Source organism: Lissotriton vulgaris, chromosome 1_1 (assembly GCF_964263255.1).
Source record: "Lissotriton vulgaris chromosome 1_1, aLisVul1.2, whole genome shotgun sequence".
Lineage (NCBI taxonomy): Eukaryota > Metazoa > Chordata > Amphibia > Caudata > Salamandridae > Lissotriton > Lissotriton vulgaris.
This window is the reverse complement of record NC_141685.1, coordinates 1,356,377,733-1,356,666,090: the sequence shown is the minus strand read 5'-3', so window position 1 is coordinate 1,356,666,090 and position 288,358 is coordinate 1,356,377,733. Positions and strand designations below refer to the sequence as shown.

General features: G+C 47.4%; 1 protein-coding gene and 1 long non-coding RNA gene across 2 annotated transcripts; both read right to left on the bottom strand.

Annotated features, from left to right (window-relative positions):
• Positions 1-51,180: 51,180 nt before the first annotated feature.
• Positions 51,181-51,591, bottom strand: LOC147749162 (ciliary microtubule inner protein 1-like). The gene has a single exon (XM_086929531.1). It carries the CDS (start codon positions 51,589-51,591, stop codon positions 51,181-51,183), a length of 411 nt encoding a protein of 136 aa, XP_086785657.1.
• Positions 51,592-92,371: 40,780 nt separating this feature from the next.
• LOC147749161 (uncharacterized) lies at positions 92,372-238,524 on the bottom strand. The gene is made up of 4 exons (XR_015299741.1): positions 238,429-238,524; positions 156,109-156,197; positions 127,598-127,659; positions 92,372-93,638 (listed from the first exon to the last, which is right to left on the bottom strand). It is a non-coding gene; the product is annotated as an uncharacterized LOC147749161 (long non-coding RNA).
• Between the last annotated feature and the right edge of the window lie 49,834 nt (positions 238,525-288,358).

Sequence of the window (288,358 nt, the reverse complement as noted above, 5' to 3'; positions counted from 1 at the left end):
GGGAGCCAAAGCACCTCGAATAGACAGCCGCAAAAGTCTTACCCCAGGTCTCACAGTCAACAAGTTCAGGGGCCAAATCTTTCGGCAAACTAAGCGTAAGAATCCGGTGTTTTTCACCTGGAGTTGTATTAGGAAACACCGCCTCCAGCTGGTCAAATTTCTCGGCAAGCCAGAAAGGAAAATCATCCTTATCCAGGGGCTTCTTGCCCATAACGGAATTCACCATGACAGGACTGATTTTCAAACCAGCCTGCCCTGCCGGAAGGGCTGCGCCTCTAGGGGCTGCCCCATGAACATTACGACTTGTGTAATGCACAAGGGCTCTAATCACGGCAATGGCGACTACATGAAGCCGCCTAAGATCACCTAAGTTACAAGTGGCGTGATTAGGGTGAGGAGTAAATCCAGCCAAAGCGGGCCAATTTGTGACCGGAATGGACAAAGGACCTAATCTCGGAGCGGTTAAAGAGTGGGGTAGGGCGCCACCAAACCAAACTCCATGCTGCCAAACATCAATAGGTACTTCCTGTGCTCTGTACGGAGCATATTCAGCAGGTACAGGTGACGCAGTGTACGAGTGGAACACACCAGAATTTGCGTCCACTGCCGGAAATGTCACCCACGAATAAAACAGTTCGTACGGGTAAGCATGTTCCGCACTCACCACCAGAACCACAGCCAAGCCTTCCAAAGGTACATCATAAGTCCGCAAATGATCACACACCACAATGCGACTATGCAGCGGGATGTCCACAGCTTGTGCCATGACTGCACAGGAACGTGAAAAAACAAAGATTACTTTGTAGCACAACTGGGTAGTAATTCAAGGAAACCGTTTTAGATAGATTCAAGCTTGAAAAGACCTATTTCAAAAATAGGTAGGTTTTTCCGACACCACCGTTTTCCGGAAACGGGAATGAAGGGGTTAAGGTTTGAATGATATACTACTCGAGTGTCATGATATAAGGCCAACAACGTATGGGCGCCATGTAGCAGGGTTTCCGTTCTCCCACAGAACTGTGCACAGAGATCTAGAACCTCTGTGAATTAGGGTGACCCAAAACCCACCTTAGTATCCAAAATCCCCTTACCGAACTAGCTACAGTGTCTCATTGGTCATAACAAACTCCCAATGACTTAGACAAACCAGAACATGAACTTGGGTTACCTCAGGTATCGTGGAACACATGAACACTCTATTGCTCTATAATCATTTCAAACCAGAACGGGGAGTAAAAGAAGACAATGCAAGTTTGAAATATTTATTTTTCAATGCAAGGTTCTTAAACGCAGTATCTTATATAATACCAGAATACATATTATAAAAATCAGAGTTATCAGCATAGTCACTAATCCATAGTAAGCGAACGGTGATAGCATATTATAATGCAAAAATCAATAGAAATCTGTATCACCTATATTTCGCGCACCCTATTTAGCATACTATATTATATCTAAGAAGGTCTCATTTGGGTTTTAGCAGGGCGGGCCCATACCTCTAAATGTCAGTAGAAGAAGATCACATCATCAGCTACCAGCTCTCTGCATGCGAAGCACCATCAAGTGTGTTTTTGCATTCTCAGTAACTCTATCTTAAACCCGCTTAGAGCCCAATGTTGGCAGCAACTTTATTTGTGTTATGTCTAATGTGGTGCGAGGATCAGGCCTCCCAGCAACCTTGTGTTAGGTTATTCTTAGAGGGTTCAGCTCTCAGTGTGCAGACAGTGTACCAAGTGTACCAAGCACAACTGATATCAGAGCAATAACATATTATTCTCAAATAAATCACATCTTTCGTCTACGTTGAAAGCTACAATAACAATTATGTGTCGTGTGCAAACTGAAGCCGAAGGAAAATATGTCGTTTAAACATTTAATAAACTCATGCTAACTTAACACAGTATATAGAAAAAGCAGTAACTATATGACATCACGGATACTGGTAAATCGTCCCAGCGGCTTGATCGGGAGAACAGCCGCGGCCCGGCGTGGTCACGTTTTTGTTGCCGGCGCGCGCGCATGCAGCAGCTGGATGCTGGTGCTACGCAGCCAGGGAAAAAAGACTAGGTTGGTGGCAAGCCAAGAAAATTACCCCTCTGACTGCTGTTGGGGTAATAAATACAGCAATTATCAGGATTTAATGGGCCTGTCAGGTTTCGGGCCCGGTGCACGGCACCTGCAGCACCAATGGTAGCTACCCCCTGCCATATGTCATGCCCAGTTCCTATGTTCTATGCCTGCAGCACCCACTGTATATTTATTTGGAACTTAATTGTGTTCTGTTGAACTAAACCTAGATCCATAGATTTGTATGGACATTTCTCAAAAGTTTTTTAAGGTCTTTTTAGCATAGCGTGCAAAAATGTGCATATTCTGAGATCACCAACAGTGCGTTGGGTTTGTGTACCCATAACTACATTTCAGATCTAGTTTGCTCATAAGGGTGTTTGCCAACCTCTACTGGGTTCCCTACTTCTCCCTGTTGGAGTGGTGTGTTCACAATCCTGATGGCTGCTGGCATAGACAAGTATTCGCAAAGCCAATAGGATTAGTTTTTTGCCATTTTTCCAATGCTAAACAGCATTGACAATGGGAAGAATGCAAACAGTGGCAAAGCCAATAAGTCTGACCTTAGTAAGCCATAATGTTTTATGTTAAATTATTTTTGTAAGGCGCACAGCTGCCCAAAAAGGGTTTCCCAGCGCCCGCCTGAAGAGTGGAAAGAAAGTACTGGTGTTATTGGTTAAACAGCCATGTCTTTAAATCTTTGCGAAAGTTTGCGAAGCTTATTTCATGCCGAAGGGATGTATAACGTTACAACGCATACTTTTACAACGCCTACCTTTACAACACATTTTTTACACCGCAACATCCATTACAACGCATACCATTACAACGCATGCCATTACAATGAATTCTTTGAAACTTCTTTTACAACGCATTCCACTACAACCTATACTACATTTACAACGCATACCATTACAACGCATAACATTACATTGCATGTAAGGTAAGTATTGGATAGTGTAGGGGTAAAAATTACTATTCTAACTCCAGGGGGTGCAACAGTAGGGTAAGTGTTGGCTAGTGTAGGGGTTAAAATTACTATTCTAACTCCAGGGGGTGCAACAGTAGGGTAAGTGTTGGATAGTGTAGGGGTAAAAATTACTATTCTAACTCCAGGGGGTGCAACAGTAGGGTAAGTGTTGGATAGTGTACTATCTGTTGTAATGCTATGCGTTGTAATGGTATGCGTTGTAATGACTGCGTTGTAATGGCATGCGTTGTAGTGGTGTGCGTTGTAGTGTCATGCGTTGTAATGGTTGCGTTGTAAATGAATGCGTTGTAATGGATGTTGCGTTGTAAAAGTGTTGTTGTAATGGTAGTGCGTTGTAAAAGTTGCATTGTAAAGGTTGTTTCCCATGCCGAAGGGATGCAGGAAGAGTATTCCACAGAATAGGGCCGAGAAAGGCAAAGGAGCGGCCTCCCATCCGTGAAAGTCATACCCTGGGTACCAGAAATTTTCCCTGGGTAGTGGAACGCAGTAGTCGTGAAGGTTGGTAATGCTGGGCTAAGGCTTGCAGATATTGGGGAGCAGTGCCGGACTTGATCTTAAATAGAAAGCTCAAGGCTTTGAACTTAACGCGGCTTTCCACTTTCAACCAGTGAAGGTCGCGTAGATATGGCTTTGGGAATTCGGCATAGTAGTCTAGCCGCAGTGTTCTGCACCACCTGCAGCTTCCACAGTATATCTTTGTTGACCCCCTAGATAGAGGATGTTACCGTAGTCTATTCTTGAGGTCACAAGCGCTTAGACCACCGTTCTTTGGGTGGAGCAGGGAAGCATCCAGACAATTTGTTTTAGCCATTTTAATACAGTAAAGCAGGTAGCCACCACCTTTACTATTTGCTGCCTCATAGACAGCTGACCATAAATAATGAAGCCCAAATTACGGACCTGTTGGGTAGGCTGGGGTGGGGTTCCCATTTCGGTAGGCCAATGCTGGGGACCCCATAGATCTTTTTTTTGTACCCCAAAATGAGGACCTCGATCTTGTTGCCATTAAGTTTAAGCATGTTAGTTTGCATCCATGCTGCAATTTTTCTTAGGTAGTCCTGAAGAGCTGATGGACCAGACACCTTCTAGTGGAAATCGAGAAGATAATCTGGGTGTCATCTGTGTATGAGAATAGGGACAGCCCGGCCTCCTCTGCAATGGTAGCCAACGGTTTGACATAGATATTGAAGAGCTGTGGACTAAGAATAGAGCCCTGAGGGACCCCATAATTGGGAAGGTGAAGTTTGGAGGTGGCAACAGAGGAAACATTTTGAAATGTGTGATTGGTAAGAAAAGATGTCAACCAGTCCAGACCTGAGCCAGAAAGGCTGAGGGATTGAAGGGTTTTTATTAACACGGTGTGAGACACCGTGTCAAAAGCAGCGCTCAAGTCGTGTAGTATGAGGACTGCTGTATCCCCCATATCCAAGTGATGTCTCAGCATTTCCATAACACCCAGTAGGGTTGTCTCTGTTGAGAAACCGTCTCTAAATCCGGACTGGGAGCTATATAAAAATGTGGAAGATTCCACAAACTGTGTGAGTTGAGAATTTATATGTTTTCAGACATTTTGGAATATATCGGAAGTAGGGAGATAGGCTTAAGGTTGGAAGGTTGGGCAGGATCAGCATTAACCTTCTTCAGGACTGGAAGGATCATAACGTGTTTCCATCAGGTGAAACAATTGCTTCCTGTATAGAGGCATTAACAAGGTCCATAATTAATTTGAGGGAATATGTGTCAAGTTGTTGCAACACTGTGGAAGATAGAAGGTCCCGAGGTGAACCTGATTTGATTCTACCTAGGATTTTCTTGAATTAATTAATATCTAGTAGTGACCAGGATTGCAGTTTGTTAGTGGGTTCTACCTTATCAGTAGATTCAAGACTGGAATTTTGCTGCATATGCATGGCTGTCAGAGAGCTTCTGAGCATGGAATGGATATGCTGTACTTTGTTCACAAAGAAATTGACATGATCGTCGCACTGTGATCCAACTTAGGCGGGGGCGTGGGTTGAGTGTCTGAGCCAGATAGTTTTTTAACCATTGAGAACAACATACAGTTCTGTGGGGGGGCGTGGCTTGGAAGCCGATGTGATCGGCAGTAGGAGCACCGAGCTCCGCTAAGGGAACCCCGTAATATCCTGATTAAACGATCCCTTGACCCCCCTAGCAACAGCCGAGGGTCGGATGGTGAAGGGGTGTTGCACCGGGGCACTTTTGCTCCAAAAACGGCGAGTTATGGGACTCTGATAGCGGATTTCAGGGCTGCGACGGCTGCTAGCAGTGCCCTCAAGGTGGCGGCGCTGCCCTGACGAGAGGCTCCCGAGCTGTGCCGCTGGTGCTGCGGGCCGCGGCCTCGAGCTCCGGAGCAGTGCAGGGTGAATCTGGGCTTGGAGCGGCACTGTTTTCTGTCCTGCGGGGTGAGGCTGCGACAGCGGAGAGCAACCCGCATCGACCGGCGCTCCGGGGCTGAGTGGCGCGGTGGGGACGACGGGACAGCTGTTGGTACCCGGGAGGTGTTTGGAGGCCCTGCACTGGTGAGTGGGGAGTGGTGGGAGCTGGAACTGCAGGCCGCGGAGGCGGACGTGTGATCCTGGGGACGCCTCTGCCTACGAACCAGGGCACGGGTGGAGGTCGCTGACCTGGGACCTGTACCGGCGCCTGGAAAGAGAAGGACGTGGCCGCGACTCGTGGGGCCTTGCCCGGTTATTCCTTGGAGTGGCCCCTGGAGGTGCTGTGCTGCATGGAGGGGCCTGAGGTGGCGGCGGAGAGAGATCTGCTTCCTGAGCAGGACTGAGCGCTAAACCAGGGAGACTTTCAGAGCCTTGAGTGATTCTGAAGGGCAGAGAACGCAACTGGGTGCTAGAGAGGCAATAACAGACGGGACCATTGGGACTGGGGCTGGTACCACCACAACATCAGGGGGTACACGGAGAGCCAAGTACCTGTGCATTTATAACCGGCAGGGAGAGACGTGGTACCTATGGCCCAGTGCACACTGGATTGAGCAGTGCTACTGAACTCGCCCTGCTCTGGCCCACCCTAACAGTGCAGTTGTCCGGTGGAACTATCTAGAGACAATGATATGGATGGCGCCGATGGCTGAGGCTAGCTCCAACTGGCAGGCCAATATTTAGAGACACTTTGCTGGTGTTTATCCCCTGCAGCTGACTACTAGGTAACAGGTGATCTGGCACTGCAGGCCCCCTCGGGCACGAGCTGGCAAACTTTAATATGGGCAAGCCGAGAGGGAGAAAGGAGGAGGCGGACCAACTCTCAGATACTGAGTCCCCATCTCAAGCTGAGCAAGATACACGGGAACCTTCTCAGGACTCTGGTCTACAGCAACAACTTGATAGGATACTGACAGCCATCGCAGACTCTCGCGCTGCCCTGCAACAGAACATAGTGCAGGTAGCGACGGGTCTTGGCCTCCTGCGGGCGGACCAGTGGGACCACTCAAAGTTGGCGGACAGGGTAAAGCATGTGGAAGGGGTGGTCCAGGAGGTGGCGCCTGCACAGACTATGCTGGCTGCGAGAGTGACGAGTGCCCTGGACCGAATTGCGGCTCTGGAGAAGCGTGCAGAGGACGCTGAAGGTAGAAGCCGACGGAACAACATCCGCGTAGTGGGTCTGCCTGAAAAAGCAGAGGGACCGGACATAGTGCGCTACTTGGAGGACTTGGCTAAAACGGTGGTGGCTCCTGAAGGTTTGTCTACCTTCTACACCCTGGAACGAAGCGCACCAAGTCCCAGCGAAACCTCCGCAGCAGGGACGCCCCCCCCGACCGGTGGTGGCGCGTCTATTGCATTTCAGGGATAGAGACTTGCTGCTCCAGAATGCCCGTACTGATGGCCCATTCCACGTGGGAAATAGTAAGGTCACCCTGCTCCCAGATTATACCTTCGAGACTCAACGGCGCCGCACGTCCTACCAATCAGTCAAAAAGGAACTACGAGCGGAAGGGCCACTACTCCCTATTATTCCCTGCCAAACTGCGCATAATTCTGGATGGGAAAACTTGCTTCTATGAAACGCCGGAGGATGCACGGACAAGGCTGGAATCTTATAGAGCTGGTAAAGATGGACTGGGACAGGGGTCCCGAGAACTTGCTGTAAACCCTCAGCTCCGCAAATCACAACGGTTAAGACACCGACGGCGGGGATTGAAGAAACCATCAACCTCACAGACAGAGTTGGAACGCAGAGGAGCGCTGGATGCGGTATCTGCGAATTCTGGTGAACTGTCTGTGATCTCGCCGATACACTCAGAGCCGGAGAAGGACAAGGAACATTCGGAAGCTGACTCCTCTGGTTCGGATAGCGCGCACCTACCTCTTGTCACACCGAGAACGGCGGATGGTCTGCTGGATGAGTAGAATCTATATTATGTGAAAAGATGTGTCTGTTGGGATTGGGGATGGAAATGGAGACATTACTACTGACTTAATAGGGCCTGGCTCTCCAAGGGCACACTTGAATGATGGCTGAGTGCTAAAGGGACATGGAATTACATATGAGGGGAACTGGGAATGATATGCTCCTGTGGGGTTTCTGAGGCAGTAAATAGGTGCTGTTTTGATTGATTGTCGTTTACTTACTAGGCTCTATCCAGCCCCCACCGGATGGCTCCCAGTTAGTACGCCTTAACACTTTGTGGGGCGATTGTTGGCTTAGTTTGGATGGGATTCACTATGTTAGTGCCTGTTCTAGGGAGGGAGGGTAACGTTGAGGATGGGATGGGATTGCTGGGGGGGAAAAGGGATGCCTTGACTAGGGGATGGCACTCACCGGCGTGTCTAGAGAGGAACATTGAACTCCTGTGTTGGTTGCAATTGTACGATGGGTCCATTACCTGATGTAAAGTGTATGACTTGGAATGTGCGGGGAATACATTCTATGCAGCGCAGATATAAAATTCATTCATATTTAGTACGCAGGGGCGTGCAGATATTGTTTCTGCAGGAGACACATATGATTAAGGCGGAGGGGCTAGCACTGAAGCGGAGATGGCGGGGGCAGCTCTATTATACCACTTATTCGGCTTTCGCGAGAGGAGTGTTGATTTGGGTTAGAGCTGGGGTTCCCTTCCAGATGACTGACCAACTGATAGACCCTGAGGGCCTCTATATAGCTGTTAGGGGACGCCTATATGGGCGGGATGTAACCCTCTGTAGTATTTACGCCCCTAATGTGGAACAAGCTACTTTCTTTGCACACTTATCCGACACCGTAGCAGTTTACTTCACGAACCCGGTACTATTAGGAGGAGACTTCAACTCCATTGCAGATGTAACCATGGATAGATCCCACCCTCCGTTATCTACCGCCCCAATTCATAAACTGTCAAAGATTAGAACCCAATGGCAAGAGAGCTTGGGATTTATAGATGTCTGGCGGGCGCAACACCCCGATGAACGAGATTACTCTTACTTCTCAGCTCTGCATGATTTACATGTGCGGCTCGATGCGGTTTTGTGTAGCACTGGCCTGGCCACTATGGTAGCTGGTAGTGAATATCTATCGCGCACCATCTCGTACCATAACCCACTGCTGGTGAGTCTCTGCTGGGCCCTGGAGCGCCCAACTGTCCTGTCCTGGAGACTGCGTCCTGAGTTGCTGGAGGACCAGGTCTTGCGCGCTGAGTTGGAAATGGGGATAGGGTAGTATTTTAGTGAGAATGAAGGCACGGCTACGACGACCGCCTTGGAATGGGACACCTTTAAAGTGGTGGTCCATGGGTTTTGCATAACTAAACAGGTGGGAGTGCGCAAATTACTCTTGCAAGAAATAGATGCTGCAGAGAAGAACCTTTATGAGGCTGAGCGGGCCCACTCCACTAACTCTGAGGCGTGGGAAATGCTCCTGGAATTGAAAGAGGCTGTGGTGGTGGTTGTGGAACGCTTGAGGTGCTTTGACCACAGGGCCTATTTGGCCCGTGCACAAGCTGAGAGGGATTAAGTGGGGAATTTACTGGCATGGTTGGCCAACCCCCTACCTAAGTGCGCTCCTATTTTAGCGCTGACCTCCTCATCGGGGCGCCTAGAATACACCCCCCGCTTCAGATAAATATCTGATTTTGTAACTATTACGCTGCTTTATATGACAGCCACTTACAGGCCGGAGAAGCAGATATGCAAGCGTTCATGGAGGATTTGGAGCTGCCTACTATGGTGGAGTGGTGTGGCTCACTGGTTAGAGGCGGCAGACCTGGAAGCAGAGAATGGCCCGGGACCAGGGTTCAATTCCCGACGCGGCAGGGTCATGGACCAGGGTCAGCGGACTCGATATTTCTCGCCTCGGTGCCTACTCTAACCAGGGATCACACTCGGCAACTCTGGGCATTAGCTTGCCTCATCTCTACAACGGCCCCCACATTCGCCGGGGATGCATGGTTTCACCTTGGAGATACCCAGTAGGGACCATCTCACAGGGATAGCCAGGACGGGTTCCCCAGCGGTCTACAGCGCCACAACGCCTCAGGGCAGCAGTGCGCTTTACAAGACACATACATACATACATACATACATACATACTATAGATGCGGAGCAGGCAGACTCCCTCGGTCAAGATATCACGCTTGCTGAAATTCGTTGCGCTATCAAACAAATGGCACGCAACAAAACTCCAGGAATTGATGGACTACCCATTGAGTTCTACTCGGCTTGTGTTGATATCCTGGCTCCTATGCTGCTATCGGTTTTTGAGGAAGCCCAATGGCTGGGGGTACTGCCGTCCTCGACCAGGGAAGCCATCATCATTCCCCTACTTAAACCGTGGAAAGCCCCTACGGACCCATCTGCGTATCGGCCACTATCTATGCTCACCACTGACTATAAAATTCTGAGTCGTATTCTGGCTACTCGGCTCCTCCCCAACATATTGCGACTGGCACATCCCAACCAGGCTGGCTTCATTCCTACTCGCAACACCGCCGGTAATATACGCAGGCTGATACGCTTAATGGGTGGGGACTACGGCGGGGACTGTAGGGCGATGGTCCTCTCAGTAGACATTGCAAAAGCATTTGATAGCTTGGAGTGGCCTTACTTGTTTTTTGTTATGAGAGCCTTTGGACTTGGAGAGGGATATGTTCGCTGGACTGAAATATTGTATTCCTCGGCGAGCGCTAGGGTGAGGGTGGGTACGGTAGTCTCCTCCTCATACCCGGTGGGACGTGGCACCCGGCAGGGGTGCCCGCTTTCCCCATTGTTATTCGCACTTGCCTTAGAACCACTGGCAATACGCGCCAGGCTGGGAAGAGCGTTTCAGGGCCTGCAGCTCTGCGGCCAAAAGCATTTTATTTCATTATATGCAGATTACCTCTTGCTGTTTTTGGAGAATGCCAGAGAGGCATTAGAGGGAGCGCGTGCTCTCCTTCGCCGATTTGGGGACGTCTCTGGTTTGGGAGTCAACTGGGCAAAGACTTGCATCTTCCCAATGGTCCGAACATGCGATCCGCCTGTACCTATGCATGGTATTGCGTGGGAGCCCAGTTGCCTCCCTTACTTAGGGACGCATATTTATCACGCCCAGGACGACTTGCCTGAGGGTAATATCGGCAGGGCAATGAGAGGACTTCAGGGTAGCATGTTGTTTTGGGGAACATTGCCATAGTCGGTGGCGGGCCGGGTGGCTCTGTTGAAAATGGTGGCCCTTCCCCGGCTACTTTATTTTTTCTGAACATTGCCAATACTGATACCTGTAGCACTTTTTAGGCGGCTTTTTTCAATGGTGAGCAGCTTTGTCTGGGGGAAGGGGAGACGTCGGGTGGCACTGGACACACTAATGCGCCCAAGAGCTAAGGAGGGACTTGCTGTCCCAGATTTTGAGTTATATTACCTGGCTGCACAATTCCAGGGCCTTACCCAGGCGGTGGCGCAGGAATTCAGGGGGCCAGAGCGTGATTTCGAGCCGGATGTGCCGCGACATGTGCTGTCCTTTGTGATTTTACAACAAAGGCTGCATGCGGACTCCCTATCCATCGAAGAGAGCACTCTGCTGCATTGCTGGAAACGTTACCACAACAGGGTCAAGATGCAGCGACCCTATGCCCCAGAGATACCAATGAGCATGTGTACAGCCCTTCCGCATGGTGGAGATTGGTCGGCCCTTGCGGAATGGGAGACCTTAGGATTGCAAGTGGTGGGAGACTTGTATGGAGATGGTGTCTTATTGCCCTATAGTGCGATCCAAGAGAGCTTTGGGCTCCCGCGAGGACACTACTTACTGCATACAGCTCTGGTTGCTGCCATCCAAAAATACTGGGGCACGGGCCTATTGGAGCCACCGGTGAGTGCAGCATGCCAGTACGTAGTGAAGGTGGTAGGCACTTATAAGGCTGTCACCTGCTTATATAGACGGATGCTCGGGAAGGGGATGTCACCACTGCAGAGGCTGCGAACCCAATAGGAGGCGGATATAGAGAAAGAAATACCTGACTCGGCCTGGTCACAAATAATTAGAAGGGCGTGGAGGAGCACTAAAAATGCCAGATTCCAATTGATCCATTTTTTCATACTGCACAGGACATATCTTACGCCGGCAAAGATCAACCAATATTTTCATGTCGACACAGCACAATGCCCCAGCTGTAAGTTGCAAAACGCGGACTTGTTACATATGCTATGGGACTGTCCACAACTGGGTACATACTGGGATGATATCATTACCTTACTTTGTAGTATAACAGAGCGACAGATTAGTTCAGACAAGGGAACCTGCTTACTACACTGGTTTCCACATACCAGTAGGACTAAATTGACGAGTAAGTTCCTAGATTTGGGTTTAGTGCTTGCCAAAAGGGAAATTACGTCTCGCTGGAAAGCAGTAGAGGGGCCCAGCTTTCCCAGATGGAAGGCTGCGCTACTCACGTGGGCGGGGAGTGAGAGCATGGTTCGCCTACAGCAGGCTCAAAGGTCCCATGATGACAAGGCATTAGAAGCAGCACGAGCATGGGAGGCCCTGGTTGTAGAGCTGAGGGCCACAGATATGGATTCCGCCTCGGAATCGAGTGCCCTTACCGGGGATGGGGACTCGTAAAGGGACTGGCCCAAGCGGAAAATGGGAAAGCATATGTGAACTTTTATTTTTCCTTTCCTTTTTTTTTTTGTTCTTCCCCTTCCTGCAATAGTCATAATATTTAACATTGCTATATATAAGGTATTATGCCTAGATTCCAACTATATAATTTGCCATTTTGTTGAACTTTGTTATTATAATTGACACGCCGGTGAGAGGGTGGGGGGCGGGAAGGTTGAGGGAGGGTAGCATAAGTAGACCTGTTAAATAAGGCCTTGCAACATATGTAGACAGTTGTGCATGGCTAGCCTGGTATTAATATGGAACAATTCGCTGATTACCAGGTTATTGACACCATGGTTTATCTATCTAGTATTCTGCTCTGAATGTAGCACTACATAACACACGGTTCTCCAAGTGCCTTAGAAAATTATGCTTATTGTAGATATGATTGGTCATTATGTATGTTGTTTGTATTTGGAAAACAATAAACAGAGGTTTTTTTAAAAAAACATACAGTTCTGTGCATTGGAAATGGTGAATGCAATATAACTCGTGCGAGCGGATTTGCAAAGGGCTTGATATTCTTTTAAGGCCTTTTTGTATTTTAGTTTGGAATCAGTTGTGTAGTTTCTCCTCCAATGCCTTTCTAAGGTTTTGCATTTGCTTTTTCCTATTTTTAGTTGCTCCGTAAACCAACAGGCAGTGGAACTCTGATTGTATGTCTTTTTGATTGAAACATGAAGGCAGCTGTCTATTGCTTTAAGAATCTAGTTATGGATTATGTCTGAGGAAGAAGTAGAGACATGAGGAATATAGGGGGTATTATCGGAGAGGAGCGTATTGAAGATTTCATATCCAATTTGCTCCAATTCCTAGACTCCTGATGTGCGCCAGAGGTAGCTGTGGTCAGATAGGCTGGGACTGTGCAGTAAAATTTAACTGCATAATGATCTGATCAGCATAAAGGAAGAGTTGGTAGCCATTGGATATCAAACAAGTTGGAAAATATAGAGTCAAGTAGATGGCCTGCCATATGAGTAGGACCCGTATTACAAAGCAGCAAATTCATTGCTGCAAGGTCAGAAATCAATGTGCTGCTGGCGGAGCATGTAGGGTTATCCAAGTGAATCTTAAGATCTCAGAGGATAGTAACATTTGCCGCTTTAAGAAGATGAGGGGAGATTAACTCTGGAAATAAGGCGGCCCAGGGGGCGGCATACCAGGGAGTCGGTAGACAAGAATACCAGATAAGGTAAAGTGAGGGGTCATCACAAGTTTAAAAAGACCTGCCTCTCGCGGGTGGCAAATCACTGTTTTTCACTGCACCGTCGGAAGTGCAAGACTGGTTGTGCAGAGATTCGCTGAGGGCTCAGAAGCCGAGCAGAGACGGGTGGTTGGAGAGACACGCAGGTAGCCTCGCCTATATCCACGGCGGGGGGTTCGGAGGCGGACGCCCGGAGCCAGCGTTCCTGGAGGTCGTAGTCGATCAGCCCTAAATTGGGGACCCTCCGGGACAAGGAGGGCGACTGATGGTGGCAAGACTGTGTGAAAGACCCTGAAGACCCATAATGTATGAAATTGTGAATTTTAGTCTGAGGGCCTCTACCCATGGGGTTTGGCGACTCTTACTTGGGGGCTGCTGCAATGACTGGCGGGACACTGCACATGACTGACACTGAACACGGCTCACCTCTGTAAAAGGGTATACTTGAGTGAATAATTGTGTTGCATGGGGGTGAACGCGGTTGGCGGCTGGAGCTGGGGCCAGTGCACACTACCCCTACAGGAGTTTTTTCTTTTCGGGAGGGAGAGGTTTCCTCACTCCCGGGTTGGGACTGGGCGAAAGGCGCTCTGCTAATTGGGGATGTGGGTAGTTTGGAACCTACGGAGCAGGGAAGCAGGGAGGGTGGGGAGGGGGGGAAGTTAACCTGTTGTGGAGTTTGGGGGGAGGATGGGGGGTGGTTGGGAGTGGCATGTGTTGTTGGGAATGGTCACTACAGATTGATGCAAATAGTAGGGTGCATTGTACCAGGAGCTTCAGGGCAGTTATTGCAGTTAAGAGAGCGTACTACTATGAGGTGGGATAAAAGCCTCAGAATTCTTAGTTGGAACATCAACGGGCTAGGGGATAAGCTCAAAAGAACCATAGTGTTACAATTTATTAAAAGGCATTTGCCGGACGTGGTGCTTCTGCATGAGACCCACCTACTGGGTAACATGTGCCATGCACTTAACAGGTGGGGGTATTCCCTGGAGATCCATGCTGGCTTTACTTCTGGGTCCCGCGGGGTGGGCATCCTGATACGTCACAGCTTTCCTCTAGTCATAGACCACACAGATTCGGACCCTCTTGGTCGATATGCTGCTGTCTCGGGCAGGTGGGAAGGCCGCAGAATCAACTTAGTCACTAGCTACATTCCGCCTGGGCTTCAAACTCAATCATACCAAGACCGGGGCAAAGATGCTCCTTTCCCTTCCGGAGGGACAGCTCCTGGTGGGGGGGAGATTTTAATGCCGTGGTCTCAGGACACCTCGACAGGCACCCACCAAGAGACACAACAACGGGCCATAAGTAGTTGGCAGACTTCATCGAGACATTTGGCCTCACTGATCTATGGCGTCTCCGACACCCAACAGACAACCAATACACCTTCTTTTCCGGCCCTCACCGCTCTTTCTCGCGCATCGATTACATATTAGCGCCTCTACAGCAGGACACCACCGTGCAGGAAGCCACACACCTAGCTAGGGGCATTTCGGACCACTCCCCGCTGCTGGTACATCTCACAATCGGAGACAGGCGGGAAGGAAGTGTAGCACTGATTAATGTCTGGTATCTCCGCAGTGAAGACACAAGGAAAAAACTGACACTGGCAATTGACCAGTACTTTGAAAACAATGATGGTACGGTGGACTCCTCGGTGGTGCTGTGGGAGGCTTTCAAAACAGTGCTTAGGGGGGAGGCCCTCTCAGCAATTGCGGGCTGTCGCAAGGAGCGGGAGGCTCAAATGGTCCCAATGGAGGGAGATCTCAGGGAATTGGAAGCAGCGGCACATATTGACGCTGATCTGGAGAAAACCCACCGGATGCTACTTAAAGGGGCAGAATACAAGGCATTGGCCACAGATGCCGCAAAATGCACAATTAGAGATGGTGAGGGCAGAATATACGATCAAGAAGATCATAGCGTGCCTTGACAAAAAACAACGCTTACAGAAAGTTGTGGCGGAGCTTAGGACTGAGTCAGGGGCGGTTGTCACAGAACCTCATGAGATTGTCAGGGAGTTTGCACGGCACTATCAGAAGGTCTACAGTAGTGGGTCTGACCGGCCCGAGGAGGACTCTGTGGACTTATTGACGGACATCCGTCTGCCTGCCCTCTCCGAGGAAGACAGGGAGGCCATGGAGGCGCCGCTCAGAGCCGAAGAGCTGGGCCGAGCTATCAGGGATCTCTGTTCGGGAAAATCCCTAGGACCCAACGGACTAGCTATTGAGCTCTATGGGCTGAAACCTGATGGCCTCAGCCCATATCTGAAGCGGATGTTCGAAGAAAGCAGGGAGAGGGGTGCGCTGCCGCGAGACCAGCGAATTGCCACCATTGTGGGCATTCCCAAGGACGGAAAACCAAGAGACTCTTGTGCATCTTACAGGCCTATATCCTTGCTAAACGCGAAGCCCAAGATCCTAGCCAACATTTTGGCCAATAGGCTCAAGCCAGTCCTGCTGACGCTGGTCCACCCGGACCAGTCAGGCTTTATGCCCCATCACAATACGGCACTTAATCTCCGCCGTCTTTACGGAGTGCTGGGGCGATGTCACACCATCCAGGAAGATGCTATAGTAGTATCACTTGATGCCGCTATGGCATTTGATACGCTAGAATGGCCCTATATGATGGCGGTCATCCAGAAGTTGGGCTTCGGCCCCGAATTCATTGGGTGGGTACGTCTCCTTTATTCTGAGCCCTTGGCCCAAGTAACGGTCAACAACAAAATCTCCGAGGTATTTGCTCTAGAGAGAGGGACACGACAGGGGTGTCCCCTCTCACCTTTGCTTTTTGCCCTGTCACTGGAACCACTCGTCGCCTGGATCAGACAGGACCTTTCCCTAAAGGGGATCCCTGGACTTATGGCTGGGAGGACAGGATATCGTTCTATGCGGACGACATCCTTCTCTATCTCACGAGACCCCGTAAGTCCCTAATGGTGGCTATGGACATCTTCACCAGCTTCGGAAAGAACTCGGGGTATAGCATTAATTGGGGCAAATCCATACTGTATGTCCTTCACTGAGACCCCCCGGCTATCCCCTGGAATTGCCCGATTAAAGTGGCCACAGAAGGGTTCAAATACCTGGGGATCTTTATCTCCAGAGAAAAAGCCATTCAATACGAGAGGAATCTCCTGCCGCCATTGCAGCAATTCAAAAGGGATTCTGAGTCTTGGCAGAAGCTCCTGCTGTCCCTATTAGGAAGGGTGTCACTCTTCAAAATGATGGCGTTACCAAGATTCCTATACGCCCTGCAAAATTACCCGGACCTGGTTCCACAGTCCTACTTCGTGACTATCGAAACCACGCTGAGAGAGCTATTGTGGTCTGGAACACCCCGTATTTCACTTCAGAAACTTACATTGGGATGGTTTGACGGAGATATAGCACTCCCTGACATTTGGAAGTACTACTGGGCCGCGCATCTCGTGGCCATCAACCAGGTCACCTATTGCAATGGCACCGATCCAGGGTATGGAATGGACCGGTAGCTCCATCCGGGCGGGAATTTTGAGGCGGCGCTATACTCTAAACCGGGAAGGTACCCGCTTACCGGACCCACCAAGTACTCAGTACAGATATGGCACATTGCGCAGCGTTAATTGGGATGGGCCGGCCCTTTAACTATGGCTACCCCGCTGTGGGCCTCAGAAAGGCCGGGCACCTTGAGCCGTACCAAAGGGTTCCGAAACTGGGACTTAATAGGGATCTCCCACATAAAAGACTTATGGGGCCCGGGAGGGGTGGTGTCCTTTCCCTCGCTCCAACACACGTATGAGCTCGCCCACACAGAATACTTCCGATACCTACAGGTCCGACACTCCCTTCAATCCAACATCCCCCCGGGGACCTTGCCCCCAGACTCCTCACCCCTAGAGGACAGACTATTGGACGGCCACCTTCCCGAATATGCTATTTCACTCACATATAAAAAAATAATTAATAACTCCCCGGACTTACTGCAAAACCTTAAAAGGAAGTAGGAGGCAGACGGCTTAGAAATAGACGAGGAGGAGTGGAGGAGTGCGCTGGCGTCCCCTAAGGAAGTAACCATATTGGCTAGATTTCGGCTAATTCAGCTTAAAATCCTCCATCAGATTTACATTTCAGGGACTAGATTGCAATTGATGGGCCGTAGCAAGGATGTGGAGAGGTAGGGACATTCTTCCACATACTATGGGAGTGCCCAGTGCTCCAGATCTATTGGCAACAGGTACATAGATGCATGAAAGAGATGTGGGAGGTAGTGCTTCGAGTGGAGGCGAAGAGATGTCTACTGAACATTTGGGAGTCCACAGACCTGTCATCCTGTGGGTGTACCTGGGCTGCGCTAGGGTTCGTAATAGCAAAGAGGAACATTGCTAGGCTGTGGGGGGCAGTGGGGCCCCCAAAACTAGACTCATGGAAAACAGACATGGACTGGTGCATGCTCCAGGAGAAGACAGTGTACATAGCCAGGGGGTGCCCCAGTAATTGGGTTGAGATATGGTCGAATTGTAAGGAGTACAGGGGTCACATATGCGAACCCCCCCAGATTACCCCGGTTGACGAATCACTTGCATTGTTGAATGTTTAGTGCTGAACTGCAATGAGTAATTTTTAAATGTATATGGATTGTATGCTTTGACTTGCCTAAGGTGCAACTGCAAAATATGGTATTGCCAGAATGTGACGACCACCACTGTTTGCTGAAACGTTATTAAAAAGTAAAAAAAAAAAAAAAAGACCTGCCTCGCATCCCTTGAAAGGGAGTACTTCTAATTTACATGAATACGATTTTTAAAAAATGATGGCAATACCACCCCCTATCTTGAGTTCTCTATCTATCCTAACTATAGCATAGTTAGGAGGTAAAGCAGAGTCCACGTACAGGCCCGAACTCGTTTGCAGCCATGTTTCAGTTAGAAAGATAGCATCAGGCTGTTCACTACTTAATAGGTCGACTATGTCTAATTTATGTTTGGGGAGGGAACGACAATTAATATTCCAGAAGGTAAAAGCTGTGCTAGAGGATTTGCAATGCTGGGAGGGGTTGTTGTTCAGCTGGAGAGAAATGTTCACATTAAGTGAGCTATTCATCCCTCTTGGAGGTGATTTGTCAAATTGAAAGCTGCGGCAAGGGCATTTAGTAGTCTCACCCAGTGGATCAAGACACTCTCACTCAGACTGGGGCAAACTGCGATAGTTCAGCAGCTGTGTGGGGGTATATCTCATTGGGAAAAGGTGTTTTAATGATTTTTGGCTAGGGGTATGACCCCTGGTCCCGTCGGGCCAGGGACCAGCGCAGATGGGCTTGCCTTTGGCACACCTTGGGCGTGCTGCCTGCACGCGTCTGCTGTGAGCCCACTGCGCATTCTACAAGGCATCTGGTTTTATCACGGGAGGTAGAGGCCGCGAGAACGCTGACCTACTCGCGACCAGAAGTAGTCTAAATCCCTCCAAAACAATCAGGATAGACCCGCGGTCGACCGAGGACTGGCAAGTTATGAGATAAGTGCAGCTAAAATTAGTTTTAAAGCAATTCAGCAAATCGGCGAGCACAAAGAATAAAATGTCAAGTCAGGCAAGTTTTATCGCATAAGTAGTCTTGCAAAAACTGACCAAATTCATGCTGTCAGGAGCAGCGAGTGTTTTAGTCTCCTCGGTCGCGTCCGCGAATTTATTATGTGTAATAAATGTGTAAAAGTAAAAAAGAGTAAAGGCAAGCATGGTTGTGCATGTTTAAAGTTATGTGGTGCACGGTAAACAACCGTTACAACGCAACTATTACAACGAACTACTTTTACAATGCAACTACTACAACGCAGGATCCATTACAACGAATGCCTTTACAACGCATGACATTACATCGCAGATGCTATTACAACGCATGCCATTACAACGTAAGTATAGGTAAGTATATTATTTTTTAAACATTTATTTAATTTTTATTTTTTTTAAAAATTAATTTAATAAATATTAAAAATAGATTAAATAAAATAATTTAAGTAATTATAAAAAGTATGAGTATAGGAGTATATGTCTTGGGGTACTGAGGTATATGTTTTGGGGTGTTTGGGTATTTTAAGGATTCAGATATAGTTTTGGGTTATGGGGTATAGGGGTATTTTTAGGGTTCAGGGCTAGGTTTGGGTTATGGGGTACAGGGGTATTTTTAGGGTTCAGGGCTAGGTTTTGGTTATGGGGTACAGGGGTATTTTTAGGGTTCAGGGCTAGGTTTGGGTTTTGGGGTACAGGGGTATTTTTAGGGTTCAGGGCTAGGTTTGGGTTATGGGGTACAGGGGGATTTTTAGGGTTCAGGGCTAGGTTTGGGTTATGGGGTACAGGGGTATTTTTAGGGTTCAGGGCTAGGTTTGGGTTATGGGGTACAGGGGTATTTTTAGGGTTCAGGGCTAGGTTTGGGTTGTTGGGTACAGGGGTATTTTTAGGGTTCAGGGCTAGGTTTGGGTTATGGGTTACAGGGGTATTTTTTGCGTTCAGGGCTAGGTTCGGGTTATGGGGTACAGGGGTATTTTTAGGGTTCAGGGCTAGGTTTGGGTTTTAGGGTACATGGGTATTTTTAGGGTTCAGGGCTAGGTTTGGGTTTTGGGGTACAGGGGTATTTTTAGGGTTCAGGGCTAGGTTTGGGTTATGGGGTACAGGGGTATTTTTAGGGTTCAGGGCTAGGTTTGGGTTATGGGGTACAGGGGTATTTTTAGGGTTCAGGGCTAGGTTTGGGTTATGGGGTACAGGGGTATTTTTAGGGTTCAGGGCTAGGTTTGGGTTATGGGTTACAGGGGTATTTTTAGGGTTTAGGGCTAGGTTTGGGTTATGGGGTACAGGGGTATTTTTAGGGTTCAGGGCTAGGTTCGGGTTATGGGGTACAGGGGTATTTTTAGGGTTCAGGGCTAGGTTTGGGTTGTGGGGTACAGGGGTATTTTTAGGATTCAGGGCTAGGTTTGGGTTATGGGGTACAGGGGTATCTTTAGGGTTCAGGGTTAGGTTTGGGTTTTGGGGTACAGGGGTATTTTTAGGGTTCAGGGCTAGGTTTGGGTTATGGGGTACAGGGGTATTTTAAGGGTTCAGTTTAAATAAAATACTTTAATTAAATTAAATAAATTTATTTTATTAATTTTAATATTTATTAAAAAAAGTATATGTATATATATATATAATTTTAAAATTACAATGACATTAATAAAAAATGTATTTAATAAATAAAATGAATTAAATATTTATTAATTACATTAAAAAAAATATATATACTTACCTATACTTACGTTGTAATGGCATGCGTTGTAATAGTATCTGCGATGTAATGTCATGCGTTGTAAAGGCATTCGTTGTAAAGGATCCTGCGTTGTAAAAATTGCATTGTAATGGTATGCGTTGTTAAAGTATGCGTTGTAACGTCATACATCCGTGGTGCACAGTTTAAAAATCACTAATATTTAGGCTGCAAGTATTACTCCCTGTTAACAAGATAAAGGCTGAATGCACCTAATGTGGGGTTACAGAGGTATGCTTGAAAGTAGGTTGAGGCCTAAATCCAAAGCCTGTTACAAAAATATATATGGGAAAGGCCAAAGCTTCTGTTCATTATAGATTACACCCCTGTGGATATTTGGACATGTGCCCATATTAAATAGTCGTAATGCAGTGCTATAGACAAAATATGTTTATAAAGTGTGAATGTTTATTTCCAGAACTTCGCTGAACATTTTAAAGCACTGAAGATTGTTAAATAATGTTGAATGTAGAGGTGTCCCACTTAGAGGGGGTTTATCTCTCCCTGGTGTTGTAAACATGGCTCTATGGTTTTATGCCACTGTGTCCATCTCAGGAACTTGTGCAGTTTATCTTACTAAACAACAGAAAGTAGTCCATCGGACCTGGAAGAAAGTGTCTTTACAGTGGGAAATGGATACCTGTCAACTTCTTGATGTAAAATTGCTGGTCATTTGAAGTATTTAAATGAATAATCCCATTAGGGTGAAACGAAAATTGTTCACAACAGTAGTGTGTGGAATTACTCAAAGGCCCCAAACCCAATAGGACGGTGTCACAATAATTGTATGATGTCATCAGTAATGACATCAATGATGTCATTTGAGATGTCATCAGTGATTCATCAATAATGTCATTTAACATGTCATAAGTAATGTAATATGTGAGATGATAAGCAGTTGTCAAGAATGTTACCCAAGTCTTACACAGGAGCAGAATGAAGATTGTTCTCAATGCCCCTCCACAAACCCCTCCGTGTCCCTGATAAACAGGACAACTGGAGTGCTCCAAGGGGGAAAAGGGGATGGGGATTGAGAAGAGACTGCCCAATCTTCTTTGGTTTCTTCCTTTCAGGAATCACAGCTATCTTCTAGCATGAAAACCCTTTCAGCCTTTCACTTTTTCTTTGTTATGCAAGTCTAGGAATAACTGCAAAAAAACATAAATACATAGCATACATTACTCTGCTTAGTTAATATCAATACTTGCATATGTCTGTATGTGCACCTTAAACTACATACCCAAATAGTTTTAGGATTTTGCCTCTCTTCGATGTTGTATTGCAAGTAATTATGTAGCATAGTACTTTCTTTTCCTTCAGGTTTTTTAAAGGAAATGATTAATTGAAGAATTCACATTAAGACTCTATGAGGAATTTCCAAGGTAAGTTTAGTTTGTTTTTTGTTTAGTTTTCGCTCTTGGTTTGTGGATGCGATAATAACTGAACAAAGAGACCCAGGGATTAGGCCATACCTTGACCCATAACAATAAAGGAGCAAGGTTTAGAGAGTCCATCAAATACAGAAGGCCACGTTCTTCATGGCATAATATGTTTACTGTACCCTGGGAAGCCTGCAATAATCTACTCAAAAAGTAGCTTTCAACTTTTTGTAAAAGCTCTACATATATATGTCCTTATAGGCCGGGACCATATGATCCTGCTGTAACACATTCTTTTTTTAAAAGATAAATTATATCTTTAACAGGGTTTTCGCCTAATTTCTGTGTGAATCTAAAAATTGCTTCAATGTTACTTTAAAAATAATTTTCCCTAAAAGTTAAACGATATTTCCAAGCCAAGGAAAAGCTCAACAACCTTCCTAAATAATTTTAAAAAATTACTTTCTCCACTACTGCACTCCCCATCAAATGAGTTTTGATTTTTGAATTGTGTGGCCACACGTCATAACAAGGATTTACTATAGTTAATTTTAAGATCTATTGTAGACATATAGCTTAAAAACATACAATAATATTTGCAGACTGTTTGCTGTGCATGTAATTATTTTTGCAATTTGTATATATAGTGGAATTGCAATTTGGTGCCACCCCGCCAATATTGTGGATGTTTTCCATAGTTTGACCATAGTTTGACCAAATGTTTAGCAATACCGTTTATATATAGCAGAAATAGGAAGGGAACAAGAATGCATCCATGCCTAACTCCTCGCGTAGAATTTATCAGAGGAGTCAGTTCGCCCTGGGATCCATAGCACACTCTCACAGTCAAGTCCTGATGTAAAAACCTAAGTAACACTAGGAGATCTGTTTCCACTCCCATCTCCTCCATCAAGATCCAAAGTTTTACATGATTTACTAGATCGAAAGCAGTAGATACGTCGCGATAGTATTTTTTTACCCATTGCCCATTTTTCCAGGCGCTCTATTAGGACTCTACCACGAATCTTCATGCTTGAGTCAATTAGGGAGGTGGGTCTGTAACATGTTGGTGAAGTCCTGTCTCCTTTTTCATAAATTGGTACAATGATGGCCGATTACCATGATTCAGTGATATAACCCCTAGCAACATTACTGAAAAGATTAGTTAAAAGTGGGGTCCACATTTCTGTATTTGATTTAAAAACATCTGCTAAGGCGCCATCCAGACCTGAGGCTTTCCCCGGTGTGCATTTTTTGATTGCTACCTCCACTTCCTTAACACCAACATTTAAATAAACAGGCTACATGTCAGATCTATGCTGTACTATATCAGTGTTTAAGGAGACAATAGCCTAGGAAATATCATCTGGTATGAAAATAGCTGAAACATGTGCCTGCATTTTCAAATTGTCGGTCTAGCACAGCAAGAGGATCAATGCAAAGTCTCTTTCTCTGCCTCTAATTGCTGCTTGACCACACAGTTAGCTGAAGTCCTAGAAATCGATTCACAGTTTGTTGCACCTTTATTTACAGAGTTCAAAAAGACTTCCTTAGCCCTCTTTCTTCTCCTACAGAAAAGTCCCTACATGTATTCTCCTTCCACCCGGGCCTAGGCTATCTTCTTTTAAGCAGCTTTATTTACAGTTCACAGTTTAATCAAAAGTCTCTTATAAGCTCAGAACCTATTTAAGCAATAACACACTATAGAATCTTGTGACAAACAGCTATAATCCCCTGTGCTTGTGACAGATATCCAAAGTGTGGAAAGGACAAATCTTGCAAAACTGAATTGCGTACCCTGCTCAATATCGGAGGTCTCTTCACAGTCAATGTCAACACCTCTTCTATTTCCAAACCAGGGACTATTAGCACAGTATCAATTTTCAGTTCTGGGAATCTGCTGACCACTCATGAAGACCTCAGTCTTCCGGCCCGCACTGCGCCTGGTATCTGTGACCAAGTAAGTTCAGTCTTGGGCAGCGTATCTCTGACAAGGGTCTCTTGCTCTTCTTTACCTCCTCGGGCTCTCTGGTGCTTGTTCTGCAGCACTCAGCTCTGATTCAGACATTTCAGACACAGGGGCAAGATCTCTTTCAGACACCAATCTCAAGTTCAGCCTTCTCTGTCTCACAGGCCATAATTCACTTGCAACCTCTGCTCTTCTTCTTTGCACCCGATCACTTGGCGCACCAGTTTCCTCAGCTGAGTCTGATCCTGTACCACTGACAATGTTACAGTCTCCCTCAGAGTCAATACCTGGGCCTTGTGTAGCATGACCCCCCCCCCTCAGCTTGCTCTGGTGGGCAACCAACTTTGTCAGCAACCCTCACAGCTTGGCTCGTCCTCTCCTGTGGCCTTGCAACCACAGCTGGATTTACTGGGAGAGGAGCTGTCTCTTCCGAGTGTCCTGAAACTCTGCAGGTATGGGAGGCGTGCATCCAGTTCAGCAAACCTCCACATTTCACAGCCGTATTTGTCACCAGAATCACTTGTTATGGAGCTCTCCACCGAGCATGAAGGCAACTCTTCCTCACGTGCTACCGAACTAGCACCCAATCACCTGGGCACAAGTCGTGCCATAGGTCCTTCGAGGTTAGGGCAGTTGCAGCTTCAACCTGGTGAGACACAGAACGGACCACATCAGCCAGTACTCTGTAATAATCATGGATCAAATCATCTGTGATGTTTATCAAGGCTGTAGACGGCACTGCAGGCAAACACATCACCCTCCCCATCAAGATCTCGTGAGGCAAGAGACCTGTTCTCCTATCAGGGATACTATGAATACTCATCAACGAAAGGGGCAATGATTCAGGCCATTTCAGGGATGTGGATGAGCACACTTTCGCATTCGCATCTTGAGAGTTCCATTGATCTGCTCCACGATGCCAGATGCCTCGGGCCTGTAGCTTCAATGCAATCCCTGATCCACTTATAAAGCAGCACAAAGTAACTTCATAATCTCGCGATGGAAATGCGTTCCTCTGTCTGACTCCAAAGAGGTTGGTAAACCGAACTGAGGTATAAGCTCCCGAAGCAAAACCTTTGCTACTGTGATACTATCACACCTTCCTGTCTGGTAAACTTCCACCCACCGTGAGAAAACACACACCAAAACCAGAATGGTTTTGGTGCACCTGGGCATCTCGATAAAATCAAGCTGGATCTTATTGAAGGGTCCCCCAGATGTTCCAATGTGACCCAGTACAACCACAGTTTTCTGTCCAGCATTCCTTTATTGACACGTAACACATCTATGACACACTGCTTCAGCAAACGCACGAAACCGTGGATTAAACCACGTCTGTCTAAACACTTGCACCATGGCATCCTTCCAATGTGTACTGCTCCATGAATATGCCTTGCCATAGGACTCAGTAAATCACCTAGTAACACTGCTCGACCATCAGCCAAAACCCAAATACCATCATCTCTCTTGTCACACCTTGCTTTAATTCAACCAGCTTGTTCCTGACCTGACACTTCTCCCTGTAGACTCTTGATTTCATCTTAAGTGTCCGCCATGGCTAACATCATGCTGAGTTTGGTTCTTTCTGGCCTCTCCCCAGTGTACTCTCCTGTGAAAATCATCCTTGTTCAGCCCAGAAACACGCAACCTCATCAGCGTATCTGTTGCAGAGTCACAAAGTCATTTCCCCTCCAGTGAGCTCCACACTTTACCACAGCTGTTTCCCTTTGGCGGTGCAAGGCTTCTAACAGTTGTCTCACGTACTACCCATTTCTAATGGGAGATCCTGATGACATTAGAAACCCCCTATGTGACCAAAGCTGTCAGAGGTCATGAACCACACCAAACCCATATTGACTAGCGGTGTAGATGGTGACTCGGATTTGATCAACAACCAAGCAGGCACTTGCCAATGCAATGATTTCAGCCACTTGTGCGGAATATATTCCTTATAAACAAGCAGCTTCCGCAATTCCAGAAATGGTGCATACAGCCAATGCTGCTATCAGGTGACCTGCATTGTCCCTTAAACATTAACCATCTACGAAGAAAATGTCCTCGGACTCAGGTAGAGGTTCATCAACATTGTCAGGTCTTGGTTTGGTGCAAAGTTCAGTCACATCAAGAAAGTCATGGTCCTTACAATCTTCGCCATCAACATTTGGAAGAGGCATCAAAGTAGCAGGATTCAGTACAGAACATCTTTTCAGAGACACATTCTGTAAAGCAAGTATGATTTGCTCGTAGGGTGTGAGTCTGTTATTTGGGAGGTGCTGTGTTTTGGTTCTCATCATCAGGAGCTCAACTGAGTGTGGAACATGAACAGAAAGAAGATGACCCATCACAATACTTTCACACCTTTCAATGCTGACACCTGTTGCCGCGACTGACTTGAGACATTCGGGCAACGCATAAGCTACCAGATCTAAGTAGGCAACTGGTCTAAAGACACCTCCATGAGTCTGTGTGAGTACTGATAGTGCACAATACTCACACTCACAGCAAAATAGTGAGAAGGATTTGTTGTAATCAGGCATTCCTAGATCCGGAGCGCGACATAGGTTTTTTCTCAGATCCAAGAAGGCAACCAAACAGTTGTTATCCCATGGTACCAGATCACTCACATCCTTATGTGTCAACCTCTGTAGAGGTTTCTCCTTCAGCGGAAAGTTGGGAATCCACTGCCTGACTACCTTTTATGTGGCAGGCACAGTCATGTCCATGATCGCCTCAATGCGGTCTGGTGACACCTTCCTCTTGCCTTTCTCAATGCGATGACTCAAATACTGAACCTCAATCAAACAATACTGTAGCTTGTTCGGGGACACCATGGGGTCGATTCCGATTCGTGAAAAAACGCTCCGAATAGCTGTTCGGAGCGTTTTTTCCTGTACGAATCGTACCATGAAACGTCCCCCGTAAGTACGACTAAGTACGATTCGTACCAGGAGCTGGACTCCGTACGAATCGTACAGAGACCGTACAAATCAAATCCCCATACGAATCTCCCTCGGAACCCGCTGTACGCGAAATCTGTACGGTGCGCGGCTGCTTTTTATGACCCGGCAAGTACGATTTGTGTCGGGTATGCACCGTACGACCCCTTTTCTACGGGAGCTGAAAACAGCCATAAAAGCAGAGTTTGCCCCGAGACAGGTACGGAACGGCCCCCCAGGGTACGTGGCGTACAACCCATGATCGCAGGGGTACGGTGCGTACCCCTGTACCCCTGCGATCACGGGGTGTAAGCACCGTACCACGCGATCTTGGGGTGTACGCACCATACCCCATGTTCGCTGGGTGTATGGTGCATACACCCTGCGATTGCGGGGTATGGTGCGTACACCCCAAGATCGCAGGGGTACGCACCATACCCCTGCTATCATGGGGTGTACGCACCGTACGGTGTGTAAGTGATTGTGTGCTTTTCCGTACAAATCGCTCTTACCTGACGTGGACTGTACGAATCGCGTCCTCATACCCCGGTCCGGATCGTACTCATCGGGTCGTATGGCATGTGTACTAGTCCTACGGTTCACTGTTTCAGCCTTGCAATACGTACGGATCGCGACGATTCGGACAGATTGACGGAATACGGATCGTACTACGCGACTCGGACGGACGGGTAGGAATCGTACGGCGATGGCTCCGGATGAAAATTGTACAGACATTTTTTTCCAGTATCGGAATCGGCCCCTATGTGTCCATTCTCCGCCAGGTGGTTTAACAAGGCAACAGTATCGATCCTGCAAGTATCTTCTGTTTCTGATGCAATAAAGAGGTAATCAATGTACTGCACCAGGACTGCATTCTGTGGCAGTACCAAACTCTGAAGATTCTTTTTCAAAATCTGATTGAAAATTGATGGACTCTCTGTATACATTTGTGGGATACAACACAGCGCTAACACACGTTTTTCCAGCCAGAAGCGAATGAAAATTGGCTTTCCTTGTGTAAGGGTATCGAAAAGAAGGCCTGACACAAATCAATAACTGTGAGCCGTTCAGCTTCATACGGTATTTGGAATAGAATCACTGATGGATTCAGCACCACGGGACAGCACGGAACTACAATTGTGTTGACCTTTCGCAGGTCCTGCACGATTCTAAACTTCCCATTCAGTTTCTGTAGTCCCATTATAGGGGAATTGCATGGGCTCCCCATTATCTCTTTCAAGATTCCCTGTTCGATCATGTATTCAATTACAGGCTTGATTCCTGCCATCGTTTCTAACATCAGGTTGTACTGAGGTGTTCTTGGGAACTCAGCGTTTGGTTTGATCAGAATCTTAACTGGCTCAACCCCTTCGATCAACCCTATCTCTTCTCCCGTAAAATCCCACACATCCAAAGAGTTTTAGGGCCATATGTAGGTGGGCCAATACCTCTCGGTATGGGTGAAATTCGTTAAATTTCACCATTACCGACCGGTATTTAGGCATTTGAGATGTAGGAAGTATTCGGTATTAAGGAATCGGTAAATACCGATTCCTTAATACCGATTCCTTATGGCCTTGCATTTAAGGAATCGGTAATACCGATTCCTTAAATGCAATGTAGGTAGCACTTAAAACAGTGCACCTCAGCCTTACGGAATCGCTATTTACCACCAACTCCTAGTTGGTGGTAAATAGCGATTTCCTTACAAAGAGCACTTTTTTTGCTTTTTGAAGTATGCCATGTGGCACACATCCATGACCTTAGGGCATGTATGTGCGCCATATGTGCACACATGCACATTTCAGGGGTGCCAGAGGGTGTCCTTTGGACACCCTGGCACCCTTGAAATACCTCCCACGATTACCGAATCGGTAATACAGATTCGGTAATACCGAATTTCTTCGCATTCATTCCTATGGGCCTCCAAGCTCATAGGAATTAATGGGTAGGTGATTCCTTATTACCGAATCAGTATTACCGAATCGGTAATGAGGAATATTAATGATTCTGTATTTTTTATCGAATTATTCCCTACATATGAAATACCGATTCCTAAATACCGAATCCGTAAAATTCGGTATTTAGTAATCAGTATTTCCAAGTTACCTACATAGGTGCACAGTCAAAATATCGATTCCTAATTATCGACTTACATTAATATCGAGTTTAAAATATCGAAGGTGAAGAATATCGAGGTCAAGAATATCGTTGGACAGAATATCGATCCTAAGGTAAGTAATATTGATTTTTTTTTATATCGATGTAAGTAATATCGAAGTTAGTAATATCGATATCAATTATATCGATGTTACTAATTTCCATGCTTCTAATATCGATATTTGTTTGTTATGTATTTTATTATGTATTTTATATGTATGTGTTATATGTTTGTTTTTTAAGTATTTTATTTGTTTTAAATTATTTATGTACTATTTTTTGTATATTAAAAATGTTATTTTTAATGTAATTTTATGTTTTAGTACTGGAGCGGGTTGTGGGTTTATATGGGAATAGGGTGGGAAGTAAGTTAATTATAGTAAATTAATTATTAATTTTTAGTAATTGTAATTTAATTGTAATTAATTTTTGCGTTTAATTTCTGTAGTGGGTTGTCGTTTATAGGGGAATTGGGTGGGAAGTAATGTAATTATAATTAAGTAATTATTTATTTTTTATTGGTATTGATAATTTTTTATTTCTAATTAATTATTAATTGGTAAATAATAATTTGAATTGCTAATTAATTTTTTAATTGGTAATTAAGGTTTGTAATTGGTAATTACATTTTGTAATTGGCAATTAATTTTTTTAATTGGTAATGAAGGTTTTTAATTGGAAATTACATTTTTTATTTGGCAAATATTTTTTAATTGGTAATTAAGGTTTTTAATTGGAAATTCCATTTTTTAATTAGCAATTAATTTTTTTAATAGGTAATTAATTTTTTACAATTGGTAATTGATATTTTCAATTGTTAATTACTTTTTATTAATTGGAAATGTATTTTATTAATTGGTAATTAATTTTTCATAAAACATGTTTTGCATTTAAAATAGATTTATTGTTTACCGTTTTTTAATTGTTAATCAATTTTTAATTATCAATGTTTTTTGTTTTGAAAAATATTTTAGTGTTCAATACTTATTATTTGGTAATTTATATTTATTAATTCATATTTATTGGTATTTATTGTTAATTTAGTGTTAATTAATTATTCAATTTTAAATATGTTTTTAGTAATTATTAATCGGTATTTGCAAATGATGTAGAGTTATTTAAAAATTACATTTTTAAATATTTTATTTACAACAATTATTTATAAGTATGTTATATTTAACTTCTACGCTATCCAATGCTTTCCCTACTGTTGCACTCTCTGGAGTGGGAATAGTCATTTTTACCCCTACGCTATCCAACGCTTTCCCTACTGTTGCACTCTCTGGAGTGGGAATAGTAAATTTTACCCCTATTCTATCCAACGCTTTCCCTACTGTTGCACTCTCTGGAGTGGGAATAGTAATTTTTACCCCTACGCTCTCCAACGCTTTCCCTACTGTTGCACTCTCTGGAGTTGGAATAGTAATTTTTCCCCCTACGCTATCCAACGCATTCCCTACTGTTGCACTCTCTGGAGTAGGAATAGTAATTTTTACCCCTACGCTATCCAATGTTTTCCCTACTGTTGCACTCTCTGGAGTGGGAATAGTAATTTTTACCCCTACGCTATCCAACGCTTTCCCTACTGTTGCACTCTCTGGAGTTGGAATAGTAAATTTTACCTCTACGCTATCCAACGCTTTCCCTACTGTTGCACTCTCTGGAGTGGGAATAGTAATTTTTACCCCTACGCTATTCAACACTTTCTCTACTGTTGCACTCTCTGGAGTTGGAATAGTAATTTTTACCCCTACGCTATCCAATGCTTTCCCTACTGTTGCACTCTCTGGAGTTGGAATAGTAATTTTTACCCCTACGCTATCCAATGTTTTCCCTACTGTTGCACTCTCTGGAGTTGGAATAGTAATTTTTACCCCTACGCTATCCAACGCTTTCCCTACTGTTGCACTTTTTGGAGTTGGAACAGTAATTTTCACCCCTACGCTATCCAATGTTTTCCCTACTGTTGCACTCTCTAGAGTTGGAATAGTAATTTTTACCTCTACGCTATACAACGGCTTCTCTACTGTTGAACTCTCTGGAGTGGGAATGGTAATTTTAAGTTCTATGCTATCCAACATTTTATTACTGTATTTTTTTTACTTATGGATTTTGAATAGTATTTTTATTTATTTATTTATTTAATTTTTTTGTATACAATTAGATAATGTAGTATGTAATTAATTTAAAAAATATTAAGGTATATTTAATTTTTTTAATTTATTAAACGTAATTCTTTACTTTTTATTTATGTTTTTGTTTTATGTTTGTAAATGTATTTGTAATTTATAATATTTTTTATTAATTTATAAATTATTAAATTAATTATCACAACTTATTAAGTATGTATATAATATATATTTTATGTATATGTTTAATTAGTGTATTATTATTATATATGTGTTATTTATTAATTTAAACATTATTATTTTTAATTATGTTTATTTTATTTATTAGTGTTATTTACTTTATTTAACATTTATATTTTTACAGAAAAAAACCCGATATTTTTAACATCGATATTTTTAACATCTATATTTTTTTTCGCTATTTTTGTACTTACCATGTTGTAGATAGGATGTCGATATTCTTGCCTTCGATATTTCTGCATCGATATACCTGTAGGTAGATATTTTGTAGGTCGATATTTTGACAGTGATTCACCCACATATTGCCCTTAGTCTCTTACATCAAGTTGTTGTTCAACTGTCAATACGGTATACATCTCTTGACAAAAGTTCTGGTTTGCCAGTTTGAACGCAAGATCATCATCATTGGTCTGCAACTCCACTCCTTTGGGCGTGCAATAGATGATACAATTCAACTTACACAAAAGATCACAACCCAACATGCAGACTGGACTTGAATCGCACACCACAAATTAGTGTCATAATGGAAGTTTCCTATTCTCACAGGTATCTCATCGGTTAACTGGTTTGTCATTCTCTTATTAGCAACTTCTACAACTTGCATCATTCCCCACAACGGGTATGTTTGGGGCTACTGCAGATCTCACAGTAGAATGGGTAGCACCAGTATCAATCAAAAAGGTGATGGGATGACCGTCAATGTCTACATCCATGTATGGTCCTCTTTGGTCTACCTCCAAGACTGCTCCAAGGGTACAGTCTTCCTCCCCCCTCAGGCACCGCCATTGCAACGGGCCTGAGTCGAAGTCATTAAAAGACTTGATAAATGGCATCTGTTGGTACATCCGATTTCCGGGATTCTCGGAGGTTGGGGAACCTGCACTTGTGTTCTCAAACCCCCTCCATGTACAGATCTGGGTCTATTTGTTGTACTCACAACCTCGGGTGTCTGCACTATTTCCTCGACTTGAACCTGATTAGCAGGGTTTCATCGACACTCGCGCTTCCAGTGCCTGATCTTGTGACAAAAGTGATATGCAGTAGTTTTCATCAATCCCTGTCTTATGATCTGTGGGCTTCCCTCTTCCCTGGTCCGCATTATTCGCTGCACTATGGGTCCCTCCATGATTGCTTCCCTACCTTCATCCTAATGTTCCCCCACTCAGCTGTGCTTTGTCCACACTGTCTGTGTTCCTCATTTGGAATAGCATCAGCTTATCCTTGAGCTTTCTATGCTTTGTCACTGCAGGATCTGGCATTTTGCAGAATATTGTCCACAGACTTATTCTGCCAGCAAATCAAATGCTGTTGAATCATACAGCTAATCACTGGTCTTAACCCTAGGACACATTTGGAAACCAACTGCCCCATGTCCTTAGAATCTAGAGTATCCAATCCACTATACTGCTTGAAGGCTTGCAAGAGCCTTTATATTAAGCATGAACTTTCTCTTCGGGTTCTTGGTTGGTTCTGTCTAATTTGACCCAATCAATATCTTGTGAAATCTTGGACTGTAACCATGTGACTACTTGTTCGTATTTTTTCATAACCAGAAGTGAAGGACCATGCGTTATGGGGTCTCGCTCAGACTCTGAAGCTGGCCATTCAACAGCATTTTACAAGCAGACCACAAATCACTTGGTACTATAAGGTCAAACAAGGTATTCAAATCAACCCACAATACTTTTGAAATCTTGACAAATCAATCGACCTGCTTGTACCACTCAACAGGTTTTTCCCTCAGCAGAGGAAAATCATTTGTAAATGCTGCCAAATCCCCCCTGCTCCAAGGTACATGTGCATACCCTCCACTCGGTACCTCTCGCAACAGATAAGCCTCTACTCCTGCTGTTCCTCCTCCAGGGGGTGGCGAATCTCCTATGCCCTTATTGACACTCTTTTTCTTTGACCACCTCTCCTCCTATTTGTCAAGCATGCTCCATGCGCGTATTCCTACAATCTATTCTCGAATATGTGGTCATTGTAATTTAGCCTATGACATCCCTGTAACATTTTCGTTTTAGATAACTCCACCTCATATCTCTGTGCTAACTCTGTCAGTTTCTCATGTGCTTTCCTTGCCTTACCGGTCACATCCTTTGCTACAAACAACAGCTCATCTTGTTCATAAAGCTCCATCCTTTCCAGGGGTAAGCTACCACTTACTATCTCATCTGTTTCTGCTTTTAGCCTTACTACATCCAACACCTTGGCCCTTATAGCAGCTATAATCGTCCCCTGACTTGATGCACTACACAACTCTCCACTGTTGCTGCTCTGATTTCCCTGGGGACTCCCTTCAGCTGAATCCCGTGGGTCATCCTTACTCCCAGAAGCTATAATTCCTCCTGCAGTCCTCCCTATGGGCCCGCGAACCAGGACTTCCCACATCCTCAAGTCAGAACGTGAGTGTACAAACGACACTGATGTTACCACTCTATGTTCAATGGGTCCTCTAGAAGAGTCTGCAGTGGCTGGCAACGAAGTACTAGCCTCCTCAGGTCTCAAGAAGAGACCACTTTTGCTCATCGTAGCGTTTCTTCCAGAACGAAGGCCTTCTCCCCCTACTGACTGTATTTGACTACTGTTTTCTACCTGACTCGGATCGTACACTGACACAATGGGACCAATGGTAACTGACACCGTAAGGGATTCCGGTAACCGTGTAGCAGCTTTTGCTCCCTGTATAGCAGCGTTAACTCCAGTCGTTTCTGCACTCCTCGATAGTTGTATCCCCCTTCCTTCCTCACCTGTTGAAATCTTTCCCACTACCCTTGCACTAGGATTCGCCTGTGGCTCTCCCATTTCCCCCATCAGCGCTCGACTTCTTTCTTCTGAGCTTAGATTATATGGAGGCGGACGCTCTGCCAACAACCTGTTGTAACAAGCTGTCATCGGTGTCACTATCGTCCTCTTCCTTCTTTTTTGAGCATCTCCTACCTTCACTAACACTAATCTCTCTCCCTCAATGGTGTCTACCCTCCACATCATCAACTATGCGTCCCAACGCGCATCTTAATATGCCTTCATTGCCTGTTTCATCCTTCCCTGACTTCGCTCCCTCTTCTTTGCCTGTGCTACTCTCTTCCATGCATCTAATGCCTCAAACTGTGTTGGTCTAGGTGGAGGTCGTAATGAGGTCATCACTGCCCTTAACTGATACAGCATGTCTAATCTAAATGAACCATAATGAGGAAAAGCCAAATCTCCCTTTTTTCTGTAATCTTACACCAATTTTGAAGCCAAACTATGGTATGTAGTCCTACATTCATGGCCATATAGTGTGCTGGTGTGTACTCCAGTGGTGCTTCCTCACCCACTCGAGTTACTACTTCCCTATCTCCCCTACAAAGGTCTTTTAACACCCTAGAGCAGTGGTTCCCAAACTTTTTTAACCCATGGCTCCCTTGACCTAATTTGCAGTTGGCCGTGGCTCCCCACCATTTTTTTACCGGTGGGTGGGTGGGAAAAGAAAGAAAGAAAATGGGGCTTTGCTTGTTACAAACGAAGCGTGTGTGTTTATTCATGCATGAGTGTGCGTGTGATCATGTTTGTTTTTATAGCGCACTATTACTCTGGTGTTCTGGCGCTCTGCAATTCTGACATCGCTGCACAGGGGGCATAAAGTCTAAAAGTCAAAAGCACTTGGCAAGGGCTACGTCTGTGAAAACACAAACCATTGTACCTGCATTAAGCAGGTGGCATTTGTAACTCCCCTGTACTTTGCATATCTTGCGCCGGATAAGCTGCAATACGTTAATCCTGCATTCAGGCACTAGTAGGGCCTCAAAAAGATGCATAATATACACACGGCCAGACGCTATCTTTCCCACATCGTGCGCCGGCAACTGGCTCCTGATAACAGTGCACCAGGGCACCGCGGCGCACAGTTTGGGAACAACTGCCTTAGAGGGTTAGTGAAGTATATTGAGGAGTAGAGTAGCATGAGGCAAAAGAAAGGGGAGTGGGGAGAGCAGTATGAGGGAAAAGGAAGAAAGCGTCGAGGAGATTGGCCTGCTTTTCAAGGAAGGAAAGTGTGGAGAGCAATATGAGGCATGAGGAAGGATAGAGGAGTAGAAGAATAGTAGGAGGGATATGAAAGGAGTGTTAGAAGTGTTGATTTTTTGTAATGGTATTTGTGCTGGTAGGTGGTTTTGTTGGTGGTAGTGGTGGGTTTGATGCTTATACAGTTGGTGGTGTTTGTGTGTTGGTGCTGTAGGTGTTTTGTTAGATGATTGTTGGTGTTTGACATTGGTTGTAGTGCAAAAGGAGTTGTTAGCAGTATAGTGTAGTTAAATATAGTAAATGTTTTTGTTCGATCTGTTAATGTTACATGTTAGTGCATATTAACAAATCGTAATACAATTTTGTTTTGAAAGTTCACGTTTATTAAGTATACATGTGATACAGCGAGTGCTGGAACCTGCCTTAAACCCGCACATCTGGCCCGTGATCCAGGGGTATTTCCTCTTTAGTGGGTCTCTACGTGCTGGGCACTTCGTAGAGGTCTGTAGAATTTCCGACCCTCGGTCGTGGGGTATTAAGATTGCAAGAGCAGTGGCTGCCTTTTCATGAGGTTTGGGGGGGGGGTAGCTATGACAGGATTAATCACCCTAAACTGCAGTTGTCAATCGTGCAGCAGGTGAAGTGGCACAGAAGTGAAAAAGTCGAGACAGCAAGAGAGAAGGAGTGTTAGTGGGTGGATGGAGAGACTGAGTCGACGGGTGGATTCATGGATCTTTTGGAAGGGGGTGGTAGGTGGACGGTTATGTCGGTGACTGGGTGGCTTGGCAGATGTCTGTGGGACCACCATGACATGAATCGTACGGATAATAATGAGGCACAGACAGAAGGGGGGGGTGCTCATGAGAGGGTAGCAATGGAGAGGCGATGTGATGGAAAGTGGGCCACTGCATACATGCCAACATTTCAGAAGAGCAAAGTGGGAGATTTCATTAAAAAATCGGGAGAGTGGGGCCTTGAATCGGGTTACTGACATGTATGGGCTTTGGAAGTGTGCTGCTGCAGGATCGAACATTGGAAACGTAAATGCATGTTTTTTTTCTTACCTTTTAGAAGCATGGAGCGCAATGGCAGGCAGAGAGGGTGATGCAAGGGTTGTGCACTGGCCTTGCAGGTTGCTGGCATTGCATACACCCCCCCCCTCCCCGTGTGGCAGCCCGGGTTGAAACAACTTCCCAGGCACACACACAGTTGCTCCCCCCCCCAGTACTTCACAGATCTTTAAAAGACAATTCCTTTGTTAACACCCCTTCTAGAGCCCCTGCACGTTACACAATAAATACCAAGCCCTGTCAGCTGAAACTAATCGGGGTTTTGCTTGCAGGAGTCTGGAAGCGGGAGACTATCCTTGAAAATCAGTAGTCTCCCGCCTGAATCGGGAGGGTTGGCATGTCTGCCACTGGGCAAACCGAGAAGGAAGAGATATGTTTAACATGCACCAGGGGCTTTCTCTACCAATATGTGCGGATAACTCACTTCTGACCCCCACACTAATCAACGCCACCTTAAAAGCGGCGCAAAGCCTCCTGCACGAGGCGCCCGTGCTGCTGTCTCATCGGAGGGCTCCGAGATGTAAAGAGCTGGCTAATGTCCCGGAACTGCTGCCTGTCCCACGAGCACAGTGATGGTGTGACCCCCGGAGTCTAGGCGCTGACCGATTCTCACACCTGCAGTGATGGGTGAACGCCCGAGTCAAAGTGCTTAATTAGGGGCAGGGCAGCCTATTCATCGCGGAGGCAGGGGGGCGAAGGAAAGTGACACATGCTTAGTGCGACTTTCACACTTCCTTTCCCATATCGTGCGCGGCGCCCCTGGCTCCTGATAACGGCACACCAGGGCGCCGCGGCGCACAGTTTGGGAACCACGGCCCTAGAGCATCGCATGATTGAATCAAATCCCTTTACCAGCAAGATGTTTTTGTTTCCACTTCCTGATGACAATCCACAAATCCCAGCGCAGCTTTACACCAACTGACCTATCGCAGTGCTGCACACTCCAACGTCATTTCTTCTTCCTCACACATCGGTTCACCCTCCTTCACAATCTCTTCTTTACACATGCACACACTTCACTCATAGAATCTAGAAACTGTCTCTCCACCAAACAACAGGACAGTTACATGTCAGACTGTCTATCCACGAAACGGCCGGACAGTCTTGAGTAACTGCCTGCCTCACCTCTAGTAACTGCCTGTCCACCAACGACCGGACAGCTACATATCAGACCGTCTGCCCATGAACGACCAGACAGTCATATAAATAAACAGATAGGATCCAATCTCTCAATCACTTACTGTTGAACTTAGCCCTTTTTCCAGGGTATTCCCTGAACTTTTTGCCTTCCTCCAAGCCTTTTTTCTGACATGGTGTTGGTGGTTCTAGGACTCTGGCCCCTTAGCACTGCTGTCCAGTGTAAAGTGCGTGTGCTCTCTGTGGTAAACATGGTAAGATTGGTCTACACCTGTTTGGCATATTTAATTTACCTGTCAGTCCCTTGTAAAGTGGTATCTCAGATACCCAGGGCCAGTAAATTAAATGCTGCTGGTGGGCTTGCTTCTCTGATTTCGCCACCCACCAAAGTCGCCTTTCAAACCTTTCTCAGGCCTCTGCCATTGCAGGGTCTGTGTGTGCAGTGTTATTGCTGCTGTGACGTGGCACCTAAAGTGTGTGCCATGTCTGTGAACCCCCTTTTACTGCATGTCAGTCACCCCTAAGGTAGGCCCAAGCTAGCCCTATGGGCAGGGTGCATTGTAGGTAAAAGGTAAGACATGTACCTTAAGTGCGTGACATGTCCTGGTAGATACACACAGCCATTTTGGTTTCTCACTGCTGTGAGGCTGCCCTCTCATAGGGATGCATTGGGGATTCCCTGATAAGTGTTTCAGTGGTAATTCCTGATTTGAGAGGAGCAGCGTGGTAAAGTTTAGCATGCCTGCATTCTGAATCTAAAGATGCATCTTTTAGTGAAGGTGATTTTTACATTCTGTGTTTGAAAATACCACTTTTAGAAAGTAGGTATTTTCTTGCTAAGTCATCCCATGTGCCTCTGCTGGAATGTGGATTGCCTGTCTGGGTTTTGGATGACAGAAGACTGGGGAGCAGGAGTGGCCCTAGATAGTCTAGGTGGGTCAGGAAAGGGCTGAATAGGCCGGGGCTACAATTGGGAAAGGGGGAAGAGATGGCCTTTGACCCTAAAAAGGCCTGACCTGCCTCTGACCATGCCGTCTCCACCTCCTGCCAGGAAGTCACACCAGAGAAGGCAGAACTGGTTCTGGCTGGGCACAGACACTCTCTGCCGAGGAGATCAAAGGATTGGGAGTATAAGTACTGGGGCTGTGACCCCAAATAAGGTGCTTCCTTGTGACTTGCGGTTGCTGGGCCCCAGTACGAACCGCCACAAGCGACTGTCTCCCTGCTGGAGGGCCCTGTGAACTGGCCTGCCTGGGCCCAGACTTTCCCCTGGACTTTTGGAATTCAAGCGCCTTGTGAGCGCCGTACCGTTCGTCGTGGTTGCCCCTGTCTGCAGGAGTGCCCGGCATGTTGCACTGCTAAGGGAACCCCGGTGTGGGGATTACTCCATGCTTGGAAGAGGAGGGGAGCCCACCCCACATCTGCTGGAAAAGCGGTAGCCTACCCTGCTGGTTTATGTTCCAGTTAGCATTTGTGTCCTTGAAGACCAGGAGCCCACCCCGCTGTTGTGTGCCCCTCTGAGCCAGAGCCCACCCCGCATTGGTGTTTTCTTAATAGCGGGAGCCCACCCCGCACGCTGCGAAGGAGAGGAGAAGCCACCGCTCCGTGCGCGATCCGGAAGCCAGGAGGCTGTGCCCAGTTGGGAGCGTGGCCAGCCGGAAGGAAGGAAGACACCAGCAGCCTGGCCAGAGGTGCTGGGAGGAAGGCGGAGCCCGGCGTGTGCCAGACGCATCGTTAGAAGACAGGCAGAAGCCTGCTCCGCACTGGCGAGCAGCTAAGAAGTGCCCCGGTGAGTGAGGGGCGTACAACACATGTACCGAGAGGTGGGTCCCAGGAGGCCGGTGAAGTGAGGGGAAGCCCAGAGTGCCCAAGCCGAGAGATGCTACTGCTGAGCCTGAAGGCCAGATGGGAGCCTACCCCGCGCTGGTGAATTCCTGGGGAAACCGGAGATTTTGCTCCAGTTCCCGCGCTGCACGGAAAGCGGTGTGGCTGCCAGAGTGGATCGGAGGAGTCTGCAGAGCCCCGGTGAATGGGGGCAGGACAGGGGCCTGGTTGGTGCAGAGTGAAGCGCACCTTGAGGCGCCCAGTGACCGGAGCTCCCTGAGCCACTATTAGTGCCTGTGCTGGTTTCTTTTGGGGGCAGTTTCGGTTCCCTAGATCCCGGAGTGGGACCGGAGAGCCATGGTGGTGTCAGGTCTACTTTCTAAAGCTGCACTGCAGATGCGCTGGCAGCTGCACTGCAGATGCGCTGGCAGCTGCACCGATGGGACATTTTCGACCCAGGAGCCCCAGAGGGGGGCTCCAGAGGCACGGGTAGTGCCAGTGATCATTTGGCCTGCAACGTGGGGCAAATTGTTTTCAAGGTACCAGTGGGGGCTCGGGAGGCACGGCAGTGCTAAGGCGGTTCTACAGCAGTACCGCAAAAGCGCAGGCAGCTGCAACATTGGGGCATTTTGTTGGCTTGATGAGAAAGGGGTAAGACGCACACCACGCCCGCAGCGCATTGCGCACAGTGGTTTGCTGCATTGGCAGCCAAGGGGCCGGTAGAAGGCCCCAGTTATGCCCTGACATTTGGGACAGAAGGCATTTAAACCAGAGTGAAAGGTCAGTTGGCCTGGGGGATCATTTTGGTGACAAGGGTGGGGTGCAAGGCTCTACAAGGATTGCATTATGGGTTCATGCCTATTCTGATTGTTGCTAAATGTGATTTATGCTCCATGGCTATTGCATAATGTGTTTATGCTTGTGATGCCTATGGCATAATGTGTTTATGCTTGTGATGCCTATGGCATAATGTGTTTATGCCTCCAGAGATTATATAGTGTGTTTATGCTGATGATGGTTATGCATAATGTGTCTTATGCCTAATGTGATGCAGACATAATGTGTTTATGTTGCAGGTGTGGATGCTAAGTACAGTATGGTACCAGTAGTTACTGGTTGTGTTTTACAATTGCTACTAATGCTTTCTAAAGGTTCTAACAGTGGCCCGATTGGCCCTGTCATGTGTATATAATCCCCTGTGAATATTGCTTAGTTCCAGTTGGCACAGTGTATGTGTGTGTTTATGATTCTAATGTGTTTTGGATACTACAAAGGCTATTGTATATAACCTTGTGTGGATTATCTTTTGTAGTGTGCCTAGTGTGTTGCGCAAATGTTTTACACATTGCCTCTGGGATAAGCCTGACTGCTCGTGCCAAGCAACCATGGGGGTGAGCAGGGGGTTATCTTCAGCGTGTAACTCCCTTGCCCTGACTAGAGTGGTGGTTTCTGCCTGGCTTAGGTGCATGCCCTAGCCAACCAGAAATTCAATTTCTAACACTTACACACAGTAACCTACGAACTGCGTTGGCCACTCGAATCACTGTGGTCCGCCCTTCTGCCCTAGCTTCCCACACGATTCCAGCAGGCTCACTCACACATGTTCTCTATCTCCAAGCGGGTCGTCGATAGCACTTTACGACTCCCACAATCACTGGTCAGACAATTACATCACTCGGTGTCTTCTACACCTGATATCTATCCCAGGATCCTAGGCTACTCGTCGAGCCCAACATCAAAACCATAAAATCGTATCACAAGGTCCGTGCGTGTTCGGCCCGAAACCACGATCACTCAACTCTCATCCCAACTCAGCAAGACATCACACAATAAAATCAACACCACAATCTTAACACACACATATCCCTATTCATATTCACTCCACTGTGAACCACTGTTTTCGCCACAACTTCACTTTCCGCCAGTTTCCGCCAACGTCCGTTGTCCTCCGTTCTCAATCCTCTGAGCTTTCATCCTCTTGGTTCTTAGGGGTTCTATGACTAACTTTTCCTAACTTCTAAATTCTCACCTCACTGCAGAGGCAATCGTACTTCTGCTACCAACTGATAAGGCTGGGTTTCACACTACCAATTTACTCCGGGACCCTCGGCGGATGGAACTTTGTTGCCTGCTGAGAAGTGTAGAGGGGAGAAACAACTCATTTATACAATCTAGTCAACTTTTAGATAGAAACATGACTCTGAAGAACCACTGATTACAAAGTTCAAATTAGTGGGTTTATTACAAAGCCAAAAACAACTGGACACACAAACACCTCAGGACGAGGTTGTAGAAGCACAAAGGAACTAATACAAATCCGAACCTACGAGCAAGATTAAATCTTTGAGGCAGGAAAAGAATGACAATTTCCAGAACCAGAACGCAGGCAATGATTGCCCCTACATCAAGTTCCGTCTTCATCTGTGGTTGATAAGAGAAAAGCATTAGTCTACCCCTACACTACCACTGTTGTGACATCTCTACCTAGCATTTCCCAGGCAAGATCAGGAAAAGGTGACTTCCTAAGAAACACACTCACGCTGTATGGGTCAAGTATCCAAAGCCACGGAGCTCGCTCTAAGATGCTCCTTCCCTCTTCATCGATCTCCTCACCTATTCTCCTGACTCAAGCCTCGGGGCACTGTCCCCAATTCAAAATACAATAACACAGAACACGCCCACTGTTTCATCAGGATCACCTCACCCTCCTGGACACGTCTCATAGGTGATTTTCTGTTGAGTCTCAGTACTCCCAGCTCCTTGCTCTGTGATCTTGATTCCCAGGCCTCCTCCAGTGTGAGAGAACACTGTCTCCCAATTATCAGCATTCTTTGCATAAAAGTATCCTCTCCTCCCCGGGCCTACCTCCTAAAACAAACAAAGACGACTTTCTGCACCTGCAACAAAAACGTGAGAAAGAACAAATCCAGCATGCACATGAATTTAAATCTACCCCTTCTGCTGGAGCCATCAGGGAAATTACATTTCAGGCCTAAAGAAATCAGCTAACATAAGAATAAGACAAGCAGGGCCTACGAATTGCACATGAGCAAACATTTATATATGCATTTCCAAACTATCGCATTACAGGAGCCCATTAATACAAAATCGTTATGGGCAACCTATAATATTCTACGCATTAAATCTCAATTAGCCACATCATGTGCAACTTCAACGTGGTGCACATTTTCAATCTATGCATTATGTTATACATGAGCAACTTCGTTAATTGTTTGCAACAAAGCTAAAGGTTAATTATTCAAAACAGAACTGCCATGTTTAATTCTTTACATTGCACGTAATAATAATATTCACATTGTTATGACCAAATACATTTTTCTAGCCAAATGTTAATACGACAAGGAATAAATGTAGGTGCCGACTACATATGATTATAATGAACCCTTACAAATGTAAAGAGCACCATTGCGCTTCATCAGTCCCCCCCTCCATCAGGAGTAAAGGACATGAAGTCACGGAGAGTAGAGTAACGTAGAGCAGAGCATTGTTCCATAGAGTGGAGTGTTGTAGAATGCAATGGAGTAGAGTGTTGTAAAGTGGAGTAGAGTGGCGTGAGCAGCCAAGAATGGAGTAGTGACATAGAGTGGAGTAAATTGGCATGGAGTAGTGTGTCCTGGAATGGTATAGAGTGGAGTAGCATAGAGTGACGTTGGATGGAGTGGAGTAGAGTGTCGTGACCTGGAATGGGGTAGGGGCATAGGGCCAGATGTAGGTCGGTCGGTAACGGCAGAAAATCGGTATTTTCGGCCGTTACCGATCGGTAAATAGGTGATAGGTATGTAGGGGGCATTATTTTACTGAATCAGTAAAATTACCGAATCGGTAATTTTACCAATTCGGTAAAATAAAAAATTGGTAAATTTACCGAATGTGAGCCACCCAGATGTAGGTGGGACTCTTCAGAGTCCCAGAGGCCTTACCGAATCGTTATTTTACCATCAAATCCAATTTGATGGTAAAATACCGATTCCGGTGTGCATGCACATGTGTGCATGCACACCTATGCCATGTGACAGACAGACCTGCCCTTAGGGCATATATGCCTGCCACATGGCACCCAAGCCTGTTTTGGGGGTGCCAGAGGGTGTCAAAGTGACACCCCCTGCACCCTTGTGAAAATCGGTATTTACCGATTCGGTAAATACCGAATCGGTAATGCCCATTCATTCCTATGTTCTTCAAAGCCCATAGGAATGAATGGGCATTACCGATTTGGTATTTACCGAATCGGTAAATACCGAAATCATCCGATTCGGTATTCCAGCACATCTGGAATACCTACATGTCCACCCCATAGATTTACCGATTTTTAATTACCGAATCGGTAAAATTTGGTAATTAAAAATCGGTAAATCTATTTCACCTACATCTGGCCCATAGAGTGGTATAGAGTAGTGTGGCATAGAGTGGTCTGTAGTAGAGTGAAGTAGTATGTTGTAGACCAGAGCGGCGTTCAGCGGACTGGAGGTGGGTGGCATGAAGTTGACTATGCATGGTGTGGTAGCACACTGTCATTACAGATGACACATTTTCAATTTAAATTACTAGTGCATTTGTTCAGACATAACGTTTTACTGATAAAACTATACGCCACACAAATAATGTGTGGAAATGGCATCCCCTAGTTTATTGATTTGTTTTGATCCTATTAAAATATTTGTTTCCACCACACGTCAGAATTACAAAAAAAATCGCTTTATTTGTTCTTTCCTAATTCTAAAATATTTGTACAGTTCATTTACTGACATTTAAATTGTGTTGTGTGCTAGAAACAAATAACATCCTGCAGACTAATTTCACACCCTCAGTACTCAGCAAGATTGTAGCATAAATCCTCTCACTTTGCAGTAAAGTAAACAACAACCTCCCTTGGAAGACAGAGCCTAATATCTGAATGCACAGCAAATGTGACAAGATAAAAACAAAATGTAAAGGCCTGTTTATTGCTCATTCACTTCTGAACTCCAGCATGGTTATTTTGTGGGTGTTTCAGCCTATGGCCTGGGCATGAAATTGAGGAAGAGGATTGTTTAGTTATGCTGTTAGTAAAGAGCATGACCAACATTAACTAGCTCGTAGACAGAACATTGTTCCTCACAGGCATTTAACATTGATAAACTGGTAGTGACAGATGTAAGTAGAAGTAGAAAGCAGAAAGACAGAAGGCCTTTTCAAAGAAATACAGCATGTTTATGCTGTGAACTAGCATTAAAGGGAGACATCTGAAATCACATGTATTCTTGTCTAGTGCCTCGCAAAAAAATAAAGAGGTCTTCAAAAGTGAGCAGTCGTGAAAGAATACATAGAAACAGTCAGAGAGGTGGTAAACAGGCTATGCACCACGGAAGGGACAAAACACGCTGGACAGCCTAAAACAAAGTCAGCAAATAGAAAGTAAACAAATGTGAATTACAAAACACTAAACCAGTGGTTTGCAATGGTGGAATGCATTCCTAGGGAAGCTGCCCGGTAGGCTTCGACCTAAAGAGCCAAGTGGGGCTGGGTGGAGAAGCAACAGACGAGCTGAGGGAGCAACATGGGGAGCATGAGTGCTGAGACGTGAAGGAGGAGCGACATACAGGGTTTAGAGGGAGAGAGCAAAACAACGCATACACTCTAATGGGGTGCAGAAAGCTCTCCTTAGGTGAGACGGGAATTGAGTTCAGATTAAAATCTTGGGTATACTGACCAACCGATAGGTTACACACACACATGCCCCTTGGGCATGTGTGTGCGCAACATGTGTGCACAGTTCAATTTCAGGGGTGCAACAGTGTGTCCTTTTGACACCCTTGAAATTGCAGGCGTAATTTGCGAGTACCTACTGGGTACTGGCAAATTGTGCATGCAATTTCCCATTCATTCATGAATTGGAAGGCATTCCTGAATTGCGACTCGCACTTTGCGAGTCGCAATTAAGGAATGTTTGGAAATCGCTAATTTTATAGCGATTCCTACATGCATAGGCTTTTACAATTCCTCAATTGCGATTCCTTAATAATCGCAATTAAGGAATCGCCAAAGCCTACATTGATGCATGTGCCCCTATATTTCCCATTTCTTTAGCTATATGAGCAGATTCTTCTTCCATCAGAGAGTTGACTTTAACATTTTTATACTTCTACATACCCTTGCAAAATGATCCAAGACTCCACATTTATTACATTCTTTCCCTAGTGCTGGGCACTGTCTATAAGACTCTAGGGGCCATATGTATCAAGCCTTTTTCCCATTTGCAAACGGGCTGATTCTCGGATCGGCCCGTTTGCGAATTGGAAAAAGCCTTTTGGGATGTATCATCTCAAAAGGTCATCGCAAAATAGAGAATTGCAAAATTAGCGATTCTCTATTTTGCGAATGCAATTAAGGAATTGCAAATTGCGATTCCTTAAATGCAATTCTGGAAGCACAAGAAATTTGCTATTTGGCCTTAAGGAATTGCAAATTACCACCAACTTCAAGTTGGTGGTAATTTGCGATTTTCTCAAAAAAGCACTTTTATGATTTTTTAAAAGTGCAATCTGTTGCAGATACATGCTCTTAGGGCATCTATGTGCGCAAAATGTGCACACATGCATATTTCAGGGGTGCAACAGGCACCCTTGCAAACTTGAAATTGCATTCTCAATTTGTGATTCTGTAATTGGTAATCGCAAATTGAGAATGTCTTCCCATTCATTCCTATGGGCCTCCTAGCCCATAGGAATGAATGGGAATGTATTCCTTATTTGCAAATCTCAATTTGGGATTTGCAAATAAGGAAGATGTAGGATTCGCAACATTTCTAGCAAATCCTACATACATTGTATTTTACGATTCTCTAATTCCGATTCGCTAAAAATCACAATTTGAGAATTTCAAAACTCTTTTTTGATACATATGGCCCTAGATGCTTTTTCGACCCACACAACACATATAATCAGACGTGGACTTAAGCTTCTGCTATGAACTAATGTTAGGGAAATCAGGCTTCTTATTTGTGACAACAGCAATAGTCTCTGATGAAAATTTGTTAAGCTCCTTCAAATACTCCTTGGAATCCTGAATACTGTTGGCTGTCTCAATAGTTTCTTCAAGTGATGAATCCTTATAGGTCAGAAGAAGTTCCTGAATTCTTTTATAGATACATCTGGTGACCAACTGATCCCTAATCAGCTGATCGGTGACGTTTCCAATTTCACACTTCACTGCTAACACCCAAAAAGCTGCCACATACATATCAATCGATTCAGATCAAGTCTGCTCTCATGAAAATATTTGAGTTTTCTGGCAAATAAGTTAGTTGGTTTATCAAAATGCATCTCGAAACATCAAATTGCCGCCTCGTATTCATACAATTCTTCTTCAGAATCATCATTCACCATTTTAGGTGAATGCTAAAAAATATTCTGCCCCAGAATGCTCTAAGATCCACTTTTTTCTATCAGGGCTAAATTTTAATCCATTTATGGCTCCTGAGTATGCATTAAATGCCCTGAACCACTTTTTCCATCTAATCAGTGGATCACCAGGAAGTTGCAAAATGGTGAAGATTGTGTGATGGCTTGCATGTTACTGGGAACAAAGATTAGCTACCAGTACAACCAGAAAGGAAAAAAAATAGTTAATGTCCAACTAATATTACATGCAACAAAGGCTTTACCGTTACTATATTAAGTGGTATCCCATAGTAATACAAGTGTACGATATGTGCATGAAAACGTTTAAAGTCAATCAATATAAAATAGCAATCAATACAAAATGGAAATCAGTATTGCAATCACGGTTAAAAATGACAAGGAGAAACAAAAACTTTACAACTTGATTGTGTGTTGGGAAATATTTGTGCATGTCACCGTATATTCTAGGGTACATCGTCAATGATGAATACGATACACATGCAGAAAATGCTTTTTAGGTTTGTTTCACATAAACAACTTGAATGGTGTGTGTAGCACCAGAATTTTTTTTCCAGATAACCGGCCAATGAAGTAACGATGCACATTTTTATAATTGGTGTGCGTATCACCGATGTTGTACAGTTATAATGGCACCAATTTACGTCATAACCTATATTTAGACTAATGGTGTGCGCATCACTGAAATTGGAACTAACACAAAATGCTGCTAAAACGATAAAATTACGCACTTTAAAGTACTATTGAATGTTCCTAAATGATGTGCGTATTACCGTGATAGGAAAATAAGATGGCCGCCAAACGATGTCCTGACGCTCGTCGGCAAACTGCAACAGGGTAAAATGGCATGCGAATAGCCGTGTTATAGACCAAAATAAAATGGCCACCAAACAATGTGCATGTGACACACTTAAAGCAGGGGAAGCTCCACTCCAACAGTCAAAACGATACCACAGTCAGGAAGACATTCCTGCTATCTCCTGCACTTGACGGACTTCAGCAGCACAACTGATGAAAGCAGAGCATAAATTATCTTTGAAGAGGAGAGAACTTGGCATGAGTTCAAAGTCGACCGATCATCACCAGTGATGAAAGTCAACTGAAGCCAGGTAAAAACTCTAAGGTTTTATTGAATATTTTTTGAGTAAATAAGATAAGAAAAGTATACAGCGGGCAGCACAGCCTTATTACGCGCAAGCTGCGGCGAACTGTCATTTTACAGAACGTTCCTTAGAACTCTGCTCGCAAACAATACAACACTGAACCTTCATGAGAAGTACTCAAACATAACACAGTAATTCAAGATAATGTAAGACTTTCATTAATATTTTTAGAGCGAGATCTCAGGAAACAGATTGTGAGATACAGGTAATTGTCCTAAATAATTTTGGGATACATAGGATGTCTGAAAGGGAATTTCATGTTAACGTAGGAGTCTGGAAAATAACTTTTATAGGGTATTTTTGGGCAAAAATAATAAGATAAGTAGACGGTCGTGAAATAATTCAGGGTGTAGCGGAATTTCTGGAATATGTTTTAGAATATTAGTGAATCTCAGGATAATATTGAAGAAAATGAAAGATTTATGGACGAAGATTTTAGGATGTGAGGAATTGCTGTGAGGTAAAAGAAGAATGATAGGGGTCTTCTGGAAAAATACTTTCAATTATGTAGAATTTTCAAGCACGTTTCAGAATTTAGAGAGTTTGGAATTGCATGGTATTTATGTCGTAAATATATCCCAAATCAGATTATTCCTAAAATAGCAATTCAAAATGTGGGAGATTTTCAAAAGACTGTCGTTTTCTACAGAATGTTTTCAGGATGTAGGGGATTTCCTGAAAAACAATGTTTGATGAAACGTAGGAATGGAGTATTGTTGAATAATAAATCGGATTATAGAATAAGACTGCTGGGAATAGACAGCTAGATTCATCAAAGAGCCGTTTTGCGGGTCCTTAATAGCGATTATTAAGGAATCGCTATTAAGGACTTGCAAAACGGGATTCATGTAGGAATCGCTAAATAAATTGCAATTCCTACACATTCCTTATTTGCGATTAGGAAATTACTAATCGCAAATAAGGAATACTCCCCATTCATTCCTATGGGCCTAAAGGCCCATAGGAATGAATGGGGAGTATTCCTTATTTGCGATTAGCAATTTGCTAATCGCAAATAAGATAGCGATTTCAAGGGTGGCCGGGGTTTCCAAAGGACACCCTGTAGCACCCCTGAAATGCAAATTTACACAGGTGTTGCGCACACACATGTCCAAAGGACATGTGTGTGTGTAACATGCAACAGAGAAAAATGCACTGAAGTGCATTTTTCTACTTTTTCGCTATTTACCACGAAGTCAGACTTCGTGGTAAATAGCGGCCAAATATTGCGAATTCACAATTTAAAATTGATTAATGAATTGCATTTAAGGAATCTCTAATAGAGATTCCTTAAATGCAATTCCTCGCAAATATGCGATTTCTCAAATAGAGATTTTTGCATTTGGGATGACGAATCCCAAATGCAAAAATTGCGCTCGCAAAGGGCCAGATTCTCAGAATCTGGCCCTTTGCGAGCGCAATTTCCTTTCATGAATCTAGCTGCGAGTTACTTGTGGAAAAAAGAGTTTGAGGTACGGGTGTTTGTCAGAAATACATTTTAGTATGGAGGAAAATTGTGAAGAATTGTGGAGACCGTTTTCAAGATAGCAGACATTTAGGGGCCCATTAGGATGGAGGATTTTCCGCCTCCTCCGGGCCGGCGGAAGCCATCTCCGGCCCGGAGGAGGCGGAAAATCCTCTGCGGACTCACCAAAGACCCACCGCCGCATTACGATGGCTGGTGGGTCTTGGTTTCTGTCCGCTGCTTTTCCGCCGCGGTCGGATTACAACCGCGGTGGAAAAGCTCTCATTTGGCTGGCAGTGTCTATCAGACACCGCCGGCCAAATTAGGAAGCATTTGAAAACATGCTTTTCCGCGGCGGTTTTTCCGCCGTGGAAAAGCATGTGTACTTTTGATTTTGGGGGCCCGTTGCGGGCCCCCAGGGTGTTGGCGGGTGGGGGGTGCACATGGGGGGTACCTATGGTACCCCCCAGCATTTACATGCACAATGCGGCAGGCACCGCGCGGTGCCTGCCGCTTTGTGCATGTAAATGTTACACATGCACTTTTAACATTGCGGCCGGTGCTGCTTGAAGCAGCACCCGCCGCAATGTTAAATATCCAGGATGTGACCGCCAGGGTGGCGGTCACATCCTAATCGCACATGAGGGAACGCCGCAGCCCATGCGGACGTTCCCTCATACTCTGGGGTCGCGGACGGACTCAAGTCCGTCCGCGATCCTAATCGACCCCTTAATGACACAAATTCTGAAAAAAGAAGTTAGGATAAGGAAGTTCTGGAAAAAGATCCGAGGTTATAGTGATTTTCTGGGAAATTATTTTTAGGTATGTCTGTAAAAAACAGGTTTCAGGATTAATTTGGGAGAAACATTTCAAGATGCATGGTTACATATGGAAAACCGTTTTAGAATGTGGATAGGTGCTGGAATAAAATTTCAGGATATGTGAGATTTAAGGAAAGTTACACGAATACTAAAGTGAAAGCTTTGATACTGAGATTTTATTAAGCAAGATATTTTGTGATAAGGGGTGTTTTGGCATAAAGATATTTCAATAATTGGTGTATTTTTTATTAACCCGATTTCATAGCAGAAGGTAGCATGAGATACATATTTTGGCAATAATTGCTTCATTGGTGTTTTATATAACTGTTCTTGGATTGACATACGTGTCTGCTGAGCTTTACTGGACTCTCAGAATTGGCTTTGCCAACATCATATCTGATTTGATAGAGTTAGGCCTGCTGGGATATTTGTGTTTCCAGCAGTTACCAAGTTTTAATCATGGATAGCATGGACTCTGCCCTTCATGATTTTCAAGTTGATAAAACAAGCATTGCTGAGTGTGGAGATAACATCACTAAACATTATGGCACCCGAAACCAAATAACTCTTGGATTGCTATATAAATAGATAGTTTAATTGCAACATTATATGTTTCTCTATACTACCTACTCATGGGGAGTGTAGTTTCCTGGATGGCTTTAGCACGATTCTTACTTTGCAAGGCGTTCCCCCAAGCTCTAGCCATACATTTTTACGTATGTATATGAAACAAGTAATTGTATGTTGATTTAAAACTAGGCAGTGATACCAGATAACCATGCCCGTTAGCCTCCTTTATTCAACCCAAGTCCTGCTTTCTGTATCCTGATGGGTTTTCCCTGGTCAGTCCGCACCCTCAGGTGCCCACCCCATTTGTTTGTAAAAGTTGCCCTTCACATGCCTAGTGGGGTTGTACTTCTCCAGCTCCAGGCCAGGAACTGTGGACCTCCAGCCGATGAGACCAGTAGTGGTCTTTGGGACAGGAGGTGATGGTAATACTTTGATATACTTCTCCGGGAGGGATGCTGGCCGCACCTGCAGGTGCTCAGGGACCTTCAGAGTTGGTGACTTCTCCTTGCATCTTAACTCGTCTTTGAGCAGCTCCTCATTAGTGGTGGCCATGAAGCCCCATCGCCATGGCCATCGGCGGGCAGCTTCCTGCTCCATCTCTATGTGATCCTTCCAAGTCTGACCCCGGGCCACCATGTTCAGCTTATCCGAGTTTGGGTCATTGGACCCTTTGACCCCAGCCATTCTTGTTTTGGGCGGATTGTCCCACCCCTATATCTCTGACCTGCGTAGTCAACTGCACTCTATTTCTAGGCCCTTTGTAGCAGGCCTCTGCATTGTTTTCTGTTGCCATGGTGAGAAGAGCAAAACCAGCCCTTGTCTATGAGGTCACTTTCGGAACAGTGTATGGCAGTGTAGCAGATAAATACTTGATTTATAGCACACCTCTTGTTGCCACTATTGGCACCCCTTGACACTGTTTGTTTTTCTATGGTCAATAGGAGACATGTTTTGTCACGGTCTGTGTTTTTATTCACAATACGTTGCTCTATTTGACACGATCTAACTCTCTGTGGTTGTTCAGTGGCACATGTTCTAAGTATCTCTGTATTTCTACAATCTTTTAGGAGGACTTGACAGACTGCACTTGTGTGGTCAGAAAGAGGCACCGCTTGTCATGATGTATGATTCTGTGGTCTGTGATCATTTCTGTGCTGTGTTTCTCTGGTCTGCATGTGGTACCCTTTCTTCTGGTCTGTATGTTTCTCTGATCATCTTTCTTCATTGTTGTTTTCCTGTGGCCAGTAACTGTCCCGTTTTCTGTATTCAATGTAGTCAATAGTTGCACCTGTTGTCATGGTATTTCTTTATTAGGCCAATAAGTGACACTTGTTCTTGCAGTATCTGTGTTTATCTGGTCACTAAACAGCATCTCTTTTGACATTTTTCTGATCAGTATGTTTCTGCGGTCAGTAAAATGGCCTCTTGTCATGGTCTGCTTTTCTATGGTGGTCTGTTTATGCAGTGTGTATAAGCAGAACATGTTCTTCCTATCTGTTATTGTGGTTGGTAGGTTGGCCATTATAATTTTTGTTAATCACATTACACACAGTGTGACTATATTTAATTTTTGGACCTGATGAATGTCCTGGAACCCCGTTTTTCGGACCACAGCGGGCAGAAACATGTTGACCACTGACCATTGAAAGGGGTATATATTTTTTCCTAACTCCAGGCTTCTTTTTAACCCTATCCTCAGTTGGTCACGGAATAAAGTTTATTAGGTACCCTGAAGGTAGGTTTAATTACCACTGTGAAGGACCGGGTTTTAGAACCCAGCGGCGTCAGGGAGAATGCCTGATACCTTCGAGTTCCCCTGTCTTGGCAAACAGAGACACGGGATACTTCTTGATGACGTCAAAGACCAAAGTTTATTGGCTGCAACCAGGAACAGAGATCTACGAAGTACACACGGGTAGTTCGTCAGAGACTGCACAAATTCGATAAGCGGAGCATGGTCTTTTATGCCAAAAATCAAGCCTCAGGCAACATTCCAATTTACATTCGGTGCATCAAAAACTGACCAATGACAGTGTAACATTTCAAAAGTAGCGAATGACGACAGTCAAAGACAATCCCATTTTCCGTTGTCCAGCCCACCAGAAATGACCACGCACATTCCCGGTTTCCTGTTTGATCAGGCCTGACAAACCCATCATAAACCCTTCGACCCAAATCAATGATTATGTCATAAAGGAAAGGCAGAAACAGATTGGAGAGGAGATAGAAAGGTGGGAGCAGTGTACCATAAACTCGGGCATGTCCTGCTCTTTGATCTTTATCAGACCAGCTGCTGAACAAGGAACTGGTTCAGCGAGGTCAGCCTCGGGCTAGGAGTCAGTTCGGCCAGGTCACCCAGAAGTCAGCTAAGGCGTACGTGTCTCAAGGACTCGCTCGGCCACAGCCATCGGGCCTAGGTTAGGGCAACCACACAAAATGGCTGCCGTATACAAAATGGAACCCGGCGGTTCAAACTAAATCCTTGAATACAGAGTGTTCTCCTATATCGATTCATACGAAAACACTCAGACACGCTACACTCGCCATTTCCGGTCTGCTGACACCAAAATCGTCCATTTCCGACGATCTTTATTGAACGGGTTCGGAACCATCGAACCCAGTTCGTAAACCACAGAACCACAGACCCTCCTTTTGCCCTATCATAGGCAACAAACCCAAACCCATGTTAATCTGAATCTGGATCTATATTCATCAGGTCATCGATATGTTGCTGTAACATCATCCTGTTACTGAGTATCTCTCTCTGGACAGGTTTCCGTGCACACGAAGTGGCACAGAGGCCACAAATAGCAGGAGCACACTGCACGCAAAGACAGAACATGAAGAGGATTGCTAAGACCATCCCAATGACCATCAAGACCTTCCAACCCCAAGTGGATATCAATCCCCATAACCATCCCATCAAAGACCAATCTCCTTTGTCCAAATGGACAGAATCGGAGATTTTTTGCAATTTAGAAATGGCCTGGAAGACTGATGGAGCGTTGTCTGGAATGAAAACGCAGCAGCTCGATTGAATCAGTTTACAAACTCCACCTCGATCTGCTAGGATAACGTCAAGGGCAACTCTATTCTGAAGTGTCATAAGTCTATCCGACTGGAGCTCAACAGTCAGGTTACCAAGGGCACCGGCAGTTTCTACTATGGTGGACTCAACCACTCTCGTTAACTGACAAATATTCCTTCTTTTAGCCATAGGTCCCCAGAACGGCAGAAAACCCTTAAAGAAATCTCCCAACTCTTGCCCTGCAGTGTCTTCTTGACTAAAGACACCTCTAGCAACTCTCATCTTATGGTAATCTGCCGCAGCTGAAAAGGTGGGAGGTAACAGAAAGGAAACAAAACATGTGCCCGAGAAGTCGGGGGGCAACCATGTATATGCTTTGTCATAGCAAACAAAGTAGGTACCCTTAGCAGCTAAGAACGCTGGGGAAGACTGAGAAGCAAATACGTAAGTCTCAGCGCAGACACTCTTCTCTAACTGAACCTTCGGATTCTTACCGTTGTCCTGCAGACAATAGTGGCCCCGATGGGGCACTATCCAAATCGGTGGAGAACTTTTCGCTCGCTGGTTAACACTCAGACTAACTCCATATCCAGTAACGTTCCAACCACTATATGGTTGTCTCTCACCTTTCGGAATAGTCTCAACTGCATTAGTCCCTTTAACCATATCGACTATGCCTCTAGCTAAAGCACTATTCTTCGGATTGTCTTTTGGTGAACGTAGGGGGTAGACACTATGGGCATAAATAAACATTGTTCTGTAAGCCCGAATCGAACCATTTAAACTAAAGGGCAAGACTAAATAGGGAATACCCTTATCGGTCGTATGAGGCATCAAACCACAAATCCAACAGTTTGTCGTATTCATCACTAACGGGTGTTGGTGCAGAAGTTGTATGAAGGAATTATTAGCAAATTCCAATCGTCTGACTACCTCATGTTCAGGCAAAGGATGAAAAGAATGAGAAGAAATAGTGGGTGAAGGTGTAGTTTGCACAGTGGGATTAACCGTCATTTTTAAAACAAATGTTACATAACCAGCTATAAATATTATGAAGCTCAATAGTAAAAATAAACATGGTATCAAAAAACATTTCTTCGATATTATTTTGCATATTCGTTTTTTAAAAGTCAGTGTCTGTACAGGTCTCTCCAACTCAAAGAAATCCATCCTAAACTAAATGTGCTGCCCGCGGTGGTTGGTTGATTCTGCTCAGGAGTGCCTCTGCTAAACACAGGAAGGCTGCCTCGGGCCAACAGAACGCTCGACCTAGTGTCTCAGGCTTGCACTCCCAAGACTGGTAGCAACCGCGACCCTAGCAGCAAGAACCGGATGGCGGTTCAAGAAAAACAAAAATGAGTAGATCCTTGGTGGAGAGTTAACCTGCAAACAGAAAAAATCATCAATCTTTATTAGTCTTTATTATTTATCCGTAACTCTCGATCTCAAATTATAGCGATTTCTTCCAGCTAATTCTTGGTCAGCAAACAGAAGATGAGGCTCGGTAGTTTCCAATCGATCTGCAGGAGGTACTGATGTTTGTAAAATTCTGTCGCTTTCTTTCTCTGAGTTCGTTCCAATCAATCTAGCATCGCTGAACGGTATAAACTGTGGGACGACTTCTGTTTCAGAGTCTGCAAGTCCCTCCTGGACCCACTTATCGTAAGGCAAGGGCATAGGTGCCCTTTTGGTCTGCGATCCGTGGATCCAGTTGCGTTTACCCTGCACTCGTACCGCAGATCTTGTTGACAGGAGTACTTGATAGGGCCCCGTCCAACGGGGCTGTTCGTTCTTGGCCCGCTGGAAGTTACGCACAAAGACCCAAGACCCAGGGTCAATGGAGTGCCCTGGATCCTCTGAAGCTTGCGGAAGACTGTCATGTACCTGTTGGCGTAAAACACTCATTTTAGTTGTCAGTTCACGCAAATAATCAAGCAGTACAGGATACTCGAGATCTCTGAATCTCGTTGGTCTTGGTACGCCCCAAATGTTCGCTGGGCGACCAAACACAACCTCGTACGGACTCAAACCCATTCGCGAATGCACAGTCATTCTTGTAGACAAAAGTGCTAATGGCAAGGCATCTGGCCATTGTAAACCAGTGCTCTCTTGGATTTTGGCCAATTTCAACTTAAGAGTGCCATTATAGCACTCGACTAAACCAGCTGATTGGGGGTGGTTTGCAGCGTGGAACTTCTGCCTAATCCCGAGACCCTCACACACTCTCTTCATAACTTGACCCACAAATTCACTCCCATTATCACTCCAGATAATTCTCGGCATTCCGAATCTCGGGAAAAATTATTTTATCAAGGCCTTCGCTGTGGACAAAGCAGTGTTGTCCTTAAGGGGGTAAGCTTCTACCCATCTAGAAAAGGAGCAAACAACCACTAACACATATTTCAAGTTGTTGCATCTCTCCATATGGATAAAATCTAGCTGTAAAGCCTCAAACGGATACGTAGGAGGAGCAAATGACCAGCTGGTGTTGGAGTTCCCTTACCAGGATTATGCATCAAACATACCGTACAGTTTCTGACCAAATTCTCTGCACATTTGGGAATCCCCACATTCTGCCAAACCGGGGCCAACAACTTTCAAATCCCTTTCACACTAATATGCGCCACTCCATGAGCCATTGTAACAACCGGAAGCATATACGCGTTAGGCAACAACCATCTCTGATGTTCTGACAAATCAGTCTAACAACCATTCGAATCCAATCTACCCTTACTTTCTCTCCATTCATCCAACTCTTTCTCTGTGGCCTCACTCTGAATAGTTTTCACGCTCTCAATAGTATCTTCACACATACTCTTCTCTGGAACCCATCTCGCGGACCCGCAACATACATTCGTCTCATCACATTCCTAGCAGTCTCTTTTGCAACTTCATCCGCAAAAGCATTACCACGGCCAACATCATCCATAACCTTTTTATGGGCACTACATTTCACAATCGCTACTTGCAGTGGTAACGTAAGAGATTCAAGAAGTTCATTCACCAGTTGTCCATGTTGTATCTTCGTGCCATGCGATGTCAAAAATCCACGTTCACGCCACAAATGCCCAAAGCTATGAGCCACACCAAACGCATACTGACTATCCGTGTACACATTCACTCGTTTTCCTTTCGCCAACACACATGCTCTCGTGAGTGCAATCAATTCAGCCGCTTGTGCGGAGTTGTGTGGGATACGTGCAGCTTCAACACCCGTATGCAAAGTCGTCACAGCATAGGCTGCAGTCGTATCACCATTCGGTAATTAAAAACATGAACCATCAACCCACAAAGCATCATCACAATCAGGAAGAGGAGTGTCCCTGAGGTCCACTCTCCCTTTCGTCTCTTCTTCGGTTCTTAGAAAACAATCGTGCTGTTCTTCACTATCGTCATCTGTCTCAAGAGAAATCGGCAGCAATGTGGCTGGGTTTAAGGTATTGCACCTTTTTATGTGCACATGGCTCGCTAACAATGTCAGCTCATACCCTGACAACCGAGCACTAGTTAAGTGCTGTGTCTTCGTACGATTCAACAAGGTATCCACTGCATGTGGAACCATGACCACTAACGTGTTATCCATAACCAAACCAGCAGACTGTCGAATTGAAACAGCCGCTGCTGCCGTAGCTCTCAAGCAACTCGGCAATGCTCTAGCTACAGGATCCAAAGTTGACAAAAAGTACGCACATGGGCGTTGCTTATCGCCAAACTGCTGAGTCAAAACCGACAATGCACATCCCTCTCTCTCGTGGACATACAATGTGAAAGGTTTACTGTATTATTATTATTATTACATTTCTTATATAGCGCCAGAATCGACCCCCGAAGGGGTATCTCCGCACTTGCCTTGGGAACCCGTCCTGGTTTTTCCCTGTGAGATAGCCCCTACAGGGCATCCCCAAGGTGAAAGCCAGGCATCCCGCCGCGGGGGGCCGTTGTGGAGATTAAGCAAGCTTAATGCCCAGAGTTGCAGAGTGTGAACCCATGATTAGGCCAGGCACCGAAGCGAGAATTATCGAGTCCGTGGACATTTGAGCTCAACACCCTGCCGCGTCGGGAATCGAACCCTGGTCCCGGGTCTGACCTCTGCTTCAGGGTCTGCCTGCTCTAACCAGTGAGCCACACTTCTCCACTCCACTGTAGTCGGGAGTACCCAACACAGGAGCCGAACACAACGTATTGCGTAGTTCAGAAAAGCTTGTCTGACATTCGTCAGTCCAAGGAATAGGATTTGGAGTATCCTTAACAGTAAGAGCTATCAAAGGCTTCGCTAGCAGAGAAAAATTGGGAATCCACTGTCTACAGTACGACGTAATACCCAAAAACGCACGTACTTCTCTCTGTGTCGTAGGAACACTCATTTTCGCAATAGCTTGAATTCTTTCTGGGGTCAGTTTCCTTCCCTCCTTCGATAAGAGGTGACCTAGATAGGTAACTTCTTGTCGACAGAATTGTAATTTCGAAAGAGAAACTTTGTGGTGACAATCAGATAAGTGTCGCAATAAAGACAAAGTGGCATCCTTACAAATCTCCTCAGTATCAGCGGCAACTAACAAATCGTCAACATACTGGATAACGGCTGCACCTTCAGGCAAAACCAACAAATCAAGGTGTGTCTTCAAAGCTTGACTATAAATCGATGGACTCTCACAATAGCCTTGAGGAGCGCGCTTGAAGCGGAAACTTCGTCCTCCTAAAGAGAATCCGAAAATATTCCTGCTCTCCATAGCAATCGGGATGCTGAAGAAAGCATTCTTCAAGTCGATCACCGAAAACCAGGTGGCAGAAGCCGGATTCAGAGTCAATAATGCAGTAATGTCAGGCACGACAGGAAATTGTGGAACAACAATCTTGTTCACTTCGCGAAGGTCGATGACAAATCTATATACAGGAGGCTGTGAAGGATCAGTTCTCTTCAGAAATGGCAAAACAGGTCTATTGCACACGTTACCTCGCGTCTCTTCAATGACACCCTTGTTAATCAGATCATAAATGATCGCTAAAAGTGCACGCTCACCATCACTCGAAATGCGATACAGCGGAATGCGTGGTAACTTAGCATTCGCCTTCAATGTGACAACATATGGGGGAATATCTAACAGGCCCACATCATTCGGACCCGTAGCCCACAGTGAATCTGGTAACGAAGACAATTCCAATGGAAGACAATCTTTCGATATATACATTGGAGAGATCACACTCTCACCCAAAGTAAGATGTACTCCTGACGGAGAACAGTACAAAGTTGCATACAATCTCTTTAACAAGTCTAATCCCAGCAAATTCTCATTACAACCTGTAGTCAAAAGAAGGGGTGCTTCAAACCTACGAGGACCAACAGAAAGGGGCAATCGAGCAGAAATCGGATTCGCAACGGGGGCGCCAGAAAAACCTACAGAAACATCATTAAAGCCAGACAAAGGTGGGCCAGGAAGCTTAGAATGCATAATCGAACTCTTCGTAGCACCAGTGTCTAACAGAAAAGGCTCTCACACACCTGATGCAATCACCTCAACGTGAGGTCCGTTCTGATCTACTGGAACTGAAACAACTCCCTCTCTTTGTCCATGGCTGTCCTAACAATCATTACCATGTGCTTCATCACCCTCAACATAGTAATCGTCCACATAGTACTGTATTGTCCTACCAGACGAATTCTGCTGTTGGTCAAAACTATTCATCGAATTTTGTGGAGGCAAAGGGCGCGCGTTCTGCCCACGACCTCTACCTCTAGGGGCTTGCTGAGCACCTCTACCTCTCACACCAGGTGCACTATTCCCTCGTTGTAGCAAAACCGGACAACTATTCTTGTAATGACCTTCTTCCTTACAATACGCACACTGATTAGGACCATACGGAAAACGCTGTTGAGGAGTCTCGTCTCTTTGCGAGTTCCTCGAATACTGTTCTGGTTGCTGGTAATCCGCTGATTATTAACACGGGGCGGATAAGCTTGTTGTAGAAGAACTTTAGTCTTCAATTCCTTAGTCTTCTTGTCCGCTTTCTCTAACTCATCCTTACGTCTATTCTCATAGTATTGAGCCGTAGCTAAAACTGCACCGATGTAGAAACAGGCCAAGCACTCTCAGAATCCTTCAACTTAGTGCATAACTCAGGAAGAAGATTGTGTACGAACTTATCGACAAACAACCTCTGGCCACCCTCGGTAGCCATATCCTGACCACTATGATCGACAAACGTGTCCTCGAAACGCGAAAAGAAATCTGACACAGTCTCATCTTTCTTCTGCTTACATGCAGACAACTTGTCCCAATTCACACGTACTTCAGGCATCAAAGTCTTCATAAAAGTAATAATCCTACCAGGAAGTTCAGTAATGATATTTTCAGGTTTAGCACCTCCAACTTGTCTATCGTTCGCAGCGACAAGGTTCACCCACGAATCACCCAATTCATTATCATGATCCGTATGTCGAATGACATTCCAGATGGGCTGTGGAACAACATTCCCAAACAACATAGCTATGTCCGCCAAATTCATAACGCATGAACTCACTGTTTGTGTAAGTTCTTTATAATATCCCGCTGGATTTTTCCGCGGATCAGGCAAAGTCTGCTTAAGCGCTAAAACTTCAGCACGCTTCCATGGAACATGAACCCACACTCTCTGAAAGTGCGCAACAACAGGTGGGTGAGCATTCGCATCAGCAGGTCTCCATACCGCAGGAACCTCTTGCATCGGGTGCTAACGCACTTGTCTCCTAACTGACGAATCAGGCTCAAGCAACCGTTCAGAAGGAACATTACTGCGGAATGACAATAACGTTGACACCGCTCTCTCGATGTCGAGGAGACTCACGATCGTTCCTTTTGCAAATTCGGAACGCAACTGGAACAGCTCTTCAGGAGCTTTACCCACATCGTCCGTCCATTGTTCATGGAGGAACGCACACATGATCTCGAAAACATAACGTTGCTTTGGTGCTTCCCATTGCCGGAAAACATCCATAATACCCTCAAGATCGTACTGGGACGCATACGTAACCCATCTACGCGCCATGTGATCTAAAACCACTCGTTCATCCGTATCAGGCAATTGACTACGCAGCTGTCTTCGCTCACTCACAGGAGACATACCTAATTGTCCCAACCAAGGAGTCAGAAAACCAGAAAAAGCAGCGGTCATCCGCTGTCGAGGAGAAGGAGTAGTCGGAAGAACAAGGGGAGACGAAACAGTAGTGGAAGAATCCAAAGTCGGAACAGACACAGAAGCAGTAGGGACAGGCATAGAAGCAGCAATCGTAGAAAAGGGCAAAGTTGGCGGCCCCTGAGGAGGCTGCGCCAAAGGAACAGTAGCCAACGAAGGAGCTGGCTGTAGAGGAATCACAGGAGGCAAAACAACCGGCAGTTGCACAGCCACAGCTGGTGGCGGTGGTGCCGGAGCATTCTGCACATAAGGTGGCGGTGAATTTAACAGATGCAACATTAAAGGATCTTTCGTAAGATCTTTCTCGTCTTTCTGCTCTTTAGACGGCAAGACTGGATAACACCTATCTACCGCTAACTTCCTCACTCTAAGCATCTGTTCACTTTCTTGCTCTTTTTCATTATCTCTGTACGCAATGGCAGCTTGCACCATTGACATACCTCTCTTATTCTTTTTCGCTAATTTTATTTCTTTCTGTTTGGCTTCTTTGCGCCATATGCGGAAAGAGTCAAACATCGCCGGCCGGGCTTTCTTCTTGAACAACTTCACTTCGAGGGTATCTAAAATCTCAGTTTCAAAACTACCGTAACGGGGCCACTGTAGGACACCGTCACTCTTCGTATATTTTACCCAGATCTCATTATAGCTAATAGGACCCACACCATGTTTCACATACAATTCGTATGTAGGAGTTCCGATCGGAGGAACCGGACACAAATCCTCTAACCGGGAGTCCTTCAATGCACCACAACTAAACAATTTTCTAAAACTGCTAAAACCAGGCATCTTGCTCACTAGTCTAGCTTCAAACAACAAGGGGAATCTTGAAACGATAGTCTCGTGAATACACGAATCCCTTGGCTTTGGGGCCTGCAGGTACCAAATCAAAGCTATCCACTAAAGATACAAAACAAACTAAGGACTGGGAGACGCTCCGCTTATACTTAACTGAAATGTCGATGGCGTCACCAGAAGACCCGTCAATCGTCTCGCTCTACAAACGTCTAAGGCTCCAAAACAGGGCGACAGTCAGGGCAGCAGTCCTTCGTAGCTGTCGGAAAGCGGGAAACCTCGCAGCAAAGACTTTCGGACCACGACGACATACAGGGGTCGATGAAGTGGCTAGCCTTCCTCCAGAATTTTCACACGAAGCTTCTCACGAACCTCTGGCTTGGACCGGTACCGCTGAAGTCGCCCCACGTTGGGCGCCAACTGAAGGACCGGGTTTTAGAACCCAGCGGCGTCAGGGAGAACGCCTGATACCTTTGAGTTCCCCTGTCTTGGCAAACAGAGACACGGGATACTTCTTGATGACGTCAAAGACCAAAGTTTATTGGCTGCAACCAGGAACAGAGATCTACGAAGTACACACGGGTAGTTCGTTAGAGACTGCACAAATTCGATAAGCGGAGCATGGTCTTTTATGCCAAAAATCAAGCCTCAGGCAACATTCCAATTTACATTTGGTGCATCAAAAACTGACCAATGACAGTGTAACATTTCAAAAGTAGCGAATGACGACAGTCAGACAATCCCATTTTCCGTTGTCCAGCCCACCAGAAATGACCACGCACATTCCCGGTTTCCTGTTTGATCAGGCCGGACAAACCCATCATAAACCCTTCGACCCAAATCAATGATTATGTCGTAAAGGAAAGGCAGAAACAGATTGGAGAGGAGATAGAAAGGTGGAAGCAGTGTACCATAAACTCGGGCATGTCCTGCTCTTTGATCTTTATCAGACCAGCTGCTGAACAAGGAACTGGTTCAGCGAGGTCAGCCTCGGGCTAGGAGTCAGTTCGGCCAGGTCACCCAGAAGTCAGCTAAGGCGTACGTGTCTCAAGTACTCGCTCGGCCACAGTCATCGGGCCTATGTTAGGGCAACCACACAAAATGGCTGCCGTATACAAAATGGAACCCGGAGGTTCAAACTAAATCCTTGAATACAGAGAGTTCTCCTATATCGATTCATACGAAAACACTCAGACACGCTACACTCGCCATTTGCGGTCTGCTGACACCAAAATCGTCCATTTCCGACGATCTTTATTGAACGGGTTTGGAACCATCGAACCCAGTTCGTAAACCACGGAACCACAACTGTATATTCTTTTTTTTTGCACTATGTCCCTTTCTCCCCCTAAAACCATCACTCATCACAAAACACCTCAGCTCCTCCCCACCTGGGGAGTCGTAGCCCACACCATGGACCTTGCAGTCCGAGTGTGAGGAGGGAACCTCTTGATAAAGCATGTCACCCTCGGGTGAGTGAGGGTTCTTGTCAAGATTAAAAGGGATTAGTACGTTCCTGGTTGGGCCTATCCCAGTAGATCCCCGGTGTGAATATTAATTGACTTTATGTTTATTCCAGCTCTGAAATGACACGTAAGATAATGAAGTGTGTGCTACGTCCATCGCCAAGAGTGTCGAAAGGTTCAATGATCTACATTGTGTTTATTCCCATTGTCCCTCTTTTTTGAAGCCTGCTGCACCCAAGTGATTGCTGTATTGCTTTCGCAATTCCAGGGCATAGTGAGAAATCTTTGAAGAAATTAGACATTATTGAAAGTAATCATCTAAGTCCTACATTTTATCTATAAACTTGGCTTCTCTACTTAGCGGCCAAGACCTGGAATTCTCTCCCGATCCACCTCCGCCTTACACAGAACCACCTCTCCTTCAGAAAACAACTAAAAACTTGGATATTCGATAAGTAAAGTACCTCCCCTCCCTCAAGCGCCTTGAGACCCTCTGGGTGAGTAGTGCGCTATACAAATTTTAAACTTGAAACTTGAAACTTAAGTCTGTGCTTTCTATAGAACAATCCTAATATACCTGTGGTATCTAGGTTACCTTTCTCCAGGTAACTGGATGCCACTAGTTCTTGAATGTTTTACATAGAGTCAGTTGCTGCTGGCTGTGTAGAAGTGCGATCGTACCTGCCTGTTCTCCGTAATAAATTTACTTCTACTTTACTTCCCTGCGTTGGTGGTTACTACAAATGCGCGACGATTAGGATTGAACCAACCACCCTCCTCAATTGTGAACCGGCAGAGAATAGAGGAGCCTACGCTTGTTTTTACTTCAAACTGGGAAGAAACACTGAAAAACTAAGGACATTTTACCTACGATGTCTGGACTACATTCCGGTGGAATTTTCCTGTTTCCTTCTCGAAAATTTGAAGGAATTTGAGGTACGGAGTCAATTGGGGGCCCGGACTGACCATTGGTGGGCGCGAGGTAGTTGCTCGAGAGCAATTGCTTCATTCTGCACTTGTGGAATCCAACACTTGTGTCCTTTGACGTCAGTTGTAGAGATGTACAGTTCCCTCCCAAAAGATCACTCTGATGCAGGTGTAGAGGGAAAGGGTCTTTATTAATTACAATATCTTATTATCTTATCATTGGGGAAGAGCGCCGGGCGTCTGGTGAGGATCGCGCTCTGCCGGGCTCTGACTCGCGCGAACCGCCGCTCACACATGCGGAGTCCCGCGTTCTTTGCCGGTGCGTGTTACGTCACACGCAGGCCGGCAGAACTAGAACGCTAACATCACATATCTCCTCCTTTTACACAACGGACATATGCAGTTCACTGTTCATCGTTCTCTTACTCAAAGTCTCTGATGTGTGAAGGCCTGACTATCATTCTCCCAGCGTGCGTGCGTCTTACCAGCTCCCTGGACAACCTCAGGAGCGGGGCTCTCTACCTTTTCTCTCCTTTGACCATGTCCCGACTTCCCGGGTGTCAACTCTTTCTTTGCTGGTGTTTCCTTCACACTAGTCTCAACCAGTTCTTCACCTTCCATGCACGTATTTCCATCTCCCAGATCTTCTTCAACTGACTCTCTTTCTTCAGTTCCTCCTTCTTGTCTTTGACCAGTGGTGTAGTCACCTTTCTCCTCCGGCCATTGCACAATCTTATTTATCTTGGCCATGCGATCCTGAGACCATACCTTTCCGTCGCTAAGGAGAGCTGCTCTGCTGTACACTTCCTCCACTTGTAGGGGTGGGCTGTATTTACTTTCTCCCTTCTTCCTCAGTACTGCTTGTTTAACTCTCACCCATTCTTCTTTTTCCAACGTCGAGTCCTTCACTCTCTTTCTCCGATTGTAGTGGTCTGTGTACACTCTTTGGGCCTTCTCCAAGTTGTGCTGGACTACGGCCGGCGACCACTTACTGGTGACCGTTTTTTCTCTCCATACTACATTGTCCTTCGTGAACGGATGCCTGCCTCTAAGGATCTGGAAGGGACTGTACCCTGTTGTGGTGGGTGTAATTCTGTACGCCCACAGCATCCTTTGAATTTCTGCCTCCCAGTCCTTTCCTTGCATAATGGCAGCTTGGATTGACCCCATTAGAACCCGGTTACACCTTTCCACTTGTCCATTGCTTGCTGGATGATACACTGAGGTGTGCTTGGACCTGATTCCGTTCCTCTCCGTGTATCTGTGCCACTTGTCGGATGTGAATTGCGGGCCATTGTCTGTCAATACAGTCCTCGGGATGCCTTCTCTTAGGAATACCGACGTTAGAAATTTTATGACCACATCTGAGTCCATTTCTTCTTGCACATGCACCTCTGGCCATTTGGAATACTTGTCCACTAGTACACACAAGTACTTGGCCGTTCCTTGTCCATCTAGTATCGGCCCTAGGATGTGGCCACTAGATCTTCCCATGGATCACAGGGTTGTTCAAAACTGCCCATCGCCGGCCTCAGAGGTTTGAGCACCTTGTCTGACTTCTGGTATTGATTGCACTCCCTGACATGTCTCTCGATCATGATGTCCATTCCTGGCCACCAGTACATCTGCTTCACCCTCTACTTGGTCTTCACAATGCCGAGGTGACCTTCATGCAGTTGGTTCAGCAATGTAGGGATCAGCTCTTCTGGGGGCACCACCTTGTCCCCGCGATACAGAAATGTTCCTGAGTCACTCATGGATAACTCCTCTCTCACTTCGTACAGTTTCCTGGGCACCTCCTTTAGCCTTTTCTTCTCTGGCCACCCATTGACAAGATACCTCTTGATCTCTTCCAAGGTCTCATCTTTTCTATAAGTGCGTGCCCATTCTTGTATGCTGATCGCTTTCTCCATGTCTTCCATTACTGCTACCATTTCATCATTCTCCTCTGCAGGTGTGGGTGCATCCTCCATGGCTGAGGCCCTGCTGAGATAGTCCGCCACTTTGTTGCGTGTCCCCGGGATGTACTCTACATCGTACGTGTACTCTAATAGTTTGAGGGTCATCTTAGCAATCCTCGGGGTGGCTGTGGCATGCCCACTTGAGGTAAGTACTTTGACTAGTGGCTTGTGGTCAGTCTGTAGGCGAAACCTCGTGCCCCACAAGAACTGCCGGAATTTTCCCATGGCCCACACAACAGCTAGCATCTCTTTCTCTATTACGCTGAACGTCTCTTCAGTGTGTGACAGCGCTCTTGACGCAAAGCTGAGTGTTTCGACCGTGTTGTTGTCTCTCTGTTGGGCGAGGGCTGCGCCCAGACCTTTTTCGCTGGCGTCAGTGGTGAGGATGGTGATTCCTGCTGGGTCATGTCCATGCAATGACACGGCCTGACTGATGTTCTCCTTCAGCTCCTCGAACTCCCTCTGAGCCTCGTCATCCCACTGGAATGACGTTTTGTCTCTAATCAGTTGTCGTATCCTGTGCGTTTTCATAGCAAAATGTTGGACAAATTTGCTGTAGTACTCGGCCATTCCCAGGAATGACCGTACTTCATCCTTGTTGTTAGGGGCTCTGGCCTCGCAGATCCCTTGTCCGCTTATTTCGTGCCCCAGGTAGGTGACGGACGTCGTCCCGAATCTGCACTTCTCCCATTCCGCCGTGAGCCCTTTTTCTTGTCGGACGCTCAGCACTTTGTCCAGCTTGGTATCGTGGTCTTTACGATCCATCCCCATTACTAGGATGTCATCCTGGAAGTACTGGATGCCTTTGACATCTTTGAACAGGCGATGCATGAGCTTTTGGAATACCGCCGCGGCAGGCGCCAGACGCCAGACCGAAGGGCATCCTGCGGAACTGATAACAACCATAGGGGGTGATGAAAGACGTCAGTTTTCTGCTGGACGGGTGTAGGTCGATCTGGTGGTATGCTGACGTGAGGTCAACTGTGGAGAACCATTTCACTCCTCTGGTTCCTGCCAACATTTCTTCTATCCTAGGAAGGGGACACTTCTCCACCACCAAGCATTTATTCAGCTCGCGCAAGTCTACGCATAGGCGCACCTTGCTGTTGGGTTTCCTGGCGACCACCAAGGGAGCCAACCACTCTGAGCTATCGATCGGTTCGATGATCCCTTGCTCTTCCAGCCTAGATAGTTCTTGCTGGACCGCTTCTCTTACTGCAATGGGCACATTGCGGACCTTGTGGGATACTGGCCGGGAGTCTTCTCTGAGCATGATTTTATGCATGAACTTCTTCAGTTTGCCCACTTTGCCGCCGAAGACGTTGGGAAATTCTCTTCTCACCCTTTCTAGGTCTGGCCATTGCTCACTATCTGTCAGCAGCACTTGTTTTTTGCCTCCTGGGTCTAGCTTGATCCCCAAGTCTCCCTGGTCTCTCCATCCCAGGACGGAGGGGCCTTTCTCAGCTACGTATAGTTTACATGTGGCTGTTCTCCCCCTGAATTCGAACTTCAGGCTCCAGTATCCCACTATGGGGATCGGGTTGCTTGTATACGACACTGGTCTGATGTCTGGCGGGTTTAGCTGTGGGCCCAGGCTCGGTCTGAATTCCCCTTCCCACACCAATCTCTGCACAATGGTGTACAGGGATCCAGAGTCAATCGCAATTCTGATTTTGACTCCTCCTATTAACATGTCTGCTCTCGGTTTGTCCGAATGCTGAGTGTCGATGCCCAGTACTTGCTCCTCGATGCACAACACTCTGTCATCTTCGTCTGACTCCTCCTCAGCGCTTTCGTCCTGCTGTTGGTGCGCTATGTATTTCACCATCATTTTCTTCTCTCTTCTTCCGACACACTTTCTCGTAATGGCCTATCAGACCACAGAACATGCACTTCGCACGAAAAGCGGGGCAGCGTTTATCGTGAGCTGCGTGGTTCGCACTTCCACACCTATAGCATGTTGATTTGGTGAATGAGGGCTGCTTCCCTGTTTGTCCCGGCCTTCCCGCCCATTTGCTGGTTCTGCGGTTGTCTCCGGGCGCCATTTTGTGTCTACTCGATGGCTCCGCGTCATCAATCTTGTTAACCATGACTCTTTGTGCACTCTCTTTTTTCGCGGCTTCTGCGCATCGCTTGGAGAGCTCAGCTTTTTTCACCATTGCAATTACTTCTTTTAATGTTGCCTCGCCGTGAGCCCATAGCTTGTCCTGCACATTCCTGTTGGTGGTGTGCATTACTATCTGGTCCTTGATGAAGTCTTCTTCCAGTGCCCCGTACTTGCACGTGACTGCTAGTCTCCTTAGGGCTGCCACGTAGTCGTCAACTGACTCTCCGTCGCCTTGTTTCCTTTGCTGGAAGTTAAACCTATCTATGGAAACGCAAACAGCCGGACGGTAATGGGCATCTAGGGCCTGTTTGAAGATATCTGCATCAACTGCTTGCAGCGGTGTCGTCGCAATGTTCGTGAACACCCTTATGTCCTCCGGGCCAGGGTTGTGCAGCAATACCCATCTCCGTCTTGCGGGGGTGAATTCATCAGATGATTCATCCTCTAGGGCTTTTAAGTAGTTTTTGAAGTAATCCCTCCAGTCCTCCCACTTCATTTGTGGTTCACCAGGCCTGGGTAGAAACGGGATCGGTGCTGTGAGTGATGACGCTTGATTGCTCATCTTGACCTGTCTCTCTGGCCCTTCTTCCTGATTCCTGGGGCTCCTTGGCGCGCTATTATTCCTTCCCTGACTTCTGGGGCTGCCAGGTGCGTTGGCGTCTTCTGCTTGCGGCGTGGTGGAGCTGGGTACGCTTCTTCCCGCTCCCTCGTGGACACCCTTCTCAGCCAGGGCCCTAGGTGGGGTGGGTGCGTGCTCCTACCGTGCTTCTGCGCAGGTTGCCTTGCTTCTTGGCTCTCCGACTCTCGGTGTGCCTGAGTGTTTCTCTGCGCCTCTGCCATGCTCTTCCCTTCGGTTTTGTAGCGCCCTCACGCTTCCTTCCTTCTCCTGCAGGTTGGTGGTGTGGGTGATCTTGTCCTGGGTTAGCCTGTGCCTCTACTTCTTTGGTCCTGCCAGGTTACAGTTTCTTCAATGATTGAGTGGACAGATCCCACTCCTCGTCGCCACTGTAGAGATGTACAGTTCCCTCCCAAAAGATCACTCTGATGCAGGTGTAGCGGGAAAGGGTCTTTATTAATTACAATATCTTATTGTCTTATCATTGGGGAAGAGCGCCCGGCGTCTGGTGAGGATCGCGCTCTGCCGGGCTCTGACTCGCGCGAACCGCCGTTCGCGCATGCGCAATCCCGTGTTCCTTGCCGGCGCGTGTTACGTCACATGCAGGCCGGCAGAACTAGAACACCACATCAGTGTGCATCATGCTTTCACGCCAGTGCGCATTACGCAACGTACCGTCATATTGCAGCAACTCTGATCACATTCTTCTATACAGGAAACACGGTGATATGCACACCAGATTTGTTGCGCTTATTCACCGCAGTACCCCGGATATTATTAGAACTCACTTGCGAGTTCACCAGAAACATTTATCTGGCAAATGAGTTACGGTGACACGCACACCTAAACATTTCAAAGACGCGCGTGTTAACTGCTCATAGACAGAGCATTTCCAAGACGCGCTTGTTAACTACTCGCATCTGGATCTTCATTTCAATTTCTCACATCGGATATATAGACACACAGTAATAGACTTCCTCTATCTTGTTTTGTGCAAGTCAATTTTTTTTCACACAGTCTTATTTCAGATTTAAAATGAGCACAGCCAACTCCGGAATTACAGCTCCCATTCCATTTTTGGCACACCCTCATGACCCTGTTTTAAAATGGCCAGAATGGAAAGACTATTTCCTAAATTACATTTCTGTCCTTGAAGAGGAGAGTGAGGATACCTTTTCTGCTGCACAGAAAAAAAAGTTACTTTTACACAATTTAGGTCCTGAAGGTCTACGTGTATATTATGAAATGGAGAAGAAAGTTAGAGCTAGTAGCACTGATGTATTTTTAGAGGCTTTAGAAGACCTGGATTTACATTACCATCCCACTGTGTGTGTTGGCATTGACAGATTTACATGTTTCCAAAGGAAACAAGAAGCCAACAAAAGTGTTGAGGACTACATTGCCACACTAAAAAAATTAGCAAACACATATAAATTCGGAAATTTACATGATGATTTCATCAGAGACCAACTTGTCATGCACTCTGCTAATGAAGCCATCCAGGACAAACTTTGGGTAGTTGGCGAAGCGCCGTTAGCTGAAGTTACTGCATTGATCAAAAAAGCAGAAATGTCCAAAAGGTGTGCCAAAGCAGCTTTGAAAAAGGAATGTGAAGTAGTTGGGAAAGTGTCAGGTACTCAGAAATGAGAGAGAAAAAAACTTGATAAACCAAATTCTAAGGATCCAAATAACCCCTTTGATGCTCATGACGGAACGATTCCGTCATGAGCATCAGTTGAGCTGTGCTCATGATGGAACCGTTCCGTCATGACCACACCCATTTGCATTGGGGCTCAGCACCGGCAGTAAATCTGCACCGCATAGAAGGTGTTAAACCTAAAACAACAAAGTATGACAAAAGTCTAGGAGACAGAGTACGCACTTGTTACAGGTGTGGTAACCACGGGCATTATCCTAAAGATAAAAATTGTCTCCCTTGGAAATCCAAGTGTACATTTTGCGGTTTTACGGGTCATTTAGCAAAAATGTGCAGGAGGAGACTTAATAGATCAGGTCGTAAACAGGTTATGTGTGTCTGGGACAATTGTAATGATGACAATGAAGAGGAAGCTTCATTAAACAATGATGGTGTTTTGTGTGTTGATGGTGAAGAATGTTGTGATAACACAGTTTTAGGAGTTGAGTCACTGTTTTCAAAGAAACCTCGTTGTGACATAATTATTGATGGTGTACAAATGCCAATTATTGCAAACTCGGGTTCCCCGTACACAATTATTCAGAAGAGTATATGGGAAGGAAAATTCTCAAAGGTCATCAACAAAGAATTATGCCCTACTGATATTCACCCTGTTACATTTACTGAGGAAGAAATTCCTATGGTTGGGTTTACTGTAGTTGACTGCAAGTTCAAAGACTGATTAGCAACTGGTAAGCTATATGTAGCTGAGAATGGTCCCTCAGTTTCGGGGTGGAGGGATCAAGGAGCCTTAGGCATTATACTTGACCCAAACAGGAGTGATGGGGTTCGAGCTTAGCTGGACTCTTTAGAAGAAAAAGGCATAATTGAACCTGTGGAATGTAGTGAGTGGTTGGCCCCATTGGTGGTCGCTAGAAAATCTGACGGCCGTCTCCGTCTTTGCTTTGACCTGAGAGACCTTAATAAAAACATCATTGTGGATAAGTTCCCACTACCAAGGATAGATGAATTACTGACCCAATCACAAGGAGTAAAATGTTTTTTTACAATTGATCTAATCTCGGCCTATCATCAGGTTTTATTACATCCTGAAAGAAAGAATTTGACGGCATTCATTACCCGTATTGGATGTTATAGATTTGTACGTATGCCCTTTGGGTTAGCGTCAGCTGCCAATGTCTTTCAGAGGCTGATGTATAGAATCTTCAAGGGCATCAAGATGGTAACGTACTTTCAAGATGACATCCTGGTTATGGGTCGAGATAAAGCAGAACACGATAAGAAATTAGATTTAGTTTTCGGGAAACTTTCAGATTGTGGTTTGGCTGCAGAATTGAAGAAGTGTAAGTTTGCTATGAATTCTGTTACTTATCTTGGCCATGAGGTAGGAGGTAATGGCATTTTGCCAAAGAGTAATTTAATCAAGGCCATTAAAGATGCTCCTTCTCCAACTTCAAAAGAGGATCTCAGATCCTTTTTAGGATTAGTTGAATTTTATTCAAAATTTGTTAAATAATTTTCATCAAAAACTCATAGTCTAAGGAATCTACTGAAAGTCAAACAAGAGTTTGTGAGGAACTCTGATTTACAAAATAATTTGACTCTATCAAAAATGAACTTTGTCATGCTGTTCCATTGAAAGGTTTTAACCCCCCAGCCCACAGCATTGTAACTACTGATGCGAGTGGTAAAGGGTTAGGGGCAGTACTTACTCAAGTGAATGACTTAAGTGAAGAAAATACAGTGGCCTTTGCATCCAGATCGCTAACTCCCTCTAAAGGCAAATTTTCTGTAATCGAAAAAGAAATGCTGGCTACTGTCTGGGCTTCAGAGAAGTTCAGACAATATATTTGGGGTACTAGATTTACCATCCGCACTGACCATAAGCCACTAGTAAAAGTTCTAACCACTGAAGGTTTTATGAAAGCTACATCTAGAATTGCCAGGATGACTTTACACATGCTTGATTATGTCTATGATGTGATTTATTTGCCTGGTAAGGAAAATCATGGAGCAGGTTTTCTGAGTAGAGCCCCTTTACCCATTTTGGACAAGGTCGAGACCGAGTGGGACAATCTTAGTGTGGCATGCATTTCTGATTCAAAATTTGTGAGTTTAGAGGATACAGATGTAGCCATTATTATAGATGTAGATCCTAGAGCGATTTCAAAAGAAGAGTGATTGAATGATATAATAAGGACATTGTGCTACAAGTCATCAGGGATTTATACTTAATGGTTGGCCCTGTAAGAAAGACATTTTATCTTTCCACAAGAGTTTTGGGGAAATTAGAGATGAGCTTTCGGTGGATGACAATGATGTGATATTAGGAGGAGAAAGATCGGTTGTACCTGAATTGTTAAGGAAGAAGAGCCTAGATATTTGTCACTGTGGACACCTTGGCATTGTGAAACTAAAGAAAAGAGTTAAGTTGTGGTATTGGTGGCTAAACATTGATAAAGATATTGAAGGATTAGTAAAATCATGTAGTGTTTGCTCTAATGCTGACAAATCTCAAACATTACTCAGACCTTCCCTAGGAGAAAGAAACATTCCTAATGGTCCTTGGGATAATTGAGTGTGGATTTACTAGGACCTGTGTCTGACATAGATGGCAAACCCTGGTTTGTATTTGTCATTGTGGACAATTTTTCAAAATGGCCTGAAATAGTTTTGATTGACAAAATTGAAAGTGGCACTATTGTTGACTGCTTGGAGAATTTCTTTTTGAGAGAGGGAATTTCAAAAGTCATTTTAAGTGACAATGGTACTCAATTTTGTGCAGAGAAGTATAATTGTTTTTTGACTAGGAATGGCATTCAAGGGAAAATGACACCTATATATCACCCAGCCGGGAACGGAATTGTTGAACGGTTTAATAGGGTTATAATGGGTAGCATTCAGAGCTCTATTAGTGTTAGCAAAGATTGGAGGAAAGAACTATTTAAGACTATTTGGGCATTTATGATTACACCCACTGGAACTGGTTACACCCCATGCAGAATATTCAGTCAGTAAGTCAGTCAAAGAACTTTATTTCGGCTGTTACTGCCATAAAAGCACAAATAGTGTAGCATTATAAGTACAACATCATAAAATGACACAATTCTAATAAAAAGGTATAAATACAATTTGAATTTTAGGGCCAGATGTAGGTAATCTTGATTTACCGATTCTAAAATACTGAACTTTACCGATTCCGTATTTTAGAATCGGTAAATGCTATGTAGGTAAATATTCAGTAAGTATTACCGAATCGGTACGATTCGGTATTTACCGAATTGGTATTTACCGATTCGGTAATTCCCATTCATTCCTATGAGCCTCCAGACCCATAGGAATGAATTGGAATTACTGAATCGGTAAATACCGATTCGGTAAAATGGGGAACTCATTCAAGGGTGGCAGGGTGTCACATTGACACCCTGTTGCACCCCTAAATAGGGCATGAGTGCACTTGTGGCAGACATACATGCACTAAGGCATTGTATGTCTGCCACATCGCACTGTTGTAAAAGCAAAATAATTGCTTTTGCAACGGTTTTCGATATTTACCACTAACTTGTAGTTGGTGGTCAATACTGAATCCTTAACTATGCAATGCACTCATTTGAGTGATCCCTACATTGCAAATTTGGTAATTTACTGATTCGGTATTTTAAGGAATCAGTAATTTACCAATTCCTTAAAATACCGAATCGGTAAATTACCAAATTTGTAATTGAGGCCACCTACATCTCAGTAGCCTAATACCGGTCGGTAACGGAAGAAATTCGGAAATTTCGGCCGTTACCAATCGGTATTAGGCGACCTACATCTGGCCCTTAAACCCCAAATGATTTAAGGACAGCAATATGTAGAGGGTCCCACCCCCTCAGGCAAATGTCAGATGGGGGACATAAAACGTGGGTAAGTATCTCTATCAAGGGCGCCATTATCAAGATATTAAACAATACCATCAGTTAATTCAATATCTTGAAAAATATAAATTAAACAAAAAAAGTTAAAAAGAGTTAAAACCCATGATTAAAACTATTTAAGGTCAAAAAAGTTAATCTTAAAAAGGACAAGACTGCCTAAATTCTCGACTCTATCTTTTCAATAAGCATCTGCGTTTGCACCACATTGTCGATAAAAATTTGGAGATTGCAACAACGAAAACCGGGTGAGTGTCGTATTTTAATATCCTAAAGACCTCTCTAAAATTTCTTATACCCAGGTTTCTGCAAAGTTGTAGGACCCATTTAGATCTAGCCAAACTATATGCGGGGCAAAAGAAGATCACATGGATCTCAGTTTCTTCCTCTACAGTACACCCGGGACAAAGTTCTTTGGTAGCATCCGCCCAGTTATTAGTGAATGCATAGAGCGGGAGCGTCCCACGCCTGAATTGTAGGAACAATTTCTTAGCTGCAGGGGGTTGAATAAAGTCCAAAACCAACTCCAAACTACAATGCTGCTTAACATCCAAAAACCTGGAAGTCAGACTGGATGAGTCTACTGTCTGGAGAATACATACCAGTCTATGTTCTTTCAGGGCAGATGTTAATGATTTTTTTATATGTAGCTGGGCATGTCACCTATGGTGCGGACCACAGGTCATTCCTCCCTATAGCACAAAATGCATCTCTCATATAGGACAACCACGGTATGTTACCCACCCCCAGGATAGACATGACGGCTTTTAGTTCCTCCCTGTAATTTCCTAACTCTGGCGTACACCATAGCCGTCGCCAGTAGAGAAGTGGACGGAAAGAGATCAGGTCGGCAATAGGAACAATACCCAAGTACATCCTTAGTGGAATTGAAGGGGTGCTTTTAGGGAGGCCCAGAAGTTGTCTCAAAAAATTGTTTTCAGTCACTGTAAAAGTATTGGTTGGGCAGTGACCCCAAAGTCAGCACCATACAACTAGGACCCCGTGCTTGAACCTTATAGATTTCTGCAGGGGGACCAATGTCCTTTACGGCGCAACTCCTATGGACTTTTAAAATCACCCCAGTTGCCTGGATTAGTTTTAAATTTGCCTTAGTAATTTGCAGCCCCCACTCCATTTTATCATTTAAGGTAAGACCCAAGTAGTCAGTTCAGTTCAGTTCATAAGCTTTTATTCGATTTGAAAGTACAAATCATACAAGCAAAACATTAAAATACAGTTCCTTATATATACAAAAAATGACTCAAAATGTACACATAGGTATTGCAAAAAGGGATAGGAAACATGTACAATCAGTTAGTGGGCAACAGATAATAGTTTAAAAATATAAGCAATATAGAAACTATACAAAATGATCATATATGTACAGACAGGAAAACAATATATTTGTCACACCAAGTGATATTTCCTGGCAGCTGTACGTTAAAACAAAGATCCGGACGGCTCAAAAGGGCACGGGGGGATAAATTTGATATGAAGAGGGACCATACAATACATACTGTAAGCATAATACATAAATACTAATTCGACATTTACGAAAACATTTATGTACAGACAGGAATGTATATAAATAATAGCAGCACTATACATTTCCTGGCAGCTGTACATCTCAAAGGACATAAAGCGGGCATAATACAAAGTTAAAATGTTTTATGTACAACATATACAAGTCGTTTATGTACAGACAGGTATGTATAAGATTGTTACAACACTATACTTTTCCTGGCAGCTGTACATTTCAAAATAAAAGTGGCCACAAGAAAGCAAATATCCACATTCTCCAAAGAACAAAGTAATTTCAAAGCAGTCTTTGAAGATCGGATGTTATATTTTATAAAAATAGGCTTAAGGTATTTTACCCTTAGAAAGTGGTAAAATTTACAAAAAAGTAAAAAATGACAACAGCTCTGTCGTGAGGTATTGCCGCACGGGCAGGGGGTCTCGGATCTGACTTTCTGGTTTGGGAAGGCCACAAGGTGGTGTACGATGCCCAGTCTGACTCGGGTTAGTACAAATTGGTGAGAGGGACGGGTCACGTTCACAAGGTAGGATTGAAGCCCCGGAATTAAATTCAGTTCCTTATAGAACTTCACGGTGGCTAACTTACCGTGCACTTTGTCTCGCTCAGCCTTTTTAAAATTTAAAAATGTTTGCTTGATTTCTTTTTTAGGAATATCGACTGCCAATTCTGGATCAAGTAAGACGTCGATATCAAATAAAAGTTTGTACCAGAATTGAATGTATCTCAGCCACTGTATACGTGACGAGTGGTCCAGACCTATGCAATCAAGAATAATCTCTTGAGTGAATCGAGTCTCTGGCTTAGCCCAAATAGAATGCCACAATAAGAGTGGCCATACGGCTGCTAAGTCAGATATAAACTCGATCCCTACCTCATCGTGAATTAATTGTACAGAGGCAGAAGGAGGGACACATAACAGTCTCTTTAAAAACTTATTTTCATCAGTTTGGAGCGAAGGACCTTCACTATGGCCACATTGTCGATAAAAATTTGGAGATTGCAACAACGAAAACCGGGTGAGTGTCGTATTTTAATATCCTAAAGACCTCTCTAAAATTTCTTATACCCAGGTTTCTGCAAAGTTGTAGGACCCATTTAGATCTAGCCAAACTATATGCGGGGCAAAAGAAGTTCACATGGATCTCAGTTTCTTCCTCTACAGTACACCCGGGACAAAGTTCTTTGGTAGCATCCGCCCAGTTATTAGTGAATGCATAGAGCGGGAGCGTCCCACGCCTGAATTGTAGGAACAATTTCTTAGCTGCAGGGGGTTGAATAAAGTCCAAAACCAACTCCAAACTACAATGCTGCTTTACATCCAAAAACCTGGAAGTCAGACTGGATGAGTCTACTGTCTGGAGAATACATACCAGTCTATGTTCTTTCAGGGCAGATGTTAATGATTTTTTTATATGTAGCTGGGCATGTCACCTATGGTGCGGACCACAGGTCATTCCTCCCTATAGCACAAAATGCATCTCTCATATAGGACAACCACGGTATGTTACCCACCCCCAGGATAGACATGACGGCTTTTAGTTCCTCCCTGTAATTTCCTAACTCTGGCGTACACCATAGCCGTCGCCAGTAGAGAAGTAGACGGAAAGAGATCAGGTCGGCAATAGGAACAATACCTAAGTACATCCTTAGTGGAATTGAAGGGGTGCTTTTAGGGAGGCCCAGAAGTTGTCTCAAAAAATTGTTTTCAGTCACTGTAAAAGTATTGGTTGGGCAGTGACCCCAAAGTCAGCACCATACAACTAGGACCCCCGTGCTTGAACCTTATAGATTTCTGCAGGGGGACCAATGTCCTTTACGGCGCAACTCCTATGGACTTTTAAAATCACCCCAGTTGCCTGGATTAGTTTTAAATTTGCCTTAGTAATTTGCGGCCCCCACTCCATTTTATCATTTAAGGTAAGACCCAAGTAGTCAGATATAGGCACCCTCTCCAAGGACCTAAGATCCATTTTAGGGTGTGGGAAGTTGGTGGAATCGGCATTGAAGACCATATACTTTGTTTTCTGTATGTTTATCTCCAAGTTACTTTTCTTACAAAAGAGGCTAAATTAATCTAGGACACGCTGCATCCCCATAGGTGATTTAGAAAGGAGCAGCATGTCGTCCACAAACATTAGGGCTGGTATTTTGCGACTGGCAAGTCTTGGAGAATCAATGTCCTTGACCGCTAGAAGCTGCTCAATTAATCCATTTAAGAAGAGTGACAAAAGTGTAGGTGCGAGCACACAACCCTGTCGCACTCCCTTCTCAATGGGGAGAGGAGCTGATAATTCCCCGCTTTTTCCAAATCTTATTCTAGCAAAGGTGCCTTCATGGAAGCGTTTCAGCTTTTGACAAAGGTAAGCTGGAGCTCTCATATCACACAATAAGCCCCACAACTGATCTCAGTCTACCATATCAAACGCAGATTTGAGGTCCACGAATGTTAGATAGAGAGAGCCTCCCTCCAGCGTTATGGTTTTCCAATAGATCAGTCGTAATCTAAAATACTGATCTATAGTTGAGGTTTTAGACCTGAAGCCTGCTTGTAGGGGAGTTAGTATATTATGGTCATCCATCCAAACCTGCAATCTTCCCAAAAGAACACGAGCAAAGATCTTTTGTGGTATTAGGCTAATCGGCCTATAGTTTGCCGGTTCTAGAGGGGAACCTTTTTTATGAATGGGGATGATCTCAGCACCTGCCCAAGTTGGAGGGGGTGCCAAACAATGGAGTATTGCATTAAAAAGGGTCTGCAGGTATGGAGCCCACACTACCTGTTCAGTTCTGAACAGGTCTCCTGGGATCCTATCCAGCCCAGGCGCCTTATTTGGTAAAACTTTGGCCAAAGCCACTGTTACCTCAGTCAATGAACAGGGAGGTATGTCGCAGAGGGAAACAGGGATTTGATCATTAACAAGTAGCCTCATCTCATTGGTTCCAATTTGGGGCTTAGGATATAAGAGTTTAAAATGGGCACGCCAAACTACTTCACCGATGTTTGGCTCGATTGCAGACCTGCCCTCAGTTTTTCCTGTCTTCACCAGGTTCCAAAATCCTCTTGTATCTTTGTCATCTAGGGCTGTCTTAATAGCCTGCCATCTATCAATTTCCCATTCTGATTTTGCTGCTAAAATATTTTTCTTAAAAAACGCCCTTGCTTCCCTAGTACATGTAGTGTCTTCCCCTCTGAGTTTAGTCAACAGGGCGCTCTTTGCATCCCTACATGCCCTGTTATACCAGGGGTTCTTTCCTCTACGTTGGATTCCTTTGTGGATTGTACTACTATGTAAAAAAACTCTGCCAGAGTCCCAACCATATCCAGATGATTTTTCTGGAGTGACTTTTGGGGTCAATGGCACCGCCACTAACTGAGATGGAGCTTGCCTTTTCTAAGAAGGGAATAATTGATTTATACAAAGAGGCCATCACTTCTGGAGATTGTACAAATGTTCCCCAGCAAATTCTTCTGCCTCCATCGATTGCTGTCAAATTAGATGGTGGCGGATTAGTCAAACCTTGCCCTTCTACCGGTTGGTACCTATCCAAGGTTACAACAAGCGGATTGTGATCACTTTCAGCACGGGTTTGGACCAGAAAATTCAAAATCCTGTGCCAGATTTCCACATTTACCAGGATGTAATCAATTGTGGATGCCTGTCCATTTCTTTCAAAGGTGAAGTTCACCGGGTTATCAGCCGACAGTCGACCATTGCATACCCTCAGCGAATGACTAAGGGTGAGTGAGGTCAGCTGTAGGACTAAAGGGGTCCACCCCCTTATCGGGTAAAGGTTACACATAGGGATTGCAAAGTTGAATCCTCATCACGTGTAATAGAATATGGTAAACCGTTGAGGAGTTCGAAGTGGCAGTTAAAATCGCCACCAGGGGGCGTGGCCAAGATGGCGGAGTAGAAGGAAGCGACCTCGGCGAGCTCCTCCGGCCCAGGCCCCTGAGCACCTTATTTATCGCTGATCTCCCCCCATCGTCGCTAGCTGGTGACGGCGGGTGCAGTGGAGAACTGGTGGCCCTTGCTGTGAGAGAAATCTGCGTGCCAGAAGGCAATTTTGGCGGACTGTGGAAGCCGAGCCGCGATCTTCGAAAGCTGCGGCCGACTGGAAGTGCCGTTGGGTCCGCCCTGTGAGCGAACATGCCCTGTTATACCAGGGGTTCTTTCCTCTACGTTGGATTCCTTTGTGGATTGTACTACTATGTAAAAAAACTCTGCCAGAGTCCCAACCATATCCAGATGATTTTTCTGGAGTGACTGTGCGGAGGCCGCTGGCGCGGCCTAGAGGGAAGCGGGGACCAGCTCGGGTCCGCCCCCTACTGCAGTGCAGAGCCGCTGACTGTGGCGCTGAACGAAAGCGACCGGAGCGGTGAGAAGTTGGGGCCCCGCCAAGACGAACGACCGGTTTACAGCCGTGGATGGGACCGGCGCCGAGGATTTCGGAGGCCTTGCCGGCCTGGCTCGGGGCACAAGATCGTCCCACCCGCTGAAACCGGACAGGAAGTGGTGGGTGCCTGGTGGTGCAACTCGGGCCCAGAGGAGTCTCAGAAGCCTTTGAAGCGACTGCCGCGGGGACCTGGTGGCTCCCTTGTTGTGTACGGCTTGGGGTCCGCTCGGGGGCTGCTTGAGAGGCAGCGTGCTACAGAGCGTGGACGCCATTTTGACCTGGAAGCTACATCCCGCCGGCCTAGCACTGAGGTGGAGTGGGCAGGAGTCTCCGCCCGGAGAGCACGGAGCGGTAGAGAACGGATGTTGGACTGCACTACAGGAGCGACGTGCGGCCTCTTCGGTCAGGGTGGTCACACAGCGGGTAGCTAAGTGGTGTTGTGAACGCTACTATCGTTGGTGAAGATTGAACACTCTTATTCGGCGCCCAAGATGGCCGGCAACAGGGGGAACAGAAAGGGTGACCGCACCCTGCCGGAGATGCTGAACAGGAGCAATGCGCTGCAGGACCGTGGACAGCCCTCCCCCAGTCAGTCTAGCAGTTCACAGGGGGCGAGCGGAGGGGAGCCACCAGTTACTAGGTCGTTCCTTGAGTCGCTCTTTAGCTCCCTACAGGATGACTTCCAGACTCTTAAGCAGGAAGTAGCGGGGGAGGTACGAGAGGTCCGGAGAGAGGTTGATGGCCTAGGAGAAAGGGTCTCATCCGTGGAAGAAGCTGGACATGCTCGGGACGAGGAACTCACACAGCTTCAGCAGGAAGTGATTAGGCTCCGAGACCAGCAGATTGATCTACAATCCCATGTGGAGGACCTCGAGAACCGTTCCCGGAGGAACAACATCAGTGTCCGGGGCGTTCCGCTCGGAGAAGAAGGGGAGGAGGCGGCCGCCTACTTGCAAGATCTGTTTCGGGAAGTCCTGGGTGAGCCGGCAGACTTTACTCTCAGGATCGATAGGGCACATAGAGTGGGCCCATGACGTAGAGCCCCGGCGCCTCCCCCCGATCTTCTGGCTTTCCTGCCGGACTATCCCCTGAAAGAAAGGATTCTAAGGGTAGCTCGCACTAAGCCCTCCTTGGAGTTCAGAGGCCATAGGGTGGCCCTCTTTCAAGATCTTTCAGTGGTCACCCTACAGAAACGCAAATCTTTTAAGATTGTGACTGATTTCTTGCGGGAGCATGACGTTCAATATTCTTGGGGCCACCCTTTCTGTATTATCTTCCGCTGGAACGGAATATTGCATCAGCTGTGCTCCCTTCAGGACACCTGTACTGTATTGGGCATCACGGGGACTGACGAAGATGGCCCCACTCCACGTCGTCGCCGGATCATCAGGGATGGCTGGCAATCGATTCCTGGCCGCAGGTCTTCGACTTCCTCGGTGAGACCGTACTCGCCTACTATCCGGGCTGAGATGGATAATGCTGTGCGGGAGGTCGCTAGAGAAACGGCAACAGAGGAGGTTGCTTTGACCGCCTGAGAATTCTCCGGGAGGAGATCGACATCGCTTCTTCTTTTTTTGAGCTGCAGGTTTGGGGGCCTGGGGGGGTGGGGGGGGGAGCGGGGGTGGTGTTGTGGCTGGACGTCCACTTTCAAGACTTTCCCATAGACTTGCCTTTTTGGGCCGGTCTTGGACAATGGTTTCCCTGACTCTTTTTTTGGAGGGACGGGGACAGTGTTTGGGGTTTGGAAGGGGTTGTTTTGGGGTGTGGGAGGGTTCGTGGGAGTTGGGTTGGGTGGGAGTTGGGTGTGGGGAAAGAAGTTGTCCGGTGCGCTGTGCTAGGAAATGTTGCTTTGCCTGAGTTTCTCCATTTTGCTTTGCTTTGTGACGATAGGTTGGAGCATGGGGAGGGGGTCTGTGAGGTTGGCGCGTATGTGGTGGGTGATTTGGTCGCACTGGGGCTGGGGGTTGGTACTGGGCCGCGTTGCGCAAGGGGGAGAGGCGTTGCATACTGTTGGTGGGTGGCCGACTTGCTGTTTGAGTTTGAGGGAGTATGCTCACCCACGGTATTCACCACGCAGGACACTTGCGCCTTTACACACATTTCTTCCTATGCCTCCTCATTCCTTTAAAATCGTGACCCTGAATGTCAGGGGTCTGAACAATCCCGTTAAGCGGCGAGCGGTGCTTTCCCTGTTGGAGAACACCCAAGCGGACATTTGCCTCCTTCAGGAAACCCACCTATTTATTTATTTATTTATTTATGGTCTTATATCGCGCCTGAATCAGCCCCGAAGGGGTATCTCCGCGCGTAGCTTTGCATGATATGGGCAGACTGTGGTAAGGGGGGAGACAGAGAGAGTGGCCAGGTTATTCGTGTGAGAACAGGTGAGTTTTTAATTTTTTTCTAAAGGAAAAGAGGTTGGGAATTTGCCTCAGCTTAGGTGGAAGAGAATTCCACAACAAGGGGCCTTTATAGGAGGGTGCACGCCCCCCCTGTCTCGCTCTGGAGATTTTAGGAACATGCAGCAGCATGGTATTACTGGAGCGCAAAGCACGTCCAGGAGAATAAGGAAAAAAAATCTCTCTTAGATATTTGGGGCCAGATCCATATATGCACTTGTGCATAATGCAGCAGATTTTGAAGTTTATACGCTGCTGCACTGGGAGCCAATGGAGGTGGGAGAGAAGAGGGCGAGAGGGGGTACGGGGGGGGCATTCAGGATGAGTCTTGCCGCAGTATTCTGCACCACCTGCAGTCTGCGTAGTTGTTCCTGGTTGGCGGAAATGAGTAGACTATTGCAATAGTCCACTCGTCCAAGGACTAGTGCCTGTACCAGCGTTTTCCTATAGATGTTGGGTAGGAAGGGGAAGATACGCCGTAGAAGACCAATTGTACGGAAACATGTTCCCGTAACCTGATTGACGTGATCTTTCATAATCAGAGCTTGGTCTAGGCGTACTCCCAGATTTTTGATGGTCAGTTTGGGCGCTGGGACAGGTCCTAGCTCAAGTGGCCACCAATTTGGCGACCAGAGCAGAGTGGCCCCTCCAAACAACATGACCTCCGTTTTGGACACATTGCACTGGAGGAAGTTCTGAGCCATCCAACCCGCCACTGCTCTCATGCCGTCTTGGAAGGATTTCATGACTGCAGGAGTGATGGTCTGAAAGGGAAACAACAGCTGAGTGTCGTCAGCGTAGGAGATTGGAGAGAACCCGTAAGATCTTATAATCTCTGCCAAAGGGGCCACATATACGTTAAATAACGTGGGGCTCAAGCATGAGCCCTGCGGCACACCCTTGGTGAGCTTCCTGCAGACCGATTTATGAGAGCCTAGTTTGACCCCTTGTTGTCTGTCTTCAAGGAAGCTTTCAAGCCATGCAAGGGCAGTCCCTTTTACTCCCACTGCCTTCAGACGGTCGAGGAGAATATCATGCGACACCGTGTCGAAGGCAGCGGACAAATCCAATAGCACCAGAATCACTGAGCTCCCCCTGTCAAGTGACATTCTGATGCCACAGGACACACATAGACTACGCTCTTATAAATTTCCGACGCAGTTCTTTTCTTCAGGTACTACCAAGACAGCCGGGGTAGCGATTCTAGTGGCTCGACACTTCAGGGGGGAGCACATCCATAAATTCGCAGAAATTAAAGGGAGGATGTTGGCACGTAGGTTTCGGGTGGGGGGCATGATATTCACGATAGGCTCTCTTTATAGTCCTAATGACAAACAGTAGCGGTTCTTGCAGTCTGCGGTGGAAGAGATTTCAGCCTCGCCGGATAGGCATGTTATCCTCGGGGGCGACCTTAACATGGTCTTTGATTCGGTAGTCGACAGGTCGGCTCAGCGCTCCCCGCAAGTCGGGGAATTCTCAGCTGGTTGCAAGGCGCGACTTGCGGAGGTGGACCTCCAGGACCTCTGGCGTCATAAGCACCCCGTGGACAGGGATTACTCGTACTACTCCCATGCGCACAAGACCTATGCGAGGCTTGATCACCTCCTGGTCACCTCCCCGGTGCAGGCCCTTGCGTCTACCGCGGACATGGGGGTTATTTCCCTATCGGATCACGCCCCTGTTGAGGCATCCTTCTGCTTGCCACCGTCTGCCGCCCCAGCGAGGGTCTGGCGCCTCCGGGATACTCTGCTCCACAGGAAAACGGTGACGGACCGTATTGAGCAGGTACTTCGTGAATATTTAGCGCACAATGACAACACAGATACTACCAAAGCCACCCAGTGGGCAGCTTTGAAGGCAGTCCTCCGAGGAGAGTTCTTATCGATCTCTGCGGCCGAAAATAGGGAACGCAAGATAAAGAGGGATGAGCTCACTGACAGGGTCCGGGAATTGGAGCTGATTCACCGCAGAACTGGGGCCCCGAGGATTTGGCGGCAGCTTAAAGAAGCAAGGAAGCTTCTTGCCGCCTTGGATGTGGACCGGGCGGAATATGCGGCCCTTCGACTACGCCATGCTTTTTATACTGGGGGGGATCGCTGTGGCAAACTTTGGCCAATAGACTCCGGGCCACTAGGCAGAGCCAGTTGGTGAAAGAACTCTCTGACCCCATGGGTGGCATAGTGACGGATGACGCCTGCATTTCGGCCACGTTCCGAGAGTTCTACGGCAACCTCTATGCGGGTGACCCGCCGGATGTGCCGGCTATGACCTCCTACCTAGATTCGATCACTTTGCCCTCCTTGGACCCACTACAGGCGGACCACCTAAACAGGGACATTAGCATAGAGGAAGTAGTGACGGCCATTGCCAGACTTAAGCATGGCAAAGCACTAGGCCCGGATGGCTACTCGGCCCTCTTCTATAAGACGTTCTGTGGATCGTTAGCCCCCATCCTCGCCCGCCTTTTCAATTCCTTCGCGGAACCTGGAGCCATCCCGCCTGATCTCTTGATGGCTTCCATCACGGTCATCCCCAAACCGGGGAAAGATCCCAAACACTGTGGAACTTATAGGCCGATATCTCTTCTAAATGTCGACCTGAAACTTTATACTGGGATCTTGGCAAGCCGCCTGGCGCTTCATCTGCCCGGCCTTGTTGATCCGGATCAGGCGGGTTTTGTTCCGTGACGGCAGACGGTGGATAATACAAAACGGGTGGTCCACCTGCTGGAGAAGGCATCCCGGATTCCGGGTGAGAGGATGATGCTCACGGTCGACGCAGAAAAAGCGTTCGACCGCGTGCACTGGCCCTTTTTGGAACAAGTGCTGGTGAAGGCGGGTATTGGAGAACGGTTTCGCTCTATGATCCTCAACTGCTATAAGGAGCCCTCAGCGGTGGTCCGGGTTAACGGCCATACCTCCGCAGCCTTCCCCATTGAGAGAGGCACAAGGCAGGGCTGTCCACTCTCACCCTTGTTCTTCGCTCTCTACATGGAGCCGCTCGCTCAGCGGGTGCGGACTCGACCGGCAGTGGAGGGAATACGGATGGGTAGTTTTGCCCATGCAGTTAGTCTCTACGCTGATGATGTCATCTTCACATTGGCTACACCCCGGACATCACTTCCGGCCTGTATGGAAGAACTGGCGGCATTCGGCACGGTCTCGGGCTTTAAAGTAAATATGGGGAAGTCGGTGGCTTTGGATATATCCCTGGCGCCTGATACCAAGGCGTACTTGCAGAACAGGTTCCCGTTACTTTGGTCCTCGGAGGCGATACCGTATTTAGGGATTCAGATTGCCCCTACGTTGCCAGCCATGGTCTCAGCCAACTACTTGGCCTTGGGTGCCAAGATCAAGGCCGAGCTAGGCCGCTGGAATCGCGGCATCCTTTCCTGGTTGGGTAGGATTGCTGCCGTCAAGATGACGATCTTGCCACAAGTGCTCTACTTATTCAGGGCCCTGCCTCTGCTGCCGCCGAAGGGGTGGTTACAGCAATTGCAGTCGGATGTAGCCCGTTTAATTTGGCAGGGGAAAAAACCTAGGCTACGCAGGACCCTTTCTCTTTTGTCTCCTGACGCTGGAGGCCTGGGCATTCCCGACTTCCGGAAATACTTTCAGGCGACGCAATTGAGGTACTTGGTCGAATGGTGCAGGTGGGAGTCGGATAAGCATTGGCTTTTCCAAGACCAAGCGGTGGCGGGGCGGCCTCTGCAGGAGATACCGTTCCTGCACCGGACTCATCGGCCTAAGAATCTTTACGCATCCTTCATTACTAGAGTACCTTTGAGGGTTTGGGATGCGACCTACCTTAGGTATGACCTCACCACGTTTCCTTCGCCCCTTTTGCCGCTAGTGGATAATCCTGCCTTCACCCCCGGGATAGAGAAAGGAGCTTTCACACATTGGCGGCAGGCAGGATGTAGAGCTTTATGTCATCTGTATGGCCCCGAGGGTATCATCCCGTTCACACAATTTCGGCAGGAATTCTCACTCCCTGAAACGGAAAAACACCGTTACATGCAGGTTCGGCATTGGGCCCTTCAGCCACAGGTGCGGGAGGTGGCGGATAGGATGCTCTCACCGTGTGAGAGATGGCTGTTGTCCCGTACATCGGACTCGAAACTAATCTCGGACCTGTATAAGTTTTTACAACTACCCTCTACACACTTCCACAATCCAGGGAGGGTTAGATGGGAACGGGAGCTTGGGAGGACACTTAGACCCAAGGAGTGGGACCACATATCGTATAGGGCGCGACACTCAGCCTATCATATGGGCCTCACAGATACTTTTACCAAAGTGGGTATACAACCGTTACAACGCAACTTTTACAACTACCTACCATTACAACGCAACTTTTACAACGCAAACTATTACAACGCATTGCGCTGGGGGGCGCTCTAGGATAGGGAATAGGTTAATTTACTATCCAATAACCTTCCCTACTATCCACGGGGACTGGAGTTGGAATAGTAAATTAAACTATTCACTATCCAGCGCCTAAAAGCATTATGCGTTGTAATGGTATGCGTTGTAAAAACCGCGTTGTAAAGGTAGGCGTTGTAAAAGTATGCGTTGTAACGTCATACATCCCCAAAGTGTCCACTTACTGGTATTATACGCCTGAGCGGATTCATGAGTTCGACCATAGTAAGACGGACACGTGCTGGCGGGGGTGCGGACATCGGGGCACGCTCACGCACATTCTCTGGGACTGTCCTCTCTTAACTGATTACTGAAAGGAAGTGCTGGATGAAATTGATTCTCATTTCGGCATAGAGCTCCCGCGCTTCCCGGCATATACCTTGCTAGGACTCCCAAATGCTCTAATGTATCCTCTCAAGTCCAGAAGAGGCAGACAGATCGCCATTGCACTTGGCTCTGCTGTTCAGAATATCTTGATACATTGGCGTACAGACACAGTACCCACGATAACGGGCTGGCTCCACAGACTTTGGCATGTGCTGGGGATGGAGAAACTGTCTTTGGTGGTGGCTGGGGATGTAACGCAATTTAATGAACTGTGGCAACCATTTCACTCTTTGCTGCTCACGGAATTTAGGGAGCTCACTTGCCCGAGGTACCTCCGCCTCCTACGGCTTACGAGCCCACCAGTGCCAGATCAGTGAGAGGGATGAGACCCTCCTCCCCAATTGCCTATAGCCTCTGGAGATAGGCTGCATGTTAGTAGCGCACTGGACAGTGGGGGGGGGGTGGGTGGGGGGGCAGAGTTGGGGGGGGGCATTGGGACGTTGGGGTGGTGGGGAATGTTTGGGCTAAAATGTTGTGACATGCCGGACTTTTGCTCCATTTCATTTGCTGATCTTATATTGCTGTATATAAGTTTGGATGTGTCACACTTAATGAATAAAATACTTTAAACCTAAAATCCCCACCAATGATAAGATATGTTTGCTTGGGAAGCGTGGGAAGAAAAGCAGCTAAGCAATCTAGCGCTGCGAGGTCTGCCCTTGCCTCACAGGGCAAGAGTAAACATTAATGATAGCCACCTTAGGGAAATTACTAAGGGAGAGAAGGATGCATAAAATGTCTGGGGAATGGGTTTCTATCCTTTTGACTGTGCCATTTAGATGTATACCAACCCAAATAGTGAGACCCCCCAACGGTCTCCCCCTTGGCCCCTGATCGCCACTTTGCAGTATGTAGCAAACCCAGTTATATTGAAAGGTTTTAGTGCCCAGATCTCATGGGTACCAATGAATTCACCCCAATCAGGGAGATCCATTTTAGCGTTTAACCACATCAATGCTTAGGATATTCATCGTCATTGCTGAATTTTTTTAAATCCCATTGTTCATGACGAGCTCAGCTCGTCATGAGTGTATGGAGGTGTACATCATGACGAGCTCAGCTCGTCATGAGTGTCCAAGGAGTTAATCCAGCTAGATTCCATGACAAAATACTTAGGCCCTGTGGCATTTTTACTTTAGTACTCTGCAAAGCTATGGGGGGGCGCCCCTCTTTCAAAAATCATGGGCGGCTTCTCCTCCTCTTCTCCAGAGGAGATGTCATAAAAGGCCTCGGTATGGCTATCCACTCTTTCAAAATTATTCTCTACTAATGCCAGATCATTGCTTATCATCTGTAGCTGGTTGATAACCACAGCTCCCTGCAAACTTTTTTACTTTCGTAGCCTGGGGCACAAAATTAGACTCCCCCCCCATTTAGGTATATGGGCAGGATCCCCACCCTTCCTGGCGGAGTACTATGTGAGACCTCCTGGATATCATCAATAGTACCCATGGGAATCTCTTCTATTGCCAATTCACTTCTTGGGACCAATAGCTGATCAGTGGCCTCAGCTCCCTCACTAGCAGGAGACGAGCCTAACTGGTTAGCCCTAGATGGTAAATATTGGCTAATGGGGATCAGTCAATCTACCTGGTCTAAAACACTAAATCTGTCACTTAGGGGAAAAACAGCTGGTAGTAAGGTATCAAAATTACAACGTTTGTTATTTACATTTCCTGCCTGAGCTCTGATTTCCCATCTTTCCCCTGGGTTGTCCCTTCTCTCTATTAATGAGCAAGGAGGGTAAAAATGGCTTACGGGAAGGGTCTGTATTCCAGGTACTGCCCGGGGTTGGCACCAATGACAGATATATTTAACCACCCGCCTATCTCTAAAATTGATCAAAATACAATCACCCTCGATAAGTTTCTCTCTTTGACCCACCCAACTTACTCTACGAGCAAATAAGATTTCACTGAAAACCTGGGGTGGGAGAGGTCTGTTTGTGTTTAACCAGTGGGTACACTTATTTTTTAAATCACTGTATGTCTCCTTGCCTCATTCTAACATGGGTACCCCAGCCAATACAACGACATAGGGAGATGACACCGGTGGTAAATCTATGCGTGGCAGACTATATTTCGTTACACCAGTGCTGGGAGGACATGTGCGACGATCGCAGGCTTTATCTTTTCTCTAGGTTTTTTGCACCAGGCATGCCCCCTGGGTGAATGTTTCTGATCTCACACTCTGTAAGTTCCCTGCACCAGCATATGTCACATCACCAAAATTGGAAGTAGTGCCAGCCCCATCATTCCTACTAGGTGGTGCTAATGTTATGTTAGGTGTTAATGGGGAAGGTGGTAGGGTAGTAGATATAAGTGGGTTACACATCACATTTGTTGTGGTTTCAGTAGACCTAGCGTTTCCCCCCGAAGGCTTTTTGGTAGAACCAGAGTTAAATACAGCGAGTGATTCAAAATGCAATAGTGATAGTCTTTCAAGGATTGGAGAGAAGGATGATGTACGTAGGACCCCCAATTTAGCCCGGAAACCCTTTTCAGCATAGGGTGGATAAATGCCAACCAAGTCCGAATTTGAGGCACCAAATAGAGGAATAGATAGCTGGGGCTCTGGTATAGATGACAGTACTACGGTCTCTGACCCACCGACTCTGTTAGGTTTTTGAATCTTTACATTTTTTTTTGTCTCTGGAGGCCCCCTCCCCGCTATCTCTTTGTTGCTGGTTCCAGCGCTTGATCTGTAACTTGAGATATGGTTTTAGGGGCAGACCTCATTGAAACACGGGAAAGTGTACTACAAACCGTTCCATTTGTCGCTGGAGCATCAGACGAGGGGCTAACGGAGGCTCCAGTATTAGAGAAGTGTTCACTGAGTCCTGTGGGGACTGGCTGTTGCCTCCAAACAGAGCGTGGGGGTTAGGGCCCGTCTCTGTGTGTTGCTCAGGTGACCGTGCAGACATCAGGCCCCCCAGAGAAGATTGTTTTGAGTGCAGGGGTCTAGCGATAGGCGTCGCTCAGTCAGGGCTATTTTGTGGGCCAATACTGAGGTTGTTCTAATTGTGAACTGGTCCAACGTCCCTGCCACATTTCCTCCCGTTAAAGGATTCCTCCCCTTTCCTCCTCTGGTGGCCATTGTAGGGTAAGGACTATATCAGCAATTGGCCCACAAGCCCAATCCCCTCGTCAGGAGACAAACACAATATACAAATGTAAACTGACCTTGAGGTATAGCAGAATTTAGAGGGGGGGCCCGGCCCGTCCTCTTCCGGCCTCAAACGGGCCTGCGCGCGTCCCTCGAAGCGGGAGCGGCGAGGATTGAAGTAGCCCCCTGCAGGCACAGTTGAGGGCGATGACAGTGCTCGGGGTGCTGGGTCCTGGAGTCCCTCCTGAGGCCAGAATCCACGCAAGCAAGAAAATATCCGAAGCGGCGAATATTAAGAGGTAGTTAACCTTTTACAAGGGATAATATGACTTGGAATCAAAAGAGAATTTGCCATGAATGGTCTCCTGCTGTTGTAAGAGCCAATCTTAAAAAACTTCAGGAGAATAGTAAAATCTATTATGACCAGACACACAACACAGTGGATGTATTTCTTAAAAAAGGTGATGTGGTTAGAGTAAAATTTGCACATAGCTAAAGAAAATTGCAGTAAATTTTCTAAACCACTCAAAGTGTTGGAGGTGTATCCCAAATCTGCTAAATTAGGTGATGGTAAATAAAGTCTGGCACTTCAGCAGGATGTCGAAATGCAATAAAATGTTGAATTGGGGTAGCCTTAGTGAAGATAAAGCCAGTTCTGCCTCCAATTGGTTATGGGATGATGTTACTAATTCAAACACGGCTGGCAATACTCAAAGTAATTCATCCTCAAATACTCATTGTGATGATTTGAATGTGAATCCTATTGCTTCTTCGTCAAGAAGTAGACAAATAGTTCTTCCTAAGAAATTCAAAGATTTTGTAATGTAATGTATTTAGTTACTTTGTTATGTAAAGAAGGGGGAGGTGGGTAACAGACATTCTTATTTTCATTCCTATATTATTGCATTATTTACCTTCACATTGCTATCTTTGCAGTGTATCCTTAAGTTCTCAATTTTTCAATTGTGTTAGTTACATGATTACAGTATATTTCTGTTTCAACTAATTTTACAACATTGTATTGTATTTGTTATTAAACTATATTAAAGAGAGGGGATGTGGTATCTAGTTTACCTGTCTCCATGTAACTGGATGCCACTAGTTCTTGAATGTTTTACATAGAGTCAGTTGCTGCTGGCTGTGTAGAACTTTGGTCGTACCTGCCAGTTCTCCGTAATAAATTCACTTTCTACTTTACTTCCCTGCGTTGGTGGTTACTACAATACCCTCAGGAAGCCTGTGAAGAGGGTCTAGGTATAAACTGAACCCCCAAGGAGAATCATTTGCATTCCAAACTATTCATTTGCTGGTATTTCAGTCAATGATCAGAATTCAAAATGCAAACAATGGAATAAGTAAGAAGGGTCTAGACTCCCAGAACGAGTCAATGCTAATAATTATATTTAATCTGAGACAAACTTAAATGCAAAAAAATTACAATTGATAACAAGTGGTCATGTTGTAGAATCTAAAAGACAAATGTTCCAAACGATAAATACTTGTGAATGGTTGGCCAATTTATTATATATATTGAGTATGTCCAATGACTGTTTATATAGTTGTACTGGGAATTACATAGCCCAGTCCACTTGCATTAAGCACTTGCATTAAGGGTATTCATTAGGTAGTCTTATGATCTTAAATTCGTATTGCTAACTCCTTACGCTGCTTGATGTCAGACGCTCTATGGGCATTAATGTTTTAGTATAGCCGACCTAACATGGTGCATTAATGAAGAGGTTTCTGGATTTCGACACAGCTGTCAAATAGTTTATCCCTTAACCATAGTGCAATTTTAATATTTAGAAACTAAAACTCAGTTCCAGTAGACCTTTGAGTTAACAACAAGGAAGTGAGGAACAAGGCAACTGGAGTTCCTATAGACATTGCGTATAGTATACCATATAGTAATTTCACATAAAAAGCAGTATATTTTGGAGTTGAGGTTACTAGCAGTCGAAAAAAACGTTTCTTGGGTTTCAAATAAAGTTGTTCAACCTATTGGGCCAGAGAAGGACTTAGTTGAAAGTATCCCAGGATCAGTAGTGATGTGTGGAAGGAGTATGTGGTGGAAGGAGTAGTATGGAATGAGTATGGCAACAATGAAAAATGTTCTGTTCTCATGAACATCACTTTCGGAGTAGAGTTGAATATATGTGCGGCTAGTGTTAAAGATATCAGGCATTAGAATTGTTAATGAATCCTTCCTGTGGTGCATATCTGGCTAGCTAGTGAAATATGTTGATAAATTATGTGCAGTATGCTATGCGGTTCTTTGAATTTTTTTAGGATGTTTTAGTTGGATGGCTAGTTACTTTTGATTTAATTTCTTATTCCTACATCGATAAATTGTCCCAATATTGTTTTGAGATTTTTTTTGTAGTAATTAAACAGTCATATTGTTATTTATACAGCTTACAATTTATTTTGGTTCCATGATCTTGTTTCCATTCATATTTTATCGACATATTTTCTTGCACCTCCAAATCGGGGGCTGTCAATATGGGAGCACCACCTGTTAACATTTGGAATAAAGAAAAATGAGCTCCATTGCTCCAAATAAGATGGTCCGCATAGCATATTATCATCCACAATGGGCCTGTTGCCTGCCTGGACCACCAGCTCCACCAGGAGAGAAGCCCAAGTGTTCGTGAGTTCTGAAAGTTCGCCCCTCTCGATCGGACTGTCCCAGTTGTTTCCAAAAGTTTGTGTGCTGGGGAGACGGTTGTTACCGGGCTGCGAGATTCTGATCCCCTGTTTTTCATTTAAATTGAATAATTACAGTTTGCTCCAGTGGTTCTTTAGTCTCCTGTGTGCCAACATGGTCACTCTGGCAGCTGGAATAGAATAATTCAGAAAAGCAAAGTGTTAGGGTGTTGATGAAAAGTGGTCACCACCTCTCCCCCCCACCCCCCCACACATGAGACCCAGCTTTAAGTACATCTAACTTTGGAGTAAGACACAGGGGTTGTCTTTGGAGATGGCTATATAGGAATAGAGGCTCGCAGGGACACTTGGCGGAGACCCAGGCACACAGATAGGCATGGGTACACTGAGACGCAGTCACACAGAGACAGTGACTTCATGCAATACATGGACTTTGACATATGAAGAGGCGTAAACTCATACGGAGACCCAGACACATGGGAACGAAGATGAAGTGATAGGAATCAGGAGATTACACATGGACAAACATGGATGTATGAGGTGACACAAATAGGTGAAGAGACAATGGCACACATTATCTTGCTTCGTGTCTTCAGAACACCATGCTTCGAGCTACGGCAGTATTTCAAAAGAACAATGGTCTGGGTGAGGCCAAACAGGTCCTCGTGTAGCAGAGCTACCGTCGATTAAAGTATAGCGTTCATCTGGGTTAGAGGTTGAACAAGATAACCAGTAACATTGGAAACACAATATATGAGGGATACAAGGTACTAAGGGTGACATCACATTGGTGGACCTGGCCCTTTTTGGCAGGTTCACCCCGAAACTTTTTGCTTTTGCCTAGCCTGTTTCTGTGACCTGGTGGTGGTGATTTTAGGCCTCTGCGCACTTTTTCACTGTGGTACAGTGTAAAGTGTGTGAGCTCTCTGTGTGTGTGGTGAGAGTGACCTGCCCTCCCATAGGAATGCATGGGGAATATGTGTGACCATGGTAGTTCCTGATGTGTGGGGAGTGCAGGTTCGAGTTTGGTATGTGCGAACTCGTGAGATTGAATGCTGCACAATGATATATGCGGCATGATTGTGTCTAGTGTGGAAGTGCCACTTCTAGAAGTTGGCATATTTGTGTAATATGTGTCTGGCGTGTGATTGGCTGGAGCTGGCTGGTGAGCCTGGCTCCAAGAGTCTGGGTGGGTCTGCCCCGGTGGTGAATGGAGTGTTTAGCATGCTGATGTGAGGGGAGGGGTGCACCTGGGCCTGAATAGGGCTGGGCTTTCCCCACACAATGCTGGCTCCACCCCCTGTGGTGCGTCTGATGTCCCTAGCCTGGCCAGTGATAGGAGTTCCCTATAACCAAGGTGGGAGGGTGCAGAACTCTGGAAGGGGGTGCAGAGGGACGGGGTCCTTACCTCTGACCCCGGTGCAACCTGAGGGTTTAGATCCTAGGTTGGGAGATTAGGAAACTTTTAGGTCAAGAAGAAATCTCTGCCAAAGTTGATCAGCTGAAGAGACTGAGGGGGCTGCCCTTGCTGTGTGATCTGGGGCTCACCTGTAGTTTGTTGTTTCCACTAAGGTAGAGGAAAGGGGACTTTGCTGTGTGCTGTGTCCCCCCACCTGCTTGAAGAGGGACTGTGCTGTGTACTTTGTACCTCCGAAGTGAAATAGTTTCCAGATCCCAGGTGGCAGACCAGTGATGGAGAGAGGTCCTGATCTGGTGGGAGAGATGTGTTTTGGTGGGTGCTTCCCTGGGAGGGTGCGGAACCCCAGAAGTAGAGGTAGGGTGGGACATTCTTGCCCGTGACCTCTGGCCAGCCTGAGGGTATGGTCCCTAGGTTGAAGGATCAGTGGCAGTTGTACCTACAGAGAGGGAGAGTGGAGAATGGCTATTGTGTGCCAGGGGTTACTGCCCCCCACTCTGTGGATTGGTCAGGACCTGTGACATTTGGATGGCCTAGGGCCTGGTCCTGGCTGTGGATGACTAGAGAGTGCCAGTGGGGTATCCTAGTTGGGTCAGAGAGTTCTGGTTTGGAGGTAACCATGTGGGTTCAGAATGGCGTAGAACCGGAGGGTGTCCCTGCCGTGCGGGCCTGTGTCCGTGTTTTGTCGCCCAAAACAGGGAAGCCCATCAGTGGACTGATTGGTCTACCCTGCGTTTTGGCTGGAAGGGGGTTGTGTTGGACCTGGCCCTTTTTGGCAGGTTCACCCCAAAACTTTTTGCTTTTGCCTAGCCTGTTTCTGTGACCTGGTGTTGGTGATTTTAGGCCTCTGCACACTTTTTCACTGTGGTACAGTGTAAAGTGCGTGAGTTCTCTGTGTGTGTGGTGAGAGTGACCTGCCCTCCCATAGGAATGCATGGGGAATATGTGTGACCATGGTAGTTCCTGATGTGTGGGGAGTGCAGGGTCGAGTTTTGTGTGTGCGAACTCGTGAGATTGAATGCTGCGCAATGATATATGTGGCATGATTGTGTCTATTGTGGAAGTGCCACTTCTAGAAGTTGGCATATTTGTGTAATTTGTGTCTGGCGTGTGATTGGCTGGAGCTGGCTGGTGAGCCTGGCTCCAAGAGTCTGGGTGGGTCTGCCCTGGTGGTGAATGGAGTGATTAGCATGCTGATGTGAGGGGAGGGGTGCATCTGGGCCTGAATAGGGCTGGGCTTTCCCCACACAATGCTGGCTCCACCCCCTGTGGTGCGTCTGATGTCCCTAGCCTGGCCAATGAAAGGAGTTCCCTATAACCAGTTGTAGCTGGTTCTCACATTGCCTTCACCCTGCTAGACAAAGGATTTTACTGTATAAAAAGGGGCTCTGTCCCCTTACAAAATGTTCTTGTTTGCCAACTTGAATCCTGCCAGGGGCGTGCTGCTGCTTGGGCCCAGGGGAAGGCTTGCCCCCCTGGGCCCTGCCTAGCCCCTGGACTCCTGAAGGACTTTGTTGCTTTTTATTTCACCCTAGCGCCTGGGAGCGCTTTATTTTGTATTCTAAACGCCTGGGAGCGTTTTATTTTGTATTCTAACGCCTGGGAGCGCTTTATATCGCTCTAGCGCCTGGGAGCGCTTTATTTTTAGCTACTTGATTGCTGGCAGGTGCCCACCCTGCTTGCCCAGTACTTTACGCTCCTTTAATTATTTTTATCTGGCGAGGGTGCCCACCCCTCGTGTTACACCCGTGTTTCACCGCTGTGGCCTGGAGATCGATACAGAGGCGCTGCGCCCGCCTCTCTGCCAAGGGCCACGCTGCCGTTGGCGGCCCTTAGCACAGGAAGTCAGGCAGGCCGGGGGGCGGGACTGCAGGACAGCCGGAAGCATCCGGTCATTCCTGCCCGGGGCTCCCAAGTGCAAGGAGAGCCCTGGACTTCTGCCAGCAGCCAGCGAGGGAGAGCCCCGCAAGCAAAGACCAGTGTAGTGAGACGGCGGGGCTCCCATGAGGAGGGAGAGCCCCGCCAGCACCGTTGACGATCCTGCGGGCGGGGCGCGAGGCCATGACCAGTGCCTGCCCCGCCGCGACAACGAGAGAAGCCTTTCCCCCGCCGTGAGCCGGTAAGTGTAGAAGGCTGGGGCGGGGGGGAAAGGCCACACATGCGCCCAGGCACCAGAGTGGTGCCTCTTCTCCAGAGCGGCCCCATCGAGCAGCGGGCCGCTCCAACAGTGGGGCATGGTTTCTTTTAGAGCCCCGTGGGGCTTCAGCCCGGGCCCATATTTGTTAAGAAGTCCCTGTGAGGGGCTTGGGGGCCCAGTTGTTTAGTACGAGGCCCTTGACAGCGGGCTGATCCTGCCTATGGGGTCAATGTTATTTGTAGAGCCTGTGGGCTCCAACGATGGGCATGTTTGGTGTCAGAGCCAGTGTGGCTCCAGCAGAGGGCGCAGTTTGCTCCTAAGGGCCAGTGAGGGTCCCTGTCGCAGTTCGCTGTTTCTCAGCTGCCCAGCAAGTAGTGGGCAGCTGCACTGTTTAGGCGCAATTTGAGAAAGAGAGTCCCTGTGTGGGACAGAGATGGCACAGTGGTGCCAGGCCTGCTACAGCTACGCAGCACTTAGTGCCAGCTGCAACGTTTAGGCCCTGTTACTGTTTCCAGCTGCCCAGCAAGTAGTGGGCAGCTGCAACGTTTAGGTTTGCGCCGGTGGCGCACCCCTGACTGGTGCTGCATTGGTAGTGCGCCCTGACATTCTGGACACAGGGCTTTTTGAGTCCCCTTGTTGGATGGCCAGTTGGCCAGGGGGCTGGTATGTGGGTAGGGCGCAAGGCCCTAGGGTGATGTTTGCGCAATGTGATTATGAGGTTCTTTTACCTATGTGTGTTTAGATTAGTGAGGAGATTGCCTACTGTAGTTTTACTGGTTAGACCTAGATATGATTTTTGCGCTAATATGCTTTATGTGCTGTTATGATTTATGCTATTATGCATGTGTTTTCCCTACACCTCTGAATGTTTTTATGCATCATATGTAATGTGTTCTTGCCTATACCCCTAAATGTATTTTTATTCTTAGGTGGTTGTGTCCTAGTATAGTTATACTAGAGAGGTTATGTGTCCATGCGTGATCTAGGCCTATGGTTATTAGTATTGCCTAGTGTGTACCTACCTTATGCCAGTGGTTGCTGGTTGTGGTCTAGAATTCTTATTTCGTGTTACACTTATTCTATGTTCTAGAAGTGCTATTTCTACTAAGTGCTGAGTCTGACAGTGGCCCATATGGCCCTGTCCTGTAAATAATCCCTTGTGAATATTGCCCGTGCCAGTTGGCACAATGTATATTGTGTGATTACTATCTGATGTGTTTTGACAATACAAAAGTTATGTTTATATAACCTTGTGTGGAGTTCCTTTTGTGGTGAGCCTAGGATGTTGTTGCTGTTGTGTACGTGCGCAAATGCTTTACACATTGCCTCCGGGATAAGCCTGTCTGCTCGTGCCAAGCTACCAAGGGGGCGAGCAGGGATTATCTTGGCGTGTGACTCCCTCGCCCTGACTAGAATGGTGGTTTCTGCCTGGCTTTGGCGTCAGCCTTAGCCAACCAGAAATAGCCAGTTCCAACACACATTTATTAGCATCATAAACGGAGTGTCATCCAGAGTTTAAGGAGCTAGTCCTGGTGCTCACACAAAAAGTGAAGGTGCGTGAAGTGATAGGTGATGGTGACTTTTAAAAATTACATCGGATTGACAACACATTATAAAACTCCATAAGTATTTCTGTTGTTATAATGGAGTTTTGGGCTGTGGGAAGTCGACGGCATTTCGATCTCCTTAGTTGGAGATCATCATCAGGACAAGAGCGTGTGAGCCGATGGGATTTAGTCATAAAAAGACAAACCATTGGTCCCGGAGGTATGACTGTGTAAATTTAAACATCAATTAAGGAGAATCCCTTAAAAATGGGAGCTTCTGAACAATTGCAGAAGGTGATGTAATAATGGGAATAGGTGTAATTGAACAGCCTAAGAAAAGGTGAATTAGGAGTAAGTTGTTAGAAGCTGGAGGGAAAGTCTCAATCATGCCTAGGCATATATATTACTTACGCAGGGCATGGCGCCTATGTACCAGTGCAAAACTGAAGGAATAGCCTGAAAATCAGGAAGAGACAGGTGGGGGTGCCTCGGGAATGTGGCTAAATGAAGAACAACCTGGTCGCCAGCGTGGGGGTGAATACAGAGGGTGGTAACGGGCCCTGAGGGTAATTAATGGACCGTAGAGGGTTAGGGCATGAATTGAAGTGCAGTATTCGACCGGATGCACCGTGGTAGAGGCATTAATTCATTGGGCGGTGCTACAGTATGCCATTGAAGGTAGAACGAGTGGCTAGCAATGAGGGGACGGTAACCATGAAGACGTGTGCAAGGGATGCTTGCGGGGTGGGCGCGAGAAATGTACCTGTCTCTGTGCAATGGAGAGCGCCGGTCGTCAGTAGTACATCTGGCTAGGAGTAGCGCTGGGATCTGCATTAGAATGGGAGAACAGAGTAATTGAAGCGTGGGTAGCTGGAGAGAGCTATTAACTAGGGGGGGACCGGGGCGGCGAGCGTGTACTTACATCGTTGTGTAGGAGACCAGCGTAGGCGATGTATGGGCTCGAGGACACAATGGGAGCAAAGTAGCCCGAGTGTAGGAGATTAAGCTGGGAAAAGGAGCGGTTGATCAGGGCAGTGGTCAAACAATGGCCTGGCCGGGTAAAACTATGCGGCGGCGGAAGAGAGAACTTACTTAAAGATAAGTAGAACTGCAAGTAGTCTGTCTACGCGGCAGGGCATTTGACAACCTCATTAGTAGTAGTTTTTCTTTGCTTCTGTGCAACCTAATTGGACCAATGCACCTGGTACCAATGATTTGTCACTGAAAGCTCAGGATTTGAAATATAGCGTCCTAATGACACTCGAGCGAGCTACAGTGGCGTTACGAGATTTGTGGGGGTCCCCTGCAAAGTACATGGAGGCCCTCCCGCCCACCACCTACCACTTTGGTCCCAGACCCAGTGTACTGCTTTGAGGCACCCACCTGGAGCTCGGGCTCCCCCCTGAACGTCGGGGTTTTGGGGGCTAATGTTACTCCTCTGGCGACCCACAAGGAAAGTCTATACAAACTGTGTTTAGGTCAATAGGCTTACCTGCTTGTGGTCTACAGTGTGTTCAGGTCAGGGCAACATCTGCATGTTCGAGTCTAGGGTGTTTGGGTACATGGAGATATATGTTATAGTCAAGAACAATACCTGCTTTTTAGGTCTCCTCCTGGTGTTGCAGTGTGCAGCATTGCTCGTGCAGCGCGAGACCTCTTGTGAGGGGGTTTGAAAGCTGACCACACGCTTGTGTGTGTGTTTTTGCTCTCGCTGGCTGCCATTGGGCTTCGCGTGTTTTTTTTCTCATAAAAAACGGCACACGATTGGGCAAAGTCGGGCGCATGTCCCGCCTGTGCTCCACCCATTCCCACTGTTGGCCAGCACGGACAGCAGCGCGTGTTCGCCTCACTGCTGCGCTCCCTCCCCCAGCTCCTCTGTGGTGCACGCGCACCACTGGTTCCCTCACTGCTCCTTACATTATTATCCGTCAGCCGGTATTGCCTCAGCCTGCTCTTACTTTATATACACAGCGCAGCGCCCCGGCCCCTCCTGCTCCTGCTCCGCCCCCGCAGGGCAAGAAGTTTTATAGTAACTTTGAACATGAAAGCATCACGGTCTGACGGGGAAACCACAGTACACAGAGTCTTGGAGCTCAGAGTCTCCTAGTGACATAGCGTGTGCAGCAAAAAACAGAGGCTGGCCAGAGGCCAGAAAACACTGGGGGAGGGGTGGGGGTTCAAGGGGTGCGCTGTGGAGCAAGAGCGGGTCCTGCAAGTCAGAAATGCGGTGTGTTCCCATGTCTGGACCATCTGCGGGTCCAGCAGGTGCTGCGAGGCAGGATTGATGTCCACTGACAGAGCAGTGTGTGTGCCCAACTTGTGGAGACTTTGGGGTGCTGTATGTTAGCAGGACTGCGCTGTGGGTCAGTAGTGGTGCTGAGGTAGGCTGACAGAGCTGTGTCTGGGCCGGTACCTGGATCAACATGGTGGCTGCGAGGCAGGGTGAGGTGCATTGTGGGAGCCGTAGTTTGGTCCCAAGCACTGGGCATGGCTAAGGTAAGAAATAAGGTGTGTTAGCAAAGATGTGACTTATCAGAGGCGTAGGATGTATTCGTGCAACAGGTGCAGTCTCACCGGGCCCAGAGGCCGGAGGACCCTCTCAACACTGATTATTGCTGTATTTTATGATTCAAGCAATGGCCAGGGGGGTATTTCCTTCCTCGCAGTAAGGCCCATGATACGCCGGCCATGCTACAGGGAGTTAGCGCTGGAAAAAGAAGTGCAGAAGATCAGGGTGAGGTGCAATGACAGAGCTCTGTGTGAATCAAGACATTCAAACAGCAAATAGCGCTGAAGGGCAGACGTGAGGCGCTTTGCCTGTGCGTTGGTACCATTATTATTATAATTGTAGGAGGTTCTGGATGGCAAGGTTGACGTAAACTGACAGAGGGGCATGTTTGTGTGCGTGCACGCTCACTTCGGACATAGACTGTAAGGTAGGGACGCTTACTCTCTTCACAATGCATAGCCAGAGGCTCTGAGGTACTCTCTATGCCGCTGGTAGTTGTAAGCATGCTGTGAGGTGCGTACAGCGCCTCCGCCACCACAGAGCAAACTGTAAACACAGCCCGTGACATAGTGGCTATCACTCTGACCCATCCATGCACACTTCAGATATGGGGCTGATGATGAGGTATTTATTGGGCCTCTGTCACCTCCCTGATCACCTCCGCCAGGGCCTGTAAGGCGCTTTGATCTGCAGTCACCACCATGCTGGCTGCAGACATGGGATGGGTGTTGCTAGGAGAGTAAACAGCAGACTTTTTTTTCATTTTGTTGATTCCAGACAAAGAATGTTCCCATAAAAATCATTCCTGTCGCAGAAGAGTCAGCGGCAACAAATGAATTAACCACACACTGTTGATTCAAGTCGTGACTATTACTACTGCGCTACGAGGCAATACTAATGGCAGTCTGCGCTAAGCAAACGCATATAACATACCATGCATGCCATAACATACCCTAACATCACGTTACATCACATCACATAACATAAAATACTGATGTGCAGGAATGTGCACCCTTGACTCCAGTCTGTACTCTACACTTCCAAAAGTGTAAAGACACTCCCTCCGCCCCAGGCCTAGTGTGCTCTCCACTAGTGCACATGTACACACATGTCCTGCATTACATGAGTATATGCCCCACTAGAGTACATGTACATGTCCTGGCCTGTGCGTTCTGCACTCCTGAACATGTATACACATAACCTCCATGCCACACCTTAGTGTACGTATTACTATTGCACATATAGACGTACAACACCTACTCCAGGCCTAGTGTTCTCTGCCTTGCACATATACCACGCACTCCTAGGCTCAGTATACTTTACAGTACTGCACATGTATACACATATACCACCCACTCCAGGCCTCAGTGTACTCTGTAGTACTGCACATGTATACACATATACCACTCATTTCTAGCCTCAGTATATTCCGCAGTACTGCACATGTACACATATACCACTCACTCCACGCCTCGGAGTACTCTACAGTACGAAACATGTATGCACATATACCACTCACTACACGCCTCAGTGTAATCCGCAGTACTGCGCATGTACACTCCATTCCTCAGGGTACTCTACAGTACTGAACAAGTATGCACATATACCATCCACTCCAGGCCTCCGTGTACTCTACAGTACTGAACATGTATGCACATATACCACGCACTACCCGCCTCAGGGCACTCTACAGTACTGCATATGTACGCATATGCCACTCACTCCAGGCCTCAGTGTACTCTACAGTTCCGCACGTGTATACACATATACCACCCACTCTAGGCCTCACCGTACTCTGTAGTACTGCACATGTATACACATATATCACCCACATATACCAGCCACTCCAGGCCTCAGTGTACTTTACAGTACTGCACATGTAAACACATATACCACCCCCAAGTCATCAGTGTAGTCAACAGTAATACACATATATACACATATAACACCCACCTCAGGCCTCACTGTACTGCACATATATTCACACCCCCTTCACTCCTGGCCTGTGTGTATATACCCTTCATACCACACCTTAGTGTACGTATCACTACTGCACATGTACACATACACCATCCACGCCAGGCCTCAGTGTACTCTGAACCATTGCATATGTATACACATACACCAGCGACTCTCGGCCTCAATCTACTCTGCAGTAGTACACATGTACACATACACCACCCATTCTGGCCTGTGTACACTGCATTCCTGCGTATGCATGCATACATCCTCCATACCACACCTTGGTGTATGTATCACTACTACACATGCACGCATACACCATCTACTCCAGGCCTAGTGTACTCTGAACTTCTGCACATATATGGGCATATACCACCCACTCCATGCCTCAAGGTACTCTACAGTACTGAACATGTATGCAGATATACCATCCATTCCAGGCCTCTGTGTACTCTGCAGTACTACACGTGTATGCAGTTATGCACATGTACCAGCCACTACAGGCATCAGTGTACTCTGTAGTGCTGCATATGTATGCACATACATCATCCACTCTAGTCCTTTGTACTCTCCACCACTGCACATGTATGCACATATATCAGCCAGTCCTGGTCTGTGTATTCTGCACTCCTGCACATGTATGCTCATATCCCATCCACTCCAGGCCACACTGTACGCTGCAGTACTGTAGTGTGCACACACCCTTCGCCCCGGACTTCAGGGTACTTTGCACCACTGTACATTTGTAAACACACATCCTCCCCTGTAGATCTCAGTATAATTTGCACTGCTACACACCCCGTAACCTAGCCCAGTAGGCTCTATACACTTGCACGTGTTCTTTGAGTGATGAATCTACTCCAATATGTACAAATGGTTTACCCAGGAGTCACTGCTGCAGCCTAAGACAGGGTCTTGCATTATGTTCATGGTCAAACTGAGACCATCAGGCAATATTCTCATTGGTCGCTGCTCAGCTTGTTCATACGTGAACTCTAATTGGCTTAAACATCATTACAACCTTCCACCTTAAGAAACAGGCATTTGCAATGCAATAGGTCTCGCATTATCAAAGTTTGAGCTATTGGTGTTGCATTATTTAGCAATGCCAATAGCTTAAACTTAAATAATGTGAGACCTATTGCATTGCAAATGCTTGTTAGCTATTGAAATAACTATTTGGTCCCTTTTTAGGTCTCGCTGAGCCAGCGCATGCACTGCCCTGCAAGACATTTAGTATCGGGGTTTTCAAAGTGCTGCCACACGGCCTAGCGCTTGCGTTCACGTGCACGCGCGCAGCCGCCATGTCGTTTCCATGGCTCATTAAGCTTTGATCTCCCAAGCGCCTCGCTCTACCACTCCCCACCACAGAGCGCGTCCCTGCCATCACTTTCGCTTTCTCTGTGTGAAAGTTTTTAAAGATAAGCAATGAAGAGAATTGTTGCTGATTTTAAAAAGGGGCTCCTATTACCAGATAAAGTTTCACATTTTAATTAACGCAAACACACCTGGGCGGCCTCAAGATCTGGGAGGTAAACAATGCTAAATCCACAAACCAAGGAGCCATTTTTACAGTAAGCAAACTAAGGATGGGGCCTGTGTAAACAGGCATTGTTTAGGGGGACAGATTAACATTTTGCATACAGGGTTAACTCCCTGAAAACACATTAGGGATTAACACCTCTGATTTATTAAATTGAAGGGTGATTGGAGGAACAATAGATTGACAGCTTTGTGTAAACGGCAGCGATTCTCTGCAGAACGTGCCTGTTAAACTGCTCGAAATGAGGAATTACACGGAACATTGAACTCTCAGACACTCTCTCACAGACTCTCAGACACTCTCTCACAGACACTCTCTCACAGACTCTCACAGACACTCTTTCACAGACACTCTCACAGACACTCTCTCACAGACTCAGATTCTCTCACAGACTCTCTTACAGAGACTCTCTCACAGACACTCACTCACACTCTCACAGACACTCTCTCACAGACTCTCACACTCTCTCAGACTCACAGACACAATTTCACACAGACATTCTCTCACAGACACTCTCTCACAGACTCTCACAGACGCTCTCTCACAGACACTCTCTCACAGACACTCTCACAGACTCTCTCTCACAGACTCTCACACTCTCTCAGACTTACAGACACTCTCTCACAGAATCTCTCAGACTGTCACAGACACTCTCTCACAGACTCTCTCACCGACACTCTCTCACAGACACTCTCAGACTCTCACAGACACTCCAATAGACTCTCACAGACACTCTCTCACAAACTCTCTCTCAGACTCTCTCTCACAGACACTCTCTCACAGACTCTCAAACTCTCTGACTCACAGACACTCTCTCACAGACGCTCACAGACACTCTCTCACAGCCACTCTCTCACAGACACTCTTTCACAGACTCTCAGATTCTCTTACAGACACTCTCTCACAGACGCTCTCACAGACACTCTCTCAGACACTCTCACGCTCTCTTACAGACACTCACAGACTCACAGACACTCTCTCACAGACACTCACAGACACTCTCTCACAGACTCTCACACTCTCACAGACACTCTCTCACAGACACTCTCTCATAGACTCTCACAGACACTCCAATAGACTCTCACAGACACTCTCTCACAAACTCTCTCTGAGACTCTCTCTCACAGACACTCTTTCACAGACTCTCACAGACACTCTCTCACAGACACTCTCTCATAGACTCTCACAGACACTCCAATAGACTCTCACAGACACTCTCTCACAAACTCTCTCTGAGACTCTCTCTCACAGACACTCTTTCACAGACTCTCACAGACACTCTCTCACAGCCACTCTCTCACATATTCTCACAGACACTCTCTCACAGTCTCTCAGATTCTCTTACAGACACTCTCTCACAGACACTCTCACAGACACTCTCACAGACACTCACTCACAGACACTCTCTGACACCCGCTGACACTCTCACGCTCTCTCACAGACACTCTCTCTCAGACTCTCACAGACTCACAGACACTCTCTCACAGACACTCACAGACACTCTCTCACAGACTCTCACACTCTCTCACAGACACTCTCTCATAGACACTCTCTCAGACACTTTCAGACTCTCGCACAGACACTTTCTAACAGACATTCTCGCAGACTCTCACTCTCTCAGACTCACAGACACTCTATTACAGATACTCTCTCATAGACTCTCACAGACTCTCTCTCACAGACACTCTCTCACAGACACTCTCTCACAGACACTCTCACAGACACTCTCTCACAGACACTCACAGACACTCTCACAGACACTCTCTCACAGACAATCTCTCAGATTCTCACACTCTCTGACTCACAGAAACTCTCTCACAGACTCACAGACACTCTCTCACAGACATTCTCTCACAGACTCTCAGATTCTCTTACAGACACTCTCTCACAGATGCTTTACAGAGACTCTCTCACAGACACTCACTCACAGACACTCTCTCAGACACTCACACTCTCTCAGACACTCTCTCTCAGACTCTCTCAAAGACTCACAGACACTCTCTCACAGACACTCAAAGACACTCTCTCACAGACTCTCTCACAGACACTCTCTCACAGACACTCTCTCACAGACAGTCTCTCACAGACACTCTCAGACTCTCTCGCACAGACACTTTCTAACAGACACTCTTGCAGACTCTCACTCTCTCAGACTCACAGACACTCAATTACAGATACTCTCTCATAGACTCTCACAGACTCTCTCGCACAGACACTCTCTCCCAGACACTCCCACAGACACACTCTCACAGACACTCTCACAGACACTCTCTCACAGACAATCTCTCACATATTCTCACACTCTGACTCACAGACACTCTCTCACATACACTATCTCAGACTCTCACGGACACTCTCTCACAGACTCTCACAGACTCTCTATCACAGACTCTCACCAACACCCTCTCACAAACTCTCAAAGACACTCTCTCGGACACGCACAGACACTCTCTCACAGACACTCTCTCACAGACTCTATCACAGACTCTCACAGATACTTTCTCACACTCACAGACTCTCACAGACTCTCTCTCACAGACACTCTCTCACAGACACTCTCTCACAGGCACTCCCCCACAGACACTCTCACAGACACTCTCACAGACACTCTCTCACACTCTCTTAGACATTCTTCCTCGCAGACACTCTCATAGACACTCTCTTAGACATTATTCCTCGCAGACACTCTCATAGACACTCTCTCACAGACACTCTCACACAGACACTTTCTTCAGACACTCTTACAGACACTTTCACAGACTCTCACACACTCTCACAGACACTCTCTCACAGACACTCTCTCACAGACTCTCACACACACTCTCTCACAGACACACTCTCAGACACTCTCTCACAGATACTCTCTCAGACTCTCTCTCACAGACACTCTCTCACAGACTCTCACAGACGCTCTCTCACATTCTCTCAGACTCTCACAGACACCCTCTCATAGACTCTCTGTCTCACTGACCGGCTCACTCTCTCTCTCGCTGACTGGCTCACTCTCTCTCACTGACTTGCTCACTCTCTCTCACTGACTCTCTCTCACTGACTCAGCGCCACCACAGCATCACTCAGCAACACCACAGCATCACTCAGCATCACTCGGCAACACCACAGCATCACTTAGCAACACCACAGCATCATTCAGCAACACCACAGCATCACTCAGCAACATAGCATCACTCACAGCCAATGCAGCATCACTCACGGCCAACACAGCGTATGGCCGCTGCTAATGTTATAATATAGGTACCAATTCACAACCTTCAACCTCCAATTGTTTATGCCCCCTCAAAAAAAACTTTAACAAACATTGCAAGAACAAAAGAAAAATGAGGACATTTTTTATTGTACATACATTTTTTAATATGGTTGTTCTGTTGGACATAATGCCTTCTTGGTCATATATAAGGTAACAAAAATGCTTCTGGCACTTTTTTATTACAACTTTTTGGCATGCTGCACAGCAGTCACACTTCTCTACAGCACAGCTTAAACACATTGGCAAAGTCAATAGCTCTGTCTAAACACTTATAAGGCCCCAAAGGCGAGACCTATTGGCTATGCCAATGCTTGTTAGAATCTACAGTGTATTCAGATCAAATGAATATGTGGAGTTGGAGTCTATGGTGAGTTACAGTCTGGTTAGATTTGTATTTAGGTCAGAGGTAACACCTGCTTGTTGACATATACATGCTGTTACTGGCATGTGCATGTCGGCATACATACTCAAATCTCGCCATGAAGCAACGGAGTGCTGCTGAGTGGAGGGAGTGATACAGCTGAGTGGAGGGCATGAAAGGAGTGGAGAGGTATGTCCGGTGGGAAGGGAAAAGCATGTGCATACTGCCACCTTGGGAAACAGAATTGAAGATGGTGGCCAGGTGCTAGGGTAAGTGAGGCAAGGCTGTTGGGAGGTTTTGTGTGTGGCAATGCTTTCATATGATAATAATCCATGTTACATGAAAGACTGGTCTGATTGTATCTAAATATGACACCATCTAATGTGAGGACTGCTTGTATAAGTGTAGGGCCTAGGAATTTAGATTAAAAGTTCAATGATAACGTTAGCAAATGTGTGCTCCATCCCCATGTTTTCAATTTAGCAATTAATTGCTTTTTTACATTGTTCAAACTAACAAGGCAGAGAAGGAAATCTGTCCACTTCTTGGTGCAGGTTTTGCAATCAAAGCTGCACGGGAAACGACCTTGCAGGCATCTGTTGTGTACGAATAAAAATTAGCATTACCTTTAGTAGCTTCGAAATGCTTTTGCAAAGGTGCATTGTCTGCACATTTTGTAACAAAGCTTCGAAGACACCAATAGTAATAAAGGTATGTAAGGTGTGGACATATGTGCGGAGTTAGACACATGGGGCGTTTGTAGAGATGAGATTCGGAAGACCTGAATTGCAACTGCTAAACCGATAACAGCGGTACATGTGCATGGAAACTATATATGGCTTGACATAGGAAATAATTTTGTGAAATAGTCCAGCCATTTTTGTTGGTTGGCTGAAAAGATTATAGATGTGGTAAATGCAAAAAGAACTATTGATGTACAGAATACAGAATAATGTCTTACATTCACCCCAGTACAGAGATCTGGGCCTAAATCCATCGTTTTTTTGCTCACCATGCCATTCCAGTTTAGACCCAGCCATATGCAAATCAGTGTTGACCCTGCGCCCAATGGGAATAGTCCAGCCCGAACTGCCAGGCCAGGTCCTCCCTGGACTGGAAACAAGCATCCTAGGACTTGACCAGGGTTTCACCCCTCTTCAGCCAGGATAGCTTGATTCCAGTGGCATGGAGAGCACAAAACTCCCGTCTGAGCATACCCATCCCACTTGGGGTGACAAATGCAAAAAGAACTATTGATGGACAGAATACAGAACAATGTCATACATTCACCCCAGTACAGAGATCTGGGCCTAAATCCATCTTTTTTTTGCTCACCATGCCATTCCAGTTAGGACCCAGCCACGAAACATGTCGACCTTCCACATATAGATCGCCCCCTAGGAACATTATTTTCCACACAGGGGCACACACTTGGTTTTTAATTAGGTTAGAGCTATCTTTTTTTTAAAGTTTGATATAAGAGGACTGTTCTATACCTTTTTATCCATTTTCACCTCACTGTGCACTACCCAGCTCCCACACCCCCACGCACCTTACGGCTTCTTCTTCAGAAGATCCCCGACAAAGAGCCCCGGTTCAGGAGCCCATCAGGCATTGCAGCGCTGGCCTGACGAGGGGCAACCGCCTAATGATGAAGCATGATACCTCTCGGGTGTGTGAGGGCGTCACAAAGAAAAACCTGTCTTCCCCCCATGTTCACACAGGAACTGCACACCTTATCTAATTTCTAGCCTCATATGGGAGCCTGTGTACAGGACCTCATCACCTAGCTAGCTGTCCCCTCCCCCCTTTTTTGAAAAAATGTATTAAAGAGTGCCTTCACTATAGGATTAGGGAACTTAAGCAAAATGTTTTGCCTTAATAAGAGTGATTAATCAAGAATCATCTATGTTTAGTAGAAAGTGTATTCACCAAGGAGATAAAAGGTGACTTTCTACATGTCTGTGCTACTTCATGTAAATAACATGTAACAAACTGACACTGTGATTAAAACACTTTGTTACATATGTAGAATGTAACTCTGCAAGAAACGACAATCAATTCATATAATGTATGCATTATTATTCCACATATTTGATTTAAATGAAGTTCTCATTTTTAGTTATCTCTGAATATTATGATGGTTTATTGAATATTACATGTAGTAGGGAACGTAATGTTTTACAAATGTATTTAATTTGTCAATAAATGTGCACACGCATATTAAATGTGCAGCATTGAAATTACTGCTAAACTTCACATTAGTAGGCCTGTGTTTCACCATGATGCCTAAAGCTGATTTTATTTTTCTGCTAACTCAACAATTCTTGCAGGTACTCACATGCATTGTCAGTTTAGAACAGATACATTCATGTACTAGAGTTGAGGGACCCAGGTGCCCCAGGTAAGGCACCTTGGTGAAAGGTACACGGAGCGACAGGGCGCTAACTGAATGAACTATTGTCCAAATGTTACAACCTACATGTGTCTCTGAGAAGGCTGGTGTACCCAAGTCTAGTGTAACATAAAATCGAAATGTTGCAGTCTGCAACTGAATAATTCGAATGAGCACAATAGACCCCTGAGGTTGTAATCAAGGGGGTGTTGGCACCTTTGCACATTGTAATATAGCTTTCCCCTTGGACTGTGACTCAGATCTCTTTCCTGATGCTGATCAGATTCCTTCTTGATTCTGCTCCGATGCCGAGCAGACCCCTTTGCAGATTTTCTTTGCCCATCAAACACCTTTCTTGAGTCATTGCTACCTTAAGGGACTTTGAGAGGTTTTATACCTCAATGCTTTCCTTTGATCCCTGTCTAAGTATGGCTCAGGGTGACACTTATTCTTGACCCACAGAAGACTCGACCTAGCTTCTTAGATGCTTACGCTTTCCTACTCGATTCCCTTTTATCCTGCCCTGACTTCCTTTATGGAGTTCCTTGTTTTGCTGAGATCTTTTTCCTCAAACTATCCTCTGGACTGTTGAATCCTTAGACTACTAATGTATAGGAGAGAAAGTCTTAGATTGTTCGCTGAGCATTCAATTTTAATGTTACTGTTTTGTATTGCAGTTACAGAACTGCTTGTCTGTTTGATACTAATTCGCCTTAATTTCTTCCGCAATCTGGGACTCCCAATTGTTATTCTGTGTCGCTACAGCAGGGTGCTGTGAGTAGTGTATTTGAATCTGATTATTAATTTGTAATAAATCCTTCTTAACACAAGCTACCGATTCCTGGTCCTCATTGTGTTGCCTTATGGGTTGCACTGTTAATTGGGTTTTGATTGATTGTTAAGGCTAACTCCCATCACCTCCCAGAGTGAGAGAAAGGTCTGTCGGAGGACCAATGGTAAGCAAGGGGGCCCCGAAAAAGGTGGATCAGATGTGTACTTGTAAATAGACTAGCAGGCTGAGGATTTGTAATGAACTATAAGTGTGGCTTTTTTACCAGTAGCTGTAATTTGCACATTATCTGCTGAGTTGTTTGTAATAATTGTGATCAGTCTGATACATTTGTTATGCAGACAAGCGCTACATAATAAAGAAACTTATATTTTTAAAATACCAGTCATTGTGTGTGTATTGATTCAGGGTACAAGGGTGGGGGCTGTACTTTACCACCACCTGCAGATAATGGATTCTCTGACTGGTTTCTAACACTTCCTGTCTAGCAGAGCATAACCCGTTAGAGGAGCAGTGAGAGACACCTGCCAGGCCTCATTTTCTCTGAAAAGGGCACATTTCCTTTTGGGGCTAAGGGGGGTCTACCGGGCGTGACACTTATAGTAGGGGGTGAACATGACAGAAGTAAGTAGGGAGTTTGCTTCCTTCATATTGTTGCACTAGCTCAGAAGTTACTTAGTGACAAGGTGTTGCTTGGAAAGTAGGGCCTTAAGTTATGCTAGTCCCCTTGTGGCCCATAGCAGGGCACAAGTCCGAAAAAAGAAGTGGGGGGACGCTGTCACGGGAAGTGACGTCACAACAGGAAGTGACGTCACGAAAGGTGGCTCCGATCTCGTCCCAGAGAGGCCAAAAAGGAGAAGTCCAGCTGTTTGGCAGGGGGGATGACGTCCACCCTGTAAAATCAGTGGGGGGACGCCGTCCACCCGCGTGGTACCTCGACTCGAGCCCTGGCCCACAGTGTGTTGGGATTTGCCAAACTTTTTTCTATGTTCTTGCTCACATTTCTCTTGAAGGGAAGTTGCTTATGTGTTGCTCCAAGGGTGTCCAAAGTTGGCCAAGAATTCCTGGAACCATACAAGATTTCAGGATTAGTGCTGACTATCTGAGTACAATTTAAATTAATTGTACATACATTTATCTCAAGTAAATATTCAGTAAGTCTGGCAGGAAAAGTTCTCCTTGCGTACCTACTTTAGGTACTCCTTCACTAGATCAATGGCGAAGCCATGTGTCAAGTGCTGAGTTTATTTCCACTTGAATTTGGTGTGGCCAGGCTAGAAGACTTTGCTAGCACACAAAATGAACATTGGTTCAAGATATTTATTGGTGTTTTTTGTGAGGAGAACTGTATTGATCCCTGACAAGGCTCACGTGGGACTTTCATGATTAAATGGCACATTTTGCACAGCCAGAAGGCCATTGAGATTTCATTAACCTAACTATCGGTCCCTTGATTTTTCGGTGATCTCAATCTGTTTCTTAATGCAAATACAATGAATAGATTGACTCCTTTGGTCCCCCCAGGGAATTGATCGACCGGGAAGTGTTCCATCATTGGCTTGACGAGCTTCGCGGTATTGATTTCGCTTGCTCGATTACAGGGCATAGGAAGGCACGTGCACGGTCCGTGGGTCACGAGGCCATTGCCTTGTTGTACCAGGTGTGACCTCTACTATAAATGAGCGCCTTTGAGTGGACCAGACCTCCAGGCAATTTTATACCTGAGCTAAGGGCACACACCGCCATTCAGGATGCTTCTGAGCAGGCATCCCGTAACCAATCAGAAGGGTTTTTGGATATATTGTTGTATTATATTTTGGGGGGCTGTAAAGCTCTGTGTACTGTATTTCAGTAGCCTCAGGTTACTTTTCGACGTATGAAGTAGCTTTATATGTTTTTGAAGTGTTTCGAACCTTCCATCTTTTTCTAGTTAAGCTCATGAATACAGACAGAATTTTTTGTGAACGCCAGTGCTGCAATTGCGGGGAAAAAAATACTCTGGGAACCCAAAAATTGGAGGTCAAGATGTGGAAGAGGAAGGCAGGTCGAGTCATAAGAGGAGGCGTCATAAAAAGCAGAATCTAACAATCAACTTATACATTTAAAAAACAAAACAAAAAAACTCTAGCACAATGAAATTGGAAACAAGGACTAAGGTGACAATAAATCTTTTCTGGCTTAATTGGTCACAAAGGTTGCATTTTAAACCGATCTTTGAGGTTAATGCACCTATTGCATAGCTTTTCGTCTGCCTGATAAATCTCAGGGAATAATAATAATAGCAGTAAGATAACTATGGTGGTAAATGTACTTGCTGTAGAGATCTGTGTTTGTCCAGTCACAGTTTTGACTCGCAAAGTAGCACAGAGGGTTAATGTGTCTCCTGCAAACCACGTGGTGTAACATGCAGATCCGATTTTTATTTTATGTAGATAGGTAAGAAGGTTACTGCTTTTGTTACTTGAAGTTCCTAAATTGCAATCCTTCTAATATAGCACAGTGAGCTATTAACCGGCATCAAGGAGCTGTCTGTAAACTGCAAGGCATGGATTTAGAATCTTGTTGTTTTTTCCAATCTGTTGTTGTTATCAGGCTGCTAAACTGGTTTATTTGGGTAGTATTAGAGTCTTATTACTACAAACACCACAAGCACTGCATTCATTTTAAAATCCTGACTTTGTGTTTCTCCAGGTTGTTCACTCTTACCATGCAATGCCTACAAGCGAGGGCGATATGTGACTTCTACAGCTTGTAACCCTCATTGTCTTGTGTAACACATCCGGTTCACTGATTTACACACTAGTATGATTTATTGTCAATGTATAATGTGTGTGTGTGATGTAAAGTGTTCTAACACCCTACGTTGGTATAAGTAGCTCCGTAGAAGAATTACATTGAAAAAAATTGTAAGTGCCATTTAAATTGTTATTTGTAACTGGTAGAGGTGGGCGTGCCAAAAAATGAACAGGGAGAGCTGAGCCCGAGCTGAACCAAGTGCCGCCTGTGGCTCTAAGAGCCCGGGCACAAGCCCTCAGTGAAAATGTTTTTTATGTACATCATGCAACAAATATTGTTACAATTTAGAGTGTATAAAGTTTTCAAAAAATGTTATTTCTTTAACACAGTTGCACTGAGAAACATTCCTGCCCCAGCCCTGATGACAATGCTATTAGTGAAGTAAGAGGCAAGTCAGTTGTCATGTGCACCCTATATGTGACCTAGATTCTTATTATAGATGGAGCAACATTAAAGGCTATTAAATCCAACTCAGGCAAGGTTTTTTTTTACATTGTGAATCCTGAACTCATGCATTGGAAGGTGCTCTCATATGTGAAAATGAACTAAAACGTGTCTCTGTGAAATAACGTGTTTACCTAGTATCATTCAATTTGGACAAGCAGCAAAACCAGTATTAAACCCAGAATTTCCAGTTTCACACTGCAATTGAGCCTCCAAATGAGTAACTCTTTATGACATCAAAGCTTAACTATTTGTTTTTAATTCTTGGACAATGAGATTAGAGCATGGGTGATATATAGAATGCAGTTTATTTTGGGTGATTTTACATAGCACACACCTTTACCAAGGACATAAGAGTGCTTCATAACAGACTATGTTACATCTTTTATTTTTAAGCCGGGGTGATTTCCTGAGATTCCCAGAATGCTGAGCCAAGGCTAGGATTTAAACCTGATTTCTGTGTTTGCATAGTGCTTGAACTAAAAAGAGATAATTAATGGCACAACACTCTGCTGTATAGAAGATTATTGGTCCAGTAACGAATGGGGCATAATTGCATGTACCATAGGTTATAATGGGATGGTTATCAGCACAAGGTAGCATGATTATTAGCAAAATGTAGCATGATCACCAGCACAACGTGGCATGATTACCAGCGCAATGTGGCATGATTACCAGGCAATGGGGCATGATTACCGGAGCAACGTGCCATGATTACCTGTGCAAAGTGGCATGATTAATAGCGCAATGTGGCATGATTACCAGCGCAATGTGGCATGATTATCAGAGCAATGCGCCATGATTACCTGTGCAAAGGAGTTTGATTACCAGCGCAACGTGGCTTGATTACCAGCTCAACGTGGCATGATTACCAGAATAATGCGGCTTGATTACCTGTGCAAAGGGGCATGATTACCAATGTAATATGGCATGATTACCAGCGCAGTGGGTCACGACTAGCAACACAGTGGGAATGAATACTGACATGATCACTCTTTTTGGGTGTAGTTAATGATATTCTTTTCTCTTTGACACATTTACTGGTACAAAACTGATGGACCATTAGTGCTGGCATTATCATGTCTCTTGGGTAGCATGATTATTGGCAAAGTTACTTTCTAATGAGAATGACCAGTGGCACTGTTGCGATCTGATGGGCATAATTAGTTCCATCATAGCTGCCTACGTTGGGCATAACTACTGGCACACTAACAGGCCGGGAGGGACTCCCAGTGCAATAACTGAGTTAAGGGGTGAAGTAATTTATGTAGGTGCACCTTCGAACAAAGCATCCATTGCTGCTGGTCATTCCGCGACTCATAAGAATAGTAGTACCTGGACATCCGCGGAAAATGGAGGCTTTGAGTGATGTCTTGAGCACATGGTTTCTCGCACCAGGGGCCTCTCTAGGGTCATGGTGGCCCTGGGCAGGGAGCGTAGGTAGGGGGCCCCGGAAGAGGGGGTCCGGGTGGGGCAGAGCGCGGAGGCCAGTAAAGAGGGGGGGGGGGGGGGGGAGTCAGGGTGTTTAGAAGTGGAACTGAGCCAGAGGCCGCCAAATCCCTGCCAGGGGCCGCCACACAAATATGTATCCATCCTCAGAGGATAAATATATTAAGGATATATATTGGTGTGGTGGCCCCTGGGGTTTGGTGGCCCTGTGCAGGTGCACAGCTTGCACATGCCTAAGGCCGCCCCTGCTCGCACTTCTCAGTTTCCCAAGAGAGGATTCCAGTCCTGAGATTCCGTAACAAAAAACACCCTTTCCTCCCCCTGTTTTGCACTTTACCAGGGGCACAAAAAGAACACTTTCAGTAGAAGTATGTAGAGTCATAACTGCATAGTGTGTAATAGCAATGCCGGATGCGTCTTCGGGAGGGATAGCATTTAGCGCTTTGTGTAGAAGTCATACACAAGTCCTGTCCTTATCTTTGACAGCCACAGCAGTCAGTGCAGTGATCTCTGCGCTGCTTTAATGTGTGCTTTTCCTATGAGTTTAGTACAACAATCAGCTTGCAGCATTTTGTACTTCACGCAGTCTCTTGAGGTGGCTTTGTGGTGGGCACACAGAAAAGGATTAAACACGCGTCAGAAAGAGGTTTTAACTTTTTGATATTTGGATAATCAACATAAATATATGAATAGTGGCTGGTTTACCAGAAAAGTAGCACATTTTCACCCATAGAAGTACTCTTTGAATGGATGCATACCTGCCAACTCACACGGTGTCACCGTGTGTCACACAATTTCAGCTCCCTTCACATGGTTACCCGGTGAGGAGCCGAAATCACACGGTGGCATGGAAAATGAGCTAAAAAACACTGTAAACATTGGATTTCCATCTCGTTTCGGTAGCTGTAGGCAGCCGGAGTCCACTAAGAACTGTGAAAACTGTCCAGGACATTGGTGACAGCCTCGATGACCCTTTCTTTCTTTTTTTTGGGAGGGGGCAGGGGCTTGGTGAGGGGCAGTGTGTCTCTTAGATAGCTCTCAACATAGCTCTCAGCACCAGACCCACTCCTCACATGGGGAAGTTATATTGCAAGTTGTCTGGTATGTGGATGCAAATTTACTACTCTATTAGAATTCCCAAACATTGGCAGTACTTGGCTTGGAATCGGGTGCCAGTGTCAGGTTTTCAGACATACTACTTGCAATCAAGCACAACAAAGGTGATGAGGCTAATGCTAGTAAACTGTCTGACCACAGTCAATCTCTTGATGTAGCGTACCAAACCATAGTTTTTCACCCGCAGTGCCACTCACAGAGGGCGTGATTTAGGGTTTGGCAGATGGAGTTAAGAGATCAGGTTGGTGGAGGACTTTGTCTGCCACCCTACCTTTACTCCTCCTGTCAAATTTATGGTGTACAAGTGGAGCACTTGTTGTGCACAAAGCATGTATTTCGGAAACAATGAGACCCAACTTATTTTCATCTATAATCTGACAATGGTGTTTGTCTATTTTTGTGCATGATCATAACAAAACAAAGAGTCCAAACTTTTATAGCTTGATGAACGTTTCCATTTACTTCTTCTTAGTTTAATCAATTAATAAATAGAAATTTCCCCAAAAATGTTTGATTCTTCTGAATTATAATCATTCAATCAGTCAGATGTTCCAGTGGTGATTGGTTACAGATGATATCCAATGAAAGTTGGTTACAGATGATATAGCTGACACGTGTTTTGTCCACCTTGTGGACTTTCTCAAGGCTTAACTTGGGTATAAACTACAAATATTGGAACGCAAAATATGGGTTTGAATCTGGGTCCAATAGTGTTACTTGGAATCCCTACAATCAATGCAAACATTGAATTTGCCTGCCTGCTGTTTAAAGCAAACATGAAATAGAACAAGCCTAAAAAGAATTGCAAGCTATTGGACTTGTATAAAATCCCCATAAAACCCTCCCAAAATTGTGAGCCTCTGGAATTAATAACATGCCTGTCAAACAACACTGCAAAGCGTATGCTTGAGAATCTGAAGAAACAAGATTAATGGACCCAAGTAAATACAGGGCCATAACGTATTTTGAAACAAATGGCCCCAGTATGGCGCTATTTAAATCACACTTATAATGTCTTTGTAGCATAGTGTATGCACGAGAGTACATAGAAAGAAACAGAGATGCGGCTCCAAGTAACTACGGAGCCAAAATTGTATCATTCAAAGAAAGGACCTGAGTAAAAAGCAACTGAAGCCATGTACCTAATTCTTTGCAATCAAGGATGAAACCCCCCCAAAAAACATACAGTCACCATCCAGATACACCACAGTAATTTAGTATTCCGCTGTGGAGACCAGGAAAGCTCGATTAAAAGCATGGGTTAAATTTAAACCATGCTATACCATTTTGTGGTCTAATATTTGGAATTTATACCTAAATAAAGCCTTGAAAAAGTCGAAATGCTTGTTGGCTATATCAACTATCATTGACTGTAACATCTAACTGATTGTATGAATGTAATTCAGAAGAAACAAACATTTTTCGGGAGATTTTTACTAATTAATTGATTGAACTAAGAAGACGTAAACAGAAACGTTCATCACACTATACACGTTTGGACTACTTGTTTTATTATGATCATGCACTAAAATAAACAAACACCATTGTAAGCTTACCGATGGAAATACATTGGGTGTCATTATCTCTACATATATGCTTTGTGCACGAGTGCTCCACTATTTTTGTTGTTTACCTTGTAGCTTAACACCGCCTATCTTGGTTTGCCTAAGAATTCATGTCATTATGAAAGGTTTGGAATGCTTTGTAACCAACCCAAGAAAGCCCATGAAGTTGACAAATTCTTGGAACAAGATGTTTAAGCCATTTGGGGTTCTTGAAAGTAATACAGCATTGTCCTCATATAATAGGACAGGGGCCTTTCTGCAGCACATGGGAGAGGTGTGAGATGTTTTAGCAGATCCGGCAGAACCTAAGCCATTGATATACAGCATGAACCGCAGAGGGGCTAAAATGCACCCCAGGCATGCTCCTCACTCTGATTTGAACCAGTCTGTCCTCTCTCCTGAGGGACCAGACCTCACTTATGCAGACAAGTCATAAGGGAGAGCTCTTGAGAATTTAAACAGGACCCAGTCAACGCCCAAATTACTCAGTCTTCCAAACTTTGGACCTCACCACGCTGTTGAAGGCACAAGCTAGGTCCATGAAGGCTATGTAGATAGAGCACTGCTTAGCGATGGTGTATTTACTGATCAGAATGTGCAAATTGAGGCATTGCTCCATCGTGCCAAGCCCCTCATGGAAATCATACTGCACCTCCGACAGAGTATCAGCTTACCTAGCCCAGTCTAAGACGCTTTCCAACACCAAACTGCCCACCAGCATAACCGCTGAATCCAATAAAGATATCGTTTGATAACACTCTGGTAATTGGGGGTTGCTCTTTTTAAATACTAGGACTATTACAGCTCTACGCCATGAACAAGAGAGACCTGTTTTACAGAGGGCGTTGAAACAATTGAACAGCAGAGAAGCCCATAGATCCAGAACAAATTTGTACAAATCCATGGCAACCCGTTTCGGACCAGGGGCCTTCTTGGGCAAGGTTTTGTTAATTGCCTCCCTTACATCCTCTACGCTGTATTCCAATGCCAGGGAAAATGTCACCTCATCTTCCCCAATCGGAGTGGCACTCATCGACCAATACACTGCATTAACATGAATGACCTATGACTTCTGGCTGATGGTAGTAGTAACGGTGCTAAACTTAACCCCCACAGATTTGATATTTATTCTGGCTGCCCAAAAATCTCAAGTATCTTTTTACCTACAGGACAGAACAAGCTCACCCCAGGGTTCATTCTGCAGTTCTTTATGTCTTGAACTTTGAGCAAGCCTGTATTCCACTCTACATTAGTGCACTTTAGATGTATCCCTGGGTATTTTCTTTAAGGCCATTTGTTTAGCTCTGCATGTGAACTGTTTTAAAAAATATCAGTGGGAGATTGTTTTAAGAACTGTGCTTTACTATTAAATGTAAAAATTTGCCATGTTGAGAGGACTTGCTTTTTACCAATACAATAATATTGTTGGAGCTATTTTGTCGAGGGCGTGGGCAAGCCGTTCCAGCCCTCTCTTCAGTTTTTGCTTTTCTGCGATTCCACTGTGAGGTACTATTTTTAGTTGGTGTGCACTCCAGTGTTTCCGAATCACTTCTTAGGCTATAAAATGGAAACTGTTCACCAGATGCACAGCGGACGTGCTGTTGGCCCATCAAAGGTGCGCCAAAGGCAAGCCCGTCTGTGTCTGGATTGCAACCAGCACCAGCTATGCTGCTGGTAAGCCCAGCCGTACTGCCCGAAGTCGAACCTTTTTTAAAGCGGAGATTTTAAATTTGAACAAGGTTGTTTGTAATCGTCACACTTTTGAACTTGGGTTGGCGGCAGAGCATGATGTCTTTAGTTACACTGGCTATTCATTTTCATTAGAGGGTTCTTCTAATTCTGATTAACCTATATGTGTGGGACTTGAAACTGGACCTTCATCTAATTTTCTTCCATACTTTTCTGCCTGTCTCATTAATTGCCACTCCTTACCCAGTCATGCGCTGGAAATATTTAATTTACTTATGGATAATACCTGGGAACTTATGTTTTTGACTGAAACATGGCTTAAGGAGTGGTCTGCGGCAGATATAGCCTTAGCCATCCCACCCAATTTTTCCATTAAGCATCTGGATCGTGCATGGAAAAATGGTGGGGGGCTTGCTATTGTACACCGCTCCCCCTATTCATGCTCTCTCTCTAAAATGGCTTTCACCATTGTTCTAACTCCTACGTTTGCTCTGTCTGGTGTCCTTATCTATCATCCTCCTGATGCATCTGAGGACTTTCTCTTTTAGCTTGTGGACACCCTTAGCCAACTATCGCCCCTTCACGTGAATTTCATGGCATTAGGGAATTTCAATCTTCATATAGATGATTCCAACAGTAAACCAGCACAACAATTTGTGTCTTCCGTAGAAGGTTTTAATTTGGAACATTTGATCACAAAACCCTCGCACTCGAAAGTCATATGCTTGATCTTATTTTGTCATCTACTGATTAGGGTCAGACCGGCTTTTAAGCTCTCTTGGTCTGACCATTTTATGATCCCTTTTGACATTCTCTCCCCAGTCCTCAGGTAGGCTCATGGACCAACACTCAAAACTTCCTGACAGTGGGCCAAGATAACAGAAGCATCTTTGGGGCAGGCCCTACGGTCTAGATCCTTTATTAGAAATGGAGTTTTGGAATCTGATGTTGCCTGTTTTAATAACTGGGTGATCTCTGCATTAGACACTATCGCTCCCTTCAGAACTAACTCATCTAGCAGATTATCTTCTTCCGCATCTTGGATCTCAGAGGCTCTTAAAGCAGAAAAATCATGTTGTATAAGACTTGAAAGGTGCTGGAGGAGGATCTATAATAATGAGGATAAAGCAATTTATCTATCCACGCTGAAATGCTACCACTCCTCTATCTAGAAAGCGCAGAAAACCTATATGGCTGCTTCCATCTGTAAAGCAGCTAATAAGTCCTGAGAATTTTTTTTTTTTGTCTGTCTCCTTCGGCCACAGAAATCACTCCTACTCCCTTGAAGATCTTTGTCAAGACCTCTCAAACTTTTTCTATGAGAAGGTTCAGAACCTTTTTAACCAATTTTCTGCTTCAACTTCATCTGATGTGGTCACTCTGGACTCTCCTTCTTCTGGCCCCCTTCTTACGAGGTTTGACCCCATTTCCTTAGCTTACTATGCGTTTGAATTAGTGAGTTGTAAATCGGAATCTCCATTAGATCCCTATCCTCCTGCCTTCTTGAAGCTAGTGGGCGACATGGCTAGTCCTACTATTAACATGCTGATGAAGGACTCACTGGAATTGGGTGAGGTTCCACTTGGTTGGAAACATGCACTGTTGCTCCCGCTGTTAAAGAAGCCGTCAGCGGATCCTAATGTTCTTAGCAATTTTAGTTCCATTTCTCTTCTCCCCTTGATAGCAAATAATTTAGAGAAAAGGATCAATAAACAGTTGTTACATTATTTAGAATCTTATTCTCTTTTGCATGATTCATAACCTGGTTTTCGCTAGGGATAAAGCACCAAGTCCACTCTGCTTGAGGTAGCGGAATTTATCAAGCATAAAACTCGATCAGAGACGCTCCTGTGTTGCTTAAGTTGCTGGATCTGACTTCTGTTTTTGACACCATCTCTCATGTCATCTTACTTGATAGAATTGAAAGAAATGGTGTCAAAGGCAAAGCTCAGCATTGGTTGGAATCATTTCTGTCTGATCGTTCCCAAGCAGTCTTCCTGCCTCCTTTCACCTCTTCTTCCAAAATTGTGGTATGTGGCATCCCCCACCACTTAGACCTACCTTTTTAATATCTATCTGGGGTCTCTTGCTAAACTGGTGGAAACATGGAGGGTGCAGGTGGTCTTGTATGAGGACAACATCCAGCTCTTTTTACTTTTACATGATCACACGCCCTCATTTCTAAGCTCTTATGTGCATTGTGAGAAAGATGGGGTGGCTTGGATGGAGGAAAGCTACCTAAAACTAAACTCAGACAAAACTGATGCTAGTCTGTGGTGACCACCTGAATTAGGTGCTGCCCGACCCCCACTTTGATGGGCAGAAACCTGGGGGTAAAATTTGATTCCCATCTTACTTTTGAACCTCAAATCAGATCTTTCTCAGCCTCCTGTTTTGCCACCATCAGAACTCTTAAAGAATGCTCTACCTCATTCCGGTGGACTCCTAAAAAATTGTTGTCCACGCTTTGGTTACGGTAAAATTGGGATATTCCAATTGTCTCTAATTAGGTCTCCCAAGTGTCCTTATTCAGCGGCTTCAATACATTCAGAATTCTGTCGCTCGACTCATTCTGAAGATTCCTTCTCGTTCATCTATTTCTCCTCATTTACAGCATCTTTACTGGCTTCCCTTGACTAAGAGAATTCAATTTAAGGCTCCCATTTTAGTTTTTAGTGACTACACCCATAAGGGCCCTCTATATCTGAAGAGGAGACTTAGGCCTTACTCCGAGTCCAGAGCCCTGAGGTCCAACAATCTGAAGCTTTTGTATGTTCCTCGCATATGTATAACAAGATGAGGCAGTTGTTCCTTTACTTAGCTGGCCTTTACTTACCTGCTGTTCAGTCTACACTGTAGCCCTTCGAACTCCATTTTTAGAAGCTATCTCAAACCTTTCCTGTTCAATCCCTCCTACGGCTATATAATTGTCATCGTTTGTCTATCGCTAATGTGCTGTCCGATAGCACTGGGACACCTCCTCGGAGGTAGCTGTGCGCTTTACAAATGCCATGAATTTAATTGAATTGGAGTCACATTGAGGCCTTTCTGCACGATTCAAACCATTTGTGCTCATCTGGACCTGGTATGCTAGGTTTCATCAGCAGACGACTGGCCACTAATCCCAATTCAACAAAATGGATGGACACATACCAATGCCTCTCAGATGGGCTGAGACAGGCAGGTACCGCAGAGAGGTAGTCAAAGCCTATCTTTTTGTGAGGATGTTCACATCAGCATGTCTCCAGGCCCACCGCAGTCCCTGGGATTTAACTTCAATGGACTGGGCAGCCAAGATCATAGCCTGTATCCCCCTCCCCCTTGAGATTTTTAAGCCAAGACTCATGGGTTTTGGTCACTATGTGGGCTTGCTTCAGTTGTGGCCCTAGACACCCAGTGACACAAATCCTGGCTAACAAAGTAAATTGTAAAAAAATTGATACTTGTATAGCGCACTACTCACCCGCAAGGGTCTCAAGGCGCTTGTATGAATACCGCTGTGGAACCCGTCCTGGCTTTCCCTGTGAGGCGTCCACTCCTGGGCACCCCCAGGATGAAGGCCAGGCATCCTTAGCGTTGTGGGGGCCGTTGTGGAGATTAAGCAAGCTATTGCCCAGGGTTGCAGAGTGGGACTCCATGATTAGAATAGGCACCAAGGTGAGAATTATCAGGTCCATGGAATTTTGAGCCCAAGACCCACCGAGGCGGGGAATTGAACCCTGGTCCCAGGCTAGACCTCTGCATCAGGGTCTGCCGCTCTAACCATTGAGCCACACTAGTCTATTACTGAGGAACACTGGCATTTTGAAGATTAAGCATTTTGATAATTTGAAAAAGAGCCTAAACTCTCTTTTCCTGATGTATCATTTTGTTCCCAATGCTAAGACAATCAAGCATAGTTTGCGCATTCTCCATCTGAGTTGGCCCTAATTTAACATTCAAATCACCACCTATTATGATGTGAATACCATTGTGCAAATAGGTCAACAATGCATTGAGGCTAGAAATAAAATCTGACAGCTCATGAAGGTTGGCAGTATGATCTAAATCAAAATAACCGCTATAAAAATGGATAAAAACAATACTCATACCATTAGGCCACGATAGGGATCAGGGTGACACTACAGTCCAAGGTGACTTTGAACCAGGAATTCAACCCACAGAAGAACGGACTGCAGGGACTGAATGAGAGTAATAACTATCCATGTTAACAAACGCGGTCGCCCAAGTCTCCTGAAAACAAATGATGTCATACTTAAGTATCTAATGCACCCATTGTTCACAATCTATTTTGCTGTACGGGGCCCGCAATGTTCCAGGACAAAATGTTCACATCATGGGCCAGATCCACGTGGGTGATTAGAGTCAACTCTTTAGGTGGTCTTACACTTTGGGATAGTAGTGGATTCCAAAGTAAGTGATGCACTAGAATGAACTGCTGAGTGGCCAAAACCCCAGCTAAGCTCCTTTATAGAAGAAGGATTTATCACATTGCCGGGGCTGAGTCAATCATTTACAGAAAGATTACCTTGGGGAGCAAAAGAGTTACAGAGAGGTACAATAAATAAACGTGTTTGAGAGATGATAGGATGAGGAATTCTTGCCAGATCTCTATAAAAGAATCCAAGAGGCAAGATCTTAATCTTGACGCTAAAGGAGTTACTTTGCTGAAAGGTGCCAATTGAATGTCTAGCCACCATAGGATTTCTAAAAGAGACAATGACACAATCCCCCTCAAATTCCTTAGGCATTTAACCAATCCATCCCAGCCTACTGGCCATAAGTACTTCAGAGAATAAGGAACACTCAGGCCTGGAATTCCCCTTAATACAGTGTACTGATTTATTAATAAGATCCAGAGTGGACTCCCTAACTTTAGAGGGCAACATTTAAACATCAGCCAGCATAACTACATAGAGGCACGAGGCCGGAGGAAGGTTATATCTAGAAGTACATCCTGGAGTTGACCATAATGGCTTAGCAAGATGCAGAGGACTTTCTGTTGGGCGGGGCCCCTCACTATTGTGTCAGTTAATACAGTCTCCCTGAGGCTTGGGGAGATAAAACAGCTGGACCAGGGACAAGATCCTTGCTTGACGAGCAAGTGGCAGTCTGCCCCATCCCCTCAATCGTTTGCAGTTGACCCTGAGCAGAGAGCTAGGGGGTCTCTGCTCCGGGGTATTGGCCCTTTCAGTGAAGTAGTGTGGCTCACTGGTTAGAGGCGGCAGACCCGAGAGCAGAGGACGGCCCGGGACCAGGGTTCGATTCCCGGCGCGGCAGGTTTCTGGACCAGGGTCAGCGGACTCGATAATTCTCTCGCCTCGGTGCCCACTCTGATCAGCGATCACACTCGGCAACTCTGGGCATTAGCTTGCCTCATCTTCACTAACGGCCCCACCAGACCGCCGGGGATGCCTGGTCTCACCCTGGAGATACCCATTAAGGGACCATCTCTCAGGGAAGCCAGGAAGGGTTTCGCAGCGGTCGAAGCGCCTTGGGACCCTCCGGGTAAGTAGTGCGCTATATAAATGCCAATACATTTACATTTACATTTCAGCCCCACTATGATCCAGTCTAATGTCCTGATTAGTTAATTTGGCCCTTAATGTGCCCCAGACGCTCATACAGCTCTAGCATCTTGGACTCAATAAGGTCAACAATCAAATTGCTTGAACAGTACCGCAGTAGTCTCTTTGCAATTAAAACGGGCGATTGGTAAGGAAGAACCTACAGGAGGGTTAATAGAGTTCGTGGTCTTCGAAGGTGTGGGTCCTCTTTTCTGTTTTATTGGTAGTAGCGGGCATACATGTCAGTTTGAGCAGGGAGAGAGGAGGCTTGTTTGTTGGGATGAGTTCTGTCCACACATTCCTTACCCATGGCATGTGCTTCTGGATCAGATTGCGACAGGGCTATTGAAAGAATTTCTTTATCTAAAGCGCCTACCACTTTTTCAATGTAGCCATTGAGGGCAGGCGTGCAACACCCATTGGGCTCACGGGGCTTAAGCCCCCCCCATCGTTTGTGTCAGCCCGGGATGACACAGCTTTGCGGGCTGGCGAGCATCAAATTGCAGCCGCACCCGAGTACTTAACAGATCTTTAAAAGACCATTTACTTGTAAATTAGGCGTTTGTTGTGTTTCACCCCTTCTTTCAGTCACTCTGTCTATGGTTGGAAGAATTAGCCCCCCCTGAAATATTTTTCAGTTTTACATCAATGCAGTACATTTTACTCCGTCGCCATAAAACCTGCCATCTGTCCTACTCAAAACTGGATGGGCGGATCTTGAGTTTGGCAGACAAGGTACTTTGTCATGGTTGCAAAAGAGTACCTCTCTGCCAAACTCTAAATCAACACTAGTGGTCTCCCCAATGTAAATTAGTCCTGACCCACGTCCTCATTGAAACAGTTCATATCAAACATTGGCAATCTCACCCATTCACCCTGTGGCCCACTGTTTTTTTAGTTGGGAAATGTGCACTGCTTTAAATGGATATATATATATATATATATATATATATATATATATATATATATATATATATAGAAGTGTAGGTTCTCACTAATTAGAGTACCTGTTCGTTCCTGAGAAGTGCGGTACTCTCCCATTAAACGATTGCAGCAGTGCTGAGAAGTGCAGGTACTCCCTTACAAATAAAAGAAGTGCAGGTACTCAGTACCAGACAGTATCTGCCCATTTAAAGCACTAAAAATGTGTCTTCCACCCTCAAATCTCAATGACTAAGCCACGCCCCTGTTTCTCACTGTTTGCTGCAACAGTCTGGATCCTGATTTTGTATCTTTGTGTTCAGTTCCTCAAAGTACCCTGAAGCTGCTGTAAGGAGCCTTGTTAGTACTATGTACAATACCAACTCACCAGTCAAATAAACATTAGCAGGCTGAAGGGACATGATTACCGGCACACTGATTACACCCGCTTTACTAGCTCCACCTCGTTTGGTAATGGTTGCTGGGAAATTAACTGGCGAATGAATGATGGGGTGAAATTACTGGGATGAAAATGTGTTTTATGAAGTATGGGCACTAATGTAATAGCTGAGTGGGACATGATTATTGCTGAAAAAACTACAGCTAATGGTTCCTCTTCCAGCCACACTGCCCACCAACGTAGCTCTGTGTCTTACCATTGACCTAGGGGTTCGGACCAAGGTTATTCCAGGGCTCTTGATTATCCTTCTTTATCCAGCTGTGGAGGAGAAAAATAAAAAAAGCCACTTTTAATTGGTGGAATCAGTTTCTTGGCAGGAGATATCTGCTGCATTTCATGCCCGCGCGCGTCAGTGACTCTCCGCAGCCTGGGATAAGCCTTTCGACATTATTTCCTTCTGTTTTCTGACTTTGTTGATGTACCACTCGAGAAAAGGATCTCTCTCGTTGGCAAACATAATCAAAGCACGGTATCCATGGTTACCCGTTCATGCAACCGTGCCCCTTATTTCCTAGAAGTATGGGGAGAACCTGGATGAGGTGACAGGCGGGAGGAAATGGATGGGCACTATTTGACAATATTACGTAGGTTGGTTTGAAAGGTGTTAATCATTATGGAGAAACCCCTTAAATATTCTCTTTCAAGAGGGTGCTGACAGCCATGGCCATTTTCAATCGCGGTTGCAAACATCTCGTCCCTATCCTATCATTCCCTTCCCTACTCGTGAAGTGTGCAATGGGTGTCAGAAGAAGGGGAGCAGTGGTGGGCTTGAAAGTGTGTGTTTGCCTCAAAATATTTTTTTCAGTGAGAGTTGGAAAACTGTTTTTTCGAGCACCTCCTTCAATAGAGGCGCATTGGGTTGGCTGCCATTTTTATTCAGTAGAATAGTAGAATAAAAGAAGCAGTCAGCAGGTACATTGCATTGTGGCTCTCAGGTGGAGGAAGCCTACTGGCTTGCATTAGTGCGTGCAAGTTCAACTACCAAAGAAGGGGGGTCCCTTTCTAGTTTGTGGATTTTGGGAACCAGCCTTTATATCGAGGTTTTTGTCAGTTGTGCTTTTACCATGCATTTTTTAGCACGCACGTTTTTAACCTGTGTATCTTTTTACAACGCATGCCATTACCACGCATTTATGAAGGAAGAAAGAGGCATGAAGATAAGCATAGGAAAACTTTAACATAGGAAGAAACCAAGGATGTAAAAGAGTTTGCAAGAATGAGAAAAAGAGATAAAGTGTAGGAAGGTGGAAGAAAGAGGTAAAAAATGGAATTGAGAAAAGTCCGCTTTGGTATTCAGCTACACCGGCTTTTGGCAGCCGGCTCCTACTGCACTTATTTATTTTTTGTGCAAATTAGGCATTGGTTTGAGAGTTTTGTTACTCCCTCTTGATTCTAACATCTAGGGTGTGACCTGCAATCCAGTTTTTGACATTAAGAGATTGGTCAATCATCAGGTTTTTAGAGTTTGGGAGCATGTTTTTGATGTGCTAATAGTCAAAGTCAAAAGATAACTTTATTTCGATTGAATTTACAATCATAAAAAGTACATTTAAAACATTACAGCATTATAAAAATTCAATTTGCTCATTGACTGCTAAGGAAGGCAGGCATTTTACATGTAAACACTAACACTCTAAATACAAGAATAATAACACAGTAGTCAGTAAAAATTCGGTTTGCTCATTGGCTGCTAAGGAAGGCAGGCATTTTACAAGTAAACACTAACACTCTATATACAAGAATAATAGCACAGTAGTCAGTAAAATCTTAGGAAACAGTTGCCAATAGTTGGGAATGAGTTTTCAAGCAGGCTTTGAGAAAGCAGGCTACGGTTTTGGCAACGTACGGGGTGTCTAAGTATTGAAGTGCCAAAAGGGCCGGTCTGCATCTTCTCAGTCCTAAGTGTCGGAGCAATGGAACCAGCCATCGTTTCCGCGGGGATTTATAGAAACCGCAGAAAAAGGTTACATGCAGAGTTGACTGGCGAGTAAGACCGTCACAGGGACAGTTTGTTAGTTCCCGTGACCAGTCTAAGGGCACAGGCAGTGAGACAAGGCGATAAAATACATCAAACCGAAATCTGGTTAAAACATACCTCTCATAATTTGACAGAAAAAATGACAAATAAGGTTGAATGCCATAAGAAGATTGGACCATCGTTAAATGAACATTTGACTTTTTGACAAGTTCAGAACACAAACGAAGATCGCTTAAGTGGTCAGCACATAGCTTTTTCAAAGATTTTCTGGATATGCCCAATAGAGATTCAGGGTCAGTGAAATATGCAGGGTGGTTCAAATCTGTCAAAAATTTTGAAACATATAACAGCCAAGGAATCTTTTTCCAATGGGACAAAGTGAGACAGTCAGATATTAGTGACCTAGTTAGATGACATTGCTCCTGAGTCCATATACGATGCCATAGTAGAATCGGCTGGTATCTAATGATGTCAGTCAGATACTCCCAACCGAGTTCCACATGGGTGCCGTAAGTAGGAGCACTACGGGGGAGGGCTAATATGTATTTCAGAAAGTAGTTTTCTATAATTTGTAGCTCGTCTGCGGACACATAGCCCCAGACTCCGGCGCCATATGTAGCCACACTCATGCATTTAGCTTGGTAGATCTTCAAAAGCACATTAGGAGCGGGCTTACCCAGTTTCCTAGAGAACGAAGTCAGTGCAGATGTTGTGCGTTGAAACTGCAATTTTTTGCTGGATATGGCAGATTTCCAGGACAGGTGGTTATCAATAAGGATACCTAGATAGGGGTAGGTAGTGGCAGTTTCTAATCTGGTCTTCTCAATAAAGAGAGATTTACATTTTTGGGCTCTCTTCCCGATATTCATAACGAAAGTCTTGGACTTATTGACTTTGAGACCAAGAGAAGACATAAATTCGCAGTATTTTTCTAGTTGGATCTGAAGTTGATTGGGTGTCCTTGCTAGGATGACTGAATCGTCTGCATACAGTAATGCAGGGATAGGGCGGGAGCTTATGCAGGGGAGATCTTTGCTATCAGCTAGCATCGCTTGCTCCAGTCCATTAGTGTAGATGTTAAATAGGAATGGAGCAAGGACGCATCCCTGCCTTACGCCTTTTTCGATGTTAAAGGATTCAGTAAGCTCCCCTTTGATACCGTATCTCACACAAGCTTTTGCGTCCGAGTATAGCTCTCGGAGAAAATTCAGCAGTGCAAGATCTATGCCCAGATTTTTCAGGATCGCCCATAGCTTGGAATGAATTACGCAATCAAATGCGGAACTCAAGTCCACATAGACTAAATGAAGTTTACCGCCTTTGGCCCCAGCGTATTTGCCTATGAGTAAAGTCAGGTTTAAGGCCTGTTCCACAGTGCCCAGGCCCTCCTGGAACCCAAACTGTAAGTCAGTTAAGATCTTATTCTCTGTGGCCCAGTCCCTTAATCGCTCCAGGATTAGTCTGCCGGCAACCTTGCCTAGGGAATCCAAAAGGGAGATGGGCCTGTAGCAGGCTGGGTTGTCCCGATCTCCCTTTTTGAAAATGGGCAGGAGCACAGAGGCAGACCAAGAATCAATAAGGCCGATCTGGGTAACTGCAGACATGACCTGTGTGACAATTGGAGACCAAAGATCTATATTGCTCACAAATATGTCTAAGGGGACCCCGTCTGGACCGGGCGCCTTACCGGTCTTTGAGGCAGTCAGTGCTGTGATTACCTCCTCTAGATCAAAGTGGAGGTCAATAGGGAAGATGTTATTGCTAGTGGGAGCTTCCGCATCTGGTCTGGGAGTCTCGGTTGTCAAGGGGTTGTCCCCGAAAATCTGCGAGTAGTGTGCTACCCATTTATCAGCGGGTACTGCCACATCTAGATGCTGTATCGCGGTTTCATCAGCTAGGAAAGGGGCCTTAACTGTTCTCCAAAACATGGTGGAGTCCTTGGTTAGAGTGCTCTGATGTAGTTGGGCCCAGAGATTATTTTTTATTTCCCGTTTACGGGATTGCTGTGCCATCTTATAGTTTTTCCTTAAGGAGGCGATTTGGGGCTGGTCCCTGGTCTGATTGTGTAGAGCATTTTTCAGTGCACGCTGCGCTTTACGGCAACGGGAGTCAAACCACCCTCTAGAGTCCTTATCATTGTCGTGAGTCCTATGGGGACGGGTAAGCTCTTGTCTGATGACTTCTAATATCTTGACAAAGCTGGAGAGGATCAGCTGGGGGGAAGATGACGTCTCCAGACAGTGGTGGATTAGAGGAAGGGTTTTTTGGATGATCTTACTAGTGATCTCTGTGGAGTTGATCATCGTCCACTTAACAGTATAACCATTAATTTTATTCATCTCCAGGGAGTGCTGCGCTAAGAGGCTTGTTTTTGGGCAGGCTGAGGATGGAGAATTTAATACTATGGTTATGCTATTTGAGTAGTGGTCGCTTGAGGGGTCGGTGCCAGTTGTAAATTGCTTCAGTCGGTTGTTTAGGGATTGGGAGCATAAAATAAAATCGATGATTGTGGTAGCACCTCTACCATGAAAAGTCGTCTTGAACTCTACAGCAGGACACACTAAAATGTTCGCGAATTCAAGTTCTAGTGCAAAAATACAGGTGTTTAGTGCATGACCCACTGTACTGTGGGTGAAGTGGGCCAGGGGGACATCATGCTCGTCTGAAAGCCCACAAATACCTTTGCTATGATTGTTACACAAATACACATTGAAATCCCCACCCCACACAATATAACAATTTAACTCTTGATTCATAGCTTTTTGGTCCTGTAAATACAAAGTAATTTCCGACAGAGATTTTACACAGTCGCTGGGTGAAGAGTTATTATACATATTGATGAGATAATAGCAGGAGTTATTGTCTGGAACTATTTTGAGGATTTGAGAAATTGACGAGACTAACGGAACTTCCGTGATCATAAAGGGAATTAAGTTGGAAACATAGATGGCTAAACCGCCCTTGGATCTACCATGAGTGGACGGTAAGGAAGGGAGGTGAAATGTTTTAAAACCCTGGATATGAATAGGGTCAATTGCCCAAGTTTCTTCTAGGCAGATTAACTTAAATTTGTTGGTTACTTCCACCCAAGACTGAAGATGGATTTTCGATCTTAAGCCAGCTACGTTCCAGAATAAAATTGGAAGGTCCTGGGTTGATGAAAAAGTAGAATTTGGAGGCTGAGGTTCAGCAGAGGAATGTGGGAGTTGGGACGGGGACTGAGTGGTTATGGCAGAAAGAGGAGGGTTGGGTTTAGGCTCACTGGGTTGAGAAGTAGTAGATTGTGGATTTGGAAGCGGGTCTGCGGGGGTAGCTGACATGGTGTGACACGCGACCTGGTGGGGAGAAGATGACTGCTCTTGGGTCAGGGTGTACTGGGGAGGGGAAGACTCAAGCTGGGTACCATACAGAGATGGCGAGAAGGAGCCAGCCGCCCGAATGCTCTTACAGGGGTCTTTTGGGTTAGGAAAGACGCTGTTGTAACTGCTGTCTGTCATGGGTAGAGATGGTAGTCAGTCCACCATATCCAGGCAATCGTATCGATTGGACAGTGGTGGACCTCTCCAATTGCTAAAGTGGCCTGGTGGTGGATTGCTAAAGCCATACCCCGACCACTGGTTTCGGTCTCTAATTCCACCCCAGTTTCCTACCCTCGTCCAGGACCACGGAGGACCTGCGTGACGTCGTGTATTAGGGGGATAGAAATACGACAAATTGTGGGTAGCTATCCCTTCAGTAGAGATTTGATCACCCCAGGAGCAAATATGCTCGACTGTATTTGGATCTTCAAAATTTACTATAATACAGTCGCCCTGTGTGTTTTTTGGTAGGTTGCCTAACCAAGGCACTCTACGCACTGTAGTAACTCTGTTGTCCATAAAGATTGGGAGCGGTCTATTGTTGGACAACCAGAATATTACTTTATTTTTTAGGGACCAAACCGGTTCATCTTGGTTTGGGGGGAGTTCCGGAACCCCAGTCATTATTACTACATATGGAGAGGCCTCAGGTGGGAGATGGATAGGGGGAATCCTTCTCTTACGGTTATTAGGAATGGTGTTGAATCCAGTAGCATTATTGGGTTGGACAGGAGCAGGAGTGGGGGCTGTAGAGGTGGGAATGGAAGAAGGAGGGTTTGGTAGGGAGGGTGCTGTTGGTTTAGGATTGGTTACGGGGCGGGGTGGTAAAGGGTTAGAGGATTTAGGAGGTGGTTGTGGCTTGTTTCTAGATGCTAGGGAATAATTTTGAATAGGCTTCTCAGGGACTTTTTGTTTGTTGGAATTGGGGTTCTGCGCGGAGGTTCCAGGTTTTAACACTTTGGCGTTTGGAGTGTTTGAAGTAGTGGGCCTGCCTTTCGCCAAATTGGAATCCTTCTTGTTTCCTGTACTTTGGGATAGTGCAAGGGACAGTTGGGTAAGTTGAGACTGAACCATGTGTAGGGCCTTTTCTATGGGTTCCAAGTGAGATTTAAATAGATCACCAATTCTGGTGAGCAATAGGCTGTCGTTGCTACATGTATTGATTGTAAGATTACCATTTACCATATCTCCTCCGCTGTAATTGCTACTTGAGCTGGTGCAGCTGATGTTCAGATTAGCAGGGATAGAATCCACTATTTGAACATTTGACAGTGAAGGAGAATGGTGGAGGGATGAAGGGTTAGGGTTTTGCGGGGGAAAATTAGAGGCAAGAGGAGTTACAGGGATGGTTGTAACAGGAGGAAGGGTGGAATGGGAGAGCTTAGTGGTTGTCTTCTTCTTTGATTTTTTAGGGATTGCTCCTTCTCGTATACCCCTAGCCATTGAGGAGGAGGGGGTGTTATCTAGTTGAGTAACAAAAATAGCAGGAGATTTTTCCAGGGAGAGATGGGAATCAGACAAGTCTAAAGATGCAGAAAGGTCCACTGTGCAGGGGACAGTGTGCGTTTCTGCATGCACTGTCACTGGAGGAGGTAGATCAACAGGACGTAAGGGGGTTTTTGCAGTGGCCAGTAGGCCCATCGAAGAGCGTCTGGCAATCATCAAGTCCTGTGAGATCCTCCGATCCAGTAGGATAATGCCCTGCTCAATAGCATCTTTGGCTTTAGTTATAAATTGGTCAATTGGGCCAATGACCTCACCAGCGGATTGAGCCTGCTTTTTAACTGTGTTCCTAGTGGTTCTCGAGGACATTGTACCGTGAGAATTATTACGATAGTGAGGAACAATGAATATTCTCAAGCCAATAGTAAAAGGTTAATGTGAAATGGCAGTGGCAGAATATTAAAGCACGAACTGCAAATAGGGTGGCCCAGTCCAGTCCTGCCCGGTCTTGAACGGGCTTAAACGGGCCCGCCCTTGGCCCGGGCTTCGCCCGGGCTTCTCCCCGCGCGCGTCCCGCGTTGCGTTTGGGGCTGGTCAGTTTATAGTGAGACAGTTAGGGGGCGTGGCCTCCGGGGGAAGAGGCACCAGCTGTTGGATGTAGGGGCTGCTGGTCCTCGCAGTCCCCCGGTGAAGCCAACAAGTTGCCCTGGAGTCTGGTGCACGCTGGGAGCGTGCAGGCTGTCCGCCGATTGCGGAGAAGCTCCCACCAGCGGCACGACCCTTCGTGATCAAGACAAGTGGCAATGCGCCCTCCGTGAGCAGCGTTCCGTGATCCTTCCTTGTGGCTGGTAGAGTGATTAAAAATGAGCGGCACCCGCGAAGCGGGTGTCGCGAAAAGTAAGTAGGCGTCTGAGGGGGGCGTGGCCTCCGGGGGAAGAGGCACCAGCTGTTGGATGTAGGGGCTGCTGGTCCTCGCAGTCCCCCGGTGAAGCCAACAAGTTGCCCTGGAGTCTGGTGCACGCTGGGAGCGTGCAGGCTGTCCGCCGATTGCGGAGAAGCTCCCACCAGTGGCACGACCCTTCGTGATCAAGACAAGTGGCAATGCGCCCTCCGTGAGCAGCGTTCTGTGATCCTTCCTTGTGGCTGGTAGAGTGATTAAAAATGAGCGGCACCCGCGAAGCGGGTGTCGCGAAAAGTAAGTAGGCGTCTGAGGGGGGCGTGGCCTCCGGGGGAAGAGGCACCAGCTGTTGGATGTAGGGGCTGCTGGTCCTCGCAGTCCCCCGGTGAAGCCAACAAGTTGCCCTGGAGTCTGGTGCACGCTGGGAGCGTGCAGGCTGTCTGCCGATTGCGGAGAAGCTCCCACCAGCGGCACGACCCTTCGTGATCAAGACAAGTGGCAATGCGCCCTCCGTGAGCAGCGTTCCGTGATCCTTCCTTGTGGCTGGTAGAGTGATTAAAAATGAGCGGCACCCGCGAAGCGGGTGTCGCGAAAAGTAAGTAGGCGTCTGAGGGGGGCGTGGCCTCCGGGGGAAGAGGCACCAGCTGTTGGATGTAGGGGCTGCTGGTCCTCGCAGTCCCCCGGTGAAGCCAACAAGTTGCCCTGGAGTCTGGTGCACGCTGGGAGCGTGCAGGCTGTCCGCCGATTGCGGAGAAGCTCCCACCAGCGGCACGACCCTTCGTGATCAAGACAAGTGGCAATGCGCCCTCCGTGAGCAGCGTTCCGTGATCCTTCCTTGTGGCTGGTAGAGTGATTAAAAATGTGCTAATAGATTGCTCCTCTTTTGAGGGAAGTTTGTTAAAATGTGCACCTACGTGAAATCTGGTTTCTGTCTTAACTAGTTTGCCTTCTTGTTATATTTCTGTCTTTCAGTATTGTCTGAGTTTGAGCATTCAAGGGTTTGCGTCCCAATTGCTCAACGGCCAGATTTCCGGCATTTTCTTCTCTGTTGCACTTTGTCAAAACAGGATTTAACACGTCGTTTTTAGTCCTTGGATATTTTTAACTCTTCAGTTTTTAACTATTAACAATTTGCTGCTCCTTCAGGATTTCTCCCCTTCTGGAACTCATCTCCTCATTTTCCATTTAGTGCTTCAAATCTTTCTGTACACCTTATGGTTTCCATTTTCAATCCTACTGTTTGCGACTTCCCATATCCAGGTGTGTCACGTCCCATCTTCCGGTACACAACTTCCCATCTTATGGTATGCCACTTTTTTGTATAGCACTTCCGGTCCTCCATTGCACCACTTCCTCTTTTTTGGTATGCATCTCCCCGTCGTCGGGTACACAACTTCCCCTCTTTAAATGCGCCTCATTCGTGTTTGATCCTTAATGCAAAAATGATGCTGAACTACAGGTTTCAACTTCAAAATCTTAACCCTCAGTATGTCTTTGGTTTCTTTCCTGGGTCTTTGGCTTGACCCTGACATGGAGTTTACGTTTTTTGGTCCCAATCTTAGGGCCTGCTCCTCTGTAGACTTTCCTGGCATTGCCTGTCCTTTTCAAATCTGATTCTGTTTCATTTTGTGTTCTTGGGCTACATTTTCTAAACCACTTGAACTCCTTACATCCGGTTTAAAGGCGTTCAGTTCGCAGAAGGCTTCATAATCATCTTTCCCGATGCCACCGGACGGATAAAACAAGTTCTGCCTCCGCTGTAGTGTCCTCAGTGCTTTAAATGGGCCGTACTCACTGGTACTGAGTACCAGCACCTCTGAATTTTCAGACCCTCAGTACCGGCACTTCTCATTAGCCAGAGAGAGTACTGGTACCCTAATAAACGGGACAGCAGGCTCCGGTTATGTCTCTCCTATTGCACAGGGTAGATGCAGCTCTGCTTTACAGAAGCTTGTAAGCACGCCAAGCCTCTCCCTGCTGGAGATTCCAGCAGCGCCCATGTGAATAGCCTGAGACCGCAGGGGTCTAAGAGGGCTTGCTTTGCGTCATGCTGTGATTAACAGGACAGGGTCTAGAGTCTAGACAGACCCTTCCCTGTCGATCACAAACGCAACGTCTATTCAGCTGAAAGTGATTATCCTCACCCCGCCCCTCTCAATCAGGTGTGTAACAGGGTTACGAAAGACAGTCAGTAATCCAGTTGTATTTAGGATATTGATGGCACTGAGGTACTAAAGCGAGTGGCAGCCCAACGAAATCCTCTGCCTTCGCCAAAGCAGGTTTTATTTGCATCTTTTTGTTCAGGACAGGATCTGCTCCTCTTTGTGAGCCCCTCCAACATTAATCACTGTATTTACAAGATACCAGTGACTGACCTGAGTACTTGCTCTATGGGTGTGAAGGTAGCCCTGCCTATAGGGCAAGGAATAGCAAGGAATGCTGCAGCACTCTAGGAACGAGCTACATGACAACTGGCAATGGCTTTGGTTGGGGATAAAGATGAGGTGAACATAGCAGGAAAGAGGTGTGATGAATGTAAAGAAGTGAGGTGACAGGTGAAGTTAGGATTGCCACTTATTTTCTGATAAAAATACCAGATATTTGTTGAGTTCTGTATTCATGAATCATCTTAGAAATTGTATTTTTTTTAAACACACATTTCTGTAAAGTCATAACTCTGGTGCATTTCTTATAATTCACACACCCACACACTGACACACATACACTGACACACATACAGACACACACACACACACACACTGACACACACACACACTGACACACATACACACTGACACACATACACACACACACACACACACACACACACACACTGACACACATACACACTGACACACATACAAACACCCACACACTGACACACACACACACACTGACACACATACAGACACACACACACTGACACACATACAGACACACGACACACACACATAATCAATCAATCAATCAGGGGTTGGTAAAGCGCACTACTCACCTGTGAGGGTCTCAAGGCGCTGAGGGGTGGAGGGGAGGGGGGGGGGCGGGGCAGCTCAGGTCAGTTGAAAAGCCAAGTCTTGAGTACACTCCTGAATGCCGGCAGGGTTGGTGTACGTCGTATTTCCAACGGGAGAGAGTTCCAGGCCATGACTGCGGTGTAGGAGAAGGCCCTGCCTCCAGATCTGCTACGGCGGATGCGGGGGACTTCTGCCAGGGCGAGGTCGGCCGAGCGGAGGTTCCTCACTGGTGAGTGGAAACTCAATCTGTCTTTGAGATACTTGGGCCCAATGTTGTTGAGTGATTTGTAGGCGTGTGTGAGAAGTTTGTAAGTGAATCTCTTCCAGACGGGAGCCAGTGGACTCTGCGCAGGTGGGGAGTCATGTGCTCATGGCATGGTGTTCCTAGGATGAGCCTTGCGGCAGCGTTCTGGATGGTTTGGAGTCTGCATAGCAGGGATTTGTTGGTTCCTGCTTAGAGGGTGTTTCCGTAGTTGAGCCTGCTAGCGATGAGGGCATGGGGGACCGTCTTTCTGCAGTTGGAGGGATCCATTTGAAAGTCTATCGCAGGATCCGGAGGCAATAGAAACTGGTGGAGGAGACGGTGTTGATCTGGCGACTCATGGAGAGGGAGGAGTTCAGGATTATGCCAAGGTTTCTTGCGTGGTCCGTAGGGGTGGGGGACGGACCGAGGGCTGATGGACACCATGCCTTGCTCCATGCGGAGGGGCGGGTGCGGAAGATGAGGACTTCGGTTTTGTCAGAGTTGAGTTTGAGGCAGCTGTCCTTCATCACCGATGCAACGTCCTTCATTTCCTCCTGGAAACTGAGTCTGGTGTCTTCTGAGTTCCTGGTGAGGGAGAGGATGAGTTGAGTGCCGTCGGCGTAGGATATGATGTTAAGTCTGTGTTTCTTGACAATGTTGGCGAGGGGTGCCATGTGGATGTTGAAGAGGGTGGGGCTCAGCGAGGAACCCTGGGGAACTCCACAGATGATGTCTGTCGGTTCGGAGAGATAGGGGGGGGAGTCTGATTTTTTGAGTACTTCAGGAGAGGAAGGAGCGGATCCATTTGAGGGTGTTTCCCTGGATCCCGGCGGTGTGGAGTCTGGTGGTTAGTGTGCGGTGTGAAACGGTGTCGAAAGCTGCGAAAAGGTCCAGGAGGATGAGGGCTGCGGTGTGTCCCTGATCTAGTAGCATGCGGATGTCGTCAGTGGCGGCGATCAGGGCCGTCTCGTTGCTGTGGTTGCTCCGGAAGCCGGATTGGGACGGGTCCAGGATGCAGTTTTCTTCGATACACGTGGTCAGCTGGGAGCTGACGATTCTTTCTGAGACTATGGCGGCGAAGGGCATGAGGGAGATGGGTCAGTAGTTCTTTAAATTCGTTGGGTCGGCTGAAGGCTTTTTCAGGAGGGGTTTTACTTCTGCGTGTTTCCATTCCAGGGGGCAGGTTCCCGAGGCCAGGGAGGAGTTGATGTTGCGGGTTAGTTCTGGAGCGATGGCATCGGAGGCTCTGTGGAAGATGTGAGGAGGGCAGGGGTCCGTTGGGGCCCTGGAGTGAGTCTTCTTCATGGTGGCGGTGAGGAGGTCGACGGAGGCGGCGGACCAAGTGGTGATGGTCGGGATGGTGGAGGTAGTGGCGATGAGGGAGAGGGTGTTCATTGGTTCGTTGAAATTGTGGTAGAGGGTCATGATCTTCTGGTGGAAGAACGTGCTCAGCGTGTTGCAGAGGTCTAGGGAGGGTGTTATGTCCGTTTCTTCGCAGGGAGGTTTGGTGAGACGTTTAATGATGTTGAAAAGCTCACTGCTGTTGGCGGCGTTGGCGTATATCTTTTCGTTGATGAAAGTTCTTTTGGTGTCCTTTATCAGTTGGTGGTAGACTCTCATGGCACTTCTGTGGTCATAGAGTGATGATGGGGTCTTCTGCTTTCTCCAGACCTTCTTGAGTCGTCTGCAGGTGCGTCTGGCCTCAAGGAGCTCTGTAGTGAACAGGGCTGCTTTAGGGGGGCGTCTGGTGGTGGCGTGCCCTAGGGGGGCAAGTTTGTCTGAGCATCTGGTAATCCAGCTGTGGAGTTCCATGGCGGCATGTTCTGTGTCGGTGGCGGCGGCGGGGGGTCTTGAAGGAGGGTGGAGTTGAGAAGGTCCGCGTTGATCCTGTTCCAGTTGCGTCGTGGGGGACGAGGGGTTTGTTTGGGAGCGGCGCGGGATGCAAAAGTGAAATGGATGCAGCAGTGGTCCGTCCAGAGGATCTCCGAGGTGTGGGTGACCCGTATGTTGGAACCGGCGGTGAAGATGGGGTCCAGAGTGTGCCCAGCCTTGTGGGTGGGGGCATCTACCAGTTTCTTGAGTCCCAGGATGGACAGGTTCTCCAGAAGCGTGATGGAGTCGGGATCCTGGCTGTTCTCGAGGTGAAAATTAAGATCTCCTAGCAGAATGTAGTCCGTTGAGGCAATGGCGTGGGCGGAGGCTAGTTCCGTGATGGCGACAGTGGGCTGCGCACGTGGCCCCGGAGGTCTGTAGATGAGTGTGCCTCGGAGCGTGGTCCTCGGGATGGTGTGGATTTGGAAATGAAGGTGTTCCACGTTGGGAATAGAGGTGTTGGTGTTAGGTGTGGAGAGTTTGAGGGAGGTTTTGTGAGCAATGGCAATGCTGCCTCCAGGGCGGTTCGAGCGGTCCAATCTCTTGAGTTCGTAGTCTTCCGGTATTGCCGTTGCGATGTCCGGGCCGGAGCTTGCGTTAGTCCAGGTTTCGGTGAGAAAGACGACATCGGGTGTGAGCGTGTTGAGTAGGTCCCATATCTCAATGGCGTGCCTGTGGAGGGATCTGACGTTGAGGAGGATGCAGTGAATGGGGTTTTCGGGGGGGGGCAGCCTGAGGAGTGGAGTTCGTGGATGTGGTAGCAGTGGTAACTGAGAAGGTGGAGTGGCAGTGGGCGCATGAGAAAGCTCCTTTGGTGTAGTGAGGTGCAGCTTGTACGCAGTGCTCTTTGCGGCTGGGTTTGAGAGCGAGGAGGGCGGCGGCGTTGTAGTGACGGGGGTCTGGAGGACCAGGGGTCCTGCCACAGGGCACGGTCCAGGCGCCGACGGGCGCATACGGGCTTGACCTAGGCGCGCCAGCGGCGTGACCGCGCAGCGATTGCCGTGATGAAGGGGAGGTAGGTGGACTCAGGGAAGAAGCGGGCGGGAGTATGGAGGGGGGCGGGGCTTGCTGTCCGGCAAGGCGCTACAGCGCTTTAAAGAAATGTGGGCGAACCTGTGAGGAAAAAGGCAAAGTACACAAAAACACAACAACACAACCAGTATACACTAACTCACAGCTCAGATGCCAGGAGCGCAAGAGTGTGAGATTATGATCTGAATCTGTCTGCAGAGTCGAGGGCGAGGCTCGAACTCTGCTGCTGCGGCTTGGAGGAGGCGAGACTGATCAGGCGGAGCTGGAGGGGAACGTGCTGCCTGGCCGAGGTAAGGTCAGCACATACTCTCCCCCGCAGCGGTCGCCGTGATAAAGGGGAGGTGGGCGGGCTCAGGGAAGAAGCGGGCGGGAGACTGGAGGGGGTGGGACTTGCTGTCCGGCAAGGCGCTACGTCGCTTTAAAGAAATGCGGGTGAACCTGTGAGGAAAAAGGCAAAGTACACAAAAACACAAGAACACAACCAGTATACACTAACTCACAGCGCAGATGCCAGGAGCGCGAGAGTGTGAGATTACGACCTGAATCTGTCTGCAGAGTCGAGCGCGAGGCTCGAACTCTGCTGCTGCAACTTGGAGGAGGCGAGACTGATTAATCACACTGGCACACATACTGACAAACACAGACACACACCCATACACACAAACAGACACACAGACGGACAGACACACACACAAACACACATCCAGACACACGCACACCCAGACACACGCACACCTAGACACACACACACACTGACACACACACACTGACACACACACACACACTGACACACACACACACTGACACACATACAGACACACCCAGACACACACCCAGACCCACACACACCTAGACACACACACCTAGACACACACACACACACACCTAGACACACACACACACTGACACACATACAGACACACACTGACACACATACAGACAGACACACATACAGACAGACACAAACACACACACACCCATACACACAGACAGACACACAGAAGGACAGACACACACACACACACAGACACACACACACACAGACACACACACACGCAGACACGCACACACACCCAGACACACGCACACCCAGACACACGCACAGACACACACACACACACGCTGCAGAACAAAAAACTGGCCAGATGGCAAACTTAGGGGATGAGTACAGCATGGAGGGGAGAACAGGAGACAAGTAGGGAAAAAAATGTGAGGAATTTGAAGACTTGTGGCAAGAGTAAGCACAAGGTGGGAGGAAGAGGAGCAGAACAAGAGAGATAAGCTTAGAGGCTGGGCAAAGATGAGAGGCGAATGGAGAGGACATGCCTATGTAAATGCATGGAACCAGGAAGAGCCTGGTAGTAGGGAAAAGGGCAGTGGCATTGTTTTAAATGGGCTGGTACTCACAGGTACTGTGTACCAGCACTTCTTATTATTTTTATCCCTGTTAGTACCGGCACTTCTCTACTGCTGAGGAGAGTACCAATACTCATTACAGGTAGGTTCACTGGCAATGTATCATCATATGTTGCTCTCAGACCCACCCCCGCCCACTTGCCACACCTCTAGCTCATATTAATGAGTACTGGCACTTATTTTTTCCCATTTAAAGCACTGAGTGTCCTGTATTCGTGATGACAATACCTACTGAAGTCGAATGGGATCTCCCCTTATTCCTGGTCCGCGATGTTCAGTGCACCACCCTCTCTGGTGCCTGCTCAGGGATTACATGAGTGAATGTCATAATGACTATAAGACTTCCTTCTGCACCAGCCAGAAGAGTAGGCAACACTGCTGCAGCAGCAACTGGTGTCAATGATGCAACAGACACAAGACACATCAATGTTGAAGCAGCAAAACATTGGTTGATGTTGTAGTAGCTACTAGTGGAACTAGTCCTGCTACAGGTGCAAGACTAGTCTACACCCTAGCTGCTGCTAATGATGGCAGAGGAGAAAAAGAAGACAGCAACGCCAAGGCGGAGTAGTTGATAACGTTATAGGGGCAAAAAATGTCAAAGTTGCAGCATCTGCAGGAAGAGTTGATGTCGCTGTAGCCGTCAGAGAAGTCTGTGACACTGCAACTGGCATGAAAGTCGATGTTGCAGCAAGTACCTGTATTAGTTCCCATAAGAGGAGCTACAAGAAGAGTCGACATCACATCATGTGAACTCAGTGGTTTATTTGTTAAAAAAAAAAAGTAAGTGCCAGAGACCTTCTCAGAAGGCCAGTGCAGTGTGCACTACCCATGGCCCCTGCCAGTGCCACCAATGCCAGTACCAGCACAACTACTAATCATGACACTCCTACAGGTAACACAATTCACACAATTCCAGGCCACCTAAAACTTTACAAATTGCTTGGATGGTCGGTATTATCATTTTTTTATGTATAGTGAATTGTTGATGTGCTCACCTTAAAAATAGACAAGCTGTGCCACCATGTGGTCTACTGTCACATGTGCTGGTGTTGAAAATTAAATACCAGTGCCGACAAATTCTGTCTCAAATTAAGCAGTGGGTGAACCAGCTGTTAATGTCACATATGCTGCTAGAGTTGTCAACATATGAAGAGCTGTATGTAGGAAAGTGGAGTATTATGTAATGATGCTGGTTAGGTTTCACTATGCAATACTCTCACAATACCCCAAAGATGGGTCGTGGATTCACTACAATAAACCCTTAGCTCAGTGCAGGTAGAGTGTTAATAAGCCAGGCTTTACTACAGGAGCATCCTGGTTGCATATCACAGGCGATGTAAGCTTTCAAACTCACCGCCTTGATGTGCCACTTCACTAGCTATCCTGTCAGGGAAAGAGGCTTGACCTCCTTCCCGTTGAGGATTTTGTTTCTGACTCCTGGGAAAGTTCACACCTCCAAGCAGGGGGTTAGATTCCTGTCTTGGCAGCATCTACTGAGGGCTGGCAGCCAACGCACAGGAAAGGCTGGGGAAACCAGGTAGGCAAGCTCCAAAGTAGCTACCTGGGTGCATGCCACATCAACCTCGACAGTAGAATCTCGTCAGGGGTGATGAGGCATGTTGTTTGATACCAAACATGACATATTTTGGCAGTACCATAATGCAGCTGGCGACCTGGAGTTTTCCTGGGTGCCAGCCAGGTTATCCTATGGACCGCTGATCATTTATAGTAGCCCTTCATCGAAAAGGCTACTATAGGGACATATAAGCTTGCTCTTATATGTCCTCATCTTTGATATAATACACCCTACCTCGTGGGTTCAGGAGGCCTTCTTAGGGATGACTGGCATATATTAAAAATAGTGCTTTGACCTTGCCAGATGTGTTGATGGCAAAGTCGAGTTTGAGGAGTTTGCACTGCTCCTGCAGTCTGCAATGGCACGACTGCTGTCATCAGTTCACTTGGGTCACCCAGGGTGGCACAAACAGTGCTTCAGGTCCTGGTGACTCCTTTAACTCTCATTCCCTGGGTACAACTGGTACCATTTACTAGGGACTTATAAGTGGGTTAAGGTCCTTGCCAATTGGGGTTACCAATTCAGATGTATTAGTTTTAGGAAGAAAGTGCTGGCACTGTGGCTTGGACAGCAGACTCTAGTGCACTTTGAGAGTCATAACCATCAGCACTGGAGCAAAAAGTGGGTGGATGACCATACAAAAAGGGCACTTTCCTACACTGCAGGAAACACAACATTGTACCAGGGACAGGAGAATAGAGATTGCTAATGTTTCAAAGGGAGTTGATGTTGTGGAGGATACTTTGTGGAGTCCATTTTGTAGTAGTTGTGAGAGATGTTGACATCATTGTAGAAGGAGGAGGTTACAATAGAGTTTAATGGGAAGCAACTCTTGCCAGTAACACCCCTAGCATGATGCATTGGTGTAGCTTATATATAGTGTAGATAGGAGCAGTGATTGTTCATGAGGACAATGGCTGACTGAAGCCTCCATGGAAGAAGTCTCCAGGGCGTGGGCTGCTCAGGAGCAACAAGGGTCTTGCAACCCATTTGGCCTCGACCAACATAGAGCATCTAAATGTATCTGAGTTCCAACTCCCCCACTAAGGATGGAGTAAGCCTTGACTGCTGGAGTTTCTGTGTGTCAAGAATCCAATGTACAAAAGGAGCAGACTGATCATTATTCAGTTGCAGAGCAGTAGTAGCTGAGGCACTGGGACACCAATGGTAATCAACAGCTGTCACCAAAGATACTTACTTCCAAGACACCAAGAGAAATGGCCTTGCTGTATCCTGGTGTGGTGATCCTGCATGCTTTCCTTTGGTTCATGGTAGTAGTTTGCAGTCACAGCAGCATTGGCACTATAACATAGTTAGCACAGTATGTGTTGAGGCACAACACAGGGACATAGCAAGCGTTTCCCTGTAAGCAGGAGTGTTCCACTGCTAGCATTTTTCCTTCAGGATTGGAGAAACTACAATCTTCTGGAAGAAAATATCTTCAAGCAGGTGTTTCTAATCCAACTCCAATGCATCACTTTGGTGTGCTTTTGCTGTAGAAGAAGCCTTTATTTCTTACACTGAGGAGAATTTGCTCATTTAGCAATAATTGTTCATACTTTGGAGTTCCTGATTCCTGGGCAGTTTCATCACACACTCATTAAAAACAAGCATTTGCAATGCAATAGGTCTCGCATTAGGAAAGTTTGAGCTATTGATATTGTAAATTACAAATTTGTTATTTATGTGTTGGTTTTGAAAATAACGAAATTATAGCTTTGTTATTTACAATGCCAATGGTTATAACTTTCGCAAATGTGACACCTATAGCATTTGTAATGCAATATGTGTTGTATTTATGTGACTTAGATGTATTGATATTACAAATAACAATGGCTTTTATTTTTTTTAAATAATTAATACTTTAATAAAAGTTATTGTAATTTATAATGGCAATAGCTTAAACGTTTGTAAATAACTTTTGTGAAGATTATGTTCAGTGTATTTTATTGTGACGAAAAGCGAATAACAGAAGTGAAATATTAACATCTTTTTGTGACATTTGTAATAAAGCTTGAAACATTGAGAGAACATATTTGAACCAGTTGTTGTTGAATGGTTGCACAGATTGATATTGTGGTGGCACCGAGTGATGCTGTGGCGTTCAGTAGTGCCCCTCAAAGATGATCGGTACGACCATCGAAGAGCAATTATTTGCAAATTTACTGAATTACATTTTGGTCTCTAAAGTCAGGGTAGAAATGTAACTCTGTGCTCCACTGCTCGTGGCATACCAGAGCAGCGAAGTGCATGGGGCTTGCAATACGAGCAGTGGATGTTTCTCTCCCCTCTCAAGTATGTGATTTCTTTGAGCCAGCCTACACTGGGCAGGCGCACAGGTGGTGGTTGTGTGGCAGGCCAAATCTTGCTGGGTTCCTTTGTGAAAAAGGAATGCAGCAAGATGTGCACCAGCCACACTGCTTGACATGCATCTAAGCTCACATTTTACACCAGGGTCTTAAATCTGTTAAAAATGCAAACGGCACTTACACTGCTCGTTTTGCAAATTAACTGATTTAGTTTGGGCATCCATGCTGGACACAATATGCACATATAGACACCATCTGTTATGGCACAGGAGGAGAAAATATTTTTGGGAATATATGATAGGCCACACTTTGTAAGTGCTGTGCAAAAAGTTATTTTCTTTAAGTTGTAGGTAAAGTTGCCAAATATGGATAGAAAAGGGTTCGGCATTAATTGTTTTGAGAATTATAAATCCCAGTGACAGAATGACCACCAAATTGAGGAAGGCCCCTGTTGCAATGAATTTTCTGTTGTGGTGTGACTTAAAACAACCAAATGGGGCATTTAATGTTCTCTCAAGGAAGCCTTTCGCTCAACATAGCTCTTTTATATGCAAGCTGGACAAGTCACCAGGTTTTTTCCCCACATAGTGGAAATTATAACTTTAAGGCTGGCGTTATTATCATACCAAATATGGCAGTGAAATGAAGGGGCGGTTCACATTACATCTGTTCTTCCGTGTGTTTACTTTTCCACACTGCTGTAATCTCACTGTATATTCTAAGAATAAACATCTGAATTTAAAGGCACATGCATGTCAGGTCACTGTGTTGTTCACTTCTCTGCTCTTTAAAAGATGGTAACAATCTGTCAGGGTCTTTTTTAAATGGTAACGGGCATAATTACACCATCTTTTATAAGACTGAAAAGCACTCTACCTCGACTTCACCAAGGCTGCAACATTATCCCTTTTGTTTTGAGCACTGGTAGTTGCCTAATTGAGTCGTGCGGATTACCATGTTTTTTTCCATTTGCGCGTTTCAGACCTACCATGTGATTTAAAGTATGTATTGTCAAATGTGGAACAAAAAGACAACTTCGCTTAAATTACTACAGTTGCTACCGTCAGCACCCTGCTTTTTTTCTTCAAAACGATAATTACTTCATCTTCTCTACAAGCTGCAGGGGCTTCCGGGACATTCTCTGTCGGTTTCTCTGCTTTACAAACTGCTGGGTGGGAGTCGTGGTATGATGCTACCCGTAAGCCCGCCATCACTGTGACTGCCAGACTGCACTGCACAGCAGGTGTAATCACCTGGGGCAAATAACACGTCTTGTTTGTGTGACAGGCTTAAAACATGTGGAAACAGGACTGAGCACGTCACTTCACGGCTCCTTGCAAATGAAACATGGCACGGACGCTCCCAGGAAGAGCACACACCTCCCTGCATCGCAAAAATCTTGTACCCCCACCAGCCCGCCCGTTCTACCTGCCCCATGCTATACATGTTAATGTAAAGTTCGGAAAACCCAACACCCACGTAAGTATAATTCTTCTAGCAACACATAAGAACTCAAAATCACTGAAGTAAACTTTGCACAAAAAACACGTCAGAAAGCAAGATCTGTATTATGATTTGCCCGCACATGTCCAATATCAATCATCATTCTTACTCACCACAATTTAAAAATAAAACAGAAAGACAAATGTTATTGGCTTCACAAAACCAACTGCATGCTTCACCCCGACACCGGAAACTAAACAACACTGACATTTTAAAAAGTCCCTTGGCCCGGAATTCCTATTTTTCACCTCACAACTGCTTCAGTTATGCTTCAACTACGCACAAGGCCGTGATCCCGGTACTACACGTTACAGAATCCACGTGGCCTCACAGCACAGCAGGGTACCTTTCTCGTGCCCGGCGCTCGGCGGTGAAGCACAGGGCCGAAAAGTTCTTCGGTGTTTTCGTCCCTCGCCTGAGAGGTGATCTTTCAGCTCCATTCCAGCGTTTTAGTTTGGTAAACAGAGTTCATGCGGGTGTTGCAATCCTGCCATGCTTCCGCACACAGAGGGCTGGACATGGCAAGTTCCTAAGGTGGGAGGATACCAATGTGTGCGCCTTATCTCAGCAATACTGGTTTGTCAAGGGTGTGTGTGAGCGGGTGGGTGTGGATTACGTGGCATTCGGGCCAGCCAAGAGGAACAAATCTCTTCTTAACATAAAAGACCTGATCAGGGAGTGCTTATTAAGCTCTGTAAAACGTGCAGCACGAGTCGAACAAAAGTGCAAAAGAATACAAGCCGTGAGCGTGCGCATCCCGGAAGTTCGGGAGCGTCACGCCTGTCGTGGGGCGGGACTTCCGTCTTCCGCAAAGCCCGCGCCCACGGAGTGGATGGCCCAGGAGCAGTCGTGAGGCACAGCAGAAGTCAGGAGTGGCGGCTGAGGCCGCTGACACGGTAAGTGGGCGGGGTGGGGGAGGCGGCGGTATGTGTGTCTGTGTGCGCGTGTGTGTATGCTGTGTGCGTATGCCTGCGCATGTGTGTGTGTGTGTGTTTGCCTGCGTGTGTGCCTGCGTGTGTGTGTGCGTGTTTGTGTGTGTGCGCGCATGCGTGAGTGTGGCAGTGTGTGATTGAGAGAGGCTGCGAATGCGAGGCAGGGGATGTGCACGGCGCCGGGCGCGCCCTCGAGGAGGAATCTGAGACAGCAGAGGCGCAAGCCCGAACGCTGTCTCAGATTCCCCCAAAACCGCCGACAATAGGTACTTCGCTACGCTCGACCTAAAAACTAGATCACTTCTCAGCTGTTGACTCGTTGCAGCTTTGCCTTACATAAGCAATCTCAGGCCCTTATTTAATTTTAATAAATGTGTTTAATTCACCTTCTTTTTTGGACATTTAATTAATCACATTGTCTGATTTGTACTAACTTCATGTCCTTCTTATATGGTCTTTTGAGAGAATCCTTGCACTTGGCCCCAGTCGTCAGCACAGGGTGAATAGTTTAGATTACTTGAAGGCTTCTGAAATCTAGGTGGGTCCAATCTAAGACTAGGGGCCTAATTCTAAAATGTTATTCTGTAGAACCTAAAGTAGTACACTATACGAGTCCAATTTACTTACTCCAAAATACATTTTAATAATGTATGGGTGGAGCTCTCTATCTCGCCCATCTTTCTGTGTTGAAAGCTCCACTCCAGTGCTGGAGATCTCTGTGCACATAGTATATTTTTTGTTGTAATTGTTGGATGGCCCAGGGGAAGTGGTGGGAAAATGGGCAATCATTTACTCCAAAATTGGTGAGGTTAACAGAATTTACAGAGGGACATGCTATTGCAAAACACATACCCACAAAAAAGTAGGACAAGTGCAATTCAGAAATTGCACTGCTAAATAAAAATAATATACTCTAGTCATGTGTTTCCCAAACTGTGGCTCACGACCCACTGGTGGATTGTAAGCCAATATTTGGTGGGCTGCAAAAGTTGAAGCAATAAATAAAGATGCCTTTACATTCTGTATTATCTTGTCCCATTTGTTGTGCTTCAAAAACAGAGGTAAAAGGTCTGGCTATGTCTTCTGACAAATTGCTGCTTTCAGTTTTTTTAACATCGGGATTGGTGTTCACAAACTCCTCTCACTTTGCAGTCAGAGAAAGAAAAGTAAAGTAAATTATGTCACAATCTTACTGAGGTACAGGGAGTGTGAAAGGAAAGGCTGTAAGATGTAGTTGTATTGTAACACACAACAAAATGTAAATACCTTTAAAAGTACTGTACAAATTCAGCAGCTAGGAAAGTAAACAAGCATTGAAAATGCAATAGGTCTCGCCTTTGTTTAAGTTAAAGCCATTTGCTTCGCTATACAATACCATTAGCAAAGAAAATTGCTTTAACTTAATCTTGCATTCACCAGCGTATACACTCTGCATACTCTGACACGCGACCACTGTGCAATCTTGCAGCTTGCGACGTTGAGGTCATAGCTGCCAAGGTTTCGGATTGCTATGTGTGACATTTTCATAATTTGTGTAATTCTGTGTAAATGAGGGACATTTCAATGAATATGAGTGACACTTTCTTGCAAGCAAAATCAAGCAATGAAGACTAGGGAAAGATATAAATATCAGAAATGACAGCCATTTGAGCAATGAGAAACTCTAAGAAGAACTTAAAATGTCTCCAAAGCACCAGAAATGGAAGCACAATAACCGGAGATGGCCTTCGTGACTGCAGTTCTCAGCAACGGAGAGCAGGTAGGCACTGCAGCAGCTCAGAAGATGATCTCATTGATCTGATCATTCATGAGCGTACACTAGCCCAAAAAGCAAAGTTTATAGCATATCACAGTGCTTTCGGTAGCAGGCTGGGACCTCATAGCACTATAATACAGTTGCCACTGTTCACCACTGAGTCAACCAGTACTGTGAAAAAAGTTTACTCCTTGCATTTTGGAAGAATAACATGCCTCTTGTGTAAAGTAACTGGAGTAAGTGCAGTGACCTAATACATAGCTGTCAAAGTTTGAGACTGCTTATGTGTGTCATAGCCATATATCCAGTCATCTTACGTGTGACATATAAATGTCTTATGTGTGGCAAGGCACTTTTAGTGATGCATGTTAGAGAACCAAGAACTGAATAGAAATCAAAAGTTATGCCCATGTAGTAAGATAGTTTTCACAAATTAGCCCATGTTGTGGTACGAAAACTGCCTCAAAAGTGCCCAATGCTTCTAAAGTGCGTACACAAGATCACTGACCTACTTTTTGCTAAGAGGGTCAAGGGCAGGTACATTTGGAATAGTAATAACCAATAAAAGACATGTTTTTCGACTATGACTATAGTTTAATAAAGTTCTATGTTATGTCTAGAACACATTACAGTTACAACAAATGGTTGGTTAAGTTGAAACAGTTAATCAATGACAATGCATGGTAATCTCAGTGAGTCGCCACAAAAAAGCTCAAATCCCTGTGCCACTGTAATGAAAGCAACATCTGATCCATCCCCACTGCTAAACTGAACCATGTGACCTAAAAAGTATGTCTGTGCCTGGAACAGAGAACTATTATCATACAAGTATGGTCCTGTGGCTGCACACGCTCCGCAGCAAACACGATGCGCACAAAAACACTGACAAAATCTGCCTTTCTACGGTGAAAAGCCACTGCGTTCTGCAGTTTATGAGGGACTGCGTGGACCGTTTTAGAAGAGTGTGAGCCCCTGTAGAAAGGGGCAGCGACACCATATTAAACTATATCCTAGTGGCACGAACACCTCCACGTAAAATTTACACTAGCACATCACTCTGCGGTTTATCCTAAGCAAGCTAACCCATTAAACCACACTGTTCTACTGGTGAATATTGAACTACACTGTACTGCGAAATAGTGACACCCAGAAAATATGTCCAAGTGCTGGCAAGGACAAGCCAACAAAGAAAATTATTCCAAAATACCGATTTGAAAATTCTGCCTTTGGTGTTCACCACTCAGTTTTATGTTGACGTGTTCAAAACATGCTTACACCATTTCTTTCCACACTTTCACCAGTCTTTCACAAAAGCCGGGCTTATTGGCTTTGTCCACTCTAGCTTAGTTCGTTTCTACCGTCTTCGAACTGTCTGAATCCTATTTGAAAACACCTGAACTCCTATCCTTCCAGAAGCGACCCAGGGCGCAGGGACATACAAAGGACAGAAGCCAACAGTGGAAACTCCATATATCAGATCCACAGACAGTGAGACAACGCAGGAGCTCACAAAAGCTGCAGAGCGCATCTCCACTGCAGTACACGCCCAGCAATGGAGGCTTGGTATGGCCTTGCAGCCTATCGGAAAAGTGTGAATTATTCTTCTGCCACTCAGACAAACACGCAGAATAAACACACTGCAGGAGCAGCACAATAACAGGCTGTGCTCTGACCCCGATTCCCTTCCAAGCCTGCTATGGCAACTCCGTTACAACAAACAAAAGCTTATAGGCTGTGTTGAGGTGAGGAAGCATTGGGAGAAACAAAAAAGTGTGCAGAGGGACTCGTTAGGACGGAGGCCTACCTAAAAGTTGAGGCCTTTGTTATTCCTTCGCGCCTTGAAGGGGTTTAAAAGCCCACATTGATGATACTGGGAGCAGCTTACGATCTCGGGAAGGAATACGGCCAGTACTATCAGAGGCCCTTTGGTTGCCATATCCCCAAGGGACCAGGTAATCAGACCTCTTGTGAGTCTTGCTGAAGGCTGAATTAAAACAGTATCGGCATATCGCATGCACCTTGATGTGTCAAGGTGGGCCTGAGCGGCCGGTCTAGGAAACTGTGCTGTGCATGATGCATATCTGTTTAGGGCACCCATAGGAACAGTAATTCAATCAACCTTACACCAACAGAATCTCTTAAAAAGATTGCGTCCTTCCTGCTTTCAGAAACCACCCATGGTGATCAGCTGACTACCTAGCTTGCGGACTGCAGCAACATCAAATGGGGAGGCCTGCCTAGAAAACAATACGAAAGCCTCCAAAGGGTTTAAAATTGCAGCTGCATGTTTTCTTTCAAGACTAAGGATGCACCAACTGGTGACAACACAAATGAGAAGCCTTCATCATCTCCCAGTGTGAACCAGAAAATATTTTTAAAATTCGATTTCTCAGAGGGAGAGAGGGGGGGTGGGGAGTCAAGACGGACAACAAATGGATGGAAATGGTCATCGGACAGCGAACATAGGGCTGGCGGACAGGTCATCAGACAGCGAACAGAGGGAGTGGGGACGGGTCATCCGACAGAAAACAAAGGGCGGGCGGGAGGGTCATCGGACAGCAAACAGAGGGTGTGTGGTAGGGTCATCGGATGGCAAACAGAGCTCGCACCACGGAAGGTAGTCTCCACCCCTGACTGGTGAAAGTGAAAGTATGCAGCACTGCCAGCCGCGCAGTGATTAAATACAGTGGATACTTTCGGTGAGGGAGGGAAAGCGAAAGTCGCCAGGCAACCCAGCTTAGTTGCCATGCCAATTGAAAGCTTGGCACAAGATGGCGTTGGGCTGTCCACAGTCCGACGGACACGCGCATGCTGTCTGCTATGTACAAATGGCAACAGTAGCCATGTTTGTCCATGCAGGTGTGTGCATGAAAGCCCTTGGCAGAGAATCTTTTCCAAAAGGTACTTGCAATAGTGAGAGCAGCGCATGCGCTGCTTTCGCTAGGTAAGACCTAAAAATGAAGCACATTTTGTTTTGTAATTCTGAAGTGTGATGGAACAAAGATTTTAATAGGATCAAAACAAATCAATACACTTTACTTGGTGATGCACAAATGATGAATATTCACAGAAACCCGATTTCCACACATTCTCATTTGTAGCCAATAGAGTTTTATCAGTAAAACTCACAGTCTGTGCAAATTCAGTGCCCACGTCAAAGGAAAATATGCTGTCTGTAAATGACTGTGCGCTACCAGACGATGCTTAGTTACCTTAAAAAAATCACCCGCCTTAAGTCCACTAAAGCTAGATGGCTCGCTAAAGTTTCTCATTCTAAAAAGTGGGTCGTGGATCTAAAATGTTTGGGAAGCACTGCTCTAGCCCAGCCTTTGAGTAAGATAAGCACTACAAATGGCCAACCACTTTTACTGCTACATGCTCCCAAAGAAAACAAAGAAGGCAATAACAACACCCCATGGAAATTAATGCTAAATTCATTACATTAATTCTACATTACCAATGTATACAAAAGTATGTGTGTATGTATATGTTTTTAAAAATAGTAGTAGTATTTACATTAATTAAATACCAAGTTTACCACTAATTAAATATAAATTAAAATTTTAACGAGGGTATTTTTGTATTATTGTTTGAAAATATTTATAAATAAAATGAAGATAGTTAAATTATATTATTATTTAATACACATTTAGTTTGAGTTGGTAATATGCTGTAACATTGTTTTATCTGTGCGGGTTAATAACCATTTAAAATTAATTTACATTATAATATAATTCAATTTTTTTTCAAATTAAACTTTAGTAAACGTTCCTATAAGTTCCATAGGGAGGTCTTCACCCCAGTGGTAGAGGTCTCCAACAAGGGAAAGGGTACTTGGAGTAACTTTATATTTATTGTGTCCCGAATCAGGTGCAAAACACATGTAGGTCCACTTCCAGGTGCACTTTTTTTAATAGTTTGTAAACTCATACTTCATCTGCGTTAGCATCTGGAAGCACTTACTTATTTACTTGCAACGAGTTGCACGTTAAATGTAGTTTGGAGCAAGGATGCAATTTGGGTGAAAACAGTCAATTAAGTGAATTATTGAGGTTTGTAACAAGCGTTTGATAGTACGAAATATACAAGTTGAAGGGGGCAATCTCTCTGCCTCCTAATTCGTTGGCCATGCCTACACAGCTAGGCACCAACTGTGGAGTTGAGTGATGTTGCTTTCTGCTGATTACTGAACTGTGATTGATTGACAGCTTTGTGTCTTTATGCAAGGGTTGTGGAAGTGGTTACATTTGTTTGTGGGTGGTTCCTTACCTCCTTACTGGGTAGACATGCTTCAAGGATAAGCCTAGGTCGGTGAACGAAATCTGTTGCTTCAGATACCTGCTACCTTATACCTGCATAATTAGGTCAGTACTTGGGGAGTGGTTTGAGTTAATTGGGGCAGCTCTCTTTGCCTCCTGAGAGGGAGGTTGATCTGCAGGGACATGCCACTGCTCTGGAAATGGCTAAAGTATTGTATGAGAGGTCAGTGGCTCCTGATAAAGATGTGGCTTTTTAATCAGTTGCCTCACACCTGGTGGTTTGATTGGTAGCCAATGCTGGTTGGATAGACTGGGTTATGAATGTATCTTAAGTTACTTGGTGAAAGTACTTTCCTCCTAATTGTTAGCCAATGCCAAATGGCTAGAACAGGCATTTAGAAAAGACCTAAATCACTGGCAAAATTCCCTGCACCATAAATCACCAGCCATGGTGCATGACTTTACCAGATCCCTGGAACCTGATTTGCTCCCTGCCTGCCTCTTAATCTGATGTTTGATCTCCATGATTTAGTTGGGCCTACAGAAGTGACTCACTGTCCTTGCATGTGCCTGAAAGTGGTTTAAGAAGTTTGATGTATAAACAGTCTTTCTTATGCATACTTTGTGCTTCAAACTGAGCTAGGCCTTTGGACCAGACTTTATTTACCTGCTCGCTTCTGGAAATTTAGGGATTTGGTCGCTGGCGCTGGGGATAATGTAATTTTCCTGCAGGCTTTGGACTTAATTTACCTAATGGCCTCTGAATGTGCATTCATTTTCTTGTTTCACTCTTGAAGTGATTTAATTTTCCTGTGGCAGTGGCTTTAATTTGTCTGCTGCCTTGCACATGAGGTTTGGTTGCTGGCCTCTGGAAGTGCCTTAAAATGCTTGTTGGACTCTGGAAATGCCTACTTGCTTCTCCAGTGGCTGCTTCAGTATGCCTACTGGCCTATACATGTTATCTGATTTGCCTGATGGTCTCTGGAAACAATTGCATTTGCTTGTTGAACTCCGGAAGAGTAAGACTTTGGCAACTGGCCTCTGCGAGCGACTGACCCCCTGAAAGTGAATTCATTTGGCTGGAAATGACTTGAGTTGCTTGCTGTCACTTACCTGACGTCAGGATTGAAGAGGATATGGCGCATCAGGTACACAGCTGCGTTTCCAATGCCGAGCCCGGTGAATCCGATCAGTGGAACTAGCTATGGGAACAAAGGTAAAAAGAGATGAATATTTATGGGGCGGGACAGAACGGGTGACAAGTTCAGGCGGTTTACGGGAGAAAGAAAAATAGCAGAGCCATGGAGGAGTCTAGCACAGTGTACCTGTCAGGCTGAGTGATGTGAGGGTGATAGGGGGATTTGGAAGAACAGAGCCTTCTCAATGCAAAGGATATACAGAATAAGAAGTGCCCTCTCTCTTCTGTTCACAGAATAAACAAGCATTTATAATGCAATAGGTCCCGCATTTGTGAAAGTTTGAGCTATTGGCATTTGTAAATGACAATGCCTTTTATTTACGTGTTGTTTTTAAACTGATAAATAAAAGGCATTGTCATTTACATCTCCCGATTGTTACATTCCCTTTTACATCATAGAATGCTTGTGCCGTAGAATGTATACAGTGACTAGGGAGTCTCTACAGGGACAATATACTAATATTTGCATTTTTATTAATTACAACACGCACTGCCTTACATGAAAAAAATACCTTTTAAAGGTGTCTACTCAAAAATTATGTAATATGAAAATACATTAGAAGGTACATTGCAATATGGTTCTACTTTGTCATCCTGGGTTCTGGTGTTATTTCCCAATCCCTCAGCCTTTAGCCTCAGGGTTTATGATGTCACCAGAAGCTGAAGACAAAGATATAGGACCATATTATACAACTACACGTTATGTACCCTGTATATTTACTTGGATAGAATATGTGCTATTTATTACCATGGTTGAGTTTAGGGAGGGTCAAGGTTAACGAAACGAGAAGTAGTGAGTGGGTCATGATTCTTCTCCTCTCTCTCAACAATGGTAATACATTTCAGATTACCAACTGAACACCTATCTGCATGTGTGGCTTAAGCCAGGCTTTTTTCAAACACCTTGAAATAAACAGTCAATGACAATGGCTTAGCAAGTTTCATAGTCTAAACGCTGGGCCAAAGGATTCTTCTCAATTTTTTTAGTCTTAGGTTCCCAACATTGCCATCTACTATATTTTTAAAAAGTCATAGCCAGCATTGTGATGTCCCTTCAGCCAATAATGGTAAAATCTCCTCAGACTCAGAGCATGTTTCATGATGCTAATTAACAATGTCTAATGGGAGTTAGGTACTGTTCAAACCCCCATAAATGGGGCACCCGTTATTGTACCCCTAAAGACACCAAAATAGTCCCTGGCATGTGTCCACACCAAATCGATGATGCCAGTTCAGGAATACGTATGGTTGTAGCTAAGCCTCCACACCACTTTTAATTAATGACTGGAACTTTAGGATTAAAGGACTATTTAAAATTCCAATTTGGAAATTTAGAATAGCAAGACAGGGCAAAAAGGCAGGGCTACATGTGCATTTCAGAGGGAGGTTGAATAGTAATAAGGCAGCAAACACAAAAGCTGAGATGGATGTCTTGTCCTGCAGGTGTAAATCTGTATACTGTGAACATATTTTCTGAATGTACTCTACTAATTTCTTCCAAGCCTTGCTTGGTATCATTACTTTCTCTCTATATCCCGCACTTCTGGTAGAAAGGCTCTTAACTCAATACCATACTTCACCATTCAGTGAGACACAAAAATAAAACAAGTAATCTTCGTATCTCAGCCACTATTCTTATTTGCCTTTCAAATCCCTTACAAAGCATAAAATAATCAGTTTAGAGCGTGTGCGATACTATGTAACTCATGCAAAGCGAGCTAAAATGTAAATATGTTTATTAACTTAAAGTGAGCTTCATTCAAAAGCTCACTTCGACGAATTCACCTTTGCAAGGTAATGATTCATAATGTCTCTTGTAAATAAGATGTTTGAGGTGGAAACGCCTGCAGAGGCCCCTCGGTTGTTTAAGTTGCATTTACCAGACCCTTGTTAGAAAGTGAGGGTCTCTTGGAGCGCATGTTAATGGCAGTAAAGAGGGAAGCCTGCAAGCCGATCCTGTTCTAAGTTACTGGTAGCTACACTCACATGAGGGAGGTGGGAACAAGAGTCTACCGCTGTTCCATGCAACCTGGTTTCAGCTACAGATTTTGCTCACAGATGCAGGCAGGATCGTACCCGAGGTCTGGGCTCATTAAATCTCACTGCCAACATAGAAAGTCATATGTTTGTTTTTAACGTGAAATGTTACTAGACAACAAATGTGCAGAATAAACCACACTTTAATGGTGTTGTTGCTGCTGATGTGATCTTTGAGGACATTACTTGATTACACTCCACAACCGTAGAGTTCGACTGGTCTTGATTGTGAGCAGTTCATTTACCAGACTTCTTACTATTAAAATGGGAGCTTGTAGGGTAGCTGACTTTGAAGGTCTCCCTCTCCCCCACCACCCAGCTTGGGTGCATTTGTGAAGTCCAGGGACTGCAAGACCTAATTGGGGCAGAAACCAGATGGGTAAGGGCTAAAAGGGCGGGGGGGTTGGTTTGTGAGCCACACAATGGTTGGAGCCATTTTAGATTGAACAGCGTCACAGCGGTTGGGTATAAGCACATTACCTTCAATTAGTTTGGACTTGCGCGGGTTGGCATTTGATGTACCTCGAGGTTTGGGAGTAGTATAAGGGAGTGTATAGCAATAGAGAAAAGGGTAGCATTTGCTTAGGATAGGCAGGGCAGTTTGATTTGGGTGGTACAGCAGTATAATTGCGGGTGGGATGTGCATTGAGTAGGCACCGCAGGGTTCTCTGCAAGACAGGCAGAGAAGATTTGCTGGGCCTATGTGCTTTAGAGGTCCTAGGAGTAGCATGCGGGCCCGTCCAACAAGGTGCTCAGCAGAAGGTGTGGAGGTGACCCTACTTGTCTGCTCGCCACCGCATCAGAAGATTCAGCGGCAGGTGAGAAGAGGTTGGGGAGTGGGAGACACAATGCAAAGGGGCAGGCAGCTTACAAGAAGCACGCTGGGTGGGAAGCAATGCGGACTACACTTATGGCTGCTTTACCCATTTGTTTAGAAACAGGAGAAGAGCCGCAAGGGAGGGGTAGGCTCAGGAGAGATTCAGCAGCCATTGGACGGACAGGGGTTGCGGCATTTGGAGCACGCCGAGGAGCTAATCGGACAAATGCCATAGGGTAATAGCATCAGCAATTGTCTCTGGAATGTTGAAATGGAGAGGGGAGGAGGGAGACAGGTAATAATAAAAAAAATAGGGATAGTTTCTAGAATTGTAATCAAAATAATAATGACGGAGGGGTCTTAAATAACGAAATCGTATATATGTCTTGTTGGTATACAAGTAGGCACCCAGCGTGCAAAGAGAAATATCATATTGGTGAACGAACACTTTGTAATAGTCACCTTAACAAACAAATAAATAAATATAAATATATATATGTATATATATATTATATATATATATATATATATATATATATATATATATATATATATATATATATATATATATATATATATATATATATATATATATATACTTACACACAGACACACACACTCATCATTTAAATTTACCACCAGCGAATACTTTAAAAATACACACGGAAGAACACCATGGACTGTTGAATTGTAAAACATTTGTCCTGTCGTAATTTTTTTAATCTGCCGAGATTTGCAGATAAACCAAGAAAACGCATTTATTTTCATATACTATCAATAAGATATAAATTGAGAATGGCAGTTAAATGATATAAATAATTGAAAAACAAATGAAACATTGTGAGCGCTTTCTATTGCGGCTGAGTAATGTGCATGCACACCCATACATAACGAAGATTCGGCAGCAATGTTCACATAATACAGAAACGTGATACAGCTAAAAGGGTTAACGCTCACTGCTGACATCGGCAGGGGCGAGGGAGCCTGTCGGTGTCTGACACCGTCGGGAATGAGCATTGCAAAGGTGGGACATACGCCCGCCTTTGCCCAACCGCATGCCTTTTTAAAAATAAAAAAACACGCGAAAGCCAATGCCTGACGGCGAAAGGCTGATAACACGCACGAGCGTGTAGTCACCTTTCAAAACCCCATACAAAAGGGCTCTTGCTGCGCACTGCAATGCAGGTGCAAGCCCTAAAAACAGGTTTTCTTAGTACTACATATTTTTCTTTTTTCTTGTTTCTACTGTTCCCACGTATTTTCCCTCTACTTTCTTTCATTTTTCCTTTCATTGTTGGTTGTTTCTTGTTCCCTCATACTTTCTCTCTGTGTTATTTGTTTGTATTTTTCCTTTCCTGCTTCCTTATCCTCTCCTATTTTCCCTTTTCTCTTTCTTTGTTCGCTTTTTCTTTCCTTTGCTCTGGGTTCCCTTATTTTTTCACATTTCTCTTTGTCATGCATTTTCTCTTGGTTTCTTTTGTACTCTTTCTTTTGTTTTTCTATGTATTTGTTCCCTCATCTTTTGTTTATTCTTTCTTCCATTATTAGTGTTGGAACTTTGTTGATTCTTCATATTTCTGTTTTTTAATCGTTCACTTTTTTCTTGTCCCCTTTCGGATTTTTTATTGCATTTCTTTCTTACTTTTTGTTTACCTTCACAAGTTTTCCATTTTTAGGTCCCACATACAGATAGCTTTTACCTGTCGTCGAAAGACCTCTTATCAACCATACTCAAAATTTACAGTTTTCTTAGAGCCTCACCATTGGTCGGCTTTCTTGCTACTCTTATTTGTTTGCTTCTTATTCAGTTGCTTTTCTTCCCCCTCTTATTTGCCCCTGCCTTGGAGCAAAGCTTCTTTACCATTTTTTTATTGGATGGCTGTATTTTTCCACTGCTCACATTTAGGATACTATTTTGTTTTTTTTGTTTAACCACTCAATGAGAATTCATTCTGTGCTGCTTTCGCCACCACAAATACCCACTTATGGCATCTTGTCTTATGTGCTTTAAGTTGCATTGTTCCTCCCCACACCCAAACACCGAACACCCAAAGCTCATCCATTCATTCGCCGACCCAGGATTTTTTTTTTCCCCCTCAGCTTGACTCTTCTTCTCAAACTCCTTGTTGTTCCCCCTTTCCTTTGCTCACTCACCCCCGCATTGACAGGTCACCCATCTTCTCTGTAACTGCGCCACCTACTCCCCGATGCTCTCCCACCATTGCAATTTTTTTTGTTGATTTTTACCGGCTCCTGTCGAGACTTTATCTTATTTTTGTTAATATTTTTATGGGCACAGAAGCTGCCATTTGTTGCCAGGCTGTTTTGTTAAAAAAAATTTAAGTGATTTTGCACATGTAACTTTTTTTTATTTGTATTTGCTGCTCCAAATGGCATCCTCCATCTTGGAGCAATAAATAAAAGAATGATTAAAATGACATCCACATCATTCCATTGGTGCACACAAGAGTGGTGACACATCTGCATGCGTCTTCAAACATGCTCATGCATAAGAAATGACACACCCACCAGCTATCTGCGTTTACATCATCATGCCTCTTTCTTTTCTTTCTTTTTTTAAAGATGCTGTACAGTCAAAAATACAAAACAAAGTACAAAAAAGTGTTTAATGTAATGCTTTATTTAATTTCAGCCACTGGTAATTACTTGAAGCCTGTGGGCGCATCTCAGCCTTTGTTTTTTTGCTCACCAGCCAAAAAAATGATGGACCTGGATGCGCCCGCGGGCCTTGAGTAATCACCAGTGGCTACGATTAAATCGAGCATATCATTAAAACCTCAGTTTACCATCTCATACCACCTCAGATTACACCCAGCTATATGCAAATCAGCCTCGGTTCTGCTCCTATACGAACCATCCAGCTCGAACTGCCATACCAGGTCCTCCCTGACCCGGAACTCGATTAACTCAAGACTGTTTTCAGTGTATTGGGCTTCTTCAGTCAGATGCCGCTTGGTTTCAGTGGCACAGTCAGCATGAGACCTATGTAAAAATGTAAATTGATACTTGTATAGCGCACTACTCACCCGCAAGGGTCTCAAGGCGCTTGTACGAATACCGCTGTGGAGCCCATCCTGGCTTTCCCTGTGAGGCGTCCACTCCTGGGCAACCCCAAGGTGGAGGCAAGGCATCCTTAGCGTTGTGGGGGCCGTTGTGGAGATTAAGCAAGCTATTGCCCAGAGTTGCAGAGTGGGACTCCATGATTGGAAGAGGCACCGAGGCGAGAATTATCAGGTCCGTGGAATTTTTGAGCCCAAGACCCGCCGAGGCGAGGAATTGAACCCTGGTCCCGGGCTCGACCTCTGCATCAGGGTCTGCCGCTCTAACCATTGACACACACTTCTCCACCTGAGCATAGCCCTTGCATTTAGGGATTCACAATGAAACAAGCATTTGCAATGCAATAGGTCTCGCATTAGGAAAGTGGGAGCTATTGGTATAGTAAATGACAATTTTTTTTAATATGTGTTGTCTTTGAAAATATATAAATTAATAGCATTGTTATTCACAAAGCCAATAGCTTACACTTTCCTAATGCGAGTCCAATGGTTATTGCAATGCTTGTTGGTAGCAGTGCTGTTGTGGTGCTGAGTGATGATGTGGTTCGGCTGAATGATGTGGTGGTGTCCCAGAGTGATGTGGTGGTGTCTGTGAGTGATGTGGTGGTGTTCCTGAGTGATGTGGTGGTGTTCCTGAGTGATGTGGTGGTGTCTGTGAGTGATGTGGTGGTGTCCCTGAGTGATGTAGTGATGCCCCTGAGAGATGTGGTGGTGCCCCTGAGTGCTGTGGTTGTGCCCGTGAGTGATGTGGTGGTTTCCCTGAGTGATGTTGTGGTGTTCCTGAGTGATGTGGTGGTGTTCCTGAGTGACGTGGTGGTGTCTGTGAGTGATGTGGTGGTGTCCCTGAGTGATTTGGTGGTGCCCCCGAGTGATGCCCCTGAGTGATGTGGTGGTGCCCCTGAGTGCTGAGGTGGTGGCCCTGGGTGATGTGGTGGTGTCCCTGAGTGATGTGGTGGTGTTCCTGAGTGACGTGGTGGTGTCTGTGAGTGATGTGGTGGTGTCCCTGAGTGATTTGGTGGTGCCCCCGAGTGATGCCCCTGAGTGATGTGGTGGTGCCCCTGAGTGCTGAGGTGGTGGCCCTGGGTGATGTGGTGGTGTCCAGAGTGATGTGGTGGTGTCCCAGAGTGATGTGGTGGTGTCCCTGAGTGATGTTGTGGTGTTCCTGAGTGATGTGGTGGTGTTCCTGAGTGACGTGGTGGTGTCTGTGAGTGATGTGGTGGTGTCCCTGAGTGATTTGGTGGTGCCCCCGAGTGATGCCCCTGAGTGATGTGGTGGTGCCCCTGAGTGCTGAGGTGGTGGCCCTGGGTGATGTGGTGGTGTCCCTGAGTGATGTGGTGGTGTCCCAGAGTTATGTGGTGGTGTCCCAGAGTGATGTGGTGGTGTCCTACAGTGATGTGGTTGTGTCCCAGAGTGATGTGGTGGTGTCCTATAGTGATGTGGTTGTGTCCCAGAGTGATGTGGAGTAGTGTGGCTCACTGGTTAGAGCGGCAGACTGAAGCAGAGATCAGGCCCGAGACCAGGGTTCAAGTCCCGACGCGGCAGGGTCTTGGGCTCAATGTCCGCGGACTCGATAATTCTCGCCTCGGCGCCTACTCTAATCATGGGTCCCACGTTACAACTCTGGGCAATGGCTTGCTTAATCTCCACAACGGCCCCAACAACACTGGGATGCCTGGCTTCACCTTGGGGGTGCCCAGGAGGGGCATCTCACAGGGAGAGCCAGGAAGCAATCCACAGCGTTATACAGCGCTGGGATGCCCCGTTGATGGGGCAGCTGTGCGCTTTACAAGTATACTACATTTGCATGTGGTGGTGTCCTATAGTGGTGTTGTGAGGCGTGCAGCAGGGTGAGGTGTTCAGCAGCATGAGTTGTACAGCAGTGTGAGTAATGCAGCATTGTGCATCGTGCAGCAGTATGTGGCGTGCAGTAGTGTGTGGCATGCAGCAGTGTGAGGCGTGCAGGGGTGTGAGGGTAGCAGTGTGAGGCGTGCAGCAGTGTGAGGCGTGCAGCAGTGTGAGGCGTGCAGCAGTGTGAGGCGTGCAACAGGGTGAGGTGTGCAGCAGTGTGCAGCATGAGTTGTGCAGCGTGCAGCAGTGTGAGTAATGCAGCATTGTGCATCGTGCAGCAGTACGTGGCGTGCAGTAGTGTGAGGGGTGTGAGAGGGTGGGTGAGAAGGTGGGTGAGGGTGTGTGAGGGGGTGTGAGGGTAGCAGTGTGTGGCATGCAGCAGTGTGCAGCATGCAGCAGTGTGAGTAATGCAGCAGCGTGCAGCAGTGTGTGGCGTGCAGCAGTGTGAGGTGTGAGAGGGTGGGTGAGAGGGTGTGTGAGGGGGTGTGAGAGTAGCAGTGTGAGGCATGCAGCAGTGTGAGGCGGGCAGCAGTGTGAGGCGTGCAGCAGTGTGTGGTGTGCAGCAGTGTGAGGCGGGCAGCAGTGTGAGGCGTGCAGCAGTGTGTAGCATGCAGCAGTGTGTGGCATGCAGCAGTGTGTGGCATGCAGCAGTGTGAGTAATGCAGCAGTGTGCAGCAGTGTGAGGCGGGCAGCAGTGTGAGGCGTGCAGCAGTGTGAGGCGTGCAGCAGTGTGTGGCGTGCAGCAGTGTGTGGCGTGCAGCAGTGTGAGGCGTGCAGCAGTGTGAGGCGTGCAGCAGTTTGAGGCATGCAGCAGTGTGAGTAATGCAGCAGTGTGCAGCAGTGTGAGGTGTGCAGCAGTGTGAGGCGGGCAGCAGTGTGAGGCGTGCAGCAGTGTGTGGCGTGCAGCAGTGTGAGGGTGTGAGAAGGTGTGTGAGGGGGTGTGAGGGTAGCAGTGTGTGGCGTGCAGCAGTGTGAGGCGTGCAGCAGTGTGAGGCGTGCAGCAGTGTGAGGCATGCAGCAGTGTGAGTAATGCAGCAGTGTGCAGCAGTGTGAGGTGTGCAGCAGTGTGAGGCGTGCAGCAGTGTGAGTAATGCAGCATTGTGCATCGTGCAGCAGTATGTGGCGTGCAGTAGTGTGTGGCGTGCAGCAGTGTGAGTCAGGCTGCAGTGTGTGGCGTGCAGCAGTGTGTGGCGTGCAGCAGTGTGAGTCAGGCTGCAGTGTGTGGCGTGCAGCAGTGTGAGGCGTGCAGCAGTGTGAGGCGTGCAGCAGTGTGTGGCATGCAGCAGTGTGTGGCATGCAGCAGTGTGTGGCGTGCATCAGTGTGAGTAATGCAGCAGTGTGAGGCGGGCAGCAGTGTGAGGCGTGCAGCAGTGTGTGGTGTGCAGCAGTGTGAGGCGTGCAGCAGTGTGAGGCGTGCAGCAGTTTGAGGCGTGCAGCAGTGTGCAGCATGCAGCAGTGTGAGTAATGCAGCAGTGTGAGGCGTGCAGCAGTGTGAGGGTGTGGGGGTGTGAGAGGGTGTGTGAGGGGGTGTGAGGGTAGCAGTGTGAGGCGTGCAGCAGTGTGAGGCGTGCAGCAGTGTGAGGCGTGCAGCAGGGTGAGGTGTGCAGCAGTGTGCAGTATTCAGCAGCATGAGTTGTGCAGCAGTGTGAGTAATTCAGCATTGTGCATCGTGCAGCAGTATGTGGCGTGCAGCAGCGTGAGGCGTGCAGTAGTGTGTGGCATGCAGCAGTGTGAGGCGGGCAGCAGTGTGAGGCATGCAGCAGTGTGCAGCATGCAGTAGAATGAGTAATGCAGCCGTGTGCGGCGTGCAGCAGTGTGTGGCGTGCAGCAGTGTGAGGCATGAGGGGGTGTGAGGGTGAGAGAGTGTGTGAGGGTGAGAGGGGGTGAGGGTGTGTGGGGGTATGAGGGTGAGGGTGTGAGAGGGTGTGTGAGGGTGTGATGGTGGGTGTGGGTATGTGAGGGTGAGGGGGTGTGAGGGTGTGTGTGTGAGGGGTGTGGGGGTCTGAGGGGGGGTGAGGGTGTGTGAGGGTGAGGGTGGGTGAGAGTTTGTGAGAGGGTAAGGGTGTGTGAGGGTGAAAGGGTGTGGGTGGGTGGGTGAGGGTGGGTGAGAGGGTGGGTGAGAGGGTGGGTGAGGGTGTGTGAGGGGGTGTGAGGGTAGCAGTGTGTGGCGTGCAGCAGTGTGAGGCGTGCAGCAGTGTGAGGCGTGCAGCAGTGTGAGGCGTGCAGCAGTGTGCAGCATGCAGCAGTGTGAGTAATGCAGCAGTGTGCAGCAGTGTGAGGTGTGCAGCAGTGTGAGGCGTGCAGCAGTGTGAGTAATGCAGCATTGTGCATCGTGCAGCAGTATGTGGTGTGCAGTAGTGTGTGGCATGCAGCAGTGTGTGGCATGCAGCAGTGTGCAGCAGTGTGAGGCGGGCAGCAGTGTGAGGCGTGCAGCAGTGTGTGGCGTGCAGCAGTGTGAGTCGGGCTGCAGTGTGAGGCGTGCAGCAGTGTGTGGCGTGCAGCAGTGTGAGGCGGGCAGCAGTGTGAGGCGTGCAGCAGTGTGTGGCATGCAGCAGTGTGTGGCATGCAGCAGTGTGTGGCGTGCAGCAGTGTGAGTAATGCAGCAGTGTGCAGCAGTGTGAGGCGGGCAGCAGTGTGAGGCGGGCAGCAGTGTGAGGCGTGCAGCAGTGTGTGGTGTGCAGCAGTGTGAGGCGTGCAGCAGTGTGAGGCGTGCAGCAGTTTGAGGCGTGCAGCAGTGTGCAGCATGCAGCAGTGTGAGTAATGCAGCAGTGTGCAGCAGTGTGAGGTGTGCAGCAGTGTGAGGCGGGTAGCAGTGTGAGGCGTGCAGCAGTGTGTGGCGTGCAGCAGTGTGAGGTGTGAGGGTGAGAGAGGGTGAGAGCGTGTGGGGGTGTGGGGGTGTGAGAGGGTGGGTGAGAGGGTGTGTGAGGGGGTGTGAGGGTAGCAGTGTGATGCGTGCAGCAGTGTGAGGCGTGCAGTAGTGTGAGGCGTGCAGCAGGGTGAGGTGTGCAGCAGTGTGCAGTATTCAGCAGCATGAGTTGTGCAGCAGTGTGAGTAATGCAGCATTGTGCATCGTGCAACAGTATGTGGCGTGCAGTAGTGTGTGGCATGCAGCAGTGCGTGGCATGCAGTAGTGTGTGGCGTGAAGCAGTGTGCAGCATGCAGCAGTGTGAGTAATGCAGCAGTGTGCAGCAGTGTGAGGCGTGCGGCAGCATGCAGTAGTATGAGTAATGCAGCAGTGTGCAGCAGTGTGAGGCGTGCAGCAGTGTGAGGCGTGCAGCAGTGTGTGGCGTGCAGCAGTGTGAGGGTGAGAGGGTGTGTGAGGGTGTGTGAGGGTGAGAGGGTGTGTGTGAGGGGGTGTAAGGGTAGCAGTGTGATACGTGCCGCAGTGTGAGGCGTGCAGCAGTGTGAGGCGTGCAACAGGGTGAGGTGTGCAGCAGTGTGCAGTATTCAGCAGCATGAGTTGTGCAGCGTGCAGCAGTGTGAGTAATGCAGCATTGTGCATCGTGCAGCAGTATGTGGCGTGCAGTAGTGTGTGGCATGCAGCAGTGTGTGGCATGCAGCAGTGTGTGGCGTGCAGCAGTGTGAGTAATGCAGCAGTGTGCAGCAGTGTGAGGTGTGCAGCAGTGTGAGGCGTGCAGTAGTGTGTGGCATGCAGCAGTGTGAGGCGGGCAGCAGTGTGAGGCATGCAGCAGTGTGCAGCATGCAGTAGAATGAGTAATGCAGCCGTGTGCGGCGTGCAGCAGTGTGTGGCGTGCAGCAGTGTGAGGCGTGCAACAGGGTGAGGTGTGCAGCAGTGTGCAGTATTCAGCAGCATGAGTTGTGCAGCGTGCAGCAGTGTGAGTAATGCAGCATTGTGCATCGTGCAGCAGTATGTGGCGTGCAGTAGTGTGTGGCATGCAGCAGTGTGTGGCATGCAGCAGTGTGTGGCGTGCAGCAGTGTGAGTAATGCAGCAGTGTGCAGCAGTGTGAGGTGTGCAGCAGTGTGAGGCGTGCAGTAGTGTGTGGCATGTAGCAGTGTGAGGCGGGCAGCAGTGTGAGGCATGCAGCAGTGTGCAGCATGCAGTAGAATGAGTAATGCAGCCGTGTGCGGCGTGCAGCAGTGTGTGGCGTGCAGCAGTGTGAGGCGTGAGGGGGTGTGAGGGTGAGAGAGTGTGTGAGGGTGAGAGGGGGTGAGGGGGTGTGAGGGTGAGGGTGTGAGAGGGTGTGTGAGGGTGTGATGGTGGGTGTGGGTATGTGAGGGTGTGTGTGTGAGGGGTGTGGGGGTCTGAGGGGGGGTGAGGGTGTGTGAGGGTGAGGATGGGTGAGAGTTTGTGAGAGGGTAAGGGTGGTGAGGGTGGGTGGGTGAGGGTGAGAGGGTGTTTGAGGGTGTGTGTGAGGGTGAGAGGGTGTGAGGGTGAGGTGGTGTGAGGGTGGGGGTCTGAGGGTGAGGGTGTCTGAGGGTGGGTGAGAGTTTGTGTGAGGGTAAGGGTGAGTGAGGGTGAGAGGGTGTTTGAGGGTGTGTGTGAAGGGGTGTGGGGGTGTGAGGGTGTGAGGGTGAGGTGGTGTGTGAGGGGGTGTGAGGGTGAGGGGGTGAGGGTGGGTGAGAGTTTGTGTGAGGGTGAAAGGGTGTGAGAGGGTGTGGGTGAGTGTGAGGGTGAGTGAGAGGGTTGTGAGGGTGAGTGAGGTTGTGTGAGGGTGTGTGAGTGTGAGAGGTTGTGGGTATGTGAGGGTGAGGGGGTGTGAGTGGGGGTGAGGGTGTGAGGGTGAGGTGGTGTGAGGGTGTGTGTGAGGGATGTGGGGGTCTGAGGGTGTGTGAGGGTGACGGTGAGTGAGGGTGTGTGGTGGGTGAGGGTGACGGTGTGTGAGGGTGGGTGAGGGTGTGTGAGGGTGAGAAGGTGTGAGGGTGTTAGGGTGTGTGAGGGTGAGGGTCTGAAGAAAATGGTGGCAGGGTACACATCATAAGACAGAGAGAAGAGACTGCGTGGTGACTGCATTGGTCAGTTTCAGAATCAGGAGGGCAGAGTCAGCACAGTCTGCGAGGAATCAACGTGTCTAGAGGCAAAGCATAGCAGATGTAGCATTGCAGCTAGCAAGTTGAGTGTTTTCAAGCTGAGTGTCCCTAGAGAGATGGCAACAGCAACAGCATTTGAGGAGCAAGGCTACTGTAAACAAGCACGGTAGGCTTTCACTTTCGTCCAGAAAAAAAAATGAGAAAGGTGCAGAGAACGCCGAACAAAACACGGCTTCCCCGCGAAATGGATGCAAAAAAACAAGCTCTCGGCATTGCTGTGGCGGGGGGCGGGAGCGCATTCCTTTGAAGTCTGATGCCGAGGCTCAGACAAATGGTGGTGTGCGAGCAACTACCTTTGAAGTCTGATACCGAGGCCGATGGAGTTTGATGTGCATGCGCCTGCCTCGCACCCCTGCCTCACATGAACTGTACGCGATCCGCATTTTGGTAGACTTTATTGAACCGCTTACTATAATCTCTCCTACTTATCCCTAACGGGATATAATAGACAAGACCTAAAAAGAAACAAGCTGTTTGGAATGCGTCCTGAAGGATCATAAGTGGCCGAGATTAATTCAATTTGAATTTGAATTTGAATTTAAAAGTACTTTTAGAGCGCACGTATACCAGCGGTTTCTTGGTGCTGTAACTAACGGGATCTGAGGTTTAAACTGGGCATGCTCTTGGTGCGACAACTATGCCCTGACGGGGGTCCCATGTTCATTGTGTCATAAGATTCAAGCCACACCTCACTGGGAAGACTTAAGTATGTTGAAACCAATGTGTGGTTGTTTATGTTTTAAATCTGGAGGGCACCTAGCTGATTGGGCTTGACTGTTTCTAATTTGGAGCTGGACCAAGACTGAATTGCATTAGGCGGGTCTCTGTCTAGAGTAGCAGATTGTAAAAAACGATGGTCTGCATTGTGACCCAAAGCAATGGCCAGTGGCCGAGAATGATTTAGACATGCCTTCCATCACCTTGCTGATTTTGCCGTACAGCAACTCCAACAAAGCATTTCTTTTTTGTTGATTTGTACACAGCATCGGCAAAAAACTTTACCAAAGCCAGTAGGTCAAAAAATCGCAACCTATTGGCTTTTGCCTATATATGTTTTTTCTTATATTTACCCCTTTTTCCGTTACTCCTTTTTGTCATTACTTTTGCGTTCTCCCTGTCCACTATTTTCACATTGTTTTATTTCATTTGTTTCTCATTCTCTGATATTTTCAATTTTTTGTTTGCTTTATTTTCTTGTTTAGTTGATTTGTGGCTTTTATTTCCAAGATCCACTCACGCACTTGCCCTTTGCAATGCTTTCTTATATTTCCCTATCTCTCTTTCCTTTTCCATTTTGTACACGTCTTCCTCTTCCCTTCTCCTCTTCCTGAGTTCCTTCTCATCCACATCTCCCCCTTTTAGGTCTCGCCTGGAAATCGCATCCGAAGGATGCGTCCAGGGCGGAGACTTATAGCTGTCCGATGCCTGGGAATGAGGGACAAAAAACTATCACGAGCTTTAGCAGGCGGATTTGGCTGCGCGAACGCGCACGTTCCGTCCTGCGCCGCGCCGTGCACTTCCCTCAAGTCAGGCTAACGCGCATGCATGCACACGCATTTACACTTACACGCAGGCACCCAGACAGGCAACCCCCCACAGTCACACACACACACGCATACACACAGACTCCAAGACACAGACACACACACGCACGCACGCACGCTCACACACATACACAGCCTGCCGCCGCACGCGCGCGCGCGCACACACATGCCCCCCCCAACAAGGCGAAGCCCCACTCACCGGCTTCCTCGGCTCTCACCGGCAGCAGGACTCTTCCTTCCTTCTTCGGCACCGGGGCGCAGGGTAGGCTCCTGCCTGCTCCGGTGCTCAAAACAATCGCGGGCATCCTCGGCTCTCACCGGCAGGCACCGGGGCGCAGGGTAGGCTCCTGCCTGCTCCGGTGCTCAAAACAATCGCGGGCTTCCTCGGCTCTCCCCGGCAGCAGGACTCTTCCTTCCTTCTTCGGCACCGGGGCGCAGGGTAGGCTCCTGCCTGCTCCGGTGCTCAAAACAATCGCGGCTCTTCCGTGGGAGGCGGGGTAGGCTCCCGCCCTCCTACTTCCTGTTTCCGGTTGTCCCGCCCGGCCTGCCTGACTTCCTGGTCCCAGGCCGGCGGCGGACTGCAGCACGCGCCATGCTTGTTCCAAGGAGAGGCCGGCGGCTTGAGCAGGGGGATGGGCAGTTTGGTGTTTGCGTGGTATAGGGAGGTGAGAGCCCAGCAGGAGGACGACAACTTGGAGTTTGTTCTCATTTCATTATATTTAATTAGTGTTCTGTGTATCAGCCTTTTTAAGACTTTCCAGTGCGGACCTCCAGCGCTGTTACAATTCATTGGATGATGAACTTGAACGTTCTCCGCCTTAGTTCCTGAAAACGCCAGGGGCACGTTTTACTTTTCCTTTCACCTCGTTGAAGGTATTAGTTACAAAACTAGAAATTCCCGTTGGTGTATTTGGCTCATCTTTCGTCCCTCTTTTATCAGTGCCCCGTCTCACTCGCTTTCTCTTTTCTAGCGCCAGCCAGACAGCAGATGTCCGCCTGCTCGAGGGTTTTTTTGTTGCTGATTGTATCGCACTCTAATCTTTGAAAAGAAGTATGGTGACTCCTTGCAGCAGACAAATGCAGAGTGCAGAGTGACAGTAAGTGCAGAGTGCGTGCAGAGTGACAGTGAGTGCAGAGTGCGTGCAGAGTGACAGTGAGTGCAGAGTGAGTGCAGAGTGACAGTGAGTGCGGAGTGACAGTGAGTGCAGAGTGACAGTGAGTGCAGAGTGACAGTGAGTGCAGAGTGCGTGCAGAAACAGTGAGTGCAGAGTGCGTGCAGAGTGACAGTGAGTGCAGAGTGCGTGCAGAGTGACAGTGAGTGCAGGGTGAGTGCAGAGTGAGTGCAGAGTGACAGTGAGTGCAGTGACAGTGAGTGCAGAGTGACAGTGAGTGCAGAGTGAGTGTGGAGTGACAGTGAGTGCAGAGTGACAGTGAGTGCAGAGTGACAGTGAGTGCAGAGTGACAGTGAGTGCAGAGTGACAGTGAGTGCAGAGTGCGTGCAGAGTGACAGTGAGTGCAGAGTGACAGTGAGTGCAGAGTGAGTGCAGAGTGACAGTGAGTGCAGAGTGACAGTGAGTGCAGAGTGAGTGCAGAGTGACAGTGAGTGCAGAGTGACAGTGAGTGCAGAGTGACAGTGAGTGCAGAGTGACAGTGAGTGCAGAGTGACAGTGAGTGCAGAGTGTGTGCAGAGTGACAGTGAGTGCAGAGTGAGTGCAGAGTGACAGTGAGTGCAGAGTGACAGTGAGTGCAGAGTGCGTGCAGAGTGACAGTGAGTGCAGAGTGAGTGCAGACTGAGTGCAGAGTGACAATGAGTGCAGAGTGACAGTGAGTGCAGAGTGACAGTGAGTGCAGAGTGACAGGGAGTGCAGAGTGACAGTGAGTGCAGAGTGACAGTGAGTGCAGAGTGCGTGCAGAGTGACAGTGAGTGCAGAGTGACAGTGAGTGCAGAGTGACAGTGAGTGCAGAGTGAGTGCAGAGTGACAGTGAGTGCAGAGCGAGTGCAGAGTGACAGTGAGTGCAGAGTGACAGTGAGTGCAGAGTGACAGTGAGTGCAGAGTGACAGTGAGTGCAGAGTGACAGTGAGTGCAGAGTGACAGTGAGTGCAGAGTGACAGTGAGTGCAGAGTGTGTGCAGAGTGACAGTGAGTGCAGAGTGCGTGCAGAGTGACAGTGAGTGCAGAGTGACAGTGAGTGCAGAGTGACAGTGAGTGCAGAGTGACAGTGAGTGCAGAGTGACAGTGAGTGCAGAGGGAGTGCAGAGTGACAGTGAGTGCAGAGTGACAGTGAGTGCAGAGTGACAGTGAGTGCAGAGTGACAGTGAGTGCAGAGTGTGTGCAGAGTGACAGTGAGTGCAGAGTGACAGTGAGTGCAGAGTGCGTGCAGAGTGAGTGCAGAGTGACAGTGAGTGCAGAGTGACAGTGAGTGCAGAGTGACAGTGAGTGCAGAGTGACAGTGAGTGCAGAGTGACAGTGAGTGCAGAGTGACAGTGAGTGCAGAGTGCGTGCAGAGTGCGTGCAGAGTGACAGTGCGTGCAGAGTGACAGTGAGTGCAGAGTGACAGTGAGTGCAGAGTGACAGTGAGTACAGTCACTCAGCACCACCACATTATCACTCAGAACCACCACAGCATCACTCAGAACCACCACAGCACCACTCAGCACTACCACAGCATCACTCAGCATCACTCGGCACCACCACAGCACCACCACAGCACCACCATAGCACCACTCAGCACCACCACAGCATCACTCGGCATCACCACAGCCCCATTCAGCACCACCACAGCATCACTCAGCACCACCAAAGCACAAATATGTTCTCTCAATGTTTCAAGCTTTATTACAAATGTCACAAAAAGATGTTAATATTTCACTTCTGTTCTTGGATTTCGTTACAATAAAATACACTGAACATAATCTTCACAAAAGTTATTCACAAAAGTTTAAGCTATTGCCATTATAAATTACAATCACTTTTATTAAGTATTAAAAAAAATTAAAAGCCATTGTTATTTGTAATATCAATACATCTAAGTCACGTAAATACAAATGTTGCATTAAAAATGCTATAGGTGTCACATTTGCGAAAGTTATAACTATTGGCATTGTAAAGGACAAAGCTATTAATTTTGCTATTTTCAAAACCAACACATAAATGAACATTTGGTGAATTACCATTAAAATATTTGACTTTTTTACTAAGATATTATTGTACTCTTTTATGCAAACAAAATTTAGATACTGCATAAATAAGTTTAATAAAACATATTTTATATGTAGCTTTTTATGTAAAAAAAAAACTATAGCACAAAGCAAAAAACAATTGCCATTTACAATGCTAATAGCTCAAACTTAAATAATGCGAGACCTATTGCATTGCAAATGCTTGTTGCTCTTAATAATAATAATAAACTTTATTCGGATTTTTTAAAGATCCATAAAAGCAGTACAGATAAAAATAAATCTGCGGTACGATATGATTACAGATTACTTAAAAACAGCAAAGAGGAGTATCGGTGATTTATACAGTACTGTTATATTTAAAGGTTTTTCCTGTGTCCGTGTATACATTTCAGAAAGTTAAGAACATGGTAACATGTGGCTTCAGTATCCAAAAGCTGCAAGCTCAACATGGCTACTCGGCATTGTCTGAGACCCCAAGATTTTAAAAGAGTTAGTAACCAAAGTTTGCGGTGTTCCTGATAAAATTTGCAGAACAGAACAGTATGAAGGGTGGTTTGTGTTGATTTCCCATCGCATGGACATGGAAGTGGATTTGGGTCCCAAACGTTTGGCGTTGGAAAAGCTACCAGTTTGTGAAATATGTTCAGTCTGAATCTTATCAGGAGAAAACGGTCGAAGGTGCCAATGTCGAGCTTTAAATAGGGCTGCATTAAAAGAGTAGATTGGACCATTATTGCGTGCTGCACCGACTGTTTCCCAGCTTCTATTTGTAGTCTCAGATTACCCAGGTGGTCCAAAGCTCGTGTTTTTAAATTATTTTTTGAGAGTTCTCCAATTTTTTCGGGGTTTGAATAATATTTTTCTATTCCAAGGTCAGAGAGGAAGGTCCGGATATAGGCCAGCCATTTAATTTTTAAAACGTAGTCCAGAGACATTGCATCTGCCAGTATTGATTTTGTGATGTCGTTTTTATCTGAAGCCCAGATACGTCGCCAAAGAAGGAGTGGTTGAATTTTCGCAAGATCTTCGATATATGGCACCCCCAATTCTAAGTGGCAGGCGTAAGTCGAAGAACTTTTGGGGGCAGATAAGAGGAATCTGAAAAACTTGTTTTCTGCAATTTGCAGAGAGGTAACATCTGTGTGGCCCCATAGTCCTGCTCCATATAAAGCTGTAGATTGACATTTGGCTTTGTATATGGTCATCAATTCCCTGGGCGGACGTTTTCCTAATTTTTGTATAAACGACACCAATGCGGCTAATGCTCTTTTAAAACAATGTTTTCTGGCTTCTACTGCTGGTTTCCAGGAGAGTTTATTATCTATCATGACTCCCAGATAGCAGTATTCATTTGTAGAATCTATTTTTTGGCTGTCAAGGTAGATAGAATTTTGCTGTTTCCTCCCAACCCCAGCCTTCATTACGAAAGTCTTTTTTACGTTTATATGAAGGTCAAGGGTTCTCATGAACTGCGAATATCTATTAAGGGACCTTTGGAGTTCACGGGGGGTTTGTGCAAGGAGGACGGCGTCGTCCGCGTAGAGCAGAGCGGGGATCGGGCGATGTTTGGCCAGTGGAAGATCGCGGGCACCCTTCAGGAGCTCGACCTCCAGGTTGTTGGTGTAGAGGGAGAAAAGGAAGGGTGCCAGGACACATCCTTGTCTGACCCCACGCTCTACTCTAAAGGACGCCGTCAGTTCCCCCTTTGTGCCGTAGCGGACTCTTGCGGATGGGTTGGAATAGAGTTCCCTTAAAAAGTTCAGGAGTGATGGATCTACCCCCATCTGTGCTAAAAGGGACCACAATTTTGTATGGGAGACGCAGTCGAAAGCCGCGGACAAGTCTACGTAGGTCATGTAAAGTTTTGCTTTCTTTGCATGCACATATTTTCCAAGGATTACCGATAGGTTTAGGGCTTGTTCCACAGTACCTAGTCCTTTTCTAAATCCGAATTGAAGGTCGGATAGGATGCCTCTCTCTTCCGCCCAGTCCTGAAGTCTTTCTAGGATCACTCTCCCTGCTATTTTCCCCAGTGAGTCCAGCAAAGAAATTGGGCGATAGCAGGCAGGGTCCATGCGGTTACCTTTTTTAAATATCGGCACCATGATGGACCTTGTCCATGACTCCAGAATTCCTATTTTTGCCGTTGCAGTGCAGACCCTTGGTAAAATCGGTGCCCAAAGTTCTGTTTGGTGTTTAAAAAAGTCTGCCGGGACTCCGTCCGGCCCTGGAGCTTTTCCCTTTTTGGTTGAGTTCAATGCCACAAGTTGGTTTTTGGAAGATGCTGGTAAAGTGTGATACCCAAGTTGCAGCGTCTATTGCAGCTTCGATTTTTGGGCACGTGTCGTCTGCCAAGAAAGGAGTTCTTATAATTCTCCAGAAGGCTTGAGGGTTCTTTTCTTGGGCACTGGTGTGGAGTTCATGCCACAGCGCTTGCTTGAGTTCCTCTTTCCTCTTTTTCCTTGTTTTGTGATATTCACTTCTGAGGGTGGCTATTGTGCGGGGGTCCCTTTCATTTTTGTTTAAGGCTAGCTTCAATTTTGTATGAGCCTTGGTACACTCTTGGTTGAACCAGCCTTTGGGCCGGATTTTTGTTTTGCTGTGAGTAAAACCTTTAGTTTGTCCATAATTTGGGCAAAGTTATTTAGAAGCTCCACGTCCTTAGTTGCTATGTCCAAACAAGTTTTGATTTGGGAATAGACTGATTTTATTAGCTCTTTGGTGAGTTCCTCCGGGTTTATCCTTCCCCATTTTATTGAGTACCCGTTTACTTTATCCATATTGATATTTTCCTGGGTCAATGCATTGGCTATTGTTACTGGAGAACATTGTTGGTAGTTTAGTAAGACTTCCAAGGTTAATATTGCATGGTCACTTTGAGGATTCGGTTTGACTTCAAAGTTTTTTATTCTTAGTTGTAAGGATGTTGATATTATTATGAAGTCTACCGTGGTTTTATAGCCTCTTCCTATATAAGTAGGTGCAAGTGAATTATCCCCATGGTCCAAAGTGTTTACTATCTGGAGATCCAGGTCGGATAGGAGATCATTCATTTGTCTGCCCATTTTGTTATGCGAGAAGTGGGTGAGTGAGAGGCCGTCATCTGTCACCATGCCAGGACATTTTCTTTTTGGTTGGGTACAGGCGTGAAGGTTGAAATCGCCTGCCCATATTATTGCAGCCGGGCCTCTTTCTCCTTGTTTCATTCTGAGAGTAGTTAATTTTTCGTGGAGGTGGGCCAGGACTCCCTCAAAGTCCAGTTCGTCCAGGTTGTTATAAAAATTAATGATAACCATTGACTCTTTTTTCTGGAGGAAAAGACCAAGGATCTGCAAATTAGAGGCCAGTTCTATAAGCTTTATTTTAGCGTTTTGGATAGTGTTGGCTACATAGATGCACAGACCTCCCTTTGGTCTACCTATGTGTCCCGGCTGCGCGAGAGAGGAGTACGTTTTGTACCCCTGCAGGTGATGTTCTTGTAATGACCATGTCTCCTGTATGCATATTATTTGATGATTATGCGTGTGGTGCATAATTGTCCCATCCTCTATTTTTGTCCTTAGTCCAGCGATGTTCCACGAGATCAGGCTCAGGATTGTTGGACTATCCCTTGAGCTTTTTACTCTTTTTGGTTCGTTAAGGGTCTCTGGGGCTGGAGGGATCTCTGGGTCTAGGGGGACTAATGGGGAGACCGTGGGTTCCGATAGGTCTGTGTGAATTTGGGAGTGTTCTTGTGGCTGTGGTAGTCAGTCAACGCACTCTAAGGCGCTATACCTGTTTGCTAACTGAAGGCCATTCCAGCTATCCCAACGTGTGGGATCACTGTACTTTCTCCAGTGATCCTGTCCACTCCATTCATCCCTATCTCTGCCTTGATGATTAGGGCCTAGTGGGTTGAATGGGGGAAACCGTCCTTGCCGCGGCTGCTGCCATTGGTGAGTGTTGTGTTGCGTGGATTGCTGAGGTTGCCACCACTGTTGGGTGGTATGATGTGGGTATTGAGGAGGATGAACAGGTGGTTGGGTAACAAGGTGTAGAGGTTGAGGAAATTGGGAGGGTGGTTGCCACTGGAAAACTGATTGTTGTGGAACTTGTGGGAATCGTGGCATGTGTGGGGGCTGGTGATATTGATACATATTGTATTCAGAGGAATTTATGGGCCCAGTGTTTAATGGGAATGCGGGACAGGGGAAATTTTGCCTTGAGGATGGGGGTAGGAAATAGGACAAGGGAAGGGGATTTATTTGGGTGGCGGGTCCTCTATTGGGTGAGTTGCAGATATAATTTGATGCCCCTATCTCCCTAAATTTGATGCTGATGACGTCCCCCGCTATTGCCTTCGTGCTTCTGCCAACCCAATCTCCTCTGCGTGCGGAGAAGATATCACCCCTGATGTGAGCGGGTAAGGGTTTATGGAGTTGGAGCCACTGGGCACATTTATTCCTCAGCTCTGCGAAAGTTTCTCTTACACCCTCCTTCAGTGGGGGAACAGCTGTTAACACCACCACGAAGGGAGAAGCTTCCGGGGGTAAATTGATTATTTTGGGCCGAGACTGCTTGATCTTCAGTTCTAGTGGTTTTTCTGGGGAGAGGGTCTCTGCTGGAATGGTGGTGTTTCCATTATTGCCTTTTACTTGTCGGTTGTTTGTTTTAGTTTGACCTGCTGGATCTATTTGTGTAGCGGGGGAGATCTACCGCGACCGGGGTGTCTGGGGGGGCATCTAGATTACTCCCTTTTTTGGCTAGGGGTTGTGTTGCTGCCGCCTTTCTGGTTGGTAAAGTATTAGGCTTGTTTGTTGTACCTGTTATTTGTTTGATACTAGATGGTTTTTTTGGGAGTGTTTCCTTTGCCCCGTGCGTTGGAGCGGGACCGTTACCGCTTGTCTTACAACTGCATTTCGTATTGATTAGTGACGTGAGTCTGTCCAACTTTGATATTAGGGGTTTGATCTGTGCTGTAATTTTGGCTTCAAGGTCTGATTTAAGGTCCATAACCATGTTTTCCACCCAACAGGGGATACCTGCCGAGGAGTTTGGGGTGGGCGTGATCAGATTGTGATTCTTTATTTTTGTTTTAGATTTTTCCTTGATAATTGGCATAGCCTTAAGGAGGGTGGAGGTGTTTTTCCTTGTTTTTGTTGGTTCTAAGGTCGTTACTGGATCAGGTAGTAAGGAATTACTAATGACACTCTGGTCTAATTTTTCAGTTGGTGATTGGCAGACTTCTAAGTCTGGGGTTGCTTCAAGGTCGACGTATGATTGATCAGAGTCTGTTTGGGTTACGGATAGATCTACAGAATTTGGAACAGTCATCGTAGGAACGATAGTTAGTGGCAATGGTAAAGAGCAGTTATTAGCAACATGGTGAGCAGGGGAATTTGCGGTGGCAAGTGAACCGAGCGAGGATCGTTTGGCCTGCATGAGGTCCAGGGAGACTCTTTTCTCCAGTAGGATGATACTCTTATCAATGGTGTCGTTTACCCTGGATATGAAAAGGTCTATAGGACCGGTCACTTGTGTCACCAGTGTAGCTTTCTTTGACGTGCTTCTGGTTTTGGGACGCATCGTGATCGTCAGTGGTGTACGTCAGAAATCGTGGGGGCCTGCGGGAACGAAGTAAAATACAGGGTGACTGGGCCGGGGCCGTCCTCGAACGGCCTCAAACGGCCCTGTCTTTGCCCAGTCTTCGCCCGTGCTGCGTCCCGCGCTGCGGGAGTAAGATGTTATTAAGTAGGGGGCGTAAAGGGCAGGGGGCGGGCCAGCAGGGAGAGCGGACCGGAAGCTCTTCCTTGGTCTTGCAGGGACTTCTGGGAAATGAAGTCCCCGCACGCTCGCAGCCCCGCTGGTTCCTCGCGCCCCTTACCGCCTTGCCGCCTGTGTCCTACGTTGGTCCTTGAAGATGCTGCCTCTACCAGCGCCCACCAGCGAAGCGGCACCCGCGGAGCGGGTGCGGCGAGAGGTGGGCTGGGAGGCCGGTGCGCTGCTGGGCTGATAGGCTACAGCGTGAGTGATGCCTGGAACTTCCGCTTCAGAAATGAGTGAGTAGGTGTCCCACAGGATAGAGGAGGAGCACTTTTAACTGGCTTTGATGGGCGGGGAGCGGACCGGAAGCTCTTCCTTGGTCTTGCAGGGACTTCTGGGAAATGAAGTCCCTGCACGCTCGCAGCCCCGCTGGTTCCTCGCGCCCCTTACCGCCTTGCCGATTGTGTCCTACGTTGGTCCTTGAAGATGCTGCCTCTACCAGCGCCCACCAGCGAAGCGGCACCCGCGGAGCGGGTGCGGCGAGAGGTGGGCTGGGAGGCCGGTGCGCTGCTGGGCTGATAGGCTACAGCGTGAGTGATGCCTGGAACTTCCGCTTCAGAAATGAGTGAGTAGGTGTCCCACAGGATAGAGGAGGAGGAGCACTTTTAACTGGCTTTGATGGGCGGGGGGCGGGCCAGCAGGGAGAGCGGACCGGAAGCTCTTCCTTGGTCTTGCAGGGACTTCTGGGAAATGAAGTCCCCGCACGCTCGCAGCCCCGCTGGTTCCTCGCGCCCCTTACCGCCTTGCCGCCTGTGTCCTACGTTGGTCCTTGAAGATGCTGCCTCTACCAGCGCCCACCAGCGAAGCGGCACCCGCGGAGCGGGTGCGGCGAGAGGTGGGCTGGGAGGCCGGTGCGCTGCTGGGCTGATAGGCTACAGCGTGAGTGATGCCTGGAACTTCCGCTTCAGAAATGAGTGAGTAGGTGTCCCACAGGATAGAGGAGGAGGAGCACTTTTAACTGGCTTTGATGGGCGGGGGGCGGGCCAGCAGGGAGAGCGGACCGGAAGCTCTTCCTTGGTCTTGCAGGGACTTCTGGGAAATGAAGTCCCCGCACGCTCGCAGCCCCGCTGGTTCCTCGCGCCCCTTACCGCCTTGCCGCCTGTGTCCTACGTTGGTCCTTGAAGATGCTGCCTCTACCAGCGCCCACCAGCGAAGCGGCACCCGCGGAGCGGGTGCGGCGAGAGGTGGGCTGGGAGGCCGGTGCGCTGCTGGGCTGATAGGCTACAGCGTGAGTGATGCCTGGAACTTCCGCTTCAGAAATGAGTGAGTAGGTGCTTGTTGCTCTTGTTTCTTCCTTTTTTGCCATACTCTTTCCATCCTACCTATCTACCCCTACTTCTGTTTTTCTTCCATCTTCTCTTCCTTCTTTTTAGTAACTTTTCTCCTTCTGTCCCTGTTTTACTCCCTTCTCCGTGTGCCATCCTTCTTTTTATTTACCTCTCTTCCCGCCGTCCCCCTTCATTTGTATGCCCTTTTCTTACCTTGCACCTTACCTTCATTTCTTTGCCTTATTGTTTCAGTCGTTTTATTCTATTCCTAACACCCTTCTTACCATTCCACTTTAATCTTACCCTGCCCTCAATTGCTTTTGTCTCGTCTTCTCTCAAATCCCATTCCTCCCACACATTTCCTTCTGTATCTATATCGTTATTTTTCAGATCTACCTTTCTTTATTCATGTGTTCCTCTTTTTATCTTCCCCTCTTTCCTTTTTTCTACTTCACTCCAATCGTAAAAATCTTCCTGAATGCCCATTCTCTTTTTCTGGCGGCTTTGCCTGCATCACGTTCTCGTCCCAACTCTGAGAATCATTTAGGGGTTCTAGTCTTCACCCCCTGGGTTCCGAGCCCTCCTTTCACCCCCTTGCGGCCTTCCTTGTAGCAGGTGAAACGGGACCCTGCTGCCCCAGTAGGTAGGTTGTCTTTGTTTGGTTCCTGTCTCATGTGATTACCTCTTATGCCGCTTTCTTTCACCGCCTTTCCCATTATCCTGCCGGTTTCCTCTTTAGTTGCTCCTGTTCGTTCATTTTCCACCCTGCTGGCTTCGATTCCCGCCTCCCTCGTGCACGGCGCACGTGCGCTCATGTTCTTCCTCAGATGTCCCCTGGCGCCACGGAGGTCGCCCCCAATCGGCGCCTGTACACAGAAGGCTGCCCTCGTCTAAATAACTCTGCCCCCGGCCTTCAGCGCGCGCCTAGGCGTAATGAGCCAATCACCGGCTGCGCGCGACCTCTTACGTCCTCGGCATAATGATCTCATTGGGTGGGGAGGAGCGGTCGGGGTCTTGGGCGCCACAGCAGTCTCCTAGGCCGTGACATTTGTGCGCGACCGTTGAAAATTAAAGCGATGGTAGCCAATAAGAGAAAGTACATAGGGAACATTGACAAATGTGTACAAATCGGCAGAACATTTACAAATGTGTCATATTTGGTGAAGTTTTAAAACCACTCCACTACAGGGTTGTGATCAATGAAGGACCTCCCTAGGCCCTTATTCCAGAAAGTGTCCAGGTGATACAATGGGCATTGCTGCCCACTTTGGCACTTTGTTATTAATAGGAGTCACCAGGGCACAAGTCGTAAAAAAAGAAGTGGGGGGGACGCTGACACCGGAAGTGACGTTACGACAGGAAGTGACGTCACGAACGGTGCCGAGCTCCTCGTCCCAGAAAGGCAAAAGTGCGAAGTCCAGCTGTTTGGCAAGGGGGATGTCGTTCCCCCCCCCATAAAATAATTGGGGGCACGCCGTCCACCCGCGTGGTACCCCGACTCGAGCCCTGGGAGTCACAGGTGCTTGTGCATCCCCTTCTGTAATACAGATAGTGGCAGCGCACATTTTGCACTAGCACAATTAAAATGGAGTGTGGCCCCATTTAAATGAGGAAACACTTTGCCTTTGCACCCACACTGTTTTAGATAGGTGGGGAAAAAGACAAAGAAGCTATCAAAAGATGCACTTAAAGGTGGCACAAAGTCAGTCATCCTTCCCCAGTGGCACCCCTGGGTAGGGGGACACAGGGTTTATACAGACAGCTAGGCATCCAACCAAGCTGCCTTTACCGTCTTCAAACACAGGCCAACACACCTCAATGTGCACGCACAAACTGTCAGAGTTCACAATTGGCTGGGGACCGTGCATTTGTCACTGTAATTTGGTGTACTGTCCCAATCTGCCCCAGGAGCCAAGTTAGGTGTTCTCCCCCATGCAAATCAAAACAGTGCACCCAATACATAATTTGTGCCCTGCTCTCATTTTTAAATCGGTCTGGTGTCTCATTAAACTGATGCATCCGCTGTAAAGAATTTGTGTTCTGCTACACTGTCACAGGTTTGAATCCTGGCCAGTCCATTCAGTCTTTCATCCTTCTTGGTTCAAAAATTAATAAAATTGAGTTGGCTAATTATAAACATTTGTTATTCAGTGCCAAAATGATGCCATTTGGGGTGAATATGTGCTTTCAATATGTAGTATTGGTCAGCATGAATTAGGGTGTCCCCAGGGAGGGACCAACTTGGAAGAGCCCCATTTCCCCTGGGGGTACCAAACTATAAAGGGCTGTATCTTGAAAATGCCTACCATGGTCAAGAGTATCAGGTTGAGGGTGCACTTGAGGTACTATGCTGTAGCTGCTAGTCACAAAGTGGGAAAATAACATGAGACTGAACCTCATGCTTGTGGTGTGAGAGCATAGAATGTCCGGGCCCTATTGGTTGAGTTGACCGATAAGGGGCACCCTAACCATACTGGCTGAAGACAGTGCATGCTCGCCAGAATGAAGCATCAGAATGTCACTGGAGCTCTGTCACCCATATAATGTTCCATCTTTGTCTTTGGTCTTTATTGAGAACCCCTGGGCTACAAGGACCTTGTTGCTTGTGGGTGGTGGCATCCAATATATTGAACCTTATCCAGGTTCAACAGTCTGCTGGCACTTGTATAGGTCTTCTAGGTGGTGATGGTCTAACTCCTCTCTTAGTCCAGCCCTCTGTGTCCCCCTTCCACCATCTCACAGTAGCAAAGTCCTACAGAAATCCAGGTGTGGCAACAACCTTTCTCTGGCAAACATCTTTTGGTCCCTTCAAAGTCCAGTCGATTTAAAAGCTTCTGGCTTGAAGTGGTCAATATGTAACCAATCCTCAAGGCTCAGATAAGAACCATGGGCCAAACCAAAATGATAGCAATGGGGAAACCAGATCTTCAGAATTATCATGAAAGGAAAATGCCAAGTAGCTCATTTCAAAACCAAAATTAATAGATTGGAAATCTTCTTGTTGGACCTTAGTCCAACTGGTCACTTTGAGCTTTAGGTCGAGGAACAACACACTGGTGCAATGAAAATTGGTTAAGTGCAGAATGTATATTGTGGGGAAGGGAAGTTAGGAAATTTTGGAACTCTGCTGAATCAGGCAGTTTCATACCGTCACGTTTTGCCCTCGTGGAGTAAAACTGCAGCCGCTGCTACTGCAGGTACACTAGGTGGGCCAGGGATGTCTGCAGCGCCGTCCCTGGCGCCAGTGGTAAGTTGGCAGCACAGACCAGGACAGGGCAGTAAGACTTTGCCTGGCTGATGGGGTGGTGATGGAGACTGGGACCCAGCAGCTGGATTTTGCCTTGGGGGTTTGGGTGCTCGTGGGGATGTTGGAGTAGAACTTTGCCTTGCTGTTAGGTGTTGATGCAACCAGACAGTGGAAATGTGCCTTAAGTTTGGGGTGGCTGACCATAGCGACCCTTTGCTATGATGGGTGGATGCTTGCTGTGGCAAAGAGCTACCCTTTCCCTTTTTTTTATTTTTAAACTTCATGAGGTTTAAGATTGGAGAAATGATAAGTCTGTGCCCCTAAACTACAAACTGGCTTCCCCGGTCACCAGTCACCTCCCGGCCTGAGACAATGGAACAAATGCGACCCACGCTCGTGTTTATAGTGCAGTTTTGTTGTCACTGTGTTTAACAGAGTAATGCTGTGTTACAGATCCTTTGATAAAAGGTTGAACACTTTCAATGGGCTCGCAGATTGTGGAGTGAACTACAGGGCAAAGATAAAGCAAGTCAGCAAGGCCAAGGACACAGCTTAACAAAGCCTGGCACAAGAATTCTATGCCAAGAAGGCCCGGGTACATTCCATTCTAATGTTCCCCTATGTGCTTTATGAGACCCTTGCATAGGATGGCCACCTTTCAGTGTAAAAGGATTGCTGAATAGTTTGGTGACGGTGGCCCTCAGCGCGAAAATTGGGGAAACGTAGATTTGACATTAAAAGGAGTTACTGTTTCAAAAGAGATTGATTACAAGCTGTGCAGGAACAGCGCTCTCCGATTTATTTTTTGGGCGCACATTTCACCTGGTAAGATGTGTGTGAAGGGAAAAGGCCTGAGATGAGGGAAAGGTCTCTAGGAGAATCAGTGCAGAACCGCCAAATTCTGTGGTTATTCCATATTTCTCTGCAACACACTTGTATTTGTGTAGTAATGCCACACCTCAGCTTTACAGCATCCAGTGGAATTACCACACCCGGCCTCCCACACAACTTGGAATGGTCCCCTTTGTCTTATCACACCAGATTTCACCTCCAGTCCGAGTTACTAATATTGCTGAGAATACCGTCACAAACAACTTCAGATGTTTCTAAATCCCAGTCGCACAGCACATGTATTTGTACGGTCTTCGGATGCGGGATACTTTTTGTCGCTGTGGCTTCCCAAGCAACCATCTGGAATCTACCTAATATCTTTAAAAAAGTCTATTTCCACCCAATCAACCATTTTGAGAGCTAGCATCCTTAATGCTAAGCAGGGTGTGGCACAACAGGCATGAGTACACTTGATCTTTTGTCAATATCTATCAGGATCCATCCTTGCAAGCTGCCGCTCCGACGATTTCCAGTCCTGGGAGCCTTGTAAGAGAAGACTTTGCCTGCCTTATGGTACAAAGCATGCCTCAAAGGGACGCCATCCTGAATGCCAAGAGGTTCATGATTTCTCAAAAGGGAAAATGAAACAAGCATTGGCAAAGCCAGTAGCTCTGTGTTCATTTCGACAATGCCAACACAGGCATGCAGAAATTACTTTTTTATTTGATAACACATTAAAGGCAGACAGGTTGACTTTGTCATCGCTTGTTAATGATGGTGGAGAGATGGTAGTAGTGTTGGTGGTGGTGGTATTAGTGTTAAGTTTATGATGGCACTGTTTTTTTGCTGATGGAACTGGTGGTATTGTTAGAGGTGGTGCTGTAGTATTGGATGGTGTTAGTGATTGTAGTATTAATTATCGTCATAATGGTGGTGTTAGCGCAAGTATTGGTGATGTGGATATTGGTGGTGGTATTGCTGGTGGTACTGTTGTTGCTGATTATGGTGTTGGTGGTGGTGATGTATTTGGTGGTAGTGATAATGGTATTTCTTGAGGAGGTGTTTATTGGTGGTTGCATTGGAAATGGCATGATATGGTGTTGATGCTGTGCAGTTGGTGTTTGTGGTGCTGGTGGTGTGATTAAAAAGCACTTAGAATGCCCTATTAGGATTACACTCACATTTGAGGTATGACAAAACACAAAAATGTTTGCTGCAATAAATAGTATTTTTGCATGTAAACAATCAATCAGTATTTGTAGAGCGACGCTCTCCACCAATAGGATCTCGATGCGCTATCGGATGTTGCTGCCAGTTTTCCTTTTGGTTTAACATCCAGGTTTTGAGGTTCTTCCTGAACTGCTGGAGCGATGGTTACACTCTGAGGTGCAGGGGAAGGTCGTTCCAGGTCTTGACCACCAAATGGGAGAACGAGCAGCCTCGCTGTTAGTCTGGCCGATGGGACAGGTGGCAGCTAGGGTGAGGGATCTGGATCTCAGTTTCCTGGTAGGCTGGTGAAAAGTCACACGTTGGTTGAGGTACGCAAGTCCTTCGTTGTGTAAGGCCTTGTATGCGTGGGTGAGTATTGTACTGGCATCTCTTTATGGCTGTTAGCTAGTGATTTTTCCTGAGGTGAGGGGTTATGTGTGGCCGTCTGGGGAGGTCCAGGATGAACCTGGCTGCAGTGTTCTGGATCATCTGGAGTTCCTCATGAGTTGGGCTATTATTCTTACGAAGAGGGGGTTGCTGTAGGCGAGTCAGCTGGTGACGAGAGCCTGCATTACAGTTTACCTGGTGTTGGTTGGGAGTCATCTGAAAACCTTCCTGAGCATATGGAGCATAAGGAGTCAGGCGGTGTAGACGGCTCAGACTTGCTTCTTCATGGAAAGCTGGTTGTCAAGGATGATGCGAGGTAGCAGGCATGTTTGGTGGGTATCGGGGTTGGACCCAGCTCCAGAGTCCACCATTCATTGTTCCAGTGTGTGATCTTGCCTTCCCTGAAGATGAGTACTTCTGTCTTGTTGGTGTTGAGTTTGAGACATCTTTGGAACTTATCTTTGATAGTTCCTGGATTGTTAGTCAGAGACAGGATAAATTGGGTGTCGTCTGTGTAGTATTCGATGTTGAGTCCATGGCTTGTGTAGATATTGGCCAGGGGGGTCAAGTATGTGTTGAAGAGGGTAGGGTTAAAAAGGATGAGCCTTGAGGTACCCCGCCTTGAATGTGGCTAAAAATATCTTTGCATGAGTGTACATTTCAGATGTAAAAAAGGCAGTCTTGCATTGGAATGCAAGCTCTACTTAGAATATGATAGGATACATAAAACAACCAATCGCAAAAAAAGTGAGATGGAAGTAATCAACTAGGCTGGCCTGAGATGTAATTGACAGTGTATCAAGCCATTATCTGACAGAGGCTGGTCTAAATAAACCAGTAGTTGAAGGAGCTCACCCGAAATCCTCTCTATATATATTGTAAGCACTAGGTCTGGCAGAGAGACTTCCTGTGAAACCAGACCTAAATAATGAAAGATATTTAGGTCTGGGTGGATAGCGATGTAAATGGCGTTAGGTAAACATAGATCAGTGACCCGTCGACTCCAACCATAGTGCTGGTAAATGAGACACAGGCATCTTAGATGCTCTCAGTGAACTGGGTTGCCTAACTGTGACGTGACTGGTCCAAGGAGCATTCTCAGCTTCCCACTGGCACTGTGTGTGACCTTGGGCGATGAGATTGTTCCCTCTTTGCCTTGTTGAAGCTACAGTGTTTGGCCTCTAACAGAATGTCTATGTATTTGCAAGTTTTTTTTGCAAGTTGCTTATCTATGGCGTATTTGAAGTCAGTAATGTTTCGAGCCTGCCACTTTGTGTGCTCTAAGAAAAAGGGATACCAAAGGGGATGATGGACGGAGCGTTTGAAACAAATCAGACACTCACCCCAGTCAACTGATCTGGGTTTAATCCATCATCATTCTTTAGCTCACTCCGCCACCCCAGTTCAGACATGGCCATATGCAAATCAGTCTGACCCTGTGCCACATGGGAAAAGTCCAGCCCGAACTGCCAAGCCATGTCTTCCCTGGACCGGAAACAAGCATCCTGGGACTTACCTCCCACTGTAAGTTAGGTTGCCCGAGAACCTTGTACCTTGACGCCATTAAGCATCATTCAAGTTGATCATCACTGAACTTGATAAGGCAGCTCGGAAGGTGGGTGTGCCTGCTGCAAGGCTCCCTGGGTCAGAGCTATGAAAGGCATATCGATTTGTAAGGTGTGCTACACATCAACCCCCAATATATATTCATTATGTTATCGATGCAAGGTTCTGCAAACCCAATTTTCTTGGGTTTTGCTGCTAGCCTCAAAGGCCAAACCACGAGCTGAACGCGCAGAAGGGCTGCCTCCGGAGGTTCAATGAGTGCGCCGCGCAGTCCCTTCCGGGCTACGAGGGGTTAACGTTTCATTTTTAATACCTGGGCTCAGCCATATTTTATGCATTGAGGTTCCCACGTACACGCGTCTCTGCACCCTTATTATAATGAATTTTTCATAGCACCGGAAATGATTTTTCTAAAATCCCCATTTGCATTCTGTTTGTTCCTCGTCCCCCGCCGCCCCTGTTTCGGGTGGCGGGGGCAGGTTTAACACGGCAAGTCGGTTCTCGTGGTCGCGGGGACAGGTTTCGCGGGCGGCGGAGCGGCGTGAATTTTAAATGGCAGGGGAGCTCCGAAATCAAATTGTCTGAGTTATTTACATGAGGCAACCTCGGAGGCAGCCAAAGTCATCTGGAGAAAAATGTTCAGGTAGATAACGCACACATCATCATCTCCGTGCTGTAATTCAGCGCAGAACATCTCCCGCTCGAAGGGAAATGGGAGGCAGACGGGGGCACCCGACTGAATATTAAAAATGCATTTCAGGCCTTCAAAGGGAAAAGCGGCCTAATTGTGTGGGAACAATCACTGAGTGAGCTTTGGGCTGACGCGTCTGTCATGAAAGGCGTTGGTGCGGGATAGATATGTCGAGATCTGTGGGCCCCGAGGACGCTTGCACTGCTGCTGCACACAGCGCATCCCGTCCGTGTCTTTGTGAGAGAAGCTGCATTGCTCGGCCTGTTCTGTGTGTGTGTGAAGCTTGCACTGCTGTTGCCCACAGTTCATCCGGTCCGTGTCTTTGTGAGGGAGGCTGCGTTGCTCTGCCTGTTCTGTGTGTGAGGGAACTCAGGGAAGCTTGCACTGCTGCCTGCACTGCTGCTGCACACAGCGCGTCCAGTCCGTGTCTTTGTGAGGGGAGGCTGCGTTGCTCGGCCTGTTCTGTGTGTGAGGGAACTCAGGGAAGCTTGCACTGCTGCCTGCACTGCTGCTGCACACAGCGCATCCAGTCTGTGTCTTTGTGAGGGAAGCTGCGTTGCTCGGCCTGTTCTGTGTGTGAGGGAACTCAGGGAAGCTTGCACTGCTGGTTAGAGGCGGCAGACCCAGAAGCAGAGGTCGGCCCTGGACCAGGGTTCAATTCCCGACGCGGCAGGGTACGGAACCAATGTCAGCGGGCTCGATAAATCTTGCCTCGGTGCCTCTCTAACCATGGGTCCCACGCTGCAACTCTGGGCAATAGCTTGCTTAATCTCCACAACGGCCCCCTCGATGCCGGGGATGCATGGCTTCACCTTGGGGATGCCCAATAGGGACCATCTCACAGGGAAAGCCAGGACGTGTTCCCCAGCGGTACACAGCGCCAAGAAACTCCAGGGTGAACATGCGCTCTACAAATTCATACTAACATAACATAACATAACACTGCTGCATGTGTGTGAAGCTTGCACTGCTGCTGCCCAAAGTGCATCCAGTCCGTGTCTTTGTGAGGGAGGCTGCGTTGCTCTGCCTGTTCTGTGTGTTAGGGAAGCTTACACTGCTGCCTGTGTATGAAGCTTGCACTGCTGCTGCCCACAGTGCATCCAGTCCGTGTCTTTGTGAGGGAGGCTGCGTTGCTCTGCCTGTTCTGTGTGTTAGGGAAGCTTACACTGCTGCATGTGTGTGAAGCTTGCACTGCTGCTGCCCACAGCCCATCCAGTCCGTGTCTTTGTGAGAGAGGCTGCGTTACTCTGCCTGTTATGTGTGTGAGGGAAGCTTACACTGCTGCATGTGTGTGAAGCTTGCACTGCTGCTGCCCACAGTGCATCTAGTCCGTGTCTTTGTAAGGGAGGCTGCGTTGCTCTGCCTGTTCTGTGTGTGAGGGAAGCTTACACTGCTGCGTGTGTGTGAAGCTTGCACTGCTGTTGCCCACAGTGCATCCAGTCCATGTCTTTGTGAAGGAAGCTGCGTTGCTCTGGCTGTTCTGTGTGTGAGGGAAGCTTAAACTGCTGCATGTGTGTGAAGCTTGCACTGATGCTGCTCACAGCGCATCCAGTCCGTGTCTTTGTGAGGGAGGCTGCGTTGCTCAACCTGTTCTGTGTGTGAGGGAAGCTTACACTGCTGCATGTGTGTGAAGCTTACACTGCTGCTGCCCACAGTGCATCCAGTCTGTGTCTTTGTGAGGGAGGCTGCTTTGCTCTGCCTATTTTGTGTGTGAGGGAAGCTTACACTGCTGCATGCGTGTGAAGATTGCACTGCTGCTGCCCACAGCGCATCCAGTCTGTGTCTTTGTGAGAGAGGCTGCCTTTCTCTGCCTGTTATTTGTGTGAGGGAAGCTTACACTGCTGCATGTGTGTGAAGCTTGCACTGCTGCTCCCCAAAGCGCATCCAGTCCGTGTCTTTGTGAGGGAAGCTGCGTTGCTTTGGCTGTTCTGTGTTAGGGAAGCTTACACTGCTGCGTGTGTGTGAAGCTTGCACTGCTGCTGCCAAAGCACATCCAGTCCGTGTCTTTGTGAGGGAGGCTGCGTTACCCTGCCTGTTCTGTGTGTGAGGGAAGCTTACACTGCTGCATGTGTGTGAAGCTTGCACTGCTGCTGCCCACAGTGCATCCAGTCCGTGTCTTTGTGAGGGAGGCTGCGTTGCTCTGCCTGTTCTGTGTGTGAGGGAAGCTTACACTGCTGCGTGTGTGTGAAACTTGCACTGCTGTTGCCCACAGTGCATCCAGTCCGTGTCTTTGTGAAGAAAGCTACATTGCTCTGGCTGTTCTGTGTGTGAGGTAAGCTTACACTGCTGCATGTGTGTGAAGCTTGCACTGCTGCTGCCAAAGCACATCTAGTCTGTGTCTTTGTGAGGGAAGCTGCATTGCTCTGGCTTTTCTGTGTGTGAGGGAAGCTTACACTGCTGCATGTGTGTGAAGCTTGCACTGCTGCTGCCCAAAGCGCATCCAGTCCGTGTCTTTCTGAGGGAAGCTGCATTGCTCGGCCTGTTCTGTGTGTGTGTGAAGCTTGCACTGCTGTTGCCCACAGTTCATCCGGTCCGTGTCTTTGTGAGGGAGGCTGCGTTGCTCTGCCTGTTCTGTGTGTGAGGGAAGCTTACACTGCTGCGTGTGTGTGAAGCATGCACTGCTGCTGCCCACAGCGCATCCAGTCCGTGTCTTTGTGAGGGAAGCTGCGTTGCTCGGCCTGTTCTGTGTGTGAGGGAAGCTTGCACTGCTGCTGCCCAAAGCGCATCCAGTCCGTGTCTTTCTGAGGGAAGCTGCGTTGCTCAACCTGTTCTGTGTGTAAGGGAAGCTTGCACTGCTACTGCCCAAAGCGCATCAGTCTGTGTCTTTGTGAGGGAGGCTGCGTTGCTCTGCCTGGTCAGTGTGTGAGGGAAGCTTACACTGCTGTGTGTGTGTGAAGCTTGCACTGCTGTTGCTCACAGTGCATCCAGTCCGTGTCTTTGTGAGGCAGGCTGCGTTGCTCAGCCTGTTCTGTGTGTGAGGGAAGCTTACACTGCTGCGTGTGTGTGAAGCTTGCACTGCTGCTGCCCACAGTGCATCCAGTCCGTGTCTTTGTGAGGGAAGCTGCTTTGCTCTGGCTCTTCTGTATGTGAGGGAACCTTGCACTGCTGCTGCCCAAAGCGCATCCAGTCCGTGTCTTTGTGAGGGAGGCTACGTTGCTCAGCCTGTTCTGCGTGTGTGTAAAGCTTGCACTGCTGCTGCCCACAGTGCATCCAGTCTGTGTCTTTGTGAGGGAAGCTGCGTTGCTCTGGCTGTTCTGTATGTGAGGGAAGCTTGCACTGCTGCTGCCCAAAGCGCATCCAGTCCGTGTCTTTGTGAGGGAGGCTGCGTTGCTCAGCCTGTTCTGCGTGTGTGTAAAGCTTGCACTGCTGCTGCCCAAAGCGCACCCATTCCGCGTCTTTGTGAGGGAAGCTGCGTTGCTCTGCCTGTTCTGTGTGGGAGGGAAGCTTACACTGTTGCATGTGTGTGAAGCTTACACTGCTGCTGCCCAATATGCATCCAGTCCGTGTCTTTGTGAGGGAATCTGCGTTGCTCGGCCGGTTCTGTGTGTGAGGGAAGCTTACACTGCTGCATGTGTGTGAAGCTTGCACTGCTGCTACCCACAGCGCATCCAGTCCGTGTCTTGGTGAGGGAGGCTGCGTTGCTCTGCCTGTTATGTGTGTGAGGGAAGCTTACACTGCTGCGTGTGTGTGAAGCTTACAATGCTGTTGCCCACAGTGCCTCCAGTCCGCGTCTTTGTGAGGGAGGCTGCGTTGCTCTGCCTGTTATGTGTGTGAGGGAAGCTTACACTGCTGCATGTGTGTGAAGCTTGCAATGCTGTTGCCCACAGCGCATCCGGTCCGTGTCTTTGTTAGGGAAGCTGCGTTGCTCGGCCGGTTCTGTGTGTGAGAGAAGCTTACACTGCAGCATGTGTGTGAAGCTTGCACTGCTGCTGCCCACAGCGCATCCAGTCCGTGTCTTGGTGAGGGAGGCTGCGTTGCTCTGCCTGTTCTGTGTGTTAGGGAAGCTTACACTGCTGCATGTGTGTGAAGCTTGCACTGCTGCTGCCCACAGCCCATCCAGTCCGTGTCTTTGTGAGAGAGGCTGCGTTACTCTGCCTGTTATGTGTGTGAGGGAAGCTTACACTGCTGCATGTGTGTGAAGCTTGCACTGCTGCTGCCCACAGTGCATCTAGTCCGTGTCTTTGTAAAGGAGGCTGCGTTGCTCTGCCTGTTCTGTGTGTGAGGGAAGCTTACACTGCTGCGTGTGTGTGAAGCTTGCACTGCTGTTGCCCACAGTGCATCCAGTCCATGTCTTTGTGAAGGAAGCTGCGTTGCTCTGGCTGTTCTGTGTGTGAGGGAAGCTTAAACTGCTGCATGTGTGTGAAGCTTGCACTGATGCTGCTCACAGCGCATCCAGTCCGTGTCTTTGTGAGGGAGGCTGCGTTGCTCAACCTGTTCTGTGTGTGAGGGAAGCTTACACTGCTGCATGTGTGTGAAGCTTACACTGCTGCTGCCCACAGTGCATCCAGTCTGTGTCTTTGTGAGGGAGGCTGCTTTGCTCTGCCTATTTTGTGTGTGAGGGAAGCTTACACTGCTGCATGCGTGTGAAGCTTGCACTGCTGCTGCCCACAGCGCATCCAGTCTGTGTCTTTGTGAGAGAGGCTGCCTTTCTCTGCCTGTTATTTGTGTGAGGGAAGCTTACACTGCTGCATGTGTGTGAAGCTTGCACTGCTGCTCCCCAAAGCGCATCCAGTCTGTGTCTTTGTGAGGGAAGCTGCGTTGCTTTGGCTGTTCTGTGTTAGGGAAGCTTACACTGCTGCGTGTGTGTGAAGCTTGCACTGCTGCTGCCAAAGCACATCCAGTCCGTGTCTTTGTGAGGGAGGCTGCGTTACCCTGCCTGTTCTGTGTGTGAGGGAAGCTTACACTGCTGCATGTGTGTGAAGCTTGCACTGCTGCTGCCCACAGTGCATCCAGTCCGTGTCTTTGTGAGGGAGGCTGCGTTGCTCTGCCTGTTCTGTGTGTGAGGGAAGCTTACACTGCTGCGTGTGTGTGAAACTTGCACTGCTGTTGCCCACAGTGCATCCAGTCCGTGTCTTTGTGAAGAAAGCTGCATTGCTCTGGCTGTTCTGTGTGTGAGGTAAGCTTACACTGCTGCATGTGTGTGAAGCTTGCACTGCTGCTGCCAAAGCACATCTAGTCTGTGTCTTTGTGAGGGAAGCTGCGTTGCTCTGGCTTTTCTGTGTGTGAGGGAAGCTTACACTGCTGCATGTGTGTGAAGCTTGCACTGCTGCTGCCCAAAGCGCATCCAGACTGTGTCTTTGTGAGGGAAGCTGCGTTGCTCGGCCTGTTCTTTGTGTGAAGGAAGCTTACACTGCTGCGTTTGTGTGAAGTTTTCACTACTGCTGCCCACAGCGCATCCAGTCCGTGTCTTTCTGAGGGAAGCTGCATTGCTCGGCCTGTTCTGTGTGTGTGTGAAGCTTGCACTGCTGTTGCCCACAGTTCATCCGGTCCGTGTCTTTGTGAGGGAGGCTGCGTTGCTCTGCCTGTTCTGTGTGTGAGGGAAGCTTACACTGCTGCGTGTGTGTGAAGCATGCACTGCAGCTGCCCACAGCGCATCCAGTCCGTGTCTTTGTGAGGGAAGCTGCGTTGCTCGGCCTGTTCTGTGTGTGAGGGAAGCTTGCACTGCTGCTGCCCAAAGCGCATCCAGTCTGTGTCTTTCTGAGGGAAGCTGCGTTGCTCAACCTGTTCTGTGTGTAAGGGAAGCTTGCACTGCTACTGCCCAAAGCGCATCAGTCTGTGTCTTTGTGAGGGAGGCTGCGTTGCTCTGCCTGGTCAGTGTGTGAGGGAAGCTTACACTGCTGTGTGTGTGTGAAGCTTGCACTGCTGTTGCTCACAGTGCATCCAGTCTGTGTCTTTGTGAGGCAGGCTGCGTTGCTCAGCCTGTTCTGTGTGTGAGGGAAGCTTACACTGCTGCGTGTGTGTGAAGCTTGCACTGCTGCTGCCCACAGTGCATCCAGTCCGTGTCTTTGTGAGGGAAGCTGCTTTGCTCTGGCTCTTCTGTATGTGAGGGAACCTTGCACTGCTGCTGCCCAAAGCGCATCCAGTCCGTGTCTTTGTGAGGGAGGCTACGTTGCTCAGCCTGTTCTGCGTGTGTGTAAAGCTTGCACTGCTGCTGCCCACAGTGCATCCAGTCTGTGTCTTTGTGAGGGAAGCTGCGTTGCTCTGGCTGTTCTGTATGTGAGGGAAGCTTGCACTGCTGCTGCCCAAAGCGCATCCAGTCCGTGTCTTTGTGAGGGAGGCTGCGTTGCTCAGCCTGTTCTGCGTGTGTGTAAAGCTTGCACTGCTGCTGCCCAAAGCGCACCCATTCCGCGTCTTTGTGAGGGAAGCTGCGTTGCTCTGCCTGTTCTGTGTGGGAGGGAAGCTTACACTGTTGCATGTGTGTGAAGCTTACACTGCTGCTGCCCAATATGCATCCAGTCCGTGTCTTTGTGAGGGAATCTGCGTTGCTCGGCCGGTTCTGTGTGTGAGGGAAGCTTACACTGCTGCATGTGTGTGAAGCTTGCACTGCTGCTACCCACAGCGCATTCAGTCCGTGTCTTGGTGAGGGAGGCTGCGTTGCTCTGCCTGTTATGTGTGTGAGGGAAGCTTACACTGCTGCGTGTGTGTGAAGCTTACAATGCTGTTGCCCACAGTGCCTCCAGTCCGCGTCTTTGTGAGGGAGGCTGCGTTGCTCTGCCTGTTATGTGTGTGAGGGAAGCTTACACTGCTGCATGTGTGTGAAGCTTGCACTGCTGTTGCCCACAGCGCATCCGGTCCGTGTCTTTGTTAGGGAAGCTGCGTTGCTCGGCCGGTTCTGTGTGTGAGAGAAGCTTACACTGCAGCATGTGTGTGAAGCTTGCACTGCTGCTGCCCACAGCACATCCAGTCCGTGTCTTGGTGAGGGAGGCTGCGTTGCTCTGCCTGTTATGTGTGTGAGGGGAGCTTACACTGCTGCGTGTGTGTGAAGCTTGCAATGCTGTTGCCCACAGTGCATCCAGTCCGCATCTTTGTGAGGGAGGCTGCGTTGCTCTGCCTGTTATGTGTTTGAGGGAAGCTAACACTGCTGCATGTGTGTGAAGCTTGCACTGCTGCTACCCAATGTGCATCCAGTCCGTGTCTTTGTGAGGCAGGCTGCGTTGCTCTGCCTGTTATGTGTGTGAGGGAAGCTTACAATGCTGCATGTGTGTGAAGCTTGCACTGCTGCTGCCCACAGCGCATCCAGTCCGTGTCTTTGTGAGGGAAGCTGCGTTGCTCGGCCTGTTCTGTGTGTGAGGGAAGCTTACACTGCTGCGTGTGTGTGAAGCTTGCACTGCTGCTGCCCAATGTGCATCTAGTCCATGTCTTTGTGAGGGAAGCTGCGTTGCTCAACCTGCTCTGTGTGTGAGGGAAGCTTGCACTGCTGCTGCCCACAGTGCATCCAGTCCATGTCTTTGTGAGGGAGGCTGCGTTGCTCAGCCTGTTCTGTGTGTGAGGGAAGCTTGCACTTCTGCCAGCACTGCTGCTGCCCACAGGGCATCCAGTCCGTGTCTTTGTGAGGGAAGCTGTGTTGCTCAGCTTGTTCTGTGTGTGAGGGACGCTTGCACTTGTGCCTGCACTGCTGCTGCCCACAGTGCATCCAGTCTGTGTCTTTGTGAGGGAAGCTGGGTTGCTCGGCCTGTTCTGTATGTGAGGGAAGCTTGCACTGCTGCCTGCACTGCTGCTGCCCACAGTGCGTCCAGTCCGTGTCTTTGTAAGAGAAGCTGCGTTGTACGGCCTGTTCTGCTTGTGAGGGAAGCTTGCACTGCTGCTGCCCACAGCACATCCAGTCCGTGTCTTGGTGAGGGAGGCTGCGTTGCTCTGCCTGTTATGTGTGTGAGGGAAGCTTACACTGCTGTGTGTGTGTGAAGCTTGCACTGCTGCTGCCCACAGTGCATCCAGTCCGTGTCTTTGTGAGGGAAGCGGCGTTGCTCTGGCTGTTCTGTATGTGAGGGAAGCTTGCACTGCTGCTGCCCAAAGCGCATCCAGTCCGTGTCTTTGTGAGGGAGGCTGCGTTGCTCAGCCTGTTCTGCGTGTGTGTAAAGCTTGCACTGCTGCTGCCCAAAGCGCACCCAGTCCGCGTCTTTGTGAGGGAAGCTGCGTTGTTCTGCCTGTTCTGTGTGTGAGGGAATCTTACACTGTTGCATGTGTGTGAAGCTTGCACTGCTGCTGCCCAATATGCATCCAGTCAGTGTCTTTGTGAGGGAATCTGCGTTGCTCGGCCGGTTCTGTGTGTGAGGGAAGCTTACACTGCTGCATGTGTGTGAAGCTTGCACTGCTGCTGCCCACAGCGCATCCAGTCCGTGTCTTGGTGAGGGAGGCTACGTTGCTCTGCCTGTTATGTGTGTGAGGGAAGCTTACACTGCTGCGTGTGTGTGAAGCTTACAATTCTGATGCCCACAGTGCCTCCAGTCCGCGTCTTTGTGAGGGAGGCTGCGTTCCTCTGCCTGTTATGTGTGTGAGGGAAGCTTACACTGCTGCATGTGTGTGAAGCTTGCACTGCTGTTGCCCAGAGCACACCCAGTCCGTGTCTTTGTTAGGGAAGCTGCGTTGCTCGGCCGGTTCTGTGTGTGAGGGAAGCTTACACTGCTGCATGTGTGTGAAGCTTGCACTGCTGCTGCCCACAGCACATCCAGTCCGTGTCTTGGTGAGGGAGGCTGCGTTGCTCTGCCTGTTATGTGTGTGAGGGGAGCTTACACTGCTGCGTGTGTGTGAAGCTTGCAATGCTGTTGCCCACAGTGCATCCAGTCCGCATCTTTGTGAGGGAGGCTGCGTTGCTCTGCCTGTTATGGGTGTGAGGGAAGCTAACACTGCTGCATGTGTCTGAAGGTTGCACTGCTGTTGCCCACAGCGCATCCAGTCCGTGTCTTTGTGAGGAAGGCTACGTTGCCCTGCCTGTTATGTGTGTGAGGGAAGCTTATTCTGCTGCATGTGTGTGAAGCTTGCCCTGCTGCTGCCCAATGTGCATCCAGTCCGTGTCTTTGTGAGGGAGGCTGCGTTGCTCTGCCTGTTATGTGTGTGAGGGAAGCTTACAATGCTGCATGTGTGTGAAGCTTGCACTGCTGCTGCCCACAGCGCATCCAGTCCGTGTCTTTGTGAGGGAAGCTGCGTTGCTCGGCCTGTTCTGTGTGTGAGGGAAGCTTACACTGCTGCGTGTGTGTGAAGCTTGCACTGCTGCTGCCCAATGTGCATCTAGTCCGTGTCTTTGTGAGGGAAGCTGCGTTGCTCAACCTGTTCTGTGTGTGAGGGAAGCTTGCACTGCAGCTGCCCACAGTGCATCCAGTCCGTGTCTTTGTGAGGGAGGCTGCGTTGCTCAGCCTGTTCTGTGTGTGAGAGAAGCTTGCACTTCTGCCAGCACTGCTGCTGCCCACATGGCATCCAGTCCGTGTCTTTGTGAGGGAAGCTGTGTTGCTCAGCCTGTTGTGTGTGTGAGGGACGCTTGCACTGCTGACTGCACTGCTGCTGCCCACAGTGCATCCAGTCTGTGTCTTTGTGAGGGAAGCTGGGTTGCTCGGCCTGTTCTGTATGTGAGGGAAGCTTGCATTGCTGCCTGCACTGCTGCTGCCCACAGTGCATCCAGTCCATGTCTTTGTAAGAGAAGCTGCGTTGTACGGCCTGTTCTGCTTGTGAGGGAAGCTTGCACTGCTGTTGCCCACAGCCCATCCAGTCCGTGTCTTTGTGAGGGAAGCTGCGTTGCTCGGCCTGTTTTGTGTGTGAGGGAAGTTTACACTCTGCGTGTGTGTGAAGCTTGCATTGCTGCTGCCCACAGCGCATCCAGTCCATGTCTTTGTGAGAGAAGCTGCGTTGTATGGCCTGTTCTGTGTGTGAGGGAAGCTTGCACTGCTGTTGCCCACTGCCCATCCAGTCCGTGTCTTTGTGAGGGAAGCTGCGTTGCTCGGCCTGTTCTGTGTGTGAGGGAAGTTTACACTCTGCGTGTGTGTGAAGCTTGCACTGCTGCTGCCCACAGCGCATCCAGTCCATGTCATTTTGAGGGAAGCTGCGTTGCTCGGCCTGTTCTGTATGTGGGGGAAGCTTGCACTGCTGCCTGCACTGCTGCTGCCCACAGTGCATCCAGTCTGTGTCTTTGTAAGAGAAGCTGCGTTGTACGGCCTGTTCTGTGTGTGAGGGAAGCTTGCACTGCTGTTGTCCACAGCGCATCCAGTCCATGTCTTTGTGAGGGAGGCTGCGTTGCTCTGCCTGTTATGTGTGTGAGGGAAGCTTACACTGCTGCGTGTGTGTGAAGCTTGCACTGCTGCTGCCCAATGTGCATCCAGTCCGGGTCTTTGTGAGGGGGGCTGCGTTGCTCTGCCTGTTCTGTGTGTGTGAGGGAAGCTTACACTGCTGCGTGTGTGTGAACCTTGCACTGCTGCTGCCCAATGTGCATCCGGTCTGTGTCTTTGTGAGGGAGGCTGCGTTGCTCGGCCTGTTTTTTGTGTGAGGGAAGCTTGCGCTTCTGCCTGCACTGCTGCTGCCCACAGTGCATCCAGTCTGTTTATTTGTGAGGGAAGCTGCATTGCTCAGCCTGTTCTGTGTGTGAGGGAAGCTTGCACTGCTGCCTGCACTGCTGCTGCCCACAGTGCATCCAGTCCGTGTCTTTGTAAGAGAAGGTGCGTTGCTCGGCCTGTTCTGTGTGTGAGGGAAGCTTGCACTGCTGCCTGCACTGCTGCTGCCCACAGTGCATCCAGTCCGTGTCTTTGTAAGAGAAGCTGCGTTGTACGGTCTGTTCTGTGTGTGAGGGAAGCTTGCACTGCTGCCTGCACTGCTGTTGCCTACAGAGCATCCAGTCTGTGTCTTTGTGAGAGAAGCTGCGTTGCTCAGCCTGGTCTGTGTGTAAGGGAAGCTTGCACTGCTGCTGCCCAAAGCGCATCCAGTCTGTGTCTTTGTGAGGGAAGCTGCGTTGCTCTGCCTGTTCTGTGTGTGAGGGAAGCTTACACTGCTGCGTGTGTGTGAAGTTTGCACTGCTGCTGCCCACAGCGCATCCAGTCCGCCTCTTTGTGAGGGAAGCTGTGTTGCTCTGCCTGTTCTGCGTGAGAGAAACTTGCACTGCTGCTGCCCACAGCGCATCCAGTCCGTGTCTTTGTGAGGGAGGCTGCGTTGCTCTGCCTGTTATGTGCGTGAGGGAAGCTTACACTGCTGCATGTGTGTGAAGCTTGCACTGCTGCTACCCAATGTGCATCCAGTCTGTGTTTTTGTGAGGGAGGCTGCGTTGCTCGGCCCGTTTTTTGTGTGAGGGAAGCTTGCACTTCTGCCTGCAATGCTGCTGCCCACAGTGCATCCAGTCCGTGTCTTTGTGAGGGAAGCTGCGTTGCTCTACCTGTTCTGCGTGTGAGGGAAGCTAACACTGCTGCATGTGTGTGAAGTTTGCACTGCTGCCACCCAAAGCGCATCCAGTCCGTGTCTTTGTGAGGGAAGCTGCATTGCTCAGCCTGGTCTGTGTGTAAGGGAAGCTTGCACTGCTGCTGCCCAAAGCGCATCCAGTCTGTGTCTTTGTGAGGAAAGCTGCATTGCTCTGTCTGTTCTGTGTGTAAGGGAAGCTTGCACTGCTGTTTCCTACAGCGCATCCAGTCCGTGTGTTTGTGAGAGAAGCTGCGTTGCTCAGCCTGGTCTGTGTGTAAGGGAAGCTTGCACTGCTGCTGCCCAAAGCGCATCCAGTCTGTGTCTTTGTGAGGGAAGCTGCGTTGCTCTGCCTGTTCTGTGTGTGAGGGAAGCTTACACTGCTGCTGACCACAGTGCATCCAGTCCGTGTCTTTGTGAGGGAAGCTGCGTTGCTCGCCCTGTTCTGTGTGTGAGGGAAGCTTACACTGCTGCATGTGTGTGAAGCTTGCACTGCTGCTGCGCACAGCGCATCCAGTCCGCGTCTTTGTGAGGGAAGCTGTGTTGCTCTGCCTGTTCTGCGTGAGAGAAACTTGCACTGCTACTGCCCAAAGCGCATCAGTCTGTGTCTTTGTGAGGGAAGCTGCGTTGCTCTGCCTGTTCTGTGTGTGAGGGAAGCTTACACTGCTGCGTTTGTGTGAAGCTTGCACTGCTGCTGCCCACAGCGCATCCAGTCGGTGTCTTTGTGAGGGAGGCTGCGTTGCTCTGCCTGTTATGTGCGTGAGGGAAGCTTACACTGCTGCGTGTGTGTGAAGCTTGCACTGCTGCTGCCCAAAGCGCATCCAGTCTGTGTCTTTGTGAGGGAAGCTGTGTTGCTCTGCCTGTTCTGTGTGTAAGGGAAGCTTGCACTGCTGTTGCCTACAGCGCATCCAGTCCGTGTCTTTGTGAGAGAAGCTGCGTTGCTCAGCCTGGTCTGTGTGTAAGGGAAGCTTGCACTGCTGCTGCCCAAAGCGCATCCAGTCTGTGTCTTTGTGAGGGAGGCTGCGTTGCTCGGCCTGTTCTGTGTGTGAGAGAAGCTTGCACTTCTGCCAGCACTGCTGCTGCCCACATGGCATCCAGTCCGTGTCTTTGTGAGGGAAGCTGTGTTGCTCAGCCTGTTCTGTGTGTGAGGGACGCTTGCACTGCTGCCTGCACTGCTGCTGCCCACAGTGCATCCAGTCTGTGTCTTTGTGAGGGAAGCTGGGTTGCTCGGCCTGTTCTGTATGTGAGGGAAGCTTGCACTGCTGCCTGCACTGCTGCTGCCCACAGTGCATCCAGTCCGTGTCTTTGTAAGAGAAGCTGCGTTGTATGGCCTGTTCTGCTTGTGAGGGAAGCTTGCACTGCTGTTGCCCACAGCCCATCCAGTCCGTGTCTTTGTGAGGGAAGCTGCGTTGCTTGGCCTGTTCTGTGTGTTAGGGAAGTTTACACTCTGCGTGTGTGTGAAGCTTGCACTGCTGCTGCCCACAGCGCATCCAGTCCATGTCTTTGTGAGAGAAGCTGCGTTGTACGGCCTGTTCTGTGTGTGAGGGAAGCTTGCACTCCTGTTGCCCACAGCCCATCCAGTCTGGGTCTTTGTGAGGGAAGCTGCGTTGCTCGGCCTGTTCTGTGTGTGAGGGAAGTTTACACTCTGCGTGTGTGTGAAGCTTGCACTGCTGCTGCCCACAGCGCATCCAGTCCGTGTCATTGTGAGGGAAGCGGCGTTGCTCGGCCTGTTCTGTATGTGAGGGAAGCTTGCACTGCTGCCTGCACTGCTGCTGCCCACAGTGCACCCAGTCCGTGTCTTTGTAAGGGAAGCTGCGTTGTACGGCCTGTTCTGTGTGTGAGGGAAGCTTGCACTGCTGTTGTCCACAGCGCATCCAGTCCATGTCTTTGTGAGGGAGGCTGCGTTGCTCTGCCTGTTATGTGTGTGAGGGAAGCTTACACTGCTGCGTGTGTGTGAAGCTTGCACTGCTGCTGCCCAATGTGCATCCAGTCCGGGTCTTTGTGAGGGGGGCTGCGTTGCTCTGCCTGTTCTGTGTGTGTGAGGGAAGCTTACACTGCTGCGTGCGTGTGAACCTTGCACTGCTGCTGCCCAATGTGCATCCAGTCTGTGTCTTTGTGAGGGGGGCTGCGTTGCTCGGCCTGTTTTTTGTGTGAGGGAAGCTTGCGCTTCTGCCTACATTACTGCTGCCCACAGTGCATCCAGTCTGTTTCTTTGTGAGGGAAGCTGCATTGCTCAGCCTGTTCTGTGTGTGAGGGAAGCTTGCACTGCTGCCTGCACTGCTGCTGCCCACAGTGCATCCAGTCCGTGTCTTTGTAAGAGAAGCTGCGTTGCTCGGCCTGTTCTGTGTGTGAGGGAAGCTTGCACTGCTGCCTGCACTGCTGCTGCCCACAGTGCATCCAGTCCGTGTCTTTGTAAGAGAAGCTGCGTTGTACGGTCTGTTCTGTGTGTGAGGGAAGCTTGCACTGCTGCCTGCACTGCTGTTGCCTACAGAGCATCCAGTCTGTGTCTTTGTGAGAGAAGCTGCGTTGCTCAGCCTGGTCTCTGTGTAAGGGAAGCTTGCACTGCTGCTGCCCAAAGCGCATCCAGTCTGTGTCTTTGTGAGGGAAGCTGCGTTGCTCTGCCTGTTCTGTGTGTGAGGGAAGCTTACACTGCTGCGTGTGTGTGAAGCTTGCACTGCTGCTGCCCACAGCGCATCCAGTCCGCGTCTTTGTGAGGGAAGCTGTGTTGCTCTGCCTGTTCTGCGTGAGAAAAACTTGCACTGCTGCTGCCCACAGCGCATCCAGTCCGTGTCTTTGTGAGGGAGGCTGCGTTGCTCTGCCTGTTATGTGCGTGAGGGAAGCTTACACTGCTGCATGTGTGTGAAGCTTGCACTGCTGCTGCCCAATGTGCATCCAGTCTGTGTTTTTTGTGAGGGAGGCTGCGTTGCTCGGCCTGTTTTTTGTGTGAGGGAAGCTTGCACTTCTGCCTGCACTGCTGCTGCCCACAGTGCATCCAGTCCGTGTCTTTGTGAGGGAAGCTGCGTTGCTCTACCTGTTCTGCGTGTGAGGGAAGCTAACACTGCTGCATGTGTGTGAAGTTTGCAATGCTGCCACCCAAAGCGCATCCAGTCCGTGTCTTTGTGAGGGAAGCTGCATTGCTCAGCCTGGTCTGTGTGTAAGGGAAGCTTGCACTGCTGCTGCCCAAAGCGCATCCAGTCTGTGTCTTTGTGAGGGAAGCTGCGTTGCTCTGCCTGTTCTGTGTGTGAGGGAAGCTTACACTGCTGCTGCCCAAAGCGCATCCAGTCTGTGTCTTTGTGAGGGAAGCTGCGTAGCTCTGCCTGTTCTGCGTGAGAGAAACTTGCACTGCTACTGCCCAAAGCGCATCAGTCTGTGTCTTTGTGAGGGAAGCTGCATTGCTCTGCCTGTTCTGTGTGTGAGGGAAGCTTACACTGCTGCGTTTGTGTGAAGCTTGCACTGCTGCTGCCCACAGCGCATCCAGTCGGTGTCTTTGTGAGGGAGGCTGCGTTGCTCTGCCTGTTATGTGCTTGAGGGAAGCTTACTCTGCTGCATGTGTGTGAAGCTTGCACTGCTGCTGCCCAAAGCGCATCCAGTCTGTGTCTTTGTGAGGGAAGCTGCGTTGCTCTGCCTGTTCTGTGTGTAAGGGAAGCTTGCACTGCTGTTGCCTACAGCGCATCCAGTCTGTGTCTTTGTGAGAGAAGCTGCGTTGCTCAGCCTGGTCTGTGTGTAAGGGAAGCTTGCACTGCTGCTGCCCAAAGCGCATCCAGTCTGTGTCTTTGTGAGGGAGGCTGCGTTTCTCGGCCTGTTTTTTGTGTGAGGGAAGCTTGCACTTCTGCCTGCACTGCTGCTGCCCACAGTGCATCCAGTCCGTGTCTTTGTGAGGGAAGCTGCGTTGCTCTGCCTGTTCTGCGTGTGAGGGAAGCTTACACTGCTGCATGTTTGTGAAGTTTGCACTGCTGCCACCCAAAGCACATCCAGTCCGTGTCTTTGTGAGGGAAGCTGCATTGCTCGGCCTGTTCTGTGTGTGAGGGAAGCTTGCACTGCTGCTGCCCACAGTGCATCCAGTCCATGTCTTTGAGAGGGAGGCTGCTTTGCTCGGCCTGTTCTGTGTGTGAGGGAAGCTTGCACTGCTGCGTGTTTGTGAAGCTTGCACTGCTGCTGCCCACAGTGCATCCAGTCCTTGTCTTTCTGAGGGAAGCTGCATTGCTCGGCCTGTTCTGTGTGTGAGGGAAGCCTGCACTGCTGCCTAAACTGCTGCTGCTACAGTGCATCCAGTCCGTGTCTTTGTGAGGGAGGCTGTGTAGCTCTGCCTGTTATGTGTGTGAGGGAAGCTTGCACCGCTGCGTGTGTGTGAAGCTTGCACTGCTGCTGCCCCCAGCGCATCCAGTCCGTGTCTTTGTGAGGGAGGCTGCGTTGCTCTGCCTGTTCTGTGTGTGAGGGAAACTTACACTGCTGCATGTGTGTGAAGCATGCACTGCTGTTGCCCACAGCACATCCAGTCCGTGTCTTTGTGAGGGAAGATGCGTTGCTCTGCCTGTTCTGTGTGTGAGGGAAGCTTACACTGCTGCGTGTTTGTGAAGCATGCACTGCTGCTGCCCACAGTGCATCCAGTCTGTGTCTTTGTGAGGGAAGCTGCGTTGCTCTGGCTGTTCTGTGTGTGAGGGAATCTTACACTGCTGCATGTGTGTGAAGCTTGCTCTACTGCTGCCCAATGTGCATCCAGTCCGTGTCTTTGTGAGGGAGGCTGCGTTGCTCTACCTGTTATGTGTGTGAGGGAAGCTTACACTGCTGCATGTGTGTGAAGCTTGCACTGCTGCTGCCCACAGCGCATCCAGTCCGTGTCTTTGTGAGGGAGGCTGCGTTGCTCTGCCTGTTATGTGTGAGAGGAAAGCTTACACTGCTGCATGTGTGTGAAGCTTGCACTGCTGTTGCCCACAGCGCATCCAGTCTGTGTCTTTGTGAGGGAGGCTGCGTTGCTCTGCCTGTTATGTGTGTGAGGGAAGCTTACACTGCTGCATGTGTGTGAAGCTTGCACTGCTGCTGCCCACAGCGCATCCAGTCCGTGTCTTTGTGAGGGAGGCTGCGTTGCTCTGCCTGTTATGTGCGTGAGGAAAGCTTACACTGCTGCATGTGTGTGAAGCCTGCACTGCTGCTGCCCAATGTGCATCCAGTCTGTGTCTCTGTGAGGGAGGCTGCGTTGCTCGGCCTGTTTTTTGTGTGAGGGAAGCTTGCACTTCTGCCTGCACTGCTGCTGCCCACAGTGCATCCAGTCTGTGTCTTTGTGAGGAAAGCTGCGTTGCTCAGCCTGTTCTGTGTGTGAGGGAAGCTTGCACTGTTGCCTGCACTGCTGCTGCCCACAGTGCATCCAGTCTGTGTCTTTGTAAGAAAGCTGCATTGTACGGCCTGTTCTGTGTGTGAGGGAAGCTTGCACTGCTGCCTGCACTGCTGTTGCCTACAGCGCATCCAGTCCATGTCTTTGTGAGAGAAGCTGCGTTGCTCAGCCTGGTCTGTGTGTAAGGGAAGCTTGCACTGCTGCTGCCCAAAGCGCATCCAGTCTGGTCTTTGTGAGGGAAGCTGCGTTGCTCTGCCTGTTCTGTGTGTGAGGGAAGCTTACACTGCTGCTGACCACAGTGCATCCAGTCCGTGTCTTTGTGAGGGAAGCTGCGTTGCTCGCCCTGTTCTGTGTGTGAGGGAAGCTTACACTGCTGCATGTGTGTGAAGCTTGCACTGCTGCTGCGCACAGCGCATCCAGTCCGCGTCTTTGTGAGGGAAGCTGTGTTGCTCTGCCTGTTCTGCGTGAGAGAAACTTGCACTGCTACTGCCCAAAGCGCATCAGTCTGTGTCTTTGTGAGGGAAGCTGCGTTGCTCTGCCTGTTCTGTGTGTGAGGGAAGCTTACACTGCTGCGTTTGTGTGAAGCTTGCACTGCTGCTGCCCACAGCGCATCCAGTCGGTGTCTTTGTGAGGGAGGCTGCGTTGCTCTGCCTGTTATGTGCGTGAGGGAAGCTTACACTGCTGCGTGTGTGTGAAGCTTGCACTGCTGCTGCCCAAAGCGCATCCAGTCTGTGTCTTTGTGAGGGAAGCTGTGTTGCTCTGCCTGTTCTGTGTGTAAGGGAAGCTTGCACTGCTGTTGCCTACAGCGCATCCAGTCCGTGTCTTTGTGAGAGAAGCTGCGTTGCTCAGCCTGGTCTGTGTGTAAGGGAAGCTTGCACTGCTGCTGCCCAAAGCGCATCCAGTCTGTGTCTTTGTGAGGGAGGCTGCGTTGCTCGGCCTGTTCTGTGTGTGAGAGAAGCTTGCACTTCTGCCAGCACTGCTGCTGCCCACATGGCATCCAGTCCGTGTCTTTGTGAGGGAAGCTGTGTTGCTCAGCCTGTTCTGTGTGTGAGGGACGCTTGCACTGCTGCCTGCACTGCTGCTGCCCACAGTGCATCCAGTCTGTGTCTTTGTGAGGGAAGCTGGGTTGCTCGGCCTGTTCTGTATGTGAGGGAAGCTTGCACTGCTGCCTGCACTGCTGCTGCCCACAGTGCATCCAGTCCGTGTCTTTGTAAGAGAAGCTGCGTTGTATGGCCTGTTCTGCTTGTGAGGGAAGCTTGCACTGATGTTGCCCACAGCCCATCCAGTCCTTGTCTTTGTGAGGGAAGCTGCGTTGCTCGGCCTGTTCTGTGTGTTAGGGAAGTTTACACTCTGCGTGTGTGTGAAGCTTGCACTGCTGCTGCCCACAGCGCATCCAGTCCATGTCTTTGTGAGAGAAGCTGCGTTGTACGGCCTGTTCTGTGTGTGAGGGAAGCTTGCACTCCTGTTGCCCACAGCCCATTCAGTCTGGGTCTTTGTGAGGGAAGCTGCGTTGCTCGGCCTGTTCTGTGTGTGAGGGAAGTTTACACTCTGCGTGTGTGTGAAGCTTGCACTGCTGCTGCCCACAGCGCATCCAGTCCGTGTCATTGTGAGGGAAGCGGCGTTGCTCGGCCTGTTCTGTATGTGAGGGAAGCTTGCACTGCTGCCTGCACTGCTGCTGCCCACAGTGCATCCAGTCCGTGTCTTTGTAAGGGAAGCTGCGTTGTACGGCCTGTTCTGTGTGTGAGGGAAGCTTGCACTGCTGTTGTCCACAGCTCATCCAGTCCATGTCTTTGTGAGGGAGGCTGCGTTGCTCTGCCTGTTATGTGTGTGAGGGAAGCTTACACTGCTGCGTGTGTGTGAAGCTTGCACTGCTGCTGCCCAATGTGCATCCAGTCCGGGTCTTTGTGAGGGGGGCTGCGTTGCTCTGCCTGTTCTGTGTGTGTGAGGGAAGCTTACACTGCTGCGTGCGTGTGAACCTTGCACTGCTGCTGCCCAATGTGCATCCAGTCTGTGTCTTTGTGAGGGGGGCTGCGTTGCTCGGCCTGTTTTTTGTGTGAGGGAAGCTTGCGCTTCTGCCTACATTACTGCTGCCCACAGTGCATCCAGTCTGTTTCTTTGTGAGGGAAGCTGCATTGCTCAGCCTGTTCTGTGTGTGAGGGAAGCTTGCACTGCTGCCTGCACTGCTGCTGCCCACACTGCATCCAGTCCGTGTCTTTGTAAGAGAAGCTGCGTTGCTCGGCCTGTTCTGTGTGTGAGGGAAGCTTGCACTGCTGCCTGCACTGCTGCTGCCCACAGTGCATCCAGTCCGTGTCTTTGTAAGAGAAGCTGCGTTGTACGGTCTGTTCTGTGTGTGAGGGAAGCTTGCACTGCTGCCTGCACTGCTGTTGCCTACAGAGCATCCAGTCTGTGTCTTTGTGAGAGAAGCTGCGTTGCTCAGCCTGGTCTCTGTGTAAGGGAAGCTTGCACTGCTGCTGCCCAAAGCGCATCCAGTCTGTGTCTTTGTGAGGGAAGCTGCGTTGCTCTGCCTGTTCTGTGTGTGAGGGAAGCTTACACTGCTGCGTGTGTGTGAAGCTTGCACTGCTGCTGCCCGCAGCGCATCCAGTCCGCGTCTTTGTGAGGGAAGCTGTGTTGCTCTGCCTGTTCTGCGTGAGAAAAACTTGCACTGCTGCTGCCCACAGCGCATCCAGTCCGTGTCTTTGTGAGGGAGGCTGCGTTGCTCTGCCTGTTATGTGCGTGAGCGAAGCTTACACTGCTGCATGTGTGTGAAGCTTGCACTGCTGCTGCCCAATGTGCATCCAGTCTGTGTTTTTGTGAGGGAGGCTGCGTTGCTCGGCCTGTTTTTTGTGTGAGGGAAGCTTGCACTTCTGCCTGCACTGCTGCTGCCCACAGTGCATCCAGTCCGTGTCTTTGTGAGGGAAGCTGCGTTGCTCTACCTGTTCTGCGTGTGAGGGAAGCTAACACTGCTGCATGTGTGTGAAGTTTGCAATGCTGCCACCCAAAGCGCATCCAGTCCGTGTCTTTGTGAGGGAAGCTGCATTGCTCAGCCTGGTCTGTGTGTAAGGGAAGCTTGCACTGCTGCTGCCCAAAGCGCATCCAGTCTGTGTCTTTGTGAGGGAAGCTGCGTTGCTCTGCCTGTTCTGTGTGTGAGGGAAGCTTGCACTGCTGCTGCCCAAAGCGCATCCAGTCTGTGTCTTTGTGAGGGAAGCTGCGTAGCTCTGCCTGTTCTGCGTGAGAGAAACTTGCACTGCTACTGCCCAAAGCGCATCAGTCTGTGTCTTTGTGAGGGAAGCTGCATTGCTCTGCCTGTTCTGTGTGTGAGGGAAGCTTACACTGCTGCGTTTGTGTGAAGCTTGCACTGCTGCTGCCCACAGCGCATCCAGTCGGTGTCTTTGTGAGGGAGGCTGCGTTGCTCTGCCTGTTATGTGCTTGAGGGAAGCTTACTCTGCTGCATGTGTGTGAAGCTTGCACTGCTGCTGCCCAAAGCGCATCCAGTCTGTGTCTTTGTGAGGGAAGCTGCGTTGCTCTGCCTGTTCTGTGTGTAAGGGAAGCTTGCACTGCTGTTGCCTACAGCGCATCCAGTCCGTGTCTTTGTGAGAGAAGCTGCGTTGCTCAGCCTGGTCTGTGTGTAAGGGAAGCTTGCACTGCTGCTGCCCAAAGCGCATCCAGTCTGTGTCTTTGTGAGGGAGGCTGCGTTTCTCGGCCTGTTTTTTGTGTGAGGGAAGCTTGCACTTCTGCCTGCACTGCTGCTGCCCACAGTGCATCCAGTCCGTGTCTTTGTGAGGGAAGCTGCGTTGCTCTGCCTGTTCTGCGTGTGAGGGAAGCTTACACTGCTGCATGTTTGTGAAGTTTGCACTGCTGCCACCCAAAGCGCATCCAGTCCGTGTCTTTGTGAGGGAAGCTGCATTGCTCGGCCTGTTCTGTGTGTGAGGGAAGCTTGCACTGCTGCTGCCCACAGTGCATCCAGTCCATGTCTTTGAGAGGGAGGCTGCTTTGCTCGGCCTGTTCTGTGTGTGAGGGAAGCTTGCACTGCTGCGTGTTTGTGAAGCTTGCACTGCTGCTGCCCACAGTGCATCCAGTCCGTGTCTTTCTGAGGGAAGCTGCATTGCTCGGCCTGTTCTGTGTGTGAGGGAAGCCTGCACTGCTGCCTAAACTGCTGCTGCTACAGTGCATCCAGTCCGTGTCTTTGTGAGGGAGGCTGTGTAGCTCTGCCTGTTATGTGTGTGAGGGAAGCTTGCACCGCTGCGTGTGTGTGAAGCTTGCACTGCTGCTGCCCCCAGCGCATCCAGTCCGTGTCTTTGTGAGGGAGGCTGCGTTGCTCTGCCTGTTCTGTGTGTGAGGGAAACTTACACTGCTGCATGTGTGTGAAGCATCCACTGCTGTTGCCCACAGCGCATCCAGTCCGTGTCTTTGTGAGGGAAGATGCGTTGCTCTGCCTGTTCTGTGTGTGAGGGAAGCTTACACTGCTGCGTGTTTGTGAAGCATGCACTGCTGCTGCCCACAGTGCATCCAGTCTGTGTCTTTGTGAGGGGGGCTGCGTTGCTCGGCCTGTTTTTTGTGTGAGGGAAGCTTGCGCTTCTGCCTACATTACTGCTGCCCACAGTGCATCCAGTCTGTTTCTTTGTGAGGGAAGCTGCATTGCTCAGCCTGTTCTGTGTGTGAGGGAAGCTTGCACTGCTGCCTGCACTGCTGCTGCCCACAGTGCATCCAGTCCGTGTCTTTGTAAGAGAAGCTGCGTTGCTCGGCCTGTTCTGTGTGTGAGGGAAGCTTGCACTGCTGCCTGCACTGCTGCTGCCCACAGTGCATCCAGTCCGTGTCTTTGTAAGAGAAGCTGCGTTGTACGGTCTGTTCTGTGTGTGAGGGAAGCTTGCACTGCTGCCTGCACTGCTGTTGCCTACAGAGCATCCAGTCTGTGTCTTTGTGAGAGAAGCTGCGTTGCTCAGCCTGGTCTCTGTGTAAGGGAAGCTTGCACTGCTGCTGCCCAAAGCGCATCCAGTCTGTGTCTTTGTGAGGGAAGCTGCGTTGCTCTGCCTGTTCTGTGTGTGAGGGAAGCTTACACTGCTGCGTGTGTGTGAAGCTTGCACTGCTGCTGCCCACAGCGCATCCAGTCCACGTCTTTGTGAGGGAAGCTGTGTTGCTCTGCCTGTTCTGCGTGAGAAAAACTTGCACTGCTGCTGCCCACAGCGCATCCAGTCCGTGTCTTTGTGAGGGAGGCTGCGTTGCTCTGCCTGTTATGTGCGTGAGCGAAGCTTACACTGCTGCATGTGTGTGAAGCTTGCACTGCTGCTGCCCAATGTGCATCCAGTCTGTGTTTTTGTGAGGGAGGCTGCGTTGCTCGGCCTGTTTTTTGTGTGAGGGAAGCTTGCACTTCTGCCTGCACTGCTGCTGCCCACAGTGCATCCAGTCCGTGTCTTTGTGAGGGAAGCTGCGTTGCTCTACCTGTTCTGCGTGTGAGGGAAGCTAACACTGCTGCATGTGTGTGAAGTTTGCAATGCTGCCACCCAAAGCGCATCCAGTCCGTGTCTTTGTGAGGGAAGCTGCATTGCTCAGCCTGGTCTGTGTGTAAGGGAAGCTTGCACTGCTGCTGCCCAAAGCGCATCCAGTCTGTGTCTTTGTGAGGGAAGCTGCGTTGCTCTGCCTGTTCTGTGTGTGAGGGAAGCTTACACTGCTGCTGCCCAAAGCGCATCCAGTCTGTGTCTTTGTGAGGGAAGCTGCGTAGCTCTGCCTGTTCTGCGTGAGAGAAACTTGCACTGCTACTGCCCAAAGCACATCAGTCTGTGTCTTTGTGAGGGAAGCTGCATTGCTCTGCCTGTTCTGTGTGTGAGGGAAGCTTACACTGCTGCGTTTGTGTGAAGCTTGCACTGCTGCTGCCCACAGCGCATCCAGTCGGTGTCTTTGTGAGGGAGGCTGCGTTGCTCTGCCTGTTATGTGCTTGAGGGAAGCTTACTCTGCTGCATGTGTGTGAAGCTTGCACTGCTGCTGCCCAAAGCGCATCCAGTCTGTGTCTTTGTGAGGGAAGCTGCGTTGCTCTGCCTGTTCTGTGTGTAAGGGAAGCTTGCACTGCTGTTGCCTACAGCGCATCCAGTCCGTGTCTTTGTGAGAGAAGCTGCGTTGCTCAGCCTGGTCTGTGTGTAAGGGAAGCTTGCACTGCTGCTGCCCAAAGCGCATCCAGTCTGTGTCTTTGTGAGGGAGGCTGCGTTTCTCGGCCTGTTTTTTGTGTGAGGGAAGCTTGCACTTCTGCCTGCACTGCTGCTGCCCACAGTGCATCCAGTCCGTGTCTTTGTGAGGGAAGCTGCGTTGCTCTGCCTGTTCTGCGTGTGAGGGAAGCTTACACTGCTGCATGTTTGTGAAGTTTGCACTGCTGCCACCCAAAGCGCATCCAGTCCGTGTCTTTGTGAGGGAAGCTGCATTGCTCGGCCTGTTCTGTGTGTGAGGGAAGCTTGCACTGCTGCTGCCCACAGTGCATCCAGTCCATGTCTTTGAGAGGGAGGCTGCTTTGCTCGGCCTGTTCTGTGTGTGAGGGAAGCTTGCACTGCTGCGTGTTTGTGAAGCTTGCACTGCTGCTGCCCACAGTGCATCCAGTCCGTGTCTTTCTGAGGGAAGCTGCATTGCTCGGCCTGTTCTGTGTGTGAGGGAAGCCTGCACTGCTGCCTAAACTGCTGCTGCTACAGTGCATCCAGTCCGTGTCTTTGTGAGGGAGGCTGTGTAGCTCTGCCTGTTATGTGTGTGAGGGAAGCTTGCACCGCTGCGTGTGTGTGAAGCTTGCACTGCTGCTGCCCCCAGCGCATCCAGTCCATGTCTTTGTGAGGGAGGCTGCGTTGCTCTGCCTGTTCTGTGTGTGAGGGAAACTTACACTGCTGCATGTGTGTGAAGCATGCACTGCTGTTGCCCACAGCGCATCCAGTCCGTGTCTTTGTGAGGGAAGATGCGTTGCTCTGCCTGTTCTGTGTGTGAGGGAAGCTTACACTGCTGCGTGTTTGTGAAGCATGCACTGCTGCTGCCCACAGTGCATCCAGTCTGTGTCTTTGTGAGGGAAGCTGCGTTGCTCTGGCTGTTCTGTGTGTGAGGGAATCTTACACTGCTGCATGTGTGTGAAGCTTGCTCTACTGCTGCCCAATGTGCATCCAGTCCGTGTCTTTGTGAGGGAGGCTGCGTTGCTCTACCTGTTATGTGTGTGAGGGAAGCTTACACTGCTGCATGTGTGTGAAGCTTGCACTGCTGCTGCCCACAGCGCATCCAGTCCGTGTCTTTGTGAGGGAGGCTGCGTTGCTCTGCCTGTTATGTGTGAGAGGAAAGCTTACACTGCTGCATGTGTGTGAAGCTTGCACTGCTGTTGCCCACAGCGCATCCAGTCTGTGTCTTTGTGAGGGAGGCTGCGTTGCTCTGCCTGTTATGTGTGTGAGGGAAGCTTACACTGCTGCATGTGTGTGAAGCTTGCACTGCTGCTGCCCACAGCGCATCCAGTCCGTGTCTTTGTGAGGGAGGCTGCGTTGCTCTGCCTGTTATGTGCGTGAGGGAAGCTTACACTGCTGCATGTGTGTGAAGCCTGCACTGCTGCTGCCCAATGTGCATCCAGTCTGTGTCTTTGTGAGGGAGGCTGCGTTGCTCGGCCTGTTTTTTGTGTGAGGGAAGCTTGCACTTCTGCCTGCACTGCTGCTGCCCACAGTGCATCCAGTCTGTGTCTTTGTGAGGAAAGCTGCGTTGCTCAGCCTGTTCTGTGTGTGAGGGAAGCTTGCACTGTTGCCTGCACTGCTGCTGCCCACAGTGCATCCAGTCTGTGTCTTTGTAAGAAAGCTGCATTGTACGGCCTGTTCTGTGTGTGAGGGAAGCTTGCACTGCTGCCTGCACTGCTGTTGCCTACAGCGCATCCAGTCCATGTCTTTGTGAGAGAAGCTGCGTTGCTCAGCCTGGTCTGTGTGTAAGGGAAGCTTGCACTGCTGCTGCCTAAAGCGCATCCAGTCTGTGTCTTTGTGAGGGAAGCTGCGTTGCTCTGCCTGTTCTGAGTGTGAGGGAAGCTTACACTGCTGCTGACCACAGTGCATCCAGTCCGTGTCTTTGTGAGGGAAGCTGCGTTGCTCGCCCTGTTCTGTGTGTGAGGGAAGCTTACACTGCTGCGTGTGTGTGAAGCTTGCACTACTGCTGCCCACAGCGCATCCAGTCCGCGTCTTTGTGAGGGAAGGTGTGTTGCTCTGCCTGTTCTGCGTGAGAGAAACTTGCACTGCTACTGCCCAAAGCGCATCAGTCTGTGTCTTTGTGAGGGAAGCTGCGTTGCTCTGCCTGTTCTGTGTGTGAGGAAAGCTCACACTGCTGCATGTGTGTGAAGCTTGCACTGCTGTTGCCCACAGCGCATCCAGTCTGTGTCTTTGTGAGGGAAGCTGCGTTGCTCTGCCTGTTCTGCGTGTGAGGGAAGCTTACACTGCTGCATGTGTGTGAAGTTTGCACTGCTGCCACCCAAAGCGCATCCTGTCCGTGTCTTTGTGAGGGAAGCTGCATTGCTCGGCCTGTACTCTGTGTGAGGGAAGCTTGCACTGCTGCTGCCCACAGTGCATCCAGTCCGTGTCTTTGAGAGGGAGGCTGGGTTGCTCGGTCTGTTTTGTGTGTGAGGGATGCTTGCACTGCTGCGTGTGTGTGAAACTTGCACTGCTGCTGCCCACAGTGCATCCAGTCCGTGTCTTTGTGAGGGAGGCTGTGTAGCTCTGCCAGGTTATGTGTGTGAGGGAAGCTTGCACCGCTGCTGCCCCCAGCGCATCCAGTCCGTGTCTTTGTGAGGGAGGCTGCGTTGCTCTGCCTGTTTTGTGTGTGAGGGAAACTTACACTGCTGCATGTGTGTGAAGCTTGCACTGCTGTTGCCCACAGCGCATCCAGTCCGTGTCTTCGTGAGGGAATATGCGTTGCTCTGCCTGTTCTGCGTGTGAGGGTCTCTTACACTGCTGCGTGTGTGTGAAGCTTGCACTGCTGTTGCCCACAGCGCATCCAGTCCGTGTTTTTGTGAGGGAGGCTGCGTTGCTCTGCCTGTTCTGTGTGTGAGGGAAGCTTACACTGCTGCGTGTTTGTGAAGCTTGCACTGCTGCTGCCCACAGTGCATCCAGTCTGTGTCTTTGTGAGGGAAGCTGCGTTGCTCTGGCTGTTCTGTGTGTGAGGGAAGCTTACACAGCTGCGTGTGTGTGAAGCTTGCACTGCTGCTACCCAAAGCGCATCCAGTCAGTGTCTTTGTGAGGGAAGCTTCGTTGCTCTGCCTGTTCTGTGTGTGAGGGAAGCTTGCACTGCTGCATGTGTGTGAAGCTTGCACTGCTGCTGCCCACTGCACATCCAGTCAGTGTCTTTGTGAGGGAAGCTGCATTGCTCTAGCTGTTGTGTGTGTGTGTGTGTGTGAAGTTTACACTACTGCTGCTCGTACTGCATCCATTCTTTGTGTCCTTTAGGGGACATTAGTTGCGGTACATGTTGTGTGAGTGTGTGAGGGAAGCTTGCACTGCAGTTGCCCATCTATCCTGTCTGTGAGGAAACCTACTCTGCTGTACCTGGTGTGTGTGTGTGTGTGTGTATGCAGCTTGCCGTATTGCTGCTTGTACTGCATCCATTCTTTATGTCCATTAGGGGATCTGAGTTGCTGTACCTGTTAAGTGTGTGTGAAGGAAGTTTGCATTGCTGTTGCACATACTCCATACATTCTGTGAACGAGGGATTCTGAACTGCTTTACATGCATGTGTGAGGGAAACTTGCACTGCTAGCGCGCATGCTGCCTCTGCTTTGTGTGAATGAGGGAATCTGCTTTACTGTACCTTTTGTGTGAGAGGGAAGGGAGCACTGTTCCGTGTGTGAAGCTTGCACTGCTGCTGCTCGTACTGCATCCATTCTTTGTGTCCATTAGGGGACATTAGTTGCTGTACCTTTTGTGTGTGTGAGGGAAGTTTGCACCACCCCTGCCAATATTCTATCCAGATTGATTGAAGGAATTTTTCTATGTGTGTGTGGGGCGGGGGCTTGCACTGCCGTTGCTTGTACTGCATCCATTCTATGTGACCTTTATGGGACGTTAGTTGCTGCACCCGTTGTGTATGTGAGGGAAGCTTGCACTGCTGCTGCCCATATTCCATCTAGTCTGTGTAAGAACCTGCAAAGTTGTACCTGTTTGTGAGTGTGAAGGAAACCAGCACGGATGCTGCCTTACTCCACCCATTCCTTGTGTCCATTAGGGTACCAGAGTTGCTGTACCTGTTGTTTGTGCGAAGGAAGCTTGCACCGCTGTTGCGCATAATTTGTGCGTTCTTTGAGCGAGGGATCCTGCACTGCTGTACGTGTATGTATGTTTGAGGGAAGCTTGCACTGCTACTGCCCATGCTGCCTCTGCTTTGTGTGAATGAGGGAATCTGCTTTGCTGTAACCTTTGTGTGAGGTGCTGTACCTGTTGTTTGTGCGAAGGAAGCTTGCACTACTGTTGCTCATACTTTACGCAGTCTGTTTGTGTTTGCTAGGCATTCTGTGAGTGTGTTTGCTAGGGAAGGTTGCATTGCCGCTGCCCATGCCACATGCATTTTCTGCCTGAGTGAGACAGTCTGCATGTGAGGGCATCTTACAGTGCTGCCCTCCCATGTCTGCATCCTTTCAGTGGGCTCACGAGTGAACTGGCTTTGCTTTACTTATCGGTTTGTCTCTCTTTGCCTGAAAGGGCAGCTTCCACTGTGGCTTCTCGCACTGCATCTATCGTGCGTGTGGCCATGTTTAGCCCGCCCTGTGAGGACCACACCTAACCTTGTTGTGTCACTAGGCACACCGCGAATATGGCGGTCTGTGCCGGTCCCCGGGACGCTTCTCGTGGGGGAAGGGGGGCAGGGTTAGTGTCAGCTGCTGGCATCCTGTGTGGATGTTGATTTATTAGCTATGCCTTGGGGGGAAATGGGAGATGGTAAATACCCGGTGGTCAATAGACGGGAAGTTGGGGGTCAACCTAAGGGAAAGGGGCTCGGCAAAAACCTAGCCATATTGGTAAACCCCGACAGAACCAGACAAACAACCTCTCTAGGAGAGGCCGGGTCCAGCAGTGTTTTCAGGTGCTTCCTAGTGAGCACATTTATCTACGTGGGCCCTTATTTACTTGTTTTATTGAGTGTCCTAAGATAGAATCCACTATGATCCCAGAGTGAAGAGCTAGTATTGTAGTCTTGGGGGGTGATGATTGCAGTGCATGTGAATTCGTGTGTGTGAAAAAATTTGACGTTAAAATTGACTACCAGGATACTGAACAATTTCAATAGACGCTATCCTAGTGCCAACAAAAACAGTGCGTAGATACAGTTTCAACAAATAACTTTAAAAAGTCAAAAAGGATGACAGTGGATTCCATTTTAGGACACTCAATAAAACATCTGTGAGCTCCCTTCTACTGTTGAGAAGGTTGCAGCCCTTGGTTGCACTAGGGTTTGCAACTAAGAGGAGGTGCCAGATGATGAAGCATGCCACTTTGGTGGGTGATGGGATTCCTCTTTAAAAGGACTCCTTTAACTTAATCTTTTCAGTCTGTTGTTGCCTAAGTTTATCTCTCACAGACCAATGGTTTCTTTTGTGTTATGTAAGGTTTAGCTTGGGGACAGAATTAGGGCTGGGCGTAGTTTGCAAAGTAGCGCTTTGCGAAGCTACGCGAAGTGCACTTCGCACTACGCGAGCTACGCGTAGCACTACGCAAACTGCATAGTAGCATGTTCGCACTGTGCAAGATGCCGTTTTCAATGATAGCACATTGCGGACAAGCATCCGGCACTGTGCAATCATTGAAAACGGCATCTTGCACAGTGCGAGCTGTAGTTTTCTGCCGCTCGAGGAGATTTTTACTCGAGCGGCAGCTTTCTCAATGCGGACTGGTAGTTTCTCCTCACTAGCGGTCACGAACATACACGACCACTCGCAATGAGAAACCAGACCTCCCCGCGTTGAGAATCTCGCAGGGAGGTTTATTTTCCACGCTAGCGATCGGCAACTTGATGTTGCTGATCGCGAACGAGGAAAAAGTCTCACCAGGATGTCATTTTGCTTGCTCGTGGTCCTCAACTTGACGCTGAGGACCGCGAGCAAGCAAAAAAACACCACTGCACTACGCTACGCATGTTCACACTGTGGTACGTGCAGTTTGCGTAGTGCGAAGTTGCACAAACTTCGCAAACTACGAGCGCGTAGTGTAGTGCTTCGCCCAGGCCTAGACAGAATACTGTTTGGTCTTTAAATATTTTCCCTAGGACCCTCTTTTCGAATATTTTGTGATGCACTTTTACAATGTATGCCATTAACATGAATTGTTTATAAATATAAAAAACAATGTATTTTTGTTGGGAGATCCCCCAACTTACCCTAAATGCCTGGTAAAGGTATGCATTGTAAAAACCTACAGGTGGAAAAAACATGCATGCTAAAAAATGTGTGGTAAAGGCATAAAAGGGGTTAAACCTTGTAACGTTTGTTTCCCATGGTGCGTTTGCATATGCTGCACCGGTACTCTGCGTGAGAGAGTGATGCATGCACTGCTGTTGTCTGTGCTGTCCCTATTCTTTCTTTGAGCATGTACTGCTGATACCTATCTGCTTTTGGAAGGAGCAGGCACCTCTGCTGCACCTGTTCTGTTTGTGAATGAATCTTTCACTGCTGCTGTCTATGCTATATGCCTGTTGTTTGTATGTGAGGGAAGCTTACACTCCAGCAGCCCATTTTGCATCTTTTGACATGTGATTGAAGCTTGCTCTGCTGCTGCTGCTTATGCTGTATTTGTTCTGTGTCTGAAGGAAGCATGCATTGCTGCCTGTGCTCTTCCTTTGCAGGGGTACGTGTGTGTTTAAAGGGGCTTACATGCCTATAGTGAAAGTTAAAGTTTGTAGATTTATATAGAGCGGCTTATCACCCTTGAGGAAATCCAGGCACTGTCCATCGGTATAAGGAGATTAAGTGATTTGCTGAGAAACACAGGATGTTGCGTGGACGCCGAGACGCAAACCCAGTTTCCGAGCTCCTGAGTCGTCAGCTCTGGCTTCTGCGCCACATCCTCTCCCTTTTATTGATATATCCGTTGTGTGCATTGGTGTAACATGCATTGCTGCCAATGTGCTCTTCATGTTATGTGTAAAGGCAGTGGGCACCGCAGCTGCCAGCGGCACTGCAGCTTCCTGCTGTGTTTATCCTGTCCGGTATGCGAGGAATGCTTGCTCTACTGCAGACTTTGCTGCGCCTGCTCTGTGTGTATGCGAGTGAAGCTTGTTCTACAGCTTCCCGTTGTAGGCATTAGAGCAATGCTTGTACCTCACCAGGCTCTGCTGTGCATATTCTTTATGTGAGGGAATCTTGCACTGCACCAGTACTTAGTGCTTCTGTGTGTGAGGGAAGCTTGCAAATACCATTATCTTCCTTGCCTATACTACTCTTGGATTATTGATGTATCTCTAGCGCTTAGAGGTGGCCCCCACATCTGGGTGTTCCATCCACAAGTTAGTAGATGTCCCCCTAGCCGTATTCAAGAGTAGAATGGAGTAGCCATCATGAAGGACCCAAAGGGTCCACCAAGAGACAGTGAAGATAAGCACGTTCTGTTTGTCGTGCATGCTTGCTGGGATCAAGAAAAATATGAACAAGTATTGGCACTGCTGGTAGGTCTGCCTTTTAAATGAAAGTGCCTCTCAAGTCATCATACATGTAATCAATCACTTGTCCTTGCCTTCGTGCTTCCATTCATCCACCCGTTGACTCATTCCTACATTCACTATCTTCTGAAACCACAATAAACACACTCACAAAACTCAACAGTATATGCAACCTAACTTATAAGAGTAAAATTAGAACATAGAAATCATGCTGGTACCTAAACCTTGTGGGAGATTGCTTGCACTAACAAATCAAATTTTGCATAGAAAGTGGTGCCCGTGGTATTGTACATTATGCATCAATGTTTCAGAGTTTGAGCATGGCACTACATTTAGAACTAACGCGTTGGCCATCTTAAAAAGGTAAAACAATGGGGGCGTGACTTGACGCCGATGGGGATGGCAGCTGAAGAGTGAGCGCTCCGAGGACGGCAGCGAGACCCGCGGTTTCCGTTATCATTTTTTGTCACGGATGGCATGGTGTGCAGTCGGAAGGTGGCAGGCACGCACTGAGGAGCATTTCATCGATTTTTTAGGCAGTTCTGACCCCGAATTTGGCGGCGTAAGTTCGGTTGCGGCTCTCCAACGGCCGCGGTCGCCATTTTGTTCTTTCCACCTCCTCATGTCAGCGCAATGACTTTGCTCTACTCCCTGCCCACGGATTATCCTATATCCTTTTATCATTTCTAATGGCCAAATAATGACTCTCTCTTGCACCTTGGCCCACCGTTTTGTTTTTCTGTAGCATTGATGCCCTTCTCATGCTTTCATGATGACTGCAAAGATTTACCTCAGCAGTGGCGGCCATTTTGAGCACTGAAGTTTCTATTTATCTCTCCTCATCGCTCCATTTTTTTTTTACGCTCCTATTGTCTCTTTTGGCTTTTTTTTGAAATATCGAATGTTATCTTTGCCTTTTTACATACCTGCTCCTTGATTCTGCCTCTCTTCTCACCATTTCTACTCCATGGGCAGGAATAGGCAGCCTTCTAGTTCTGATACCTCCTCACACACACTGCTCAAAAATTCGAAATTATTCTCTGCCTTTGCCAAGCACAAAGCCTCTCACCTTTCTACTGTTCAAGACTCAATGTCCACAATGGAACAGCCTGGTGCGAACACAGGGAAACTCAACGCCAAGAGGTTGAAAAAAGACCCTCCTTCCCCGCCCAAGCCCCTGTCTCCGGTTTCTGTAGAGATACTACTGGAGGAAATCACAGCTCTTCATCCTTTTTTGGAGGAGACCAACGCCAAACTTCAAGTATTAACAGATAATTGGTCAAGCATGGACGCAAGAGTCACCTCAGTGGAGCAAAACATCTCTTCTCTTCAAGAGTCATCTGCCAAGGTTTCTCATTTGTCGTCGCAAGTTTCTTCTCCTCAGCGTCAAGTCGAAGACCTTGAAAACCGCAATCAACGCAATAATCTGCGTATCTACGGCCTGGTGAAAGGCAGCGAGGGGGCTGACCCCATTGCCCTTTTCAAATCATTTCTACCCCAGATCCTGCAACTTCCAGAAGGCACAGGGCTCAATATTCAACGTGCTCATAGACTTGGCCGACCTTCCTCCTCCATCTCAACTTCATCCAGGCCGAGAGGAGTTATCATCTATTTCCTGGAATATACAGATTTTCTAAAAGTCTTGTCAGCAGCTAGAGCTTCTCCTTGTCTCACCTGGTCAGGTTCATCTCTATTCTTTGTGCAGGACTCTGCCAAGGCCACTGCTAGTCGTCGCAAAGCTTTCCTGGACATGCGACCTGAGCTTCGTTCCATTGGGGCCCGATATGGACTCTTTCATCCGTGTCTTTTTAAAGTCACTCATAACAACAAAACAACGGCTTATGAAGATCCCCTCCGCCTTAGAAGTTTCCTAAACTCCTGCGGATCCTCTGATATGGACCTTTCTGGGCCTTCATCTTCACTTCCTACTTGATCATCATGATCTTCCCCTCTCTGTTTGAGATTGTTGTTCTAGATGGCCTTGTTTCTCTTCCCTTCCCTGTTTTTGCTTGCTGATGGTTTCTTCTGTTCATTGTTTATGTTTCACACATTTATTAGTTCGTACTTTTTATAATATTCACTGTAGTTCATTTTTCTCCATCCGTCACTTACCTCCTGTTTTAACTGGTATCCTTCCTCCCTGTACCATCCGTAGATTCTACCCTATATTCTGTGGTGCTCTCCTGGTCGTCCACGTGCTGCCCTGGAAGCTTGCCTTGCCCGATGTGGCTTCATCCCTCCCTCCCTCTTCTTCTCCTGGTATTGTTCCTGGTCATTCTCCCCCATCCTCCCTCGTTTGTAAGTATGTCCTTTTCTCCAATGTTATACCTTTTATCTTTTTCTCGGTTTTGCTTTTCCCTTTCCTGCCCTTTTTCACTACTTTTCAGTCAGGTGTCATTATTTCTTCTCTCTTCGCTTCCTTCTCATTGCTCTCCTTACTCCATTGCTTTTCTTTGCATTGTAGACATGGCTCACTACTTCTTTTCTTTCCTTCTAGTCCAATTAATATTTTTTCTTTTATCCCTGACTCTCATATTCTCTCTTGTTAAATGATGTCCTCTAATACAAGTATCTTTTCTAATTTCCTATTTCCATTTTTCCTTTTTTCATCGTTCCTCGTTTTTCTTCGTCCTGAGGCTTTCTCTTGTTGTTTTACTTTCACTTGCTATCATATTTTTTATTGTTTTAAATGTCAGTACGTATTGTTTCATGGACATTAAGGGTCTCAATTCTCCCATTAAGAGACAAAGAATTCGATCTCACCTTGCCAAATTGAATGTAGACTTTGCTTTCTTGCAAGAAACTCATTTGTCTGAAGTTGAATCTGTCAAGCTTAAAAGAGGTTGGGTGGGTGATGTCTTCTATGCTCCTGGTGATGGTAGGCGCAATGGTGTGGTTATTCTAATTTGTAAATCTCTCTCTCATTCTTTGCTAGCCACTGAATCTGATTCTGATGGTAGATGGTTATATGTCAAGCTTTTCTTAAGGGGTGTTCCACTCTACCTTCTAAATGTTTACGCTCCCACAGGCGGTGACCCAACTTTTTGGCGTGAGATGGCCACTCGCGTCACCAAATTCATTGACGATAACTTCATTATGGCAGGGGATTGTAACCAGCCTTTTGATCCTTTTTTGGATCGACACTCTAAGGCTTCTTTCATTCCTAACAAGCCTCATAAACTTTTTACTCAAGCAGTGTCACAGCATAAACTTGTCGATGCTTGGCGTTTATGTAATCCGACAACGAAAGAGTTTACCTTTTATTCCCCTTCTCATCATTCCCAATCACGAATTGATTACATTTTTGTTTCCCATCACTTTTCCCAAACTCTCACTCGTGCAGAAATTTGCCCTATCTTATTGTCCGATCATGCTCCAGTCTCAATTAACATTGATATCCTGCCTAAACTCACTGGGCCTAAGAGGTGGCGTTTTAATAATACTTTGCTTTTGGATCCTAAATTTACTGCCTCTTTTATTGATTTTTTTAATGAATATTTTGCCATTAACGATACTCCTTCTATTCCTAAACACACTATTTGGGATGCATTCAAGGCCACAGCTAGAGATTTCATCATCAGTTACGTGGCTAAGAAACGGAAGACCGCTCGTAAGTACACTAACGATCTTCTCCAAAAATTCAAGGGTTTGGAACACTCCTTTTACACTTCTCATTCACAGGAAAGCTTGACAGCACTTATTGACCCCAAGATGAAATTCAACAAAGAATCCCCAGAAGATGCTTCTCTATACCTGTTGAAATCTATAAAATTTTATGGTGGGATAAATAAAACGGGGAAAATTCTGGCTAATTACCTGAAAATCAAACACAATAAGTTAAATATTGAATCTGTTTTTGATGAAATTGCTGTTCTCAAACATAAGGATTATGACATTTTGGATAAATTCTCCCGTTTGTACACTACCCTTTATTCCTCTGAGACTCAACCTGCTCCCCAATCTCTCTCCAATTTCTTCTCTTCTATCCAACAACCACACCATTTCCCTATTGACTTAACCTCTTTGGAATCGGGCATTTCCCAAAAAGAATTACTTTCTGCCCTCCAACTTCTAAAGAAAGACAAAGTCCCTGGACCTGATGGGTTCACAGTTGAATTCTACCTTCATTTCTCCAAATTGCTAATACCTGAATTACACTCCCTCATAGATTCATTTGTCACCCGTGGCAGCTCTTCTGGTACCTTTTCCAATGCTCACATCTGTATTATACCTAAGGAAGGGAAAGACACTCGATATTGTAAAAATTATAGGCCAATTTCCCTTGTTAACATTGATTATAAGATCTATGCTAAATCACTCGCTGCACGGTTAGACCCCTTTTTACCTGACTTACTCGGACCTGAGCAATCTGGGTTTGTTAAGGGACGCTTTATTACTGACAACACTAGGCTTCTTTTTAATGTTTTATCTAAATCCCCACGCTTTCAAAACTCCCTGGCGGCTATTGTCTTAGACGCAGAGAAAGAGTTTGATAGAGTAGAATGGACCTATCTTTTTCCATCCTTAAATGGTTTGGTTTTGGCCCTAAATTTATTTCCTTAATATCCTTTCTTTACTCTAATCCCAGAGCAGCGGTATGTGCAAATGGTCTAGTCTCCTCTTTTTTTGATTTGGGCAGGGGTGTTCAGCAAGGATGTCCCCTATCCCCATTTCTCTTTAACTTAGCTTTGGAACCCTTTCTCTCTAAGCTACGGCAAAATCCCCACACACAGGGCTTTCAGATATCACAATTCCACATCAAACTGGCTGCCTATGCGGACAACATTTTGCTCTTTATATCCAACCCTACTGACTCCATTCCCGCTTTCCTTGCTGAAGTTCGTGAATACTCTCAGATTTCTGGATATAAATTGAATGATGACAAATGCGAAATTCTACCTTTAACAAAATATACTTTCAAACCTGACTTCGCTGCTTCCAACTTCACTTGGAGTCCCTGTCATATCAAATACCTAGGCTTACATGTCACTCCCTCCATTGTAGGTATAGAGAGTCTTACAGTGGGTAGACACAGGTAAACATATTTACTGTGTATGGTTAATCAAAACCTTTACAATATTACAAGAATTAAAAATTAGTTCAAACTGTTTTTGACTAAGATTGAAATAGAAAGTGCGGTTACATTCTATAGTGTCCTTAAACTTTAAAAGAAAAACAAAAGAGAAAAATAGAAAAGAAAAATAGAAAAATAAGAAGCAAATATTGCTTAGTCTGTATTCTTGGCCATTAATTGTAGTTCATGCCTTCTATTTTGTGCGGTTGGTCACAATTTGTTCGGTTTTCTGTATAAGAAGGGTTACCTTCTGTAAGAATCTGGTGGGCCTGCAAGCTGTCTGCAACTGATCACTGTTCAGTGCTAGCATGACTGCCGGCCGACATGATCTGATTTGGAATAAACGAAATATATACAATAAGTAATGACGTCTCAAGTTGGCCAAAGATGGGCAAATGCACAATATGTGGGTCAATGTTTCATCTGATTGGCCACAGAGTCTGCAGAGTGATGTCGGCCATGTTTGCTTCCATGCAGGGATTTGATCTTTTGAGATGTAGGTTCCCATCCGGACTCTTAGGAGCGTTTGTTGGACGGCTGCAGTTATATGGGTGACTAAATAAGGTTTCGGAGCACAATTCTCATACGAACCGAGCACCGTCCAGCCATGTTTTTTCTTTGCTAGGGCGGCTTTGTCTATCGTCCAGCCTTTTAATTTTGCTGCTCTGTTGACTACTTTTTTGTAAACCGCAAATGTGTGGTTGGTGTTCCATGCCTCTTGCATATCGAGATCTGTCAGTGCTTCTTCAAGTGCTAATTTCCAAGGTTTTCTTACGTTTGTTTGGTGGTTTTTTTCAGACCATCATAAAGCCGTCAGCGTATTCTCTTGTGCTGCTCTTAGTTTCCAACTCAATTTTAGTAAAGCAGCTTGTCTAACTTGTTGCTGATTTAGTAACCCAAATTCGAGTCGTACTTGCGCTTGAGATGCAAACCTCGGGATCTGAAAGATGAATTTAAAAAGCTCTGACTGTTTTAAGTTCAGAAAGTTTGCGTCTTTGCCTCTATATAGTTCAGAACCATATGTAAGGGATGGCAAAAACTTTGCAGTGATCACCTTAAGTAGGTGTGAGTTGGATGGGCATTTCAGTTTTGTTTTTAATAAATTCAGAGCGAACCGAAGTTTATTAGACTGGGCTTTCATGTGCTGTTGATGTTCTTTTAGTGTCCACCTTGAATCAACGACTACTCCCAGGTACTTGTAAGAGAGGCTTTGCTGTATGGTGTTGCCTGCTATGTGCCATTTAAATGATTGCTGCCCTGACCGAGATCCAAAGCAGACGATCTTCGTTTTGTTGTAGTTAAGTAACAGTCCGTGCGAGCCTTACGATGGAACGTTGTAGGCCCACTGGGGTCTGGCTGCAGAGTACAATGTCATCTGCGTACTGTATACTCCTTATTTTGTATTGCGCCAACTTCGGGGGATCAGTTTCTGTCTCGGAGATATACTTATCAAGGTCGGCAGTAAGGATATTAAAAAGGGTCGGGCCAATACGCATCCCTGCTTGAGGCCCACGTGGGTGGGGATTTTTGCTGTTGGTTTGTCACCATTGCCTATTTTTCTTTTGACCCAGGTTGATGTATATAAGTTTATAATGGCCGTTAGCAGCTTCGATGGTATCCCCCAATTGGCCATCTTTTGCCATAAGTTCTCCCTTGGGACTGTGTTGAACGCCGCTTTTAGGTCGACAAAACAGGTATACAGTTTTGTTGACTTTGCCTTTGCTCTGTCGACTAGGAGGTTTAATGCAAGCAGATTGCATGATGTGTTGGTTCCGGGCCTAAACCCTGTCTGGGTGATTGGAAGGATCTTATTCGAGGTGACCCAGTCTTCCAGTGCTCTCAGGAGATTTGATGGGTATATTTTAGCTTCCACATCAATGAGGGCTATCATCCTGTAATTAGATGGGTCAGTTCTTGCTCCTGCTTTAAAGATTGGATGCAAAATGCTCCCTCTCCATGACGGAGGAATGCTTCCTGTTTGAAAGGCGTTGTTGAATACTGGGGTAAGATATTCTGCCCAGAATGATTGATCATGTTTGAACAGCCCGTTTAGCAAACCGTTTGGGCCTGGTGCGCCTTTTGGCCTTAATTTTTTTAGGACCATTTGTACCTGGAATGTCGTGACCCAATTTTCATCAAAATTTTGATCCGCTTCTTGCTTTTCATGCTGTTTATTGGACAGTTGGTCTGATTTCCATGCTTGGAAGTTGTTCTTTTGAGTTTGCTCTAGGTGCCGGGTCCAGTCTTCTTGTAAAATGTTTGCGTTGAAGGCCTGGGTCGCTCCGTTTGCCACTTTGTTAATTTCTGCCCAAAATTTCCTGTTATTATTCGACTTGCTGGATTCTAGTAGTTTTTGCCAAATTTGTGTGTGGTGTTTTAACTTTTCTGACCAAACGTCTTTTTTGCATTTTTGCCTTAAATTGTGAATTAGACGCTTGGTGTCATCACACTTTAGCTTGTCTTCTCCTAATAACTATCTGATTTCTCGATTTAGTGTCCTTTTTTTACACGCTATTGAGCCCAGGAGCGCCTGGTGAGTTTTACTTGCGTTCCTTTTATTACTAAGAGTTTGATGGCCAAAGCTTTCAGTTAAGCTCAAGATCATCTTTTCCCAGTTGCGCTAGTATTCTAAGGGGCTTTTCCCCGTGGTTTCTTCGTGCACTTTTTTTCGCATGTTTCATGATTTCATCGACGATCTTTCCATTCCATTGCAGTCGTTTGAGATTGTAGAGGCTCGAAGGTTCGCTCAAAGCTTTGCATGTTGGGGCCCTTATGTGTTGGTAGCTGAGCTCGATTGACTGCAGGCTATGGTCGCTCTCCAATTTGTGGATTATACTGAAGGCAACAATTGATTCTAGTGCCTCTAGGTCCACTATGGTGTAATCTAGTACCGCTTGTGCCTGTTTGGTGATTCTGGTCGAGGATGCTGGTTGATCTTGCGGAAATCGGCCGTTCAGAGGGATCATTCCAATGTCGGCGAACATTTGAGCGCACGTCAGGCCATGCTTGTTCTTTTTTTGATGGTTAGTTATTAATGGGGGAATGGATTTGCCCGTCTCTTTGTTTTGTTTGATGCTCTGTGCGTTATCCTTTTGGAGTAAAAACATATTCAGATCACCCGACACAATCAGTCCTGCCAATGGGTACATGAGTTGTATGGATTTAAGTAGTGCTTTCACGGTCAGGATTTTCTCTGATTTGTTCTTACGATCCGGATGTATGTAGATGTTGCAGATGATTAATGACCGTGCCTCTTGTGCACCCTGTGGACCTGGACTTGGGACTGGTAGTAGCTTGATTCTGATGCACTGAATCCATGTTTGTCCCGTGTCTATGGTAACGTAGGACCAGGGGATGCTGGTGTTCAAATAAATCGATAGGCCTCCGGCCTGAAAAGCCTGTTTTGGTAGCGTGTTGTTGGATTTCTTTGAAACCATCTATATGATGGTATGTGATCGACCAGGTTTCTTGGAGTAAAATGATGTCAATTTTTTTAAAGAATCTAGTAAGTCTGCGTCGTTAGTTTTGCCACCCAGTCCGTTTATGTTCCATGAACATATTTTCAAGATCGATGTTCATGCTTCATCTGTCATATGAGCATGGGGGCTTGGTGTTGTTGAGATGATTCTCCGGCTCTCGCTAACTCCTCCTGACGACCCTTGATGGATGATGCGTAAGTTGGTCCATCTTTCTTTAATGCTGTCTGAGCGGCCTACTGCACCCCGAAGAATTCCACCATCCCCTTGATGACTTTCCCCTGCAAACTGGGATAACGGGGCAGGATATTTTTCTACCGGTACTAGTCTGATTTCAATTCCCCATTTTGCGAATTCTTCTCTTTGTAGCCAGAATTCTTTGGCTGTCGTGGGGTCCTTCCATGTAATCTGTCATTTCTCTCCCAGCTACATTCGGTATTGACTTGAATGCAATGCTTACTATGTGGGTTGAATTCACGTATCTTGATGTTTCAATCAGTTTGGTTAATTTTAAGATAGCACTCGGGTTGAGAATGTCGTGCTTCCCCGTTGAGATATAAAGCGGGATGATTTCATGTTTTAATGAGCCTGGGTGGTAAGTGTGGTCTGTCTCTGTTTTGTGGTCCAGGAACTTAGTTTGAATGTTTTTTTGGGTATCTTGTCTTGGTGGCCCTATTTTAAGAAGATGGAGTGCGGGCTCGGTGTTGCCTGCGAGCTGATGAAATCTTGGGCCCTCTGGGCCTTGAAAGGGGGCACCTAGTGGCAGCTTGTTTGCCAAGGAATTGACTTTTTGCACCTTGACCATTTTTGAGAAGTAGTGCACAATGCTTTTTTGTTCCGCTTGTGGCTTCTGCACCTGTGAGCAAACAGCCGGTCGCTTGATTATGTGACCATGTAAAAAGTTGTTAGCAGTTTGTCTGCTGGGGTGATGCGTTGGCGTAACTGTCTGGGCCAGGGATACGAGTGGAGGACCCTGTAGTAAATACTCTTTCTCTTCGTGATCCTTCATGCTTGACTCTTTATCCTTTGGTGCTAGCGATGTTGTTACTAGGGACAGATCTGTCCTTGGATTTCTGGCAATTGAAGGATCTTGGTCGAGGTGCCTGATGGGCAGCGCTGTTGTTTTTTTGGCTTGATGTTTTTTTTGTCTGGCTTTCCTCATTCTCTTGCGTTCTCGTTTTGTTAAGTGATTAAATTGTTTTTGTTGCCCGGAAATGACTGACTCGTCCGAGCCTATGTGATGGGCTGTAGTGTTTTCAGGAGTTTGTATCTGAACTGTTGATGTTTGATTGGTTGGGCTGCCTTCCGGTGGGTCCGCTTTTGTATTCTCGCTGGTTGATATGTCGCCATTGACTGAGCTTATCGAGTGCTCATGAGGTGTTTCCATACCAGGGGTTTCAATGATTTTTTGTTGCTCGTTTGTGTTGATTTGTACTTCCTCCAAGATGTCAGTTAGGATGGTCGGTAGCCCTTTCAGTAGATTCATTGTTTCGAAGCACTGGCATTCGTGATACATTGTGTGTGGATCTTTCTGTACCCGTTCTATCAGGGAATTTAGCTCTAATATCTTTCTATCTATACCCGCCACGTGAGATGCAAGGATTTGTAGAAGGTCTATTTGTGATTCCAATTTGTCAGAATGTTGAAGTAGAGCTGAGGACATGGTTTCCATGATATTTATGAACAGCGGCCACAACTGGGCCTGTGCTGGAGAAAAGTTGGCGGTATCATAGCGGCTGGTTTGGGGGCTTGTCCCAGCCTTATCCCCTGGTTCGGTCCGAACTGAGACTCGTGGGTCTCCACCCTGGCGGGTTCCTGGTGGAGGGGTTTGATTTTCCGTTTTTTTCCTATGATCGGGCCCTTTGGGGAAGTTGTTTTGATTGGTGAAGAAATGGTATAATGAAGGGGAAATAGCCCCGATGGGCCATTCGATAGTTGGTTGTTTGCCACATGGAGAAGTAATGGACTATTTTCACTTAAGCGGTCGAGTGTTTCCGCGCCAAAAGGGAATTTAGGTGTAATTTCATCCTTTAGTAGCTCCTCTTCGCTTGAAGATCCTTTCAAGTGATAGTGAGCATTTGCTTTCGTCAGTTCCCCTTGTTGCCATTTTGCGGACTCTTTTGGAATCATTTCATCCTTTAATGAGGCCTCTGCGCTTGATGATCCTTTCGGATTTGTATGGGTGTTGGTATTTGTCTGTCCCCCTTGTTGCAGCTTCGTTGTTTCCTTATCTGTGGAGTCCTTGTCCAGTTTGTGCGTGGTTTCAATTCTTGAGGCTGGCAAGATGTCAGCCACATGGTCCTTGTTAGATTTGCCTTTGACAACCATACTTGGTGCTGGTGGATTGTCTGCCACATTGTCGCCCGCGCGGTCGGATGCCACAAAGCCGAAGTATGAGCCCAAGCTTAAGGATCGACGCATTTCTGACGCGTTTGATGTTTTCGCGCACTGGGGCTCTGTCTCGGCTTTGCCGTTATTTACTGCTTCCCTTGTGTTTATTTGTGCTTGCACCGTTAATTTATTGGCCATTTTGGTTAGAGTTTTCACTGGACTTTGAATGATCTCACATGATAAGTCGGTCCGAGACAGCAAAGATTTTGATAGCGAGCCTGCTGACTGGGTCTTTTTTTTTATGCCGATGTCGGACTGTGAATGATGTGCTTGCCGCACTGAGGTCACCGGTGATGCAGGTGAAATGAGAAAGTCTGTAATCTTGTAGTTTTTAAGTCCTAGGGTTGGCTGTGGCATCGTACCGGTGGGGGCCCTGACAATACTGTCTTGCTCGATTGTTGAGTCTGCGTCTTGGGTGTCGTTTTTCCTTTCACTTGTGTTGCTGCTATGCTGTTGGTTTCTTTTTCTCCGGTTTTTTGTGGGGTCTGTTCTGATTTTCCCAGATCTCATCCTGAGAAGGGAGTGCTGATGTTTTGAATGATCCTGCACCCTTCTCTTTTGTTCTCCTCAGCCCCTCGGCACCCCCTGCTAGCCTGCTAGCTGCGTTGCGTTTGCTGCGGTTTGTTAATCTGAGTTGGAGAAAGCAGTTTTTAGTAGGAAGTTGTTGTGGACCAGTGGGCTAATGGGTTGCTGGGTGTGTGAGCTGTGTGTGCTCTTTGTGCCCACTTTATAAATTGGATTTCACTTGTTGCTCCCTTGTTGCTCCCTCTTGTGCAGTGGGTGCTGTGTGAAGGTAAGTGATACAATCAACGTCACTTGTGAAAATGAAGGTCTTGTGGGAGTTCTTTGTGTGGGGGGGGTTCCTCGGGCTTCCTCTCGATCCCTATGGCCCCTTACTCCTCTGATGTTTGCCCCCCCCCCCCCTAAGTCCCCTGTGTGATGGCACTACTGGCCCCCTGCTGCTCAGCAGCTCTTAATCGTCGTTTTCCTGGGGCTCTGCAGGGTTAGCGAATCCCGAGTTCTCCCTGCCTGCTGACTGCTTCTCCGGGACTCCTGTGGTTCTCCACCATGCAGAGTCAAGTCGTGTAGTGCCTGTTCTGCTTCAGGCGGCGCTACTCTTGCTCTCTCTCTGCACAGACTATCTGTTGCTGCGCGCTTGCTGCGCTTGCTCCCGCCGTTTAGACTGCCTGCCTCCCCTACTTCTCAGCGGCAGGGGGATAGGCTGAGCGAGTGAGGTCAGGCAGGAGCGGACTTGTGCCTTTTCCTTGCTCAGGGGCACTTCGGGTCGCGGGAAGCGGGATGCGGGTTGCGGTTTGCAGTTACACGCTGGGGTTTGCTTGGGGGGAGTGGGGGGGAGAGGGCAAGGAAGGGGAGCCGTACCAACCTGCTCAACTCAGTCCAAAGCGCTGCCGCCTCCAACTCGTCCTCTGCCTCCCCCGGGGCTTTTCCTCGCCGACTCTTGTCTTTTCCGCCGCGGCTTGCTTCAATCCCCGCAGCCCCGTAGCTCCGCTCCGCACCTCACCTCCTCTAGTCACCTGACCTCTGGTCACCTGGTCAGCCTGGTCAGGAACAACGGACTGCAATACCTGCAATTACTGTTTCTACAGGCACTTCTTTTGAAAACCCATTGTAGACACAGTCTCGCTCGGTCTTAACAAATGCACCCAGAAACTTTCCGATCTCACTACTAGGTGGCATCCCCTCTATCTTTCATGGTGGGAGCGCCTTGACACCATTAAAATGATGTTATCCCCTATTGTTATATATACTATTTCCAATATCCCGGTTCCCATTCCCATGAAGTTTTTTAGGAAAATTAATACCATTCTTTCTTCCTTTCTTTGGTTGGGCAAAAAATCCTGCATGAACACGTCCCAAATCAGAGGGTGGTATCAACTTCCCAGACTTTGCAGCTTACCACAAGGCTTTCCTTTTGCGCCAAACCTCTTTTTGGTAGCGAAACCCAGATGAGACTTGCCCTTTATGGGTTACAGTAGAACGTCTCTCACTGTCCCCTTTTACTTTTGCTGAGTTTCTTTCTTTTTCTCGTAAACCACAGTTATCATCTATTCCCATACACAAATTTACTGCCAGGTTACTCTTATCTTCCTCTCCTACCCCTCCCTCCTCGGTTGCTGATTTTTTAACCACTACCATTTGGCATAACAGAAGTCTCCTTATCAATAATAAGCCCTTGTATTGGAAATCTTGGAGACAGAAGGGTTTAATTTGGGTTTCCCAACTCTTCTCTCACTCTACCTTCCTACCTTTTTCAACACTCTGCAAATCTTTTAATCTTCCTGCTTCTTTTGCCCGTAAATACCTCATACTTAAAGAAGCGGTTTTGTCCACTTATACTCGTCTCCAGCACTCTCACAATCAAGCTTCGCAAATCCTCTAGGGCTGCCACTCTAACACAGACACTATTTTTAATTATAACAGACTCCTTTTTACGCCACACATGCTTAGTAAGAAGTTCTTTTCAGTCCCTGACCTTTGTTGGTCCTGCTCCTCACCCACTGCAACTTTATTCCACATGCTCTTTTCTTGCACTGTCATTCACACTTTCTGGGAACAAATTTGGTCCCAAATCAATGATATCTTTCACACTCAAATTCCTTTTTCTTTTATTCACATTTTTTAGGGAGTCTTTCTCCTTGTTGGGATCACGTTACAATTGATGTACAGATCATTGACTTACTGATAGCTGTTGCATTCCAACAAATTACTGTTAATTGGAAAATGTTTGCAAATATCTCATTCAAAGCATGGTGGTATAATGTTTGTCACAGCCACAGACTGGATACTGCCTTTGTTTTTCCTCTTCATATGGCAACAAAGCGTACTAATTTGTGGCTTCCTATAACGTTACACCTTGATGCTTGTGCTAAACGATCATTTCATTTATCTCCCACTCAGCAATAAGTCTCTAAAGCCCCTTGATTGACCTTATTGTTCCTATGCATTTTATTTTTACCATATTTTATTACTGTTTATTTTTTCATCTTTGTATTATATAGCCTCATTTATCTCTCCACAGCCATTCTAATTCTTGTTATTAATGCAATGCTTTATTTGAATACTATTGCTTCTATCTTTTTATCACTTATATATATTGTATTGACACCTCTTATTGTTTAATAAACGCCTTCTGAACTTAAATGAGGTAAAACAATGACACACTATGGACAATACCATTCTGTGATTGCGGCTTGGTTTCGTTGCAGAGGGCACTCTGCAGATGAAAGGCAAGCAAGAGATCCGTTAGCACTGTCTGGGGAGCCCTAGTCTGCTCTAAAATATGATAATAAAAAAAGGAGAGGGGGGAAAAAAGAAAGAGGAAATCTAACAGGAGAAAATCGAAGATTAAAGGATTGGTCCTCCAGCCCTGACGCTGCAAAGCACTCCTTTACAGATGCAGCAGGCAGCATAGAGTTACGGGTCGGACCTCCGCAGTCATTGGCCCAGTTGTGCTGTGAGTGATGATGGCAGGCCTGTGGCCAGGGATGGCGAGTCCCCCTAGCCAATCCTTAAATAAAGCCAAAAGCCCTCCAGGCCATTGAAAGAGATTCTATCAAAAAATAATACAGAGCACATCTTCTAGATACTCCCCAGTGTCGGTCAAAGAGGTTAATGAACGACAAGCCCTTGTCTACTCCAGTAATCTGTGAAATCCCATGTAACAAAATTCCCTCTGACAGGTTTCAGCAGAGTGCTATAAACTCCATCTTTAAAAGCCTTTAACGCTTATATTTACCCATCCCATTATTTACTTTGTCTAACTTTTTCCCATGATTCTATCTAGCCATAGTTAGATTTCCTAACATACAATGTCCACTATTCTCCTTTTCTCTTCTTTACACTTTTGGCCAGATGTAGGAGCCCAAATACCGGTCGGTAACGGCCGATTTCGGCCGTTACCGACTGGTATTTGGGTTTTGCTATGTAAGGGGGCTGAAAATTACAGAAACAGTATATTTACCGATTCGGTAAAATTACCGATTCAGTAATTTACCGAATCGGTAAATATACCGATTCTGTAATTCCAAATGTAGGTGGCACAGTTTTCAGTGCCACAGGCCCTTAAGAGTCAGTATTTTACCACACAATCCTATTGTGTGGTAAAATACCGAATTCAGGTGTGCATGCACATCTGTGCATGCACACCTGTGCCATGTGACACACAGACATGCCCTTAGGGCATGTATGTGTGCCACATGGCACGCAAGCATGTAATTGGGGTGCTAGAGGGTGTCAAAGTGACACCCCCTGCACCCTTGCAGGATTCGGTATTTACTGATTCGGTAAATACCGAATCGGTATTTCCCATTGATTCCTATGGGCTTGAAGGCCCATAGGAATCAATAGGAAATACCGATTCGGTATTTACCGAATCGGTAAATACCGAATCTTACAGATTCGGTAATTCTAAAATGAGAATTACCTACATCTGCCCCCTTCCTATTTACCTACTCTTAAACACCGAATCGGTAAAATTCGGTATTTAAGAGTAGGTAAATAGGAATTACCTACATCTGGCCCTTTGTCTTTTATTTCATTTCTCCTATTTCCTCCCCTTTCCTTTATTATATGCAAGTTTTTTCTTCTTCATATTATACCAAATATGTTAAATACCCAGACTTTTATGGGTCTACTATAATGTATTATACTTTTATTAATGTATATACCTTTAATCTCTCAATAAAGAATTACGCCACAAAAAAAAGCCTTTAACGCATGCGTTTTACAATAAGGAAGTCAAGCCTACTGGCTTTATTGCAGCGTTTTATAATAAACCGATCTCACCAATGGAATCTGATATAACTTTTCCTAATGAAATAATAAAACAAATAACCTTTACCGTTGTATCGTTGTCATAAACAAGAGCGGCGTAACAAAGTGCACAAAAGCTGGCAGCCGTCAGGCTCACAGTGATAAAATTACACGATTGTACAAAATGACCGTTGGCAAAAAAATAACAAGGGTTATCACAAAGAAAAGCCCCAGAGTTTGTCAGAGGAGGTGACCAACTCCACACTTCTTGATAACTTAAGCAATCTCCAGTGATTCACGTAACAAAATACAGCCGGTAACACAGTGTAACAAAAATCCACTGTTAAAAGTATAGTGGCAATGACGTGATTTTCACAATGAATCTGTGTCTTTTTCTTTGGCTTATCGTTGTACCCAGCTCAGACCTACTGGGTTGAGCGTGAACATTCCCACAAGGCAACCATCAGGTATACAGTCACAAAATTAAAAAATATATACGAAACTTCAATTAGCCAAATAAAATCATATCTCTCCTAAGAGGGCCTAAGAAGGATTATCACAGAGCAATCCTTCAATGGCCAAAGTTTGCCACGGGAATCACCACCACACCTTTGACTGTTCTGGTCATCTGAGATTCCATATAACAAAATACCTCTTTGCGTGCTCTAATACATAGGAACAACAATGCGCCCTTAAATGTCTACTAAATGAGACATATACTTTTAACAGTAAACACATTAGACCTGCTGCCGCTGTGATAACTTTTCATAGTAAACAGACCAGGCCTATAGGTTGCTCTCTGACTTGCTGCCACATCCAGCGCAGTCCTCCTGTAGTGAGTGAGCATAATCTTTCAAAAGATAAAAAGTTCAACAGAAGCGCTCTTTTCAGTGGAAGCTCACTTCTTTGGCCCAATCAAATCGCATACTCAAGTGAACCAACTTGTGGGCGGAGCCAAAGCCACTCTCTCAGTAGTACTTCTGACGGTAATAAACGTTTACCCCAAATCTTTTCCCCCGCAGGGAATCACAACACGGTCGTTACAACGACCGCGTTGTGATTCCGCATACCATTACTCCGCAAGTCGGAACAACGACTTGCGGAGGGGGGTAAGGTGTTGGATTTAAAATCCATCACCTTTCCTATTGTCCGCACAGACTGGAGTTGGAATAGTAAATTATACTATTCCAACATCCAGCGCCCCCCCCTCCTCAAGTCGTTGTTCCGACTTGCGGAGTAATGGTATGCGGAATCACAACGCGGTTGTTGTAACGAACGTACATTCACTTCTGACAGCTCTCTTTCTGTTGATCACATACTGTGTGGCCACAGCTGCGCTGTCAAGCCAGACCTCAAAATTGGTAGCCATGGGAATCAGAAGAAATAAAAAAGAAAGGACCCAGTAACCCTTAACTATAGGTTTGAGTAGAGAAAAGTAACAAAATAGAAAAACACCAGAGCAAAAACCCATAAAGGAGAAGAGTCAGCAGCATAACAGAAAATGATACCCCCTCCCTTGCATAATGTGATGTGGGGCCCTCGAGTGTCCCATATATTACAGATATTTATTGGGCTTGGACTGAATGCCCCCCACCCCCCTTTGAAGGGTTTGGTGCCCATGGAGGGTTGGGGCCCTCTGCCCCGCAGGTGCCTGCATTACACCACTGAAAAGATTCTCAAAGGACCAGAATCAAGGTGGGCTGGAAAAGGGTGAGTCGTTGAGAAGACCAACATGAGAACAACATTTTGCTCACATCTGCGGCGTCCCTCAAGTTCCTCGCTCAGCCCCACCCACTTCAACGTCTACATGAGCCCCCTCGCAGCCATCGCACACCAACACAACCTGAACATCATCTCCTATGCTGACGACACCCAACTGATCCTCTCCCTCACCAACGACCCCGCCACCCCTAAATCTAGCCTCCAGGAAGGAATGAAAGACGTCGCAGAATGGATGAAACTCAGCCGTCTGAAACTTAACTCTGACAAGATGGAAGTCCTCATCCTCGGGCCATCACCCTCCGCCTGGGACGACTCCTGGTGGCCCCCCGCTCTGGGCACCGCCCCCAAGCCCACGGACCACGCACGCAACCTGGGCTTCATCCTGTACATCTCCCTCACGATGTCCAAGCAAGGCAACGCCGTCTCGTCATCCTGTTTCAACACCCTGCGCATGCTTCGAAAGATCTTCCGGTGGATCCCCATCGAAACCAGAAAGACGGTCACCCAGGCCCTCGTCACCAGCCAACAGGACTATGGGAACGCCCTCTACGCCGGAACCACAGCCAAACTACAGAAAAGACTGCAGCGCATACAGAATGCCTCCGCACGACTGGTCCTGGACATCCCCCGGCACAGCCACATCTCGGCCCATCTGAGAGATCTGCACGGGCTCCCCGTCAGCAAAAGGATCACGTTTAGGCTCCTCACCCACGCTCCCAATGCTCTCCACGACATGGGCCCCAAATACCTCAACAACCGCCTCACCTTCTACACACCCACCCGCCAGCTCCGATCCGCCAGCCTCGCCCTCGCTACCATCCCACGGTTTCGCAGAACCACCACCGGAGGAAGATCTTTCTCCTACCTTGCGGCCAAGACATGGAACTCCCTCCCGACCCATCTGCGGCTGACCCAGGACCATCTCTCCTTCAGGAAGCAACTGAAGACCTGGCTCTTCGAGCAGTAGCAGCACCCCGTCCCCCTCCCCCCAGCGCCTTGAGACCCTCGCTGGTGATTAGCGCGCTTTATAAATGCGATGGTTGATTGATTGATATAATATACTACCATATAATATGATACGCACAATGGAAATTGCTATTCATAGCGCCTTTCACATCTCAAAGAGCTAAAAGTAACTTTTTCAAAGAGATAACATTGGGGTTTCCGCTTTTCAATTCTCTGATAAAACAAATCAATGTATTTCCTTTTTTAAACGAAAGTAAATACATTTAATACCATACTTGACCAAGAAGAGATGGTGCCTGGTGCCTGCGTTTTTAAGTTGGCAAAAAAACTTTAAAAAAATAGAATAAGCACGTTTCTCAAAATTAAGTTTCAGAGGAAGATACTTAGGGCGGGTGGAATGTTTTTGTGTGAATCGAGGAGAAATTTGTATATGAAAAATTAAAGCAAAATAGGGGAGAGGGGCAAAGTGGTCTGGGAAGATGGTGGTATAACGCCAGTGATCACTGCCGATATATATATTTTTCCATATAGGGTGCTTTGTGTGAATGTGCTGCAAATGACAGATGGTTCATATTTTATAATGTCACAGATGACCATTTCTAAAGTTCATGCTACGCACCGAATTGTCTTTCTACGATTGGTTGCTGATTTGACGGCGAAAACTCCTGAACATGGTATTTATTTGTTTGCTTCTGAAGGACTCAAACCTCCGACTTCCACTTATCTGTGCAGCAGGCGCGCAGACCCACTGATGTGTTGTCCATAGTTACCAGGAATATCATTACTCAGTGCTTACTATATGGGACAGGCTGGGATGAAAGGCAGAGCAGTACCAGCCGGGATCGACCCTTTACAGACAGAACTCGCCAGCAGGTAAGTAAACCCACTGAGCTACCTTACAGGGCCGGCTGGTCCCGAGACGAAGTCTGGAGCTAGGGACACGGGGTGATGGGCCGCACTCACCCCCGGGTGTCGTCTCATCTGCCTCCCCAGAGCGGAGAGCTTCCGGCCAAGGTTCATGGTTGCTGTCCTCGGTTCGCGGTCCTCCGCGGAGCCGGGTATCTGCTCCTCTTCCTGTGGGCGCAGCAGGCCTGTGTCCTCAGAGGAGGGAGGATGAGGAGGGCGCTGCCGGGCCCGCCCTCCCTCCCAAGCAAGCAAGGCGGGCTGGTGGGTGGGTGTATCTGTGGAGTGCAGGGCCAGCTTAAGATAAAGATGGCCCATTTCAGAGGAGTGCACGGGGCCACTGGTGGGCCACTTTCCGCTGGTTGACATATCCTACGCAAACACTAATAAAATATATAACCATTTTTAAACCATTACAAAAGACAGTGGGAGCTGGGGCCCCTTTCGATTCAAAGGGGTGAAATGTTTACACTCTGCCTCTTGCAGAGTGGGCGCGGTCACAGGAGGTGGGGTGGAGTGGGGTGGTTGGTGGAAGGGCATAGGTGATTGGGGTGAAAGGATGAATGAATTGGTGGTGGGCGAGTTGATAAGAATTTGTATAATGCAAAGTTTACATGTGGGCGGTGTGGGCGCGTGTAAGGGGGCAGATGGAGGCAAGGACAGGTGGGTCTAAAACTCCAGCAGTCACAGCTACCCCGGCTCCCTCGCCTCAGGCCGCTCCTATCTTGAGGCAGTGGGTGTCCAGAGTGTTCATTCGGAAAAGGTGAAGTGCAAGTTTTCCCTTGATTCTAGATGTCCATTCTTACATTAAAAAAAAAACTGCCAGCGCTCTATCCACATCTAGCGCTGCAAAGCGGATCAGACCAAGATGGAAGCTGTCGAGATTTCCGCACCACCCGCCGCTCCCCCAAAGAGAGTACATGGATTGGGTTAGTGTTACCCGCATTTCTGCGGCTCAGGATCATGGGTAACCCTAGGCGTAGTTCGCGTAGTCATGCTACGTGTATCTACACGAAGTGCACTTCGCACTACGCACGTTACGTGTAGCTACGCGGACCGGGTAGTGCGGTAGGGAAACACTGTTCGCAATGATTGCACAGTGCTGGATGCTTGTCCGCACTGTACAATTATTGCGAACGGCATCATGCACAGTGCAAGCTGTCGTTTTCTGCTGCTCAAGTAGATTTGTACTTGAGCGGCAGCTTTCTCAACGCGGACTGGTAGTTTCTCATCGCGAGCTGTCGCGAGCATACGCAACCACTCGCAATGAGAAACCTGACCCCCGCGTTGAGAATCTCACTGGGAGGTTTATTTTCCACGCTCGCGATCAGCAACTTGATGTTGCTGATCGCGAACGAGGAAAAAGTCTTCCGGGATGTTGATTTTGCTCGCTCACGGTCGCCAACTTGACGTTGAGGACCGCAAGCGAGCAAAAAGTGCCCCCTATGTTACTCGTTTTTGCACTGTGCTACGTGTGATTCGCTTAGTGTGTGGTTGCGCAAACAACGCACACTCCGCGAGCGTAGTTTAGTTTTCCGCCCAGGGTTAATTGTGGGGTGACGGCCTGGGCGCCAGGGGCTGGGAGGAAAGTACGGTCTTCCACGACTGACAGTTGATTTGCAAAAGCGGCGCCTCACTATGGAAAATTGAAACCTCTCGGGTGGGACTTTGGGGAGGAAGTGGGTCCCTCCAAGAACACTCTGGGGTCTGGGAAAGTTTGACCTCCATCTCTGCTTCTTTCTACAAGTTGCTTCTTTTCTTCGAGTCGTGAGTGTGTGCACGAGACGGGGTTGCTGGCCGGGGTTCGGCTGAAAGGCTTCTAGGCCTACAGGTGATGCCAACCCTGGTGTAACTATGGGCCAAAAATTCTTTTCGCTCGCGGAATTTGTGGATTTTCCTCAATTTTGCGATCTGCGAATCTCACGAAATTGCAGAAAAATCTGCGAATCCGCGAGCAGGACACATTTTTTCCAGGAAGCACTTACAGGGTTACAGCAGATGCCCAAATTGAAGCTAATTTCTTTGTAACCATTTACAAAATGGTTACAAAGAAATTAACTTCAACTTGGGCTCCTGCTGTAACGCTGTAAGTGCTTCCTGAGAGGCGCCTCGTTTCCTAGTTGCAACTATTTTCTGACCCTGCTCTGACCCTCGAAGCAGGGTCAGAGAATAGTTACAAGTATGGCACGAGGCTCCTGTCACAAAAAGTAAACCTCAACAGGAAGCACTGACAGATAAATAAAGCAGGTGCCCGAGTTGAAGCTCAAATTCAGTAACGTTTTAATCAGCCCAAAACATTAGTGAGCACGGTCGAGGCTGGGCAAGTGTGCTTTAACCCCATCCCTGCAGTCGGAAATTAGCTGTAATACACGAGGGAGGTCTTTGCATCCATGAGTTTCTTGAGCGCGATCCCCTTGTAGTGCCTGTGGCCAGGAGGCTGCTTTCTCCTCACCTGCTGCCCTGCTCGCTCTCTGAACCTTTACACAAGAGGCAAGTGCACAGTGCATACGCATAGAAGCCCCGCACCACACACTAGCAGTATCAAACGTTTTTCCCGCCCTTTCCCAACTATGATGGACAGCTCACTCAAGAGACATCGGCGCCTTTTGGTGCGGTGTCAAACTTACAGGCACACATGGTCACTGGGGACAAATCTTCTGGCCCTTTACGCAGCTGCAGTGTAGGAAAAGCACTATACATTTACACAACGAGGTAGCACTTACTGATTAGCCAGTACTCCAGTTGAGTAGAGGTATTGCACAAAACTGTGGCATCTTTGAGGATAACTATGCAGGGCAGGATTCATTCTGGCACGAGGCTCCTGTCACAAAAATTAAACCTCAACAGGAAGCACTTACAGATATAGCTGGTGCCCGAGTTGAAGTTCAAATTCAGTAACGTTTTTAATCATCCCAAAACATTAGTGAGCACGGTCGAGGCTGGGCAAGTGTGCTCTAACCCCATATCTGCCGTCGAAAAATAGCTGTAATACTCGAGGGAGGTCTTTGCATCCATGAGTTTCTCGGGCGCGATCCCCTTGTAGTTCCTGTGGCCAGGAGGCTGCTTTCTCCTCACCTGCTGCCCTGCTCGCTCTCTGACCCTTTACACAAGAGTCATGTGCACACGCATAGAAGCCCCGCACCACACACTAGCAGTGTCAAACGTTCTTCCCGCCCTTTCCCAACTATGATGGACAGCTCACTCAAGGGACCTCGGTGCCTTTTGGTGCGGTGGCAAACTTACAGGCACAGATGGTCACTGGGGACAAATCATCTGGCCCTTTACGCAGCTGCAGTGTAGGAAAAGCATTATACATTTACCCAACGAGGTAGCACTTACTGATTAGCCAGTAGAAAGTCCTCCAGTTAAGTATGGTGCAAATCACAAAAAAATCTGCGAATTCGCAGGAAAATCCGCAAATTCGCGCAAATTCGCGGATCGCAGATCCGCAAAATTCACCCATACTTACCCTGGTGTCAGCGCTGGTTGATTTGTAATGGTGCTGTGGGTGGGATATCGTTACGCGGATTTCAACTTGCGCCCATCATAAATTACGAGCTAACGGAGCGGGTGTTTACTGTGGTATAAAAGAATACTTTATAGTGCTTGGAAATTAAAAAGCGCCGAATGTGTCTCCTCTTACACGGGATTTCTTTCCAGACAGACATGGCGTAGTTTAGTTAATCTTGTAGTAACTCCAGGTGTCAGTGATGTGATGAATCAGACCGTATAGAGGAGGCCGTAAAGTCCGTTTTACACTAACAGCAGGTGTTAGTAATACACTTCATGTGTAGAGCACACTGAAAGGAGGGCCGGAAAAAAGGGGGGGAGCGAAGAAAGCGCGGACCTGCTGTTCGAGCGAAGGGGCAGAGAGCAGGGGCGAAGGGACAGAGGTGTTATTATTGGAGTAGAAACAGAGCTGGTGCTGGAGTGAAGGAGCACCGCTAATGCAGGAGTGAAGGGACTGAGCTATTACTGGAGTAATGAGACAGAGCCAGTGACGGGTGAAGGGACAGATATTTTGTGCTGGAGCGACGAAGGGACAACAACAGAGCAGGAGTGAAGCGGAGACAGAGGTAGTCCTGGAGCAAAGGGACAGAGCTACTGCAGGAGTGAAAGGACAGAGCGCTGGAGGGACTCAGCTAGTGCTGGGGCGAAGGGAGAGAGCTTTGTGCCGCAGTGAAGAAAGGGCCGCGGTATTCCTGGATCGAGGGACAGTGCTAGTGCGGGGGTGAAGGGGACAAACAGAGCAAGTTCGAGAGTGATAAAGGGGAAGAGCTAATACAGGATTGAAGACGGGCTAGAGCTAATGATGGAGCGAAGGGACAGAGCTTTTGTGCAGGCGCGAAGGGGGGGGGGGGGCAGCGAAAGTGAGCAAGGGAAGAGACAAAGCTGGCGCAGGTTTGATAGAGGTAGTGCTGGCGTGAAAAAGGGACAGAGTTCGTGCAGGTGTGCGGGGACAGAGCTGGTGCAGGTGTGCGGGGACAGAGCTAGCGCAGGTGTGTAAGGGGCAGAATTCGGGCAGGTGTGAAGAGACAGCACTAGTGCTGGAGTGAAAAAGGGACAGAGCTAGTGCTGGAGTAAAAAATGGACAGAGCTAGTGCGGGGGGAGGGACAGAGCTAGTGCAGGTGTGTAAGGGGCAGAGTTCGGGCAGGTGTGAAGGGACAGAACTAGTGCAGGTGGAAGGGACAGAGCTAGTGCTGGAGTAAAAAATGGACAGAGCTGGTGCGGGAGAAGGGACAGAGCTAGTGCTGGAGTGAAAAGGAGCTGAGCTAGTGCGGGAGTGAAAAGGGGAGAGAGCAAGGGCAGGCGAGAAGGGACAGAGCTAGTGCTGGAATGAAAAAGGGGCAGAGCTAGTGCAGGCGAGAAGGGACATAGCTAATGCAGGGGGGAGGTAGAGAGCTAGTGCAGGCGAGAAGGGACATAGCTAGTGCAGGGGGGTGGTAGAGAGCTAGTGATGGAGTGAAAAGGGACAGAGCTAGTGCAGGGTGAAGGGACAGAGCTAGTGCTGGGGTGAAAAGGGATAGAGCTAGTGCAGGGGGAAGGGACAGAGCTAGTGCGGGGGGATGTAGAGAGCTAGTGCAGGCGAGAAGGGACATAGCTAGTGCAGGGGGGAGGTAGAGAGCTAGTGATGGAGTGAAAAGGGACAGAGCTAGTGCAGGGTGAAGGGACAGAGCTAGTGCTGGGGTGAAAAGGGACAGAGCTAGTGCAGGGGGAAGGGACAGAGCTAGTGCAGGGGGGAGGTAGAGAGCTAGTGCAGGCGAGAAGGGACATAGCTAGTGCAGGGGGGAGGTAGAGATCTAGTGATGGAGTGAAAAGGGACAGAGCTAGTGCAGGGTGAAGGGACAGAGCTAGTGCTGGGGTGAAAAAGGGACAAAGCTAGTGCAGGGGGAAAGGGACAGAGCTAGTGCAGGGGAAGGGACAGAGTTAGTACTTGAGAGAAAGAAAGGAAGCGGCTAGTGCAGGAGGGAAGGAACAGTGCCTTTGTGCGGGACCAAAGAAGGGATAGAACTAGCGATGGAGTGGGAAAGGGGACAGAGGTAGTGCTGGCATGAAGGGACAGAGCTAGCGTGGACTCTGGGAAAGGGAGAGATCACAGATGTAGTAAGATGGAGTGAAGACGGGCAGAGCTCGCGTGCTGGAGTGTACAAAGGTCAAAGCTCCATGTGCCCCCCGGGGACTGGTACAGTAGTCCCTGCACCGTCCACAGCAGGGGACAGCCTTGCTCGGACTGCGCGCCTGAGAAACTCCGCGCCGGGGAGGCCCTCGGGGGCCCCCGTCCTCCGCCGGTTCATCAGCCCCGGCCGCAGACAGGTCCTCGAAGCGCTGCTAGCCCGGGGAGCCCTCTGTGGATATCATTAGAGGTCTGAAATGGGAATTGATCAAGTGCCACTCAGAGACGGATCACCTCACGGGCAGTGCGCGCCTCTACCCAGGGCCCACTGGCCTATACGTCTTCTGCCTGACAGGTGTAGCGCCCTTTCGACCACTTCCAGGCGCTCGCCCCCACGGATTTACACCGTGGAGATTTGGGAGATGGACCACAGTGGAAAGGCTGCACCCCAAGTACTTCCAGCCTGGACCGCCAATGACTGGGGTCACCCGTCAGGGGCTGTGGAGGTACCCCCTGGACAGTGGCGTAATAAGGTCAGGTGGTACCGGGTGCGGAAAATTTCTTGTCACTCCCGGCTTGACAAAATGGCAAAAATATGTGTTTTAAACTAATTTTTTTGCCATTTTGTCACCCTCCTCAGTGATGACACCCGGGGCGGCCCGCACCCTCCTTCCTACGCACTGCCCCTGGATAGAGGAATGGGGCAGAGTGTTGGTGTTCTTCTGGTCATTAACCGCCTGGCACCATCTAAGCTGGCGCCAGCTGATGTAATGCCACAGGATGGCAGTGACAGTGACCACTGGGCCTTCGTCCTCCCAACCATCCATATCTAAACCTAATCTAGACTTCCTACTAACCTGCCTGTAGGTGGCGTATCAATCACAGCATTGTCCAGTACACTCTGCCATTGCTGCAGACCCCCTTGTACTGGAGTGGACACGTTGAAGCCCCCGTCCTCGGCGAGTGCTGCATTATAGAGTCCGGGCCGAGGCGAGAGGATACATCGAGTCAAGACCCACTGCTTACAGAGTGCACAGAAGCCTTTCAACAGTTAGTTCATCTGGGATAGTCTCTGTCAGCCATTGGCTTCAGGTATTGTCAATCACATCTTAATCAGTCCTGCGGTCTTGCTATTGGCAGTTTGGAAGTATCCTTCCTCCACCAGCCAGTGCTTAATTTGTAACAAAATAAGTCTCAGGGCCATAATCAGGAGGTCACTGCAGCTTGCTCCACCCATGGCCCCTGCCAGCGCCTGTAATGACAGTACCAAGACAACTACTAACCAGCACACAGCTATAAGTGTGACAGTTAGACTACTACACACCCCTAATGCTATAAGGATGGCTTGGATGGCAGGCATTCCTCATTTTAATGTATATTGAATTAATAAACAACTGTTTTTGTGCTCATCTCTAAATTAGACAGACAGCGCCACCATGTGACAAACTGTCAAAAGCGCTGTGTTGACAATGAAGTGCCAGTACACAGCATGGAAACCACCAGCTCAAATGAAGCACTGCTTCCTATGGAGTTTTTGCAATCATTGCATGAGAGACTATTTTACATCTGAAATGTACTCTCAACCTTTAAACGTTTTGTCACATGCATTTTTTTTAGCGCCAACATTCATTGTATACAGCCAAAGCAATCTTTACTGCAGCAGACTGTTTTAAAATGATTTTTCATAACTCAAATGTAAACATGACACCAACATGTCCACCTAAGTGTTTTTTTTAATTCAAACACCAGTACCACAGCCACCTTCACCAATATCCTCCCGCTGCCAATGGTACACTAGCATCACTGAATACCTAAGTCCAGCCCGGACACTCTCATATCCGCCCTCCCCTCCGCAGCCAGGCCGAACACTGCCACAGGAATATTGCTCCCGTTCTAAACTCCCTAAAGTAGTTAACACTGGTCTCTCGCTCACTTATAAAACAGCCTGTGTAACGTACAACCCTAGATCCCACCAACCCCTGCCGCGCACAAAAACCGAAACTGTCCAGCAAAAAGGGCAGCATAAGAGTAAATCTAAACTAACTCTCACAACAGCCCCTGTACAAATAAATGCCCAGCATCAAGCGAACGAGGTGCATAGGACACAGGATGCTCTTCCAAACCCTATAAGACCTGATTCCTCATTGTAGATCTGCAAAGGCCTGAAAGCTCCCCTACCAATCGCATCTGACTCCACTCACTGTGTTCATGTCTGCTAATACTGGCTTCCCATTGTCCACTGCGGTTGCAGTGCTGCTAACGTCAAGTGCACAACACCCATCAGCTGCACTGCTAATATACTCACTATGTCGAATTCTTATCACAGACAGAGGGTCAGGTGAGCTCGGAGTCTCATGCGCGCTCTACTTCCGTGCCCCGTCCGCATGCCATGGACCCTAGTGCAAGCAAGGAAAATGGCCCCTTTGGCTGCTGTTGGGGTAGTAAAATACAGCAATTATCACGGTTCAAATTGCCCCTCAGAGCTCCTGGCCCCGGTGCACTGCACCTGCTGCACCAATGATAGCTACGCCCTGGTACTACTGTTTATTGCAAATGTTCATACCCCACGTACGTTACTGTTTTCTGGCTGTTCTCTATATATCTATTCACGCTTTCTACAAATGCATATATCTTTTAAATGCCCAATAATTATACTGATTGTATTGTATTTGTTTTATAATTGCATTTATATAGCACTTACTACCCCTGACGAGGCATGGAAACGCTTTTTCGGCAAGTAGCACGCTACTCCGGAACCCATAAAGGATTAGTGTTGGATTAGTATAGTGAAATATTAATGTAACTTGAGGGGTGGATAGGTTAGTCATTGCCCATTAGAAAGTTATGGGTTCTTATCCTGTTACCCGTTGTTGTGTAGAACTTTGTCACTATTCAGGGTCTTGCAGCGCTAAATCAAAAATTCTAAAGTAAATGTTATATATGTAAACAGAATATATCCTGGTTTGCAATAGGATAGTTATTTGCTCTTTATTACGCTAAGGTTGTATGCCGGATAAGTGGCCAAAGATCGTCATAGGTCATTCCAAGGTCAAGGCCTGGAAGAGATGGGCTTGGAAACAGCAGCCGATGCATTGAACACAGCTCATAGCAATCCACACTCTTACGCCAGCCCGGCAGCTGTCTAGCAGAGCAACGAAGAGGGACTAAAGACACGTCCTCGTGACACTGCGCCACAAGCACATGACACATTACCTACGAAACCTCCACTGGTTTCCCCGTTAAGAAGAGGGACACCTTTAAGCTCCTCACCCACGCCTACAAATCCCTCAACAACATCAGACCCAAATACCTCAACGAGAGAGTAGCCTTCTGCGTGCCCAAGAGAAACCTCCACTCCGCCGACCCCGCCCTAGCAGAGGTCCCCCGCATCCGAAGAAACAGAACCAGCGGGACAGCTTTCTCCTGCATTGCAGCAAAAACCTGGAATGAGCTCCTGTTGAACATCAGACGCTCGCCGACCCTGCAAACGTTCAGGAAGGAAATCAAGAACTGGCTCTTCCACTGATCCAGAGCCGCCCTCCCCCGCGCCTTCAGACCTTCACAGGTGAGTAGCGAGCTTAAAAAAAGCTTATTGAGTGATTGATTGAAAACAGAAAGAGGTGGGAAGAAGGACCCAGTCACGAGCACAGCAATCAACAGAGTGCAGAGGCAGTGCCAACCACAACATGGGATTCGCCCAAGAGTGAGTCGCATACACTGTTGCTGCCTCCCCTCCTCACATCCTCCAGCTCTGCGTCCTTATTTGCTGTTTCCTTCTGAGCAGGGCTTTTTAAGTGGGCTAAGTCCTGCCAGTTCTCATCACCGGCACTTCTATAAAACAGGTGCTGAGATGGGTCCCTATCGGGCTCTCCATTTCTGTTCTCACCCTCTGGGTGGAAAAAAAAATCTTATGTCTGCGGCAGTACCACCCTTCACTGCCTTTGAGGTAACTTCAAAGAGATTCGTTATAGTTTTCTCACAGTCTCATCATTTCAGAACTGAAACATTTTTAATATTATATGCTACGAAGCCATGGTTGTTGCTTATTTATCTTATGCAACTAGCAACCAATGGCAAAGCCAATGGTGCTGATTTGTTGTAGGTGTAATATTCTATGTCTATACTTGTTTCCAACATCTGTACTGTAAAGCGCTCTGATGCCCGCAAGGGTCTTGTTCGCACTATATAAAATCTTCAAAATAAATAAATAAATAAATGATTTTTGTTGTATTATATATCTGAATGGAATGACAGAAGCAGAAAAATTCCAGTCCGCGGCACACTAAGCTAAGCACACATTTTTAGCTTATGTGTTTTAAGCCACGCCTTTAACTACATCGGTCACACTCCTTTGAGAGACCCCCTAGTTTTTTCATCCCACTTAAAGCCCTGCCTCTGAGAGAGTTAAAAAGGTAACATGGGCTACAATCCGAATTCCACATGCCCCGGTCGCATTTATACAGATATCTGCACTTCCGTCACGCATTCTCCCCCTCCTTAAAACGATAAGACAATATTCTCGACTTCAACCCCATTGAGACCAAGGTGTTCCTGGGAGAAATGGGTACGCACAAAATTGCAGCATTATATCGCACATTGGTCCCCAACAGCCACACCACACTTAACAAGACTAGAGACGCAGAAAGATTTAGGTCCACTTGATGAGGACGACTGGGTTGAGGCTCTTGAGTCCCCAGGCCATTGCTGCGCACCTGCGCCTTATACCATTTAAATACCTCCATCGGGTATACTTTACTTGCTATAGGCTTTGACGCGCCAGGATGATTGCATCCCCCAGTCACTGAGCTGCAGACTGGCCAAGGGCACTCTCCTTCACACGGTTTGGGAATTTACTGCTTTATAGAGGTTTGGACTTGGGGTGCTGACGTGTCTCCCTGAGGTGTTGGGGTGGGCCTTTCCATGGTCGCAGAGTTTGGCTATGCTTCATATTACAGAGGGAATTGGCGTAATAGGTACAAACAACATCTGCTACACCTGGGTCTTATGCTGGCTATGAGAGACATCGCTATAGCTTGGAAAGCGACTTCCCCGCCAACTGTGAGGGCCTGAAAACAGGACCTCAACCTTTCCATGGGGTTAGAACTACCAATTTTTAAAGCTCGAGATGCACCCAGAAACACCCAAAGATATGGAAGCGGTGGGCGGATTATCGGGGTCTGTATCTTGAACCTATCCCCCCTACACTACACAATGAAGATCTGCCATAAAGATACAATGCTGGGTACCAATATTGATAATAATCATGCGTGTATCCAAATATTATGATTGGAGATTTTCTACGATAACATGTTTACAGACTTCGTGACACTGATGTTTCTCATTTCAAATGCTTGTTTGCTCTTAATTCAGATTTTTGCATATTCCTATTTGCGACAACTGTATATTGTAAAAGTTGACATTTTTACCATTGCCATGATACTCATACAATGTGCTACCCTGATGTTGCCAGGGTTCTTGTGTTTGTCAACAATAAAATCTGTTGTGAAAAAGAAAAGGTAACATGGCGGTTTGCTCCCCGCTCTCCTTTATGTATGTATTAATTAATTCTTTAACCTTACAGTTCATTCCTCATTTTCTTTTTATTTTATTGTGTTTTTTCTCCACCAACAGATGGAAACAGCTCCACTGGCTGCCGATTGAAGAAAGGATTACATCCAAATCCCTTTGCATTGCACACAAGGCCATAAAGAATAAAGGTCCAGTTAAGCTTAGAGGTCTGGTATCTTCTTATGCCCCAGCCAGATTACTAAAATCCTCTCAAAAACACCTTCTTAGCACTACTAAAGTGAAACGGGCGAAATGGGGCGGAAGATCATTCACACACCTGGTACCCAAGTTATGGAATGGCCTCCCACTTGTTATGAGGTCACTGGAAAATGAACTCACTTTTAGGAAACATCTCAAGACCTGGTTGTTCCCCCACTAACCCATTACCATGCACGGGGGGCGTGGCTAGCCGAGCAGCGAGATGGCCGCTCTTTGAGTGAGCTCCGCCGGCTACTCCGATTGATCCTTCAATGATCCTGTTCCTGGCAACTGCAGACCCCCACACCACCCGGGATCTGCTACCTACACCCTGGTGATCCTCCGACCCGAGTTTGGGGCGCGGAGACGGTCCCCCTTTGAAGCGGAGACGTACTTCTTTTCCACCGGCTGGCGAGCTGGTCCTGACCCGCGCCGGAAGTGCTCCTTGCTGGAAGCCGCGAGTCACTGTGGGCCGCGGCTAGGAAGGCCCCGGCTGATTGAGCGGTGTTCGCCGAGGTCACCTCGCTGCTGGGCCCCCGCCGCTGCCGACGGAGGGCTACTTTGGCTAGAAGCTGCGGGGAGCGAACGGAGACCGGCGCGGCTTGGTGGAAAAGCCGCGCCGTGGTGCAGTTATCCTGAGACCGCCGGAGGCGGCGCTGGCCGGTGTTGAGCCCGGTGGGGACCGGAGTGGTTGAGCCTGTGCCATCTACGTCACGGCGGCGTCCGGAGGGAAGGTGAGAGGGTGCTAAGGAGGGACGCGGTCCCCTGTTGCTCCTGCCGTCCAGCAGCTGCGCCTGGACCTCCCGCTGCCCTTCAGCTCGGCGGGACACACAGCTGCACACACGGAGAGGCGCCTTGCAGCCCTGATCCCCTTGAGCCCCTGTGCTGCACTTTCCTAGCGGTGCGAGCGGACCCTTCATTGCACTGCGAGAGCCCGCCATTTTAAATCCGGAGAAGACCCTAGTCAGGCGTTGCAGCTTGCTGAACTTACTGGGCACCTACAGGGGTCATTCACGCGGTTGACCCGCCTTACCACGTTTGAATAGTCACGCCCGGCGCGCACTGGCACCGCCTAGACAGTCACGTTCACACGGGGCACTTGCCAGTAGTGGCACAGAGGGGTGCTGCCCCATTGCGTGGCTGGTGAATCTCTCTGGACTGCTGAGATGGGGAAAAATGACGCCAAACAACCTAAGCTAACTTTTGATAGTAGAAAGCCACCGAAAAACGCGACAATGGAGCCGGATGTTGGCGCATCGTCATCGCAAGGTGCTACCCCGGACATAGACTTTGGGGCCCTCATCATGGAGGTGAGAACCAGCTTGAAGAGCATAGATGCAAAACTGGATACTATGACGGCGCAACTCGAAACCGTGAAAGCTAAGGTGGACACCCACGAGAAGAGGCTGGACTGTCTCGAAAACAGGCAAACTGAATGTTGCGAATTCCAGCAACAGGCTAAGCGGCACATCACGACGCTGGAGCGGGAACTCGACAATTTGCGCACCAAATCGGACGATTTGGAAGCGCGCTCCAGAAGGTCCAACGTCCGCATTACGGGCATTCCAGAGACTACAAACACAGGAAAGATGGAATCGTTTGTGTCGAACCTTCTGCATGAACTGTTCGACCCGGACTTGTCCCCGGTTTTCACGGTGGAGAGAGCGCACAGGTCCCTAGGGAAGAAGCCCCCGGTGGGTGCCCCACCGCGTCCGATCCTGGCTAAACTACTTAACTACCAAGATAGGGACGTCATTCTACGTTTGGCAAGAGAGAAGGGTAAGATCACACATCAAGGTAATCACATCTCCTTCTACCCGGATTTCACCCCTCTGGTGCAAGCGGCCCGGAAGGAATTCTTACCAGCGAAGAAAGTTCTACTACAAGCCGGCGTGCCCTACTCTCTCCTATACCCGGCAAAGCTGAAGGTTCACCACGAAAATACCTCTCACTTCTTCACTGACGCCAAATCAGCCCTCAAGTTCGCTAAACACATCTGTGCTGGGGCCAGGAGGAAATCGCCGAGACTTGAGGAAGCTTCGGAGCACCTGAGCGACAATGACTGAGGTTTCTACAATGCTCACCCTACACGGCTGCAAATCTACTCTTTGTGTCGGAGTTGAAAGCCAGATTGATCTCTCGCACAGGTTTGCTCCTTCCAAACTGCCTAATTGGGGGTAAGTTACTGTGAAGCTATTGTGCACCAGCTTTTGCTGCTGTCTCCGCGCTCCCGCTGGGACAATGGTTGGCTGCGGACCTTGAAGACTACGGGTTGGGGGACACTGCTAGTACCCAGGAACACTAAAGTTTGATTGTAGCCACCCCGCGTACACGGGGGTGTTTGCCGAGCGCACCACGCCTCATGGGGTGCCTCCCTTTGTTGTTGATGTTGGGGTATTTCCACGCATTGTGTACATGTTATTGGGGTATGTCACGACCTGATTGGGGGGTTGCTGAGGGAAGGGGGCGGATGGGGGGTTTTCACATGTTGCGAGTTTTGGTTAGTAAGGGGTGCAATGTACTACTACACATGCCTATGCATCTGTGCGCTGGGTCTGCGAATATGGTGTCTGGGTGCCTGAATGGCTACCGGGGGCGAGGATGTGGGATGGGGGATTGGGGCTGTAAGACGCTTTAATGGGAGGTATCAAACTCTGGACTTGGAACATTAGAGGCCTTGGGGACTTCAAAAAGGCCCGTCTGCTGCATGGCGTGTTGTCAAGACACAATGTAGATATATGCTTCCTACAAGAAACACATCTAAATGTCACTCCCTCAGCTAGATTGAAAAATTCAAGATGGGCGCACGTTTATTCTTCCATTTACTCAAATTATGCAAGGGGCGTTGCTATACTAATTCGCAGAGGGTTGGATTGGCGGGAGTACTCTCAAGTGCGGGATGCGGAGGGAAGGTATGTCCTGCTCCATGGGTCTTTGCAGGGGCGACCCATTGTCCTAGCTGCAATCTATGGCCCAAATGTGGATGATCCTGATTTTTTTAGAAATGTTTGGGCGAAAATTGTGTTGCTGGATTGCCAGACGATTGTTTTGGGGGGGGGACTTCAACATTGTGTTAAACGATGACATGGATCGCAGGGGTGTGAGCAGACCGCAGCACACTAGAGCGCGTCAAACGATCTCTGATATCATGAGTGAGGGTCTGCTTTCAGATGTGTGGCGAGTTAGAAACCCGGGAGCAAAAGTAGGGACCTGCTACACCCACCATAAAGCTGCTTGGTCGCGACTAGACTTCTGGTTGGTGTCTCCTGAGATTGCGACATGGGTGTCGAATGTTGATATCATGGCCAGATCACTGTCAGACCATGCTCCGTGTATGTTGGTATTGCATCCCCCCGACACTACACATAGGGCGTTCCAATGGCGCCTTCCCCCACATGCGCTCACAGACCCTGTGTTTGTAGAGGAGATAAGAGAGGACATCACTAACTACTTTGTTGAGAATGCAGGGTCTGCCACATCTGAAGCCATTGTGTGGGATGCATTTAAAGCTGTAATCAGGGGTCAATGTATTGCACGAAAAGCAGGGGTCCTCCGCACCATAAGAGACACGTTAGCTAAACTTGAGGGGGAACTGAAAGACCTGGATGTTGCGTTTAGCTCCGACCCTTCGTTGGCGACTGCTGGCGCTCTGAAAGCAAAACTGTTGGCCTTCAATGAGGAGGCGGAGCGGGAGGTGCGGTTCCTGGGGAAGCAAGCAGAGGCGCGCAGGTATGGGGAGGGAGATAGGCCAAGCAGGACTCTTGCCAGACTGATTGCCCCTCGCACACAATCGTCATATATACACACTATTTATGATAACACCGGAAACCTAGTGGTGGGCCAGGAGGCGGTGCTGGGCGCCTTCGCGGACTTCTATGCTACCCTGTACACCTCAAGACAACCCACGACACCGGCGTCACTGCGAGACTTCCTTGATTCCATAGCACTTGTGTGGTTCAACAACAACCACAGACAATACATGGATCTCACCGTCACAGTACAAGATATCGCCCAGGTGATTAAAAGCATGCCGGCCAATAAGGCACCTGGCCCAGATGGCCTGACCACCTCCTTTTATAAAACCTACGTAGCTGAACTAGCGCCGAGACTACACTCTGTATTTGTTGAGGCTCTCGAGTCCAACTCCCTTCCAGACTCCATGCGGGAGGCTCTCATTGTCACGCTCCTCAAGCCGGATAAAGATGAACAGCAGCTCCTACAGGCCCCTGTCCCTTATAAACGTGGATGCCAAGATATACGCGAAAGTAATTGCCGATAGATTACAACCGATGCTGCCGATGATAGCGCTCCCAGATCAATCGGGATTCATCCCTGGCCGAGCGACATCACATAATCTCAGAACGATTTTTTCGGTCCTGCACTATCTGCACCCGTCAGTACAGGCGGCGGTGGTGTTTCTGGACGCCACCAAAGCCTTTGACTCCTTAGAATGGCCCTACCTCTTCAGTGTACTGAGGCGGATGGGATTCAGCCAAAACTTCATGACCCTAATCAAGCTCCTTTACACGGAACCCAGAGCCCGGGTGAGCGTTAACGGACTCGTCTCCAAGCCCTTCAAGGTCTCAAGAGGTACTAGGCAGGGATGCCCTCTGTCCCCGCTCCTCTTTGCGATTGCGATGGAGCCGCTTGCGGCTCGAATTCGGCAGCACCACACCGCAAGGGGCATCGGGTTTAGTGCTAGAAGCTTACTGATCTCGCTGTACGCGGACGATGTCACCTTGTACGTCCTGAACCCTAAAGACAATCTGAGCCCGCTACTTCGGGAATTCGTTAGATTTGAGGGTTTGGCAGGGATATCCATTAACTGGTCGAAGTCGGTGGCCTTCCCCCTGACGGAGAGCACTGATCGCCCTGCCCCTGACTACCCCCTCAGGTGGGAGACGGAGGCTGTCAAGTATTTAGGCATCTGGATCAGCCGGGATGTGCAGGAGTTGTGGTCGCTGAATTTTGGTAGGGCGGTGGACTGGTTGGAAGGAAAGGTCGAGGCCTGGAATAGACTACCGCTGTCCTTGGTCGCTAGAATTGCACTGGCCAAAATGGTGGTCCTTCCCAAATTCTTGTACTTGTTTGTCAACGTACCACTACCTATGACAGCGCACTTCCACACCCGGGTTCGCTCACTGCTGCTGAAACTGGTGTGGGCTGGCGGGCAAGCCAGAGTCTCCTGGGACCTACTCACGCTCCCGCTCCGACAGGGGGGCCTGGGTGCCCCAGACTTGAGGCTCTATTCACTCTGTGCGCAAGCTCAGTTCCTGCATTTCTGGGCCTACCCCACCCCTTACCAGCCGCATGCGGCGGTGGAACTGGCAGTGGTCGCCCCCTTGCCATTGCGAGTGGCACTATATGGAAAGGTTACATGCCCGTCGCGTGAGGTAGACACAGTGGAAATGGTCCGCTGGTCCTGGCGAGAACTTCAGAAACGAGCCGGTCTCCCCCTGCTTTATGCGCCAGCGGTCCCTTTGAGGGGCAATCCGATGCTGCCTTGTTTGACAGCGAGAGGTGACGTCCTCACTATCCGTGGGAATCGACTTCTCACCTTCGCCGACCTATATCCAGATGGCACATTTTTCGAGATGCCTGCTGATGGGGATGACCAGCCTTCCACGTTTGCTGACACATTACTATATCATTCCCTTAGGGAATCTTGCAAGAAGATAGGACCGTGCTTCCCGGAAGAACCTTGCACACTAGCCGCCCTCCAAAACTTGCTTTCGCGACCTTCCCCTAAAAAGCTGGTGTCCAGATTATATAACTGCATGCAGGAACAAGCCCTGGTGACAGTGGCCACGGCTAAGACCGCTTGGGCTGCGGACCTAGGGGACCAGATGCCGGAGGACGCATGGGAGTATTGCTGCACGCAACTCACAGCTCTATACCCAAACTATCGACTGCGGCTTATCCACTTCAAGTTCCTACACAGATATTACCGCACTCCGGCACTACTGCGCCGAATGGGTATCCGTGAGGATGCCTCTTGCTGGAAATGTGGGGGTGACGATGCAACCTTTATTCATGTGGCTTGGAGCTGCCCCAAGCTGAGGGTATACTGGTCAGAGGTCTTTAATGCCATTAATCAAATCACACAAAGGAGTGACTCACCGTCCCCACTGTTGGGACTGCTGGGGTATGTTGAGAACACTGAGCCCAGCGACAGGAAGCTGCATGCATTACTCCTGCTGTATGCCAAACGACAGATTGCTCTGCACTGGGGCAGGCCGGCCCTCCCCACACTTGAGAGCTGGATCAGGGATGTGACTTACGGCCACACACAACTGACGCACTATTGGGAAACCATGCCCACCGCTTCCAGACCCACGGACATATGGGGCCCGTTTGTACAGTGGACTACAGACCGCACGAGCTCTGACTCCCCGAGTACCTCACATGCTACGAATATTTCAGACGACATGGGCTAATGGTGCGCGCTGCGTAAGTTAATGTACGGGGTCCCGCAGTCCCGCGCTTACACTGGCAGGCCCTGCCCGGACGCAAGTTACGCATTTGCTGCCTCCACTGACCCGGATGGTGTCCCCTGCCCCCCCCCCCCTCATCCTACAGGTCCCCCTGTGGACAATTCAATACCCCTCCCCCCCTCCCCCCCACCCCACACGCCCTTCGCCAATTTGTGCACGGCCAAGATGCCTTTCCATGCCCGCCCTAACCGAGGCTGGCCCTCTCTCTGAACAACCTGTGGCAGGCCCACGAGATACCTTTGTGAACTGGAGTGTTGTGTAGATGCTGTTTCAACGTACTTGCACCTATGTTTGAAGTTTCTGGTTTTGTTTGTTGGGGGGTCCTGTTGGGAGAAAAATGGTGCTGACAGGCACATCCTTTTTATAGGCCACTGTATCAGGTGGTTGACTGCTGCTTACTTAGTGGCGGCTTCACTGATTTTAGCTATCTTTAAATTGCCAGCGGCACTGTGAGAAAAGTAAGACCGTTTACTCGCTGAAGTTGCACTGCAAACGCTGTAGGTTTTATTGTGTCTTAAGTTTACCTCTGCATGATCGACCCGGCCGGATGATGGTCTCTGAGACATTTCTATGTAATTTTTGTATAACCTACCTGATCGCGGCCTGCCTCCGGGTTGTTGGCGTGACGCAGTGTGCATCTTCTCTTTCATTTGTTCATAATAAATGTCTTACAAAAAAAAAAAACCCATTACCATGCACAGCTATCCAGTTCAGCACTCACCAGCGCGGGGAAGCCCCGGCCAGCCATGAACTTTACGGAACATAAACCTAAACATGGATACTTCCAAGAACTAGCCAAGGGAGGTGGAGCAATAGAGAAACCAGGCAGAGCCGCTGGAGTTACGTCACTCCAAAGGTGTGTTGAAAGAGGTGGGTCTTGAAATGCTTTTGGAATTTTCTGAGGATAGCCTCAGTCGAAGAGGCACTAGAAGAGAATTACAAAGGGAGGAGCTTTGCAAGTGTTATCGCCATGGGTGCACGAGAAATACTGATGGGAGTCCAATGGCAGACCTGGCTTGGTTGGAGGGTAAGGATTATAGAGTAGGCAAGGCGCCCCAGAGCGGTCCAGTGCAAGGCCATGTGCACCAGTCCCAGAGCCTTAGAGTTGACCCTCTGTTTGATTGGCAGCCAGAAGAGAGTTCCGTGTTGGTGGATGGGACTAGCTCTCCTCAGGCAATGAAATATGGCACAGTCTGAAGTTTTCTCATAATTCTTTTTTGCGAGGCCATCGAAGGAGGGGCACAGCGAGGGCATGGGCAAGTGGAAAGAACACCCTAAGGCAGTGAGCTTGAAAAACACATTTGGGGTGATTTTAGTCACTTGTGCAGTAAATGATAGTTCCGAGCCACAGGTGACCCTGAGATTTCTGACTGAACTTGTGAATATAGAAGGACCCAGGACGGAGAACCTGGCTGAGGAAAGTGCCCAGTGATCTCCATACCCAGGAAGAACCCACAGCATGGGGTCAAAGTTTAGAAAGCGCCCCATGATCTCCATGGCCAGGAAGAACCCACAGCATGGGGTAAAAGTGAAGAAATCGCCCTGTGATCCCATGGCCAGGAAAACCTCACGATGTAGAGTCAAACAGAGGAAAGCACCCCACTATCCCCACAGCCAGGGAGGAATCACAGCGTGGAACCAGACTGAGGAATGCTCCCCTTGATCTCTAGGGCCAGGGAGCAGTATCTCAGGTTGCTAACATCCATGCAGAGGTAGCTGCATGGGAACATGCAGGAGCGAAAATCTTTGAGGGAGCAGCTGTTTCCCTGATCTTTCAGAACCTTGATGTGGTTCAGGTAACACCGTGGCAGTTGAGGATGGTTGTGAGGATCCCTTACAGCTGTTAAAGGAGAAGGTCAAGGACCTTGGGGCACCGACAATGTAATTTTGGAGTCTTTAAAAATGAAGGGACTAAGGGCCTTATTTAGTGTTTGGCGGACAGAATCCTGCTTCAGATTTTGAGGGGTATCCCTTCTGCCATGTTAGAAGTACCATATACTATAATGGACTTGTAATACAGTGGACAGGACACCTGCCACATATTGGGCATAGTATCCCTGCCACCAAACTCTAAATAAGGCCCTGTGTTTACTTGCTGGGTGCAGCTTAAGAGAAATGATCTGAACCATTAAAGTCCAGTGCCTTTGTGCCAAATGTTTATGTTTATGTTTGTTGGTTTTTATATAGCGCTCTGTCACTCCAGGGAGCATCCTGGAGCGTTGTCTTTATTGCTGACAAGTTATGCGATGTTTTTATCTGCGTTTAAGTTGTTATGTCTAATTAGACCAGAGTTTTACATTTTGATTCTGACAGTCCAGCTCTGTCTAGTTTCCCAGCTTCTCTTTTCTCTTGCTTCATATCCTTTGTGTCCTTTTTCTTTCTCTCCCTCCTTCTGATGTTACTCCCTCAAACACCTTTGGTTTGCTGTCTTCCCTCTGTCACCTTCCTTAAATCGGTTATAGCTTTGTGCATCCCCTCTTCCTTCTGTTGTTAATTGCTTCCTCTAATAATAACTTCTTCCCTTTACTGCTTTCTTCCCCTTACTATCCCTCACCTTTGTTCCTTTTATCTCTTCTTCCTGCAAACCCTCCCCAAATCCCTACTTCCTGCCTGCCTCCATGTCCCTGCAGGGATCTTAAATCCTCCTCTCATAAGTAGAGGATTGGATGATTTCATCCTTACTATCTGACAACCCTGAAGGGAGCTAGTAGGCTTCTGTGTGAGCTAAGGAGCTCTAAAATGACCTACCCTGAGTCACTGTACAAGATAATACAAACTGCTTATAAAGCGCTAAAATGCCCAAAAGCACAAAGGCTCTGAGTGGCTCAAGGCACCTGTCTGCTCTGTGACTTACCTAGGAGCCTTGGGATGCAACCATGGGTGGACGGAATGTTCAGTTCCTCCTGCGCAATTGCCAGATATTTGGCCACTCTGTGTTATTCGTTAACGTGGAGTTCCTGCCAAATTCCACCTATGTTCATGTGGTGGAATTCTTCCCCCACGAGGTTCCAGAATACTCAAGCTGGGGACCGAAATTTGGCGTCCCCTAGCGCGATTTTCGAATGTGGTCGTCACCAGAGTTCATGAGTGGCTGTGGCTAAAAGGCAATCGTTTGAATAGATTTGCTGCCGCTCAAGTAAATTGTCTACTCAAGTAGCATCAAAATCAACTCGAATGGCCACACACTCTTGCACAATACATGGTGGTGTTCATGCTGATTTTCAGCTACAGACGCTAAATTGTAGCATGAGCTGCATATTTTTAGCCCATTGGCGGGATTCCGCAGAATCTCGCAGAGTTTTTCTATAACTCAGAGGAATTCCACGGAGTGAAACTCTCTAAGTTGCACCCACCCCGGGTTGTAATCAGGTGGTCAGTGGGTGAACTTGTTTAGTGGTACATTGAGATGCAATTCTACGGGATTCAACTGCTTCACATTTCACATGTAATAGCACCCGGCACCATTCTGTGGCAGAAACCACTCCTTTGCTCACCTCTAGAAGAACATTTGGAGGCGCCAGTTACTCTTGTTGTTCACTGAAAAGCAGCATTCCATCCTGTAGAGAAGCCAACCTCTCCAGTCCTCTTGTAGGTCATTACTTACTGTTGATGAAACAACAATTCCAACCCCGCCCAGCAGAAGGCCATTACTCCCCATGGAGAGAGGCAAGTATGTCAGCAGAGTCATGTAGGTCATTACATCCCAGAGAGAAGACATCTACGCAGGCTCTTTTCTGTAGGGGCACACTCCATGTCTTAGAGCAGTGATACTCAAAGTACCACCCGGGGCCGCATGCAGCCCTCATGACCTTTACATGGGGTCCCCTGGTCAACACCCGCACCAGGCAGGTGGTTACTCGAATGTAAACAGGCAAGCATTTATTTATAGGTTAACCAAAGTAAAAGAAAAGATGAAAATAAGGTGTCCTGCACCACTTAACTTTAGGAACACCTTCATTTTTGAAGACATGTTTCAGCAAAGGTGTAAAAATATGACAACATCTCTTCATAATTGAAATAGGGTATTTAATTGACATTTGAACCTTTTCACCTTTATACGTCAGATTATATCAGTGCTTTGGGAAGTATTTTTTTAAAGTGTTTTCAAACATGATTTTAGAAGCATTCATGCTTCCCCCCCACACTGGCAACAATGTCAATAGTGCACTAAGGGGCAAGTCAGTTGTTTTGTACACCCTTTGGGTGGCCTGGGTTGCCATTATTCATAGCATTATAGTTTATTAAATCAAAGACAGGAGGAGGTTTTGAACAATTCACATCCTGAAGTCATGCATTTTGAGGTTCTCTTATATGTTAATGATGAAAAAGGAGAGAAAGTAAAATAAAAAAATGCCTAGGATCACATAGTTTGGGCAAATGGGGTTGCAGGGTTTCATGCAGGTTTTCTGGTTTCACATTATGCAATTAATTCACTAGACGTACACGCTTTGCGTCACTGTCATCCATCTTATCACCCCCTGATCCCTACCTTACCACCCCCTGACCGCTCGACTGCCACCATGCTGGCATCAATGCGGCCCTCGATCACATCACAGACCAAACTTTTTGGCCCCTGGTAAAATGTTTTCGAGTACCAATCTTAGCGAGACACCTTGTGTCTTGCTGGTGGGCAGACAGTGAGTGTAGCTCCAGGAGAGATACCCATAGATATCACACACAGTGGCGAAGACAACCACTTCATATGTGAGACCCAGCACCACAACACACGTTGACAGTTCTTGAAATGGAAACATAGAAGTGCATGTACTCTGTAACAGAGTACCTTCTTGTTTCTGAGAAGTGCCGGTAATCTCCTATTAAAGGTATTGCATTTCTCTTGAGAAGTGCCAGCACTCTCCCTCTCAAAATAAAAAAGTGCCGGTACTCCGTACAGGAGAGTACCGGGCCATTTAAAGCACAGCACGTTGATCAACCTGGACTCTTTCTTCAGTGGCCACCCACAAACGGATGTTTGACAGTAAGCTCTGTATTTGATTTGCCCCACCACCACCCCTCCAAGTCGAAATAATCCTGCCCCTGTCGTCAACCTGCTAGCAACTCACAAAGAAAGGTAATAATAACAATAAAAGAAGGCTTGTACCGGGAGCAAAAGACAAATGGAAGCACCGGAAATCCACTCTATATGCAAAGCAGTAGCCGGGCGCATCCCCCGGTGACAGCCTCGTCACTAGGGAACGCTCGAAGACTGGCCCTTGATAGGCGGACGGAGCTGTCACCGGTGAGCGGCTGAAGGGTAAACAAGGAAGCCCTGCCTGGGTGCTTCTGGGGGCAGCAGGGGTGAGATGAATATGCGCCGTTATGATGACAGCCCACAGTCCTCCCAACGGTGCCGCCAAACGACGATGAACAATTATTTTAAGTCCGGCCAGAGGCAGTATAAACTCCTCGCGAGAACACTGCTGATATAAAGGAGACCCAAAAGAAGGCCACTGGGTCGCCCACCGGAAGTAGTGAAGGGTGATATTGTGCAAAAAACAGGAAATCCTTAGATGTAGCATCCCTTGATGTTAGTATATGTATCTTTGGCTAAGTTCATGATGTAATGTTTACAGTATATCTACATACTGCTCAAATACTGGTAAAGATAAACTAACACCTTGTGTCTTTATCAATGCTTTTTTGTTGGTTTTTTTCTTCATTGCAAATTGACTATTTTTAATTTCTTTCTAAGGAATGCTGGCTGCTGTTATCTTAAGATGTGAGGTAAAAGGCAGTTAGTTCTGACCCAGTTTTACTTTTTTCCCTGCAAGTGGGCGACTTCTCGAATTCACTCCCTAATTCATTACCTTCGTAGCTGCCAAGGTTTTAGATTGCATATGTGTGACATTTTCATAATTACAGTGTAATTATGAGTGACATTCAACAACTATGTGTGACACTTTTTCACTGAGCAAAGATCAAGCAATGAAGACGAGGCAAACATACAAATATAAGAAATTACATGCATACTAGAAACTCTTTAGAAGATCTACTGGAAAGTACCAGACATGGAAGGGCAGTAGTGCCCTTGTAACCTGATGGTAGTTAAATATGTAACCATGATAATAACAGCCTTCAGAATTGGTGATGTGAGCACAAGCACAAAAGCTTCTCAAATTGCAAATAAGAACTGTAGCATAAATTCCAAATATAGCCGCTTTGCTGAATTTAATTGCCTACATAGTTTCTATTACGTTAGGGAGCCGGGTGCACACATGTGCAGGTCAGGGAGTGGGACCAGCTATCTGATCCGTAATCCAGTAAGTATCGAGGGTCACCCGCCCCCACTCTCAGTGCTCTGACCATGAACAGGCTCTGGCTGCCGGTCCCAGTCATTTACTGTTACAGTTAGCTGAGCGCAGTGCTGCCCAGCCCGCTAAGGCACCAGGGAGGCCTGAGGAGAGCAGTGACGGTACATGCTCAGGCTGACCCTTTAAAATTCAATTGGGCAAATTTACAAGCCCCTTACGCCAGATTTGCGCCGCCGTTGCGCCACTTTTGGGAGATGCGTCATGTTGTAAAGCCCTGCGCCAGATGTGGACGTTCCTGCGCAGGGGGGGGGCGTTACGGCATGGGAACACCTCCTAAAAGTGGCTGAGTGAAATTTACAAGATTTCACTCAGTCACTTTTAAAGCCATGCGGCATCAAAACCCTGCGCCTGCTTGAAGCAGGAGTAAGGATTGACGCAGCATGTTAGGGATAGGGGCACCCTGAGCCTTTCTGGAGCTGCATCGCGCTTGTGACGCAACTCCAGCAATGCTCCGCCTTCCCCCGGGGGATGCCACACGCATCTGCCCATCCCTGCTCCACGGTGCGCCGCATTGTAAGTGCGGCGCATCAGTGGTGGCGCACGGGTGGGCAGATGCTTCGCAACTCTTCTGGCGTATCCCTGCTGATTAGCAGAGATGCGCCAGAAGTAGTAAATCTGCCTAAATATATTTACAATTCAAGAAGGCCGGGTATTACAGACCTGTATGTGTGAGCCCCGCGGCCATAACCTGTCTCCAGCAGCCCGGTCCGGTCGAGGGCGGCATGGTGATGGGAGGCACAGGGGAGGGGGGCATCATGATGAGAGGCAGTGGTGGCGCAGGCTGCAAAACTAAACTTCAGAATCATAACTGATGCCTCGCTTGCGCCGCTGGCAGGGCAGCCACGCCCACCAAGTCCTGTCTTGCTGGCAAATGGACAATGTTGTAGTCCTATGACACCATGAATTTACGTGACTGCTGTTGCAGTGATGCAGACAGCTATAGTCGCTGACCCCAGCCTGTACACACTTATTACATTCAACACCAGGGCAGAGCAGCAATGCACTGCCGGAAACAACCTTTACAACGCAACTTTCACAACGCACTACCATTACAATGAAACTTTTACAACGCAACATCCATTACAACGCATGCCATTACAAGGCAACCATTACAACGCATGACACTACAACGCATACCACTACAACACATGTCATTACAACGCAGTCATTACAACGCATACCATTACAACCATACCATTACAACGCATAGTACCCTTACACTATCCAACTCTTACCCTACGGTTGCACCCCCTGGAGTTAGAATAGTAAGTTTTACCCCTACACTATCCAACACTTACCCTTCTGTTGCACCCCCTGGAGTTAGAATAGTCATTTTTACCCCTACACTATCCAACACTTATCTTACTGTTGCACCCCCTGGAGTTAGAATAGTAATGTTTACCCCTACATTATCTAATACTTACCATACATGCAATGTAATGGTATGCGTTGTAAAGGTAGTATGGGTTATAATGGAATGCGTTGTAAAGGTAGTTTTTAAAAATTTGTTGTAATGGAATGTGTTGTAATGGATGTTGCGTTGTAAAAAATGCGTTGTAATGGTGTGCGTTATAAAAGTATGCGTTGTAACGTCCTACATCCATGCACTGCATGGTGTAGAGCAACCCTGTCACACGCACTGCAGCTGCCAGAGCAGGGCGCATCCGTGCTTTGCTCAATCAATGCCTATAGTGCAGTCAGCTTTTCCCGCTTGTCACCAACTTCACGAAGCCCTATAAATGCGTGACTTTGTATTTTAGCGCGGTGATGCGGACCAATGCACTAAAATGCGTTAGTCTAACACATGATGCGTGGTACTTGGCAGGGCTGTACATTCACGTGATCTCACTCCCACTCTGCAAGCCCCAGCAGAGCTCCGACCTGTGACAACAGAGACTCTCGCATCACTCTCTTTCACACTTCTACGATTCCTGAATATTATTTTGCGTTAGGTCAATGGATGAATACCCTGGCGCAATGATCTTCGTGAAACCTGGGTACTCTATCGAAATATGAAGTTTGATGTATCAGCCTACAGTTACATTGACTGTACAGTATTGGTTTCCAGCATGTAGTCCACATAAGCAGAGGTAGACTTGAAAATAGTAAGCCTGTGTATGTCTAGCTTCATGACAACTTGGTTTTCTAGAATCACTACAAGTGTAAGTTGATATTACTGACCGTGATATTTTGACAGACAATGAAACTTGGAAGCCATAAGACTTGCCAAACTTGTGACTGACTCCCTGAAGCCTTTTTTGCCTTTCAGAGTGTTTTTTTTAAAATAATTCCTTCCAAGGGACTGTGTCTCCAGGCCATATGGAGAAAGGAATGGTGGGAGGTGGACGGCCTTTACCCTTCACATGGTTCTATTGAGGGTAGTCCATTCACCGAGTTTGGAACTGATCAGAGCATTGAAATTTCTCAAAACACTTGAGCCTAGAAAGGTTAACTGGTTCTCACCCAACTAGGCTCTCTCCTTGACTGTGCCATCATGGGGCAGCTCACATGCATCAGAAAGAGCCAGACAACAAACAGGAAGTACGTTTCACTTGGCTTGATTCTGTATATAGGTGGAGAGGTGTGGCTCACTGGTTAGAGGCGGCAGACCCGAGTGCAGAGAACGGCCCGGGACCAGGGTTCGATTCCCGACGCGGCAGGGTCTTGGACCAGGATCAGCGGACTGATAATTCTCGCATCGGTGCCTACTCCGACCAGGGAGCACACTCGGCAACTCTGGGCATTAGCTTGCCTCATCTCCACAACGGCCCCACACAAACGCTGGGGATGCCTGGTTTCACCTTGGAGACCCCCAGGAGGGACTATCTCACAGGGAAAGCCAGGACGGGTTCCCCAGCGGTCTATAGCGCTACGAGGCCTCCGGGTAGCAGTGCGCTTTACAAGACACAACAATTACAATTATATCTATTAATATAATTATAGGATGTCATTAGGGTCCCTGGTTTCATGAGCAGATCTTGGGGTTGTGTGCTGCCTTCCACCACCAGCCACACTTTCTAATATTTCTTAACCTTGTTCCTCTACCTTGGGGGATTTTGATTTTAGAGAGTTTCTTCTTTCTCATTGGTAATCTGAGGCCTTTGGATCCCAAGGGCTCAGGATGGGGCCAATGACCTGGGCCCCCACTGCTTGAATGTCTTCTGTCCTAGCTTTGGACTTTCTAGTCCAGATCTCATTCTCTCCTTTCGCTTTATTGTATTCTTTGGATAAAATCTTCCCTTCTACCCAGCTTATTTGAGCATCTCTTACAGAGTCTGTATTTTATTTATTTATTTGAGAGTTTTATATAGCACTATCTAGACACAAAGTTATCGGAGCGCTTTACACCAGTAAATGTTCACATCAAAGATAACAAGTATACACAGAGCAGCTCAGTCACATCAGATCAAATCAATTAATCTGGGACATTACATATACAAACAACAAAAGCGTACATATTCCTAAAATTCAGGTTGATGATACATATACAGATCTAGTGCTTATGTCATCAACAAGGATGTAGCTAGTTAAATGTTTACCATCTACTGATCAAGGTCAGGCTTACCATGCAGCTGTGCACTTGTGTTTAGCCCACAGCAGAAGGGCTTCGATAATGAACTTACTTTGAAGCCTTAGTTGAAAGAATAGATCATTTCTAATGTATCCAGATCTGGCCAGGGCTTGACTAGGAACCCAAAGCAGCCCTTGCAATTTTGACCGACCAGCCCCCCTGCTACTTTTGTTACTGGGGGCTGAAATAGCAGCACCGATGCAAAAACAGCCCCCTCCGCAGCAAAAGGGCCCCTTCCAGCCTCTTGGGGAAGCGCCCGATGCCCGCTAAGGCCTGTCCGGCTATGGATGTCGTCAGAAAAACAGGGATATTAAGTGTGAACATTGTCACTATCTAGTTCTTCATTTGTGAAAAAAATACCTGGTCCCCAAAAATATGCGTACAGGGCTCAAGACTCTAGGGAGAGCGGCCAGCTACTCAGCAAGGGGGAGGTTTGGGTAGAGAGAAGCAAGCTTTAACTTCCTCTCTTATTGAACAAGGCAGGCTCGTTCCAGCATTAGCTGCAGCCCACTACAAACCTGTGTCAGATGGGGCCTCTGAAAGCTGTCGACCTTCTGCTGTAAAGTCAGACTGGCTGGAAAGATGCTGCACATGGCCGGAAGAGACAGTACCACACCTAGTTCCATTATGGGTCTAGGAAATAGAAGAAAGGCTGCCAATACAATGATATGGCGAAGGATCACAGTATTGGGTGTCTTTCTTTTATCTCTATGGACATTTGTGGCTGCTGTGGCCGGCTCCACGCCTGAACCAGGACAGCACACGAGGTGGTAAAGAGTTAGAAACAGTCCACTGAAATAAGGGTGGGTGGTCCCCACTGACCACAACAAATTAAGAATTGACAGTATCATTAAAAGAGGGATGCCTCACAACCTACACCGCACGAAAAAAGTAAAGTCATAAATACTCTTCAGTCAAAAGTGTTGGAACGGCAGTAGGACAGTGTAGGGTTGGTAATCCCAGATCTAGAGCTCTATTATTAGGCATCACATCTCCAGTGCGTGATACCCTGGCTGGACATAGAACCCTCATGGCAGAAGACCTTATTGGAGGGTACCTACGGAGGCCAGCGGTTGGGAACCTTTTTTTATTTTTTTAAAATGTATTTATTCATTTATAAAGTTTTATATAGCGAGAACTTGAAAGGAAGTGGCACACCGGACTCGACCCCCCCCCCCCTTCTGATATGGTTAATGGCCAACGTGTGGAAGAGAGCAGTAAAAACGGTAATGAAAAGCCCTTCGCACTAGAGGCAGATGTCTAGGGAATCCCGCAGTTTGCCTAGATAGAGCAGATAATGACCATAGAAAAATGGGAAGCTGGAGGCTGCCTAATGCTGGCAGACCTATACCCGGAAGACAGGTTCATAACATACCAGAATGAGGTAGAAACATTTGATTTAGGGCCCGCCAATTTTTGCAATATGCAAAAATAGCATACACGGCCAGACATCTCTGGCTGACCTTCCCGGAGGCCCCCGCACTTTCACATACACTGGTCACCATGATTTCTATGGTGGGAGGGCTTAAATTCGTGACGCACCTATACCGGGTATTGAGGGAAGATAGACAAGGGAAGCCCCTAAAAATAGAAGAAAGGTGGCAAGAGATTATTGACCATCCATTATCGCCGTCGGATTGGAAAAATAACCATGAGGGAGTTTTTAAGGTGTCTATAGGGGCTTGGTTTAAACTAATACAATACAATATAATACACATGACATATCTTTCCCACAAACGGCTGCACACAATGAATGCCTCAAGAGACCCCCACTGCCCTAGATGCAGGTATACACAAGCCAATTTTTTACATATGTTCTGGCAGTGTCCCATATACAAAAATACTGGGCAGAGGTTCTGGAACAGCTGAATAGGGTGACGGGACGGAAGGTAACACCAGATATAGTAACATGCCTTCTGGGACTGATACCGAGCAATCCCAAGCATACAACGACCACATGATTTCTGATATTGAGACTCACAATAGCAAAAAGGCGTACTGCCATACATTGGTTGTCCCCTCAGGGCCTATCCATTGAGAAATGGATATCAGATCTTCAGGAATGGGCAACCACAGAGGAGAAGCACATGAGGAAAACCAGACGAGATGAGAAACTATCTGACATATTGCTGGCTTGTGGAAAAATGATACAGAAGTTGGTAGCCACATCCCACCTATCGCCCAACAGGGGGTGCGCAGCAGAATTCAGGGGACCCCATAGGACAGGAAAGACAAACTGAGGTCCCACAAGTAGACTCCTGAGAATTGTGGACTAACATGTAAACACACCTAACATTGAAATCAAGATCCTGTCATCAGGACAAGGACTGTATGGTCTCAATGCAGCAGCCCCCACTTGTTAAGGCAAGAGACCTGGAAGCCTAGGCCAGGTTCCACTCCAGCTATCAGAGTGAGAGAGATGGGCGATAGTGTGAAGGGGGTTCTTCTTTGAACCCTGATATATATAAGGAACGGGATGTTGACTGTTATGTGGACGAAGCCGGCACAGAAAACTTGACACGCCCCTTTGTTCTGGTACATCCTGTTTGCCGGTCTCAGCGACGAGTGCGTGAAGCATATAGCATAGTGCCCCCCCTTGCCGAGGGAAACGGACGCGTCAAAGACGTATGGTGGTCCAGGAGTCGGAGGACCGCTGGATTCACGGTAGGAGAGACTTCGTTTGAATTTCCAAGGCATATCAGGTAAAGAGGGAGAGGGTATTCTACCGCGAAGCGGGGAAGTTTTCAAATGTGTTTAACGCTAAAAAGAATTTGTGCAAGCATGTATTTAGACTAGATTAAAACGAGGGAGGCAGAAGCTGAAAAGTTGTTTGATGAAACTAATATTGATGAGGATCCTAGTGGCAATGGTCGCAGGTCAGTAAAGGACACATTAAAGATATTATGCACGCTTTAGAAAAATTGTATAAGCGCAAGATATCTAAATGGTGGGAAAGCAAGTCCCTCCAACGATATCTACATGTGGGGTGTATTCCAAGGGGGCTAACCAGCTGTGGAAATAAACCGCTGAACGTAACCCGAGCGTGTCGAGTCCTGTTTGTGGAGGAGGAACTGGGATGTTGACTGATATATTAAATGTGCTCCTAGAAGACCCAACTCTAGGGAAATGAGAGTACCTGGCATGCCCTACATCCTTTGGGCCAAGCTCTTACGTTGACTCTAAGCACTGATGATACATAAGTGGAGAAGAGGGAACAGAATCAAGAAGTGTCTGTCTTCAGGCTGTCAATTTAAACAAAGGAAACTGTTCCAAAATTGGGCACAATGGTCACCCACTAGAGGGAGAAAAAGGCAGGTAGGCTTGTAAGGGGTAGGTGCTGGCAGGCAGTGCACCCAGCGGCAATCCCCGTTAAGATTCGGGCGGCTACACGCGTTAGCCTATGGAGCAATCAACAAACTTAGACTAGGTTGCAACAGGAGCGGTCACTCAGTAGAGCTGTAGCCACCTTGTAGTTGTACATACATAGGGTTGGACCGTTCCTGCTTACTAGGGTTCTAGACCCACTCACTTTTACTCACAACAGGGATTGTTCTAACCACTTAGACGGCCCCAAACATGACCAAAAGTTACTGAGGCCCATTACCCCATCAGTAACACACGATCTACGGGTTTTTTTAACCTGGCAAGGGAACCTATATATTAAACCTAATTCATCCTGGTATCCCTTATTTAGTTTTATCATTCACTCACTTACTCACCCTTCTCCCAGAACCCTTTATCTCACACCCTCACTCATCATGCAGCAGTACCAATAAAAGATCTCTGCCAAAGCTACCCTTCGGGGGACCCGTAGGGCATTGCAGCGCCCGTCCGACGAGGAGCAACGCCCAATGATGAGGCATGACATCCCTCGGGATGTGAGAGGGCATCAAGAAACAAGATTCGTGATTGCCTCTAGTTTGTGGGGATTAGACCTAGGCTCTTGCTTTCCACTTCTTCCCCCTTTTTCTCCCCCCTTTGTTCTTGGTGCATGTCTTCAGACTGTCCCAGAGAGATCACATTAACCGGGTCTCCAGACCCCCTCTGGATAAGGGAACCCTTATTTTCTAGCTCTGCCTCGTCCAGTTCCTTCTTCAGGCCCCTCTCTCCCAGAATTTTTGGTAAATGTCAAGCTCCTGCTCCTACCTCTGGCATCTAATCTGTGCCCACCCCCCTCTTCATTGGTTACTCTTCCAACATCACCAGCTATTTGCAAGGTCACCTGCTTTGGGGTTTCCCTGGAGACACATCTGTTGTGTGTGTATAATGCACAACCTATCTAACATAGCAATGCAGTGCATAAGCCAGCAACCAAAGCAACCGCCATGAGGCAGCGGCTAGGCCGGCCAAACCTGTGCGTGCAGATCAGCGCAGTAAGTGCCACAGAAGGCGAGAGAAGCACCAATGAAGAGCAGGAGCAGCACGTGCGGACAAACGAAACATTCGCACACAAAGAGACAGGACCCTTCTCCTTACATGACTGATGTACTCTCTTATTTCCTTTTTAGGACCTCAACAGTAGGTAATACGTTCTTGCAGGTCTTTCTCATGATTTTTAATTGTAATATGGGAGACCTTTCGTTTTCCAAAGTATTTTGTAGGTTCAGGAAGGAAAACCCCCGGTTCTTCTTTGACCTTCTCAGGTTCAGAATGGGAAACGAGTGTTGTTTCATATCCTTTCCTTGGTTCAGGGTGAAAGACCATGGTTTCTTCTCGACCTTTTACGATAGAATGGAATGGAAGGAAAAAACTCTTCTTTGGTTCAAGATGGCAGGCAAGAGCACTCTCAAATAGGTCCATCAAGGCTTTTTGAGGTATGGGTTGCAAAACTAATAATAATTGCTGATTGCCAGTGGTTTGTTGAGTTTAATTTGTAACCAGAACTATTCTTTAACTGTGGTCTTTAAGTGAATACATATCTATAAATACTTATATACATGTTACTGGTTGTGCGCCTATGAGGAAATGCAATTCATTATGGTGTGGTTGTGCGACCTCACAATGTAATAAACTCACAAACCTGTCTTGGGTCCAGTCAGCCTAGTTTGAAAACCTTAGCTCAACCCTGGGTAGCTGAGGCTTCAAGCAGTCTGACTTTAACAAAGGAACAAGTACAAAGAATTTAGAAGTACCAAAACAATTGAATAAGAAACACAACACAGTGCAATCCTACACCCGTTTATAAAAATAGATCTTATTTTTATGAATTTCTAAACATCAAAATGAACAAAATCCCCCAGATGGTTCCACAGATATAAATTATTAGGCAAATCGATAATCCCTGCTCTTCACTCAAAATGCAAACAAGCATTGGCAACTACTGCTGTTAGTGGTTACTTTGAAAACTTCTTATAAAGTTGTGTTCAGGTACTCCGGTCCACTTTGGGTGACCAACTCCGGCAGGGGGCTAGTCACAGGGGTCATTAAGGCTTAGGGGGACAGTTAGATTGCAGTAAAAGCAGTCTCCAGTCAGCGCTCTGAGGGAAAACCACCATAGACATCAATGGAGTGGTCCTGATGCAAGGGATATAGGATGCTGAAGATCCTGATCCAGTTCAAGGGATCTTTGTGGGGCCACCCCTTGGTCCATGAACTCCTTAGTGTGACTTTGGCCACCGAGGTCGATGTCCCTCAAAGTCCAACCAGATCTCCGTTGCCATTGGTCTACTGGTCTCCAATCACAGTGTAACTAGTGTTTCCCTTTAACTGCGGATATTATGAATCTTGAGTGAACTAATTGCACTTCAACCACTCTTCCAGGTCCAGCAGACTCCGGTGCAACTTTGGAGTGTTAGAGCTCAGTCTCTTGGGCTTTACTTCGGTGGTCAGCAACGTCTAAGGAATTGTGGCTACCAACTCATTAAGGTAGCTTCTTCTGCTTTTGTGGCCCTGAAGCTGTAACAAGAAGTCAACCAACTAACTCTTGGAGTTCACCTCTTCTGTCTGGGGCGCGGGGGATGACTTTTCCCCAAGCAGGGCACCACAGGCACAGTCCTCTCTTTGCTATCACATGAGCAATATGTGCAGTCTAATCTGTGATGCAACTTCTAATAACTTGGTCCAGGGCGTAGCAAGTCAGTCATTTTTAGGTCTCGCCTGCCAATGCGCTTGCGCATTCGAGCTGGCGAGAGATTAAGGGGCTTATCCAGAGTTTAACCAGACTGGCGATTTGATGCAGTGCATGTGCGCTTTTAGCTCAATGCGCAAGCGCAATGAGTTAAAATGCGCGTGCACAGCATCAAATCGTCAGCTTGGTGCCGCCAGCAGCTCTTCCCGGTCCGCCCCCTGCTGCATTAAAGGCTTTGCGCTCTGCCTCAGCCCAGCCATTCTCCTCCCCTAATTGCCCCCTGCCTCATCAAAGGCTTTTTCACGGCCAGCCGGCCGTGCTTTCAGTTTCACGCGTGTCTCCTTTTTTTTTAACTAGCAGTGACTATTGACACATAAGAATTTGGTTTCCTAGTCATTCTTTCCATTAGTTTACTTCTTGTCATCATCTGTTTGTTTGTAGGGATTACCGTTTGCCTTCCATTTTTTTTCTGTTTGTTCTCTTGTTGCTGTTTTATTTTGGTTTGGTGTCATGGGAGTTGCTTTGCTGAGAGCATGACACCCAGCCCAGTTCGCCCTCTGGTTGGGTGACTTGGCAGTGTGGTGGACGCCACGGATATGTGTTGCCCTGGACTAATGCAGCCGTTAACATAAAACTGGAGTTTGGGAGGTGCTTGGAACACATGTGTAGGATGTTTTCATGCATCACTGGAGAATCTAGTGAGTGTGCGCTTTCCAAAACAAACCTATTCAAAACAGGCATTTAATTTGTTTGAAATCGATGACTGGGACGAATTACCTGATAACAACGTTCAGTTTCTTTCTTTTTAGCATCACATGGCAGTCTGAAAATAGAATTCTTAATCAGTGTTGCAGAATTGTGCAATTTAATGTTTTTAGGTCTTGCGGACAGACAACTGTAGTTATTCATCAGAGATGCCATGTTACCACACAGTACAGAGAGAGTGTGCTTTTGGTTCTGCCATTTGCTGTTGCCTTTTTTATCCGCTGGTACGATAGTCATGGCAATGTAAGGAAGGTTACATGAGTGTGACATTATTTTCCGACTGGGTGTTGTGATAGGGTGAGGTTAAATGAAGATCCTTTTCCCTGTGCAACAGTTCATTTTGCACCTCTTCACAGCTCAGTGCCCTGTTGTGCAGGATGTGGCCCCTCTCTCAGCGGTTTAGTTTCTGCCTTTGCCAGTGCTTTTTGAATGGTGTCGTAAGCACAGTCCAGTGCAACCGCGGAGCCCAGCCATTTGAGGTGTTATTTTTTTCATACAGGCATACAGCCAAAGGGACCTAGATGTTGCTTCACACAGTACCAAGGCCATTTCACCCCCTTACCCCCTCATCCTCACACACCCTCACTCACCCTCACCCCCCCTCACAACCCTCTCACCCTCACAACCCTCACCCTCACTCCCTCACCCTCACACACCCTCACCCACACCCCCTCACCCTCACACCGCCTCACTCACCCTCACCCTCACACCCTTCACCCACCCTCACACACCCTCACACACCCACTCACCCTCACACACCCTTACCCTCACCCTCACACACCCTCAGTCACCCTCACACATCCTCACCATCAGCTACCCTCACATCCTCTCACCCTCACACACCCTCACTCACCCTCACCCACCCTCACACCCTCACCCACCCTCACACCCCCTCACCCTCAGACCCTCACTCACCCTCTCCCCCTCATCCTCACACACCCTCACTCACCCTCACCCCCTCACCCCTCACAACCCTCGCACTCTCACCCACCCTCACACCCCCTCACCCTCACACACCCGCACCCTCACCCCCCTCACCCTCACACACCCTCACCCTCACACACCCTCACCCTCACACACCCTCACCCTCACACACTCTCAGTCACCCTCACACCCCCTAACCCTCTCACCCTCACACATCCTCACCCTCACACCCCCTCTCTCACCCTCACCCTCACACCCTCACACACCCACACCCCTCACCCCCCTCACCCCCTCACTCTCACACCCCCTCACCCTCACACCCCCTCACCCTCAACCACCCTCACCCTCACACCTCCTCACCATCACATACCCTCACATCCTCTCACCCTCACACACCCTCACTCACCCTCACCCACCCTCACCCACCCCCACTCACCCTCACCCCTCATCCTCTCACACCCTCACCCCCTCACAACCCTCTCACCCTCACCCACCCTCACCCTCACACCCCAACACTCTCACCCCCTCACCCTCACACACCCTTACCCTCACCCCTCACCCTCAGTCACCCTCACACCCCCTCACCCCCCTCACCCTCACACACCCTTACTCACCCTCACACACCCTCACCCACCCTCACACACCTTCACACCCCCTCACACACCCACTCACCCTCACACCCCCTCACCCTCACACCCCCTCACCCTCACATCCCTCACCCTCACCCTCACTCCCACACCCTCACACCCTCGCCCACCCTCACTCACCCTCATGACCCTCTCACCCTCACACACCCTCACACCCCCTAACCCTCACACACCCTCACTCACCCTCACACACTCTCACCAGCATAGCATAACAAAACCTAGCATAGCAAAACATAGCATAGCATAACAAAACAAAGCATAGGATAGCAAAACAAAACCTAGCATAGCAAAAACAAGAAATAGCATAGCAAAACACAACAAAGCATAGCATAACAAAACACAACAAAACATAGCATAACAAAACATAACAAAGCATAGCAAAACAAAACATAGCATAGCATAACAAAACACAACAAAACATAGCATAACAAAACAACAAAGCATAGCAAAACATAGCATAACAATACACAACAAAACACAAAGCATAGTATAGCAAAACACAGTATACATAACAAAACATAGCATAACAAAGCATATCAAAACATAACATAAATTAGCATAACAAAACACAACAAAACATAGCATAGCATAACAAAACACAACATTGCACAGCATAGCAAAACAAAGCTTAGCATAGCATAACAAAACATAGCATAGCATAGCATAACAAAACATAGCATAACAAAACATAGCATAGCAAAACAAAGCAAAACACAAAGCATAGTATAGAAAAACACAGTATACATAACAAAACATAGCATAACAAAGCATATCAAACATAACATAACTTAGCATAACAAAACACAACAAAACATAGCATAGCATAACAAAACACAACATTGCACAGCATAACAAAACAAAGCTTAGCATAGCATAACAAAACATAGCATAGCATAGCATAACAAAACATAGCATAACAAAACATAGCATAGCAAAACAAAGCATAGCGTAATAAAACACAACAAAACATTGCATAGCATAACAAAACATAGCATAGCAAAAACAACAAAACATAGCATAACAAAACATAGCATAGCATAACAAAACAAAGCATAGGATACCAAAACTAAACATAGCATAGCTTTAAAAACAAAGCATAGGATAGCAAAACAAACCATAGCATAGCATAACGTTACATAACATAACACATAGCATAACAAAGCACAACACATAGCATAACAAAACATAGCAAAACACAACAAAACATAGCATAGCTTAACGAAACACAACATAGCATAGCATAACAAAACAAAACAAAGCTTAGCATAGCCTAACAAAACCTAGCATAGCATAGCATAACAAAAGATAGCATAACAAAACAAAACATAGCATAGCAAAACAAAGCATAGCATAGTAAAACACAACAAAACATTGCATAGCATAACAAAACATAGCACAGCATAACAAAGCATAGCACAGCAAAACACAATACCACTCAGTGCCACATAATTATATGCTACATAATTACACTGCACTCTATGCAACATACTCTCCAAATACCACTCAGTGCCACATAATTACACACCACATAATTACACTCTACTAAATGCAACACACTCCACACAATACCACTCAGTGCCACATAATTACATGCTACATAATTACACTGCACTGAATGCAACATACACTCCAAATACCACTCAGTGCCACATAATTACACTCTACTGAATGCAAGACACACTCCACACAATACCACTCAGTGCCACATAATTATGTTACATAATTACACTGCACTCAATGCAACATACACTCCAAACAATACCACTCAGTGCCACATAATTGCACGCCACACAATTACACTCTACTGAATACCTCAAACACTCCACACAATACCACTCAGTGCCACATATTGATATGCTACATAATTATACTGCACTCAATGCAACATACACTCCAAATACCACTCAGTGCCACATAGTTATATACCACATAATTACACTGCACTCAATGCAACATACACTCCAAATACCACATAATTACACACCACATAACTACACTCGACCGAATGCAACACACTCCACACAATACCACTCAGTGCCACATAATTACAAGCCACACAATTAAACTCTACTGAATACAACATACACTCCTCATAATACCACTCAGTGCCACATAATTACACGCAACATAATTACACTCTACTCAATGCAACATACACTCCAAATACCACTCAGTTCCACATAGTTACACGCCACATTATTACACTGCACTCAATGCAACATACGCTCCAAATACCACTCAGTACCACCAATTACACGCCACATAATTACACTGCACTCAATGCAACATACACTCCAAATACCACTCAGTGCCACATAATTACACACCACATAATTACACTTGACTGAATGCAACACACTCCACAAAATACCACTCAGTGCCACATAATTACAAGCCACACAATTAAACTCTACTGAATACAACATACACTCCTCATAATACCACTCAGTGCCACATAATTACACGCAACATAATTACACTCTACTCAATGCAACATACACCCCAAATACCACTCAGTGCCACATAATTACACCTCACATAATTACACAGCATTCAATGCAACATACACTCCAAATCCCACTCAGTGCCACATAATTACAATCCACATAATTACACTGCACTCAATGCAACATACACTCCAAATACCACTCAGTGCCACATAATTACACTCTACTGAATGCAAGACACACTCCACACAATACCACTCAGTGCCACATAATTATGTTACATAATTACACTGCACTCAATGCAACATACACTCCAAACAATACCACTCAGTGCCACATAATTACACGCCACACAATTACACTCTACTGAATACCTCAAACACTCCACACAATACCACTCAGTGCCACATATTGATATGCTACATAATTACACTGCACTCAATGCAACATACACTCCAAATACCACTCAGTGCCACATAGTTATATGCCACATAATTACACTGCACTCAATGCAACATACACTCCAAATACCACATAATTACACACCACATAATTACACTCGACCGAATGCAACACACTCCACACAATACCACTCAGTGCCACATAATTACAAGCCACACAATTAAACTCTACTGAATACAACATACACTCCTCATAATACCACTCAGTGCCACATAATTAAACGCAACATAATTACACTCTACTCAATGCAACATACACTCCAAATACCACTCAGTTCCACATAGTTACACGCCACATTATTACACTGCACTCAATGCAACATACACTCCAAATACCACTCAGTGCCACATAATTACACGCCACATAATTACACTGCACTCAATGCAACATACACTCCAAATACCACTCAGTGCCACATAATTACACACCACATAATTACACTTGACTGAATGCAACACACTCCACAAAATACCACTCAGTGCCACCTAATTACAAGCCACACAATTAAACTCTACTGAATACAACATACACTCCTCATAATACCACTCAGTGCCACATAATTACACGCAACATAATTACACTCTACTCAATGCAACATACACCCCAAATACCACTCAGTGCCACATAATTACACCCCACATAATTACACAGCACTCAATGCAACATACACTCCAAATCCCACTCAGTGCCACATAATTACAATCCACATAATTACACTGCACTCAATGCAACATACACTCCAAATACCACTCAGAGCCATATAATTGCATGCCACATAATTACACTGCACTCAATGCAACATACACTCCAAATCCCACTGAGTGCCACATAATTACACGCCACATAATTACACTGCACTCAATACAACACACACTCCAAATACCACTCAGTGCCACATGATTACACGCCACATAATTACACTACGCTCAATGCAACATACACTACAAATGCCACTCAGTGCCATAGAATTACACACCACATAATTACACTGCGCTTAATGTAACATACACTCCAAATGCCACTCAGTGCCACATTACACGCCACAAAATGACACTCTACTGACTACAACATACACTCCAAATCCCACTCAGTGCCACATAATTACACACCACATAATTATACTAAACTCAATGCAACATACTCCAAATCCCACTTAGTGCCACATAATTATACGCCACATAATTACACAGCACTGAATGCAACAAACACTCCAAATCCCACTCAGTGTCACATAATTACATGCCACATAATTACACTACGCTCAATGCAAAATACACTCCAAATACCCACTCAGTGCTACAACACATATTGTGTTACAATAGGTGTCTCATTTGCGAAAGATAAAACTATTGGCATTGTAAATACCAAAGCTATTAATTTTTGAAACATTGTGATTTGTCAGATCAATACATGTAAGACAGGGGAAAACTAAACATGTACCTTTACTAATGCTATAGATGTAACATTTGATAATTTTATAACTATTGGCATTTATAATAACAAAAAAAACTTTTATAATTTGCACAACATAAAAAAATGTAAATATTTAAATTTACCACACCAAAAACTCAAACTTTTCTATTGCGAGACCTATTCCATTTCCAATGCTTGTTCAGTCTTCTCTCCATTACAGATGTAATCTGAGGTTTGGCTACCAAGGGTGCCACTTTTATGCCCACAACTTGCCGTCATGGAATGCAGTGACTATGAGCAAATGATTTACAAGGTTGCCTCCAGCCTGATGACACCTTCATGCAATGTGTGGCAACTAGCTGTGACAGGGTGCAATATTCTACCCACTCCAAAGATGGCAGCACCCTTCTCTCGGAGTGTGACGCTTAGTATCCCACCCTAGAGGTGTAGCTATCGAAGGGCTACGCGTCGACGGGAAAACCGGTTTGGCAACTGTTTACCCCTATCTGTCCCCGACAATGTATGTGCAAGCATATATTGCCCTGTGGTAGCATTATAAATGTAATTCTACCACAAGTGACCGTCGGTCCATCAGATAACATGGGTTGTCAAATGGGCATTACCTATATGTCCAGCTCCATGATGGCCCAGCTGATTTTTTTCGTATTTGGTGTCAAACACCATGCTTTTTAACCCCCGACACGATGGTGGTGTCGAGTATTAACCAGCATGTACCTAGATGGGACTTTAGACAGGGTCCACCAAGGTAATCCAGTGTCCTCGTGCCTTGGCGGGCTTTTCGAAGGTTTACCTGCAAGACAGAAGTCTGACCTCTTGCTGGGCATTGTGTGCCACTCCCTGGGGCCAGAGACAAAGAACTGTGTGAGCAGGAGGTGACACCTTCACCCACACAGGGTGGCTAGTGATTAAAACAGTGCCGCAGTGAGCCTCAAAGGCTTCACTGGCACCACTGGACAAAGAAACTTGCCCCCCACTCGAGGACAAAACCTCCCCTGCCCCAGGCAGTGTTTTTTGCGGGCAGGTGGGAAATTAGCTATGCATCGAGGCTCTTGACTGGGTGTGAGTGTTTGATTGGTTCAGATGCTCCGTCCATCACCACCCCCTTTTGTACCGCTTTGTTCGCCATATGTTGGCAGGGTATGCTCACTTTGCCACTGGATCCAAGCAAGCCTGGCTGAAGACGGCTGTAATGCCAGAAAGCGGTCCTAGGAAGCTTGTTTCCGGTCCAGGTAAGGCATTGCTTGGCAGTTCGGGCTGGACTGTTCCCATGAGGCACAGGGTCAGACTGATTTGCATATGGCCATGTCTGAACTGGGGTGGCAGAGTGGGCTAAAGAACGGTGATGGATTAAACCCAGATCTGTTGACTGGGTGTGAGTGTTTGATTGGTTCAGATGCTCCGTCCATCACCACCACCCCCTTTTGTACCGCAGTGAGCCTCAAAGGCTTCACTGGCACCACTGGACAGAGAAACTTGTCCCCCACTCGAGGACAAAACCTCCCCTGCCCCAGGCAGTGTTTTTTGCGGGCAGGTGGGAAATTAGCTATGCATCGAGGCATCCACCTCCACGAGGCTGACCACATCTATAGGACGTTGCAGCTGAGGTGTACAGTCGAGGATGGTTTTGCCCATCTTGAATTTAGGCTAGAAATCAGGTCTGACTAGTTTTAATGACATACACACAGGATGTCGTCACTACTGGGGCGGATCAGCCGCAGGACCAGATGCCCATTGGCTTCTTCTCCTCACACCCACAAACACCCCCTAAATCTTGGATTGAAGGGGCACTCCAGACACCAGAACCTTAGATTTGACGTAAAACAAGAAGCGACCAGTGTCTGCACAAAAACGTCTGGGAACTGTAGTCCCAACCTTCAGTGAGGCTCAGTTTTCTACAACATTGCCTGGCCCTCTGGATAAAGATTTCCTCAACTGGAATGCTTGCAGGATCCAATGCTTGCTGGTGGTCAGTCAAACTACAACCTGCTTTACTCAGAGCTTGTAGAGAAGAGATCCACCTACATGAATGACCAACCACCCCTGTGACTCTATCGTACAGATCTTGCATTTGTTTTTACCCTCCCTTGGCATGCCTACCAACTTCTCTGGCAATGGATTCAGTTCAGCACCATGGATAGCCAAGAGCACCTATGTACCCGAGTTCCCCAAGCCAGGTAGATCGGATCTGCGAGGAGACTCCTGGTCCAGGGCCAGCTTCTTGCTTGGTTTCCAAAGAGTTTTGCTCAATTCGCCTTGCAAGTACCTTTTTGCTAAGGTAACCATTTCCAACGTCGCAAGCCTGATTGACAGCTCTGTTTGAGAGCTAAAGTGCACCTCTGCATCTTGCTCCCATGAGCGAAGTAAAATGTTGCTAGATGTTGTGAACTGGTCTAGGGACTCACAAGACCCATGGGCGGCTCCTCCACGTGGGCGGGGGAGCGTCACCCCACTGCTATCTTGCAGTGCGAGAAGCAGAAACATAAAATAGTATTTTAAATACCTTTTTATGTTTTTGGTTCTCGAACTGCGAGAAAGCAGAAGGCAGGGTTTGCTTGGGGGCGGGTGGGTGGGCGTTCCTGCTCCACCAAGGGGAGGAGTGGCTTGCCCACTGTTTGGGGGGCTGGCTGTTTGGTCAGCCCCAGGCCCGACCAAAGCAGTCATACACACTCTGCATTATCTCTATGTTGGCTGCATGCAGCCTACATAGAGAAAATGGCCTCCTTATAGAAACCTGTGGGGGTCGGCGTCCTAGCCAATCACAATGTTGCCATTGCACCGTTGTGATGAGCTTAGGGGAGGAGAAGGAGGCTGCTTGCTTCCTGTAGAAGCAGAGAGAGGAGACGCAACGCGGCACCGGAGGCCAAGGTAAGTTAAAAAAAAAAATTATTAACCCTCCCTGCACGGTCCCCCCCCCCCCCCCACAAGTCATGCGGTCACGACTGACAAGACCTTACCTCTAAGCGGGTTCTGTTGAACTCACTCTCTAAGTTACCAATTGCATATATGTGTTTTTCCAATTGACCGCAACATTAATGTTTTAACATTGCAAAGTTCTGATTTATTTAGATAATAGCAAATGGAGGGGTGCACCGTTTGCAATCCAAATAAGTATCCAATATGTGTAATCAAAATAGTGTTTACTGATTCTCTTCTTATATCCAAATCACAACAATATCCAGCCAACGCATTTAGTTCCAATTAAATGTAGAACTTCATCAGGGCTCTGTGCAGGAAGAATATTCAAGGTCACGGCTACCCTTGTTCACCACTACCAATCCAGTTGAGCCAATTTAATTGGTGTCTTGTTATATGATATATATTTGGGTCAGACGTGAAGCTCCATATTTTGAAACACATTTTTTTATTTGACCTTTATCCCACTTAAAATTGCCTTGCTTTCAATATAATTAAAATTTTGCTGTAAATCCGTTTAGTAGTTTTTGAGAAGTTAAGGTTTGAAAATCTTTGCACATCTGGACGGTTTGGTCCACAAGAATCTCTCAAGAGTCTTGCGGGAGAGGCAATTTAAAAACAGAGCATTGACCCAGGTGGCTTTTTTTCTCCTTGGGCCATCTCGCTCCTGCGAGGGAGCGCTCTGATTTGCTGAGAAAAATGTTTCTGGCAGCCATTACAGGTCGCGGCAACTTAGGTCCCCTGTCCAGAACTTAAAATAAATAAATAAATAAACAATATAAGGGGGCACTAGAGAGAACATTTTGGGGCCAAAATAGACAAATAAATTGGCAAATTTTGCGACAATCCTTCAGTGCTTGGAAAAAGAAATTGGTGGCCACCGTTAGTTTCGTATATATGGGGAGGGTGGGCATCAGTAGCGCTCCCCTCCCCTGCCCATTTATAGCCCTGGGGACCCCATCTCCCGTGGCTGTGTATTTTTAAGGGAAGGGAGGTGTGCAGCCCCCGCCCGAGCCATTTTAGACCCCAGAGGCTACATTTCCTGGGGCCAGTCTATTTTTTAAGGGGAGGGGTGCGCAGTCCTCCTCCGAGTGCTGCTGTCAGCCCTGTGGACCCCATACCCAGGGCCTAAAGTATTTTTTATGAGGAGGGGTTGCAGCCTCCCTCCCCAAGCTATTTTTGGCCCGTGGGTGCTATTCCTCGAGGTCCAAAGTATTTTTCAAGGGAAGTTTGCCTCATGCCCCCCTCCCCAAGCTTTAAAAAGGCCCTAGGGACCCAATGGAGAAGTGTGGCTCAGGGGTTAGAGGCGGCAGACCCGGAATCTGAGATCGGTCCTGGACCAGGGTTCAATTCCCCGCCCCGGCGGGTCTTGGGCCAAAAATTCCACGGACTCGATAATTCTCGTCCCGGTGCCTCCTCGACTCACGGGTTCACACTCTGCGACTCTGGGCAATAGCTTGCTTAATCTCCACAACGGCCCCTCGCGGCGGGATGCCTGACTTTCACCCTGTGGACACCCTGTCGGGGCTTCTCACAGGGGAATATCAGGACGGGTTCCCTAGGCAAGCGCCAGGATGCCCTTTGTGGTGACAGGTTGCGCTATATAAGTATACCTACATTTACATTTACATTTACAATCCCCCAGGGCCGTCACTTACTTTAAAAGGGAGGGGGCACGCAACCCCCCTTCCTGAGCCTTTAATGGCCCAGGGGCCCCCTTCCCCCGGGACTGGCTCACTTGGTGTGTCCCAGGGAGCCCACCCCCGGGACTCAGTGGTTTCCTTGCCCGGACCGACGCAGGCAGGAAAACATATGTTTGCTTCCGTCCGGCTGGAGCATTTTCCAATCGCCCACCAAACGATAGCAAACACAATGTCTGCTCCCAGTGGGTGGGAGATTTAAAAATGTTCCCCTGTCTGGGAGCAGACAAGATCTGTTTCCCTGCCCACACCAATTGCTCTTGCCCAGAGGAAGCAGCATTGATAGCTGTTCCCTCTGGGTGGGAGCAAAGCCAGCAACCATACCATGCGTGGAGCCGCCAGAGGCCACGGGGGCCCTGGGGATCACCCGCGGCCCGCAACATGTGCATGGTGGGTGCCCTGGGTGGGCACCGGTGCACCCACCTATAAGAAAGGCAGGCCCAAGGGGGTGGGATCCCCAGGGCCTAATGAGGCTCCGGTATCGGAGGCCACAAATCCCCCCAACCCCTGTACAAAACTTTGTGCATGCGCCCATAGGGCCTCAGAAGGCTCGGAGAGGGGGGCCATGCGGTCCTCCTACCCTTTTTTATTATATTTGTCCCCAGGGGTGGGGTCCACCGGGCGTAATAAGGCTCACGGAAGGGGGCCATGCACCCTCCTCCCTTTATTACTCAAATCAGGAGGATAGTGTCCCTGGGGCCTAATAAGGCTGGGGAGGGGGGGCCTCATGCCCCTCTACCTTTTTTTTAATTACATTTGGCCTCAGGGATGGTGTCCCTGGGGTCTAAAAAAGGCTCTGGAAGGGGTACTGTATGCCCCTCACCTTTTTAATTGGATTTGGCCCCGGGGGTGGTATGCCAAATGCAGCCCAAGCCTTCATCAGTCCCGGGACCCCAATCCCTCGGGCTACTTTTTGTTCTAAATGGAGTGGGGCTGCATGACCCCTCCACATTTGTATTGGTTTGACCCCAGGGATTGGTATCATGGGACCTTATATTGCTCGGGGAAGGGGTGCATGCACCATACCCTTTTATATTATATGTGGCACTGACGGATGGGGTCCCCTTGGCCAAATATGGCTCAGGAGGGAGGCTTCACGCCCCCTCCCATGACATTTAGGACTCGGGATGGGGTCCCCACGTCCCCAAATTGCTCAGCCCCCTTCCCATTTGTTATTGAATTTGGCCCCAGGCGATGGGGTTCCAGGGCCTATTAAGGCTTGGGGAGGGGGGCTGCACACCCTCCTCCCCAGTTTAATTGCATGTGGCCCTAGACAATGGGGTCCCTGATGCCAATTAGGGGTCAGGAAGGGGTTTGCAGGCTCCCCTCCCCTTAATAATATATCCCAAGGGATTGGGTCCCCGGGGCCCAAAGGACAACCCTATGCTCCACACACCAAAGGCTTGCACGATGTAGGATTAGCAGCCTTCTGGGGGTTAGGCCACACGGCCTCACAGCAGGCTAAGCCTTGGGACCAACCTCCCCCCCGCTGCGTGTGGCCAAATTCTGAGGGCAATTTCAAAAGGACAGTGGTCCAAAGCAGTTTAAAGATATAACATAATGATAATAAGACAAGCCGTGATGAGCCGCTTATATATTTATCCAAGTCCAGCCGGACATGGAATTTATTTTATAACAATAGTAAAAATGTTTAGTGCATAAGCAACATTACAAGAAATAGAGAGCACAGTCCTGTGCTTTACCGCAGAACAGAAAAGGTTGAAGAATAAGTGGTAGTTACGAGAAAGGAGAAATTGCAGGCAAAAGAAAAAAGTGAAAAAGTGCAACCTGGACACTTTAAATCAGCAATACAAGTGTTTTGCCAGAGTAGTACATACAGCAATTGGTACACATTGGTTGTATTGTATAACTACTATAAAAGGTCGACGTTTCAATCCTGCGCTCTAAGATACAGTGGGATCATCATCAGGACTTTACAAAATTACTATGCCTGGTACAAACAATGATGCGCCTGTGGGAGAAATAACAGGGAGTGAAAGAAGGTTTTCAGATTTTAAATCTGATTGGGACTGTATTTACAAGAGAAAGAGAGTCAGCAACACGCAACAGTTACAGGAAAAACTTTCCTCAGATTCGCAGTGAAGTTGCAATTAAAAGAATACATTTCCTCGGATTCGCAGTGAAGTTGCACTTATACAAAAAAGTGACAAATTGAGGTTTCAATTGAGCATTACCTCGGAATCGCAGTGCGGTTCGGACAGTGCATACGGGGAATCGAGTGATATGGTGCGGTGATTTCAAGGCGGGGAAGTGTCTGATTTGGATTTACCGTAATTAGGTGACTGGTGGAGCGGCGAACGGACAGTGGCGGTCCATGCGAGTCTGTGCGGTGACTATGGGCATCGGTTTGCGTTGTTTCACGAAGAGTGCGTGAGAAGTGAATTAACAGGACATAGTGTGATCGTGACCATTTACCTCCTAGTTAAGGGGCGGCGTGCTTATCGGAGCTTGGTTATGCCAGCTGTGGTGACATCACAAATACACTCTTTGAGTTCTGTAAGGAAAAACAGAGTTGAACTGGCGTAGTGGCAGGTGGGGCTGGGTAGTTGAGAGGGATTTGCAGGAGATTACCTTGTTCGGAGGATTTTCGTCCAGTACCGAAATGGGGTTTCCAAGTTCCAGTTAGTCCCTAATTATGGCCGTCGTCCACGGTGGGAGACAGTTGAACTAAGGGAAAAAGGGCTGAAGAGTCAGGGGTGCTGCAGTATGGTTTGGGTAGTGAGAGACACGGCTGGCATGTGTTATACCTACCACGAAGGCTGCCCGATCGGCAAATCATGAAGGGGAGCAGGCGGTCCCGGATGGATTTTTGGAACCGCTGCAGGAGGAGTTAAGAGTAGTTTAGTGAGGCTGGACAAGCGGTAACTCAGGGAAAACCGGCAGCGGCAGAGTGAGGCTTACCGGCAGGCAGGAACGATGTCCTCATTGACACGGCTGCCGGATGCAGTTTGGTCCGGTCGAGTGTTACTGCGATGGCGGTAGGGATTTAGTGCAGGGGGGGCGGAGTCACGAGGCCGGGTGGGCGGGACCACTGGGGTGAAATGAGGTGGTGCTTTGGATGTGGATTAAACGGCGGCCATCTTGGAGTGGTGAAGGTGGCTGCGGACGGGAAGTGCATGTGCCGTGATTGTGAAGTGACTTGTGATACAAAAAACTGATACAGCAGACGATATAGAATAACAGTTTAGATTATTTGAGAGAATTCAGGGTACAGAAAATGTGCTTTAAAAACCATTGAGGCGGAGGGGTCATAGCAAGGTGGTCCAGTCTTCACTTCGATTAAGACCAGTGCGAATAGTGTCAAATTGAATTATACTTTTCGATTCCTCTTTGTTTAGCAACTGCGCCAAATTTCCTACTCGTTGCGGTAATTTAACCACTTTTAGAATTGTCCATCTAATGTCGTCCTCTGTGTGGTGCGCTTCAGAAAAATGTTCCACCAGAGGTGCATTGGGTCTTGCATCTGATCCGACTCCTGTGCTGGGAAATTCTGGTCTTGGCCTTCTGGGTAGTCTGGCCGACGTACATTTTGAGGCATGGGCAAAGAATCGCATAGATAACGTTGCTGCTGTTACAGTTAGTGAGACATTTCATTGAAACAGTAGTGCCATTATGTGTGAAATCCCGTGCTTCGATTGTATATTCACAAACATTACAAGCCCCACCTTTGACATGCCCACCTACCAAGGAATGCCACTAAAGAAATTCGGGAAACCATACTCAAACTGACAACAGATGCATGTAACGAAGGGTTCCTTAGTAAAAAAGAATTCAATTTTCCAAATGTAAAACCCCCCCGCCTATCTGTTATCTATACTCTTCCCAAGGTCCACAAAAATCCCACAAACCCCCCGGGCAGACCCATAGTCTCTGCCTGTGGGTCCATCCTTGAACCTCTGGGAGCATACGTTGACTTTTTCATTAAAGAATTTGTGCCCCTGACCGCCTGCTATGTAAGGGATAGAATGGCTATGATTAATCTTGTAGAGCATTTCCCGTTTGATCCATCACAAGACACCCTTTGCACTATGGATGTAAAGTCTCTCTACACTAACATTCCTCAATCAGCGGCCCTCCTAGTGATACAGAAAACTCTTGACACCTGTCCCCGTCCACATTGGGTACCCACACTGTTCATCTTACAGTTACTAGAAGTATGCCTTTCGAGGAATTTCTTTGTCTTTGATAATACATACTACCAGCAAATCAAAGGTACTTCCATGGGGGCGATTTTTGCCCCCAACCTCGCTATCCTTTTCATGGATGCTCTAGGAATTGGCTCAATTCTCACTGATGAGAATCCCTTCTGCCCTAGTATCAAATTGTGGTGACGTTATATCGATGATATTTTTATCATCTGGACCCTCGATATAGCTACGCTCAACCAATTCCTACATTAGCTCAACAACAACTGTGCTGACCTGAAATTCACCCTGACTCATGATAAAGAGCAAATTGCCTTCCTAGATCTCACCATCTATCACAACGAAGGAGAACTCCTCACTAGGCTCTATAGAAAGCCAACAGAACGTAACATACTACTCAGCTACCAGAGCCACCACCCTAGGGCACTCAATACTCCCTCCCATACTCCCAATTTTTAAGGATTAGACGGAACTGCTCCTCAAAAACAGATTATTTCAAAGAAGCAACCGTCCTGGCGAACAAACTCAAAAACCGCGGATACCCGCGTAAATTGATAAAAACAGCAACCAAAAGAGCTTGGTATTGCCCACGAGAGGTCCTACTATCACCCAAAACCTGTGAGCAAAACGAAAGGCTAGCTTGTGTCACCACTTTTTCCCCAGTATCTAACAGAATTAGAAAATCTATTCTAAAACACTGGCCCACCA

Coding starts and splice junctions, on each gene's coding strand:
- LOC147749162 (XM_086929531.1), bottom strand. CDS start 51,591: ATGGCTGGGGTCAAAGGGTCCAATGACCCAAACTCGGATAAGCTGAAC.